General features: G+C 45.2%; 3 protein-coding genes across 3 annotated transcripts; 1 reads left to right on the top strand and 2 right to left on the bottom strand.

Moving 5' to 3' along the window:
* Positions 1-26,046: 26,046 nt before the first annotated feature.
* TSEN15 (tRNA splicing endonuclease subunit 15) lies at positions 26,047-38,935 on the bottom strand. The gene is made up of 4 exons (XM_054165636.1): positions 38,747-38,935; positions 37,747-37,828; positions 36,038-36,173; positions 26,047-26,460 (listed from the first exon to the last, which is right to left on the bottom strand). The coding sequence occupies exons 1-4, from the start codon at positions 38,882-38,884 to the stop codon at positions 26,256-26,258; spliced, it is 561 nt and encodes a 186-aa protein (XP_054021611.1). The 5' UTR covers positions 38,885-38,935; the 3' UTR covers positions 26,047-26,255.
* Positions 38,936-43,423: 4,488 nt separating this feature from the next.
* Positions 43,424-98,415, top strand: COLGALT2 (collagen beta(1-O)galactosyltransferase 2). The gene is made up of 12 exons (XM_009909138.2): positions 43,424-43,859; positions 78,942-79,052; positions 81,156-81,273; positions 81,994-82,128; positions 86,788-86,992; positions 92,043-92,162; positions 92,589-92,665; positions 94,732-94,838; positions 95,779-95,911; positions 96,649-96,776; positions 97,293-97,499; positions 97,965-98,415. The coding sequence occupies exons 1-12, from the start codon at positions 43,582-43,584 to the stop codon at positions 98,239-98,241; spliced, it is 1,896 nt and encodes a 631-aa protein (XP_009907440.2). The 5' UTR covers positions 43,424-43,581; the 3' UTR covers positions 98,242-98,415.
* A 4,861-nt stretch (positions 98,416-103,276) lies between these two features.
* Positions 103,277-179,910, bottom strand: RGL1 (ral guanine nucleotide dissociation stimulator like 1). The gene is made up of 18 exons (XM_009909139.2): positions 179,750-179,910; positions 178,696-178,806; positions 151,954-152,162; positions 141,303-141,380; positions 128,769-128,953; positions 125,496-125,629; positions 124,343-124,558; positions 120,042-120,145; positions 118,399-118,483; positions 115,492-115,581; positions 113,165-113,251; positions 111,828-111,860; positions 110,287-110,408; positions 109,144-109,233; positions 106,713-106,854; positions 104,600-104,935; positions 103,583-103,697; positions 103,277-103,460 (listed from the first exon to the last, which is right to left on the bottom strand). Exons 1-18 carry the CDS (start codon positions 179,774-179,776, stop codon positions 103,291-103,293), a joined length of 2,334 nt encoding a protein of 777 aa, XP_009907441.2. The 5' UTR covers positions 179,777-179,910; the 3' UTR covers positions 103,277-103,290.
* Positions 179,911-208,473: the final 28,563 nt, after the last annotated feature.

The following is a 208,473-nucleotide window of genomic DNA, read 5'->3' as shown; positions in this document are numbered from 1 at the left end:
GACATCTGGATACGTCAGTGGTTCCCTCCAGTCACACTGTACTTGGGCCTTGTCCCTTCTCCAGCACTCCTGGGGACTTTGCTCACAGCCTTGGAGAAATGATGATCCAGGCTCTTGCTTAAAAGTTTAGCAGAATTGTGTGTATATATATATATATCCTGTTGTCTCTAGGTCCCTAGAGGGTTGTGTTTAACTGGCCATGTGGTGGGATAGAAAGCTTGGGAGGTTTTTCCTCCTGTAGGTCAAAAGGCATTTGAGAAGAACTGAATGTTTATGTAAAGCAGTGACCTGCCTTCTGCGTGGCATCAGACCAGCAAGTATGAAAAAACAGCACTGTCTGAGGCACAAGAGATGTCCAGAAATAGAGGAGCAACCCTTGATGCTACCACCTGTCTGCTTTTAGCTCAAGCCTCCTGCCTCCCCACTTTGCAGCTTCTGAAGTGCAGAGCTGCCCCAAACACTGCTCTTAGCCACACTTGCACACTCCCTGACACTGAAGAATGCTTACAATGTTGTCCCTCACTCCCTGCAATTCCCATGCTCTGTTTGCTTTTCCTCCAGGCCTTTAGCTGAAAGCACAGCAGCATCTCCTGGAACTGGGTGGTTATTGCATGTTCATTGACAAAGTGCAGTCCTTAAATCCTGATCAGTTCACACAGTTGGAAAGATTCCAATTGAATGTGTTCCCCTTGTGCAGGTACTGGGGATTGGGAAAGGGCAGCACGTGTCCAGCACACCTCCTCACACTTGTGAGGAGGAGGAAGGGACTAGCTAGTGGAAACTGCCTGGCCATTTTTCAGATGTCCTCCAGGAAAGTTAATGAGGCATTGGTCCCCATGTTATAGGGTGATGCAATTAGAGGGAAATCATGGAGAGAGAACTGGACTGGTGTTACCACACCAAAGGAGATAGGAGAGATTGACCCCTGAGGTGCCAAATATCTGGATTTAATTACCAAGAACCTGCTTTCTTGTGAAGCAGGGGACACAGACCATCAGTATCCTGTAAATTGGAACAAGAAGCCACCAAGGTCCTCTACTCAGAAGAAAAAAAGCAAAATGCTGACCTAAAGGAGGACCTTTATAATAGCAGACAGGGCTAGAGACAGAACCAAACAGTTGTCACCTCTGAGGAACTGTAAGAGATGTCAGCAGCAAGATTGGGTAGGATTTGTTTCTCAACTGCATCTTCACTGTTTCCAGTGGCTGTGCGTCATGGTACACCACCTCAGTACACACAAGCAGAGGGCAAGAGCAGAGCTCAATGGCAGCCCAAACCACCTGTAGGGTCCCTCCCTTCTCTTTACAGAAAAGATGGAAAATACCAGAAGATAAATGTTTTTCACATGGCTTAATGGAAACTGGAAGTCCTGGTTGTTATATGAGATCCATACATTAAAGTGGAGGACAGTGGGTGAGGTGGACTCTGGCTTAGGAAGAAGCACTCACCCACTTACATCAGTGCATCTGTTATCCTGCAATGTCTCCTCTTTTTTCCATGGCATGGCTGGTCAGTTCCTGACACAAACTTTCTTTGTTTGCCTCATAGAACAGACTGGTTTGGTTTGGATCTTTAAAGGTCATCTAGTCAAAACCTATGCAGTCAGCAGAGACATCTGTAACTAGAGCAGGTTGCTCAGAGCCCCAAACAACCTCATCTGGAATGTTTCCAGAGATGAGGCTTCTACCATGGTATGGCTTCACCCATCATACATTGGTCAGCATTGAATCTGTGTGTGGCAAATGGTCCAGCTAACTGACAGGCCTGGCTTTTTCTCCACCTTATCAGACAAGCTGTGTTGGCCATGACAACTCTTGTTGGAGATGCATATATTAAAAATAAATCATCAGAAACTGGAGATTTTCTCCCACTGGATTAGATCAGAACTTCTTCTGCTCTAACATCCATTTAGCCACAGTGATTATTTTGAAGATACCTTGTCCTAAAGGTGTCCAGAAACAGCCTCTGTGGGCACCATGTACAGAAGCTCCCCTGCAGTTACTTGGGGGATAAGGAAATTGCTGAGAGCAAGAGGTGTCAAATCCTTTCACCATTTTTGCCATTTAGGGTTTGGTTGGACAATTTGGCCAAATGGACATGACTGGGCCGCAGGTGGCCTTGTGAGACCACAGCCTGAGGTGGTTCAGGTAGCCAATCCAACAGGGTTTTTTTGTGAACTTGGTGTCAAAGTAGGTGTTGCTGTGGTGGTCTGATGATGGGAATCATCATGCTGTGAATCAGCAAATCTTCCTTCCTATACTGCATCTGAAGGATGGAGAATATCATCATTGCTTTCTGAAACCTTCTCCTTTTCCTCTCCTTCAGACAGAATGAAAGGCAACAAAACTGTTATTAGTGGAAACTTTTATTTTGCTTTTCTGTGCTGAAATACCAAGAAATCATAAAAGGCATCATCTCAGCCCAGGTCAGGCAGCTAAAAGATCCTTGACCAAGATTGGGTTTCTTGCTACTTTTGTGCCCTGGGCAGAGGAAAAGAGGGCTACATCTTATTTAAACATGATCCAAAAGGATCACATTGCAGAAAAACCTAAGAACTGGGAAAGGGAGGACAGGCACAAAGGTAGATTTCTTGCCTGGTGCAATACAAAGGCTCTGCTTGTACTGCAGCAAGGCCGGCAGCATCAGCAGCCAAACTGTGTGTTTAATTTAACTGCTATCCTCATTGCACCTAGAGTTGCTAATTAGTATTTTAAATGCCTGCAAAATAGTTTGGCTGTATCCCTTCAGATGCACATCTCTATGGATGTTGGTATTCATTCCTCCTGCCCTGTGCCATCACCTAAGTAACATAATTTTTGCTCCCAGATGGGCTGAATTCTCTGCAGTTAGAAGAGACCACCATCATCTTTGCTTATTCATGCACAGAGGGCTCTGATTTGCATGAGAAGAGATGAGGCTGTGGTGCGGCACTCCCTAAAGTCTGGGGATAGGGGAGCTGAGGCTGGCAAGGAGGAAATAATGAGGCACAAATGTAGATAAGCTGAATAGTTTTTGTGCTGCAGCTACCCTGGGGTTTTATACCCCATTCGCAGCATTCAGGATGCTCTGTGGAAATGGTGATCTGGGAACACCTCTGGTGGTTTTAGCTGGGTTTCACCCAGCAATTGCTTCAGTGATGTAGGTCGCAGTTGATAGGATGCAGAGGAGGTTGTTCTCAGTGGCTGGATTCAAAATGCAGGCATGGATTTCTGAGGGAATACAGTGGCTAATAGGCTGCCAAACTGGGAACAGCAGGAATGCTGTCAGATGTGGACAGAGGTGCAATGATGGGGTGGGGTCGGACCCAACCATCAGCCAAGGAATGTGTTGAGTTGGCTCCACAAGCAGATGAACTTTGAATTACACTGACAGGGAACCTTAAAGGATGCTTTTATTTGCAAGCAGTAGCAGGCAATTTTACAAAGGACCAAAGATCCCACTTCACTGATCTCCCAGTTTTTTGAATGTAGCTTTCTTAAAGTAATTTTCAGTTGTTTTCAAAGCATGAAGTCACCTCAGTAGCTGTTTATGAAGGATGTTTAGGGAGCTTCTGCAAATGGAAAGACAAATGCATTTTTGTATGTGCACAACTCTGGATGTCAAGCACAGAAGCACTTCCCAAACGTTTTGTGAGAACAAAAAGGCTGTTTACAGATGACTTGCAAAGAATAAGTGAGAGGTTCGAGCGTGGCTGAACCGAGCAGCTGCTGAGAATTCAAATAAATGGTTTCCCACCCTCCTTTTTTTCCACAAGCTCTGCTTTGGAAGATGAAGGAAGGAGACATGTCACAGGCTGATGCTGTCCGTCCAAGCAGAGGTGAGAAGGAAACCTTGTCTCCATTCTCCCAGATGGCTCTTTGGAGTTTGATTCTTTAGCCCTTATCACTGCTGAAGGCTTTTCAGTGTTTAGGCTCCAGCCGTGATCTCATGGGCTTTGATGACCTTTTTTGAGCTGAACGGAGCTTGTGTGAACAATGAATTGAAGATGATGGCTTGCATCTGTAAGCCGTTCACACCAGGAGGTGTCGATCAGGATGACAAATCATGCACATATCAGCACCTTTGATTTTTCCCAGCACTGATTTTCAGCTCCTGTGTATCCTCTGCGGGGCAAAGTCTGACTTTCTAAATTTTCAAGGTGCTCCAAATGTATCTTCTGTAGTGATAAGGTACTGTGATGACAAGCACAGTGTTTCTTCCAAAGCCAGGCTTTCCACAAATTCCTGCCTTGTCAATGTCTGCATCTAAAGAAGCTGAAAATAAAGTCACCTGTACCATGTCCTTTCTAAGATACAGCCTCTGTCATCAAAGCTAATTAGCTAATTCCTCCATTAGACCATTCAAGGAAGGCTATACAAAGTGAAACATTAGGCTTCAATATGTGCTTCGGATGTATTAAGAAGACTGTGGCCAGCAACAGGTTGAGAGTCTTCCCTCTCTGTTCTGCCCCAGTGAGGCTACACCTGCAGTGTTATGTCCAGTTCAAGAGAGAAAGGGAACTACTGGAGACAGTCCAGTACAAAGACGCTGAGGGGCCTGGAGCATGTCTGTGAGCAGGAAAAGCTGAGAGACCTGGGGTGGTTTTGCCTGGAGAAGAGCAGCCTGAGAGGGGATCTGATCAATGCTGATCGATACCTAAAGGATGGGGGGCAAGGGGCCCAGACCCTTTTCAGTGGTGCCCAGTGACAGGATGGTGATGCCTCATCACCCTGGCTTCACCTATGGATTTCATAGGATACAGAAACTGACTAACTTGATCCAATTGGATGTTGCTTGGGTGGGAATGGGTGCCACAACAGTCTGTGTCCCACACAGAACATCTTGGGCACAGATCCAAAGAAGGCAATGGATGACTTTGGAAGTCATCCAGACTTTGGGGATGTGTCTTTCTTTTTTGGGAGCCCGAGTAAATATCAAAGTAATAAGTTGTTATGGACCTCCTCAGAAGCTTGAGAAAGGTAAGCACTTTTCTGGACCAAAAGATCAAGTGGTGGTGAAATAACTGTCTGGGACAGGCTTGTCAGGCCATCTTCAGCTTGCTTGTCGGTAGAATTAACTGGGTTGTGGGTAGACAAAACCCTTGCTGTTGGTTGCATTTAGTTTGTGGACTTTTCTGCAGTTTGGTACCATCAAAAGGAGGATTACTGACCTGAAAACTTGCTAGGGTTCCTGCCTGTTTTCTTGTATCAAAACCAGTTTGTCCTACTGCCTCTAGGGAGTCTGTGCTCCCACACCCAACAGTTTGTGCCTACGTGTGTTCATGACTGTCATCAGACTTCTTCAGGAAGCTATCCAGTCTGTGATTTTTTGTGCTGATAAAGGATATCTGGGGCTAGATGGAACTGCAGTCTGCTCACATGATGTACACATGTCAGTCAATCTTTGGATCGGAAGACTGATTGCAAAAGTGGTACTAATGAATTACTGGAGACCTGGGGGGGGGACTCAGAAGTCAACTGTGTGACAGCAGTGGTCTGCTTGCCCATTTTTCTGACAGCTTTTCTGTCAGGCCTGATTACACAGTTACTTCCAAGTCTGAGGGATGACAAAATGGATTAGCATATCCAATGTAGAAAACATTGAAAGCAAACATCTTTCATCTGCTAAGTATCCCCCTTTGGATCCATTCCCATCCTGATGGCTGCAAGGTCTTGTGGTGAGAGTCCACGTGCTTTCTGCTGCTTCCTTCTGCAAAAGGACCAGCATCCCATAACAGCATCCCAGAGCTGAGACAGGTACAGGCCAGTTTAAGATCTTATCCTGAGGTTATCATCTCCCCTGAGTTTCTGCTCATGACCCTGCAGCCCACAAGCTGTACATCTGGAGATAAGCAGCTTGGAAGTGCTCTTGGGCATTCCCAACCATGAAGACATGAATAACTCATAATGTACTATAGTGCATTAATCAGCAAAGGATGCAGAGGCTCTTGGGAATGTGCTCTGTGGGCTTGAAATGCTGTCAGATCACAGCCACGCTCTCTCTGAAGTCCATAAGACCTGGTTCATTCTACTGTTAGATTGTTCTTAGACTTGTTTCAGATGAACCCTAAAACCAGTTTTGAGTAACATGTTGTCCAGAGAGACGGTAGACGCCCTATTACAGAATCACAGAATGTTAGGGGTTGGAAGGGACCTTGAAAGATCATCCAGTCCAACCCCCCTGCCAGAGCAGGATCACCTACAGCAGGTCACACAGGAACATGTCCAGGTGGGTTTTGAAAGTCTTCAGAGAAGGAGACTCCACAACCTGGGCAGCCTGCCCCAGTGTTTTGTCACCCTTGCAGTGAAAAAAATTTTCCTTGTGTTCACATGGAACCTCCTCTGCTCCAGCCTGCACCCATTGCCCCTTGTCCTATCATTGGATGTCACTGAGCACAGCCTGGCTCTATCCTGACACTCACCCTTCACATCTTTATAAACATTAATGAGGGCACCTCTCAGCCTCCTCTTCTCCAAGGTAAAGAGACCCAGCTCCCTCAGTCTCTCCTCAGAATGGAGATGATCCACTCCTTTAATCATCTTTGTGGCTGTGCAGCGGATTCTTTCCAGCAGTTCCCTGAGGTCCTTCTTGAACTGTGGGGCCTGGAACTGGACACAATATTCCAGATGTGGCCTCACCAGGGAGACACTGTCAAAAGCCTTGCTGAAGTTGAGGTAGATATCATCTATGGCCTCCCCTCATCTACCCAGCCAGTCACACCATCAGCTTGATGTGTATTTGCATTTTCATGAGCTACAACACAAGCAATTTGCTGCTCAGAATGTTTCTGAAACCCAGCTCTGTATGTGTGATGCCATTGGGGTAGAAATGCCATGCTTGTTGAAAGGGCAGGATTTGACTTGCATGTCAAGGTCTCACATCCTCTCCCACCACTGGTGCAGATATGCCAGTTCCATGTTGTAAGTCATCCAGATGGTGTTTAATGCTTTCCCATAATAATGCTTCTCAATACTGCTATCCACAGCAGCTCAGCTTGATCAAACATCATGGAAGATGCATTTCAGTGCACTTGAACAATCAGGCTTGTTCCAGCATGGAGGATAACAGTCATTTTCTAGGCAGAACTGACATTACAAATGAGCTGCTGGTTAATTTGCTGCATTCTTAACATCATTGATCCTATAGTGATGTCCTTAGGCAGCAGTGTCTGAATACAAACTACCCAGCAGTAAAATTATAACTCCATTTGGATGCAGAGCACAGACATTCCATCCCATCAAGAGTTTCAGGGTTACTCATGCTAAAACAGTTTGTCTGCTTAAGCAAGTGTGTGAGGGCTGCTGAGCAGCATTGTATGCAGAAGCTAGAGAGCAGGCTGGGAAAATCAGCCTTTTCAGAGCTTTACAAACCCACCTCACAAGTAACTCCTCACAGGGCTCAGAGTGATGAGAATCATAGAATGGTGAAGGTTGGAGAGAACCTCTAGAGATTGTTGAGTCCAACCCCCCTGCCAGGGCAGGATCACCTAGGGCAGGCCACACAGGAACACATCCAGATGGGTCTTGACAACCTCCAGAGAAGGAGATTCCACAACCTCTCTGGGCAGCATGTTCCACTGGTCTGTTCCCCTTGCAGTAAAGTATAGTATAGTATCAGTCAGGGTTGGAAGGGACCACAAGGATCATCTAGTTCCAACCCCCCTGCCATGGGCAGGGACACCCCACACTAGATCAGGCTGGCCAGAGCCTCATCCAGCCTGGTCTTAAACACCTCCAGGGATAGGGCCTCAACCACCTCCCTGGACAACCAAGTAAATAGTTTTTCCTCATACTGAGATGGACCTTCCTGTGTTCTTGTTGGTATCCATTGCCCTAGTCCTATTGCAGGACACCATTGAAATGAAGCTGGCCTCTTCTTGACACCCAATGAATGAGCACAAGTGTTAGTCCCTTCTCTCATCAGCAGCTTAGTAAGACCCTTGCCCTGATCCAATGGCTCAAAGCCAGAAGACATCCAGATTTGCTGCTTTAGATAAAGGCATCCAGCAAATTTACAGCTAGTTTAGCATTTTGAGGACATTAAAATAGCACAAGTTTTAACACTTGTAGTAGCAGTTTTAGCAAGTTTTAATGCTCATAGTAGCAGGTTTAGCAAGCTTTAACACTTGTTGGACTGCACAGTTGAGCCATGAAGATGCTGGTTTTCAGCTGAATGGGGTTTGGTCTCCCTTTAAAAGGCTCTCCTCCAAAATCTGACCAACTATATTTATATATCAAATCTGTATAGTTGATATATAGTCAAAGGCTGCTTTTCCCTCCCCAGCCTTATGGCAATGTGACCTGTTCCTACACAGGTGTTGTAGGGAGCTACTCTTGACAAAGCTTCTGGACAGAAATTGAGGGAAAATGGGTAAAAAGTGCAGGAATATTCCTCCTAGGGGGAGAAACCATGCCAAAACCAGTAAAACTGAGTGGTGAGAAAAAGCCAAGAGCTCACATTATGGAGGTGTTGAAGCAGACAGCAGAGCTATCACATAGTGATGGGATTTTGCATTGAAGAGTTTGACTTGCCATGGGAGAGCAGAAAGACCTTTTCTCCCCTTACTGGGACAAGTTACAGATGGAGGTTAAGAAGATTATACTTGGCCACTCACATCCACTTGAGGAATAATACCTTTAAAACCAAATTGTTTTGTGGAAATAGGACAGTCCAACCTTTCTTCTTTCCCAGGGGCTTGGTTAAATAAATGCTTTTCTCTGGGTGAGAAAATGAGCTTTTACAGCAAATTCTCTGAGCCAGAAATCACTTTCAGTGAGCAAGAGACTGAGTGGCCACAGTGAATCATCCCCAGATGTTCAGTTATATTTCTTTTTCACTTGTTACAAGATTGCTTTTGACATCAGTAACCCCCCCTCATCTCCACCTGTGTGTTTTTATGCACACCCACACACAGAGATATATATGAATATAAGACTATTTATTCCTAAAACCTAAAGCAGCTTTTCACTCATGGGATGAGATGAAAATACTCATTTTATTGCTCGCTACAACTCACTGAAAGGAGCTTAAAGCCAGCTGGGGGTCAGTCTCTTCTCCCAAGGAATGAGTGATAGGACAAGAGGAAATGGCCTCAAGTTGTACCAGTGGAGGTTTAGGTTGGACATTAGAAGAAAGTTCTTCACTGAAAGAGTTCTCAAATACTGGTGCAGCCTCCCCAGGGACATGATGGTTGAATCCCCATCACCAATTGCCTGGGAGAAGAGACCAACCCCCCCCGCCTGTCTACAACCTCCTTTCAGGTAGCTGTAAAGAGCAATAAGGTCTCCTCTGAGCCTCCTCTTCTCCAGGCTAAACAACCCCAGCTCCCTCAGCCTCTCCTCATAGGGCTTGTGCTCAAGGCCTCTCCCTATCCTTGTTGCCCTTCAATGGACACATTCAAGTATCACAATGTCCTTCTTAAATTGAGGAGCCCAGAGCTGGACTCAGTACTCAAGGTGTGGCCTAACCAGTGCTGAGTACACGGGTAGAATGACCTCCCTGCTCCTGCTGGTCCCACCATTTCTGATACAGGCCAGGATGCCGTTGGCCTTCTTGGCCACCTGGGCACACTGCTGGCTCATGTTAAGGAGGCTGTCAACCTTTCTGTCTGGTTGCTCGTCAGCCACTCTGTCCTCAGCCTGTAGCACTGCATGGGGTTGTTGTGGCCAAAGTGCAGTGCCTGGCACTTGGACTTGTTGAATGCCATCATGTTGGACTCTGCCCATCTGTCCAGCCTGTCAAGGTCCCTCTGCAGAGCCCTCCTATGCTCTAGCAGATTGACACCTGCCCCCAGCTTGGTGTTGTCTGCAAACTTACTAAGTTTGCTGTGATGTTACAGGTTCATCCCCATGTCTGAAATGACTTCTCACACCAGCAGGGATGTGTGTCTTGAGATTCCACTGACTAGGAGCTGGCACTGACTCTATCAATGGCAAGTGAGAGGGAAGTATAGATCTTGATCCTATAGGTTTACAAGTCACTGTAGCTAAGCCATATTTCCTTGGGAGCTGAAAAGTAGGAGAATAAGATTGCTACTCCAAACATATGTGCCCAGACCTTTAATTATGCAAAGAACTGGAGCCAGCTTCCTCCTGCCTTTTCAGATAAGTGGTTTCACTGAGAGATTACAGGGAGCAGAATCTGGCACCTGGCTCTGCTGGCACCAAGGGGCTTTCCGCCCACCCCTCCCTCCCCACCCCAGCCCTGCAGACTCCTGCCATGGAAATTTGTTCTTATCCAAGAATCCACCCCAGTGGATCCAGTTGCCATGTCAGCAGATTAGTGCCTACAAAAGACTGGCAGAAACTAAGCGGCTCCCAAAGCCTATGAGCTGAATTGTCAGGACACTGATTTGTCCTCTTCATTCCACGTGGGAAACATTGGCTCAAGCCTCATTTCACTCCAGGCCCTTCAGCTTCAGGAGCTGGAAAGGCAGCAAGTAATCCCTCCTCCTCTTGCTGGAGGCTGTTCTACTGAAGAACAAACTGGTTATGTGTGTGTGAGTGATACCTGGGCCGTGGAGAACTGCAGAAACCATCACAAATTCATTGGGCTTGTAAATACCAACTTGGCAGCCTCCAAATAACTTTCACTGTCTGATAATTAGACAAAAACAGAGCCTTGTTTTCCTCCTTTGCAGTCTTGTAGCGGCTGGTTGTACCTGGGCAGCTGGTAACAATTCAGCAAGGGCAAGTGTAGGGTCCTGCACTTGGTGAGGAATAACCCCCTGCACCAGTACAGCTGAGGGGTTGGCCTGCTGGAAAGCAGCTCTTCAGAGAAGGACGTGGCAGTACTAGTGGGCAACAAATTCACCATGAACCCGCAATGTGTTCTTTTGGCCAAGAAGGCCAATGGTCTCCTGGGGTGCATTAAAAGAGTACAGTCAGTATCAGCCAAGGGAGGTTCTCCTTCCCTTCTGCTCTTAGTGAGGACACGTCTGGGTAGCTGTGTCCAGTTCTGGGCTTCCCCAGTTCAAGAGAGACAGAGAACTACTGGAGAAAGTCCAGCAGAGGCTACAAAGATGCTGAAGGGCCTGGAGCATCTCTGTGAGAAGGATAGGCTGAGAGACCTGGGGCTGTTTAGCCTGGAGATGAGCAGCTGGAGACATGATGTGATCAATGCTCATCAATAGCTAAAGGGCAAGGGACAATAGGATGGGGCCAGATTCTTCTCAGTGGTGTCCAGTGACAGGACAAGGGACAATGGGCACAAATTGGAACCCAGGACATTTCATCTGAACAGGAGCCCTGGAGCAGGCTGCCCAGAGAGATTGTGGAGTCTCCTTCTCTGGAGAGATTCCAAGCCTACCTGGACATTACGACCCTGAGCGAGCTGCTGGCAGTGACCCTGCTTTAGCAGGGGGGTTGGACTGGATGATCTGCAGAGGTCTCTTCCAACCCCTACCATGCTGGGATTTAGTGATACTGTAATCAAGTCTAGGGGACCTCACTCAGAGAGAAGCAGGACAGGGCTGCCTCCAAAGACATGCAGCTCCTGCTCTTGAACAGTTTCATATCCAGAAGGCTGAATTTAGCTGAAATCAGATCTATTAAAAGTGTCTTTTAAGTTCCTATGGATACAGTGAGTCATGGCATTCACATGAAGTGTGCAGAACATGTCTTTTGAGACTGGGAGAAGCAAACCAGTAGTAGAAAGATGGGTGGAGGCTTTGGAAATTGCCTTGGTGTTGGGTTAATGCTGCTAATTGAGGTGAATGCTAAAGCTAATGCAGACTTCAAGGGGAGCAGTTACCCCAGGGGTAAATCTTGAAGATAACTGGGATACATTCTCTTTATTTCAATGTGTAGAAGGAGGAGAGACTTCATAGATGTGTATTTACTGTGACTGTATGGGAAAGAGAGTGACATCTGAAGAAACATATGCAGGATTTCTTCTCCAAAGAGAAAATTGGATAGAGACAAAATCGACCTAAATAAACTTTGGAAGATCATAGGAAACTATTCCTCAGAGGCAGAGAGAAGGAATATATACATGCAGATAAGGGTTGTGTGTGAAAGTTGAGTATTGTTCTTTGGGGAATTTCAGTGCATCAAAGGAGCCTGATACCACTCCTGGAATAACATCAGAAGAAATGTTGTCTGAGGAGAAGTAGTAGAGGGGGGGCAAGAAATTTATCTGGGCAGGAGAAGGTGCAATGAACTCTCCAAGTGTCAAATACTGAGATGATTTCTGGCTTTTCCATGTTTTGCTCATTGGGCTCAAGAGAACACAACTTCTCACTGTTGAGATGCTTCTTAGTGGTGGAGAGATGCATGAGCAGACTTCGTGGTGGGGTCAGGAAATTGGGCAATAGTTTATTGGGTCTGTACGGCCTCAAAGAACATCCTATAAGCTATACTAAAGGTGGTGCCCCCAAATTTCTTAGGGCTATGAAATGGTTTCCAGGGGACTGTAAGGATGGACAAGGGCATTCATTGTGGGCACTTTCCCTGGTGGAGCAGGAGCTGAACATGTTCAGTTTTGAACCTGAGCTCTTATGATGGCAAATAGAGCACGAAGTGAAGCACGGCAGGTTAGAAACTAAAGTAAAGGTGGTACCCCCAGATTTCTTGGGGCTATGAAGTGGTTGCCAATAGACTGTAAGGATGGACAACACCCAGTACTGGGGAGAAATGAAGGTATCAATGGAGCTTCTCCAACTGGCACAACCTGCCAGTTCCCAGGAATGGGACAGTGAATGACCAAGTGCAAAGCTCTGGGCTGTAAACACTCATTGCAGATCAGGATGCTTTCCACCTTTTGCACCCAGCAGTGCTTGTGGTCTGCTTCGAGTTTTAATTAATATTAGCTTCTTTGCAGCTGGAACATTAGGCTTTGTGGACATCTTTAACCACAAAGATGCCAGGTGGTGTCTGCAGGCTCTGTGTGGTTTGCTTGAGATCCCAGATGGCAGAGCAGCCCTGAGCCTGAGCTCAGAAGTCCCAAATGGATCTACACAGGATGGGAGAGTTGGTTGTCTGCCACATGCAAGCTAGGTGTGGTGATACTTGGAAGCACAGGACCCATGGGGTGTTTTGGCCCTGCAATTGGTCTATGTGTGTACCCTGGGCCCTGCAAGGAATAGGAGACAACAGAAATGTTCATAAACCCAGAGGCTAATTTAGGAAGGATAGAGCCACTGAAGGAAATAAGTGATGGAAGAGTTTGTACCCCAGGGAGCACTGATCTCAGCAGGCAATTGAAATGGATATTGTAACGCATCGGGTTTGGTGCAGAAGTTAGGGGCTGCTGACACAAACAAAAAAAGAAAAAAAGAAAGAAAAATCCAGGGTGGAATTTGCTTGCTCCTCCACACCTCCATTTGTTATTGCAGGTAAGAAGGAGGGAGCATGCAGCTTCTGAAATTATTGCAAACCACCACTGAGCCGGTGGAAGCTGGGGATCCACTTATGAGTGAATTGCAGCGGAAAGAGAACAGTATCCCAAGCAAACTGCTGGGCCTCACAAACTCAGCCCCATGTGGAAACTGTGTAGGATCTACATACAGCTTTGAGACAGTGCTTTGTTACCTATGGAATCAATCAGAGAATTGTTTCTGTTGCAAAAGACCTCTAAGATCATCACGTCCAACCATTGACCTAACACCACTATGGCCACTAAACCGTGTCTCAAAATGCCATGTGTACACACTTTTTAAACACCTCCAGGGATGGTGATTCCACCACCTCCTGGAGCAACCTATTCCAAAGCCTGAATACCTTTTCAATTTTTTTTTCCCCCCTAGTATCCAATCCAAACCTCCTCTGGTGCCATTTGAGGCCATTACCTTATGTTACTAGGGAGAAGAGGCCAACACCCACCTTACTACAACCTCCTTCCAGGGAGTTGTAGAGAGCCAGAAGGTCTCCCCTCAACCTTGAATGTCCTTCCTGGAGTGAGGGCCCCAAAACTGGACCCATTAATCAAGGTGTGGCCTCACCAGTGGTGAGTGCTGGGGCATATCATATCCAGAGGCAGCAGTATGCCTGCTGTGTGCATGAACCTACCCTGCCAGTTACACAGAGTGAATTAGCTTTCAAAAGCAGGCTGGTGCACCCCAGTCCCACTCAGCTGCTTCTCGCCTTCGGCTTGGCTGGATGCTAATGGTGTGTCAGGCAGTGGCTTGTTTCTGTGTGCTGGCCCCATCAGTCCAAGAGGGCTTGAAAGAATTGCTGAGCTGTGTTTTTGGCTTTGGGTTCCTTCAGTTCTTGTGCCCAAGCCTGGCAGCGCTGCTCTGCTCACATACTTTGGGTGAGTCACTCACCCATACAAGCTGCATTACCCTGCTGTGGGCCTGCAGTTTGGCTTCAAAAATGAGGAGAATCCCCAGCATGGAAATTTCTTTCTTCTTGTCAATAAAATAACCCCTAAATTCTGTCCCTAATACTGTGATACCCATTTCAGCTGTGGTCTGATGTCTTTACTTGCTGGTGTACATCTTCAGAAAATTTCAAAGGTTTGGATGGCAAGGGCCTTTGGGTGGCAGACAGTGTTTGGGTGGCAAAGGGGTTTGGGTGGCCCAAAGCATCTGGATGGCTCTTTTTTTGTGCAACTGCAGCTCCTGCTTAGCCAACCTAAATCACTGAGTATCTCTCTAAAAGTCTCCATCTTATTAGACTGGATGCTAGGAAAAATGTCTTTCCTGAAAGAGTGATCAGGCATTGGAACAGGCTGGCCAGGGAGGTGGTAGAGTTACTGCCCTGGGGGTGCTCATGGCACTTGGGAACATGGTTTAGTGGCCATGGTGGTGTTAGGTCGACAGTTGTACTTGATGATCTTAGAGGTCTTTTCCAAACAAAACTCTATGATTCTATGATCTCTTTTTTTAACTCCATCACTTATGTTGGCATAGCTAATATTTAGTGATGTTTAGGAATACCTCTGATGGAGGAGGAAAGTTCTCTCAGCATGGAAAACCAGGTTCAACCCTGAGATGCTCTTTCAGTTAGCTGCTGCCTGAGAAAGGGAAAAATAGGGTTACCTTGAGCACAGAGTACTAATGAGAAGCTCTCCTGGATACTCTTCTTATCCAGCCAGAGCCTGCTGACCCCACGTTCAAAGAGATATGAGGTTATTCTTGAGCCAAGGAGAGGTTGTGCTAGAGACAAACCCTTTGAGGACCCTGCTGGACCACAGAAGTGTGTTTTGAACACCGTTGTTCTCATTTTGCTTTCTTTTCTTTGTCTCCTTCAGCTGCCTGTGGGAGTCCTGTAGGGTCCAGGTCTGCCAGGGCATTTCCAGTCAGTTCTCTTCAAAATGCTTTAAATGAAAGATATGGAAAGAGATGGAAGTCTTAGTCACCCTTCACAGCCTGAAAGACCAGCTGAGCGTGTTGCCGTGTGTGTTGCAAGGCTGGCTATAAAAGACACTAAAGAAAGCACAGTAGAAATCTGTGTCTGGAGTTACTGCCTGGGAAGAAACCTGCCAAGATGCCTTCACTGTAAGGTAGAAAGGTGTCTGGAAGGAGACAGGTGCCTCCATGCTTTCCTGGGGGAAATTGTCCCAGCCCTTCTTGATCTCATGCTGATGAGATCCCAGGGCTGTGGTAACCAGTCTTTCCAGTGAACACTGCTGCCCAGGGAAGTGGGTTTAAAAGCCCTGTAGCTGTGATGCTGAGGGGCATGGTCTAGTGGTGACCTGGCAGTGCTGGATTAACAGCTGCATGCAACGATTTTAAAAGTCTTTACCAACCAAAATCATTTAAATCAGTTCCTCCAGGGATGGTGACTCCACCACTGCTCTGGGCAGTCTGTTCCAGAGCTTGACTACCCCTTCAGGGAAGACATTTTCCTAATGTCCAACCTACATTTCCCTAGTGCAACTTGAGGTCATTTCCTCTTGTATTATTGCTTGTCATTAGGGAGAAGAGACTGACCCCCCCCACCTGGCTGCAGCCTCCTTTCAGGGAATGGTAGAGAGCCAGAAGGTCTCTCCTCAGCCTCCTTTTCTCCAGGTTAAGCATCCCTGGTTCTGTCAGCTGTTCCTCACCACACCTCTTCTCCAGACCCTTCACCAGCTTTGTTGCCCTTCTCTGGACTTGCTCCAGCACCTCAATGTCCTTCTTGGAGTGAGGGCCCCAAAACTGAACCTTAGTATTTGAGGTGTGGCCTCACCAGTGGTAAGCACAGGAGGACACCCACCGCCCTCGTCCTGCTGACCAAACTATTGTTGATGCAGGCCAGGATGCTGGTGGCCTTCTTGACCACCTGGGCACACTCTGGCTCATCTTCAGCTAGATGTTGGTCAGCACCCCTAGATCCTTTTCTGCCAGGCAGCTTTACAGCCATTCTGCCCCAGCCTGCAGAATTGCAGGGGGATGGAGGGGCTGTTGAAAGCTATGGGAAGCACTGCAGAGGGGGGAGGGGAATTGCCCATGCATTCACACCCCACTGGCAGAGCTCTGCAGCCGCCTGGACTGGTACTGGCACAGGACACACTGAGCTGTGCCCAGGGCAGGAGGAATCTCTGCAGTGTCTCCATCCCCTCACTCAGCAAAGACACAGCCCCTGCCCCCTGGTGCTGGCAGGGCTCAGAGGTGGCTCAGCCCCTTTCCTGGGAAACAGCATTTACAAGAATAGAAAGCTGGAAATGCCAGCACATGGCAGCTAAATATAGAACTGCCAGCAGATGAGCCACAGTGCTCCAAAAACCCAGACAGTGACAGGAAGGATGCCCAGCTCCACATCGGGAGATGTGGGGAGGCTGTGCTGGGAGGGCACTGGCTGTGAGCATGAGATCCACGAGCTGGGCAGCTGCTCAGAGAGGAATCTTGGCTCACTCTCGTGAAATGAACCACAAAATGCCCCAGATGGCCATTAAAATCCCCTGTTCTCCCTAGCACTTAGATGATGGACTGCATCAATAGCAGTGTGACCAGCAGGATGAGGGAGGTAGTTTTGCCCCTATGCTGCACTCTGCTCTGACCCCACCTAGAGCACTGTGTCCAGTTCTGATGCCCACCACACAAGAAGGACATTGAACTTCTGGAGCAGGCCACAAATATGATCAGAGGATTGGAGAACATTCCCTTTGAGGACAGGCTGAGAGAGTTGGAGAAGGGAAAGCTCCAGGGAGACCTTAGAGCAGCTTTCCAGTACCTGGAGGGAGCTACAACAAAGCTGAGGAGGGACTTTTTACAATGGCTTGGACTGATAGGAGTGGAGGGGATGGATTAAAGCTGGAAGAGAGGATATTTAGACTGGAGATCAGAAAGAAATTCTTTACAGGAACAGGTTGCCCAGGGAGTTTGTGGACACCCCCTCCCTGGAAGTTTTCAAGGCAGGGAACTACTGGGGAGAGTCCAGCGGAGGCTACAAAGATGCTGAGGGCACTGGAGCATCTCTGTGAGGAGGAAAGGCTGAGAGACCTGGGACTGTTTATCCTGGAGAAGAGCAGCCTGAGAGGGGATCTGATCCATGCTCAGCAAGAACTAAAGGGTAGGAGGCAAGAGGATGGGGCCAGACTTTTCAGTGGTACCCAGCAACAGGACAAGGGACAACAGGCACAAACTGGAACCCAGGAGGTTCTGTCTGGAACCCATGAGAAAAATCTTTGCTGTGGGGGTGCTGGAGCCCTGGAGCTGGCTGCCCAGGGAGGTTGTGAAGTCTCCTTATCTGGGCAGATTCCAAACCCACCTGGACATTGTGATCCTGGGCAGCCTGCAGAGGGTGACCCTGCTTTATCAGTGGGGTTGGACTAGATGATCTCCAGAGGTTCCTTCCAACCTCACCATGCTGGGACTGTGTGTGGTGTTCATTGTTAAGAGTATCTGGACACAGCACTGAAAGCAGCAGTCCTGCCTTTGGGGTGTTTCACTGGAATATTGAAATGATGCACAAACTTTAGTGAGCTGTAAGCACTGTAATCCTCTGTAATTAGATGAGGAAATTAGACAGAGGTGATGCCTTTTGCAGCTCGAGATCTGAGAAACAGAGATTAAGGCCATAAGTGTCTAGTAATTTCCAGTGCTTAGTTTCAGATAATGAGAGAGCTTAACTTTTTAATTCAGTTTACTTTAATTGCTCATGCCCAGCAATTCAACTGCTCTTCACTGGTTCAACCTGCTGTGGAAGCAGTAGCTAACCCAAAACTCTCCACACCTTGAAGTAAACCTTGCTTTAGGGGGCTGAACTGCGATCTAAGCGGTGAAAGGACCTGTTCTAAATTCATACACGTTCCCACCAACTTGGTTCTTCGTCTGAAGATTCAACAGTTGTTGCTACATTCACCTTGAGACAAATCAGTGACACCAGTAAAGCCCTTCTTCACCCTGTTTTGTTTCTTTCCATCTCAGGGACAAACCATGTTCATTAAGCAATGCAAAGTCAGCTGCAGGTCAGGGTCTCCTGGCTGAGACTCAGCACAGCTCCCGGACACTTGGCGAGGCTGGGATGGGCTGCTGGGCTCTGGCTGAGAATTGGTTCTCTCAGCACTTGGCACTTCAGCCTCCATCTTATTAAACTGTGACTGCAGATATCTCTGGTTGGATTCAAATTCTGAGCCTTGGACTCCCCTCTGCTGGTGATGTGCATTGCTTTGATGCACATCTTTGTACATCTACAGGAGGATATAGAAGCCCTGTGCTTTAATCCCTCCTACCGTGGCAAGCTGCTTCTCTCTTCCCAGAGGCTCCAGATGGTGCTGACATCTTCAGAGCTTTGGGGGTTTGTTTGTTTGTCTATTTTTAGATAACTTCTCCCACTTGGGCCCTCATCAAGATGCCTCAGCTTTCCGAGTTAACAAACAATATCACTTTCAGCTCTGCTTTAGTTCTCATTGACGGCCTCCTTCCCAAGTGGGTCTGCGATGAATCATTACTGTCATCCACCAGATGAATGGCAGACTGTCTCCATGAACCCCTCTGCCTTCCCAAAGGGAAAAGAAAGGGGGAAAGAGAGCTAGACTGATGGGGTAGGAAAGAAACTGAACCATCTGGAATGGAAAGAACAATCCAATGGAACAGAGAGAAAGACATCCAAACCAAGAGCCAACCCACCCCCTGATGGCAATGATGTCTCCATTGGCACCACTGATGCTAGGGACAGGAACCGGGCAAGTCCCAGACAGGACTCAGCAGCAAATGGAAACACATTCAAGAGCTGGATTCTGGAACTGGATTCAGGAACACACAGATCAGGATTGAAGGGAGAACAGGAAGAGTCCTCCTGGGACACTGGCAATTGAAGAAGAAGCTGGACCCTGGTGATCTTTCTCCTGAAGATGCCATCCATGGGCTGCAATCCCTTTTTGGGCAGTTGAGGGTCCCCCATCCTGTCTGCTCCTCCCTGCAGGTGCCACCTCTGACTTCGTGCCCCTAAAGGTGAGGCACAAGCTGTGGCAGTGCTCCTGGTCTGCCCAGAAGCGAGACTAAGGCAGAACCTCCCTGCAGCCCAGCCCTTGGCAGGAACTCTCCCCATCAGCTTCTCCCTGCTAGAAACAACCCCTGGCTGTGCAAACCTGCCCTGAACTTCAGAAAGCAGAGCAGAGCCTGAACTGAAAAGTGACTGCACTGAAATGATTCAGAGGGTTTGTTTTTGACAGCTCAGGGGATAGCTCCTACAAAAGATTTGCAAACTTCCTCACAACCTCCAGCGATGCTCTCTTGTGCCAGCTGCAGCCCCCAGCTGTCCTTAGTGCTGCCTTTCTCCTGACTGAGAGGAGAGGTTGTGGAGCCTCCATCTCTGGTGACATTCAAAACCCTCCTGGATGTGTTCCTGTGTGACCTACTCTAGGTGATCCTGTTCTGGCAGGGGGGGGAGGAGAGGGCTGGATCAGATGATCTTCCAAACCCTAACACTCTATCATTCTGTGTGTGTGTGTGTGAGCCACAACTGTTGAGTTAATGGGGGATTTTTCCCCAGTTTTTATTCTTTGATGAGCCTTGAGGGAGAGAATTTAATGGGTGCTGCAGATGAGGAGGAGGAGCAGGAACAGGGAAGGACTCCATCCATTGCTCCACTCTGCTTTTCTGTTGGATTTGTTCAAAGTTTCATGTTTTCTCTTCAGTGTGCCTCCTAGGTTGCCCAAGCTACCCTACGCTAGCATCCCAATTTTCCTCTTACATTCCTAAAAGCAGCACTTCTGTAAAATGGGAGAGAAACCTTTGACACATGCCAACAATATTCATCTCCCCAAAGCCAACAATAGAAGCTGCAAGGCCTGCACAGCACAATGCCAGCAGCCTTCCCCCACCCCAGCTCTCCTTCCTACCAAGCCACTGGAACAAAATGATTTAACCAAATAACAGATGGAGAAAAGGCCCAGTCCCTGCAGACTCACAACAAAGGCGAGAGAGATGTGAGGCTAATTATTATCATCCTCTCCTCACACAGCCTTTTCTGCCAGGCTCCAGCAATTAAAGATGATGTTTGGGAACAAGCTGGATGGGAATTAGGCTGACTTGGGGAAATCACCACCCAGAGGTTGTGGGGGCTTTTTGTGCTGCTGTGTAAATTCCCTTTGCTCAGCTTAAACTCTTTTAACTAAATGCATTACTTTGACAACACATTCTAATAGCTGGGTTAAAAAAAAACACAGTGTGAAAATGTCTCCAGCTAGCTCTGATCCTGGCCTGTATCCTCCTGATGGTCTTGAAACCAAACCCCTGAATGAAGATATTCTCCTGACCCTCAGCTCCCCCAGCAAAACCTACTGGTGGTACCTATTGGGTTGCATATCCCTGCTGAAAATCTTTTGCCTGAGAGGTTCTAGAAATTGCATTTGTCTTTTTGCAGCCATGTTATTTGGTGGCATTTCACTGCTTTCCACTTCAGTGTCTGGTTTCCATCAGTCCTAACCAGAAAACCAGTGTTCACAGCATGGAATCTGGACCTGGCTGTGCAATGCTGCAGGCTGGACAGGGGTATGGCTCTCAGAAATGGCTCCCAAAGCCATTTTCTCCTCCTCATGTGACTTTCTCACTCTTTTTCACATTTTTTCCTGCCTTGCCACATAATTAACTTAGTGCTTGTGATTAATCTAACACCATCAATTAAAACAGCCAGCAATAGCAGGCCAAAGATCAACCCTTGAACAAATCCATGAGTAATCTCCTTCCACCCTGATACTTCCCTTGAGATATGCAACTTATGATATCTTTTCATCACACTATCTCACCACCAAACCCAATTTACCAGTCCTTACAATCACTGTTTAGATAATTTTGCTTTGGCAATAGCTTGGTGAGGGCACCACCTGAACTCATCTCTCCTTAGGACCATCATGATTATGTTGAACTAGCAGCAACCTGGTTCTCAGTAAAACAACGATAGGTTGACAATGCCAGAGCTCAAGTTGGGGCTGTTCAGCCTGAAGAAGAAAAGGCTTCAGGAAGACCTTAGAGCAGCCTTCCAGTACCTGAAGGGGACTACAAGAAAGCTGGGGGGAAACTTTTTACATTGCCTTGTAAATGTAGGTTAGGATAGGATAGGATAGGATAGGATAGGATAGGATAGGATAGGATAGGATAGGATAGGATAGGATAGGATAGGATAGGATAGGATGAAAGGGAATGGATTGAAGCTGGAAGAGGGGAGATTTTGACTGGAAATGAGGAAGAACTTCCTTACAGTGAGGGTGGTGAGACACTGGAACAGGTTGCCCAGAGAGTTGGGACATCCCTGGACCCATTCCAGGTGAGGTTGTTTGGGGGTCTGAGCAACCTGCTCTAGTTGCAGATGTCTTTGAAGATGACAGTGGGGTTGGACTAGATGAGCTTTGATGGTCCAGACAGTTTGTGACTCCTTGTAAATGGCCATACAGGACAAGCCTGTAGAATAGATGCCTAACTGACACAAAGAAGAGGACACCAGGGTAAACATCTCCTGAGCTAGCTGTCCTGAGGACAGGCTGGGCTGGCTGGGAACACATTAGCAGGAGAAGATGGGAAGGGGGTGGGGCCACTGTCTCAGGTCCACGGAAGGATTTGATACCCCCTCAGCTGAATACTCACCATACCTGTTCTCCAGACCCTTTACCAGCTTCGTTGTCCTTCTCTGGCCATGCTCCAGCACCTTGATGTCTGTCTCATAGTGAACCCAGCATTTGGGGTGCAGCCTCACCAATGCAAAGTGCCAGGGGGCAATCACTGCCCTGGTCCTGCTGTCCACACCAATGCTTATCCATGCCAGGATGCAGATTGTCAGCACCGCTGCAGCATTCGAGAAAGGATAACAGCCATCCAGGGGTTGCTGCTGGGCGGGGGGGGTCCATCTGTTTCATGTTTGAGAAAGCAGGCAGAGGAGTGCAAGGAGCGTTTGCCAGACTGGCTTTACCAGAAGGTGGCTCTTGCTCGGCAGTCTCTAAGCGCCCTCTGGTGCAAGCACAGCCAGCTGCCGTCAGGAAGCTGTCTCCTGCAGGTTTAACCCACAGATATCAGATATCCATGGTGGGTGTTAGTGGAGGGGTTTTGAATGGTGGACAAGGCAGTGACGACCTCCCTGCACCATGAAGGCAGCAATCTCCAAGAGAAAGAGCCTACTCTGCAGGGTGGGTGCTGGCACAGCACTGACACATGTCCAGGCAAAAGGCCCTGTAGAAGACAATGCCCAGCTTGAGAATGGGTTACAAGAGGAGACTATGTCTTTCTTCTAGTGATTCCTGAAAACCAGGACTGATTTGTAGAGATGCTGAGGGCCATTTTGTAGGCAACAAGATCTCATTTAGGGTGTGCTTGGGGAGCAACACACCTTAACCTGGTCATTGCTTTTAATCTGGTCATTGTTTGTTGGGCAGTGCTGCCAGGGACTGGGTTGCTGTCACACTGGCATGCCCTGGCATGCAGGGACAGGTTGTAAGCTGAAGCTCCAGCATCCTTCTCTCTCCCAACTGCACCATGTTGAATTCACACACAGCCACAACGGCTGAGAGACCTGGTGCCTTTTAGCCTGGGGGTGGATCAATAGCTAAAGGGGGAAGAGGATAGGGCCAGACACTGGGGCCAGAGGTAGGTGACCCCAAAGAAGGGAGCCCACTGCCCAGAAGCACTTGCTGCTGTGTCTTCACCACCAAGAAAGGTAATATTATCGTAGCAGCTGCTCACTTTGTGCAGCTGGCTGCTACCATGCACGTTTCTTGGCCAATTTTTGCAACCACAGCTCTTCTTCATGCATCTGACAAGGCTTCCAGCTTCTTGCTGGGTACTTTTAGCAGAAACCGTGGTGCATGCACTGCAGACAGTCAGGCTGGATACAGGACAGCCTGGGTGAGGTTGCCAGTAATGCCTCAAGGAAAGAGTTTGTATAAACCCAAGCGGACACTCACTTACATAACTGGGCACCGAGTCTCGCCGACAGAGCCCTGCCAAAACATCCCTTTGCTTTGCTATCATTCTGTGCTCGGTGGGGAAGCTTCAATGCAAAGAGCTCTCCAAAGAGAGAAAAGCCTTGAAACAATAATCTCCCAGAAAAATGATACTCTTTAAGGTTTTAAAACATACCTTCTGTTGGTTGAGGGTAATCAGTAAAGCAAATCAAGCTGTGCTTGGCACATAAAACTTGAGAAAACCTTTGAAAGACAGCAAGACATAGCCTGTGAAAGCTTTTGGACTGAAGTAAGAGATGAAGTAGCAAAGCTGTCATGGTTTCTGCTTCCACAAGTGTCTCACAAATGCTTTAATCATAGATTAATAGAATGGGAAGGGTTGGAAGGGAACTCTGGACATCATCAAGTCCAAGTCCACCCCCCCTGCCAAAGCAGGATCACCTAGGGCAGGTCACACAGGAACACACTGATATGGGTTTTGAGAATCTCCACAGAAGAAGACTCCACAACCTCTCTGGGCAGCCTGCCCCAGGACCTCAGCAGCCTCACAGCAAAGAAGTTTTTCCTCATGTTGAGGTAGAACTTCCTAAGTTCTGGTGTGTGCCTGTTGCCCCTTGTCATATCACAGGACACCATTGGAAAGAAACTGACCATTTCATCTGGATACTCACCCTTCAGAAATTGAAAAGCACAGTAATGTCTGGCCACTTCAGGAACAGCACCAAGACACTGTAGATATAGGTATGCTCTACTACTGCTCTGAACTAAGATACTTCCAAGGGAGGTCTCTTCCTAGCTTTATTCAGTGCCTGGAAGACCATAGGCTCTGCCATGTGTGCTGTTGACTTTAGGTTGGACATGAGGAACAATTTCTTCCCCAAAAGGGTTGTCAAGCCCTGGAAGAAGCTTCCCAGGGCAGTGGTGGAGTCCCCATACCTGGAGGAGCTTCAAACCCATGTAGATGTGTTGCTGAGGGACATGGTTTAGTGGTGACCTGGCAGCGCTGGGTTAACTGATGGACTTTTTGATCATTAAGATCTTTTCCATCCAAAATTATTCTGAGTGTATGACAAAGAGAAATACTTCAGTGGAATGTAAAGGAGGAACAGCCCAGCTGGCTCTAAACTTCTCTAACATCCCCAAGTTTACATTGTAATTCACATGGGACAAACAGCACAGTGGCATTTATTATTATTATTATTCTTTTTCCCCCTCAGAAATAAAGAACCACCACAACCTAAGGAAGCTGGAAAAGGGCCTATATCATCATTTCTCAGTGGGACACACGGCAGGAATCAGAGGCTCCAGACACAATCTGCCCAGCTTAGCTTCTGAAGACCGGGTAAGCAGTTTTTGGTGTATAGAGAAGGAGGCTCAAGTTCTGTTTCTCTTTTCATGCACAGAAATGAATCATAGAATGTTTTGGGGGGTAGGGGACACACCTTAAAGATCATCTAGTTCTGACACCCCTGCCATGGGCAGAGACACCTCCCACTAGACCAGGCTGCTCAAGGCCTCATCTAATCTGTCCTTGAACACCTCCAGGGAGGGGGCATCCACAACTTCCCTGTTCAAGTGTCTCACCATCTTCACTGTAAAGAATCTCTTCCTAATATTCAATCTAAATCTGCCCCTTATCCTACCTTTACAAGCCCTTGTAAAAAGTCCCTCCCCAGCTTTCTTGTAGCCCCATCCAGGTACTGGAAGGTTGCTAGAAGGTCTCCTCAGAGCCTTTTCTCCAGGCTGAACGGCCCAAGCTCTCTCAGCCTGTCTCCATAGGGGAGGTTCTCCAGCCCTCTGATCATCTTTGTGGCCTCCTCTGGACCCACTCCAGCACTTCCATCTCCTTCTTGTGCTGGAGGCACCAGAACTGGACACAGTGCTCCAGGTAGGGTCTCATGAGAGGAGAGAAGGAGGAGGAGAATCACCTTCCTCACCCTGCTGGTAAAATGAAGGAGACAGCTGAGCATCACTCATGCAGCAAACTGAAAAAAATGCAAATATTTCCCAGAAATGGGAGCAAAAGCAGAAGAATTTGCTTTGGGGGTTAATTGTGTGCCACTGAAATCCAAATTCTGCTCCATGCAGCATTTGTTAGAGCAGCTCTCTCGCAGCACACACTCATGCTGGGCCTAAAGTGCTTCCCAGCTTCTGGCAAGGACGATTTCCCTGGTGGTATGTGCCTAGCAAAGCCCAAGGTTTACTTTAAGGAACCAGCAGCAGAGTACACGAAATATCAACAGTAAGGTCACAGGCAGCCCATCAGGAGCCAGCACACAGGTACCCTTTTAAGGCAGCATGGCATCAGACCAAAGTGAAATTACGTTCTTCTTTCATGAAGGGAGAACAACTGAGAAAAAGAATTTTTCTTTGCCTTTCTCCATGACCAAAGCTCACAGACCCCTGTTCCCCCCTTGCTGTACAGGAAAAAAGCACCCATTTTGCTTCTGACCACAGCAGAATATACACACAGCCTCACATATGCCTTGCCCTGTTCCTTTAACATCTCAGGGGACATACCCATAGCTGAACCCCATCCAAGCTCAGTCCATGCAGGATCAGAGCAACAGGTGAGAACAAAAACTGCCAGCAGCAAATCTTCCCGAGTTGGTGCCAGCTACCGAAGGTCCCATGTCAGCTCATGCCTGAGGAGCTAGTTGGATAAAAGATCTGTGGTGATAGACAGCAGTGAGAAATGTTACTAGTAACAGATGAAAAAAACAGCACTACTGTAAGGGACAATATCAGAGAGTTGCTCATGCTAATTGTGTACCTGAGCAGACAGAAAGGAGACACAAGCTTTGGAAGTATCTCACAAGTGTATTTATTAGTCAGGAGCAATCTGTCCCAAAGTGTGACCCATGGCAGGCTTTAAGTGGCATTTCATTACAGCGCAGCTGCACTCACTGAACAGAAGCTCGAGGTACAGAGGGCAGCCTTCAGCACAGCCCTCATCTCCTCTCCTGGGTTTGCCTAGGTTTGAGGACAGCAGTTCAAGAGAAGTCCGTTTGCCTTGATCATTTGAAAAGCTTCTTTCTTTTCTTCCTCCACTGTTTATTGTTGGCCTCTTCGGCGGCGTCAGGAGGATCTGGTAGCACAAAGCCATCAGTCACTTTGTAGTAGACTGTTGTGGAATCTGACTCAACTATGGCCAAAGTAACTGACAGCGGGGTGTCAGGGTCGTCCTGTGGGAGGGATGCCTTCCTCAGGATTTCTCTGATCCTGCAAGAGCAAACAGCTGGTTAGAAAGGAGTCCACCACAACCACCTAAGGATGGCACAGAGGCAGAAGTGCACCACTGCTATTTGTGTTCAGGCTGGCTTTATTTTGCACGTTTGTCTTCACTGAAGAAAAAAGCAAAGAGGTGATGCTGAGGGACATGGTTTAACACCAGACTTGGTGTGAGTGAGATAATGGTTGGACTCAACAATCTTAGAGGTCTTTTCCAGTGAAAATTATTCTGTGATTTCTGTTCCAATAAAGATGCAAATTCATATAATCAAAGCAACAAATCCAAATAACAAAGAATCTTACACAAATAGACTCTCTTCTGTACATCTCTGCCGGGAACAGCTCAGCGCATCTTGGGGTTGGTCAGCCTGGAGAAGAGAAGGCTCCAGGGAAACTTTAGAGCAGCCTTCCAGTATTTGAAGGAGGCCACCAGGATAGCTGGAGAAGGACTTTTTACAAAGGCATGGAGTGACAGGATGACGAGTAATGGCTTCAAATTGGAAGCAGCTCGATTTAGAGATTAGGAAGAAATTCTTCCCCATGAGGGTGGTGAGGTACTGGAACAGGTTGCCCAGAGAAGGTGTGGAGGCTCCAAGCCTGAAAGTGTTCAAAGCCAGGCTGGAAGTGACCTTGAGCAACCTGGTCTAGTTGGAAGTGTCCCTGCCCATGTCATGGGGGTTGGAACTCAATGAACTTTAATGTCCCTTCCAACCCAAATTAGACTATGATTCTATGACTGTAAGCTCTCCTTAGGTGTTCTACTGTGCATGAGCCCTGTCCATCCTTCACCCACCACGACCATAGCACGGCAATCTATAATCTCTAATTTCCATTACCTTAAAATAATAATCCATTTAAGTAACACGTGGTAGTCAATTAGAGAACAAGATAATTCAGACATGCTCCATTTCTAGAGACAAATATTCCAGTCTCTGTGCTACAGTACAGACGGTGGAAGACCCAGGAACCAAAGCCAGGTTTCTCTACCTCCCTGTCTAGACTAGAAGCCACAAGAGTAATCTTCTTCAAGGCAGTCAGCATAAATAACATCCTCCTTAAAAATTCAAGGCAAAGTTATGCAATTTTTCCTATTCAGCTTATTTGAAGAATAACATGCCAGTTGCTTTTCAGTTCAGAGCTGAGGACAACACTGCTTCCTTCACCTAAAGGTTGGGTGTGAGAGAGCTCACCTGGGACTGCCAGGACAAGTTATTCTCCAAGAAGAAGTCAGCCATGCAGAGGGAAAAATCACCCTTCAGATCTCATCCACCAGAAAATATGCATTTCTGAAGCTGGGCCCTGTAGCTGAAAATCAGCCTCTTTCTAAGCACATCAGCTTTCAAACCTTAATCATGATCTTCCTTCCAAACCTCTTTGATCCCTTAATAAAACCCAAATGGAAAGCAGCAGAGAAGAAGCAGCAGCCTGGAAAGCCTTTGCTGTTAAGTCTGTGACCCTCTGAAGTGTCCATCTGTGTTCTGAACTGCTCATAATTCAACTTGCCTAACAACTGCAGTAGTGCCTTCCCTTCTCCTTTCACTGCTGGCCCATTATACAGTGCAAGGAAAGGCAATACAATACACAATCATTCCAGGCAAGACAGATACTAAGGCTGGGAAAAGACATGTTCTGGTCTTCCTACCATCAGCACATTTCATAATGAGAACAAATGAGCAAAGACAGACTGCAGAAGAAGAAAGACACCTGCAAAAGACTCATATTTCAAGCAACGTGACATTAACTTCTCTGCTCCCTGCCACCTTGGCACTGCTTTGTCTGCACATTTTCTGGGCAGGTGCCTTGCTGTAGGAACACTAGGTGCACTTGTGTACTGCATTGAGGAGACTGTAAACCAAAGCCTTCTCTCCAAAGCTGTAGGTAATTCATGGATGGAGATGCTCTGCAATAAGAAAGGAACACTATGAGTGATGCCTCAAAAATGGCAAGGCCTTCCAGTGAATGCACTAATCCAACCTTCCTGCTCCAGCAGGGTCACTCACAGCAGCTTGCCCAGGATCACAATGTCCATGTGGGTTTAGAACCTCTCCAGACAAATAGACTCCATGGCCTCTCTGGGCAGCCTGCTCCAGGGCTCCAGCACCCTCACACCAAAGTTCTTCCTCCTGTTCAGATGGAATGTCCTAGGTTCCAGTTTGTGCTTATTGCTGCTGGGCACCACTGACACAAGTCTGACCCCATCTGTTTGTCCACCACCCTTTATTGATCAGCATCGATCAGGTACCCTCTCAGGCTGCTCTTCTCCAGGGTAAACATCCTCAGGTCTCTCAGCCTTTCCTCCTCACAGAGATGCTCCAGTTCCTTCAAAATCTGTGTAGCCCTACACTGGACTCCCTCCAGTATTTCCCTGTATCCTCTGAACTGGGGAGCCCAAAACTGGAACCATGACTCCAGATATGGCCTCATTAGGCCAGAGTAGAGGGGGAAGGAGAACTTCCCTCAACCTTCTAGTCACACTCTGCTGAATGCACCACAATGTTTTACCATAGTTCTGGCAGGTGACAAGGGCCTGGGGAAAAGGATTCTAGATGTCTTTTCAGACATGCTACACATGCACAGAATAAGGATCCACTTGTCACAACCTGGTATGTCTGGAGGAAGCTCTGAGTAAGTTGCCAGTGGTCAGGCCAGACTGCTGTCAGAGACTCAGGGAGGAAAGAATTATCCATACCTTTTTTGAAGCAGTGGGTATTAATTTATCTCTTTCTCCTAGGAATTTAAAATAGAAATGACAACTAACAGTCAAATAAAAAGGCACAGCTATCCTTGAGAGACACTTTGGGCCCTAAAGAAACCCAGCTTGTGTTGAAGGTGGATAATTCCCTATCTGGAAGCAGACTCTGGCAGTGGTCTGCACTCAGTCAGGGCAGAATCTCCTTCATATTTTCATTACAAGTGTCACCATCTCTCTTCCTGCCCTATTAGGGAGGTGGATGTAACGGAGAGGCCTTAAATCCAGATTTCCCATCACCCAATTTCCTCTTATACTGTCAAGCACAGATATTTGAACCTTTATTTCCCCACATTTAGCACTTAGACTCAGAAGATGCACCGTGATCCCCAAAGTGGTCAGGTCCTGCCAACAGATTAATGAGGTTTTGGGACATCACTGACTTATTTTTAGGGAGGCTAAGTATCAGGCTTTATGTAAAGAACACAAAGACCCACTCAGGATGATCTGCTGTCCACAAAGCCCAACATTTTCCACCATAAAGAATTACAACTGTAAATGCAAGATTCTCCTCTTCCCCCTTTGCTCAACTCAGGCAGCCCCAGAAGAGTTCTCATTCATGCATACCACAACTGGCCAAGGCACAAGGCAGCACATCTGTAGAGTAGTGAGAAACAAAATAAATAAATATTCTTTCAAAAGAATAAGCTTTGGAATTCAGGAAGTCTGATACAGATGCCTGTGCTTCCTCTCCTCCCCTGAAGGCATCACTGTCAGCCTCTGCATCCAGCCTGTCCACGAGAGTTTCTCCACAGCATTTCAGAGAAGGAGTCAGAGAACATCTGGCTTGGGGCTGATTTCACTGGACTTGCTACCTGCCCTGAGCAAAAAGATGAAGTGTTGCAGGGAAGGTTGAGTATTTTTAATCCTTTAATGTATCTGACACTATTTTAAAAAAAAATATAAAAAAATATTTTTAAAATATTAAAAAAAGATTTTTAAACTATAAAAAAGATTTTTAAAAAGAAAGATTTTTTTTAAAAGATAAAGGAAGTGTTCTTGGCCTTCTGAAATTCAAAGGAATCCATGTTTGACCTCCTAACCACAGTAAGAAGCCTTTATTCCAGGTGACACAGCCTTCCCAGCAGCCAATCTCACCCACCAGCTGCATTCCGTGATTAAAATGAAGTCCTAAGCAAGAAGTCCATATCTTGCCACCTCCCCCCAGAGCTAGCTGACTTCAGTCCCTGTGGTAATGGTCCTTACTGAGCAGAACATCTGCTACACCATGCAAGTGATGCCAGTTATAAACAATGGCTTTTGCTGAAGTAAAAATGGGTTTGATGTTTGTGGAAGTGTCAAACATGAGAAGAGAGGGAATCTGTACCATCAGATTTGTTAAAAACAAACAATCCATATAAAAGAGGAAAAATTTCCATCTTCCCCCCATCTTAATTTTTTATTAACAAAAGACTTTTGTACTAGAAGGGCCTTCAACACATCACAAATTTGTACTGTGCTTCCTAATGACCTAAAATAACAATGTCCTTTTTGCTCCAGAGAAAGGAACAGGCATCTGAGCAGTGAACTTCAGGCAACTGTGGCTTGTCCAAAAACTAAAAGAGAACAGAATCAGAAAGGAAAGACAACATGGACAGTAAGCTTTGTGTTGAACAAAAGAGTATTTCAGTGACAAATCCCAGGCAGGCACCTCTGAGAAGCAGCAGAAGCACTGAAAGCTCCGGGTGGTTTTATGGAGGTTGCATAGTGCTCCATTGAGCCGAAATGGAACTCCTGCCTTCCCCACCAGAAAAGCCAAAGGCTTTCAATCTGCCCTTTATACTTGGATGAATAATTCATTGCAGGCTTGGCCAGCCCCAACAGCTCCCTCCCCTCCATCAAGGCAGGGCTGGAGAGGCAACACAAGTTGGTCTCTGTACCGCTACACACAGATCATTACTCTGTGCATCGGAGCACGTCATTGTACCAGACAGGCCCCGTGACAGGAGAACCAAGGCAGAGGAAACCTCCTGCAAAGCACAATACCTTGAATTTAGTCAGCATTACAGAAACAGCACAGCATGGCTCACCATCAGTAACACTGCTCCAGACACTGCTGCCTGCCCTGCAGCTAGATGAACTCAGTGCCTTGAAATACACAGGAAGAAGCATGTGGTGGTGGGAAGGTGTACTTGGACACCATTAGATCATGGGATTTATTTCCAAACTACAGGAACATGGGATGCTGGAAGAAACTCATGTTGTTCAGAGCAACAAACTCGGTGAGGAGTTAGGAGAGCATGTTTTATGAGGCCAGGCTGAGGGAGCTGGCATTGCTTAGCCTGAAGAGGAGAACGCTGAGAGGAGACCTTATTGCTCTCTACAGTGACTTGAAAGGAGGTTGGAGTGAGGCTGGTGTTGGCCTCTTCTCCCAAGTAATTAACAGTAAGACAAGAGGAAATAGCCTCAAGCTGCACCAGGGAGGTTTAGGAAGAATTTCTGCACTGAAAGAGTGGTTGGGCATTGGATCAGGCTGCCCAGTGAGGTGGTGGAGTCCCCATCCCTGGAGGTGTTTAAAAAAGCAAAAGAGTAGATGTGGCACTTTAGGACATGGTACACTGGTCATAAAGATGTTGGGTAGAAGGTTGGACCTGATGATTTCAGAGGACTTTTCCAATCTTAATGATTCTATGATTCTATAATTTTTGTAATGGGGAAAAACAAACAAACAAACAAAAACCTCATCAAACAAACAAAAAAAGGGAAGAAAAAGAGAAGGAAAAAACCCAACAAAAGAACAACAAAAAAACCTCCACATGGCTCACTAATCAGGAAAAGGAATTGAGAGCCCAAGGTATATGAAGGCCTTTTCTCCATGGAAGTTGAAAAAGAAAAGACAAATTGTGGAAAAAAACCAAGAGGAATTAGAATTTAGCTACATTCTACAAGATACACCAGAGTAAACTCAAATGATGCTTAGAGCAGAAGAGCTGAGGAGCAAGAAAAGGAGCATCAAGTTGCACCAGGGGAGGTTTAATTGGATATTGGGAGAAAGTAAGGTCAAAAGGATGGGGCCAGACTCTTTTCAGTGGTGCCCCATGATAGATCAAGGGACAATGGGCACAAACTGGAACACAGTCTTTCTCTACTGGGCAGCTTTCCAGACATTCTTCCCAGGCCTGTAGTGTTGCATGGGGTTGTTGTGCATCTTATCCTCCAGGTCTTTCCTCACAGAAGATTCAGCACTCTTCATTTGAAGAGCATACACTCACAGAGAGCACAAAGCCACTTCTCAAACTGGGTCAGACTACTGTTTGCATCGGTGGTCAACTTGCTCCAGCCCTTGTGATTTTGTGAGCCAGTGAGTTCCTGCACAGCCTTGCACTGTCAGAGCAGGAAGATCAGCTTCCAGAAGTTGTTTGTAGAAGTGGACAGCGAGCTGAGTAAGCAGAACAGCTTTTGCCTTAAGCAGTTAACTGTCATGCAGAAACTGGTCATGATGGAACCCTTATAATAGGCTAAAAAACACTGAGCAGATTATTTTATTGTGTTTTTTTTTCTGTAGGGCACGCATATTTATCATGTGCTTAGGTGTCCTGCTGGTAATTTCCACTGCAACTTGCCTATGTCCGTTTAAGGACACATTCCTCTGTGCATCAGCCGAGCAGGAACCTTCATGAGACACCTGTGAAGGCAGAGCTTGACTGAAGTGGCTTGGAAAGCCACCCCTGCAGCCCCTACCCAGACCTTGCTGCTTAAGGAAGAACATGCTGCCCATAAATGCTGCTTTTGCCATTAGCTCATTTCCAGGCCCAGCAACGAGGACAGAACATTTTAACCTTCCCAACCCCTTTCAATGAATTACTTTCAACATGGAGATGTACTTACACTTCTTCCCCTACCTTTAGCATCGCTTTGAACAAAAAAGAAAAGCAGTCAGGTATGAAAGCTGTCCTGTCTACCTTCAGCTTGGGAAGCCAAGTGAGAAAATGGCATTGAAGATGTCAGAAACATAACAAGCCTCTTGCCATCAACAATCACAACAACACATTCATCACTGTCAAAACAGAGAGGCAGCAGCACTCTGATATTGTTTCCAGCTCCTTCTGTATGATGCCTTTTAATGGCCTCCCTCTACAGTGTTTAACTTTCAGAGGATCATAGAATAGTTTGGGCGGGAACAGACCTTAAAGATCATCTAGTTCCAACCACCCTGCCATGTACAGAAACACCTTCTTCTAGACCAGTCTGCCTTTGAAACCTTCTAGGCTTGGAGCCTCCCTAATACCTCTAGGCAACCTGTTCCAATGCCTCATGGGGAAGCATTTCTTCCTAACATCTAATCTAAATCCAGTTTCTTCCAGTTTGAAGCCCTCAGACCTTGACAGGACCCTTTGGCCTGTCACTTTGAGATTCAGTTACTGTCCACACTCCCTGTTTTTTGCCTGCTGTTCCAGTAAAGCAGCTGTTGATGCTGTCCTTTCTCTCCAAAGACAGACCAAGCCTCTCTGAGCAGTGGTGACCTGCTAATGAAATTCCAAGCACGCACATGCACATCCAGTAACACAAATTCAAGTGTACACGATCTTCCTGACTGACAACATCCACGGCTATCGAGCACATACAGGCTTTTATGGACTCACCTGGCATCAAAGCCCAGTATTCAGCTCCTTTTGGTGACAACATGCTCTATGTAGCTGCTCTGTAGCAAAACCCAGTCACAGACTGTACTTTCAATCAACGTGACACATTCACTCCCTGCTTCACATCCTTCCAGTAATGGATTCCATCCGTGCTGCTGCCAGAAGCAGAGCAAACAGTATCACCACAGTACAAACAAGGTCAGGGGCTCCAAATGAAAAGCTCCAATGAAACAGTGAAAGATAGGACACACACGCAGTGCAATATTGTACTGTCATTTAAAACCAATTAGAACATACTTGCTGGCATTGATTCAATGCTGCGAATCAAACTTTCCAGCCTAGGTGGAAAGCTACTACTTTAAGCAAGCGCAACTCAGCACATGGCTATAACTTCCTAAAGATCCCATATCCTAATTTGCTGCCTTCTTTTCCCACCTAAAATCTAGTTTGAACCATGAATGCACTGTCTCCCTTGCACACACATGCAGAGAAGCTCAAGGACACTCAGCATTTCATCCTGCAAGACCTCTCAGATTTCCTCTGCTGTGGAGACAGAATCATAGAACCATTTTGGGTAGGAAAAGACCTTTAAAATCACTGAGTTCAACCATTCTATAATTCTGCCAAGTCTGGTGCAAAACCGTGTCACTCAGCACTACATCTCTACACCTTTTGAACACCTCCAGGGATGGGGATTCAGCCACATCCCTGGGGAATCTGTTCCAGTGTTTAAGAACCCTTTCAGTGAAGAAATTTTTTCTAACGTCCGACCTAAACCTCCCCTGGTACAACCTGAAGCCATTTCCTCTCATCCTATCACTTGTACTAGGGAGAAGAGAACAACCCCCACTTGGCTCCAACCTCCTTTCAGGTAGTTGTAGAGAGCAAGAAGGTCTCTACAACTCTAGAATCACACAGTCCTTCTGCGCAAGACCAAGCCTCCAAGAGCGACTGACCGCTATCTGCAACTGGGAGGTTTTCTCAGCACAAAGATAGTACTCAAATCCATCAACATCTAGTAATTTTCTTCCCCCTCACAAATATACTCTTATAGAAAAATTAAGATGGAAGACTGTTTGCAACAGACAGCTCTCTCACTTCTAAGACCTGAATTTAAAAAGCCAAAGCCATAGCACAGTTTAAACCATCATTTAACACGTCTCAAACACACGTCTGCTAAACAAAAGTCATTAGTTACCTACTACTGTGGCAGGCTGCTGCCTGCAGAGCAAGAGGAAACAGCAAACACAAGCAAGATCTATAAAGCCAGCTCTGAGCACACGCTCCCAGCAAGAGCAGGAACAAAATAAAGTGAAAAATGTACTTCCAAATGAAATAGTTCAGGTCTTCAGAGGGATCATAGGACAGAATGGCAAATACCAGCAAGAGAAGGTGGCCACTATCAGAGAGTGATTCACACTATGTGTTTGAGGCTGCTCTCTGAAGGGCCAGTTAAAATAGACTCTAAGATGACTGAAGTGGAATTTTTCTAGGCTGCAACTATCTGTCATGCCACAAAGTCAGAGCTGTGCTGCCCTGTACTGAAGAATAACTCAGTTGTGCTTGTGAAAGCAAATCAAAATCACAGCTCAAAAGACAGTTAACACTGAAGTCTGGATAAGAGGAATTTCCAGCTGAAAGTAGCCAAATTATACTTTCAAAACAAAAAATAAACCAAACATACCAGGCTTAGCCATAGAATCAACAATAAAAATGTTTATTCTTAGACAGATCCCAGAGGATTTCTTTCCTTTTAGGTACTTTAAAGCCCAGTGACACCAAAAAAAATATTGCTAGACTTCCCAGACTATAAAAAAGCAGCACAAGAACATTCAAAATGCAAGCAGTGAAGCTCTTGTATTCTAACCTTGCCTTTCAAGCACATACTTTGATACCCTTTGTTATCTCCCAGAGCATATGCAACTTCAGAACAATAGGAAGTGTTTATCAGTAGGAGCCAGCTGCTGTGGGAAGCTGACATCAAAGGCCTGCCACTTTCAGAGAGAGAGAGGCAGAGACTGATGCAGCTCAGAAAATGAAACAAATCTACACTTCGCATGCATGTGTGCAGCACCCGAAGTAACTCCGCTCACAGGCCAAAACATTGCTTTGTTCTGATGCGCCTTTGTTTCCTCCCCATTCCCCTCTTCCCCAAGTCACCACCAGCCTGCTAAATACATCTTTTCTTTATTTTATATTATTGGCAACACGAGGCAAAGACTGACCATATGCTCACCTCTCATGGCTCAAGGATATGTGCACAGGTACCGGCACCATCACTTGGAAACTGTCCTGTTCTTTCTCACGTGCGTGTAAGCACACCAGCTGCAGTTCTGCTAATCCAACGTGCTTCACTTCATGCCAGTTTCTCCCTAGGAAGATGCATTGTTCGTGAGAAGAACATAAACCACAAATTTTAACCATTCAGATATCAGTTTTGGTATTTTAACACTGCAGGTTCTATATTCCCCTCCTTCTTCTCACTGGGCATCTCCCACGAGAGCCAGCTGTCAAGTTCCCCTTCTGAGAAACAGCCCTATTAAAAAAACACATGAGAGTAGTTCTGCTGACTCCAGAACTACACACTGATGATGAGAAGGGATCTGGTTGACAAATCTTCCTTTCAAAAAGGCAAAAATAAGACAAAACCCATCTTTGTCATCTGCAGCATAAAGCTGTCATCCAAATTTGAATTTTATCAGTAGCCTGAACTGTGAAGGAACAGGTGCTAAAAGCATGATTAATGATGAATCACAGTTTTCCCCTTTAGCTACAAGAGATAAGGTTAAAAGTTTTTATTGCAGAACTACAGAAACCTTCTCTTAAAACCTATTAAGCCATTTTCTTCAGAGGTGTTAACAGTAACAGACGTGCTTTCTGGCCTGTAAAATCCCTCCCTTCCCTGTAGTCAAGAACCATCAGCCTTCGAAGAAACTGCAGGATTTGTATTAGGCTGGGGGACAGTCCCTTTTCAATACAGCCAGCTTGGGAGAATCACAGGCAGATGTTTAAATATAACTCTGCTCCACTCCTACAAAACACCAGAAGACTACATTGCATTTGATGTAATTATTGCCACCAGATTTCCAAATCATCTTCTTTCCTCAAGTAATCCTGCCCCTTCCAGAAAACAGCATCCTAATCAGGCTGGCACATATCAGCCATTTGCTATGGCCATCAGCCACAGTGAAACACTATGATTTAGTAATTTGGACATTAGGCTACAAATGAGCACTTTGTCACCAGCATAACTTGTAGCTTCAGCTTTCTAGTACAAGGAAAGGCTGAGAGACCTGAGGCTGTTTAGCCAAGAGAAGAGCAGACTGAGAGGGGATCTGATCAATGCTCAGCAAGAGCTAAAGGGTAGGAGGCAAGAGGATGGGGCCAGACTCTTTTCAGTGGTGCCCAGTCATAGAACAAGGGGCGATGGGCACAATCTAGAACACAGAAGGTTTCACTTAAACGTGAGGGAAAACTTCTTTGGTGTGAGGGTGCTGGAGCCCTGAGGCAGGCTGCCCAGAGAGGTTGTGGAGTCTCTTTGCCTGGAGGGATTCCAAGCCCACCTGGACAGCGTGATCCTGGGCAAGCTGCTGTGGGTGACCCTGCTTTAGCAGTGGGGGTGAACTGGATCATCTCCAGATGTTCCTTCGAACCCTTAGTATCCAGCAATTCTGTGACTCTAAGTACCCTTTTCTTCCCCTGCTTCTTTTGCTTTTTCCCATGCCAATTGTCTTTGCCCTAGAACCACTGAACAAAAGAGGTCCAGGCAGGCACAGGAAAGGAATCTTCAGTGCCAAAACGTCATCTGTTTCTGAGAACCATCACTGCATTAAGTTTCAAGAAACACACCAAGGACTTTTGTAGGAAGGGTCCTTTCAGTGCACAAATTTTAACAAGGGCAAACACGCTTGTTGGGATGTCTACTCCACCACTTCACTGAATTACCTTCTAAGAGGTCCAGATACACCACAAATGCAGCATAGATTTGAGCACTGTCAGATATATCAAGGGACATCATTTCTGTGAACTGAAACCCAAAAATAATGTTAGTGAAGGAAAGTAGAAGTGTACTAAGAATGCAGACTAAAGCCACAATCTGAACAGCTATCTCTGCCACTGAAATCTGAAACCAGGTTTCAAGGACCAACAGGCAACTAAAAAGCAAGATTTGCTTTCTAATGGTATGAGATCTATTTTCCTCCTTCCTGCTATTTCAGCCCTTAAAAAAGCAAGCCAAATAAACAAGTAAGTGAGGAATCTCATCTATTCCTGGAACAGATCTAGCTTTGTGAGAAAGGGCTGTGAATTTTACCTACTTTTGCTGCAGTACATCAACATAAGATGACAGCCAAATCAAATACCTCTATGTCTTCAGTATGCTAAACATTGAGATGGAGTCAAAGTTTAAGACGCTCGCATTTCCCAGCTGTCACATCAGCATTAACAGCTGGACTCGACGATCCTGAAGGTCTTTTCTAACCTAAATGATTCTTAATGGTCTTTTCCAAGATAAAGGATTCCATGATTTCAAGATTTAGAGCCTCATCCCCTACTAAAACTAGCATTCTCCAACATCCCCACCGGCACTACTCGGGAGATGAGCCCCTTCAACACCCTAAATATAACTAAACCTATTAAAATCTCCCCTTCCAGCACCCCTTCTGAGGAGCACAGGGGATGGCGGGGAATGACAGGGCACGACGAGGAGGGCACGGTACCCACTTCCTCGGCCCTCGGACTCGGGGTGCCTGCGATCACCTACGTGTCCCCACGCCCCGGGATGCTCCTCACAGCAATGGCAGGGGAAAACCCCGTTCAGGGGCCAGGGGCAACGGGCACGGGCGGGAAAGCGAGACCGCATCACCCCGAGTGCCTGAGAGCCTCCCGCCGCAGCGGGGCTGGGCCCTCTCCGCAATGACGTGCCGGGGAGCTTGTTCAGACCTACCGTGGGGTGCTTCGCCATCCAATTGCCGCCAGCCCACCACGCCCAGCCCTGCTGTTCCCCTGGCTCCTGCCCGCCCGCGGAGGTACCCCCCTCCATCGGGCCACAACCCCCCTCTGCCGGGCCGGCCGCCGGCTCCATGCGCTCCCCGGTGCAATGCGGCTTCGCTCCGGGCGGCGCCACGCAGCCGACCACTCCCCGGCAACTGCGGCGCTGCCGCTCCAGTTCCGCGGCCACAACGTTCCCCCTCGCCCAACCAAAGCTCCGCGACCAGGAGCGCTGCGTTAACCCTATTCACGGCCAGGATGATGTCTGTATCTGCCCACAGCGGAGCCTTCTGCACTTCCTCTTCCTAATCCCAAAATCTTGTTATGCAAGGGGGTTTGGGGAGTTCAAGTAACTATTTCAGGCAGGTAGTCCAAAAGGAAGGCCAGAAGCAGCTCGCTCTGGCAGAATCATTTTGCTTGGAAGAGGTCTTTAAGTTCATCAAGTCCAACCGTTAACCCAGCACTGCCAGATCACCACTAAAACATGGCCCTCAGCTCCACATTTACATAGCTTTTAAATTCCACCAGACATGCAGCAACTACCACCTCTCTGAGCAACCTGAGCCAATGTCTTACCACCCTCAGTGTCAAAAAAATTTCTCCCTCTAGTCTAAAGCTCCCTCTTTTAGTTTAAAAACATCAGATCTTGTCCTGTCACAACAAGCCCTGCTAAAAACACAGACAGGAGACATTAAAGGCCAGGCTTGATGGGGCTCTAAGGAACCTGCTGTAGTTGCAGATGTCCCCTATGATTGCAACATGCTGTTGAACCAGATGGCTGTTAAAGGTCCCTTCCCACCCAAACCATAGCTCCATTATCTGTAGGCTTAATTATTATATAATAAAGTGTTAATTAAAATTAATCTCTATGTATGGAGTACAAAAATTGGTAGCCACAGGAAGTCATATTGTGGCCAATCTTATTCAAGCAACTTTGATAAGGTTGGCCTGCTTGAAAAAACATTGTGTTAGACAGCACTTCAATTCCTTGGGCACAAAGTAAATGCAAAGAAAGGACAAAAAGAACCCAAGCTCTGAGACTCTTAGAAGAGTTGGCAATAATGGTGTACTTGGCAGCCAGTACACCAATAATGGTGCACTTGGATGGATTTGAGTCCTCAGTGGTGTACTTTGATGGATTTGAGTCCTCAGAGGTGAAGCAGCAAAAGAAAGGAAACAGACCTGTCTGTTATTGTAGGTCTACATATATGATATGCTTCATCACCAAGGATGGATCCTCAGTTTTCTGCTTTGTTGGAAACAAGTCAAAATTAGAAGAAAGCTGCCTCTGAGAGAACTTGTTACCTGCCAAACCAAAGGATTATGCCACTGCCAGAGACAGTGCTCACAGCTGGACTGTTCCTGTTGATATGGTTATTTAGAGGAGGCTGAAACAAGTCGTCTAATTTTATTTCTGTAGGACTTAAGTCTACAAAAAGCTGTTTCTTCCTCAAAGCTAGAATATTTCACCACAGGGTGGTTAATTGTTCTGTCACAGCAGGATTGGTTCTTGGCTTTTAAAAAAAAACCAAAACCAAACACAACCAAACCCCAACAAAACCAGGGTATAATTTTTGCCACTAATTAAGAAGTCAAAAATGTATACAGATTTCTTGGTCTATGTACATAAATGTATATGAATTTGAAGGTGTGAGAATTACATGAATTGTAAGGGTAACTGTTGACCTGACCCTTCCAACCATTCACCCATGCTGTGTGGCTGGGAGTAAGAAGTGATGCTGAGTTACCTGTTTTCTCTTACGCATGAAGAAGCATCTCATGTTTCAGGCGTTTACCCCTCTCCAGGGTAAGGAGAGCCTTTTTCTTTTGTGTACTGACAGGAAGCAGCCAGCAAAGTGAGTTGTGAGAGAAAAGTAATTTTGAGGAGAATGTTACTTGTGGGACACTACTGAAAGCAGTGCATTTGTGATTAAGATGCTGTTTAGAAAACAAACATTTCAGATTTCACTGAAGGCATCAAGGCTGAAGACAGCAACCTTCTGTGAATACACTAACTGCAATAACTAGATGGCACCTTTACAATTCACTTTGCATGTAGGACAAAGCCAGGGCTTTGCAGTCTCTGCCTCCCAGGTCTCCTGTTGTTTCTGTTGTGGAAAAATATCTTTTTGACCCTGACCCTGTGCTAATTTGACCATGTTGGCCCTGAACTACAGGGAAAGGCTGACCCTGCAGAAGGGACACAGCTTGTGTTGTTATACCTGCATCCACAGAGGAGACATGGCAAAGAAGAGTTACCAGAGGTGCATGTTTCTTCTGAAGCTTCCTCATAGCCTCCTAAAACCAGGATTGTGATGTAGTTTGAACATCCAGTGGATGCAAAAAGCCAGCTGCCAGCACAGGTCAGTAGCATTAGTCCCCATCCTCCAAACGCTAGTGGTCCCACGAGTAACAGCAGCATTATGTGCATGCGGGATCAGCTGGCTCCAGCAAAACCCTAATCACTTCGTCCAGGCTACAAAGAGCTGCTCCTTCTATTTGGTTAATGAATCCAAGCATAAAAGCTACATGTGGCAAACTAACCATGAAAGAAAAGCCTCATTAATGTATCATTCTAGAACAACAATTATAAAGGTGTCGTAAAGGGCAATCAGGAGGAATATATTTTCATTAACTGCTCGGGAAGATACTTACAGACTGCAGAAGCTTCTCAAATTTTAATACAGATGATTTAGCCTCTGGAGAGTATTTACTGAAGCTTGCTGTTTTCCTCAGATATTCATATTTTTGTGTTAGTTTTTTAGGGAGTCATCTGATCAGGAAACAGAGACAATAAAATATGAAGTGGGTGACAAATCACATTCTGTAAACAAAGAACACAGCAGACATGAACTATATATATATATACTGCTTGGGCTGCAAACAATTCTCAGTGAGAGTATGGATAATCAAGAAACAGTTGTTCATTGGGCTAAATGTTTCCTCCTGTTTGCAAGCACACAGTCACCAGTGCTGGCTAGTTAAATTGGATCTGTTCACACTGGAGAGACTACCTACCCACAGTACAAACCACATACGCTGTGGTGGGGCCCTTAGAGTTAGAGATTTTGTCTTGAAAAAGGTTTTAACATGCCCAAATCCTATTTACTTCTAAGACAGCTCTGATTACTATGTCCCTTTTAAGATCATAACCCAGTAATTTTAATTGCTGTAACATGTTTTAGTTATTTTGCTGTTAAATTGTCACCAGTCCATTCATGGGAATGTTTCTGTGGCAGCTGAGTCAATGAAAGAGAGGAAATATCTTCATCTTCCAGCCAAATTCCAGCTGGGACATCTGTGCCTCCTCCTGTAGCGTGGGATGTGTGCTGTGTGCGAGGCTGCTTCATGCTGCCATCCCAGGGGTGTCTCCAAAACACTTTTTTATGTAAAAGCACAAAGTAACCTTATTAAACAGCACTGGGCCCAGTATGGACCTCTGAAGGACATCACTTGCCACCAATCTCCATCTGGACGTTAAGCCATTGACCACTACCCTCTGGATGCAACCAGAGAACCAGTTTGACATGTCTGAGGGCCAGGATGCTACCCAGAGGGACTTGGAAAAACTTGAGAAGTGCACCAATGTGACCATCATAAGGTTCAACAAGACCAAATGCAATGTCCTGCATCTGGATCAGGGCAATCCTCAGTATCAGTCCAGGCTGGGAGACGATGGTATTGAGAGCAGCCCTGTGAGAAGGACCTGGAAGGTGCTGGTGGATGAGAAATCGAACATAAGATGGCAATGTACACTCCCAGCCCAGAGCCAACCATGTCCTGAGCTGATCCCCAGCAGCATGGGCAGCAGGTGGAGGGAGGAGATTCTACCCCTCTCCTCCACTCTGCTGAGACCCCACCTGCAGAGACCCCTCAGCCCTGGAGTCCTCAGCACAGCAGAGACATAGACCTAGTGGAGCAGGGACAGAGGAGGCCACAGCAATGTCGGGAGGGCTGGAAGCCCTCTGCTGTGAGGTCAAGCTGAGAGAGTTCGGGTTGTCCAGCCTGTTGAAGAGAAGGCTCCAGGGAACTGGTGTGTAAAGGAGCCAATCAGAAAGCTGGGAAGAGACTTTTTATCGTGGGTTCTTGTAAAGGGACAAGGGGCAATGGCTTTAAACAAAAATAAGGAAGTTCAGATTAGATCGAAAGAAGAAGTTTTTTACACTAAGAGTGGTGTGACCCTGGCCCAGGTTGCCCAGAGATGGTAGAAGCCCTATCCTTGGAACCATTCCAGGTCAGGTTTGGTGCTCTGAGAAACAGGCTCCGGCTGCAGATGTCCCTGTTGACTGCAGGGGGGTTGTACTAGATGACCTTTAAAAGTCCCTTCCAGCCCAAACCAGTCTGTGACTCCATGATAAGGGTGCAGCCACAGCCGCAGACTGGGAATCTATGCGGTAGCACTGTGGCGGATGTGCTGTGACGGAACTGCCAAAGGGCTTCTTTAAACCTAAACTTCAGCTGGTAAATGCAGGGTTTATAACTCTTACGAGAGCAGGCTCGTGTCGGCGCGCACGGGCTGCGCTAATCAGACCTTTCCAGGTGTTCTGAGGCTCCCAGCTGGGGGCACCTCCCGGGGGACCACGTCCGTGTCTTTGCCTTCGCCCGGCGGCCTGCTGAGGCGGGGGGGGAAGGTTGTGCTGCCCACAAAGGCTGTTTTCGGGGGCGCTGGGCTGGGCTGGCGGCCGCAGTGCTCCTGCTCCTCCTCCTTCTCCCTCCTCCTTGTTCTCCCCGCGGCGCCGGGCGCGCTGCAGCGGCCGCCCCGCACAGCCTTTGCGGCTCCCCGCACCCATCATGGCTGCGTGTGCCGGGGCCCGAGCCCCCCGGCCCCCTGCCCTCTTCTTTCTCCTCCTTTTCCTGCTGCTGCTGGGCGGCTGCGGGGCCAGCCTGCCCCCGGAGCCCCCGCCACCACCGCCACCGCCGAGCCCCGAACCTCAGCCCCTGCCCGAGTCGGCTCTACAGAAACCCACTGTGCTCCTGGCCATCATCGCCCGCAACGCAGCGCACACGCTGCCTCACGTCCTGGGCTGCATCGAAAGGCTGGACTACCCCAAGAGCAGGATCGCCCTCTGGTAAGAGGAGGCGGGGAGCGGGGTGGCGTTGTGAGGCGCCGGGCACCCCGGCTCCGGGGCTGTGGCCTGGCTCCGGGGGGACGAGCAGAGCGCTAGCTCCCCCCGTCCCGGGTTGTGTGTGACTGGAGGTCTATCTGCCGCCGTGGAGAGAGTTTTGGGGGAACCGGCAGCATGGCTTGCCCGGGAAAGTGGAAAGGGGCTTTCCCCTTACCTCCGCTCGGCCCTTCCCGCCCTGCGGCGGGAGCGGGGGCTGCCGAGCCTGCCCCGGCAGCGCAGGTAGCCGGGTTTCGGGCACCTCTGCCCGGCCAGGCACAGGGGGAAAGCGGCAGCGAGCCGAGGGAGTCGTTCCCACCGAAGAGCCGCCGTTTGGCTTTGGCACGCCGGGGAAGAGTCTCCAGCCCGGCCGGACGAAGGGCGAGGGGTCCCCCCGAGGGCCTCCCCGCAGCAGCCGGAGCAGCGAAAGGGCTCTGCGGTAGCGGCAGGAGAGGAGGTTTTCCAGCGAAGCTGGCCTGAAGCCTGGGAATATTCATCGCCTGAGCATTCGTCCAAATCCGCAGAGACGGGGAACTAGTGGAGAGCCGGGATGGGAGCGTGGGTTTGGCTCCGTGGCTGGTAAATACCGAGCTTTGTGGAGAGATGGCCGGGGTCTTGCCAGGGCTGGAGAGCAGGCGTGCTGGGTAGGTGCTGATGGGCATTGAAAAGGAGCATTGTTGCTGGGCTGCAGTCTCGGGGATGGATTCAAAGATGTATTCAGAAATCGCAGCATGGGGGCAGCTGTGGCAATGAAATGTGTGTCGGGACGGAGGCATTAGACCAATTTAGGAACGGGTCGATCTGCCTGTATTTCTAAGGGTAAAAAGAAATTAAGATAAGGGTCTTTCAACCTGACATAAATGTTGAGAGAAACCAGAATTGCTTGGAAAGACACGGACCAGATTTAAGTATGGTAAGCATATAAAGTAAGAAATGGTGCTGTAGGGCCTGATCCAAAGTTCACTGAAATCAGTGATAAGACTTAGTTGACTTAAAGTCAATAAAGTTTTACTTTGTACAATAAGCTGTGGGACAGACCTCTCCCTCATGAGTGGTCAGTGTCCTGAAGCAGACACCATCAGATGTTTCTGTGTGTGCTTCAGGAATGCAAGTGTTACTTGTCTTTACAGAAAACCCATGGCTGTTAAAATCAGTTCATGGCTCTTATTTTTTTACTTCTTTTTTTTTCCTTCCTTCCCCTTTGGAAATGAGGCTGCACAAAGCAGATCGTGGTATCGGCCCAAATGTGTTGTGCCACATGAATGTGGCTGTGGAATTACAAGGTGGCATGGGGGAGTGGGTCTTGCTTGTTTGTGGGCCCATGACTCTACTTTTATTTGTGTCAATAGGAATTTTGCTGGTTTAGATTTCACCTTAGCAGATGTGTGTGTGAGTAGCTACCATCAGACCCTACATGTGGACTGTGATTCAGCTAAGCTAAAACCTGGTGGGAGTTTGATCACCAGAGTGGGGTGTATCTTGAAATGCCTCTTGCTGTAGAAGTGCAGAATAAGTTTGGGTTGTTTGTGAAGTCCTGCAGAATATTGGTTGGCTCTACAGTGGTTTTAGCCAGTTGGTTGCATTATCCTTACTTCACTTAATGTCTCTGCAGTGTTGTGTGGGGACTGTTCATGAAATAACAGTGTAAGATAACTTAAAACATGCTAAGATTCTTGGGAGAATATCACTCAGTTTTGAAGAAGATTGTGTGTGGACACAAGGCATGGTTAAATGGAAAATCTGCTGTTGAAAATGTCAAGCATTAAAAAAGGAGAATGACTAAAATGTCTTGGCCACGGAGAAGGAAGTTCTATAGATGTTTTGAGTTGCTACAGTTGCTTCATTTCATCTCCCCAGTAAGATGAGCTTCAGGACACAAAGTACCCACCCAGGGGAAGCTCATGTGTGGTATCTATCAAGTCTCCTGAGGAAAGTGAAACAATACAGTCCACTTGTAGAAGCATCTGGCATTTCAGACTTCACGCCTGATAGAGTCCTTTCAATAAATAATTTACCTGTGTCCCTGTGCTGTGGCATTACTGGGATAGCTTGGTGTGAGGGGCAGTGAAGTGGTGGTTGTCAAAAGAATTGCATTCCTTCACTGCCACTTATGTTCTACTTCAAAGTTTCCTTGAGTAAGTCAGCATTTAAAAATGCCCAAATGTAGGTCTTGAGAGTGAAAATTAAAACCATACATCACGTCCTGAAGCCCCATGTGCTCTGCCTGTTGCTTGAGGGCTTAAATTCAACAGTGGGTTCCTCAGAGACGCTTCTAAGGGTGGAAGATTTATGAATGACAACAAAGATGGGTTAAGAGACAATGAATTAGTTTGAAGCACACAATTCTTATTTCATAGCCTTTATCAGTTAAATCTCCATTATCCTGATACTGCCCAAAAGATGTACAGTGGACAGTCATGTATTAGTCTTAATTCTGACTCCTCCGTTGCTGTGTTTGTGAGCGACCTCAGGACTTGCTGGCTACTAATGAATTGAACAGGCAATTTGGTCTGGAGCCAGCTGGCATGTGGCAACCCATGTCCTTTCAGTTAAACACTTCCTTCCTTTCTTTCTTCCTTCCTCTTATGAGAATCAGGAACTGTGCCCAAACTACCTCCTGGGGGATGATCCATGGTAGGTATTAACCCTTGTCTTGGAGAGTGGCACAGGTCAGATCACCTCAGGATTGTACTCATGACATAGTGGTGGGAAGTTCTGTGGATCAGTGCTCAGGTCTTTGTCCTGGCCCTGCTTAAGATAGACTTGGCCGAAAGAAGTTTGTCTCAGGGCCTTTGATGCTGGCCGCCAGGATAGGAATGGCAAAGACTCCCTACATTAGCCGCACAACCCAGCTTCCCTCTGCTCTTCAAGCCGGTGCTTTTGTAGCTCTGGAAGAGTAATGCTGGACATGACCATTGTCTTTTCTTGTGAAGGAGGAATGGGTCACAGCTCTTGGGTCCTTATGGAAAGCCTAGCCTAGCCAGCATTTGGCTCAAAAATGTGTATAATGGTGAAGGGACTGGAGCATCTCTTTGAGGAGGAAAAGGCTGAGAGACCTGGGGATGTTTGGCCTGGTGAAGAGCAGCCTGAGAGGGATCTTATCAATGCTGATCGGTATCTAAAGCACAGGGAGTAAGAGGATGGGGTCAGATTCTTTTCAATGGTGCCCAACCACAGGGCAAGGAGCAACAGGCACAAACTGGAACCCAGAAAGCTCCACCTGAACAGGAGGAAAAACTTCGGTGTGAGGGTGCTGGAGCCCTGGAGCAGGCTGCCCAGAGAGGCTGAGGAGTCTCCTTTGCAGACATTCCAAACTTGCCTGGACGTTGTGATCCTGAGAAACCTGCCGTGGGTGACCTGGCTTCAGCAGGTGGTATTAACTAGCTGTTCTTCAGAGGTCCCTTCCAACCCCCACCATGGTGGGATTTACTGAATGCTGTGAGAAACAGACTAGTGCCCAGCAACAGTTTCCCTTTAGGAAACACGGCTGTTGGACCTAAGTCAATCTATTTTTTAGCTAGGGAGTGTTCTTCTAATACTCTCATTGTGTGGCTGCACTTGGCTGTTTACTGGGGTGGGCTGAGCTGTTCTCAGGCCAGTGTCAGTGAGTCTCTGCTGTGAACCCAGCCTAGCTGAGCTGGGAAGTTTGGGCACATTAGAAGGACTTACTGTATTGTTTGTGTTGGTGTTGGAAAATTGCAAAGGGAGGGGATAATGTTCTTCTTTGTCTTGAATAAAAACATAGTCAGCAGGCCCCAAGCCTCTTTTGGTGCTTTGGGGTTGTTGTTTGGGTTGGGTTTTTTGTTTGTTTCATTTTTAATGTTAGCCATGCCGACTGTTTATTTGAGATCCATTAAATCATAGGTATGTAGACACATATATATGTGTCTGACAGACAGCTTCATCTAGGCTGTAATGGGCAAACTGAAAGTGTGTGTATTCAGCAGTTTATCACGCTGGCTTACACTTTCTTTAGCCTCAGATTAAGTGAGGGTGTAGCAGGGAAAGTTGTCTGTAATTTCATCTTTAAATACCATAGTTGTGGGCTGTCTGCTCTCTCATCTTTCACTAACTTGGGGATTAAGTGGCTGCATGAATGAGTCGGTGCTTGGAAGCAATAATTAGATTCTTTTGTGCTTGAGGACCTGTGCCTGCTTTGCAGCTTAGAGTGTGCTTGTATTTCAGAAATGATAATGTGAACCGTAGGTGAAGTTGGAAAGCTGGAATAATTCCCAGATGAGAGATCAGTGGATATACTGTAACAGAAGCTCCAATGAGTAAGAAGTTTCAGCTTAAAAGAACTACTTGTAGCTGGAAACAGAAGCTGATGACATCAGTATAATAATTAACTTGTATATTATTAGTCTGGGACTAGCTGGTGATACTCTGAGGATTTTCTTCTTCATCAACAGTTTATTTTTCAAATGTGAAAAAGAATTCTACAGAGAGAACAATTTCCAGTAAGATTCAAGGTTGAAACTTTAATGGGTGCTACTACTCACAGGGAACAGTTTGCTTTCAAACACTCTGTGCTTTCTGTCCTCCTTTCCATTTGTGCAGCAAGGTCACTTTAATCTTCATGGTCAGTATTAATCACATAGGAATGCTGAAGTTCCAGTCTGCTGGCTCTGTCCCTGTTGCTTCTGCTCACTGGGGTTTTGCATCTGTTTGAAATTTGCTTACCTGTGCTGTGATTAAAACTTATGGTTTAGAAACTGCCTTTTCACTTGGCTGGTTGTTTAAACTTCTGGACTTTAGTTTCCAATTCGTGTTTGCAGGTATTTGATTCTGTTACTAAAGCTATATAATTAATAATACAGAGTACAAAATTAACCAGGTTGAAAAAGACCTTCAAGATCATTGAGTCCAACCTGTCACCCAACACCATCTAATCAACTAAACCATGGCACCTCATCCAGTCTCTTTTTAAACACTTCCAGTGATGGTGACTCCACCACCTCCCTGGGCAGCCCATTCCAATGGACCAAGTGAGATGGCACTTGCACACCCTTGGGAGTTATGATTCAAGTGATAGTCCTGTTGTGCAAGATCTTGCAAAAAGTCCTTCTTCCATAGGACTTGTGTTTAGTTGACTACATCAGAGAAGGAACAGGAGTAAAATACTTCAGTTTTCCAGCTGGGGAAATTCAGGAGGAAATACTAAATAACCTACACAAGATTCTTGAAAGTATTAAGCCTGGACATTAATTATTGACTTCCTAATTTATTTAGTTTATACATTTCTTTCCTACTGAGGTCAATTTTGCACTAGAGTGTGGTACATTTTACTTACTAATAGAGAACCAGAGAAGGCTAAAGAAATGATCCCATCCTGATAGCTACAATAACGGTTTTCCCTTTTGGTCCTTTGGGTTCATCTCTTTCATCTGAATCTTGGCAAACTTAAGTGAATGACATCAGCCAGTGTTCAGTAGAAATATTTGAAAGGAAGCTGAAAATTACTGTTGTGCTTCACTGAGGTCTGCGTGGCAAGACTCAAACTGCTCTTCAGCTAAAAACTTTGCAGTTATGAAGAAAAGCATTAAATGAAGCATCTGCTGTGTGATGGGAATGTGCTGGGTAGCATGAAACCATAGAATGTTAGAAGTTGGAAGGGACCTCTAGAGATCCTCCAGTCCAACCTCCCCAGCCAACCCAGGATCACCAAGGGCAGGCAGATGCTTTATTTTTGTGTTCTGTGCTGACAAATTGCCAGATTCTGATGCTTTTTTGATGTCACTAAAGAGTATCTTGAGTCATGCTTTATATTAGGGTCTGCTAGATATGCATGGGAATAATTGGGGCTGTTCAGCCTGAAGAAGAGAAGGCTTTGGGGAAACCTTGTAGTGGCATTCCAGTACCTGAAGGGGCCTAGAAGAAAGCTGGGGCAGGAGGGACTTTTTTCAAGGGCTTGTAGTGATAGGATGAGAGGGAACGGGTTGAAGCTTGAGGATGGCAGATTTAGACTGGGGATTAGAAATAAATTTTTCACAGTGAGGGTGGTGAGACACTGGAACAGGTTGCCGAGGGAGGTGGTTGATGCCTTCTGCCTGGAGGTGTTCAGTGTCACGTTGGATGAGGTCTTAAGCAGCCTGGTCTAGTGGAAGGTGTCCCTGCCCATGGTGGGAGGGTTGGAACTAGATGATCTAGGTCTCTCCCAACCCAAACCATCGTAGGGTTCTCTTAATCAGTGTTGGGATCTTGCACAAAATGAGTAAAGAGCCCTCCAGACGTGAGGGGATTATAGTGTAAAAATGAGGTAGGAATTCTGTAAAACTAGTGAATATAATACATGGTACATGTTTGATTTGTGGTCTGAATCCTGCATGCTACATATCTTTGAAAACAAAGCCATTTCTTTTGGCTGCTGTCTTTTGGCAGCTACATTTTGAGACAGGTCTCCCTCAACAGCCTTTTGTCTGTCACTAGTGGAGTTTATCTGGTGCCTTGGTGTTGTGTTTAGAGGCTAGATGCCAATAAAATATGTTTTCTCAAAGAAACAGCTGGGCAGAGTTTGCTATCAGAGGTGATTGTTTATTTTAAGCCTTTGGATGATATCAGAGGTCAGGGAGAGCTAGTTTTCAAGTTACAAAGTAGAGGTGAAAAGATCTTGAAATGTCATCTAGTTCATTCCTGCCTAGGGCAGGATCCTGTTTCATCCCTGCATTGTCTGTTGCCCAGGTTTGGGATTCCTTGTCCAGGCTGTGTGTTGTCATGTCTTCAGAAGCCTGTTCAAGTGTGGGAGAAGTGGGAAGCAGCTGTGGGAGTGTCAGTTAGAGGACCAGCTGCAACCAGTCTTGGCTGTAAAGTGCTGGTGTTAATTGGTCCCTTATAAAAAGCAATTTCACTTGTATATGTCTGGTATGCAACCTGTTTCAACTCCTTAACTACTGCTGAATCTGGAGCAGGGATCAGTGTGGTCTGATCCAGTGGAAATTGTCCCAATTCCCTCTGTTATTCTCTTATTACAGGGGAAAAAAGCCTTTTCCCTTCTGCAGTGCTCTTCCAGCTGGAGTGCCCTAGGGCTTATGCATGGACATCCTAGAATGGTTCCAGTTGGGAAGTGCCTCTGCTCACCAGAACAGTTGAGGCTGGCAGAGCACCTCTAAAGATGTTTTAGTCCCAATCCCTGCTCAAGGCAGGCTCAAATGAAGGCTGCCCATTATCATATTAGGCCAAGTTTTTAGTATCTCCAGGAATGGGGACTTCACAATCTCTACACAGTCTGTTCCAGTGAGATAACCACTGGCAAGGGGTGTCTCCAGAATTCGTATCAACTGAGGGTGAGTCTAGAAGAGTGGCACATCTTTGGGATGAAGACAAAACTTTCAAAGGTTGTTGTCCCAATAGCTTTTTCCTTTCTCTTTTCCATGTTCTTTTTGCTAAATTGAGCATATCTTCTTGTCAGAAAGCTGCTTTATCACTGCCAGTCAGCCTCCTGAAGAGGAGACTCCAGCTGGGACATGATTGGCTCCTGAAAGGTGTGGCATGGACCTGCCTTAGGAGCTTTTGCTTGGGGGACCAGAGCCAAGCTATCAGAGTGGCTAGCCCTGTTGCCTGTCAGGATGTAGGCTGAGCCATAGATTGAAGGGCATTTTTGATCTCTTATGTAAAGTACCACAGCACCTGCAAGTATTTATCCAAGTCCCTTGTGACTGAAAGTCTTCATGTACTGGGTCAGGATTCTCTAAAAATAGATCCATGACACATGGTGTGCAGAGCATTGGGAGCTGCCTGTCACCAGCACTCTCTCTCATTCTTTGGTCTTGGGGGACTCCATGAAAGACCATATGGGCTGGATGACCGAGGTGATGCAGGGTCCTGTCTGTCAAACCCTGGAATTTCCTTCCTGTGGGGTGGTGTCTCAGACTTAACATTATTTCAGTATATTTATGTGCATCTCATTTCCTTTATTTTAGTGAAGCATAGTGTATGTTGATGCTGCTTATCGCCAGGGATGGATTACAGCTAAATGGGGCCCACATGCATCACAAATTCAGACTAAGGAAAGATAGGAATGAAAGAAATCCACCTCTGTAAGGCCATCTACTGCCAGTATGCCCAGGGCCTTCATACAGGCACATGGCACTGCTGCTAGGCTTGTCAGTAAAGAAAAAAAGGCTTTTATTCTTTCAATGGAACTGCCCAAATGACTGCATTCAGTGCCCAATCCCAATCTTTAGATGTAGAAATAATTCAGTTTGGTTATGTGTGTGCATGTGCACATGCCTAGAATCATAAATCTCTTTTGTTTGGAAGAGGCTTTTAAGTCCATCAAGTCCAACTGTTAACCCAGCACTGCTGGGCCACCACTAAACCGTGCCCCTCACACCACATCTACATGGCTTTTAAATCTTTCCAGGGGTGGGTACTCCACTACTGCCCTGGGCAGCCTGGTCCAGGCCTTGACAGCCCTTTTGGGGAAGGAAGGAGTTTTCCTAATCATAGAATCATTGAGGCTGGAAAAGACCTTTAAGATCATTGAGTCCAATTGTCCAGCCTAAACCTCCCCTGGTGCAGCTGGACCATGCTTGTCTATGTGTGGTGTCCTTGGACCAGAGCACAATTCCAATTTTCTTCATGGAAAGTTAGCAGGGAACCTGATAATTACGTGATGATTTAAACCTTTGGCCAGCTGACTGTGGAACTGGTATGTGCTTTTGTTCAGGTTTTGCTGGGACATAATCACACAGTCTGCAGGCCATTAGCAGTTTAGAGTCAGCCAGGGCAACTGACTTGAGCTGGCTGCAAATGTATCCCAGACCATAAACATCATTTGGGTCTTGTTGAGAATGGAGAGCCTTCTGCTTGGGCTTCCAGAGATCAAGTCCAGCCTCCTTGCCACAGCAGGGAGGGCATGTCGTATAGGAACACATCCAAGTGGGTCTTGAAAGTCTCCAGAGCAGGAGACTCCACAACCTCTCTGGGCAGCCTGCTCCAGGGCTCCAGCACCCTTAAAGTATTTTATCCTTATGTGGAGGCAGAGCTTCCTATGTTCATTTGTGCCTATTGTCCCTTGTCCTAACACAGGACACCAGACTGGCCCTTTCTTGACACCCACCCTTCAGATATTTATAAACAATGATAAGATAAAAGATAGTGGGAGTCCTTATAAACTACAGGGGCATGGTAGGACCCGTGATAGCTCTTTTGCATTAGTTTTGGAAAATCAGCCCCCAGAGGGATTTTTTTGTTTATTTATTTGTATATATATTATTTTTTTCCCTGTAAGGAGAAAAATCTGGCTTTTATTTATACTTCCCCCTTCAGACAGGACATAGGCTTTCCTTAATTCTAAAAGGATTCTTTTCTTAGTTTTGCTCTTTGATCCCTCTGCAGAGGCAAGGTTATGCGTGGCTGCAGTCTGGTTTGAACTCTGCCCAGGGGCAAAAGCTAGGCTGCCTTAACTGTCAAGTGTTTAGTTTCTATCCCGGAGCTGATAGCAGGTGGTTAGCTCTTCAGTTAGCAGGTTTTGCTACTTGCTCAGCAGCTGCTCTTAAAACAGGTGCTGTTTTGTACCTTTTTGGGGTAGAATAGGAATTTAAGGCTGTAATTCTGGTTTATTTCCTCAGTATTTTCAAGTACTCTTGTGCTCCACCACCTCCCCAGGCAGCCCATTCCAATGGGCAGTCACTCTCTCTATGAAGGATTTCTTCCTAACATCCAGCCTAAACCTCCCCTAGTGCAGCTTGAGACTGTGTCCTCTTGTTCTGGTGCCTGTTGCTTGGGAGAAGAGACCAACCCCCACCTGGCTGCAACCTCCCTTCAGGTAGTTGTAGACAGCAATAAGGTCTCCCTTGAGCCTCTTCTTCTCCAGGCTAAGCAACCCCAGCTCCCTCAGCCTCTCCTCATAGGGCTTGTGCTCCAAACTTTGTGCTCCCCAGCTTTGTTGCCCTTCTCCGGACATGTTCCAGCAAGTCAACATCTTTCCTAAACTGAGTGGCCCAGAACTGGACGCAGTACTCAAGGTGTGGCTTAACCAGTGTGATGTACAGGGGGAGAATGACCTCCCAGTACATGCAGTACTTTGTCTCTCTAGAACTGGACACAATACTCCAGATGCATCCTGACTAGGGCATAGCAGAGGAGGAGTTTCTTCTCTCCTGGCCACGCTCTTCTTAATGCAGCTCAGGACATCATTGGCCTCCTTGGCCATGAGGACTCTTTGGTGGCTTATGGTGAACTTCCTGTCCACCAGCTCTCCCAGGTCCTTGTCTGGGCAGCTGTGTTCTAGCAGGTCAAACCCTCGCCTATACTGGTTTAGGGGGTTATTCCTTCCCAGGTGCAAGACTCTACACTTGCCCTTGTTGAATTTCTGATGTGAAGGTTAAATGTTAAACTCTGACAAATGCAAATGCTTTGATTATTTTTCCCCTCCCCGCCCCAGTTTTTCTTCTGTTTGATTCAAATCCATGAATTACTCAACCACAAACTTCAGTCAAGTCAACTTCAGCAAGTTTCCCTAGTCAGACTAATATGGATGCTGTGTCATTAGACAGGCAAAAGCCATCTTGTGACAAGTCCTAGGAAGAGGTTAATTAGGAAGTGTGATCTTTGGCTAACCAGGAAAAGCCATGAGAAACTTTCTGTTCCTGTAGTCTAGGAGGTAACTAGGAACATGAATTTTAAAGCTTTGCAGCAAGACTTTTTCCCTCAGTCATCAGCAATTACCAGTTCATGTGAGGATGCAGAGGTATTACATCATCTTTACATCAGAAAAATAAGCCAACATTTTTAAGTGAGATTAAAATCTCATTGGAGAGGAGCCTCTGAGGTTTGGTGTTTGCTGCAGAGTGAACAGGTGCTTAGCATTGACCTTGGCTGCACTGCCTCAGCTGTTCTCCCTCGTGCCTGCTGGAGTGTGGTCCTTGGCTGCTTCATCTTGCTGCCTGCCAGCAGGGAAGTGACTTTTTGAGACAGTTCTGTCTCCCAGCTGCAGCTCGGTGTGAGAAGATAAATAGGGGCTGCAGGAGTGACACAGCCCGTGGAGAGGGGTGATGGGGGCAGGTGGGAGTACTCCTTTTGTTTTCCCGGGGAAACAGCTTTCAGGGCTGTCTTGGGTGGGAAACCCCAGGATCCAGAGATTTAGCTGCTGATTGGCTGCTCTCTGGAATTTCAGTGCTGGGGTGCATATTAATGCTGTTAACTCCCCTTAAGGTTTATTGTGGGTATGGTTTTGCTCTTGAAAACTCTTCTTAAATGAATAGTGCCCCAGACCTTGAATTTGACACCATAGAATCTTAGAATGCTTTAGATTGGAAGGGGCCATGAAAAGCCATCTAGTCCAGCCCCCACTGCAGTCAGCAGAGATATTTTCAGCTAGAGCAGGTTGCTCAGAGCCCCATCCAACCTGACCTGGAATGTTTTCAGGGACGGGGCATCTACCACCACTCTGGGCAACCAGGTCCAAAGTGTTCTACCACCCTCAGTGGCAGTGACAAAACCATTTAAGGCTAAATGAGGAGCTAATTGTGCAAATCACTATGTGAACAGCAAGAATCCTTACAATAAAAGACACATCAAAAGATGAAAAGTCATTGTGGGAACTGTATGAACAGGGCAAAGGCTCATGTTTTTGTTTTGGAAAATGGCAAAAGTGATGCTAGGAAAGGTTCTGATGTTCTCAGGAGCAGATGGCCTGCATTTTATTTTTCCTTAGATTCATAGAATACTTTGGTTGGAAAAGAGCTTTAAGATCAGTTAGTCTAACCATTCTCTAATTCTACCAAGGCTGGTGCTAAACCATGTCCCTCAGCATCACCTCTCTGCCTCTTAAAAGCCTCCAGGGATAGGATTCAGCCACCTCCTGGGCAGCCTCCAGTGTTTGAGTGAAGATGTTTCTCTTAATATCCAACCTAAACCTCTCCTGGTGCAAGTTGAAGCCATTTCCTCTCATCCTATCACTTGTACTAGGGAGAAGACACCAACCCCCACCTGGCTCCAACCTCCTTTCAGGGAGTTGTAGAGAGCACGATCTTCTATCAGCCTCCTTTTCTCCAGACCAAACAACCCCAGTTACCCACTTGTCACAAGACTTGTGCTCTAGACCCTTCACCAGCTTTGTTGCCCTTCTCTGGACCTGCTCCAGGGCCTCAGTGTCCTTCTTGGAGTGAGGCATCCCAAAACTGAACCCAGTACTTGGTGTGGCATTACCGTTCTGAGTACAGGGGAACAATCACTGCCCTAGTTCTACCTATTGCTGATACAGGTCAGGATGCTGTTGACCTTCTTGGAGATATGAGCACACTTCTGCCTCCTATTCAGCAGGCTGTCAAATTCTTGTGTGTCCAGTTATGATCTGTTTAAAGTGGAGGTGACACAAAGGCTGCTGTTGACTTGAGTGTATTGCTTTTTATTGTCTGTTAGTATATTTACAGAGTTTCTAGTAATAATTCTACTAGAGTCAATGGTTGGAACTTCATAGCTTCTGTAGTTTGGCTTGGTTCTGTCGTCTTCACTGCCCTCAAGGTGGAGATGGGGTTTTGGTAGAGGTGAATTCATTCTCTTCTCTTTTGCTGTATGGACTAGCTTGTGGCAGGGTTAGGCCTGGGGAGTTTCAAGCTGCTACATACTGATAGGAGCAGCTTATTGGAGTTTTGGAGGTTTAGAAAGAGACCTGTTGCATGTTCTTGTGTGTTCTTGTATCTGGTTTAGGGATAAAGATGGAGAATGTAAAGTTTCCAGACTCCAAAATGTTCTGTAGAGCTCACAAAACTGGAGCCCCAAGACTCAGAGCTGATGTTCTCTTCACTAAGTAGAAGACTTGATATTCCTGAAATTAAATGGCCAGTCCTGGTAATCATTGGGAAGAGGCACCGGCATAAGCAGTCCGTGGAACACATCAAGGAACAACAGAGCTGTAGAACAGCACCATGCTCATTTTTCCATCTCATGCCATTGGATGTACTTGACTCACTCACATAAATCAGTTTCTGGATGCTGCCAGTATTTGTTCCGGATGATGCATCCTACTTCAGTAGGACGTTTTGGATGGAGTTTCCATTTAGCTGTCCCTGAGATGACTGGCTACAGGCTTCTGGAGGAGCCTACCCAGGATACTTCTGAGCAGGCTAGCAGAAAATAATAAATGCTTTTGGGTCTTTTTGCCTCTTCAAGTATTTTCTTCCTCTGACTCTGGCTGTTGGAGACTTTGGTTGCAGTCATTTTTCAAAACACTAATCTGAAATAAGTTCAGTGTGTGTGCTTGGAATATGAAAATGTCACTGCTGGTAAATACCTTCTCTTAATTTATGATTTTTAAATGTGGTGTGGTGGTTTGGTTTACTTAAAGCAGTATGAAAAATGCCAATGCATTGTTAGCTCATGGAGTGGGCTTGTGGTGCACGTTTTATCGCTTCTAGCACACACTCACTTTCCCTTTCCCAGCTTTGTTTCTCACATAAACAAGTTGCTTCTTCCACAAATAGTCTTGTCAATGAGTTGTTATTTCAGACCAGTGAGCTCATAGCTGTCTGCTGGCAGAACTCTGCTCTGACTTCACACAAGCGAAGGCTGTTGCCAGGATTTTTTTTGCCTAATACCTGAGCCTTGAAGGAAGTTCTGTTTTGCAGAGCAAGAATCAAGCTGCTATCAGTGGCATTTCTGGTGCCCTTGACTACAAACATCGCTTCTTTTTGGATCGGCCTCTCTTTGTATATGTGATAGCGATTTAAGCGGGTAGGAATGTGTGTTCAGACCTAGAGTGGGGCTAAGGACAGCAGTAATTTCTGTTCTACACTTGGCAAGTTGCAAAGGCAGTGCAGTGGTGTTAGTTAATCCTACTACCTGTGGAGAACATTGATCACTATCAAGTTTTATAGAATCTCAGATTTGTTTTGGTTGGAAAAGATCTTCAAGATCAAGTCTAACTATTGTCTCTCTCTACAAAGACTGGTGCAAAACCATGTCCCTCAGCACCACATCTCTGGCTTTTAAACACCTCCAGGGATGGGGGGATGCTCATCCAGGCTGAGACACTGTTGACCTTCTTGGCTGCTTGGGCACACAATGGCTCATTCAGCTGGCTGTCAACCACTCACGCCCCGATCTTTCTCCGCTGGGCAGTTTGCTCTATTTTCTGCTGCAGAGCACATCAGTTGTTGCTGCACTCGGAGTGCAGACTGTCTACCCACTGCAGAGAGCACACGGATCTAATTCACAAGCCATAGCAAGCATAAAATCAGAGAGATTTGCTGAGGAGAAACGTGGTTGAAGTATCCCACATTTATTTTTAGCTCCTCATCAGAGTGAGATGTCTAGAGTAAAGTAATTGTGTATTACATCTAACAGCACTAATCACCCGCCTGACCAATCTGACCAGCTTCTGTTGGTGCTGCAAAATCTGTGGCCAAGCTGGTTACTGCACATAGACTTTTGGGACAGCCCACAAACAAAGGAAAACATCTGGTTATAACAGTTTGGAGTTCTGTTCCTGCTATGTGCCCAGCCTTTTCTGCTCTGGAGGATGTATTTCTTCCAGATCTACTGAACCAGTAAATGCACATTTCTTCCAGGTCTCTTGAGCCAGCAGTGCAATGGAGCTATAAAGCTGTGCTGGCTCTGGCCTAGAAGTTAAGTATATATTTGGAAAAACAAAAACAAATAAGGAACCAAAGAAACTGAGACTTCAGCTTGATAGATCTTGAATCAGGTTATACCTGGACTTGATCATGTATTTGGACTCAGCCTTACTTGGACTTGATGATCTTGGAGGTCTTTTTCAACCTTGATGATTCTGTGATTCTATGAATAGGTTAATGGAACACTTTAGACCAAAAGTCCTTCCCAGCTGTTAGAGGGCAGAAGTAGTTGATACTGAAATGATGTGTAAGGTGTCTGCTGCCTGTTTTGGGTGGTGAGGTCTGGAGCCCAAGAACTGAGCTGCTACCTGTAAACATCCTTGGTGGCTGTGCTGATGCGGAAACCCTGTCTGCTCTGCCAGTTCTCCCAGGCAGTGACTGAGAAACTGGCAGATGTTTAAGCGAGAACAGAATGGTGACTCAGATGGGACAGATTAGGTCTCTTGGTTTTCCTTGAGGAAATCAACTGATTCTTAGTTAGAGGAGATAATGATAAATCCCTCTAGTGGCAAGTGATTTACATGACATGTTGGCTGGTTGCAGCTGTTGTATGGATTTTGAATGAAGCTCTTGATGGATTATTTGAAAGACTTCAGAAAAAAGGCCTGAGAAAGTTTCATCGGAGGGGAAAAAGGTTTTTTGATTGGTATTTTTTCAGAGACAAGCAAGGCATGCTAAAATCTTTGAACTGCTTGTGGAGACATTAAGTGGTGCTGTGGCAAGTAGTTGGTCAGATTAAATGATCTGAGCCAAAAACATGCGTTTGAAGCCCGGAAAGCCAAAAGTATCCTGGGGTGCATCACAAGCAGTGTGACCAGCAGGATGAGGGAGGTGATTCTGCCCCTCTGCTCTGCTGAGACCCTGCCTGGAACATTGTGCCCAGTTTTGGTGCCCCCAGTACAAGAAGGACCGTTAGAGTGAGTCCAGAGGAGGCCACAAAGATGATCAGAGGGCTGGAAAACCTTTTGGCCTGGAGAAGAGAAGGCTCTGGGAAGACCTTAGAGTCTTCCAGAAGGGGGCTACAAGAAAGATGAGGAGGGACTTTTTACAAGGGCTTGTAGTGATAGGACAGGAGGGAATTGGTTGAAGCTAGAAGAGGGCAGATTTAAACTGGCTATTAAGGAGAGATTCTTTACAGTGAGAGTGGTGAGACTGGGAGAGGTTGCTCAGGGAGGTTGTGGATGCCCCCTCCTCCTGGAGGTGTTCAAGGCCAGGCTGGATGAGGCTGTAAGCCATCTGGTCTAGTGGGAGGTGTCCCTGCCCATGGCAGGGGGCTTGAAACCAGATGATCTTTAAGATCTCTTCCAACCCAAACCATTCTATGAATCTGTTGGACACCTTTGAGCAAGAAATTATCCAAGTTTCATTTTTGTCTCCTTATACATCCCATTCCTGTGTAAAATCCAAAGTCTCCAAAGACAGCCCATGGCTAAAATCCTACAATTTTTATATGAAGCTGATAGATATTTTGTAACATGGAAAGCAGCTGTTGCATGATACCTGCTGTTCCCTGTTGTAATACTGGGATTGTGGTTAGGAAGGTGTTAATCACTGGCAGAGCCTACTGGTTTCTTGCAACCTCAGCTGACAGACTGTGGCCTCACTGAAGCTGGAATGTCAATTTCTTCTCAGTTCTTTCATCCCTATGCAATGCCTTGTGATGGGTTTATCAGGTATTCTGAGAATTCAGTATTACAGCCTTTGAAATTCCCTGAAAGCCCCCAGGGAGTTCAAATGTCCAGGCATGGGAATGCTGATGGACATGTGTTGGGCTGCATGCAAGGACTGTGCGGGTCAGAGCATGTTCCCGGTGGGACAGGCAAGAATAATGCCTGCAGATGTGTGTGGGAGTCTCTCCACTGAGATTACAAAGCTCTTTATCTTGTGCACTTCATCCACAGGCAGTGGATATATCCAAGCTGTGAAGCTTTCCCATTGGAAATTATTGGATGAAAAGCTGTACATGAGCCAGCAGCATAAGCTCACAGCCCAGGGAGGGGATTCTGCTGCTCTGCTGAGACCCCACCTGCAGTGCTGAGGTCAGCTGTGGAGTCCTCAGCAGAGGCATGGACCTGCTGGAGCAGGGCCAGAGGTGGCCACAGTGATGATGGGAGGGCTGGAAGCCTTCTGCTGTGAGGCCAGGCTGAGAGACTTGGGATTGTTCAGCCTGGAGAAGAGAAGGCTCCAAGGGGACGTTCTTGTGGCCTTTCAGTTCTTAAAGGGGATGTTCAGAAAACTGGGGACTGACTTTTTATCAGGGCCTGTTGTTGCAGAACAAGTGGCCATGGTTTGAAACTACAAGATAAAAACTTATATGGGATATATGGAAGATGTTTTTGACAGTGAGGGTGGTGAGACACTTGCCCAGGTTGTCCAGAGAGGTGGTAGATGCCCCATTCCTGGTGAGGTTATTTGGGGCTCTGAGCAAGCTGTTCTAGTTGCAGATGTCCCTGCTCACTGCAGGAGGGCTAGACTAGTTGACCTTTGAAGGTTGTATCCAACCCAAATCATTCTATGATCCTATGTAATAGCATGGTTAGCAATCACACTTTGCAAAACAAAGACATGCATGTGTTTCATGGGCTTTCCAATTTCCCAGTCAATTTACTTGGAAGTGCCCATTTCCTTTATTTAATTACATCCAAGCAATGAAGGGTAAAAAAATTAGCTACCCACAAATTGTGCCTTTGTGGTCAGGATTAAACCTTAAGCAGTTAAAATAAATTGTGCACTTGCTGAAATTTGCAGCTCTCCAGTGGTCAGCTCTCTAGTGATGCTTCCTGAAACCTGCACAAAGAGGACAAGAGTGGCAGAAGTGAGACCTACCGTGCTGTGCAGCATAGTGAAAGCAATGTTTAGATGCCCCTTCATTTCCATGATCCATTTTCCTCAGCTGAAGATGAGAAATACTCAGCATTACCTAGGGGAGGCTGCAGAGCTATGTGTTCACAAGATCAGTGTTGAGGACTGCATTGTTTTTCTCTCTTTTTCTTTTTTAGTTAAGTCAGCCATCAGCATGTTTTCCATCAGTTTGAGTCCACAGTTGATCTTTTCCAAGAGAAAATGAGCTCTGACTCTGGCATCCGTGGTATGTCACGTGTGTTCACCAAGCAGTAGCCATGTGTCCTGCACATGTGTGCCTGTGCCTCCCTTCATAGAAGTTGTGTGGATTCCTGTATCCATGAGTGAAACATGAGATCACCGATGGGAGAGGTTCAGACAGAAATTTTAGCTTAGCCTGAAGTACTTGAAATTTAAAAGTAGCAATGTTTTGCTTATAGGTCTCTTAAGCCATGATGTTGGTGTTAGTGTAGTGTTGGCTCAGAGGACCGCGTTGTTCTGTACTGTTAGCTCTAGGAGATGACAGAAAAACTTCTTTTGCCACCCAAGTGCTGATTTAGGAAGGAAACCCAAAAGTTTAGCTGTCTAATTTGACAGCTTGCTTAGAAGCTCACCCTTCAAAGTACAAAAAGATGAAAGACAGTTAATAAACTAACTCAGAGTCACAGCCCTCTGTTATCTGCCACCCTTCTCCCTGTGAGGCTGGACCTGGGCAAGGGTCACCAAAGGAAGCAGCCTGTGGAGCAAGGAACTTGGAATATTTGGGCCTAGGTTTGAGACACTACAACAGTGTTAAGACATATTTAGCACCATAAAGTCATGGAACTGTTAGGGTTGAAAGTGACCTCAAGGATCATCTAGTTCTAGCCCCCCTCCAACCTGAAAAGGGTCACAAACACTGGAACAGGCTTCTCTGGGATGTGGTTGAATCCCCATCCCTGGGGGTAAAAGAGGCAGAGATGTGATGCTAAGCAACATGGTTTAGCACCAGCCTTGGTAGAGTTAGAGGATGGTTGGACTAATAACCCTAAGGTGTTTTCCCACCTGGAATGTTTCTATGATTCTGTTCAAGACCCTCTCAGCCTTTTAGGTGTCATCACCTTTTCAGTTGTTTCTTCGTCTGGAATGTGGTGGCCAAAATCGCAGCGAACATCCAGGAGAGCTCTCTACTTCATGTGTAAAGGTTGAATTTTTTCAATGTCTTTTTTGTGCTTGGCTGCAGGGGTTATATTTTTTTAATTTCCCACTTAATTATGTATAAAACTTTCTCAGCCATTTGCCAGCAAATATGACATAATCCATTTATTTTGAAACCCTGTGCCACTCCATGCAATTCAAAGAGCCTCCCTTTTCCAGGGTAACTGGTTACTTGAGGAAGTTAGGCCAAAATTATGAAGTCTCAATTTCCATGCTGGCTTCAGCAAAGTCTTAATTCCAAAATAACTTGCTGATGACTGTTAGCTTTAGCTTGATGTCAGTGAGAGCAGGATTTGGCATAAACACCTTCATGCTAAGTGAAACCTGTGCTGGTGAGAGGATGATTGAGCTGCTCTGTTTATTTGCTGCACTCTTGCAGTAGATCAAGAGAAACAAACAATCTGATGTCATTAGATTCTGCTGCATATGATTTAGTTCCTCTTGTAGGTTCACAGGATTGTTCATTGGTTGGGCTATTAAACTGTTAGAGGTGTTACTTATTCTGGGGCTGGTCATATCTCCAGTATTAACACTTAGGTGTTGCTCTTTTATTGGTGATTCCTTGATCCCAGCATACAGGAAGGTAAATGATGAGGGCTAATGGCTTCAAACTGGAAAACAATCAATTTACATTAGACATTAGGAAGAAATTCTTCTCTGTGAGGGTGGTGAGGCACTGAAACAGGTTGCCCAGAGAAGTTGTGGAGGCTCCAAGCCTGAAAGTCTTCCAAGCCAGGTTGGATGGGGCCTTGAGCAACCTGGTCTAGTAGGAAATGCTCCTGCCTGTGGCAGGGAAGTTGGAACCAGATGATCTTCAAGGTCCCTTCCAACCCAAACCATTCTATAGTTATGACTTACCTGTGTCTGGCTGTGTTTTTTCAAGGGCACTGTCTGAAGCTCTGATAATCCCTGAAAAGGCAAAAATGCTGTATTTCTGGTCCTGCAAATAAGCAGGGTGCTTCAGCCTTTGGCTGTGCCACTTCATGGACAATCACTGGAAAAAACTGCACCCCAGCCATAGCCCTGGCTGGCCTCATGGCTCCACCTGTGCACAGCTGGGTGATGGTAAACACCAAGTTTAGTGCAGATGGTGAAGAGTGTCTGCTAACTGTTTGGAAGGTGAATTAATGTTTGATTTAATTTTTAATTTCCCTGCATTACCTTTTCTGTATGGCTTTTATAATGTCAATGCAAATTGCACATGCCTTGCCTTGAAGATAGATTGTCCTGGTCTGCACCCACCATATCCTTTCATTTCCTTACCATATGGCAAGCAGCAGCATCTTGGGATATACAGTTTGTGATCGTTATTAGCTGTGTGTTCAGCTTCCTTCATGTGGCTTCTATCAGCAGCAGCTGTTGTTAACACCTTGGAAGCCTTTGGAAGAATCTGGGCATGGGTTTAGGTGGAATTTGTGTTTCAGTCTTTCCAGGAGAATCTGGTACACAGCTAATTTTTGCTGTTGTGGTTTGAAGTTTCTTTGGTTCTGATACTGCAGGTCAGGTTCAGAAGTGTTTTGAAAAGCAATCTCTTCTCCTTTGGTGGAGAGGTGTGGGCCCTGTAACTTATTGAAGGGCTGTGATGTTTCCCACCAGCACCAGAGTGACTAAGAATGTGCCTCAGCATGTGACAATGTTAGATGGGATAAATAATGCAAAATCCAACTGTGATATGGCCTGCCTGTGAGATGGCCTCCAAAGTTCTTGTCCTATCTGTGGAGCTGTGCTGTTTCCAGGATTCACCTGGAGCTATGACTTCTTAGACCAGGTCTTCTCCTGGTTTCTACCATCATGTTCTTGTTTATGCTATTGGTATACAGGCTGGTTTAGGGGTTCTCTGCAGTGCTGGGACATAGTGTGAGGGGGCAGCCTAGCTAGGCACAGCCTGGTGATGAGCAGATTGGTCCTTTCCTTCCCTCATCTCTGCTCTAAACAGTCTTTAATGGACACATCTTACAGCTATAGAAGTGAGGGTAACATTTCCCTTGCTTGAAGACTTGAGACTGATCCTTCTTAAAGGTCATATTTCCAGAAACACACAAGTTTGCCCATTAGGGCATCTCTTGTGGTCAGCCTTGTGATCTGTGGAAGAGGAGGGGCTCGGGCAGCAGGAGGAAGGCCAGCTTTGCTTGCGATCTAAGCCAGTGCCTGCGTCTCTTGTGAAGTCCAAGACAAAAGCCATGGCAACTCTCCTTTTTGTGAGGAATCTGTTACAGGTCCCTGGTTGACTTTTATTTGCTGTACCTCCTGGGTGTGTTTTAAAAGCAGATTCTGTGTTAACACTTCCCATCCCAAAGCATGCTGACTCACTAGTGCAGAAGCAGTCAAGAAATCTACTTCTGCTTCTACTCCTCTGTGTCTCTACCAAATATTATGAGCACTTGAGGTTTCACCATCCTCAGGCTTGCCCAGTTTACCTATAGGCACTCAGTGCTTCACAGCCCTCCCATTAAAGCAGGGGTGTTTATTATGTGCCCATGCCAGCCTTGGTTACCTTCCAGTGTATGGATAAACTTAAGTTGCTGTTAGTGCCAAAAGTTCTGTGGGTCTCTAGGTATAGAGATGGCTTTTTCTGCTGCCTGCTGAGACTGCACTGGGGATCATGCACTTGGCACAAGTGAGACCAAGTGCAACTGTACCCTGGGCTGCATCAAAAGAAGCATGGCCTGCAGGTGATTCTCTCGTGAGACCGCATCTGGAGTACTGCATCCAGCTCTGGAGTCCCCAGCACAAGAAGGACATGGATCTGCTGGAGAGGGCCCAGAGGAGGGCCCCAAAGATGATCAGAGGAACACCACCTCCCATATGGGGACAGACTGAGAGAGTTGGGGCTGTTCAGCCTGGAGAAGAGAAGGCTCCAGGGACACCTTAGAGAGCAGCCTTCCAGTATCTGGAAGGAGCTACAGGAAAGGTGGAGAGGAACTTTTTATAAGGGCCTGCAGTGATAGGACAAGGGGCAATGGTATCAAACTAGAGCAGGTTAGATTTAGTTTGGACATTAGGAAGAAGCTCTTTACTATGAGGGTGATGAGACAGTGGAATGGGTTGCCCAGAGAAGTTGTGGGTGCCTCATCCCTGGAAGTGGTTAAGACCACATTGCATGAGGCCTTGAGCAACCTGGTCTAGTGAAAGGTGTCCCTGCCCATGGCAGGGGGGTTGCGACTAGGTGATCTTTAAGGTCCCTTCCAACTGAAGCCATTCTATGAAAGGGGAATGGTATTCTGTCAGCTGAGCAGAATCCCAACACATTTTTCCTGTGGGTTTGCCTGCATAGCAAACTTTGACTCGTGCATGATGGGGGTTAAGTTTCCTTTCTCAAACAAACTGGGAATAACTCACAGATGTCTGCTGATCACTGTTTGAAAACTGCTCTTCTGGAGCCTTCCTGAAGTTGAATTCTCATGAAAAAGAACCACTAACTTTGGCTGCTTCTGGTTTTGTAAGTCTGATGCCTGGTACAACATGACCACATACCTAAGATTGATCCACTCTAGGAATTGGGAAGGAAGTGTCCTTCTTGACTGGGCGTTGATTTGTCCTGGTGTTCTGTATCATCCACTCCTGGAGGTACACTGCAGATCATCAGGGCAGAAAGAGGTTGGCACACACAAACAATGAGGAAAAGCTTAATGAAATTGTTGTAACTGCTTTTGCCTGTGCAAGGCAATCCTGGAGCTCCATCTCGGGGCCCAAACCTTTAAACTTGGCAAAGTTCTCTGGGTGAGAGCATGGCAAAGAGAGAGCTGTGCGCTTGACAACAATACTCTGTGCTTTGACGGCAGCGCTGGGCTTTCTCCGCGTGTCTCTAATGATCTATTCATCTGGTACATGCTCCCACCACAGCCCTCTCCGTGCCCAGACAGTGAGTCCTTTCATGAAGGAGAAGTGCAGAGTCATATTTCTGAGTGCAAATTGGCCTGGGGATTTATTTGTAGTGTGAGCCCAGCCAAGCTAATTTCTCTGAGTAGCTATGCCGTGAGTGAGCCTCACCGAGCTGGGAAGTGTAAGTCAGTACCAGTGTGTACACTGCCAGCAGACACAGGAGCTGAGGGTTGGCCCTCCTCTCTTGGAGGGCAGGTTATGCAGTGGGGCAAGAGTTCTTCAGCCAAACGCCATGTCCTCCATTTTGTCTTGGTGTCTTTCATGATTGGACACCATCCATAGAACAGTGCAACAGAAATAAAATACTTTGCACCAGGCTCATCTTCTTGCATGCCCAAGGAGTGCCAAGAAGAAACCCCAGCCTTCTGTAAGTTGATAGAATACTTCTCACTGAAATAGGCTTCCCAGGGAGGTGGTTGAATGACCATCCCTAGAGGTGGTCAAAAGATGCAGAGATGTGATGCTGAGGGACATGGTTCAGCACCAGACTTGGTAGAGTTAGACCATGGTTGGACTGGATGATCTTAAAGGTCTTTTCCAACTAAAACAATTACAAGATTTCACAGTTGCTGGTAGTGCCACTGGGACAATCTTTGGTGAGACTGCTGCACTTGAGCAGTCCTGGACTTGGGATGGTGGCTGAGCCCGGATTTTCTTCCTGCCTGTAGTTCCCCTTTTCCACATCTCTGTGGGCAGAGTGTTGCTTCTGTGTCTACCTGCAAGCCTGGGCTGCTTCAAACTTGATGCAGGTGTTGATCAAAGGATCCTTCTCAGGAGGTGGACACTAGGATTGCAGAAAAGCATGAGATTCTCCAATAAGCCCTGCAGGTTATACAACCACTGTCCAAAAGCCTGCAGATAGGGAATTTTCCAAGCTGTTGCTCAGCAAGTATGTACCAGAATCCCTGAAGTCTTCCAGACCTGCTGAACTGGAAGATATCTCCTCACATTTGTGCCATGTTTTCAGAAATCACAGCACACAGACAAAATGGTTTACTGTTGAGATTTTCTGTGTGATGGCTCTGTGCACCTGAGTATGCAGGCATGTAGCAGCTTGTTGGAGACTAGATCTGGAGGGCTTGGTGCTGTTGTCCTGTTGATAGCCCTGCAGCAGCAGCAAAGGAATTCCTGGTCCATTGGAGAGGCACAGGGCCTGGATGGAAACTAGCCTAAATAAAGAGCTGGAACACAGGAGGTTCCACCTCAACATGCAGTGAAATTTCTTTACAGTGAGGGTGAGGGAGCAGTAGAACAGGCTGCCCAGAGGCTGTGGAGTCTCCTTCTCTGGAGACTTTCAAAACCCACCTGGATGTGTTCCTGTGCAGCTTGCCCTAGGTGATCCTGCTTTGGCAGGGGGATTGTATTATATCTCTGGAGCTCTCTTCCAACCCCTACCATTCTGTGATTTGCTGTAGGGTAGCCCTGGTTTGTTTAAAAAACAAAAAAATCCCCACCCCAACAACAACACAACAGAAAACAAAAGCCAAACTACAACAAACAAACAAAATCCCCCACAAACAAACAAAAAATAACACACAAAACCCCCCAGCAGGCTGGAGAGAGTGACCATGTGATGGGAGATAGGTCCTTGCAGTGCCGGGGCATCATGGACTCTCATCATCATGTTGGCCTGATGGCTCTTTCATTCATTCCTGCTGGGCTGTGTTCCTGGCCCCTCACCTATCAATATGAAGACTGCACATCACTCATGGGAAGCCTGTGGGATGCTGAGAGCACTTGGCATGGCACAGCTTGACTTTGTCCAACCTGCCAGCCCTGTTTCATGTGCTAGTGGGAGTCCCAGGGGTTTAGAATCATGGAACCATTTCAGTTGGAAAAGACCTTTAAAACCATCCAGTCCAACCAGAAGCACATCTCTGCATCTTTTACACATCTCCAGGGATGGGGTTTCAACCACCTCCCTGGGCAGCCTGTTCCAGTCTTTGAGAAGTTTCTGTTAAGAACTTCTAATATCCAACCTAAACCTCCCCTGGTGCAACTTGAGGCTGTTTCCTCTTGGCCTGTCATATATTACTAGGGGAAAGAGACTGTGTCCTGCCTGGCTCCAACCTCCTTTCAGGGAGGTGTAGAGAGCCAGAAAATCTCCCCTCAGCCTCCTTTTCTCCAGACCAAACAACCCCAGTTCCCTCAGCTGCTCCTCAGAAGACTTTGTGATCTGAACCCTTCATTAACTTTGCTGCCCTTCTCCAGACCCACTGCAGCACCTCAGTGCCTTTCTTCCAGTAAGAGGCCCAAAAATTAACCCAGTGTTCAAGGTGCAGCCTCACCAGTGCTAAGCACCAAGGGACAATGACTGCCCTAGTCCTGCTGGTCACATTATTGCTGACCCAGGCCAGGATGCTGGTGGCTTTCTTGGCCACCTGGGCACACATTGGTTCATATTCACCTGGCTGTCAGCCCGCACCTTTTCCACCAGGCATTTTTCCAGCCACTATTCCCCAGGCCTGGAGCATTCATGGGGTTGTTGGGACCCAAGTGCAGGACCTGGCATTTAGCGTTGTTGGGCCAAGGCTCATGGGATGAAGTGTGTTCATCTAGCCTTGCCCTATCCCTCTGCAGAATCTTCCTGCCTTCAAGCAGCTAGGCACAATACCCAGCTTGGTGTTATCTGCAAACTTGCTAAGTCATCTTTCTGGAGGTGAGGCAGACTGTAGGAGCCTTGCACTCATTCTTCTGCAAGCTTGGTGTAGCAACTGAGAGCTTTTTCAGATGTTTCTATTTTGGAGGACCCTTGGATATGTGTTATGGACCCATATTCAACATGCTTAGTGGTCCTGAGCTCCTAATTTGAGCAGATTCTGCCCTTTAAAAACTATTCAGTTGTTCATTTGTGGGTTTTTGTTTTGGTTTGGGTTTTTTTGTTTGGTTGGGTTTTTTGTTTTGTTACCAGAGCCATAACTGTTCCTGAAGACCAGTGTTCCTTCCTGGTGCCTTACATGCTTCCACTAATGAAAACAGCTGCTTTAGCTGATGTTCCAGTTAGCATTGGGGGGAGCAAGCCCATCCCTTCAGAAATTACACAACTCCTGCAATTAATTCTGTGTGTGAGGAAACTGATTTCAGAGGCCACATACAGCCCTGATCCTGCATGTGTGACATTTCCTGGGCTTCCCTTACGGGAGTTGCTTTCCTGCAGCCAAGTCTGCTTGGAAATATTCTCAAGGCCAGATGCAGATGGGTTTTTTTGTTTTATTTAAAGCTTTGTCTGCAGTGAAGTAGCCACAGGGAGAATGAAAGCAAGCCTAATGGAGGAGTTGAAGCAGCAGGAACCTCCTTTGTGCTGCAAGAGAATTCCCATTGCATGGATGCCAGAGAAGCAAATGAACATGCATTTTTGTTGCAACACTAGCCTGATGCCTTTTCTGGAGAGGTGTTGATTCCCCCATTGTGCCTGTGCCCACTGGGCTTAAGTACGTGCTTGTCATGGCATTGTACTATCAGGGACAACCTGAGGATCTTGGAGAGTGAGACAAGAAAGAGATTTCTGAAAGCACTGTGGAAAGAACAGAGATGGTGGTGTGTAAGAATGTATCTACACACTTCTATACATCTGTGAATCATTCTCTCACTGGGGCTTGGAAGATCATTGAAGGCTGTAAAATCAGTGCTGCTGCCAGCAAAATCCATTATCCACAAGCTGATGAAGGACACTGGGAAAGAGTTAGAGAAGGAGCATATTTGTTGCATTCCTGTAGTGTGAGGTCCTGTTCTTGTACAGCTGCCCAGGCTGGAGTGTTGCTGCTCTTGTTACTCACTCCACACTCCCACACAACTCCTGGCCACTGCTCTGGGCTCAGACCACCTCTATCTGGGACCAGTTTAAAATAATGTTTTTAAAAAAACAAACAAACCCAGGAGAAGGTACTTCCAAAAGTCTGTCCTTAATTAAGGAAAACCCCAGAACAAATACCAAGCCCCTGGGAAGCCAGAAGGCCTTACGCATACGTTAAGATTTTAGCAACATGTTTAAACATTTAAACAGTTCTTTGAACTTGGGCCTGAATGTTCAGCCTTTATTAATGAAGTGTGTGAGCCTAATTGTGCTAAAGCAAATGGGTAAATGGTGGCAAGGAAGGTTTGAGTCTGTTCACAGCCTCTGCACTGCATTGTGTGCTAGCTTGGTGGTGTCTCATAATGTGGTATTATCCCATTGATACCTCTGAGGTGTCACATCTTGGTAAGGTGAGGCTGAAAGTTCAGGAAGCAGCAGAAATACCTAATTAAAAGGAGGAGGGCAGATTTAGACTGGGTATTAGACATTCTTTACAGTAAGGGTGGTGAGACACTGGAACAGGTTGCCCAGGGAGGTTGTAGATGCCACCTCCCTGGAGGTGTTCAAGGCCAGGTTGGATGAGGCCTTGAGCAACCTGGTCTAGTGCAAAGTGTCCCTGCCCATGGCAGGGAGTTGGAACTGGATGATCTTTAAAGTCCCTTCCAACCCAAACCATTCTGTGAATCCATGAAGTTGTTTATTAACAGAGTCCCAGTGCTGGCTGAACAAGAGCCACACCTTGCCTGTTCATATGGGAGGGCTTGAAAAGATACAGTGAGCCCTGCTTGCTTGGCTGCCTTTTGGGGAAGATCCTGAGCAGGAGAATGGGAAGATTGAAAGGGCATCTTCTCAGTGCCTGTAAATACTGTGGGTGTCAGGAGGGTGAGGCCAATCTTTTTCAAGTGGTGCCCAGTGACAGGACGAGAGGTAACAGGCACAAACTTGAACATATGAAGTTACTTTTAAACACAAGAAGGAACTTCTTTTCTTTGATGGGTGGCAGAGCACTGGAATAGGCTGCCTAGAGAGATGGTGGAATCTCCTTCTCTGGAGTCATTCAGAACCTACCTGAATGCTGTCCTGTGCAACCTGCTCTAGGCGATCCTGTTCTGCAGGGGCTTGGACTAGATGATCTGAAGAGGTTCCTCCAATCCCTAGTATTCTGTGTAATAGTAACAGCTCCACTTGTTCCTCTGTGGTAAAAGAGGATGTTTTCATTGCTGAGAAAACCCCAGAGTTTGGGGAATCAGGGTTGTGGTGGGTTGAAGTTCGCCCCCGGCATTAACTTTGCAAGCAAGAACTACACTCAACTGAGTGCTGAGCAGCCCTTGGGCATCAAGACAGGCTGCCCAGAGAGGCTGTGAAGTCTCCTTCTCTGGAGACTTTCAAAACCCACATGAATGCATTCCTGCATGGCCTGCCCTACATGATCCTGCTCTGACAGTGGGGTTGGATGTGGTGATCTCTGGAGGTCCTTTCCTACCCCTACCATTCTGTTTGATCGTGATCAAGCCATGCTTGAGGCAGTAAAAACCAGCTGCTTTGGGGTGGGTTGTGTTCTGTGGCCCTCAGAGGGAAGGTGGTGGAGCCATAGCTACAAAAGCTTTGTCTCAGGCTGCTGTAACAGTGCAGCTGCTTTCTCGTGGTTTTCTGCTGCCTTGGCAGGTTCCTCTCACTGAGTTTCAGAAGTGTTCTGCCTCTGTCTTGTTTTGGATGTTTTTCCTGCCCTTTAGGATCCATACATTCTCTTCCAGTCTCTCCCAGCTGCACTGTTTCCTTGACAAGGTAATTCATCACAGTGGAAACTGGCAGTTTGGGGTTTATGTTTTGAACTGGCTTTCCAAGTCTGGCAGCATTCAAACAAAAAGGCAGGGAGGAATGACTTGCCTGTTACTTTATTTACCACTTGTTTTGGGAAGTCTAAGTCTATGTCCATGTTTGTATTGGACTCCTTCAAAATTAGGGCTGTTTTTGTTGTTGTTTTTGAGAGGGCTGAGTTCACACCTAGAGTAAGCAGAGTCATCAGTCAAAGCAGCCTATGTGACACTGAGCTCAGCTCTCCACTCACACCAGAGAGCTCTTTGAGCTGCCCAAATTCACTGGAAGGAGAAAACTTTCCTTTTTTTTGCTGCAGAGTCCCAGCAATTCAGAGGCCTCTAGTGAGCCTTATGCTTACTGTTGCTTTCTCTTGTGTTGCCCCTATACTTGGCACTGGTGAAGCCACACCTTGAGTAGTACAGTTTTGGGGCCCTCACTACAAGGAGGACATTGATGTGCTGGAGCAGTTCCAGAGAAGGGCAGTAAAGCTGGTGAAGGGTCTAGAGAACAGGTCTCATGAGGAACAGCTGAGGAAACTGGGGTGGTTCTAGAGAAAAGGAGACTCAGGGGAGACCTCGCTCTCCACAACTCCCTAAAAGAAGGTTGGAGTGAGATGGGTTTTTGGTCTCTTCTCCCTAGTAAGAAGGGGAACTCCCTGTGCAGCTGCTAGCTTGGGGTAGTAAGTTGTCACAAACATGCTGAGTACTGCTTTGAGAGGGTTGAGCTATCCCCTCTTGAAGCATCTGGTGGGACCAGCTTTTATCTGTAACCCACATAGCAAGTGAAGGGTGCAGCCCTGCTGACTCAATGACCAGCCATTTGGTCACAGTGCTTTTGGTCTCCAAGGCTTCTCCAGAGAGCCCAGACTGGCCAGATTCCTGATGAAGATTTATACTTGTGGCAGGTAGCTTCCTTGGGAGTAAGCTGGAAGGTGGCAGGTTCAGTGGCCTTACTGAGCTTAGCAAACAGTAAAAGAGCTGGACCCAAAATGCTGTGTTCCCTGTGAGCCTGTATCATCTGTAATAAAACAGGAAAGAAACAGCTCCTTCCCAGACTGTCTCACTGACTCAGTGTGACAGCATGGAGGGATTCAAGGTTCAACCTCAAGATGGCCAAAGTGAGCTACTGTTGCTTTTGTCACCAGTTTCTATGCTGGAGTTGAGTGATCTACCAACAGCTTTTCCAATGACTCTTTGGGCTTTGCTTTGGATGAGACCCTGCAGCTTTAGGGCATCTGGCCAACCTACGTCTCTTGTTTCAGTGGAACTCAATATTGGACTCTATCCCATCGTAAGCCTCGTGGGTAAATTGAATCCCTGTCTGCTGGCAGAGAGAAACTGAATCAGACAGCTAAAATGGATAGCGTTGGGTTTTCCTGGGACTTGGTTGCATGCCCAACTCAGTCCTGGAGTGTGCAGAAGCAACAGGAGCCCTGGAGAAGCCATGAACATCCTCTTGGCGTGAGCCATTCTCAGTCCAAACCCAGCCATCCAGCACCACCCTGATCACTGTCCTCTGTGGTATGTGTTTGGCAGGGTGATGGGAATCATAGAATCATTTTTGTTGAAAGGGATTGTTAAGATCGTCATGACCAGTTGTTAATGCCAGGTCACCACAAAACCACGTGCCTCAGCACTACAAGGCTTTTCAGTCCCTTCAGGGATGGGGTCTCCACCGCTGCACTGGGTAGCCTGTTCCAGGGCTTGACAACGCTTTTGGGGAAGAAAATTTTCCTGATGTCCAACCTAAACCTTCCCTGGTGCAATTTGAGGCTCTTTGCTTTTGTCCTGTTGCTTGTTCCCTGGGAGAAGAGACTGACTCCTCCCACCTCCTTTCAGGGAGTTGTAGAGTGAGGACATCTCCCCTCAGCCTCAGCTGTCTGAGTTTGCCTCTCATAGCAGTAGAAGAGAGCAGGTTGGTCTCTTCTCCCAGACAGCCAGCACCAGAACAAGAGGGCACAGTCTCAAGCTGTACCAGGGGAAGTTTAGGCTCGAGGTGAGGAGAAAGTTCTTCACAGAGAGAGTTGTTAGCCATTGGAATGTGCTGCCCAGGGAGGTGGTGGAGTCACCATCTCTGGAGGTGTTCAAGAGGGGACTGGATGTGGCACTTGGTGCCATGGTTTCGTAGTCATGAGGTCTGTGGTGACAGGTTGGACTTGATGATCTTTGAGGTCTTTTCCAACCTCATTGATTCCATGATTCTAAGAAGAACTCAACACTCTCCTCAAGACCTACAGTCTTCAAAACATTGACAGATCCTCCTCGTGGCTTTTGTTATTGAAAAGGGTCTCCAGTTCTGACCCTGCTTTGCAGTATAAATTTTTGAGCATGAAGTGCTTACTCTTGTTGGAAGCCTTCCCTCTGTCCCTCCCTCTTTGCCAGTGAGAAGAGCTGGTAAATGCTAAATTCAGTAGGAAAATTCCTGCAGGGCCCTGGCCATAGAGTTTCCCACAACTTGTGTTGCAGCCTGACCCATGCTCTGACAAGCCAGAGGCACACACTGTTGGTTTTGTCCTGTAGTACTTTTCCTATACAGATGGTGGAGGTGAATGTTTTCTTCTCTGACTCAGTGACTGAGGTAAATAAACCATAAATAGCTTGGGAGAACAGGCTGGGATGTGAAGAAATGAAAAAGGGTGATTGATTTATTTATTTCCCCCCCCCCCTATTTTGGGGGGAGGAAAAGAGGAGGCTAACCATTAAAGGCTAAATTAACTCCCTCTTGCAAATGTAGTTTGGGGACACATTATCAAGCTAAAAATACGAGCAGTTTGCCTCCTGTGCTGCTACTCACACATTACTTAATTAAGGCAGTAGGTGCTCAATGTTGCTCTTACTTTTCCACTATTCATGGTTCTTGGGTATTTTTGGGAGGGGGTACTTTGAGCATGGACAATGAGGGCTTGTGTCCATGTTAAGACTACTGGTTAAAGCCAAAGTAAATATTGAAGTGGTTGTAGCTGGGCCACTATAGGCCCCAGAGTGAACATTCTCACTCAAACTTCTCTAGAATTTGAGCTGGAGATCTTTTACAGTTTAATTTATTAAACTTCCTTTTCTGAAAAGAGTGGCAAGAATTTAAATGTTTTTCCTTGTCACTCTGCCCTCTGGTTGTGTCTTCAGGTTGTCAGTCTTGCATGAAACATTTTTCCTCTAATTAAATCCTAGACTTTGTTAATCAGCTCTTGAGCATGAAGTTGGCTCCTTTATAGTGCAGACATCATTGATGTAACCTGTCCCTTCTGAGGCGAGGGTGGCCTGCTGTTGTGAGTCTTCTCCCGCAATTACTGGATGTAGGAGGAGCATGTTTTGCTTTGACTTGAGATTTGCCTGCAGGGAATCCCTTGAGCTTCCATCAGTTCTGTCATTTGGGAAGGAAGAACATTTTGCAGTGGTGCAGGCTGGGGAGCGTCTCTGCTGAAAAGGCCTCAGGTGTGCTGTGGACCTGTGGTGGACAGCAACCCAAACACGAGCCAGGGGTGTGCCCTGGTAGCAAAGGTCAGCTGCATCTTTGGTAACATGAACATAGGTAAGCCAAGAGATCAAGGACAGGGGTTGTGATCAAACAAATGGCTAACAAAAAGAGACCATCTGGAAGATTACATCTGGTTTTGAGCCCTGTTGGTAAATAAAGATATTAACAAGTGTGAGCAAGTCCATCAGAGAGCCACAAAGATGGTGAGGCCAGAAGATGTTGGAGAATGATGGGAATTGTAGTCCTTGCTAGCCAGCTCACCTCTCCTCATCCTCTGGTTTTTGCACTCAGCACATCTTGTAGCTCCTGCTTTGTCTTGACTGTTCAAATGCTTCAAACTGATCCACTCAAAAACAGTGATTTGATTCTGACACCAGGTCAAGAATGATGCTGACAGACTCCAACTCGAAAACCAATACTGTGATCACCAAGCTGCTTTCAAAAATACCCTCAATCTTGTGTCTCTTGGGGTCTAAGGGCCATGTGGACTGCTAAGCTCTGTTCTGGTGAGTACCCTATCAGGTACATACCATAGAATCACAGAATCAACCAGGTTGGAAGAGACCTCCAAGGTCATCCAACTGATCACCCAACCCTAACTAATCAACTAGCTATGGCACTAAAGTGCCTCACCAGTCTTTTCTTACAATGCCTCCAGGGACACTGACCCCACCACCTCCCTGGGCAGCCCATTCCAATGGCAAATCACTCTTTCTATGAAGAACTTTTTTCTAAGATCAAGCCTAAACTCCCCCCTACAAGGCTTGAGGCTGTGTCCTCTTGTTCTGTTGCCGGTTGCCTGGGAGAGAAGACCAATCCCTTCAGGTAGTTGTAGACAGCAACAATGTCTCCCCTCGGCCTCCTCTTCAAACTAAACATCCCCAGCTCCTCATAAGATTTATTCTCCAGGCCCTTCATTAGCCATTTCATGGCCTTGTCTCACTGTACCATACAAAATACAAGTGTTGTCTGCTCAGTCTGTGTCTCAACCCTTCCTGGCTGTCAGCACTCAGAGAAAGGACTGTCGGTTTTCCAGAACTGGGGAGATGTGCACCATGGGCAACAGACCACTAGTAGTGGTGGTGAGATCATAGAATCATTAAGTTTGGAAAAGACCTCTAAAATCATCAAGTCCAACCTTCTACCCCACATCTCCATGACCGCTAGACCATGTCCCAAAGTGCCACATCTACTCTTTTGTTTTTTTAACATCTCCAGGGATGGGGACTCCACCACCTTGCTGGGCAGCCTGTTCCAATGCCCAACCATTCTCTCAGTAAAGCAATTCTTCCTAATCTCCAAAATAAATCTCCCTTGGTGCAGACTGAGGTGATTTTCTCTTGTCTTGTGGTTAGTTACTTTGGAGAAGAGCCTAAGGGTGGTTAGTTACTTGGGAGAAGGGGCCAACACCAGCCTTACTCCAAACTCCTTTCAGATACCTGTAGAGAGCAATAAGGTCTCCTCTCATCCTCCTCTTCAGGCTAAACAATTCCAGCTTCCCCAGCCTCTCCTCAGAACATGTGTTCCCCAAACCCCTCACCAGCTTCGCTGCCCTTTTCTGCACCCGTTCCAGCACCTCAATGTCTTTCTTACACTGTGGTGCCCAAAACTGGACAGAGTGTTTGAGGTGTGGCTTCACTAATGCTGAGCACAGCAGCACAATTTTCCCTAGTCCTGCTGGCCATGCCATGTCTGATACAGGCCATGATGTCTGTGGCCTTCCAGCAGATCAGCAGCAGAGATGGCCTTAACATCTTGAAAATGGTTTATGAATGAGCAGAGTCCAGTTAGTCCATCCATCTGAGTTAGAACTTTGAAGTTTTAACTGTGTACTCAGTTTGTAGGACTTCAAGAAGCTATTGCCCAAGGAGTATTTATAATGGGGAATATCCTGATGTGCCTCTTATGGCTTGAGGAGCTCGGAGCTCTTGCTGCTAGTGGGAAGTCCTGCTCAGTTTTGTTGGCCTGTTTTCCTTGTGCAGGGGCTGTCCTTAGAAGAGGGTAGGAAAAAGAAGTATGAGCCTGTTTTTCCATGCAGTGCTATTGCAAACACCATGGTTTCTCTTTGCTTTGGGTTTTTTTTTGGGGGGGGTTGTGGGTTTTGTTGTTGTATGTTTGTTTTTCTCTGAATTGGACTGGTTCAGATATTACACCAGGAGTGAGTGCTGATTTTGTTTGCTCTTAAACATGAATTGTTCGGAAGCCTTGCTTTTTGGGAATGGCTTGAGTTGTTTGGGGTGGTGTTGGGTTGGGGTTTTTTGTTTGGGTCTTTTTTTGAGGCTCATAACTGGAAAAACAAAAGTTTGCCAAACTGCTAGTCATAGGGCATGTTTCATCCAGGGTGTGACAAACTTTATTGCCTTTCAGCAGGGTGAATAGTCCTGGAGACAGCAGTGCTTTTTTGTATGCCAGAGGTTTGCCTCACCGACGGTCAGGAAGGTCTTCTGGGATGTGAATTTACCTTCTAATTAATGCCATCATAGCCTGGGCAGTAAAATGTGATTTTTCTTCTAGCACTTTCCTTGTGGCTAGACCTAGAGATTCCTCCATTTTCTTCTGTCTGTACAATGTTAGCTGTTGGAGTCTTCCAGGGTAAATTGTCAAGGGCATGCTGCCCTGCCAGGAACAGGACGGAGAACCACAGGTGCAGGAGGTTTGATTAACTTTTGGACAAAAACTCTTTCTCTAGGCAGCTCTTAGCAGAGAGCAAGATTAGATAGTAGCAGTCTTCAGCATAACCTCCTCTCAGGAGGGTGGTAATGTCCATGCAGGAAAACTTGCGTGGTCTGCCCTAACAGGAACTGGAGACAAATGATGGGAAGAACTTCTTACAGCCCTCTTGTCTTCCTTGAAGAAGCAAAGAAGTGATGGATATTGAATCACAGAATGGTCCAGGCCAGAAGGGACCTCCAAAGGTCATCTAGTCTGACCTCCCTGTAGTCAGCAGAGACATCCCTAATTAGACCAGGCTGCCCAGGGCCTCGTCGAGCCTCACCTTCATCTCCAGGGAAGAGGCTTCAACCACCTGCCTGGGCAACCTGTTCCAGTGTTCCACTACCCTCATAGTACCCTCCCATTGCCCTGTGTCCTGTCATTAGACACCACTAAGAAGAGTCTGGCTTCATTCTCCTGACATTCACTCTTTAGATATGTCTGAGCTTTATTGAGAACCCCTTCAGTCTCCTTGAGGCTAAACAGCCTCAAGTCTCCCAGCCTTTCTTCATAAGATTGATGTTCCAGTCCCCTAATCACAGTGACCCTCTGCTATTGTACAAAGTGTGTGTGTGACTGTGGTCAAGCCATTGTTCCTTTAGTAGTTGTTCAAAGGCTTCTTAATTTTGGTGTAGCTCCTCAGGTCAGCAGTATTGCAGATGATAAGTGGAAGAACAGAATGGACCTAGACCTTGTGTTAACAAGCTTCCTTTGTGTTCTCTCTCTCTTTTTTTTTTTCTTTCCCCACCCCAGGGCAGCCACTGACCACAATGTTGATAACACCACAGCAGTCCTTAGAGAGTGGCTGAAAAATGTGCAGAACCTCTACCATGATGTGGAGTGGAGACCCATGGAAGACCCCCAGTGAGTATGCAGCAAGGGGCTGACTGAAGCCATTTGATGTATTTATCAAATCTTCTACATTTTCTGTTTCCAGGCCAGGAGATGTAGTCAATATCCAAGCAGTAAAATGTGGATAGATTTTGTAGGCTCTGCCCCATTAAAATGATGCTCTTCTGGAGCCTATTAAAAAAAGGTATCTGAGTTCTGTGAAGCAATTCATCCACAGCTTTGGAGAAGAAAACATTTTAGTTCAGTTATTTTGTATCTGCAGCTGCTTTCTTTGCATGATAAACAAATGCCATCAAAAGCCACAGGGAATAAAAGCTATCATTCTTTATTTGCAAGGGAGCAGAGAAACCATAGTCTGTTCCTTTAGTGACTATGGGAGTTCTGTCTGAGACATCAAATATCTGGTTAGTCCTGAGCCAGAGAGCTAGTTTTAGTTCAGTATAGTCATAGAATTGGTTTGCTTTGAAAAGACTTCTAAGGTCATCAAGTCCAACCATCAGCCTAACACCACCATGGCCATTAAACCATGTCCTAGAGTGTCATGTCCACGTATTTCTTGACCACCACCAGGGATGGTGCTTCCACCACCTCCTCCCTGGGCAGCCTATTCCAGTACCTGTCTGCTTCTTCTTAATATCCAACCTAAACCTTCGTTGGAACAGCTTTAGGCCATCTCCTCTTGTCCTGTCACTTGTTACTTAGCAGACTATCTCCACCTCATTCCCAACTTCCTTTCAGGAAGCTCTAGAGAGCCAGAAGGTCTCCCTCAGCTGTCTCTTCTCCAGGATGAACAACCCCAGTTCCTTCATCTGCTCCTCACCACACTCATTCTCCAGACCCTTCACCAGCTTTGTTGCCCTTCTCTGGACACACTTCAGCCCCTCAATGTCCTTCTTGGGGTGATGGGGCCAAAACTAAACCCAGTATTTGCAGTGTGGTCTCACCAGTGCTGAGTATAGGGGAACAATCTATTCCCTACTACTACTGGTCACACTATTGCTTTTCCAGGCCAGGATGCTGTTGGCCTTCTTGGCCACCTGAGCACACTGCTGGCTCAGCCAATATTGCACCTTAACATGACTTGCAAGACCATTGCTTTGACATATATTGTTAGGTGCTTTGGAGTTTTATGCTTTATTTTAATTCATTTGGATTTTTAACATGAACAGTTCATTGGTTTGTTCTGGTTTCTGTTTCTTTTATCAGGAAAAAGTTCATCAGGTTCCCCCTTTCCTAGGCTTCTGTTTCCAAGGTGCTCAGTGCAGTGGTGGGGTGTTTGTGGTACAAACCCACAGGGAATACCTCTTCTACTGACTTTTTAATCCTTTATTTGGAATTGAGTTTTCTTAATCCTGCCACACTTAGCTTTTCTTTAAGTCCTGTAGAAAGCTTTTCAAGTTCTTAGCTCCTTCACTGGCTTATGCTAGCACAGTTTCAAAGGCCTGACATTTTATTCGAGGTAGAATCTGTTCCTAGGTTTCCTTTCACTGTTGTTACAAGTGGTTTGCTTTTGGACCTGACCCTGAAAACAGAGACAGGAGCGTAACTTTGCTCACATGATTGAGCTCATGGAGTTTGGTGTTTGCAGATTTAAGAGCTGTTACTGGGATGTGTTAACAGAAACTAATAATGTCCAGACCCCAAGGGACTCCACATTGCCTTCATCTTCACATCCTCAACTTTGTTGATTCCACTGGGCTTAAAGAAATTGTGTTTACAGTCTTAAAGCCCAGCAGAGGACAGATGACTTCCTACCAGAGGGTCAGATGAGGTAAATCAGCTTTGGTTCATTTTGGTGGGGTAACCTCTGCTTATATCAGGTGAGGGCCTGCTGCTGCAGAAGAAACTTCTGGGTTCAGTAGTGTTGTTTTGCTTGTGTCCACTTAGCCAGCAGAAAATGATGCAGCACTGCTTGTTCTTCAGTGCCCTGTGTAACCGTGCCAGCACCATACTTGGAAGCGTTCTCCCTCCAAGCCTCTCCTGGGTTGCCTGAGGTGACTCTTAACTCTGTTTTTCTTCCTGAAAGAAAGCAGCAAGAGAACTCTCTTGTTTTTAGACAAATATACAAGGGCCCAGACATGGGTTACAGTCACTTTTTTTCTTTTCCTTTCCAAGGTCTTACCCAGAAGAAATTGGGCCAAAACATTGGCCAAGCTCCCGATTCACTCATGTGATGAAGCTCCGTCAGGCTGCCCTGCGTGCTGCACGGGAGAAGTGGTCGGACTACATCCTGGTAAATATGAGGTTTGATTTATGAGCTGTCCTCAGGCTAAAGCTTTTCCAGTGTGATACTTAAGGCTGCCAAAAAAGTTTCTTCTCTATCTAAAGGCAAAGCTCTCTGCAGTGAGATGCTCTGTGTCATTTCTGTGTGGTCTGAGGGACTTTGCGGCTAGAGAGAGAAGTCCTTGGGCAAGCCCAAGGCTTTCTCCACAGGGGTCAGGACTGAATGTAGTCCTGGTAGTAGGTATGTACTTGCAAAGCTCCTCCAGATTGAAACCCTACTGGTTATTGATGAGATGTAAGGGAACTAGTTCTGCAGAACACTTGTGGGAAGATGGGTGCCTATGGTCATTCCAGCAGCAGCTGGTGGTGGTGTTCCCCCAGCCTCTGAACAAGGTGAGGGTGTCAGGCTGTTTTTTAAGGGCTCTTGCTGAAATTCTTCACAAAATAAAGCTGCCCTTTATTTGCAGCAATGTTATTTTCACTCACAGCTCTCTTGCCCCTGTGCTGGTGTAACATTGTGCAGAGTCAGAAGGAAACTCCTCATCCTTTTCTATCCCACAGCTGTGGTGCAGAGGCATAACAACCATATGTCCTGTGGTATCAAAGCCACCAGCTGTCTGATGTTGGCCAATATCTCAAGTCTCTGACAACCTTGTTCCCAAGAAGGTGGCAGGGAAGCAAATAACTTCACCTAATAATACTTTTTTCTTTTCCCCTCTTCCTTCTCTAGTTTATTGATGCAGATAACTTACTGACCAACCCACAAACCCTGAACCTGATGATAGCAGAAAACAAGACATTAGTGGCACCAATGCTTGAGTCTCGCTCTCTCTACTCCAACTTCTGGTGTGGCATCACCCCTCAGGCAAGTGACCACATGAATGATGCTGAGTGACTGTGTACACCAACTATGATTTCTAAGGCCTGCCTTGTGTCTGTGAAGCAGTGGGTATCATTTCTGTACCTATCTGCTTTTGTAGTGTCTTTCTGAAGAGAAGCTGCTGTAGCTCTGAGGTGTGCAAAGGTGATCTTGGCATGTAGCTGATGATAGTGATGTCATGCAGTCATCTCAGCTTGTGCCTCTCTCAGTGGCTGCATCCTGAATCTTAGGTGGGTGTCTTTGGGAAAGGGAATCTGGGAATCAGGATAGAATGGACCTTGCAGCCTGCAAATGTTTTTCAGGCTTTTTCTAACCAAGCTGTAGGTATGAGCAAAGCAATGCATGTTCTCCATGGGGTGTGCAGGCACAGAGCTGAAATTTCCTTCCTTGTCTGAGATTCCTCACTTGAAAAAAGCTGACTCTGGAGGAAGCTCAGCTCACTTAGCCAAAAATCCTGGGAAGTGATACAATCCCACTAATGACATAACTACCCCCCACCTCCCATACACACCAGGATGTACGTGAAGTGATTCCATATGTTTGTGTAATGGCCTTAAAACTCTTGGTCCGTCATTTTAGACCAACTTTCCTATACAGTGACGCTAATCTGACAGGAATTTGCTTTTCTTTCTTCAGCTTTCCATTGTGTGTAGGTTCTTTTTTTTCTCACATACAAACAAGATCTATGTAGTGGGACAACACTCTTTGCCTTGTAGGGAGGGTGTGTGCTGAAGTGTGTATGTTAAGGGTACTGATGTAAACGACAGAAGTGCTGAGCTCGGAAGTTTGCGTTTCATGTTACATTTTCAAACCACACACAGAAAGTAGAAGATACTTGTGTTGTAGAAATAGCACTGACTCTAGAGCCAGAACAAGGTTGAGCTATCACTTTACAAGTAAATCCACATCTCTGTGGTATGTTGTCTCTAGCAGGATGGGGGAGCAAATTGGAAGGGCAAAAGCATTAGAAAACCCACAACCTTGGACCCTGCAGCCTTCATGGGTTGAGATAAAGGCAATTTAATAAGTGAAGGGGAAAAAAACCTACCCCAAACAAACCAGGAGACAAATGGTCAGCCATTCCCTGAGCACCCTGGACCAGAAAATCTTGCCCTCAGTGTTACTGCTGAACTTGATGTTAAATGGTATGGAATATCCCTTTGGTCAGTTAGGGTCAGCCAGCAGTCTCAGCTGTGTTCCCCTCCCAAACTTTTGCCCACCTCCAGTCTACTTGCTGTGAGAAACAGCCTTGATGCTCAGCAGCAGCCAAAACCCCTATGTGTTATCAACACTGTTTTGGTTACTAGTCTAAAACACAGCACCAGACAGGCTGCTGTGAAGAAAGTTAACTGCATCCCAGACAAACCTAGTACAATCACCTCAATCTTAGGAAGATTTCAGCATGAGAATCAAATACACAGAAGGGCAAATCTGTCACAGTCTGGTTTGGCCTTTTTTTCACTCTTTCCTTTGAAATGATCTTGACTGAGTTGTAGATGGGCTCTCCAAGACATTAAGCTGCAGTGTTTTTGGTTTTTTCCTTCCAGGTAAGCCTCAATAATGAGATCACCTTTTTTGACCTGTTCTCCTATCTGCTGCTGGCATGTGCTTTGTCACCCTTTGAGGAGGCAGAATCCTAAACTGGATGTCTCCTAGCATGATAACAGGAGATCATTAATGTATTTATTCAGCTTCTCTTGAAAATGTCCCCTTTTTGCACATACCGGCTCTGGAAGGCTTCAGGATTTCCTTTATACTTCCATGCCTTAGTCTTCTGTTTCCTTCTTCATAAAGACTAGCTTGCTTCACTGCATAGACAAATGTGTTTAAGCCAAAGCTGCACGTGTCAGCCTGGGACATGTGAATAGAGGCATTTTAGAGAGGGTCCACACTCTGCCCTTCTCTACCCTCTTTCTTTATTCCATATACAAATCAACATTGTTGCTGGTCTGAAACAAAGAGCAAACTCTATTCCCCATTCTTTTGGTATTCCCAAGGAAACAAGTAGGGACATCAGGCAGAGTGACAACAGCAGTGCTGGATCAGGCCAAAGGTCTATCTGATAGCAGCAGTTCCTAGCAGATGCTTAGGGGTACTCCAAGTGTAAGAGCATGGCAAACAAGTAAGGGAATGATACTATCCCAAAGTATTTTTTCTGTCTCCTTCTCTAGGATTTCTTGAGAAAGGTCTTTGACTTCAAAGCTCCCAGTGATTGTTTTTTCTTTTGCAGAACTCACTATCTGAATCTTTTTTTGGCACCCACACCATCTTAGGGCAAGGAATTGCACAGCTCAGAGTAACTGAGTAAAAATAGCAGGAAGAAGTCCTGAACTTTCCAGATTCTTGGGAAGTAAATAGATAAGAAGACAGGGCTGGTCTGGGTGTGTTTATTTGTTCCAGGTTTTGTTTTAGAATGGAGATATAGACTTTATAATGAAGTCATTGTCCATCAAGTTTTGAGGTTATGTCCTTGGACAGCTAGGTTTTCCACTGATGTCAGTCAGCGTTGCTCCACAAGCTGAAGTGGATCTCTGCCTGCGTGCACCAGCCTCAGCCCTGGCCCCCAGTGTTAGTTCTCCAGTAGTAAATTTCCATCATTACCAGCATTAACTGAGAAAGGAGAGGTAAAAAAAACTAGCAGCAAATAAATCTTGCAGAATCTGGTGAAAGAAGCTGCTCTAACAAATAGGAAAGTTCCCACTTGATATTTGAAATTTTCTCTTAGTTGCTGCTCCTTGTTTCTGTGCTTGCTGTCCTACAGCCTCATGGTCTCCCTGGGGACTTGGGAAGGGAGGAGCAGCTGGAGCATGCTCTGAAACAGCCTCTGGCACTGCAAGCCAAACCCAGCTCCAGACAGCCTGACATTTAGTTGTCACGAAGCTAACCTTAGGAAGAGCATGGCGACGGTGCTGACGAGTCAGAGTCTTTCTTGGCTACACGTGATTTATGAGCAGTGCAAAGCCCCAAAACCCTGCAGTGAGTGACTGGAGGAGGAAAGATTAGTTTCCAGCATCTGTCACCTGTAGGCATTCTCAGATGACTGTTAAAAAGGTTGAATGTCTTAACCCTTCTTTCAGTGGGAATGCAAGTAAGATCTGCTTGCTCCTTTTCATGAGAATCAGGCAGATACACCATGCTTCCACACAGACCTGGGGTAAAGTGGTTTGCCCAGCGGTTGCTAGGATGCTCATGGAAAATATAACCCAAAAGTAACTTTTAACTTCTCTTAGTGACTCATCATTTCTGTAAAGACCAGGATTTGCTCTGGATTCAACCATCAGCCGTGTCCAGAAGTCTAATTGGTGCATTAAGTTTCTTTCTGGAGGCATTCAGTGTGTTTGTTTCCAGATCCTATAGCTTTAGACATACAGCATGTGCAAAACCAGCTGTGAGCTGCAGAGCGTGGGTGTTGCTCACAGGTCTGGAAGGCTGGCAGAGCTCATGGGCATGGACAAATGAGCTGATTGAAGCCTGTATCAGAACACATTGTTTTCTATCAGCAATAGTGTGGCCAGCAGGACTGGGACAGACTGTCCCCTGTGCTGGTGAGGCCACACCTTGAGTTGGGTTCAGATTTGGGGCCCTTACTAGAAGAAAGACATTAAGGGGCTGGAGCAGGTCCAGGGGAGGGCAGTGAAGCTTGTGAAGAGTCTAGAGAACAGGTCTGGTGGTGAGCAGCTGAGGGAACTAGGATTGTTCACCCTGGAGAAAAGGAGGCTGAAGGGGAGACCTTCTGGCTCTCTACAGCTCCCTGAAAGGAGGTTGGAATCAGGTTGGGGTTGATCTCTTCTCCCATGTAACAAGTGACTGGACAAGAAGGAATCATCCTCAAGTTGTGCGAGAGGAGGTGGAACGTGAAGAGAAACATCTTCCCCAAAAGGGTTGTCAAACCTTGAAACAGGCTGCTCAGGGCAGTGGTGGAGTCCCCATCCCTCTAGGGATTTAAAAGCCATGTGGGTGTGGTGCTGAGGGACATGTTGTAGTGGTGGCCTGGCAGTGCTGGGTTAATGGTTGAACTCAATGATCTTCTAGGTCTTTCCCAACCTAAACAGTTTCATGATTCTAAGTGCTTCCCCTGAGCAGTCTCTGTAGGGAGAAGTCAGGGATGAGTATTAAACCTGCTTGCCTCGGAATGGAGGCAGCAGGGGTTCTTACACAGCTGGTGGAGACCGAGATGTTGCCTTCACTGCAGTGAAACAATTTTTTTCTTTTTTAAGCCACTTTGAAAATGAATTCCTAGGTTCTATTCTGTGTAGCACTGATTGCCCTTTGTGCCTGCTGAAGGCACAGGACGTCACACGTGCTCAGCAGCTTCTGGGGTCAGGTCTGAGAGTCTATGTGCAAAACCAGTTTTTGAAAAGCCAGGAGAAAGCATTTCAGTGTCTGAAGCTCTATTGCAGGGGAATTGTGCAGTGGAAAGGCTTGGATTTCCTTGAGCAGCTAAGGAGGAGAGAGAAAATGAAGCTTTAACTTTTGGGGTGGCGATTGTTTGTAAATACTTGGCTGAGCCCTCTCCTCATGGGAAATGCTTACGTCTGAACACTGATCTTTTATGCTGGGGAGGGCTTGGGTGAGAGATTCTGCTGAGGGGCACCTGTGAAATAGAAATCTCTTGTAACAAGCATCTCCTTCTTGTGATTGCAGGGCTACTACAGAAGGACCTTGGATTATCCCCTGATCCGGGAGTGGAAGAGGACAGGCTGTTTTGCTGTCCCCATGATTCATTCCACATTCATCATTGACTTACGGAAGGAGGCCTCCACCAAGCTGACATTCTACCCGCCTCACCCAGACTACACCTGGAGCTTTGATGATATCATGGTCTTTGCCTTCTCCAGTCGTCAAGCAGGTATGTCTGGAGCCTTTGCTGGGGAGGATTCACTAGTGGAGTGGAATGGAATAAACCAGGTTGGAAAAGACCTTGGAGATCATTGAGTCCAACCTATCATCCATCACTATCTAATCAACTAAACCATGGCACCAAGCACCCCATCCAGTCTCTTCTTAAACATCTCCAGTGATGGTGACTCCACCACCTCCCTGGGCAGCCCATTCCAATGGGCACTCACTCTTTCTGTGAAGAACTTCTTCCTAACCTCCAGCCTAAACCTCCCCTGGTGCAGCTTGAGACTGTGTCCTCTTGTTCTGCTGCTGGTTGCCTGGGAGAAGAGACCAACCCCCACCTGGCTACAACCTCCCTTCAGGTAGTTGTAGACAGCAATAAGGCTGCCTCTTCTCCAGGCTAAGCAACCCCAGCTCCCTCAGCCTCTCTTCATAGGGCTTGTGCTCCAAACCCCTCCCCAGCTTTGTTGCCCTTCTCTGGGCACGTTCCAGCAAGTCAACATCTTTCCTAAACTGAGGGGCCCAGAACTGGACACAGTACTCAAGGTGTGGCCTAACCAGTGCTGGGACATCCAGATCTCTATTTTGAGTTTACAGGCCAGAAGTCCTGTGTTGACATTAGTGGTGAGGCAAGACCCTGTTCCTTTTCCCTTTTTGGATCTGATCAGGGATAACCAGCAGCAAGTGACCAGCAACCCGGTTTTGAGTCACAGCTAGCTTTGAAGGATGCAGGAGCCATTCCTGAGATGGGGTCAGTGTTTCAGAAACAAAATGCATGGCATACACCCTTGGTTTGTGTCACAGAAAGACTGTAGTGAGCCCAGGTGAAAGCTGTGAGAGTGGGAGATGCTTTGAATTCTGCAGGTGAGATTTATATGGCACCACTTCCAGGAGATCCTTGTGGAAAACAAAACCCAGTTTGGTCTCACACAGTGCCCGTGAGGCTTTCCTTCATGGCAGCTCAGCAGGAGTTACCTGAGAGGTAGCAGGGGTGGTTTTGTCATTTTGAAGGCTAAATCAGTGCAGTTTTCAGAGGAATGCTGTAGAGTCTGTGGGCTGTGCTGAGAGAGAACCTCAAGCAGGCCAAGAGCAGGTTAGAGCTGGTGTGAGAGCAGTAAAATTTGTATACTGAACATTGTGTCATCAGTACTTTGGGAGTAACAGCTGCCTTGAGTTCCTTGGGGCACAGTGGAGAGAAAGTGTACCAGCTGTTACTGGGACCAGTTCCTACCAAACAGTGAGAGGATTTCAGTTAGACCTGAAATACTGGGGTTCTTTCAGGCCAAGTCACCACTTCAGTGTCCTCTTCCATTGTCTGGAATCGCTGTTGGTGTTTGCAGAGAGCTCTGGGCGTCTTGGAGAAAGTGTATGATCTCCTAAGTGTATGATGCTGCCACTGGTGCTTGGACTTGTGAGGTTGTTTAGTGCCAGCTACTTCCCATCCCTGGAGCTATTCCAGGTCGGGTTGTTTGGGGCTCATCTAGTGGCAGATGTCCATGCTTACTGCAGGGGGGTTGGACCTTTAAAGATTCCTTCCAACCCAAACCAGTCTATGATTCTGTGATTTATTGTTTTTGGAGGGTGTATCTTGTGGGTATTCTCTCTCCAGCAAAGTCCTAGCTGGTAGACCAGTGCCAGAACTGAAGGGAGCTCCTGGGAAGGTTGCTGTTGTAACAGTCATCTGTGTCATTCTTTGCCCTGTGTGTTGAAAAGGGCAAAGTTTGGGACCTTGGATGAAACCTCAGCAGCACCAATGAAATGCTATTCTGTTCAGAGGTTCAGGAGTGGTTTGGTGGCTTACTGGGGGAAGATCCCCCTCCCCATTTGAATAGAATAGAATAGAATAAACCAGGTTGGAAGAGACCTTCAAGATCATCGTGTCCAACTAGGTAGATTTACCGTTCTAAAGTAGCTTTTATCCCAGAAGGAGCAGATACATAGAATACATAGAATACATAGAATAAACCAGGTTGGAAGAGACCTTCAAGATCACCGCGTCCAACCCATCAATCAATCCAACACCACCCAAACATCTAACCCACAGCACCAAGCACCCCATCAAGTCTCCTCCTGAAAACCTCCAGTGATGGCGACTCCACCACCTCCCCAGGCAGCCCATTCCAATGTGCAATCACTCTTTCTGTATAGAACTTTTTCCTAACATCTAGCCTGAACCTCCCCTGGCGCAGCCTGAGACTGTGTCCTCTTGTTCTGATACTGGCTGCCTGGGAGAAGAGACCAACATCCGTCTGTCTACAACCTCCCTTCAGGTAGTTGTAGAGAGTAATAAGGTCACCCCTGAGTCTCCTCTTCTCCAGGCTAAGCAACCCCAGCTCCCTCAGCCTCTCCTCGTAGGGCTTATGTTCCAAACCCCTCACCAACTTTGTTGCTCTTCTCTGGACTCGTTCCAGCAAGTCAACCTCCTTCCTAAACTGAGGGGCCCAGAACTGGACACAGTACTCGAGGTGCGGCCTAACCAGTGCAGTGTACAGGGGCAGAATGACCTCCCTGCTCCTGCTGGCCACACTGTTCCTGATGGATTGGCTGACTCTGTGCAGCTTAACAGTGTTTAAGCTTGTGGAAGGGAAGACTGGAGATCAGTGAGCCAGATAAGAGTAGTTGATGAGATCAGTGCCAAATCCATTAATGTCAGCAGGTAGCATTTGTTTTTTCATTCTGCCATTTACCTAAATTGCAGCTGACAGCTGAATGTGTTTTGGCAAGTGGAGCAGCCAGCAATTTACTTGTAGAACTTCAAATGGTAGGAACAGCAAGGTCATTAATGCAGACAATTCTGCTCTGCTAAAAATACCGGGGATTAGGGGCACTCATACATGGGAGCACCAACACAGCAGGTAGTGTCTGCTTTTCATTTACTTCCTAGAGGGAGGGGAGTGGTTGTGATTGTTTGATTAAAAAAGAAAATGAAAAGAAAGGCAGGTTTGTGTTTTTCTTTGCTTGGCTGCCTATCTGGGCACTTGCAGCTGTATGTAGCAGCTGTCAGATTGTACTTAATTAATGAAAAAAGCCTAGCAGAGCTCAATGAAAACCAGCAGAAATACTTCCCTTGGCTTCTCTGGAGGTAGCTCTTGAGCTGGGTGCCTGATGTGACATCAGGCCCAGTGCTGCTGCTGCTGTAGCTGATAGTGAGCAAGCCAGATCTTACCCTTTGAGTAAGTCAACCTCAAGTGCTGCAGTGGCTGGCACAGGAGCTGTTAGGGAGCAGTGCTGCTTAGTATCTTCGTCAATGACATGGATCGATTGCACCCTCGGCCAGTTTGCAGATGACACTAAGCTCAGAGATGCAGGTCAAACACCTGAGGGATGGGATATAATCCTGGACCTGGACAAGCTGGAGAAGTGGGCCTAGGTGAACTTCATGAGTTTCCCCAAGGCCAAGTGCACTTGCAGATGGGTCAGGGCAATCCCCAGTATCAGTCCAGGCTGGGGAATGAAGGGATGGAGAGCAGCCCTGTGGAGAAGGACTTGAGAGTGCTGGTGGGTGAAACGATGGACATGAGCTGGCACTGTGCACTCCCAGCCCAGAGCCAGCTGTGTCCTGGACTGAGCCTGGGCAGCAAGGGGAGGGAGGGGACTCTGTACCTATGCTCCACTCTGAGAGCCCACCTGCAGTGCTGGGGCCAGCTCTGGAGTCCTCAGCACAGCAGAGACATGGACCTGTTGGAGTGAGGCCAGAGGAGGCCACACCAGTGGTGGGAGGGCTGGAAGCTCTCTTCTGTGAGGCCAGGCTGAGAGAGCTGGGACTGTTCAGCCTGGAGAAGAGAAGGCTCCAGGGAGACCTTCTGGTAGGCTTTCAGTGCTTAAAGGGGCAGAGAAGAAAGTTGGGGACAGACATTTTATCAGACCCTGCTGTGACAGGAGAAGGGATGATGGATTTGAACTAAAAGAGGGAGACTCAGACGAGACAGAAAAGAAGGAGGTATTTTTAACCCTGAGCATGATGAGACCCTGGCTCAGTTTGCCCAGAGAGGTGGTAGATACCTCATCCCTGGGATCACTCCAGATGAGGTTGGTTGGGGCTCTGAACAACCTGCTCTATTTGCAGCTGTCCCCGCTCGCTGCAGGGGAGTTGGAGCAGGGGCTGTTGCTCAGCCCTGGGCCTCTATAGGGAGAGGCCCAACACCCTGGGACCGCTGCTGCTTCGCCTTCAGCACAGTGGCAGGTGGAAGGCTGCTGGCTCCTGTGCCAGCTGTTGCACCACTTGAGGCTGGCTTCCTTGAAGGGTGAAAGCCTGTTCCTGCTTTTGGCTCTGGGGTTATGAAGGGATTTGTGAAGTGAGGGCCAGGATTGAGCAGTACAGGTGGGGTTTTGGGGATGGGTGTTTCTGCAGTACTCCCCAGTTACCCCCAGAAGTCCTGCTACAAGGTTGTGGTGAGGCTGGGGTTGGTCGCTTCTCCCGAGTAACATGGGATAGGACAAGAGGAAATAGCCTGAAGTTGCACCGGGAGAGGTTTAGGTTGGACATTAGGAACAATTCCTTCCCCAAAGGGTTGTCAAGCCCTGAAACAGGCTTCCCAGGGAAGCGGAGTCCCCATCCCTGGAGGGATTTCAAAGCCCTGTACATGGGACATGGTTCAGTGGTGACCTGGCAGTGCCTGGTGAAGGGTTGGATTTGATGGGTTTGAAGGTCTTTTCTAACCTAGATGATTCAGTTGGTCAGGTACAGCTTTTGCTGAAGGCCAGTTCTGCCCTCTGCTGTAGGATTGTTTTCATAGCATGAAGGCAAAAGCCAAAGACAACACTTTCTGTGGGCTTAGAAGGGGTTTCCTAGTCTCTCCTAGGAGAAAACTGATTTTGGATAAGAACACCTGTTGTTAGGGAGCAGGAAAAAATTGATTTGATGGGAGAGGCAACTTGCTGCTGGCCAAATAAAGCAGAAGATGGCTCGATGATGTTTTTGAGTCTCTTGCTTATTAAGCAGAACATCTTGGGACTGAGGTCTGGGCACAAGTTTGATTGTGGCTACAGGGCAACAGAGTGGAAAAATCCACTGGCAAAAGGCCTGGCTCTAATTCCTGGCTTTGTGTGATTCCCAGGAATACAGATGTTCATCTGCAACCGTGAGCACTATGGTTTCCTTCCCATGCCCCTGAAATCACACCAGTCGCTGCAAGAAGAAACCGAGAACTTTGTGCACACGCTGATTGAGGCTATGAGTAAGTTCCTGTGCCTTGCTGTGGTGGACCCCTTCAAGTTAATGTTTGTAGAATTCTCCTCCCCTGGGGAGCCTGCAGCCTGTCCTGACTGCTGCCACACTGGTTGGATATGCAGTTTTCCATTTTCCACTCCTTTCCTGCCTAAGGATATAATCACATTCAGGTCAGCTCCATTCACAAAACACTTCCCCATGTTAGATGCAAAGGTGCATCTTTATTGCAGAAAGGATGCTGCAGAAGCTTGATTTTGTCTTGAGGTCTGTTGGGCATGGCTTCTGCTGTGCAACATGGATGCTTTCTGCTACATCCACTCTTGCTCAGATTCCATCTCCCTGGGGAGACCCAGTGATGAAAACACAGGTGGATATGTTCTACTGCTGCGGCTCATACGTGAGGGTGATGCTTGGGATCTCTCCTCTCTTTCAGTTGATCGTCCTCCCATTGAACCCTCTCAGTATGTCTCTGTTCCTCCGAAGAACCCTGACAAGATGGGATTTGATGAAGTAAGGAACCTATTTTGCTGCCATTGTTTTGTCTTCCTGTTTATCAGTTAGAGGAGCTGGATTCTCCCTGTAGCTTAGCTTCCAGCCATTTCCCTTGGAGTATATTATCTTTGTAAATAGTTAGCTCTTTCCCAGTCACTCTTCTTTTGGACTTTAACTTTTTCCAAGGAGAAACTAGCCATTCCTCTTCGGGGAGGACTTCCAAACAAGGGCAATGAAGCTGGTGATGGGTCTGGAGAACAGGTCTGGTGAGGAGCAGTTAAGGGAACAGGGGTTATTTTAGCCTGGAGAAAAAGGAGGCTTAAGGGAAGACTCTCATGCTCTCTACAACTCCCTGAAAGGAGGGTGGAGGAAGGTGAGTGTCGGTCTCTTGTTCTTTGTAACAAGTGTTAGGATGAAACTGCTTTAAGTTGTGCTGGAGGAGGTTTAGTTTGGAGATTAGGAATGATTTTTTTCTTCCAAAGGATTGTCAAGACCTGGAACAGGCTGCCCAGGGAAATGGGGGAGTCACCAACCCTGCAGGATTTTACACCCATATAGCTGTGTTGCTGGGGGACATGGTTTAGTGGTGACCTTGCAGCACTGGGTTAACAGTTGGACTCAGTGATCTTGAAGGTCTTCTGCAACCAAACTGATTCTATGTTTTAACCCAGACAGGAGGAGATGGCAGAAGTGAGGCTCCCCAGTTCTTGTACTCATTCTTCTTGTCAGTCGTCCCAGTCTGTGACAAAACCTGGTCTTTTGGGAAACCTCTTCTGCTTTCCAGTGCCAGAAGGGAACAATTTATCTCAGCTGAGAGACACTGGAGAGCCCAGAGCAGCTGGGTCTCCAGGCTCTCAGCTGGGTTTTCTCCCAACCTGGGTAATTCCAGGAGTGATAAACACCATGCACTCCGTCTCCTTACTGAGGCATCTCTCCCTCTGTTGTGCTTGGTCCCCACATCTTCCTGCTACAGCTTTAAGTAAAAGTGAACTAGAAGGATGGTCACTGATGCTCCCAGAGCCCCAGGAATGCAGAAATTCCTATCCCAACTCTGCCTCATGCTGTGGAGAGAGGGAGAGGGCTGGAGGATGATCTGCTGTGCTTTAATTAACCAGTGTTGTTCACAGAGCCAGCAAGGCCTGGGCGTGCAGCTGCTAGGGTGGCGGTGGCACCGTGACCGAGGCAGCTGTGGTGATCAGGGCAGCCTTTGTTCTCGTGGCCTATTCTGCTACATCTGTTTTCATGGCTTGGAAAGCCTGAACCTGATTTGGCTACGGGTGTTTGAGCCTCTGTGCTTAGGACACAGCTGGTGCAGGGTTTTTCCATGTTGTGCTCTGTGGCTGTGCTTTATTTATCCAATTTATTATTTTTTCATTTGTACTGAGCTGGAATTTGACCTGCTTCTTACTGGGATGAGGTTTTGCTCCACAGGCTACAAGGCTGCACTTGTACTTGGCTGCCTGGGACTGCACAATATCCCTGACATTCTGCAGCCCTTCAATCCTCTGCCCTCCTCTGTCTCCTCAAGGCTTGGATGGAGCCCTGCCTGGGCAGCTCTGTACCTGGTCTTGGTGCTCTGCTCTGGCAGGGGCATCAGTGGATTTTCAGTGCCTGAATTACAGAAATCCTTTCTTTGCTGTGTCCTTGTGCTTGGATGGTGACCCCACCGATAATCCTAAACACAGGCAGTGGTGGCATTGTGGGGAAGCATGTGGGTCAGTGTTCCTCTGGGATTGAGGCTGGAGGTAGCCATGTTACTCTGTGTTTAATAGAGATGAAAGCATCCTTTATCTTTGGAAAGTATAGGCTTGGCTGTGACTGGTCTGCTCTCACCTTTGTTCATCCTTGAACAGGAAGTTTTCCCTCAGAACATTCACAAAAAGTAGCTGTGTAGAGAACAGGCCTCTAAGTGTTCAACTCACAACCAGCCCCAGGTTTTGGACAAGTTCTAAGCAACCTGAAATGAAATCACACCCAAGTATTCTCATCAGATCTGCTTTTCCAGGGAGGCTGCTGGAGAAGAGTGGAGCAGAACTCCCTCCTCTTCTCCACTTCCAAGCCTGGTGTCTTTGTCTTTTACCCAGATCTTCATGATCAACCTGAAGCGCCGGAAAGACAGGCGGGATCGGATGCTGCGGACGCTCTATGAGCAGGAGATTGCAGTCAAGATAGTGGAGGCTGTGGATGGAAAGTGAGTTTCAGCTGGGGTCCCTGGGGCTTGCAGAGTGGTTTGTGTGTAACTGCTTAACACCATCTCCTTGGACTTCCCTTCTGGTGGGCAAGGGTGGGCTGAGGGGAGAGGTGAACACACTTCTCTTTACCTAACAGTGTGTTTGGGACAAGAACCAGAGCAGTGCGGTTTAGACAAGAGGAAAACCAGGCTAAAATCAAACTGACTCTATGGAGGAGTCAGCAGTGAAAGTCTTTGAGAGCAAACATCTCTTGGGAGATCCATCCTGGTGCTACAGAGCTGTGGTGCCACAGTGGTAACCCTGACACAGCCCTTTCCAAGTTAAGACCTGTTCACAGTGAGGAATCAATGCAGAAATTTAGGGTCTGGGTTTGCAGAAAGGTGTCAAGGAGACAGGACACCACATGCCATGTGATGGTCTTCTGACACTTGGCTCCCTATTGAGACCTCTTAGGAAAACCATCTCAGCCAAGCACCCGACAGGTTGACAGCTCTACAAGAAGGGAAGGGACCTTAAAGATCATCCAGTTCCAACCCCCCTGCCATAGGCAGGGATGCCTTCCACTAGACCACATTGCTCAAGGGCTCATCCAGCCTGGCCTTGAACACCTCCAGGGAGGGTGCATTCACAACCTCCCTGAACAACCTTTTCCAGTGTCTCACCACCCTCACTGTAAAGAATTTCTTCCTAATCTCCAGTCTAAATGTGCCCTCTTCTAGCTTCAATCCATTTCCTCTCATTCTGGCACTGCAAGTCCTTATAAAAAGTCTCTTCCCAGCTCTTTTGTTTTGGCCTCTTCAGGTACTGGAGCTAAACAAATGGAGGAATTGCTCAAGATATGGCTTTTCTCTGGGCATCAGCATAATTTCCCTGTTGTGTCTGTGTCTGACTTGAATTTACTTTGGAACAAAATGGTGACAGATACTCTTTGTTTCTCAGAACACTAAACACAAGCCAGCTCAAGGCTCTCAGCATCGATATGCTCCCAGGCTACCAGGACCCCTACTCCTCTAGGCCACTAACCAGGGGAGAGATTGGCTGCTTCCTTAGTCACTATTACATCTGGAAGGAGGTAAGGAATGAGTTGGGTGATCTGGGGTTCCTGCAGTGCCATGGGCAGAAGGTTTGCAGCCAGTGCTGGGGCAGAGCATCCCATACAATGCAGGAGTCTAGGATGGATGGATGCCTTACTTTGTAGGGGATCACACACGGGAGTTTTCTTGAGCTTTCTTATCTCTGCTTTCCATTCACTAACAGTTGTGAGTGATTTTCACAATCACAGAATGCATTGGGTTGGAAGGGACCCTCAGAGGTCATCTTGTCCAACCCACCTGCCGTGAGCAGAGACTTCTCCCAACTAGATCAGGTTGCCCAGGGGCTCAAGTCCTTTGTACATACCTTTGTATGTATGTTCTCCAGGTCATCAGGGCCAGACTTTGGATTGTCTTCCTCCCCAGACTCCAGGAACACTCTCTTCCAGCAAAGAGGCTTTTCTGAACAGCAGCTTTGGTGTCAAAAGCTGCTGAACCTTCCTCTGAGGACATGGTTGCCGTGGTTGTGCTAGATGGTGGCTCATGGGTTCGAGGTGGTGCCACATCAGATGGGAGGCTTTTGTAGGTTGCAGATGCCCAGCCACAGGACATTTTTGGGCCTATTCTCATTGGCTTTTGTAGTCTCTCCCAGCTGCACTGTAAATCTGAGAGCTGTTCTCTGCCCTCCCTTCATGGTCTAGGAGGCAGTGCCAGGTCAGGATATGACCCCCAACCATTCCAGGGCTACTGTGATCAGTTCTGACCCCTCTTGTTTCAGGTGGTGAACAGAGAACTGGAGAAGACACTTGTTATTGAGGACGACGTGCGCTTCGAGCACCAGTTTAAAAGGAAGCTCATGAAGCTGATGGATGATATTGAACAAGCCCAGCTAGACTGGGAGCTTATGTAAGTAACTGGCCCTCAGCCATCAGGGAACTCCTGTGCACGTAGGGGAGGTCAGCAGCACCTGCTGTGTCATGATAGAGGTGCAGGTTAATGTTGGAGTGCAGGGGATAGTGGCAGAGACTTCTTGGTGGCTCTTCCCATTGAGAGGGATCTGCCTGCTGGGGCAGGCTGATGCTGGAATGTCCATTGTGTACCATTCCTGCCCTTTGTGTGTGCTGTTGGCTGATGTCAGCAGTAGCTGTTCAAATGCTGCTGTGACAGACCACCTGACACACTCAGTCCTGAGGCTTGGACCATGTTATCTTAGCTCCCTTATGAAGTCTTTCAGAGCTGTATCACTCATGGGGTTAAGACCTGAATGTCTGGGAGTGGCAAAGGATAGAAATCTGTGAGCCTGGTCAAGAATTACTTCTTGAATTAACCCTTTGCAAGGGCATTGGCAGGAACAGTTTGTGTGGTTCTAACTGCTGCAGATTCACTTTGGTTCCAACCTCCTTGCTCTTTTCACCCTTTAAGCTACATTGGCCGGAAAAGGATGCAGGTGCAGGAGCCTGAGAAAGCTGTTCCCAATGTCATGAACCTGGTGGAAGCTGATTACTCCTACTGGACCCTGGGCTATGCCATCTCTTTCCAAGGGGCTCAGAAACTCATCAGAGCTGAGCCTTTCAGCAAGATGTTGCCTGTAGATGAATTTCTGCCAGTCATGTACAACAAGCACCCTGTGTAAGTAGGTTGCCTTTGTTGCTCAAGTTGGCCTGAGCTGGGTCTTGCTGAGTGATCTTAAGGCAGATCATGTTGGTGTGTCTCACTTCTGTAGGCTGGCTGGTGGAGGACAGGGCTTGTGCTGCTCCTCAGTGCTTTTTTTGTTGTCTGCAGCAGAGCTCCTGACACAGATCAGAGAAGGTGGCAGATCTGCTGCAGAGGAATTATGGTCCCTGCCTGGCGCAGGGCTTGTTTGCTTTGGTTGGTTTGTTTAGTTCCAGAGCTGATTCTGAGACACTTGGCTCTCTGGTAAGAGGCTTTGGTTGTATAGGTTGTGTGTGGTTGTAAGGCTGTATAGAGTCAGACTCCACCCCAGCAACAACCTGAGACCTGTTTGCTCAGTGGATTGGCTTCTGTCTTACAGCTATAAGCAGTGGCACTGGTGAACCCTCACTCTGTTACTGGTGACTCTTTTCTCCTCTTTAGAACGAAGTACATGGAGTACTACGAGTCCAGAGACTTGAAAGCCTTTTCAGCAGAACCCCTGCTTGTTTACCCCACCCACTACACAGGGCAGCCAGGCTACCTCAGTGACACAGAGACCTCTACCATCTGGGACAACGAGACCGTGTCAACAGACTGGGACAGAACACACTCCTGGAAGTCCCGGCAGCAGGGCAAGATCCACAGCGACGCCCAGAACAAGGATGCTCTGCCTTCCCAGTCATCCCTCAACACACCATCCTCCAGGGATGAGCTATGACTGCCTGCTTCCCCAGGACTCTGCTGACAGATGAACCTGCCTCACACTTTAGCTTTTCACCCTTGAAAGTTGTAGAGCAGCTCTTCATGTGGTCTCCTTCCCACTGCTTCAAACGGCAAAGTGCTGCGGTTGGACCTGGCAATGAACTGAGCCCTGTAGGACGGGGTGGGAGATGGAGGAAAAAGGACAAGTGCTGCAGACTGGCAGAAAAAAGGCAGAGATCTGAACAGAGAGAGATCTAAACAAAAGCCCTCACAAGCTTTTGTGACAAGCCAGCCTTGAATGACGTCTTTCTACAGTTGCTGCTGTAGAATACTGTATTTATAAAGATTAATATATAGAGGTGTACAAGTGTTAATACCTTCCTGGGTAGCTGTAACTGGGCTGCTAGCTGTTGCTCCTTGTAGGTTTGTAGGCTTCTGTAACCCTATTCACAGGGTACAACTGAGATTGGGTCACTTGGCTTTATTTTTCAATGGGATCCCTGTCAGAATCAGGATGTTTCCAAAGCTCTTCCATGCACTGGAGCAGTGCTCCTCTACTGTGTCTTCTCCCTCATCATGCTTCTATAGTTTCCCTCCACAGATTTCAAAGCTTTCTAGATCCCACCTAAACAGGGCTCCCAGTCCAGAACTGATGTCTTGGTATGGCTAAAGTCTTGGAAGCTGGCAGAGAAAGTGGAGTCTGCTGGGTTTGTTCATCTCTGCGCTGCCTGAAGGGAACGCAGGCAGAGTTAGTCTGTGTCACGTCCCTGCTTCACCCCCTGCCTCAACCTACTCCTTGAAGAAAACAAAGCCTGACAGCCTGTTTGCAGGCCTGTTCAATTAGGCCATAAACCCAAGTGCAGGACTTCTAGGAACTTCAACTCTAAAAGATTTGGTTATGAACTGCTTGACACTCTCCTTGTCAGAACAAAACAACCCACAGCAGTGTTAACTGCAGTTAACCTTGTCAGCTGTGCTGTTCTTGACAGCCTTGATAGAAAAGTGCATTACAGGACAGAAAGGCAACTTGCCTGGATATTTTTTTCATGTGAGGAACAAATTTCTCTCTCTTTTTTATTTTTTTTTAAATTTTTATTATTATTTTGGGATGAGTTCTGGTGTACTTGCATCTGGATAATAGGCCAGCACTGTATGGGGTTTATTTTGCTCTTGAAAAACTTTTCTAAGAGGCCAGGTGATCATGGACCACACTGCTTAGGGTGGCTAGCACAGACCTCAAGCTACAGTCTGCTGGTGGTAGAGGAGGCTGTCCTCCTGGACCTGCAGTCTGGAGCCTCACCTGCTGGCAGGTCTGTGTGACTCAGTAAGTGTGGCTGGGTTTGTTTTTGTCAGAATTTTGTTGTCTGTCTTTCATAATTACTGACCAAAGTTGTGCTTTCTGCTGAAGAAGCCCTGTTACTACCTGTCAGCTGGTCTGATAATACATAGAACCTGGTGCAAGCTCTGCAGCTGTGTGTGTTCTTCATTGGGTGGCAGTAGCCCTGCCTGGGGAAGGGCAACTGTAAGAGTCTCAGCTCTGTCAGTCTTCCATGGAGTCACTGGCTTTATGTGCCTGTTATACTGCTACTGCCTGGAAGCATCTCTTTCTGCTGTCCAGGCTCAGCAGGTGGCCTGTGCAACATGGTATGGGGAACAGGCCACCAGGCACAACCTGGGTCATTCCTCTCTGACAAGCCCTCTCTTTCCTCCTCAGGTTTCACTGTACAAGGGGCAAGTCTGAGCTGGTTGAAGTATTGCTGAGCATGATCGTCTGAGAGATGTTGGTAAGAAGCTTGGTGTGGCCTTCAGGAGCACATCTGTGAACTGGTGAGCACCCAGCATATTGCCAGGTGTCACTGGGTTGTGAGAACTTGTGTTACCAAGTCATTCTGTCATGTAAATGTTTCCCTTGGGCTTGAGTCTGATTTTGCAGCACAGCTGTTTCTGTGGGCCTTTGGTAATGCTGTCTGAGGGCTGGGTAGCTGCTGGAGCTGTGGTGGAAAGGGGGAACCAGAGGAGCAGTGTCTCAGCTTGGCGTGGCACCCAGACAGGTTTCCAGTCCCACAACTGTGCATCTGAACAGCAGGGATGAGGCAGCACTGGGTGGGTGAGTTCCTCTGGCCTGGTGTGGTTTCTCAGATCTAACATTGTGGCTGCTTCTCCACCTTAAAATCTTGTTGATGTTCACATACCTCACCACTGCCTGAGTGAAAGGCCCATCGCTGCAGCTGCAAGAGGGACCTCTTTCCCCCAGCCAAGGGAGTAACTCACCTGTGTCAGGAAAGCTCTGGCTGAGCCAAATGATATTGTCAGAGGAATTGGGTTGGATGCTGGGGGAGGCTTTTTTGATTATATTTATTAAGCTTTTCAGTACTTATAGATCAGGAAGACTCTTTATCACAGACATTTTAGCAGGGCCTGTTGTGACAGGACAAGGGCTGGCTTTAAACAAAAATAAGGAAGTTCAGATTAGATAGAAGTTTTTGACACAGAGTGGTGAGATACTGGTCCAGGTTACCCAGAGAGGTGGTAGATGTCCCATCCCTGGAACCATGCCACGTGAGGTTGTCTGGGGCTCTGTGCAACCTGCTCTAGTTGCAGAGGTCCCTGCTGACTCAATCTAGCAGTGGCAGCAGCTCATTGTAAGCTGTGCATGGTCCAGCTGCATGCTGCAGGAGTGCAGTGGGCTTCTGAGAGCTAAAGAGAAACATCAGCAAAGCAAAAGTCACCCCACTATATACTCAGGCATCAACCTGACCTGGGATGCTGCATCTACCACCTCTCTGGGCCCCCTGGGCCAGTGCCTCACCACCCTCACTGGGTAGTGCTGGTGAGAGGCTGCTTTTCTTTTCCAGCCCCACTTCTGAAGAAAGAAGCATCTGTCCTCATAAACACTTTTAGCCTGCCAAGAAAAGCAGCATGACAGTAACACTGACAGCATCACTGCACATGATGTCGGAGAGTAAAAATGCTGAAGTGTTGCATCTGAACAGGAATACAGGCAAAACATGGTGTCAGGTTCTGTGGGTGGCAGGAAATAGGAGTTGTGGGAGCTGGAACAAGCTGAGCACAGTTTTAAACCAATAAAACTGGGGAGGCTGAAGAAAGGGACTGAGGGAAGTGAAGAAGTGTAAAAAAACCCAACCCAAGGGCCATGCAGTAATCTTCTAAGAACAGCTTCACACCAGACAAACACTGATGGAAAAAGGTTTATAGAACAAGTATATAAAGATTACAAGTAAGCAATTAAGAACATTCCCCTTAACACAGACATATACCCTCCGAGTGAGCAATGTTCCACTTAACAACAGGCACTGGACAGGTATCAATGCGTGCTTACACTGAAAGAAAGAGAAGGCTGTCACCTCTCGGGAATCTTGCCTTAAGGCTAAGGCTCAGTTACAAATTCACCATCTTCACCCTCTCACAGACACCAAGATGGGAGTTCTTGAAGTGTTCAGATTAGGACCTGCATGGTACTGCTGTAAAGATGATCTTCAGGTAGTGTAAAAGGCAGTGCAGCCCAGCACTGGCTCCAGTGTCAGGCTGTCACTGATGGGCAGTGTAAGCTGTGTCCAGTTCTGAGAATTAGTGCTACACAACTCAGGGGAGAGAAAGTTTTGGGGCTTATTTTAGCTAACCCTCTAGTGTCTATTCTTTCAAATAACCCAATGCATCTTATTTTAGCTAATACCAAGGTCTCTTCTTTTAATTAAATCCTAACATTTCTTAGTTTAATTAATCCTACTATCTTCCAAAGGCAGCCAGTTCAGTAAGGGCTGCTTACAATCCAATGTCTCATTTATGGCTTTTAAAAACACGTCCTGTAACTGTCCTGTCCAGTGACGTCTGTGTTGAGGGAAAAGAGACTCCATCCATCTGTTCTTGATAGTTTCTCAGAGAAGAGAGTATTGAATTGTTTCTTCCAGCTGGATTCTTCATTCCAGCTGAAAGATGTACCATGTCAGGAACTGATTTAGGTAAAGAGCAAGAGAAGTGCCTGTAGATTGTGTATATAAAACCTCTCTGGTGGGGGTGGGGTGGGGGTAGTGACAGGTCAAACCTGACACTCTCTCTCTGCTCAATACACACTTCTAAAACAAAAGGTGATCAAGTTGCCCTTCAGGAATGAAGATGTGATTTAAAAGTTCTGCTCTCCAAGTTATTGCACGTTACAAAGAGGAACATCAGTCATTTCAGAGGAACATCAGTCATTGTGGAGCACATACAAAAGGCACTGGTTTCTGTTCAGGGGTTAGCAAAGGAAAAGGCAAACCACCTTGCAGTGGCAGTTAGGCAAGACCTAAATCCACAGGCGTGGTGTTTGCCTCGTCCTTGAGCAAACCATGACATTCATCCAAAAGCAAGCGCAGTCCATTCTGTGAAAGTTCTTTGGAGAAAGAATAAATCCAAAACAGGGTCAGTGTTCTGGTGTGGAACAAGTGCAAAAAGAAGTTTGCCAGCTGTGTTGAACACAGTGCACAGACTCACAGGTCCTTCAGCGACGAGGCCGTACCCATCCTGCCTCTTTTGTGACTGCAAACGCCTCCTGGAGGCAAAAGCTGCTGGTGGCCCTCGGCTCACCCACACCTCCTGCAAACCCGTGCTCCTTGGGTCAAGCGGAATGGGATTGAGACTTTTCTTCTCCAGTTATATAAAAATAAATTTAGACATTCTTCTTCTGTGTAATACTGGCACAAAGGCAAAGGTTTTCTCACAAAAATAGTTGGCTTGTGTGGCGTTTAAGACAAAAGTCTCAGTCCTGATGTGCAAAAAAAACCCGACAAACAAACAGCTACACCAAAAACACAGTCCCAGCCTGTACTCTCCTGTAGAGCCAGGACTTGTTCATTCAGAGCTGGCTACAAGGCAGGAGAGGCTCTTGCTGTAGTTCTACCCAATGTTCACGTGGCATTTCAGCCTCAACTATTTACAGAGTGGAATGCATTCATCTGCTGTAATACTGCATGGTAGTGAAGGTGGAGTTCTTGCAGCCAAGAGTTAATTTAAATTAGTTTCCATTTAATTTTCTTTCTTCTTCCTTTTTTTTTTCCACTGGTGAGTCCTACAGATTCCATGATGCCCTTGTGGCTTTCATGTGGAGTCGCAGGTTGGAGAGCCCCTTCCTTTTCTCCTGGCCAGAGACTGGTGGCTTTTTACGAAGAACAAAGTTGTAACTTAGAGCCTGGCTGTTCATGGCATAGAACACGTTCCCCTTCGCTGGCATCGCGAGCTCTGCAACAAGAGAGGCCACAGCAGGCTTTAGAAGGAAAGCCAGGAGAGCATTCCCATTTTTCCTACAGGACCCTTGAAGTACTTGAAAGGCAGCCACCAGATCTCTCGAGCTGCTTCCCTACCTTTGTCCTCAGAGATGATCTGGACGAGCTCATAATTCTCAGGTGCCTCAGCCTCCAGGTTATGTTTGCACATTGCTTTCTGCACGACCGCCTGAGTTTTCTCTTGGTTTGTTATCTGCAAAGAGAGAGTTGCACTCAAAAGGAGGCTTTGCCTTGCCAGAAGTCACAGGTGTCAGGCCCTGGGGAACAGCTCTTTGCAATTTCAGCCTCATCATTTCAAGAAGGGCAAAGGTAGAGTCCTGCATCTGGGGAGGAACAATGCTCTGCACCTGTGCAAGTGAGGTCTGTGGAGAAGGACCAGGGAGTGCTAGTGGACAAGGTCAGTGTGAGTTGGCAACAAAGGCCAGTGATCTCCTGGGGTGCATTAAGAAGAGTGTGGCCAGCAGCAGAGTGGGGGAGGTTCTCCTCCTCCTCACTTAGCCCTGGTGAAGCCACAGCTGCAATACTGTGTCTAGTTGAGGCACCAGTTCAAAAGAAAAAGGAAACTACTGGAGAGTGCAACAGAGAGCTACAAAGGTGCTAAGGGGCCAGGAGCATCTCTGTGAAGACCAATGGCTGAAAGCCCTGGGGCTGTTTAGCCTGGAGAAGAGCAGCCTGAGAGGGGATCTGATCAATAGCTAAGGGCAGGGAGCAAGAGGATGGAGCCAGACTCTTTTCAGTGGTGCCCAGGGACAGGACAAGAAGCAAAAGGTACAAATGGGGACCCAGGTGGTTCCATCTGAACCAGAGGGAAACTTTGCTGTGAGGATGCTGGAGCCCTGGAGCAGGCTGCCCAGAGAGGGTGTAGACTCTCCTTCTCTGCAGAGATTCCAAACCCATCTGGACATTGTGATCCCGGGCAACCTGATCAACCTCTCCTTCATCCCATGCTGCGCCTGCTTTGCATTGTGGCATTTGTCACTTTGCCAGGCTTGGTGGGCTGGCCCAGTGTTCTCACAACTGAAAGCACCATTTTAAGGCAGCCAAGCTGACATCAGCACCAGCACAAAAACAATTGTGCTGTTGCACACCACTCACCAGGATGCTCTTGTACATATTTCCATTGCCCTCTTCTACGCTGACCCTGATAATGCAGCTGTCTTCTCCTTGATGGTTGTAAAGAGGGGCTTTCGGCGTACTTCTTTTCACAGGGACAGGGCTCTTTTCTTCGGGATGTGGAGAGGAACTGAAGGGGTCGCCGGAGGGGCAAGGGTCGCCGGAGGGGGAGGGGTCGCCGGAAGGGGAGGGGTCGCAGGAGGCAGAGGGATGGTAGGAGGGGGAGAGATCGCAGGAGAGGGAGGGGTCGCAGGAGTGGGAGGGGTCGCAGGAGTGGGAGGGGTCGCAGGAGTCCGTGGGGCCAGAAGATTCAACAAGCTACACAACAGAAAGAAAAGCACTGTGAGCCACTGTGCAAGTCTGTCCTGGGGAAGAAGCTGGGAAAGCAAAAGGCACATACAAAACCTCAGGCACCTGCACTCTCTCCAGCAGCCTGGCCTTGGTATTCCCTGTCTCCAAAAAAAGTGTCCTTCCCTTGATTAATTTCACCATTGTAATGGAAACCTATTTCCAGTTGGGTGTGCTGGACTTGCTCGCTCTTTCCTCTTTAGTAAGAGAAGACCAGGAGGTGGCAGCAGATAGTACAGAATCAGCTTGTGGGCAACCAGCCCAGGAATCGCTGCTCCTGGTCCGGGCCAGAGCCTTTACACGAGTGAAAAACACATGGCTCCTTGTCTGCCACTTCTCTTTGAATGTTCTTTAGAATCACAGAAGCCTTTTGGTTGAAAGAGACCTTTAAGATCACCGAGTCCAACCGTTAACCCAGCACTGCCAGATCAGCACTAAACCATGTCCCTCAGCACCACATCTACACAGCTCTCCATCTACACACCCCTCCAAGGATGGGGACTCTACCACTGCCCTGGGCAGCCTGTTCCAGGGCTTGACAACCCTTTTGGGGAAGAAATTGTTCCTCTTGTCCAACCTAAACCTCTCCAAGTTCGAAAGAGAAGAGTCTGCAGGCAAGACATCACTGTGGAACCCCTGCCAAATGCCTTCTGCTGGTGTCCTGCCCATGCAGTTCATCTCTCTGTAAGGTAACAGCAGATGCCTGGCCCACCAAGTGAACACTTGCTGTGGGATGTCCCAGCTGCTAGTGTATAAGGCTTTGCCTTCTTGGCAAGACCACAGATTTCCTGGCACGCTGGTTCAGTGGCCTTGTCTAGGCCACTGGCTGCATGTGCTGGTGCTCAGGAGGGGGTACAACAGCACCATGCCTCGACTTCCCCAGAGGAATTCAACCAAACAAGGGAGCTCATAGGAGGTCAAATCTGCAGGGCTGGTGAGCTCTGACCACCACTTGGTCAAGTGCAGCTGTGCTGCCTTCTCCAGGTGCATTAGAAACAGCTCCACATGTGCTTTCCCACCCAGGAAACACCTTTGCCAGAGAGCAGGCACAGCTTTGCTGCAGCTGGGCTCTCCGTGGTGAGCACACATCTGCTCAAGTGAGACTTCCTTCTCCAGCTACAGCCGACTGAGCATGAGGGACACAGCAGCAGGCTGCCAACAGCAGAGTAACTCATTGAACCTGAGGTATTCAAGGAGGAAATGACCAGATGTTGATTTTACTCCTCTTCAGCTGACTCAGTCCTCCTGTTTCATTTACTTTTGCTTGCAGGGACTCAGAAATCCTCTCGTCCCTGTGCTGCCGTGTGCCGTGAGTGAGCACAATGCTTGGGTTCCTCACCCCACTTTCCAAAGGCTCAAAGGCCACTAGCCTGCCTCTTTCCTCTCAACAAGCACTATGAGGGGCTGAAAGAAAAACTAACCTCGTGCTTCTCCAGAGCCTCACGTAAACCAAAACCACCGCCACGCACCACAAAACCCGGTGTCAGGGAAGGAGCACTTCCGTCTGCCTTGTGCCTCACCAACAGAGAAAGGGTTATGCAAAAATCCTGACTGGATTGCTTCCATTTTCACAAACTAACTTCTAGAGCCTCTCCATTTTACTAAAAGCAACAGGCTTGAGCAAGTGTCCAAGGCCCACCTGTGGCATCGACAGTCTCCCACAGGCTTTCTATGCTGGCAACAAAGCCCAGGCCATGGCTCTTTGTGACGCTTCCCAAGAGTGCCCCTGGGAGTGCTGCAGACCTACCTCTTCAGCTTCAGAGTTATTGAGCTCAGACGAGGATATGCTGGCCGAGTCAGTGCTCTCCCCACAGCTCCCACCACGTGTGAAGTTGGGTTTGCCTTTGACAGGCGTGCTGTGGGCGAGCGCCTCGGAGCCCATTAAGAGTCTGGTGTAGAAAAGAAAGCATAAAAGCCACTCAGTGGAAGCAGAACAGATCTGGGCTCAGTAAAGCTGACACTCTGTTCAAAAGCCCTACCTACTGTTTTGCTTTCCTATCTGGAGTGGCCTATTGTTTTCATTTCCTCTGTGTTGTTTATAGGGGTGTTACACACTAATGGGGACAATGCCTTTTGCCCTAGCTACCCACCAGCTGCACGGCCACAGTCAGAGCTGCTGCCCACTAGCAATCCTCTTTGGTCTGAGAATTTTCAGACGTACTTGCTAGGAAATTATTGATCTGATGTGTTTACAAACACAAGGGGCAGCTTTGAGGGATGATGGCAGCTGGATCCTCCTTAGGGACTCCCACACACTGCAGTCACATCCTGGTCCCTGTGACCAAGAGGCAGCTCAAGACCTGCTTGATCACTGTGAGTAAACAAAACAGTGCATGAAAGGCACCAGATGGCCAAACACCACCACAGGTCTTCAGAAGGCAGATTCATTCCTTTGCTCAGTGAAGGTGCCACGGGTACCAGTTTAAGAGGCTGAATGGGGATGTGCACCAGGAGATCACAGAAAGTGTAAATTACAGGCTTGCACTCCTGAGACTCATTTCTAAATGCAGGTCAAGTCAAGGTAAAGGAGTGTCAAAGGAAACAGACTGCTCTGATATATGAAGTAGCGAACCCAGGCCCACTAGATGCTATGTCAGCACACAGGTGATGATCTAGAGCAGTTCAGAGAGGTGTCACTCATGGTTGCCAGGGCAAATTATGCCAGGCTTTTCCACATTATTGATTTCCAAAACACATTCAAGGTGCAGATGGAAAGATTGTTTAGACAAAGACTGCACAGTACAAACAAACTGACTGTGGAGCCATTCTCTAACTCTGCCAAGGCTGCTACTAAACCGTGGCCCTCAGCACCGCATCTCTGCCTCTTTGAAACAACTCCCTGGGGGCCTGTTCCAGTGTTTGAGAACCATTTCAGTCAAGAAGTGTCTTCTAATATCCAACCTAAGCCTCCCCTGGCAGAACTTGAGGCCATTTCCTCTTGTTGTCTTACTTGTTGGTTGAAATAGAAGACCAACCCCCACCTCACTCCAGCCTCCTTTCAAGGGTGTTGTAGAGAGCCAAAAGGTCTCTCCTCAGCCTCCTTTTCTCCAGGCTAAACAACCCCAGTTCCCCAAGATGCTTTTTGTTGCCCTTCTCTGGACCCACTCTAGCACCTCAATGTTCTTTTTGTACTAAGGGCCCCAAACCCGAACACAGTTCTCAAAAGTGTGGCCACAGCAGTGCTGAGTACCAGGGGACAGTCACTGCCCTGGTCTCACTCTCAACATCACTGCCAATTCAGATGGAGTCATCAAAACACTTCCCAGACAGCTGCCTGGATATTTTTTAGGGTATCAGAATTCAAACCTCTAGTTTGAGAACATCTGCTCTTCATTCTGACCCTGATCTGCAGCAGCACTGACATGACAAGAATGGCAGCTGGGTGTTTTGAGGAAATCATGTCTAAGAACTAAGCAGAAAAGGAGGGTTAGGAGCTGACAGTGCTGTTAAATTCCTAATTTCCTCCCTCATCTTCATGCCACTGGGATGTGAGGAGTCCCCTTCATATCTCCTCTTCCATCAGATTCAAATGTCACACCTTTGAGGTGTTTTTACTTCAGTCCTTGATACCTGCTTTCATTCCCTACCTCTCTCCCTGAATTCCTGCTGGTCTATTGCTTCCCATGGCTGCTTAGCTGCCTGCCCCAATCTCCACCCACCTCCTGTTTGAATCTTTGTGGTATTACACTAGACTGGACTGTATTGCCATGATTATTCTTCATCCTTCTCTCACTTGAAGGCAATTAGGTAGATTGCTTCTGTTATCAAGTGCCTTTTTGCTAACCTTAATGTTCATCTTAAAACTCTGCCAGGAATTTTTGCCTGTGTAGAGCGAACTAGACTACTAACAGGCCAGGATTTATCCTCACTTATGTTCTACTGCTGCATTCAGGGAAGTCAGGACACAACAGATACAAAATTTATCCTCCATCACTACATTTGTTCCTTTTCCTGACACCTTAGGAAGGCTCATTTGTTTCTAAGCTCACTAATGACCCTTGTGACTCCTTCTAGCAACAGAAAGGGACAGCTCCAAACAGAAGCACGTATTCCTAGCTGATGGTGTCTCTTGAAAGCCACACAGCAGCCTGGAACCCTGGCCAGGTTTTACAGATGTTTGTCTGCTTTATTCAGGTTGACATTAACACACCACGAGCCCTGTGCCCCATCACACTCACAGGCTGAGCCTCTTCACCACGCTCTTCCGAGGCTTGGGTGGTGTGGTGCTGATGTCAGCAGCTGCTTCAATCTCCCGGGAAAGGCTGAAACTGCGAAAGAGAGGCCACCAGGTTAGGTTTTCTACAGGCAATACTTTCAGTCTTGTCTCTCAAAGTAGCAATATTCATGAAATTCAAGAAACCATCAGTGATTCCCACTTCACAGAAGGTTGCAGCCCCACAAAGAAGAACATAGAATCAGTTGGAAAAGACACTTAAAATCACTGAGTCAAACTGTTCTCTAACTCTACCAAGTCTGGTGGTAACCATGGCCCTCAGCACCACCTCTCTGAATCCTTTGAACACCTCCAGGGATGGGGATTCAACCACCTCCCTGGGGAGCCTGTTCCAGTGTTTGAGAACCCTTTCAGTGAAGCAGTTTCTTCTAATATGCAACCTAAACCTCATCTGCTGCAACCCGAGACCATTTCCTCTCATCCCACCACTATAGCTCTTTTACATTTTACCATGCTGAAGGAGATGTTTCACTTTCTCATAATGGTTTTAAAAAACAGTGCTTTCTTGGATCAAGAAAATCAAGCAAATACTTCATGTGAATCTTGGACAAGCTAACTGCTTTTTCACTACTAGTCAATACAATGCAATACAGATCTGGTTACATCAGTGCAGCAGAGTAGTAGTCAAAACCTAGTACAACACTGTCAGTAAATGGTCTTGGGAGGATCTAGTAGCACAGAGCTCAGCCAGGATGTAAAAACCACCCCAAACACCCTGGAGACATTGATCTGGTGAGCACTCTGTGTTGCCTTGGCTACCTGCTGCCCACATCCACCAGCCAAACATTCAGTGACTGCATCTTCATCTCCCTTAGGAGTGACTTCTGAGGCTGTGTCTGCACATACGGACAGCCCAGACACAACAGACTATCTCATTTCAAAGTCAAAAGCCTGATATCCAGTCGCAAAACTAAGCGCTCAACAGGTTTTCTCCAGCTGTTTAGCAGGAGGCAGATGTATTTCCACTCCCCCTGAGCAGCAATACACACAAGTCCCTGTAAGAGGATAGCCAAGGGCTGACCTAACGTGCCTGTGGGTGGGAGCAGGGTAGGAAGAGCCTGCTTTGCCAGCTGGACTAAGAACGCACCTCTCCTCCTCAGTTAAACGCTCCTGTCTCCGGAACCACTGGATGAACTTTTGGTTTGGTGTCAAGCAATAGCTGTTGCATGCGGATTGCAGCAGCTTAATTTGGGCAATGACTTCAAATTCCTAAAAGAAAACAAATAAGCAAACAGGAATTCTAGTTAGAAAACAAGATAAAGGCAAACTCACTCATTTGTATACTAAACATATGCCCCAAGAGACCCAGGACAAACTCGGTCTGACCTGCAGTTCAGTTTCAGTCGAGTGTCTACTTCAAGAACCAGTTTGTCAGACAATGACACGTGGCTTTTTTGCCCAGCACTCGTTGTGTGCACTGAGATGTGAGCATTTTACCAGGCACACACAAATTAGAAGACAAACACAAGGAAACCTGCTTCATCACAGAGCTTGTCCCAAGGACTGCCTAAAGTGTAATGTCAGTGCAAACCCACTGAAAGCAGCACTGCTGGTTGTTCCTCCAGGAATAAGGATAGCAAAGGGTTATAAGTAAGTTCTTAAGCTCCTCAGTTGACCCTACCCATTCTCCACTGTGCTGGACAGGCCAGTTCTGAGAGAAAAATCCTGCTCTGTTCTTAAGTGGTTCTCAGGCAGCAAGCAAAAGTAAAAATCTGGGGGGGTGCCAGCCACAAAAGCAGTCTGGTCCTCCCTGGCTTTGCACATTGTGCACTCATGCTTGTACCAGAGGAAAATAAACTGCTGCCCCAGCTATGGGTGACTAGAACACTAAAATAATTACAAGTCCCTTAAAAGCAGGTTATTGACTCAGGAATGGAACCAATCCTTGGCTTGACAGCTTTGGTGCTGGTTTGTACAAAGCTGGGCTGATGGCCATGGAGAAGCTCCTGTATGGCATTAATGATATCCTGAGTCATGCAGTCAGACATGCAAGGCTAGAGCAAGCAGTGGTTGGTTTGTAGAGCTGGGGACAGCTAAGGGAAGGAAATAGCTCTGTCACAGCCAAATCCAAGTCTGCTTTCAGACCCCAGAAGGGAGATTTGGCATGACTTCACTTGGACAGATGTCACCCTAGTACCTTTACTCCTACACAGCATTACTTATCTCTGACCAACAAGGCTCAGGCTGAAAGGGAAGACTGAGAGCATTGATTTCTCAAGTCCTGTGTACCTAGTTTGTTCTCTGCAGCCTTTTACCTACAAATTGTTTACTGCAGCAGAGGAACAAACGAACTGTATCTCCTGGGAAGTAAAGGTCTCATGCTGCCAGGTCTGATTCAACACACAGGACACACATGTCATGTGTTCCCATGGACACCAAAAGGAAGGAATGAGCATGCCTCAGAGGTAAAGCCACTCAGTGGCCCACAGCTCCTCTTCCCCTGCTGCACACATCTGAAGTAGGCTTTCTTGCTGTGCCACCTCTCGATGTTTGGCAGAGCCTCACAGCATTTCAGAGATCTAGTTTTCCCTCACAAACTTGCACTAAAATGAATGGGTTTGTAGATGCAGAGACACTTGTCCTTGGCAAGAGAACGCTCTAGAAGACATCACAGAACATTCAACTTACCCTTCGCCTCTTCTCAAAGTTTATCAGGCCACCCTGTTGGAAGGAAGGGGAAGGGATCAGAGTAGAAGAGCATATGCTCAGTTGAATGTAATCACAAACAGGATGAAGCGGCAAGACTAATGTAAAGCACAGACCTGCCCTGAGCAAGGGCCTTCTAAAAATACCTGCTTCCAGACCTGGTATAAGCCCCAGCACTCGTAAAGCTGAGTCCCCAAAGGATATCTGTCCTCATGGCCTACATGGCAATCTGCCCAAGAAGCAAAGCCTGGTACAAGAATGCTCATAAAAGCTGTGTTGAGATCAGGCCTGGAGAATGCTAGTGGGATTTTGCATGCAAGAAACAAGCTTGGCTTTTGCCTGTGCTGTGGGGCTTGAGTTCAGCAGCGTTCCCACTGACCCTCAGGAACACCAGCTGAACACAGCCCATCAGGAACACCAGCTGAACACAACCCATGGACAGAAGGGAAACAGCCAAAAAGAGAATGGACGTCTAGCAACCTTACTGCTTTAGTGCAGTTTGGCAAAACAAATGACAGCCAAAGAGACCAGCAGCTATTGCCAGCCCAGAGAGAAGGGTGCAATCCTAAACACCAGCACAAAGGCAGCTGAGTGCCTGTAGCACAGCTCCTCAAGTGTCTCCATGAATGGGGCCACATTTCAAAGGCGTTTGAAAACCTTTGAACCAAACACCTTGGGAAATCGGCCCCATTCTCAGTCTCTGTTAAACACCAGACTGTTGCAATCCTTTTTCCCTTCCTGTGCTAGATTGGTTCCCTCTGCTTGTTCAGTTTAAAGAGAAAGGGAAAAACCCAAGTCTTGAATCACTTGAGTCAATACTGAGGCACTTCAGTGATCAGTATTTTACCAGTTATTCACAGAAATCCTCACAACTAAAATTCTGGTTTCAGAAAAATAAAACAGAACCATGGAAAGCCTACTGTCCTCATGTTTTTAACCTAAGGATCCAATCACCAAATCACAGAACCACTTTGGTTGGAAGAGTCTTTTAAGATCATCAAGTCCAACCATTAACCCAGCGCCACCAGGTCACCACTAAACCACGTCCCTCGGCACCGCATCTACACAGCTTTGAAACCCCTCCAGGGATGGGGGTTCCAACACCACCCTGGGCAGTGAGATAACTGCACTCAAATTCACACAAGATTCTCGTTGCAAATAAAATTCCTTCATTTCCTTTTGTTGTGTTTTTTTTCTTTTCTATTTTTTTTGACAAGAGATTTTTATGAGCTGCATGAGAATCCAGTAGAAGATACAAGAATGGGCACACTGAGAGCTGGAAGGCTATTTAGGATTCAAAAATAATCATACCACTTTACCTCAACATAGTCCTGAAGGGCTGTGTCAAGCATGATGAGATCAGTGAGGAAGGTCCCAAGGTAAGGAACTGTGCCTTGCATTGCCCCCTGCAAAAGATCAGAGCAACAGTAAGAAAACTAAATAACCAAACAGGGGTCTTATAAATCATGTTTTCTTTCATTCCACCATCCTCAGTATCTAATCTAGAATTGAAATCAAATTCTCATGAGAACAGGATGCTCTCACCAATATTGCCTAGTGGTTTTATACTGCAGTGTTGCCACCCTACCCTGATCTTTAACAGTGGGTCACCAGGAACCCTGCTTGTGGAAGAAGCACTGAGGAAGGACAGGGTCCCTGGTTACCTGCTGCCAGAGAAGGAGCTGAGGACTGGTCCTGCCTAACCTATGAAAGGAGTTTCTGCTTCACTCCACTTGATTTTCACCTGATGATGGTATACCATGAGACAGGCAACTCAAATGCCAAGACTCCAAGAAGTGCCCATCTTCCCCAGCTATTCACCTCATTTTAACAGTAATGATTCATGTTGTAAACCTTCTCAGCTGCTAGAAGCTGTGGAGTTCATGTTTCCACACACTTGTGAAGGAAATGCTTTTTCCTACCATCCAAAAGGATATGGATTTTTCCCAGTTGAATTAAAAGTGATATGCAACACTTTGGCCTCCCTGTCATAGTATCAGTCAGGGTTGGAAGGGACCACAAGGATCATCTAGTTCCAAACCCCCTGCCATGGGCAGGGACACCCCACACTAGATCAGGCTGGCCAGAGCCTCATCCAGCCTGGGCTTAAAAACCTCCAGGGCTGGGGCCTCAACCACCTCCCTGGACAACCCATTCCAGGGCTTCACCACTCTCACGGTGAAGAACTTCCTCCTCACGTCCAGCCTGAATCTCCCCACCTCCAGCTTCATTCCATTCCCCCTAGTCCTATCACTACCTGATATCCTGAGAAGTCCCTCCCCAGCCTTCTTGTAGGCCCCCTTCAGATACTGGAAGGCCACAATAAGGTCACCTCAGAGCTTTCTCTCCTCCAGACTGAACAGCCCCAAACTGTCCCAGATTTCTCTTCCCCTGTGCTTTTAAATCTTTGCCAACTTGGACACAGAAGCCATTTTTATCAGCAGACTGGAAAGTGGACGCATTTTACAAAGCCATGTCTGTAGAATTCTCTGTATGTCAGAAGCATCATGACCTTGCTTAAAAAAGATTCTTGCTCTGGTTAGAGTCAATTTTCTTGATCACAAGAATTCCAGTATTTACATTACCTATCTTACTACATGGAATTGTGTGGTTTTCCATCTGTTTCTCTCTAAAGGGTAACAAGAGTGGTTAATGGGAGGGCAGAAACTAGACAGTTGAAAAAGATGAACACATGTTTGTATTCATCAATCATTTCATAAAAAAAATCACAGACTGGCTTGGGTTGGGAGGGACCTTCAGGTATCATCTAGTCCAACCCTCAGCAATGAGCAGGGACACCTGCAGCTAGAGCAGGATGCACACAGCTCCATCCAACCTCACCTGGAATGGTTCCACCACCTCTCTGGGAAACCTGGGTAGTGTCTCACCACCTTCAGTGGAACAGGTATCCTTGTGGCTAGCCTAAATGTCTCTTTTTTAGTTTAACACCATCACCTGTCATCCTGTCACAACAGGCCCTGCTAAAAAGTCTGTCCCCAGCTTTCTGGGTGGCCCCTTTAAGCACTGAAAGACCACAAGAAGGTCTCCCTGGAGCCTTCTATTCTCCAGGCTGAACAACCCCAAGTGTCTGAAGCCTGGCCTCACAGTAGAAGGCTTCTAGCTCTCACATCAGTGCTGTGGCCTCCTCTGGCCTCACTCCACTAGGTCCATGTCTCTGCTGTGCCAAGGACTCCACAGCTGGCCCCAGCACTGCAGGTGGGGGTCTCAGCAGAGCAGTGGGGCAGAATCCCCTCCCTCCACCTGCTGCCCACACTGCTGGGGATCAGCCCAGCACATGGTGAGTTCTGGGGCTGTGAGTGGGTGGTGCTGGCTCACATTGAGATGCTATGTGCACATTTTATACACACAGAGAGCACTACCTGCTCACTGTGATCCACAGCAGAAGGGGATATATTTACAGAGCCAGGCTGCACAGTCATTCTCAACCTTTCAGTTCACTTGCTTTTTGTCAGCTAATTGACAGCAGTGCTGTGGTTGTTGCTCTTGACAGAGTGCACATTATGAGCATCACCCACTGCGTGCTGGCTTTGTAAAACACCTTTTCAGATTTGGCTTCTGCCATTCAGCAGTTAGGGTTAATCATGTTACCAGCACAAAAAGGGGAGGAAAAGGACCCCAAACATACCATATCTTTTTGACTTTGCAGCCGTCTCTGGGTCCTCTTCTGGGTTTCTTTCACGCTGCTGTCCAAATTTGCAAATTTGGATGTTCCTTCCTGTGAGGTAAGGGAGAATTAAACACAATTAATGCAGGAGCGAAGTGGTGAGCTGGCAGCTGCACTGCTGTCAAATAATTGCAGATACAGTTAACCAGGCAAGCTAGGCCAGAACAAACACTCGCTGTGCAGGTTCATGTGTGGAGGTACACGTGCTAATTTTCTGGGAGTGGTACACTGGGGATTCTGAACAAAATCCCACAAGGTGACTGACTGTGAGGGAAGTTTCCTCCAAGATGCCTCTGCTCTGGCCAAAGCTAAGTGCTACTCAGAGTCTCTTGGGAGTTTAAATCGGAGAAGTTTGATGTACTTCAGGTGGCCAGATGCTTCTCTGAACTCCAGACAACTCTCAATCTCAGGATCTCTGTTTAATTTCCTTGCCAGGACTGCTACAAGTAAACATCTCTCTATGTTATGTAATGCTTTGTGGTTCTTTCTATGCCACAACACAGAGATCCAGCAACTACCCTCTCTGGCTTATTGACTGACCAAAACCACGCAGGAAAAGTAAGTAATAGGTTTTCATCTCCACAATTCAAGCTTTCCTGTGAATGGATAAACTATTTCACAACAGATCCTTTAGCCTTTGTTCCTCTAAATCCATACAGGACACTGGGAGTTACTGTTCTTTCTTCCAGTGGTTGGATAAGTAGGGGATGAATCACTATCCATGGCTTTTTAAGACAAAACAACAGCCTGTGCTTGTAAAAATCCTCTCATTACAACATCTACTTCTCTCAGTCACAGCTAATGATCAGGTCACTCAAACTGTATTTCCTTCCTCAGCTGCAGAACAGGAGTGAATGAAGGAGCGTTGTCTCTATGTCTTCAAGACACTGAAAAGTTACAGTGGAGATTCTCAAACAGCAGCTGGGATGGGTTAGCACAGAAGCTACAACTGCAGCTCGCAGCAGGGCTGTTGTCTGGGGAGGAGAGCACACAGTGCTCCCTCTCTCGTGCTGGCCAACCTGTTCCATAGGGCATTTTGCCGGCCCTGTACTGAAATGTGCAGGATGGGTAGCAAGGCCAAACACAGCTTCCCTGGAGGGACTATTTATAGTAAAAGAAAACAAAGCTATTCAGGATTCAGTGGTCATCAATCCTCCCATTGCTGCAGAATGGTCCAAGAGGAGAAGTAGGAGAGAGGTTCTAGCTACTCTGTGGAACCTTTCTCCTCTCACTGCTTTCAAAATGGTCTGCCAAGCCACTTAGGGAGAGCGATTTGTTGGGAGCCAGAAGGTCTGGGCTCAGACTGAGCTGTTGTTCTGTCTTTCTAATATTTAGTTTAAAAAGCTGTTCTGAACACACATTTTCCCTCTGTGCTTGCCTCACCTGCTTTAAAACAGCTACAGCTGTTGATAAATATATGAGAAACAAAACAGGGAGAGGTTTGAATGTGTTCACCCATCAGTCTCTTGAGCAAAACAGTGTTTCAGATACCCAGGCAAGGAGTAAGGTACAAATGCCAGGCTGACTGGAGAGAACTGCCAAGAACTGGTTTACTGAAACTTTTTTATGTAAACAGAAAAATCTGCCACAAATCTTCCTTAGTTTCTACAGAACATAACCTTTCCCTGCTATTCTTCCTCACTCCTTTCAAGCTCCTGAGCTTGTTGGGGTTCACCCAGGAGAGTGCAGAAGTCAAATTGTTTCAGACAGAGCCTGCTTTGTTGTCCATCTGGCCACACACAGAGCAGGAAGCCTGTTCCTTGAAATCCCCAGCCCTGTTTTCTAGTTCCAAGAAAGGTACAGGATAGTTGGATAAACATCTTGGTTTAATTCCTCAGCTGAAGCTGAGTGGCATTGTTCCAGTGAAATCTAAAGCACTACTGTGGTGACACCCAGTTGAGAATCTTGTTTGGAGCTGCTCTGCACTCACCAGTGCAAGCCTGAGCCTTCTCAGGGTTGCTCAGGGGGTGCACAAGTTTTTCTCCTTGTACAGAGCAGCTATTCTTGACATAGGCATCACCATGCCCAAGGGAGTGTTAGCTGTGACCTAACTGCAGCAACATGACATTCAACTTGAAGGGCCTTGCTGCCTTGTGAACAAGTCCACAGAGAATCTGAGCTGTGCAGCCTGTTCTCTGTGGGTATCCAAGCTCAACATGCTGATGCTAGTGTAGCTTCATAGAATGGCTTGGGTTGGAAGGGACTTTTGAAGGTAATATATCCCAAGTTCCCTTTCAGTTAGCAGGGACATCTACAGGATGCTCACAGCCCCAGATAACTTCACATGGAATGTTTCCAGTGATGGGGCATCTACCACCTCTCTGGGCAACCTGGGACAATGTCAAGAATTTCTGGTCTAATTTGTTCTAGTCTCAGTCTCCCTCTTTTTTTAAACCATCATGCCTTGTCCTGTCACAACAGACCCTGCTGAAAGGTCCCCAGCTTTCCGAAAGGCCACAAGAAGGTCTCCGTGGAGCCTTCTGTTCTCCAGGTTGAACAACTCCAGCTCTCTCAGCCTGGCCTCACAGCAGAGGCTTCCAGCCCTCCCATCATTGCTATGGCCTCCCCTAGCCCTACTCCAACAGGTCCATGTCTCTGCTGTGCTGAGGACTCCAGAGCTGGCCCCAACACTGCAGGTGGGGTCTCAGCAGAGTGGAGCAGAGGGGCAGAATCCCCTCCCTCCACCTGCTGGAACTACAAAATCACCTCTCAGCCCAGCAGAAAAGCTCCAAGTTTTACAGACCTCTCCTGCTTAAAGCACCACATCCAGTATCACAGGGAGAGCTGAGCTTTGGCAGTTGGTTAGAGAAAGGGCTAACCTCAGCTTTGACTGTGATCACAAACATTGCAATTCAAGCTAAGTCTCACCTTCATCAGCAGCTCCCTAGTTGTCATATAGTTGTCATGGTCTGAGAAGGTATCGGACAGCTCCTCCAACAGCAGCACTGCATCTCTGCAACAGGGAAAGATGGAGTCATTTGTGCTAGCAGTAAGCACTCTAAGTCAGACCAGGCCAGTATTTTTTCTTATGTGTCATTAACAGTTGGGCATATAAAAGACACCACCACCAAAATGTATCCAGTGAGATGTGGCACCTCTACTAGGAACCTTCCTGGGATCATCTGGTGCACCCAATAAATTTAGGCTTTATTTGACAGCATCACAAATGCCACAGGTGTGCAGACCCAGAGCAGGGCTTTCAATCACACTGCAGGGCATGAGACTGTGGTTCTAAGAAGGTAGTTACATGGATTCAAAGGAACAGAAAAATAGCAGAGAGAGGTATCTCAAGCACTTCATTTTTGACCTTGCTCCATGCACTCTGAAAAGCTAGAAGCATTTAAGTGTATTCTATTGCCCAGTGATAAAAAAAACAAGGTCACAGAATGGTTTGGGTTGGCAGGGACCCTTAAAGGTCATCCAGTCCAACTCCCCTGCAGTCAGCAGGGACATCTTTACCTTAATCAGGTTGTCAGAGCCGTGTCCAACCCAACCTTGAAAGATGGCAATGTTCTGATCAGGAACACAGGGCAGCAGAAGGAAAGGCCCACCTCTGTGCAGGAGAAATGCAGCAGTGTACTATGTGACAGAGGGGCAGTTTCCTTTGTTTATCAGATGCAAAGGAATGAAATCTTTCCTTCTCAAAAGGAACAAGCAGGACACCATCTTTCCTACACAGAGATTTCTGGTGTCTTTGGCATGCAGTAAATACAGCAGCTGCATATAAAGGTATTCCCCTAGAAGAAATCCTGTCTTCAGTACAGACTGAGGTTTTGTAGTCTGGGGATATGTTTAAGAAAAGATCAGGACTAGTGGGGCATTAGCAAGGGTTTGTCACAACCTGAACCTCCTCCAACTTCACACACATATCTGCCATGGCTGTTGTACTCTGTATGTTATTCCCTATAAGCTTTTCACTTTGCAAGAGCAGAGCCTAACATACAACTCAGGATAAACCTGGGATGAGAAGGAGGGACCAAGAACAGTAAGTTGACCCACTCTAACAATGGTGATAACTGTGTTTAAGACCTGGCTGGATGAGACACTGAATAACATGGTCTAGTAGGAGGTGTCCTTGCCCATGGCAAAGGGGTTGGAACTAGAGGATCTTTGAAGTCCTTTCAACTCAAGCCATTCTATGAAGACTCTATGATTCAAAGGAGAAAAGACAACAGGCAAGTACCACAGTGCCCTTGTGCTGAACTTCTGAGAGTGGTAGGCATGAGCTGGGTGGGTAGCTAGTCCCACAGCTTTTCAAAATAGGTTGTGGAAGATCCAATATGCTATAAAAGCCAGAAGAGACCCGGTATCCCTGAGGGCAGGTTGCCCCTTCAGTATGAAAGAGGAGTTCATGTCTGAGCCTCACAGGAATGAGGAGCTCTTCTGAGAGAACAGATGTCCATGAAGGAGCAGAACAGGAAGACTGAGAAGACAAGATGAAAAGACAGAATACTGAGTTTTTTGCCTTTGTTTGGGACTAGCCACAGAAGCAGGAGGAGGAGACAACTTACTTTGCAACACATGCCCAGGACCTCTTTAGCCGAAAGATGGAGTTGGACTGCAGTGCTGAAATGATGGCCCTCAAGGAGGAAAAATTCTTCAGCATCCTACATTCCTGTGAAAGGAGTGGTTAGAAATACAGGAGCATTAAATGTCAGCATTACCATCATGCAAGTGCTCTTCTGTTTGACCGTTGTCATGCTTGCTACACATTCCCACTGCTAAGCAGGCAGCTGTACAAATATTGAGCATCAAAAATATCACTCCCCCATCTCCAGTCACCTAGCACTTTATGGGCTTTGGCACTTAAATCTTGTTTTCCTCACTTTCATATATTTGTGGTGATGTTGCAGTGCTACAGGTTCCAGTCCTAGTAAAAATAAAAGTGGAACAGAGTCTACAAATCTGGGCTAAAGAGCACAAATGTTACACTTCTTAAAAAGCCCTTTATAGTTACTGACCCCTTTTAGCCTTCAGGTGAAAAACCCAGGCTTTGCCTCCATGTATGTGGTATTTAAACTGTAACCCCTCCATCACCTAAGTGTCAATTAAAAACAAAGACCTGCAAAGGAATAACCTGTTATTCAAGTATGTGCACACTCTTAGAGAGAAAAACCTTCACCACTCATCCAGAGCTGGGGTCAAATCCTAACAGGTTCAAGAACGTTTCTTATGCAGCATCTCTGTGGCAGAAGCTCTGATGGAAAAGCACACTGAAAAACTTGATTCTCAAAAAAAATAGCACAGATTCCTGGCAATGCAGGTAGAAGCAAGGAGGAGGTGGGGAAAGTCTGGCCTGTGACTCTTCAAGGAACTGCTGTTTATCTGTCGGTGGCTCATGAAGTAGGGCAAGGGCACCACAGACTTAAGGAACTCTCACACAAATAGAAGCCCTCACACAGAGGCATCTGTACGTGGAAATTTAGCAGACAACACACAGGAGAGTTTGACTGCATGGAGAGGAGTGTTTACTAAACTGCAGTGCCACTTTTGCACATTTTGATGCAGCTGATTGCTAAAGTAATAATACTGACTATGCAAAGAAGCCTTACAGTGAAACAGACATCATTCATCTTCTTTGTAAGATGAACAAATATGATTTCAGCACAAACAGCTCTGCTCATGAGTTGCATTACAACTGAACAACTAAGGCAAGAACTTTTACTCCCATTTATTCACCTAAAAATCATCTCTGTGAAGCTTAGGAGGCTACATTTAACATCTTGTGGCTTAAGGAGACTGACTGGGCGGACTTGAAGCAGTTAGCCTAGACAAAGACAGAGTCCGAGATTGTGAGGTAGGACATGCAAGACCTGAAAGTTATTTGTGCAAGGTTTGGGGCCAAAGGAGCTAGACAACAGCTCTTCTTCAGGGACTGACACATGTAAGAATCAGATCTTTGTGTTAAACTTGAAATTCAGGTGGGGACAACACAAATTCAGAGGCACAAACATTCAGATTTCCTTCCCCCCCACCCCTGCAAATACAAGAGGAGTTTGGACTGGAAGATGCAGTCTGGAAGCAGCCTGACTTAATTGCACATTGCCTCATTTAGAGCACATTAGGAATTCAATATTGGATTTTGTGTTCTTAATGATTTAACTGACTGCAGACTGAACTTCAGCAAGCTTTCATTTGTATAGAAGAAGGATTTTTAAGAGTGGTTTGAATAACTTTGCTTCATGCTGTGTCCTTCACAAGGGGAAAACCAGAAAGAATCCTGTGCAGAAACAGCTTTGATTTAAACAAAAATACAATTAAGTGTAACAGGATATTCATTATTTCATTTTACTTCTTATTTTTAAAGAAAATACTGTGTCCATGAAATTGGCTGCTCCTGCTCAGGAATCTTAGATCTAGGTGGAGCAGAGAGGCCTGGCAGCTAGAAAAAGACTTCAGTTTATCTTGCAAACCAAGAAAATGGACCCAGAAAGTCACAGCCAGATAACAACCATGGAACTCCACACTGCTGTGTTACAGAGTTAGCTGTCAGTGAATAACTGCACTCTAATGAGTGGATTAGTTTCTAATTCAGGCACCTAACTATTCCAAATGCTCATTTGCATGCACAAAGCAAGCTGCTCTCTTCAGAAGTGGGCAGCTAAGTACACATGCAACAGGCTGTTCTACATGTGCAATTATTGTCCAGAGCATGCACATGCATTTTTCATGTGCTTACCTAAGACTCAGCTATTTAATTATGTGTATCAGTTAAGCAAAGGGACAGCCACTGAATCAAGGGAGGGGAAGAACAAAGCTCCCCGTCCCCAGAACACATACACTGAGTGTGCTGCCTGTCCTGGCTGCCACAGCTTGAGCAGGAAGCAGCTTTGGACTTGCTTGCCCAGCTGCAGTCCAGAAAGGTTCCTTTTACTGGTGCCTTCTTGAGCTTAGAGATCTACACTCAGAAAGTGGGAATCCAGCTTCCTAATCCAGCCACATGGGCTATAAAGCAGCCATCAGATGATAACACAAATGAGTGGATGTAAGTGTCGGAAGAGAGGTGACAGACTTCCTTCCCCATACCAGCTTCCTGAAGCATGCAGTGGCCCCAGCTGAAGTGCCAGGACTAACAATACTGTCTCGGGAAGCACAGAAAGGGCATTGTCAAGGCTGGAGAGCTTGGCTTGAGCTTTGCATGGCTGCTTATTTTGTCCAGCTCGGAAAGAATCCGTGGGATTCTTAAAATGAAAGTCCACGCATGTCCATATGGAAGTGCTTCAAGGTTCTCTTCAGAAGAGAGAGATCTAGTCGAGTGCCAGCTGCCCAGTGCTCTGAAGGGCAGTTACAAAGATTACTGTAAAATATTAAAGATAAAATCTAAGAAATGAGCAAACTGGAGTTATGTGAAGAAGGCATGCAAACCTTTTCATGCAAAGATGAAGAAACACCTAATCTGCTACGAGAGAATGGAATTGAAGGTTGAAAATGTGCTCAAGAAACACGTGAGACTGATAAAGCAGAAGAGGAGGAGACTGGCATCATGCTGTAACTCTATACTTATTTTTTCTGGTGACTGCTGCACCTCTCACCCCACCACGTCCAGCTGGTTTGTACACCTGATGTAAACTGTGAGTAACTCAGTGGCAAACTACCTTTCAGCCTCAAGAACTTTTCAAAACAAAGCATTGTATTTACTTTACTTTCAACATAAGTGATTGTCCCTCTGTACTGGTGAGGCCACACCTTGAATACTGGGTTCAGTTATGGGGCCCTCTCCACAAGAACGACATTAAGGTGCTGGAGTGTGGTCAAAGAGGGCCACAAAGCTGGTGAAGGGTCTGGAGAACAGGTCTGGTGAGGAGCAGCTGAGGGAAGCAGGGTTGTTTAGTCTGGAGAAAAGAAGGATAAGGGGAGACCTTCTGGCTCTCTACAATCCCCTGAAAGGAGGCTGGAGTCAGGTTGGAGTTGGTCTCTTCTCCCTATTAACAAGTGATAGGACAAGAGGAAAATGCCTCAAGTTGCACCAGGGGAGGGTTACATTGGGTATTAGAAAAAACTTCCTCATTGAAAGAGTTCCCAAAGACTGGAACAGGGTCCCAAGGGAGGTGGTTGAGTCCCCCCTGGAGATGTTTTAAAAAGGCAGACACGTGGTGCTGAGGGCCATGGTTTAGTACCAGCCTTGGCAGAGTTAAAGAGTGGTTGGACTCAATGATTGATATTGAAGGTCTTTCCCATGCAAAATGATTCTTTAATTGCGTGATGAATATGAAGGTATGAAGACATAAACAGCTGTGCTGTTCTCTACCACATCTGATTTCGGCTCCCACTGTTCTTCATAGACAGAGGAGAGGGAGCACTTTGCTCATTGACTGAACATTAATGGCCCAAGACAGGTGACCACAAAGCTTATTCTGCCTGCACCACTGCCAGTCCAACTCCACTCTTGTTGAATGTTCCTTTGAAAACAAGTCTAACCTTTGAATGCTATCAACCTTTGGATTCTATCAAGCATCAGTTCACTTCTTTCACTGATAGGAGCAGTATTTCCTTCCTAGGGAAGTGGTTGAATTTACCCCTGTCTTATCATAAATCTTATATTACCAAGTATATGGCACTCCCCATCTGCCTCACCCACTAATTAGAGCTCCCAGCCCTGTGAAGAGTCCAGTACCAACCCTATTTCCATGGTGGGGAAGAAGCTAAGGAGAGGAAGGGGAATACTTCATCTGTTATTACAAAGAAAAGCAGTCCAAAATAGAAAGATTTAGAGCTAAGATATTCACTGGCCTGGGACCAATGCATACAACCCCTTTATCCCCTCCCACCTCCCACACCAGAAACATTAAAGAATAGAGAATCAAAGCTTTACATGTGCAACATGAATCCACTTCTCAATAATCTTGGCTCTTTGCTGTGTTTTGAGTTCCCTGTTCTTCATGACAGTGCTGAGAACACAATTGGTAACTGCATTGAACTGAATGATGGTGGCTCTGATGGTTGGCACCAGGTGCTTGTTTTCTTCCTTGTCCCTTCGAGACCAGATGCTTCCCAAACAGTGGTGGGAAACAACTTTCTGGAAGAGTTTCTAGAGTGAAATAGAGATTTTTTTTATGTCAGCAGGATTCTCCTAGACCTCTATTGTCCACATGACAGTGAAGAATGTTTACAGGACAAATTTTATCTAAATCTAATGTGATATTAAAAAGGTAAAGATTTACTTTCTCTTAGTTTAAAATAAGACACCTTGGCATATTATTTATAGGCTTGATGCTCTAGAAAACCTGTCAGCTAAATAGTCCTGGGAAAATCAGAGGCAGCTTTAGATCAGTTACATGACCAAGGGGAAAGGGAAAAAAACCCCAAAAGATACAGTGATGTTTTGAAGGAGATTAATATAGACAAACCAAATCAGAACACTATGTATTACCTGTACATCTTTAGGCCAGATAGTAACACAGTCAAAATGTGCTATATCTCAGATGTCAAACACTGAACTTTGCCAAGAAGGCTGCACAGTTTACAGGCACACCTCAAAGAAACCCAACCAAAACTTCAGAACGACTGAAGGAAAAAAGTCCAGTGAAGGAAGCAAGTTTGGTTAACCAAGCAGAGCTGTGCTGTGTGTCCCAACAACCTGCACAATCCCATCATGGTGCGGGGTTGGGAAGGACCTCTGGAGATCATCCAGTCCAACCCCCCTGCTAAAGCAGGGTCACCTACAGCAGGTTGCCCAGGATCACAATGTCCAGGTGGGTTTGGAATGTGTCCAGAGAAGGAGACTCCACAGCCTCTCTGGGCAGCCTGCTCCAGGGCTCCAGCACCCTCACAGCAAAGTTCTTCTTGATGTTGAGGTGCAACCTCCTCCATTCCTGTTTGTGCCCACTGCTCCTTGTCTTATAACTGAAAAGATGTTTCACCTGCTTTTGAGCACTGTACTTATACAGACAGAAATTTAAAAGCAGACTACAGAAACCCAGCACTATTTCCCCTCACATCTCAAGCTCTACATTTATTCTACATACAGCATCCATGTATGTTAACTGTTCAGCCACTAGGTCCTCTTGGAAAGAAGAGAATTCTACATCATCTTCACATTGGATCTCCAGTTCCTCTTTATGATCCAGGTCACAGAAGGTAATATTAATGAAGTTGTCACCTGTCCAGGATAAAAAACACAACTTAATAAACATGTACAGCAAGCAGGGAATCAAAGCAGAAGTTTAAGAGATCACAGTATATATTGCAGCAGAACGCTCCAAGGGGGCCGCCTGATGTCATGGTCCCACTGTGCTGCATGTTTTAGCAAGAAAGATGCTGACCTGTAGATTAAATTGGCAAACAAAAGGTGGAAGAAACAGAGACAGAGTTAGAATTGAGCTGTTCAGGGATTCTTAGCAGAGAAATGGCTTAACCCATTTTCTAACCTTTCTTCTGAAAGAAGAAACATCAACCACCCCCAACAAAAATTCCTTGTCAGCACTGCTGAATTTTGCTAATCTAAATGTCAGTATTTATGCATTTTATAATCTGTAAACCACAAAAAATAAACTGCAGAGGAACAAGATTGCAGTTGTCTCCCCAAAATACTGCACTGGGAATGCTCTTACGTCCAGATTTCATCTCCCACATGTGAAAATAAAGAGAGCTATCAGGTTTCTTGGCACCATTTGTGGCTACATAGGCTGTACTGAAGAAAGTTTATTCCAGCATCCCTCACCTTCCCTCTCTGGGAATGCTTCCCAGCAAAAGGAATACCATCTGCAGCACTCAGCTGAATGCTTCAGCTAAACTTGCACTGGGCATCATTGAAGAGGTGGGAGAAGAGAGCTGTTTCAATCAAGTCCTGTGCAGAAGGGAAGGGATTGCATGGATATTCCCATGCCACCTTCTGGCTCCCACAAGTCAGGAACAAAGCCATATTAAAACACAAAGAAACATGCACTTGTTTCCCATGGTGGAGGAGGAAGTCAAACAGAAAACTCCTGAAAACAAATCCTCTTCCTAATCCCTTTTACCATAAGGCAGCAGTAACTCCCTGAGAAGGAAGGGAAAACAAAGTGGACTTGAAGACTAACACCACAAGCACTGAGCTTACTACCAAGGAGATTTCATTAACAACAGCATGCAGTGCATGTCCGAGTATGTTGTGCAACACTTCATTACCCAACTAAAGCAAACATGAAAGCAACAAAAGCAGATAAAGTGAGACTTCATCACTGGTTGTCAAAATACTCTGGTTTTCCTTTCTTCAGCCATTAGCACAAAAACAAACCAACAAACAAAAAACCCCAATCAGCAACGCTAATTGCTGCAGTTTTGATGCAAGAAATTAGGGGTACAGGCTGCACCCAGACTTCCATCTGTACAGTCACTGACAGAGCTGAACTCGATAAATGGAGACCTCTGTCCCAGCAGGGTTTTTCTGTGGCTGTTTTGTAACAATACACATAATTAAATGGACTTCTGCTGAACTGTTACAAGAGTCACACTTTTTTCCTCTCTCTTTTTGGCTGTGTAACTCCTCGCTTTCCTTTTGGCTCTTGAAATTCAACTGAAAGTTCTCATCATTGCCTACTCAAATCCTCACACTATGCCTCTTTTTCTCCCATCTTTCTCACCTTCATAACCATGTAACCAGTCTTTTCTATACCCTTCAAGAAGCTGGAATCCTCTTGTACTCAAGCATCTCATCATCTTCAAATCACCCAGATCCACTTAACCCTCTCCGAGCCCAGCTGCCCTCTTGACTTTGCTGAGGGCAACCACGTGCCCCTTCTGCATTTGCAGTCTCTGACTCACCTTGGGTTGCATTGCTCAAGCTGCAAGAAGTGAGGCCAGGAACAGCTTTTATCTATGGATCTGGTTGTGCAATCTAATCTGCTGGCATAGTTGATGGCAGCACTGAATGGAGCTCTGATTACCCAAATCAAACTGCAGAATTAGGGCCCAGATTTGTAAATTCAGACCACAGGATGAACGCTTTAGGATGATAATTATCACCCAGCCTTGATGGCAGACAAACACATTTAGAGTCTTGAAGGAAGTCTCTGAAAGAAGTGGCAATTCTAAAACTCTTCTCTGCAGACCTCACAGGTCAGTTGTGTTCTAATTCACAGTCTCTGTTCTGTCACAGTTTATCACGTTATGTGCAACAGTTTCACACAGACTGACCCATCTGTAACGTGGAAAAGAACCTTTTCAACTGTTACTGGAGGAAACTGGTGCAGAAGCAGAGCTGCTGGGAACTTCTGCTTGCTTTGAACAAGAGATGAACCCAAATATAGCTCTTGGGAGTTTTCTTTGATTGCCCCATGGGAACCTAATCCAGGAAAGGACATCAATAGGCCCACATGGACAATCCCATTCACCTGCTTGTGTTCCATAGGGAAAATGCCCGGGCTTTGTGCACTACTCCTTTTTATGTCAACATTAATGACCCAGTTAATTTGGTGTTTCACAGCATTACACACTGAGATGGTATTTGTGGAACATCCGGCAGACATGGGTTTTATGGGATGAAATGGGGGGGGGTTTCTGTCATTTCCTTTATTACATTCATTATTCCCTTCTGCCCCTTTGCCAAAGCTGGAAGCTGATCCCAGTTCTCACTCACACACTACATGAGCTCCTATGGCTTTGCAGCTTGTGGCACAGGAAGCTTTCTGAGCAGGATAAGGGTATTTGTGGGGCTGGAGGCTGCACACAGCGTATCTGTGTTACTACAGCTCACTATTGTTTCGGTCCACTGTGACCCCCAATAACGTCAGATTTTCCTCTGTCCTTGGATACCAGCAGACAGCCACTCAAATAGGAAAAAACAGCCACAGCCACTTCCTCTGACATGATGGTAACTAGGAAGAAAAGCCTCATGACAACAGGGCTTCTGACTCAGACTGTAGTTTGTTGCAGCTCTGTAGTTTGGTTTTTGCTGGTTTGGGCTTTTCTTGGGGGAAGGAGATGTTTGAAATAAGAAGCCCAGCTAAAGAGTAGCTGTGATCTTTAATTCAGTGACGTGGGAATTGCGCTGACAATTAACCATTTGGTCAAGGCTCTGGGATTGCTGCAGCACCTAAGGAAGGCATGGGCACCTACACTGGACAATTTCACCCCACACAAAACCTGCAGCCTCACACAGAGATTTTGTTTGTAAAAAGAAACAAACAAGGAAGAAGGCACCAGCAAGCCTCTCAATAGTGTCAGTTAAGCAGAAGAGTTAATTAAGTGTGCTCCACATAAATCCCTGTGGTATCACATCGTCTGGGAGAACAGAAAGGCAGAAGGGAAGGGTAACTCACAGTCATTCTCCACTTCTTGGCTCTGGAACTGCTCCAAGAGGTTCTGTGCCCTCCTCTCTGGGTCAGAGTCAGGCATGTTCCTCTTCAGGTAATGCAGCAACTTCAGCAAACATGGGTAGTCGGGTGGCTCTCTGAAATCCTCAGCACACTGATCGAGCCAGGCGCTTAAGATTGATGCTATGGCACTAAAAGCAAACACAGAGAGAAGACAAGGCTTGCACACAGCACCTACCCATGCAAGCAGATCTTCCTGTATCTTACACAGCAATAAAGATGCTGAGACAGTCACAACTCATTAGAGCCCACATGGAGGCTTTTCTGAGCAAGGAAGTTAATTTGTCCTTTTTATGCATAGAATCTTATTTAAAAGCCTCTCAGGTTTTACCAGGAGCTTCAGTGAAGCTGGCCCTGGTCTGCACTCCTGCAAGTTACAGCCCCTGCAAACACCAAGTAACAAAGAATCAAATCCATGTAAGCTACATTGCGACCTTCCTGTTGAATTCATGACATCAAATGATGATAGCTAAAGCGATTAACCCAACTGAATAGCTTAATTCAATTGGAAGGACCTGCAATGACCATCTAGTCCAACTGCCTGAACACTTCAGGGCTGACCAAAACTTAAAGCATTGTGTTAAAGGCATTGGCCAAATGCCTCTTCAACACTGAAATCTCAGGGCATTGACCACCTTTCTAGAAAGCCTGTTCCAGGGTTTGAGCTGCCCTCTTGGTAAAGAAATGCTTCTGAATGTCCAGTCTGAACTTCCCCTGGCACAACTCCAAACCATTCCCACGCATCCTGTCCCTGGATCCCAGGGAGAATTGCTCAGCAGCTCCCTGTCCACCTGCCCTCCTTGGGAAGTTGCAGAGAGCAATGAGGTCACCCCTCAGCCTCCTGTTGTCCAAACTAGACAAACCCAGAGCCCTCAGCCCTTTCTCATAGGACATGCCTGCCAACCCTGACACCAGATTGATTGCCCTCCTCTAGATACATGCAAAGACCTTCACCTCCTTCTCCTTAAACTACACACAGAATTCAAGGTGAGGTTGAAGAAACCATCCTTGGGGATATTTAGAGGAAGCCTGGAAGAAGTGCTAAGGGACATGGTCTAACAGTTGTGTACAGGGAGATCTCATGTTATAGATTTAAGAAAATTCAAGCCTGGGTTAAAAATAATGAGCAACTTATTTTGTTTCTGCTGCAGGAAAAACTGTGAGGTCTTTGGTTTGATATAGCAACACACTGGTAAACCAGCAGGTATGTTTGGGTGCATCAGTCAGCACTGGTCATGGCAGATACTGCAGCTGGGAAGACACAGATGAGATCAAAATGCTTTTTAAAGAGAATTTTGTTTATCTGAGCTGAAAAGGATTTTTGCACGGTCACATAATATAGTATGTTGGCCATGGCCACTGTCTCATGATCACCTGCTGTGGTATTCAGAGTAAGACATAACATGAAAGGGAAAAAGCCCCTTATTCCAGCAGAAAAGGCACAACAAACTTCTGAGAAAAGGAAGTCCTGAAGATTCCCTCTGTGATAACCATCCCAGCACTTCACATCTCTTCCAGCCAGTAGTCCTAAATGCCATGGCAAGCATGAGAGGTGACTCACAGGTATTGCTGTTACAGGAAGCAGGGAAGATGTTTAGGAAACAAGAAACAGTTCTGTAGGGAAGATGATCTCATGAGCCTTCAAAAACACAGCTGAGATGACCAAGTAACATCAGCCCCAGTTTGCACTGGGTCCTGCTGGGTTCTGCAAGTGCTTAGGGCTGAGCTTAGCCCTTCAAAACGACACTTATCACAAAAATCTTCCCCAATACCTTTCCCAACAACCCCAGTTCACAAGATCTTCATGCAGTAACAGTACCCCATACTCCTGATGATACTTGGTGAAGAGAAGGATATGCCCTCAGTAAAAACCTCAGCCACAAGTCTACAGCTGAAGACAGCAATGTGTCTGCTCCAATTGCATCTGGGCTCTGTACTCATGGCAATCAGGCACTTAGTTTTAAAGTTCAAATCCTCAAAAACATCAGTGTGGTGGTTCTGGGTCTATCATGTTAATAGCTGCAAGCTGAAAAGGGAAAAGCAAGCCAGTGGAACTTCTCTTTGCTCAGTTTATGAGATCATGAGAGGAGTTCAAATATGAACACGGATTTCACATGTAGACAGCAAAGAACCCGAAGGCCAGCCAAGAAAGCTCTCATATCAGAGCATGTTTGTTCTGTGAGTAAGGAAACCACAGTAATATCTGGTTAACTGAGCTGCTCAGTAGCATTCACAATAAACCAGTAGTTATGAAAGAGTAAAGATAGTTTCACTCTCCTTGTCTCATCTTAATCACCTTGTGTTTTCCTTAAAACTCAATTAACTTTTAATGCCATACAGATGGCATTTTACAAGTCCCATTCATTTCAGTCTGTCATTTCTTCTGTTTCCTCCTCTGATGTTGTGGCAACTTCAAATTTCTCACTAGAGTATTTGGCAGTCTGTCAGCAATAGTGTTTACTTAGGCTTGCTGACAGGAGAACCTCTGGAGTTACAATTTTAGAGCTACAAAGAGTATTTGCAACCAAAAGCTAACATGCAAATGCGTTCTGGATTTCAGGTTTCAGTGCAAATATGAAACAGACTGTACAGCTTGGAAGAGTCTTGTCACATCTGAAAACCATTTTGAGACCAAATTTTCACAGCTCTGCTCAGACAAACTTACACCATACATGCAACAGGGATGGCCTTTGTGGTTTAGGCCAGTGGTGGAGCTTTTATCTGGAGCTTCAGGACCATTTTTCTCAGCCAGACAGGTGTTACACAACAGCCAGTGCTCCATGACCACCATAGTGAAGCCAACAGTGCCAGCCCAGCCCGAGTTGCAAGAAAGGCCACCAACAGATGGGTGCCCACAGAGAGGCTACCAAGCTTTCACTCTGCCCTCTCTCCTTTCCTCACTCTTTTAACCATCCTCTCCAACTCAGCACATACCCAGAGCACTGTGTCACAGCAGCACTTAAAAACACCATTGTCCTATGTCCACAGTATTTCCATCTCTCTTCCACCACAGGTAGGTGAATACCATGCCTGCTCCATGCCCCAGCTGTGTATCTTCTGCTCTGTGCTTCTTCTCCCCACCCACGTCACAAACTCAGCATCATCCCTACTGGCTCCCCCACCAAAACTTAGGCTGGGTATCCTTTTCTTATGAGCATTTACCAGTTCAGCAATAATTTGGAAGGAGGAGCTTCTCCACAGGATAAGTTCTTGTGCTAATATTGTTCACACACTCCTAGTACTAAGCTCAGCTTCCAGAGGCTTGGTTGAAGGCCACTTTCATAAGCTGCAGAATAAACAGAGTTTAAGACAGAGACAGTCTCCCAGAGCAGGGTGAAGAGTTCACAGCTGTTACAGACACTGTTTTTTGCCAGCAAAATCATTTCAGTCAAGAGGGGAAATAAGAAAGAGAAGAAAGGTACACAGTGCCCTACTGACCTCCTACTGCCTGATGGTTTAATTGGTGTGTCAGAGAGGGAGCCTTGCTGAAAAGGGGCTGGAGAATTGCCCATACCTTGCAGTACCTTTACATTTGTTGCCCTTGAGAAGAGACTCCCTGTACTCGACAGACACAGCCAGATGACATTTTTCATGCATTGACTATGAGCTGTATTTTTTTCCTTTCCTGCCTATAGGAAAAAATGTTTAACTTCTGTCCTGCCAACCACAGGCTTTGGGCTCTGTTAAGCACTGCTTTCACACCTATCAGAAAGTCTTCTGATTTCTATACCAGCTTTGCCTGAAGCCCATCACTGAAGGTTTCAGTCTCCAAATTCTATCTACTCTTAGGTGAAAGAAGTGTTCTGATTCTGCTGTTCACAAATTGGGAACATAGAACTACTAAATCCCTCCCATCTACCTATGAGCCACCACAAAATGTAATGAGACTCTGGCAGCTCCAAGTGTAACTTCTCCATTAAGCTAAGCTAGCAGGGCACTGAAGAGGTGGAAAATGAGGCCTCCCTATCACATAGCCACAAGTCAGTCAAAATGTCACATGGAGATTCTGCATAGTCTTTTCTGAACTGGGATGACAACCCTAACACTGGTTCTGATGAGGTCTGCATGAGAATTAAAGAGATCATTTCTTGCCAAGAAGGCAAAGGCAGTATTTTCCTTCCCACTACAATTACTTCTGAAGAGAATCTCAACTAGTAAAGGGAACAAGGAGAACCTCAGTTGTAAAAAGGGATTTAATGACTGATTTCTTATTAAATTGGACAGGAATGTGCAGAAAACTATCTGCAATTTGCTGAGACCACCAATGGAATAACCTTTACAGAAGGCTATTCCCTCTCCTCCACTGCTCCTGCAATAGCTTTCATGTCTGCTCACACAAGCTAGACGAAGCCAGCTCTATTTTCTTGTTTCCCTTGTTAAATAACACCATGGGCAGTTGAATCTCAACTTTGAGTTGGGTGCAAAATGTATGTAAAATGCAAGCTAAGGCTGACACAAGGGTAGCCTCTCACACCCAGCTTGTTTATAAATAAGGTGCAGATGACTTCCAGCAAATTATCCACTCCTCTCATGATCTGGGAAGAACTGGTTGAAGAGCACACAGTGAGACTTTCCCTGGGACACATGTAACGTCACTAAGGGACTAGCTCTGCTAGCTGTTCTTTGTTTTAACTGAGATGCCAATCATTATTTTTCTTCTCTAATTATTCTTGTTTGGTTGGTTCTGGTTGTTTTCATAACTCTCCCACTCTTGCACTGCTTATGCTGCCCTGTGTTTGACTCTGCTTCTCAAGTAACCGCATTGGTTTCTGCTGTTGTTTTAGCTTAATTGGCTTTACTGGAATGAATGCTGATTGCTGCTCTCCCAAATGCATCTTAACAGCTTCCTACCATGGATTTCCCAGGCATCATGAACTTCCAGCCAATTTTCTTCCATCTGTCTCACATTCCTTTGGTGTCTGTTCTCCTGGAGTACAATGTTTCAGGACCAGTTTAATTTCTGCAGTGCTGTAACCCTGCACATTGTTTTCCAGCAGAACTGTTAACTTCAGGAGGAAACAAAAGACAAGTTTTCTGTTGGGAAGATCTAAATGCATAAGAAGCCACAGGACAATGTTTATCACTGTGAGAAACTCCAGATGCTGCAGTATTACATTGAAGGTTTGGGTATTTGCCATTTTAATGCAGAAGAGGAGGGGTAAACATGCAAGGCATGCCATGTGGTAACTGAATCAATCCTCAATTTTCTGTATTTGAATTGTTTTACCCAATTGCTGGGGAGTGAAACAAGCAGGCTTTGGTTGTGCTTCGAGCTGCTTTGTCTGTGGTTTTCAATCACATCACAATCCAAGTTTTAATAGCAAATAAATTCCACATTTTGATAACAAAGCAGATGCCACTAGGAGCTGACACATAAGGCGACAACAACAAAAGCCTGGAGTATTTTGCTTCATTTCTGTGGCCTGTCATTCCTCTGAGGGAGAATGCCACCAGTCTGCTCCAAATCAGCAAACCAAAGCCAGTAGCAAAAGGAAACCACAATCTTATGGTCCAAGAGGAGACCTGAAAGGACTTTTACCATTACTCAAGCTCATTTAGGATATAAAAGCCTCAGGACTCAGCCATGGCAGTGCTTGGGACTGCAGAAGAGGAGCTTAAAGCTCTGTTTACTCCTTGCACTACGTAATCTGTTTCTGCTTCTCATTCCACTGGTGCAACTCCAGCAAGAATCCTTCCTTTCACAGCACTGGGGAGCTGAACATTCCACACAGCCAGGTAAAAAAATAAATAAATACCACCACCACAGATAATTAAACTCCCCATTTGAAATCTCACACCTGGAGATCAGTTTTCTGGTTCTACCATTTTATCTTTAGTATCCTTGAGAAACATAACCTAAACTGGGATTTATAAAAGCTCTTAAAGTCTCTTTGGTTTCATCAGGAAGCAGATGATGTAGGGATCAGATGCCCTTATTGCTGGCTTTGCTCTGGCTGTGGAATCTCTTGTAAGCTACAAACACAAGAGATATTTCTAAGTACAGAAGGAGATGGCCCATTTTTTCCTCTCCACATTATTTGCACCAGAAGGGTGTCTGTAAAGAAAATGTACTGTTAGACCTCTGGAAAACAAACAAACAAAAAATGGTGGTCCAAGTCCACAGGTCAACATGGCAACACTGTCTGCCTCTTGAAAAGCCTCTCCCACGGGTCACCTCGGGTTCCTACTACTATATTTTTGAGCAAGGTCTTCAAATAACTAGGTTCAGTTAACATTAAACTTGTCTTCCCCGAACACAAACATTGCAGGCAAGCCTGGACTGCCAGGCTGGACATTCTTCTGTCTGTGCTGAACAGGAACAAATCACTTCTGGGAACTTCACTGACACAAATCTTTAAAACTCCTGGCAACAAGCTCAGCACCTTTTATCCATGAACTGTGATGTGCTGCATCAGCTCTCCAGGACGTGTAAGTGTAGCAAGTCATCTCAGTGACTTGGCCTCAGCACTGTTTTGGACCCTCACATCACTCAGAGGCATCTCAGTATGCAGTGCAGCTAATGGCTTCCAAAAGGTACAAGAAGCTAAAACATTTTATACTTCAAAGGCTTTATCGTTCATTCTCTGCCCTCAACCAGCTCCAGACAGGTCTTTAATGCCCATCCTTCGGGAAGGAAGTGTCCAGCTCCCTTGATACATCACCTCTTTAAATTCATGGAGCCTGTGCTTTGGGTATAGATAGCAGTGGATTGCCCAGAGATGTAAACACCACCTTTCAGAAGTAGGAGGGAAACAGGACACAAGTTATTTCACAGATCATTCTGTGTAGAAAACGAAACCTTTTAACAAGGAGTTAAAAGTTAACAGTGGAGCTCTCCTGCTCTGAATAGAGAGCACAGTGATCAGGTTGTATCACCAAAAGCATTGTCTCTACCTATCTCGGAGATTTCAGGAGCACTGCAGTCTCCAAACAGCATTAGGTGCTGCTGATCCTCTTCCCAGAATAGGTAAAAGACTTGAGATCTCCCGAAGGAGACTCTCTCATTTAAGCTGCCCATGACTCCCAGCTGGTAAGATGTGGAGTCTTCACTTCAGACACAAGCAACAGAAAGTAGTTTATTTCTTTTTGCTCTTCCTTCTTTCCTCACTTGCTTTTTGTTGGGTGCTGTGTACCAAACCATACACATAGACTAGACAATCTCACTTAAAAACACAACTAAACCACAATTAAAACCCCCACAGTTCATGCTATGTGTATCATATGGGCCTCTCTTTAATTGCTCATGCTGCCCATCATGCTGGTAATCCTTATTTGTGTTTAATGTATGTATCATTTTGAACTCTCATGTCTTTCTGTGTTATAGCTATTCTTTTGGAAGTCAGGAGAAGTCCTAAGCTAAAACATGCAGCAAACACAGAACTCCATTCACAGCAGTGACCTAAGATGAGGAAGCAACTCTGTCATACCTCAACACAAAAACATGCAGAACTGAGACCCAGCAGCAGGCAATCCTGTTTATGTGATGCAAGGATTAGCAAAATGAATTGCTCATAGGAAAAGGCAGAGGGTCAAGGAAGCTACTCCTCACAACTCTCTTATCAGTCAATTAAGAGAGGCATAGCATCCTGTTTCTGACAAGCCAGGCTCAAATCCACCTAACTCAGACATTTGACTGGAATACCTGACCTTACTGGACTTTACTCTTCTGTTGTTTGCAATCAGGAACTTTGAGTGACAAAGTAGTGAGAACTGTGGAAAGCAAGCTACCAAACATGAAAAGCTAAGGTGGGTCCTGATACTAAAAAACAGCTTAGAGTTGTGAATGGCAGGGGTTTGAAGCTCACAAAGCTTTTGATGGTGTTCAGAGCTTACCCGTGACTCTAAGGTCCAAGCTGTGTATTTTTAAAGTTATAAACTTGCAGTACCTGTGTTTAAACTGTGTATTACTGAATGAAGCCTTAAAGAAAAGGGGAGGGTTTTTACAGGGGAGGTTTAAGCTGGATGTCAGGAAGAAGTTCTATACAGAGAGAGTGATTGCCCGTTGGAATGGGCTGCCCGGGGAGGTGGTGGAGTCATCATCATTGGAGGTGTTCAGGAGGAGACTTGATGGGGTGCTTGGTGCCATGGTTTAGTTGATTAGGTGGGTTGGATTGGTTGATGGGTTGGATGTGATGATCTTGAAGGCCTCTTCCAACCTGGTTTATTCTATTCTGTTCCAATAAAAAGCCCAAAAGACATTTTGTATTTGGTGTGATTAAGTCAGATTCCTGTTACAAAATGTCTTTTATTTTGACCACTCCAGTGGCCCAAAAATTATAGGAATGATGCTTAAGTGAACAGGAGAAAATCCCCTTGGCAGAAGGGATCCTTAGAAGGCATGTTTCTGAACATAGCTGAAGTGATCTTGGGTCAGTAACAACTATATGTCACTGCAACAAGTGTGAGAAGGAACTGCTGGCTGAGACAGAGAATTTGGAAACACAAGGGCAGGTTTATAGCTCCCACAAGTCTCTCGAACGAGGCTGTGCCATGAGTGTGCTCCTGCCCAAGGGGGTTGTGAGCTACTTGAAGACTGAGTGTGATGCTAAAATAATAATAATTTTTAAATTATGTACTGCAAGCATTTTCCTTCTCAAAATACATCACACTCCTAGACTACAAGTACAGAAAGCACAGAGAATTTCAGCATAGGAAGTTGTAAGCTGTGGGCTTACACATGACACTATTCCTCCCGCAGGTACCTGAGATTTTGCAAACCCCCCTCTCCTTTAAAGCTCCATGAGGTATGTAGTCATAAACTCTTATCCTGCAGCTGTTTTGAACTTCTGTAGCATTTTTGTGTGTGTGTGTCAAAGCAGTGGAAATGCTTGAAATTACATCCCCATTTCTAAAGCCCCAAATGGATTTTTAAAGCATCTGAGCTGTCACAACAGGAGTCTGAGAAATGCAGAAATCTCTGGCCACAGACCATGGGCTTCCTCATGACATGTTTTACCTCTGAGAAATGCAGAGTTATTACTAAGAAATATCATGGGTCTGCTGCTTCTTCCTCTTCTCTAAGTCATATAAAACTGAGAGCACAATTCTATCATGTTTCTGTTCTATGAGAAGAGGGCAAATGCAATCATATTGGAATTATCCCAAAGAAGAGAAAACCTGAACTACTAGAAGTACGTGTTTCACAATGGGACTACAAAGCCAACCTCTTTTCCAGATACCATTAATCATAACTAAGAGACAAACAGACAGAGCAACTGCAATCAGTGGAAATTTTTAAGGCTGGAAAGTGACTTCATATCTCTACAGGAATCTGTTAAAACACATACCTGACAAATTATTTTGTTGACTATTGTTGAGCTTTCTTTAAGTAATTGGGGAACAGGTATTGAATCCAGACTTAAAAAGTATCTGATGAGGGACAAAGGCTCAAAATCAGCTGCACCAACTATATTAATGAAAACTGTCAGACAAACTCATCAGAAGCTGGGATACCACAGGAAGAGGACCACAAACTCCACCCATTTGTCAGTTCCTGGACATGCAGAGGCATTATGTGATGATTACATGCCAAAAGGGAAGATAGCATTGATGTAGCAGGAAGCAGCCAGGCAGGGGATATGAGATAAACTATGTGTTACATCAGCAGGAAGACAATTTCATTTAAAAATAAATAAATAAGGCAAACATGCTCCTACTGAATATTATTTCACTTGCAAGCTCACCCCTACACACACACCTGAGTGACACTAACATCAGTATTACCTTCCCCCCTTTTCTCTCCATCTCATCATCAAACTCCTTTGGGTCCATGAGAAGGCAGTGGGAGGTGAAATGACCTTTTTCGTCCCCAATATACATCCATATTCTGTTTTGCAGGAAGGGTACTGCATTAACTCACACTTTATGACTGAACTGACTGAGGGGGAAGTCAAATAGTTTGCCCAGAGCTGCAGGTGACCCTAGAGCTCATTTTGGATAGGAGTGTGAGAAACCACTGGCTGCCTGTTATTGCTTCTACCCACTATATTTATACTGTCTTCTTGGTGCTTGTAACCGTGTTAACTACCAGCCCTTCTTTGATGAGTTCTCATGGTGAAACAGGAGGAAAAGGCTCCAGGGAGATCCAAGGAAACCTAAGGAAGAAACCTTTTACAGGTGGTAAGACCCTGGCCTAGGTTGCCCAGAGAGGTGGTAGATGCCCCATCCCTGGGAACCATTCCAGGTCAGGCTGTTTAGAGCTCTGAGCAACCTGCTGTAGTTGCAGATGTCCCTGCTGATTGCAAGGGGGTTGGACTAGTTGACCTTTCAAGGTGCCTTCCAACACAAACCATTCTGTGAAAATAGTGAAAGCCAGGGAAGAATTGGGGCGAACTGAGCTCCCTTGTTGATTCTCATGGGGCAAGAGGAAGAGCTCACATCAGCAGAGCTTGTAGCTTTCTGTCCTAGTTAGGTGCTAAAAAATCCCAGGACTTACCAAGCGCTAACTTTTTGTTTCTAACTAAAGCCTCTGAGAACCCTGTATCATTTCAGACATTAACTAAGCTCTACTACAGAGACAGCTACTGAAATACAGCCAAGGAGCTTCTGTTCATTTATCTCTGGGGGCTAAACACAGTGGTTTCTGCATGGATGACAAGACAAAGCAACCCCACTCCATTCTGACAATGGAGACAGGAAGGCATTTGGTATGTTCATGGAGACCATTTAAACCTAGCCTTGAAACCTTCCTATCCCAACACACAAGCCATCAGAAACATATGGAGGTAAGCAGAAGACTAAGCACAATATCATGGAACACAATGTGATTCAAATGGAGCCTGCCTGAACCTCGGGAATGGCAGTGTGGGCAGTGTATTTCTCAGTCTTGCCTGGACTGTGGACCTCATGATAAGGAAGTTCAACTTCTTTTTCCTTCATGTCAAAACAAAAAGACACTTCTTCAATGACAGAGAAATCAGTGCACTGGTTGAGGAAAAAACAACCCAAAACTTAAGGGTTTCTTAACTGGAAGCTGAGAGAAATTCTTAGAAAAACAGCCTTTGGAAATGTTGAAGATTCTGTAGCCAAATGTAACGATGCAGCTGCTTTTCAGGGCCACAGTCCTGCAAACCACAGCTCCTGCAGGTGTCAAAGTACAAACACTGATGACCTAAGGCACATTTTACACCCAGCATCTGAAGATAAAAACACAAATTCATATGATGCCGGGAGGATAACCAAACCACCTTCCCCCTTGCATTTCAAAACAGCTTTGCTGTTTATCTTGCAAATTAGGATGACTTCAGAATTTAAATTTCACTCTAGGAGCAGCTGTAAATTACAGGGGCACTAATGGAAAAGACACACGCATGCACACGTTGCCAGAGACAGCCCCACCTTTGGTTTGCAGACACTGCTGTAATGCACAATAAAATCAGTCATAAGCAATAAACATTTACTGCCATAGATAAGGCAGGGGAAACAAACACTCCTTCTCTGTTTAAACAACAAAACGTTGGCCTAGATGTGTTCATCTCGTGTTTAATTTTGAGATGATTTCGCTGATGGGAAGACCTCTGGGTTTATATTATTGTCAACCTGCTCCAGGTGAACCTGCTCTGGCAGGTTGGACTACATGATCTTTGGAGGCCCCTTCCAACTCCTATCATCCTGTAACTCCGTGTGAGTCTGTGGTACGTTATGAGCAGAGCTACAGACTGGGGGCAGAGTGGCTGGAGAGCGGCCAGGCAGAAAGAGACCTGGGGGTACTGATTGACAGCTGCCTAAACATGAGCCAGCAGTGTGCCCAGGTGCCCAAGAAGGCCAATGGCATCCTGGCCTGCATCAAGAATAGTGTGGCCAGCAGGAGCACAGAAGTCATTGTGCCCCTGTACGCAGCACTGGTTAGGCCACACCTTGAGTACTGTGACCAGTTCTGGGCCCCTCAGTTTAAGAAGGACATCGAGATGCTTGAGCGTGTCCAGAGAAGGGCAATGAGGCTGGGGAGAGGCCTTGAGCACAAGCCCTATGAGGAAAGGCTGAGGGATCTGGGGTTGTTTAGCCTGGAGAAGAGGAGGCTCAGGGGAGACCTCATTGCTCTCTACAACTACCTGAAGGGTGGTTGTAGCCAGGAGGGGGTTGGTCTCTTCTCCCAGGCAACCAGCACCAGAACAAGAGGACACAGTCTCAAGCTGCACCAGGGGAAGTTTAGGCTTGAGGTGAGGAGAAAGTTCTTCACAGAGAGAGTTGTTCGCCATTGGAATGTGCTGCCCAGGGAGGTGGTGGAGTCACCGTCCCTGGAGGTGTTCAAGAGGGGATTGGACATGGCACTCGGTGCCATGGTCTAGTCATGAGGTCTTGGGTGACAGGTTGGGCTAGATGATCTTTGAGGTCTCTTCCAACCTTAGTGATACTGTGATATTTGGCCTTCCTACAAGCTTGTTCAGGCAAGCAAACAACACTGTGGAATTTGAAAAGGAACATCATCTCTGCTGCCCGTGTGCTCCCCCAACAGCAAGGCCTGGCCAAAGCCACACTTACGTCCTGAGCACTGTTTTGTATTCCGAGGAGTTCTCGCTTTCAATCTCTTCACAGCTTGTGGTCTCCAGGTTTTCATTTCTGAAAAATGAGATGGGTGTTTAGAGAAACCTCTGCTGAATAAAAGCAAAGCCTCCAATAGCACAATTCATATACAATTATCATAAACCTAAGGAGTGTTTCTACCTCAAACTACAAATCTAACAGTTGAGCAAAAGTAAGGAGATTATTTCATTTAGGAAGGGAAAAAAGTCCTAGAGAGGCAACTGGTTTCTTTCAACCTAATTCATGCAAAGCAACCTATACACAGGAAGAAACAATCAAAGTCATTTCTTTGCTCACTGCTCCAAGGCAGGTAGGCTTTGGGCACCATCACCTGCACAACACTTTGCTGGTGTACTCTGGGCATCCAAAAACCTCCCAAAGCTTCCTCTGGCCGTTGTGGCCAGTGAGCAGTGCCACCAGGCTGGTGCAGGGATTGAAGTCAGGCTGGATTCTCCATTTTGGGCATCCCTTCCACCCACATTTTCACCCCATCCACCCACATTTTCACCCCATCCATTGCCAGAGTAGCATTCCAGTGTCACTGACTGTAGCACAACCACTTTCTCCAACACAGCTTCTGCTTCTTTAGTGCTTGTCATTCCTCCCACCTCCAATTGTGATTTCACATGGTTTTCTAGGTGGCAAGTGTCCACTTGTGCCAAAGCTACTGAGGCAGTTGTCACACATGGGAATGGCCTGTGGCTCTGGGAAAATGTCACCAGAAAAGAGGAAACCACAGGCAGAACTCTAAAAGAACAAAGCAACATCTCTTACCTACATGGGCAGAGCATGTGCTTTGAAGGCAGGATTATGCACTTCATTTTCCACAGGACAAAGGAAATTGATTTTAAACTAGAGCAGGGCAGATTTAAATTAGACATGGGAAAGAATTCTTTACTATGAGGGTTGTGGAACACCAAAACAGGTTGCCCAAGGAGGTGGTGGAGGCCCCATCCCTGGAGACATTCAAGGTCAAGCTTAATGATGCTCTGAGCTACCTGACCTCATTAAAGATGCCCCAGCTGACCGCAGGGGGGTTGGACTGGATGACCTTTAAAGTTCTCTTTCAACCCAAACCATTCTATGATTCCATGATTTTCAGTTGGAGCACTCCTTATTTCAGATCTACCGCTCCATAAAGAATTTCGTGGTTCCTTACAGGCAGATTTAATGAAGGTGGACAATTACAGCTCAGAAAAAGGCAAGCTAATTTTACACATTCTGTGCTCAACTAATTGTGTCAGGCACCTCTAATTAAACCGTTAGGAGAACAAATGCATCTTCAAGTGTTTATGCTACAGCATCACACAGAGAAAATAGAGTGGGCTGTTGGTTTGTGCCCAGAAGGTTCATGTCAGAACTGTAACAAATTCATCCATAACTTTTCAAAGGATAAAACCAAGGGATGGTAGCTTTATGCTCCTCTAAAGTATCATCTAAGGCTTTGTGTGGAAGAATCCCAGATCTGCACTGTCAGTCACCCAGTGTACCTAACTCAAACTCACTGCTGGATTGTAAAGACCATGTCCTAGCCACCACCATCCACCAACCTCACACTGACTCTGCCCTACCATGGGTCCCCATTTCAGAGCTCCACAAGACTTTACAGTAAGAAATTATGTTGCAACAGTCTCATGACAAGGGCAATTCTGGACAATTCCATTGTGGATGGGGAAGCCGAGGCAAAGGGAGATCAAGGGTTTGCAAACATTCCAGTGCACTGCAGAGTAAACCCAAACTAATAAGAGCAAACAAGAAACCTCTCTGATAGGAGCAGTCTAACCACATAAGAAGGTCAGCTTGGGCTTCCTCAACCTTGAGAGTGCTGATCTAAGACCACTTGCATAATCTGAAACTGCTCATTTCAAACCAGCTCTTGCATCTCCAACGACACTGCAGGTAGAGGTAACAACCATTTATTTGCTCCAGTTGTTAACATGTATCTATGACACAGCTGAGAACAAACCCATGACTGCTTAAGCCCACTAGTTTAGTCCGACCAATACATGTCTCTCATTCAACTGAAAACTTCAGGAATCTCAGTGTTTCTTTAGCTGTCCTTAAAGAAAAGGCTAACAACATGCATCAAGTCTCACAATCATATGTTCTAGAGGTCTCAAATTCTTCCCAGTTACCCTGAAATGGTCCTGCTGACCCTATAAGATAGCAGAAGCGCGAGTGTAGGGTTTAAGTACTTCTTAAACCAGAAAGGGTCCTTTGAGGTACGCACACTTTGCCATTGGGATTTCACAGAGCTAATCCACACATCTAAAGGAAAAATATGCTTAGCTAAGATGACAACAGGGTAAGAAAGTCCTTCCAGACATGCTGAATAACACCTCAATCCCTCAGTCATCAGGGTGAATCACAACAGGAGCATTCACAGCAGAACTACTGCTCGCTACAACAATGGCTGTCAATCCCCTTCTGAATTTTTTTGGTGCATGGCTTCTGTGCTCTCTCTTATATTCTCCCAAGCAATTTCACACCCTGCCCGTGCTCCTTTTACTGGGATCAGCACTACTGAAGCTGTAAAACTGAATAGATAGCTCCTTTCTGACTCTTGGATACGCCTGAATTCACCACTTAATCCTACCTGGCTTCTCTCAGCTCTTAGTCATACCCTAAATGCTCATTACTGCTGTTTGCAATTCAAAGTGAATGCAATTAACTGTTTGAGACATGTCTCACTGCTTTCCTGCAAGAATGAAATAAATCAGAGGAGCCTTAATAGCAATACTTTCAACTCTTGGGTCAAAGTGCAAAATTTAACTTGGTTTTATTAGATTTAATTTTAATGGTTTCAAATGAGTGCTCTTGCGACCTGTAGGTTGTCCTGCATTTCCATATATTCCAGCACTGTTTAACCCTGTTACCAAGAAGCTGCAAAAAAGAGGGTTAAGGGGACTGTTTGAAGAACTATGCTGATGTCTTCCAGCGGAAATCACCCAGGACAGAATGGAGACAGGCTATGATGGCCACTCCTGTCCTGTTGCTAACGGGAGAGGATTTCACTCACCACTGCCATCTGCTATGTAAGATGACTCAAATACATCTTAGCCAAGAGACAAAAGAGATTATTTTTTTTTCCCTTCCTGCTGGGAGAAATATGCAAAGAAAGCTTTGGCTTTTTGAGTAAGAGTTACATGTTTATATTCATTTTTCATGATTCATTGTGCTGACTCGGTGTCATTGTCCTAGTATTGTATGAATATCAAATGCCGATTTGCAGAACATTAGGCACTTGTATTTAAATCCCAGAGAAAGCCACATGCTGATTTTTGTAATACAAATTCATAACAGAGTCAAAGAGCAGGCAATTCTCTGTGCACAAGCGGACAAGGACAACAAGCCTCGTTCTCCTGCCAGATGCAAACCTCTGCCTATCTCTCCACACAAGAGCTCTGCGTGAACAACAGGTCATTAAATACGGGTTAGGAGGAGTTAATGATACATCTGATGTAAAGAACAGTGTTTCTGCAGACTTCCACTGCTCTGTTCTCACCAGCTCCTGGACAAAGAGCCATTCACTACCCAGTCTTGTATGAATGCTTTGCATACAAAAAAAAAAGACATGAGAAACAAAAGGATCCTGTAGCCTACAGAACTTCTCAGCCTTGCTTGGCATTTGCAAAGTTATAAACTCCACTCAAAGGGACTGACTAAGCAAATGAGACCAGAATGTAATGGGTAGTACTGAATATTTAAATACTGAAAACAACATAAGAATGAGAATAGAAATGCACCCTTGCATCTCTGTTAAGAAGGGAAGGGAAAAAGAGGGAGGAAAATACTCTTTGGATAACTCTGAAATAATAAGGAAGCCCCAAACAAAGCCTAAATAAGGCTTTTAAGTGTTGAAACAAGCAACTTGGAAGCACAGATTCTCAGAGCAAGAGTCATAAGGTGTTTTAAATTATACACACAGAGAAGCGTGGAAGTGAAATCACTTCTTTAGGTGAGCAGACAAACTACCTGCTATCCAGGAAAACAGCAGAGGGAAGAGATGCCACAACAGTGAGCCACATGCCTTATGAAGCTACCGTCCCAAAACACAGGGCTCTACTACTGAAAGACCTACTCCTTCACTGTCCTCTCTCTGCCTTCATTTTCCTCTCCATCTACCCTCTATGATAATGAACATGCACAACTAACTTGTTATTTGTTGTCATTACCCAGCTGTGGCTCTCCCATCAAACAGGAGCCATCTCCTTCTCTGTGAACTCCTCAAGACAGGGACCAGCTGCCACTTTCTCTGTGGCTGTGCCAAGTACAGCACAGCCCTACTTTGAAGCGCCACTGCAAGGAACATGATGATCAGGACAAAATAAAATACCTAAGAGGCATTTGGCACAGTTCTGCTCTCATCTAGACAGCTAAATATTTCTGGCTTACATCATTCTTGTGCGTGGTTAATCCTAGAGTGCACCCAGTGCATTTCTGTATTCCCACTGTCACTGGGGGCACTCTGGGCTTATCCACTGTGGAGGCACCATTCTGTATCCCCACACCCAGGGGTAACAGGAGCTGGGCTCCTTTTCCTCCCTCCAGGAGCTTCCATCAAGTGTTTTCACATCCAAATGCCAACAAGATTATTTTTTCTTCTTTTACATCTCCCTAACCAGTTCTACCAAACAAAGAGAAAATATCAGAAGGTACAATGTTAAAGGCTTGGCAGCTTTTCAAAGTTGCCTGATGCACTGGGATGCCAAACTTCCATGAATACTAAGGAGATGTGGATGTCCAATTACTCTCATATAGCTTTGAAAATACAAGTCACCCCCCTCCCTTTTCAACATACCAGCCTATACCCAGGATTTTGTTTAGTTTGACTTCTACTCTGTGTTAAAAGAAAACCTTCATAGGCTCAACCCAGCCAAAAGAATTAATAGGGCTCCAGGCTCAAATTTAATAAAAAGCAGAAGCTTAATTTGAAGTCCTTGAGGGGAAAAAAAAAAGAAAGAAGAACAGATTAATTCACAATCTCCAACCAGTGTTAAGAGTTACACAGAGAGCAAATGGCACACCTCTGATTTTCCTAAAGACAAAAGTTATCAAAGGGCTCAGTTTAAAGGCCATTACAAGCAGCAGCATTGCAATAAAAATCCAGTGTCTTCTGACTGAAACACAGGGAGCTACATCTGTCTTAAAATATTCTGAATTGCACATTAACAGAATCCTTTTTTCCTGCCCTAACACTTCAACTTCTTTTAAGCACACCATCTGCTTTTTTATTTGCCTCTGTCACTCAGGGAAAAGCATCTCACCTTTTATGGACAGAATAAATATTTCATGTCCCAGATTCAGTGAATGCTTGGACAGGACACTCTTGCAGACCACATTAAATGACCAGCAGGTATCCCTCCACAACCTTCAGGTATGATACATCCTGATTTCCCAGGACACTTTTCCAAGGGTGCTGGGACTCTGTCTACTCTGAATTTGTGAGTATGCCTGATGCATGTTCATCAGACAATCCTGCAGCACGCAGTGAGGGATGTGTCCACAACAACAAATCCAACACAAACCAGATGCACTGGTCTCAAGGGCAACTCAGCTTCCACATATGTATTTTGGAGGAATTTTAGAACAATAATGTTGGAAAAGATCATCAAGTCCAACCATTCTCTAACTCTACCAAGGCTGGTGCTAAACTATGGTACTCAGCATCTCATCTCTTCCTCCAAGGATGGGGATTCAATCATCTCCCAGGGCAGCCTCTTTCCCTGTTTGAGGGCCCTTTCAGTGAAGCAGCTTCTTCTAATATCCTATCAAATATTGTCAATATGTATGTTCCTATAAAGAAAACCCTGTGTGCTACAACTGGGAGGTGCAGATGCTGTTCCTTCTTACTCTAAGGCAAGAAGCAGATCCCCTGTAAAAAGTTGGAAGCGTCTTTGTTGATCTGGCCACTGTTCTCCCTCAGACCAAACAAGAGCTCAGCATTGCTATTCCCGACTGTTCCTTTACTCCACAGTCCTCCACATCAAGAGGGAGAAGTGGGGCTCAAGCTCTTCACAGGAATCTAAAATTGGTAACTAATGCCAAAATCATACTTGCCTTGTCTAAGAGATTGCCCTTTTCATTCCTATTTTACTTCACTGGAAAACAGAATAGCAGTACTTCTGACGCCCACTTTAGTTACTATTAACAAGTATCACAGACAAGAAAGCTGTCAAAGTGCCGACTCTTTGCTGCTTGTTCTCCACTAAATGCAACGCTGAAAACTAAGCTGATTAAATTCAATTACTACCCATTTCTCTTTTCACTTTCCTTAAAACATCTGCTTTTCTTCACAAGTCCATATTCCGCAGCTGCATATAAATCATTCTAACTTTTATAGCTTCATCTCTATTTTGTCCCAAGCCATTAAATTCTAGATTATCCATGATATTCTAAAAGCCAAGAGAAACATCCACGGGATTCTTAAATGCTACACTCCTAAGATTTGTGAGAGGGGAAGGAAATGGTGACCTCCTAGGATTTCCTGTGGACTCCATCATTTATTATAGAAGGCTTGGGGTAACGCTGACAGGGTCAGGCAGCCTACATGCCCTTCCTCTGAAGCAGACCTTATAACTTGCTCTGAGAGGTACGCAAGCCAGTGAGACCAGAACTTGGCTCAGAAGAGAAATTTCTGTTCTTTGAGACTTTTCCCTTGTGTTTTCTTGCCCTCTTCTGACATGTTCACCTCTTTAAAGCAGCATCAGAGGAGGAGGGCAGGGCTGACTTCCTTAGTCATGTATGCTCCTGACTTGCTGCTGCTGCTCTAGACAATTGGATTACCCAAAACTACCTCAATACTGCTATAAAAATCCTTTAGGCTTTGTACCCAGAACTACCTGAGATGTTGCTATCATTTAACAAAGCAAATGCATCTCCAAAGCAAAACTGCAGCATCCAAACTTCTCTTCCTCTCCTTTCCTACCCTCAAAACCAGCCACAAGAGGCTGTCTCTCCTTAAAGCAGGACTTCTACAAAGCCAGCATGTTACTGAAACCCATGGAGACAGGAACTCCAGCTCTTCAAGACCACAAGGACACAGCAGTGCCCAAGTCTGGCCCAAGATCTTAAAGATCTTTTCCAACCAAAACAATTCTATGATTCTCAGATTCCTCCCCTCAGTCAGCAGCCAGCAATCCAGTGAGTAACTAGCACATCATATTTAGAAGAGGACACCTATTTGTCTGGTTACTCCTGCTTGAGTGCTCAATTGAAATCCCTTACAAACTAGCTGTGCACACATTTTAACCTGAATTAGTCCTGTCTGCCCCATTGCTTTTCCACTGCAGGCTGCCTTTCTCTTTTCTGATACTCTCCCGAGAAAACATAAAGACAAATTCAGAAGCCAGACTTGCCACTTCTTTTGTGCTGCAATCCAGCTGTAATATTACAGATTTAATTCCTAGATAGGAAAATATTAAGAACTTAATTGCAGATTAACTGAGCTAAATTGCACCAGCTATACAATTTATAGAAATCTTTACTGCGTGGAGCTGGCATCTTCACAGAAGCCCAAAGAGTTTAGGTGTCTTATGAGCAATGATTCTCAGAGAGCAAGTAATTACTTTCTTTAGGCTGTTTTTAAAATCCTATCATTAATAATTACAGTAGAGAAAACAAAACAGAAAGTAAAGCCCATGATGATGAACTTCATGAAGATCTTGAGTTCCTCCCCTCTCAAATTCCTCATCTTTGAGTATCTGAATTTGTAACTCAAATATTTCACTAAGTCTGTACATTTCTATTTTTAGGTTTCTGTGATCTTTATTCCTAGGGGGAAATATGAGGATAAAATAGAATCTAGAGGTTTCTACAAACTTCAGTGGAAAGGCAAGATTGCCAGAAGACTTTTTAATGACCCTTACAACAGTGCAGCCTAACAGTCTGAGCATTTTAATGGCTAGTGATGAAAACACCACAAAACACTGCAAACCACAACAAGGCTAATGGACTGTTTCAATGCATTACCCCTTTGCCCTCAACCCCAATTTTAAAATGCCTCAATCACAGAGAGATTTGATTATTTCAGTAGCCACTGAAGGGCTGAATTGACAATTCTGGAGACCAATATACCCTGCTAAAGGCAAAGATGGAACAGCATGGACAAGGATGCTGTGGCAGAACATGCCCTCCCATGCCTCAGTTTATTCAGACCTCCAGCAGCACCCACAACTTGGCTTCTTGGGCACTCTGGAGCACCCAGTGAATCCATCCAACTGAGGTGACCAAGAAGAACAGATTCAGACACTGGCCCATGAAATAATCACCTGTCCCACACAAAGGCTCTATGCACAAAGTTGTCTCTGCAAATGCATGCAGGAGAACAAAGTAGACACCAGGTCTGCTCCACATCTCCTTTCCTAGTCCTGCCCAGAGGCTTTGCACTGACCAAACAGCCAGCCCACCACCAAGGAGCCAAGGCAGCCTCTCAGAACCAAGAACTTTGTCCAAAACCATCACTTTGGTGAGCCCCCAGCTTAACAGATTTGATAGTATATCCAAAACTTGCTTGTCAGATACATGAGACCCTTTATAATTGCACATATTAAGTAAGTGCAGTATATAAACTGCTCTTTGCATTAACAGTCTTCTTTCTCCTGAGGACAGCAACAAAACCAACCAGATATGGATGTGTTAAAACACAGATGCATGAAAACCCAGGCTCAATTCCAACTGTCACTGTGAGTTAAGCTCTTTCTCAGTACACTCCTCCTAAGAATCTCCATCGTAGTCTGTTCCTCTCACTGTTTTTCTTCATCATCTCTTGACAGCACAGGGTCTTCAGGGTGGGGGCTGTTGCAAGCAATTCTAGGCATGTTTGCATAGTGATTTGTAAAATGAGGTCATGGTCTCAGGTGGGAGGTTTATTTGCATTACTGAAGTACTTCAGTAAGACAGAATTAAGAATGGAAACTACTAAGAATCATAACTGCGTTGAACTGGGTGGGGAATGTGCATGAAGATGATTGCTGGGCATTTAAACAGGATGTAGGAACGTACTTTAAGACAAAATGCTTTGTCTTAAGGCAACTTGAGAGCCTTTAATTGAAAAGTGAGGTGTGTATCAACAAGCTTAGAGTCATCTATGACTGGCAGATTCGTATTATTTGAAGTACTCACAAGTTCTCATAGACTGCAGAAAGAAAATTTCCCCAGATGCACATCAATTAATGCCTAAAAACCCCAAAAGAGCTGTCTGGCAACTGACCAACACAAAGCAACATAAACTGCACTGTTAGGGGGAAAGATACTTAAAACAGCCATTCTGGGCAATGCATCTTTGCAAAGGCTGCTATTCTAGCTGTTCCAACTTCTCCTGTTAAAAATGCATCTTTATAAAAAAAAAGGTAAGTAACAGAAACCACACATGGAGTATTACTGGCTGAAAGGTACAAGCTATATGCATAGAACTATTGGTTTCTCCCATATATTTGTGCTTCTCTGGCAATTTACACTCTTAGGAAGCAAGAGATAGCAAGTGACAGTGTGTCATGACAAAATCAGCTCCTCTTTTTTTATCAGAATCCCCACGAATTTGGTATCCCTTCATATTTCATTCTTCAAGGACATGTATGTCCACAGCTGAATCAAAAACAGAGTATAAGAATTCAAAAGAAGGAACTCCTCAGTATTTTTGTATTCTGGTATACAAGCACAGTCAATTTTTATTGCTTCCTATGTTCTGCGTCAGCATTGGTATGGACTGAGAGGTAAAGCTCACAGTAGTAAATCTAACTGCTCCCCAGCATGGTTGCTTCTTCCTCATCTGACTTCTTATCTGACTGTGAAGTTACTGTACTTGAGCAACCACAGGTGTTGCTACAATCAACACCATTATTAATTGAGCCACATAACATTCCTACAAGGCAAGTAGTAGGATACCCCTTTTCAGGTGCAAAAGAAAAGCAGAAGCAATGCATTCATGCCTTGTTCTTTATCTGCCAAAATCAAAACCTAGGAGCTTGTATGTTACTCTTCTAAGTACTATATGCTAAAAGAACTGTTTCTGTATGTCACTTCAATCTGAAAATGCAGCAAATGTGATACTCCCAAAATAAGCTCACCTCTGACCCAGTATCTCAAGATTTTAGGATGAAAAAGCTAATGTAGGAGGTTCTAAGCATTCTACAGATGTGATTTAACAGTCTTACCATAAAAGCTACTCTTACAGCAAGCAGTTTCCATGCTGCCTGCAAAAATGTATGACTGCATGCTCATGTGAAGCACTAGAAGGGGATACTAAGTTTTTTATGTTTGTACAAACCTGGTTTCAAATCAGGTCTCAAAATGTCAGTATCCAGCAAAATGTAGAAATTTGTTCTAGGAATGGCTTTGCAGACCACACATTCTGGGGAAGAAAATTAACTTATGTGGTTCCCAGTTTGGTTCCTTAGCAGTCAGACATGGTGCACCTGCCCTACCTATGCTTTGATGGGGGCTGGCATGCAGGCAGCAGACGTTTAGACATTTTATGGTTAAGTTGAAAATTCTGAATTTTGCAGCATTCTTGACACTTGTCCAAGGGATATACACTGAAGGTGGATTTAAGAAATTCCTGAGGACATTCCCCTAGCATGTTCAGTTCTCATTATTAACAGGCTCTTACCTGTCAAGGAGAAGTTCCAGTACTTCCTTAGTAGAAGCAAATGCTTTGTATGTTGAGAGGAAGATACTGATGTAGGTAAAATCATTATCCCCAAAAGCTGTCACAAGGTTCTCCACAAGCTTCTCCAAAGTTCCAGCTTTAATTGTCCTGATCTTGTATGTTTCAATCTGGCTGACAGTATGTTCTGAAGGTAACTGGTCCTCTTCCACCTACAATGTTGAAGCAAAAGCAAATTGCAAAAATCAGACAGAAGCAAGATCCCTGACACAGCTTTTACACTGAAACAAATTAAATTCCATCTTTTCAAAGCAACAGTCCACCTTTAGTTACTAAACAAATCTGTCATTTTTGTCTCTCCAAATGCTGTATCAAATTAAGCAAGGTTTTTTTAGTAAGTTTATCTTCAAGATGTTCCTCTGACACACCCCACAAAACATTTTATAGTCTGGCTGCTATCAAGCTATCTTATGATCCCATTATATATTGTTATCTAAAAGGAAATCTATTATCTCACAAACAGTATTACTGGAGGGAACAAGAGTGGTAATTGAGCGCCTCACTTCACTTCTGAATAAACATGAAAGTCAACCACAACTTCAGCATCAGCATTTGCGATTCCCTTCCTGAAAATATCAACTTTGGGTTGCCACACAGAACCTAGAGTCATGAACACATTTGGATTTGATACTTTTGCAAGGAGGGTGTCAAAGTCCTCATACAAACAATGCCACTATAACATTTCAATTTCTCTTACAGTTTCTGTTTGGCACCATAATCCAACTACCATGACCACTAAATTATACCCTGAAGTGCCACATCTACACGCTTCTTGAACACCTCCACGGACAGCAAGTCCACCACCTCCCTGGGCAGCCTGTTCTGATGCCTCACCACTCTTTCAGTAAAAACATTTTTCCTAGCATCCACTTTAATCTCTCTGCCCATCTGCTACAGCAAGCTGGGCTGGGAAATTGGTCCAGCCAAAACAGAGCTCTTCACGTGGCAGGCTCAGGTTGAACCCAGATGAGCTGTCTAACTGTTCACCCCACAGCTGCAGAAACACACAGGCTGACACAGGGAAAACAAGTTTGGGTGCAAGCTGCAAGACAATTTCTGGAGGCACTGCAAGTTTCTATATGTTCAACCAGACTATGAAATTATAAACTGGATAACTCAGTCTTGTGTCACGAACCCATTACTGCCTTTTACAAGCAGAGAAGGCAACACACAGTCCCACCACACCAAATCCCACCGCTACACAAATGGAACCCACAGGGAAGGGATGAGGTTCCACCACAGTGACACACAAGATTTTGCTGCACAGATCTTATGGCTGTTTTAAAGGTGTGTCATTTGTAATATATAACACACCTTTAAGCCAGGTATACGACACCACCATTACAAAAATACCCAAGCTGTTGCTACCGGTATTTATCTCTTCCATTTTAATTTTCCCTATGGAAAACCTGCTTGGGAAAAAAAAAAAAAGTAATATTGCTGCCTTTTCAGCTTATGATTAAAATACACTTTTGAAAATAACTGGTTGCACAATGCAGTGGCTTTCAAACAGGGAAATAAGCCTTCACTGCTGTCTTTAACTCTTAGCTTTCTATCCAGCAGATTTCCCCGCTCCCACTGTACTGACTTAGGTCCATATTCTGCTCTGTGTGTGTAAAATCCTCTTGTACACTGATGTGACTCTGTACCAAACAAGGTCAGAATCTGCTTCTGAGATTGGTACATGCACAACACTTTCCATTAATTGCAACACCGCAACTTCCACAAGACATCATGTCAGGAGAAGGTTTAAAAAAAGGTATCAAACCCAAACCCCAAAGCCAAGCCTAAAACAAACCTGAAAATCGAAACCTGAGTTTGCCAGCAAAGTATTAAACTGCTGAAAATCATTTAAAGAGACTTTAAAGGGTTGTGTTTGTATTATGTTAGCAATTCTGCCTCTAAGTTTAAGAGGGAGAAAGGACTTGGCAGAGGAGCTCAGTAAGAGACTTACAGAGTAAGATGTTGTGGGCTGAGTTAGCATGCTAACAGGAAACTGCTCAGTCTGGATTTAATCAAGAGGCCATCTCTTCACTGACATAACCAGGCTACCCAAAGGCAAAGGAGGTTTCATGTTTGCTTTTGTATTTCCTGCTTAGAGGAATACTCTCTCCACCACTATTCAAAGATGCTCCTAAAGCTCTTTGTAAATTTTGACAGGGCATGCGGTCCCAGCATCTCAAAGCTTCACTGAGATTTTCACAGTCTTCTACAAGGCTACAAATAAACAAACACAGCATTTTACTGTCTGATTTACTTACGTTTTTTAAGCAGTCTCACTTTGATTTTTCAGGCAATGGATTATGGCCTTTATAATCTGCAAGTGTAGCTGATGAGTAAATAGATCCCAGGCAACCAGCACCAGAACAAGAGGACACAGTCTCAAGCTGTGCCAGGGAAGGTTTAGGCTGGAGGTTAGGAAGAAGTTCTTCACAGAACGAGTGACTGGCCATTGGGATGGGCTGCCCGGGGAGGGGGTGGAGTCACCATCACCGGAGGCGTTTAGGAAGAGACTGGATGGGTTGTTTGGTGCCATGGTTTAGTTGATTAGATGGTGCTGGGTGATAGGTTGGACCTGATCTTTTCCAACCTGGTTAATTCTATTCTATTCTATTCTAGCAGACAGCAGCTTTCAAAAGCAAACACAAAGACTGGACTGAGGTATCTTCTTGCAAGGTCTTATTTTCTGAGGTTGTGTGGGTACTGATCTAGTCCCATTCTAAAACCTTCACTAAGCCTCTGCAATGCTGTACCTTCAGAAGGGCCTGCTCTCCTTTAAGGCAGTGATTTTACAGCTCACCAGCACCAAATGTGACCCACATATACAGTCCTTGTTGAAACAGGAGAACTTCAGGCTGAATGAAAAACATGCAGGCTAAAAGGTTCCTTCAAACACAAACCCACTCCAAAAGCAGCTGCAGATACCCAGTACTGAAGGAGCTCTAACTGGGCTCCAAGCTGGTTACAATTAAGGCATTGACCTTCCTTCTGCACAGCCTGACTCCAGAACCAACACACAATCTTTGTGACTCACCCAGGCCTTGTCAAAGTGCCAGAACACCATATGGACAATTGCAGGATAAGAAAAAGTTACAAGCACTAGAACAATATCCAACAGGCCTCTTCTTTCTGCCACAGTTGCCAATACAAGGGCTTGAACGGGCAGGTCCTAAGTTGCAAGCAGCTTGTTACTGGGTGCTTGTGACTGAGGGTGCAAAAGTAAGGGAATCCCAGAATCCCAACATGCTTGGGGTTGGAAAGGACCTCTAGAGATCATCTAGTCCGGTGTCACCCACAGCAAGTTGCCCAGGATCACAGTGTCCAGGCAAATTTGGAATCTCTCCAGAGAAGGAGACCCCTGGGAAGAATGGTTACCCCAGAAGACCATTGGCCCTCTTGGCCACAAAAAGCACATTGCTAGCTCATGGTGAACTTGTTGTCTGTTCACAAGGCCTCCTCCACAGAGCTGCTTTCCAGCAGGTCAACCCATAACCTGTACTATTGGATTATTTCTCCCCAGGTGCAGGACCTTACACTTGCCCTTGCTGAAATTCATGAAGTTCCCCCCCCTACGACTCTCCATCCTGTTGAGGTCTCACTGAATAGCAGCACAGCCTGATGGTCTGTCAGCCACTCCTCCTAGTTTGGTATCATCAAACTTGCTGATGGCACACTCCATTCCTTCATTGAGTCATTGATGAAGACGGTGAACAAGATTGAACCTGGTACTGAACCCTGGGGAACTTCATGAGCCACAGGTCTCCAACTAGACTCCAACAACACTCCTTGTGAACCTTGTGAGATACCATATGCAGCCTTTGATACTACAATCCCTATTTCCCATTAGATCTCTGCAAGAGCAGGCTGAAACATGCTGATCTCTTGCCATTTTGCCTACCAGTGACAGGAAAACAAAGCAAAACTTCCACATGCCTCAAAGCTGCCAGGCACTTCACTCAGCTTGAGAGACAAAACGCAGACCTCACAGGCCAAAGGTACAAGTACTACCCATTAACTTTCAATAGGGTTATAAATTAATCATAAACACCATCATCTCCATCATTAATGATTTATCTTAGCAACAGGGAATAAAGACTCAAGGCAAACAAAACAGTTCCAATTCTGCAACAGTACAAAACCAGGCTGCTCCCCAGACAATGACATACAGGGTTGTAGCCATTGTTTCAGAAGTATCACTGGAAACAACCACCTTTACCCCAAAGCACAGAGATCTGCAGATTTTTTTTCCAATACAAATATTATCTGTTGAGATTCTGAAAGTGAGACCTGTGGAACGAAATCAATGTAATTATTTTTCATCAGACAGACTGGAAAAAAAATACCAAAAGAAAACAATTGGAATGAACAAGAAAATTAAACAAGATACCAACTATTCTTCAGGCTTAGCCATTTCTAACATTTCCACTTTATTAACTCAATTTTTACTGATTTTGACAGATTTTCAAAAGCTTTTTACTCTCCTTGAAACTTACAGCTTTTCCAGATGGGGAGTTTTCCACTTTACCTACTTTTATTAGCTTACTGGACAGACACCCTGTGCTGGAACAAAACTGCCTGAAGTGCAGTAACTTGTAAGTTACCTAAAACTAAGGCACTGTAACCCAAGAATGACTGTTTCTTTTCACTGTTTGCCTAAATATGAATCAATTTTAGCCTTCTGAAAGTAGGAATAAGAGGCTTTTTCTGATTTTGCCCTTATTTCTGTTTTGGTTTTTTTACACACAAGCTCTCCAGCATAAAACTTGAATATTTACACTCATCTTTGGGGGGGGGAGGAATAATGGAATGATTAAGCTTCAAAAGCTCCAGAAATACAAGCATCTATAACACCAGTATGCATTAAAACCCTAAAGTATCTTCATTTAACATGCAGTCACACATCACTGAAAGTAGCAAGACAGATGAAACAGCAAAGCTGTTTGAAGAACTGCTGGATTCCATGGCAAAAACCACACAGACCTTAACAATGTGTCTTCAAGATGCTATTGTAAAACTGATATTCACTTGATTTTTGTAAAGAACAACTGCAGAGATATTAAAAAGTTTTTTGACACAGTGTTTCCCTCCAGTAAAGATCTTAATGAACTCTACAGTAGAGTCTGCTCCCCTTAAAAGGAAGAAAGTGAGCCTGTCCCATACATATTGACAGATGAAATCCACAGCAGCTGACAATCATGCTGAACTGACTCAAACTTGCACTCATTGTGCTGACTCCCCCCCCTCCACACCACGTGATCATTAAAAAAAAGCACTAAACCAACCTCTAAAAATGGTACTTTTGCACTAACAATGCCACACAACAATGCACATGAGAAAGAGTGGTGACTTTGCTAAGCTTATCAGATGTAACCAAAAGCATTTCAAGCGTCACTAAGGTAGACACATCCATGTGCCCTCCTCCAAACGGTTCTTCAATGCTGGCAGTACTTAGGAGCCTTGCATCCCATGCCCTTATCCTCCTCTCCACAGAGCTGTCAGCCTGGAATGTCAGCTCATATGAGATAAAACTCTGAATGTGCAGCAGAATTTCCACTCTAGGAAACCACTGCTTGAAAGCCAGGAGCATTTGGGTGGCCAGATCTCCTGCAGACTCAAGCCAGCGTGGATGCCTTTGCAGGAGCAGCTGCTTTTATCATACAGCGCACTTGGAAATAAAAACAACTATGGAGCCCTCCACTTTTCTAACTCCTGTCTCCTCATTTTAGATACTGCTGAAAAAAAAAAAAAAAATCAGAATTCTGTATCAAACTCAGAAGCCTAAGTAACTTTATGAGTGCTTTCCTAAGATCTGACACCTAGGGGTATTCCTGAATTTCCAAAGCTCCACTCCTCTCCTTTCCCTTCTTACCACATAAATAACCTTTCTTGGCAGCAACCCAGAGTTTCCAGGACCAATTAATTCCATGATCATTACACAAAAGGCATTCTCATTTTCTCCTCTTTAGAGCTCACAGCCTGGCTGGTATCTGTCTGAAGAGCTGGCAAACAGTAACAACAAAAGCTGTGGGTAAAACTTAGAGGTAGGGGTGAAAAAAGATTAAAAATTAAATAAGGAAAAAGAAGGGGGGGGTGGAAGAAAAAAAAAATCCTTTTACACAAATGCTGTTGCTCAGTTAGAACCCTTTCAACTCAGGCACCTTGCAGCTACTTTAACCACTCTGGGGAAACAAGAAACAACAGGCATACCAGGGTGCTGAGCTGTGTATTCTCACACCTTCTGAAGTTATGCAAATATCCACTCATTTGGGTATCAGTGAATTATATGTGGGACTAGCTCCAAATGAATCAAAGCAAGAGTAAAGCAGCCTAATTTACACATCACCTCTCATTGCATGCAACTAAAGGAGCAAGTGCATTAAGGAACTAAATCTTCAAAGAGGTCTGCATTAAAATGGCATTGTCCAGCTCTTGCAAACAGTAGAACTTATTCAGCCATAGGAACATACAAATTCCTTCTCTGAATGTGGCCCACTTCTTAGAAGCATCTGTGCAGCAAGGGAATGCAGCCATATTGTTCAATGAGAAGCAAGTCCCCTAAGAGGTTCCCTATATGGCATACACGATTTTTCAAGAGGCCAAAATTCCCATCTCTAGCTATCTTGTATGTTTTAGGCACCAACCTTCACATCGCTTCTTACCTACATGAAGTCCCATCTGACTCTCACCTCTCTTGTCTTGTCTCAAGACAAACCCTCCCACCCTCTTCATCTGACTTAATTTCCATTGTGTTAACTGAACCTGAACAATGAGATCACTTAAAATCCTTTTCATTTTTGCTTGATGTGTTTCACAGTTCTGCTGTTCACCACAGTCTTGTTCTCCTGTAAACATGCCAGGGACTTATCATTTTCATAATACGTCAGGATGTGTAAATGTTCCTTGCGGTGGTTTTGATTGGACATTGAAGCTTAGGCAAGTTCCAAATTTAAAACAGAAAAGCAAGAAAAAGAAACCAGCAAGTCAGGTAAGACTCTGGGTCATGTGCATCTTACACTGTTTGAGGAATTGTTGTCATCAAATGACATTTACTAGAAACACTCTCCTAACCCAGCAAACAATCGTGTCCTATATTAAATGTCTTTCCAGAGCCCTTCTATATTAGAGAACCACTTTGGTAAAACTCTTCATCCTCCTCTCTTCAGTGCACAGGAATACCAAAATGTCTAGCCACCAAACTAAGCAGTAAGTAAGTGCTCAAACTAATAAACAACTAAGCAAGCAGGGCACCAGCCCAAAGGCATGGAAAAAGGGTCTACTGCCCATTTTTGAAGTAAAATCTGCTCATTTGGCATAATATTTTGACTTCTGGAGATGAAAGCAGCATTACAGTATCTCCATGAGGGAAGTGCTCTACACAGAGTACTTAGACTTGCATAAAGCAGTCAGTGATTAACTGTCAAAACTAATAAAGACTTTTACAGGTGTGGATTGATTATAGAGGGTCCCTTAGAGAGGGAAACAGGCAGCTGGGGCAGTTCCCCTGTGCCCCAGAAACAGCAAATAGTAATTACTGTTTCTGCTAACAACCCTTGTCTTAACTTCTCTTCCTCCCTCCCCACACTCGTTGCTTCCAGTTTGTCCTAGAAATTCATAGGTGCCAAAGCCTGCTTGCAGTTCCCAGGCTAAATTACTTATTAGGAAGCACAAAGGAGAAGGAAGGGAATGTTGCGTGGGGAAAAACAGCACAAAAAAAGTGACAGACAGCTCAAATATTTCACTTGACTCTGAGCCAGCTTTCAGTAATCCTCACTATAGATGGCAACGATGGCTGTACTATGCCTTCCACCTGAAGAGAATGAAGAGGTTAGGCTCACAGCACAGCAAATACTGCATTTACATACAGAATGCAAGCCTTGGTTGTGATTGTCTTGTAAACACAACTTAAACCTTAATCAAGTAATAAATTTTGACTGTTCACCACCCCAGAAGTTGTTATCCATAGGGAGTTTGGCCTTTCAGACGACAGTCTTGCAGGAAGAAGTAATTCTCTTGGGAGGTCCTTAAAAGGTAGCTCAAGAGAATCTTAACACTGGAAATTCAAGCCATGGGTATATTATTCCTGGATAGAGTCAAATTCAAGATCTCTGCGTGCCTCAGATTTGCAGCCATGGAAGGGCAGGTTAACACCAACCTCCGTAAACTACTTCAGAGCCCATAGGTGACCAGCACTCTACAGAACCAGGCCATGTCATTTCCACAATGAGCCCACACAGCAGAAGTAGACGACCACCAAACCAACCTAGCTTGGTTGCTGCAAGCACATGATGAAAGCTAAAAGCAGCAATGAAAATATGACAAATCCATGCATTAAGCTCAGAAGGCCAGATGAGCCAGTGAGCTCATCTGTAAGGTCTACTGGGAGCTTGAAAATGAACTCTTACCCAAATGAAAACCTCTTCCCGGTTCTTCCTCACCCATTTCACTATCTTCGAAGGAATCATTTGCTGAAGTCAGGCAGTATCAGTCAGTCTAGATCTTAATACAGGGTTGAAACACCAAGGGTGTTCCACAGAAAAGACCTTCTGCACTGCTACCAAGCAACTGTAGAATACTGTCACAAGCCAACAACTAAGGCAGAGAAAGCAAGGAGCAGCAGAAACCCAGGTGCAAACAAATACTCTGAAAACAGGATACTGTCAAGTCATTGCAGTATTTTTGCTAAACACGACAAGCTGATATGCTCTGTAAGCAGCCAGGCTGAACACATGCAATGGGATTAATTTATTGGTGTGTAAATCTCCTTCAGGAGAGCTAACTAAATTCTGAATGAGTGATGTGTCAACTTCCCAACTTGAAGAGCATTTCTAGCAAACAAGAACATGCACAGGTAATCATCTACCTTCCTCATTTCAACTGATCAGGCATCTTAGGTTAAATTATTGACCCAAACCCACACAGAAGTCCCTTTTCATCCTTCCCAGACTACTTTTGAATGCAAATATTAAAGAACTTTATACAGGGCAGACTGTGTAAGGTGGCAGAAGTCAGCTCACCTGTCTCAACGACACGTGACAACACTGCAGCCTCTAGACAGAATATGTTCTCCTGTCTTAAGCTATCTGGATTTCAAATGCCTACAACATTGAACCTTTCTCCCCATGTTAACCACACCAATATCCTCCCAGATACATAAAAAAAAAATATATCTGCTAGAGTCATCATCTAGCCCATAAATAACTCAGTCTGCCTTGAAATCAAAAGCCTTGTTCTTCAAGCCTTTGTAACCCTGTCCCAAGCCTCATCTCCTGGTCTCATCCACCTCAATGCAATTATTGCATAACCACAACTTTAATATTGCTTCCCCTCCCATCTCCCTAATTCCCTTTTATTGCTAAATGAGCCTTGATTATTTTAACACAAGGCTGCATATCACAGCATTATTTCCAGTACAGCTGAATTTTGATGCCATCCTTCATACTGCCCTGGTTATCAGTGCAATGACACTGCCACTGCACAGAGATCTTCTCAATTATCATCAAATTTCTAAGCTGCCTGAATGTTAAAGATGACCACAACTCTGTGCCTATCCTAAGAAATATCAGAGGAAATGCTTCTTTCATGAAAAATGCTAACATAAAACATGCTGTCATTTAATAACCATCAAGCACAACAAACAGAAGGGATGATCAATATTACCACTAGCAGTCAGACTTAACACAGCGAGAGGAACAAAAGTTATAGGTCAACATGAAAAAATGTTGACCATTCAGAAACACAGAGATCATTTTCCATCAGTACCTATGGCTGCTAGGAGTAAAAAACTTCCTCTGAAAAGTCACACTATAGAATAGAATAAACCAAGTTGGAAGAGACCTTCAAGATCATTGCATCCAACCTATTATCCAACACCACCCAATCAACTAAACCATGCAACCAAGCACCCTATCAAGTCACCTCCTGAACACCTCCAGTGATGGTGACTCCACCACCTCCTCAGGCAGCCCATTCCAATGGGCAATCACTCTCTGTGTGAAGAACTTCTTCCTAACATTCAGCCTAAACCTCCCCTAGCACAGCTTGAGACTGTGTCCTCTTGTTCTGGTGCTGATTGCCTGGGAGAAGAGACCAATCTCCGCCTGTCTACAACATCCCTTAAGGTAGTCTCCTCTTCTCCAGGCTAAGCAGCTCCCTCAGTCTCTCCTCGTAGGGGTTGTGTTCCAAACCCCTCACCAACTTCGTTGCTCTTCTCTGGACTCGTTCCAGCAAGTCAACATCCTTCCTAAACTGAGGGGCCCAGAACTGGACACAGTACTCGAGGTGTGGCCTAACCAGTGCAGTGTACAGGGGCACAATGACCTCCCTGCTCCTGCTGGCCACACTGTTCTTGATGCAGGCCAGGATGCCATTGGCCCTCCTGGCTAGCTGGGCACACTGCAGGCTCATGTTCAGCCTACCATCAACCAGCAACCCCAGGTCCCTCTCTGCCTGGCTGCTCTCCAGCCACTCTGACTCCAGCCTGTAGCACTGCATGGGGTTGTTGTGGCCAATGTGCAGAACCCGGCACTTGGATGTGTTAAATCTCATGCCGATGGATTCTGCCCACCTGTCCAGCCTGTCAAGGTCCCTCCAAGAAGGGACCCCTTCCAAGAATGTGATTTAATTATGAAACTCATCATCACTTTCTGTACAGTCAGTAGAGACAAGAAACGTGCTTTATGAGACAGAAGACAACAATGTAGAGCTCAAAACGGACTTAAGGATGCCCCAAGTAAGAATTCTGTTGCATAATAGTAGCATGAATGCACATTACATAACCCCAAACACTTTTATTCATCCTTATTTGTTGGCTTTCCTTTCACACTGTAAAGCTAGCTCAAACAGTACACAGAAATTAATATTACACTGACTCAGGAAATCAGTGTAAAGTGCTACTGCACTCAGCAAGATGACAGGTTTTAATAGTATGAATAGCTGGAAAATAAAGCCGTAGGTGGAAGGAGATGAAATGCATTCTGACAGAGGAGAAAACAGTTAGCAGAGGACTGAGATTTTAAAATAAACTGAAGTTAAAACACAAGGTATTTTGGGGGAAGAAAAAAATATCCAGGGAATGTTATTACATGGTTCTTAACAATTACTGTGAGCAATCTCCAGAGCCAAGCTTTATTAGTCTTTGCTAGAAGAAACAGGTTAGCAGTAAGTAACCGTTTTTTATGACCACAGCATGAATATATATCTAAACTGCATTATAATCTTCATTTTGATGGCTGTGCTTTTTACTACCCTTTGTTTTGAAACTAAGAAACCTCTCCGGGGTGGGGTCTGAGTAGGAAAAGCAGCAACAGTAAGCCAGTGTTACCTAATACTAAGGATTACCAGCTTGAACCTTTCTTAAAGTGCTAAAAGAGTCCAAAATCAATTGCTAGTTCAGGCCAAACTGCATTTTTACTGTATTATCTAGTGGTCACAGGGGATTCAATTATGGAATCTCTTAGATTCTTCTCTTGTACCCATATAAAGAAAGGGAATGTCTATCACAGAATGTTTTGGGTTGGAAAGGACCTCTTAAAGATGCAGTCCAACCTCCCTGCAGTCAGCAGGGACATCTGCAGATACAGCAGGTTGCTGTCCAACCTCTCTTGGAATGGTTCCAGGGACAGTGGTTCTATCACTTTGCTGGACAACCTGGGCAAGTGCCTCACCACCCTCAAGGCCTGAATTTGCTTCCTTCTATCTAGTCTGAATCTCCCTTTCTTAGTTAAAACCCATCATCCTTGTGGCCCATCATCCCACATGAGGCCCTGTTAAAAAGATTGTCCCCCATCTAAGTATGACCACGTGTGTGTCGCTGTGTCCCATCCCTGTGACAGTAACATCCTTGTGCCAATTCTTCTGTCTTCTCTCTGACAAATTCTGTATTTTGTATGACAAGCTGTATACACACATGGCAACTAAACACACCATGACCACACAACTGTCTGCATTCTTCTAATGACAGCACCCAGCCATGAATCCACCTCTTCTGACACAGCAGAAAGCAGCATGGGTCGTGTGAGCTGGCGCTGAATCCATTGCAGACATTTGTGTTTTGGTTTAAGAATGTTGTAGTTGAATTTAAATCCTTAGGCAATGGACACAAATCAAAACACACACATCATTACGGGGAAGTATTGAGGCAGAATGCAAAACAAGTACAGCTCACAAGTAAGGGGAGGAAGAAAGAGCAAAACGCATCAAGCTGCAAGATAGAAGAGAAATTGTCTATGTTTGTGTCTGGTTTTGGGGGGACCATTGTTTAATTACCCGTCAGGAGTTAACAGCATACTTACATTCTTCTCTGTCCTGTCCTAACTTTGTGACCACTTGATATTTTCTGAACAAAGCAACTGGTTTTGTACGAAGAACGTGAGCCTCGTGGTTTAAGGAAGCGTGTAAGAGTTCATTCACATTTTGTGTGCTGCTACAGGGAGCCAGCAGACTAAAAGCACAGCCAGAATCAATCTGAAGCACTCAATGGGAGGAATGCAAAAGCCTAAGATCTGACTTCCAAATGAAATACGTTATTGTTACTTGTGAAACATTTCCAACAGCAGCACAATGAGTGCCGTGTCTAAACACCAGGCACCAAACCCTGCCCTAAAGGGTTTCCTCTCTAAAAATACAATGTGCAGTGCAGGTAGGGCCAGAGATAGCAACAAAACAAGCAGACAGACAAAAGGATGCGTAGGTTTATCTCCAGAACCATTTTCCTGTTTTATTTGCATCTAATATTTCAACTGGCACCTCAGAAGCATTTAATTAACTAACCTTGGAAGACAACAGTTAAACCTGATTTGTCATGTGCACCCCAACACCAACAAAGCTTTCAAACCTTACCAATCTCATCTAATGAGTTCTCTCCACATGAATACTATAAACAACCAAAGGTCATTCTGCACTTGAGTCAAAAGAGAAACTTGGTATGATTCAATGCATGCAAGCTTTTATGCAAGTTTATGTGGGGCATAAATTATATATAGGAGGAAATAAACCCTTAAATTGTTCTTCAGCATAGAATTATAGAATATTTTGAGTTGCAAGAACTTTTAAGGTCATGTAGTCCAATCCCCCTACAGGCAGCAGGGGCATCTGAAACTAGAGCAGGTGGCTCAGAGCCCCATCCAACCTGACCTGGAAAGTTTCCAGGGATGGGGCTTCTACCACCACTCTGGGTATCCTGGGCCAGTGTCTCACCACCCTCACTGTCTAACATTTTGGTCTATTTCTGTTTTAGGACACACAGATACTCTGGAGTTTAGATCATTGATTTTTAAGAGTCAGAAGGTGCCACTGAGATCAGGAAGTCTAAGCTACTACATGAGGTGTATCACAAGTGACCAGTTTCAAGTCCAAGAGCTATGAACATTTGAAGACATCTCAAAACATTGAGTTGTTCCATATTGTCCAATCATTCTGGAACCTTCTCAATAGGAAGTGCCACTTTGTAATAAAAACCTGTAGTTTGACTTGCACAAAGAGTCCTAGAAAGGAAGAAACAGCTCATGACCAGGAGAGAAGTTTGTAAGGAGAAAGGCAACTGTACAAAACAGCTGAGGGGGTGGCAGGGGAAAACAAAACATCTTTTCAAATTGCTTTCAGAACAAAAAGGTGGGAAGAAAATAGATGAACAAAATGGAATATAAAACCAGGATCAGTTTGCAAAACTATTTTAAATACCTACACCTTATTAGGGCCATTATGGCCTGGTAGCAGTGTTGCTGGCTATAGTCCATAAGCCATCTGGGGTTGACCCACCACAACCCAGCCACCCACCCCACAAGAGAGCCACTCCTCCAAGTGTTGCACACCTAGGTTCTAGGGTGAAGGTGGTAAACTCTGGTATCTCATCTGAAACCTTTCTTTTCACAGACAAGATTTGCAGAGCCATGTCTCTGCATCTGTAAACAGTAGAGTTTATTACTCTCCAAAATTCCAAGGGTAAAGCTTGGACAACAGTCACAGGGTGTATCAGGAGGATCTTGCTCTGCTACACAACTTTTCTTAGATGTCCAGCACAGTAGAAGACTTTTCTCTTCTAAATTTGAATCTGTAGAGTTCTGTTAAAGTATTAAAGCATAAGAGTTTGCCTCATCACCATCACTAAATCTCAGCACGAGTAGCAAGTTACTACAGGTAAGAAAATGAAACCCTCAGAAAAAAAGTTGGGCAGCTCAAGCCACAGGATGAGTCATTAACAAATTAATACAGGACTCCTGCTTTCCTCTACCTTTCTAAATCCAGTCTGACAATTGTCCCCATATTGGTATGACAGGGCCATTATACATAATAACTCATGTGTTCAATATCACATGCAGCAACCAGTTTATTCTCAGTGAGGATTTTACATTAAGTCACAGGAGACAAGTGGAGCAGCGGCAGCTATGGGACAACCACCACAAATTTTGGTATGCAATAGCTTCTGCACCGATGCAGGGCTGAGCTACACAGAGATTACCACAAAATTTGGACATAAATTGGTATTTGATCACCAACTGGTGGCAAAGAAGAAGAAACAAAACCTCCCTCAGACTGCAACCCAGCAGCCTGACAGAGCAGGAGTGCTACTGTGCAAAATGGCAGAAAGATTCACACCTAAGGTGAAGGCTGCCAGAGCTTCGTTTTGATTGCCAAAGCTATTAAAGGGGAGCTACACTGATGGGCAACAGATGGCTTATACAACTACATGTAGAGAAATGTAAGAGGCCAGCAAAAAAGTCTGTTGAAAGTACTAGCCTCAAAGGTCACCCAGTGGCACACAAATCAGAGGAAAGATCTGAAGGGTTAGAGTAGGCACAACATTAAATCTTTCAGCACAACACTTGGAAGCAGCAACAAAAAGCAAACAATTCTGCAACATATAAATAAAGGGTACCAAAGCAAGTCAAAGGACATTATTCTTCCACTGCATAAAGGGTCTAATGAGACCACATGTAGAGCACCATACTCTCTTCTAGCTGCCTTATTTTTAAAGCAGCTATTGTGAAGCTGAATAGGGGTAAGCAAAGGGCAACCCACACAATTCCTACTGTTGCAGATTTGAAACCAGCAAGGACACAAACTTTTGTTTCACACATAGACAAAAAAAGCAGGATCTGAGCACTCACTGACCAAGGAGGAGGTGGCAGAACTACTGGAGAACAGGCCTACAACAAGCTCCCATACTATGTTGCAATATGGTCCTGACATCTTCTGGACATTAAAGTTCTCATGATTCTTTTCATGACAGCCTGTGTTCAGTTTTATTCTGCCTCATTAAATATGTGCCATAAACAAATTGAAACCAGAACTCTGTAAACAGCAACACATAATAATTGTCATTTTAAACTAAACTTGAGGTTTTCCCCTCTGACAATGGCCATATGCTATAGAGGAAGGTGAAGAAATAACACCCATAACATACAGAATAAGCATGGGGTCTGTGGTGACAGGTTGGACTTGATGATCTTTGAGTTCTCTTCCAAACTTGGTGATTCTGTGAACTGCAGGAGGTGCTTGTTTTATGCCTACATCACAAAGTGTCACATGTCTTGTGCTTCCCATCTCACATTTCTCATTTCTTTTCATTATTTAGAGAAATGCCCAATCCATTCTGAATTCTTCCAGACTCACTTGGATTCACTTACTTCTTCCAGCAGCAACTCTTTCAGGTTATTTACATATAATGTAAAATTAACACATTTCTTCACCCCCTTCCCTTGCTCTCAAAACCACCCAACATTCCTGGAGTGTCCCTTCTCCACCCACTGTTTTAAGTGTCTCTGTATATCCTCCTGTTCATTGCCAACATTGAGCCTCAGTCCTGTGAAAATTTAACAAATGCACTTTTCTAAACCTGCACATCAATCTTGGTTGCAAATTTAAATCCTCACCCTTTCAGTGTCTCCAAATCCCAGCAATCCTTTCCCACCTGTGGATGCCTTTTCTACTTCCCTTACCTTTGAGGTGAGGAGAAAAGCATCAAGAATGAGAGAGGTGCTACTGTCATCTTTTTAGTGCTATTTTCTAAGTTTCACTGCACTCTCCAGCTTTGTATTTGAGCTTGCTTACACAACAGCTCTGCTGCCTGGTGGGCAAATGCTTCCACTGAACTCTAGACTCTCAGAAGTCCTGGTCTTCTCAAGTAGTTTTGAATTAATTCACTTCTGGTCCTAAATTGTTTCAGTATGCTGCTGTGCATTGTTAAGCAGCTGCCCCTTGTGGCATACATCACATGGGGAAAAGATATCCATGTGATAACACTATGAAGCCACTAAATAAAGTTCACCATGACATTTTGACAGCTAATCCATCTCCCCCTGAACTTTATCTAATGCTTCAAACTCAGCAATCTCCAAAAAAAGAATCTTTTTAAAGTCACATTGTCCCAGAAACACTTTTTTCCCCATCTCCCCAAAGAAAGGGGGACTCACCAGCAGAAAACTCAGCAATAAAGCCCCACCTCAATCATACTTTTGTACTAGGTCACATTACAACATATTTCTCATAGTCTGCCTGGTGAAAATTTGTGGCCAGACTTTGACAGTTATTTGGATGAGAGATGCTGTAAGAATGCAAGATCATTATCATTTTACTTGGAGAGGGTTTTACTTTCCTTCCGGTCCCTAAATTATTGGTGGCATGGTGCTGAACTGAGAGCTACAGTGCAGCTGTATTCAGGCACTAGCATGAGTCCATTCTGGGCCTAGGCAGAGTGATTTCCATAAACAGTAAAGAGATTTCAGAGTCCAAAATACAAAATTCCTCACTACAGCTTTAAAACTTAATAAAATAATCCCCCAAATCAAAACACATCCTCACACATCTCAATAAAATCCTTATTCCAGGAGGTGTGAACACATAAAAAAACTTTATAGCTCAGCCTTTAATGTAAAGCTACATGCTACTATACCACCCAGGAAGAACTACAACTTGCTTTAAGAGCTTGTATGACCACTCAGCATGGTAGAAAAGAGCATTTTGTAGGTGAATCAGGGTCAGAAGAAGTTCTGGGAAACTGCAGAAGCAAAGTATGCTCCCTGGAGACAACTAGTCAGCTGCTCAGCCCTTTAGGAACAACATCTAAACGTGTCTGCATCAACTATGAGGAAATAAAGAGAAGTAGGTAAATAAAACATGCCCAAGTATCATCTTAGGGTTCAAAGATGGGTGTATCAAAGTGGTCCACCTCCATTGGAAATGAGCAGCTTTCCTGCTGTCTGAGCAATCACACATCCATTGCAAGTGGGACTTTCTGTCCTAGTGGTGTTTTTTTACTAAAAGACAAGTCTCATCATAACAATGTACAATCTCTGACATGATCTTACTGTGGGGATGACACTAAGTCATCCCTGGAAACATTCCAGGACAAGCTGTCTGGGGCTCTGAGCAACCTGTTCTAACTGAAGATGCCACTGCTCACCGCAGGAGGGTTGGACTCAATGACTGTTGAAGTTCCCTTCTAACCCAAAATATTCTATGGTTCTGTGGTCTTGCCTCTGGTTTACAAGACACCACACAAACACAAGCAAGAACAGGACTTGCACTGAGTTAGGGTTCATCTACCCCTTCCAGAACTAGTCACCCCATTTTCTTCAAGGGGCTAGGCCATGATCTGATCACTCTGTGCTCAATCCTTCACACAGCTGCAACTCCTCACATTGCTGGCTACAGGAGGCTGTATGTTTAGAAAAGAGATTCCTACACCAGTAGTAAAAGATGCAAGTCCAAAGCATGCATTTACACACTGTCACTAAACATATTTTTAATTAGCTTTGCCAAGGCTAAATTTAAATGCAAGCGTGACTAACAGGCTCGCAATGCTTCAGCCTGGTTCTTAAATGAAAACATCAAAACCCAAACTGTAAAGCTAATGGTTTCTCCAGGGCTATTCTCTTCAGAGCATCTCAGCCCAATTCATATGCTGCTTCACCCAGGCTTTCCTATGACACATAACCACACTCCTCACCAACACTTCTTTGACCCAACAAGTGACCTACATCTTCTAGCATTCAGAAAGAAAATGCTGGTTTCTTTGCAGAGCAAAGTGGGGTTTTTTTTGTGTCCTCCCTTTCAATTCTTGAAAAAGCAAGCAAGATAACATTCAGGTGCAAGACAATGAGATGCTATAATTCAGGAGAACCTCCAGCATCCAAGAAGAGCAGTTTAAAAAGACAGGCATGCTGGATAGCAGAGGAATTCCCAGTGGAGATTAATTATAGCACAGGATGTCATTATATTCCTGCATGTCAGAGGTAAACTGAAAGTGTGCCAAAGGCAAGTTTTTGTCCATAAAAAACCCACCAAAACCAACTCATAGGCTGGCTGTGAGGTTTCCAAACATCCAGCCACATACAACCAGTCCAAAAACACAACAGTGTAGTCCCCAGCAACTGTGTCGGCTCGTTATTCCACTGAATGGAGGGATCATTAGTGAAAGATGCCTCTGCACAGCCCCACAGGAAGGGAGGCTGCCCATGTCTCCCTCCCTAGCTCCATACAGCCTCACAGGAGCATTGTCCAGCCTCGACTCAGTGTTAACACCACCACAAGATTAAAGCCCTGTCACAGCCTGGAATGGGATGTCTGAAACTCAGCCGAGAGTGTGACACTGCTACAAAGCCAGTTACCCTTCTAATTACTCATGTTGACCCTGGAACTGGGAAAGTAGGAGACAGTAATCTTTCAGGCTTCCATCTTAAAACTCATAATAAGCTCAGTTTCCATTCAGAGTGCTGTTTCACATACAGCCTCTATTACCCAGCTGATGACTGCATCAAAGAGTGCTCCTTGGCATATCCCGGGAGCAGAGACCTCTGCCTGAACCAGGAAGGAAGGAGAAAAATATTCCATAAGAAGTCATTAATAAAGGCTATGAGGTTGTGGTACTAATATACCCACAACTGAAGGGAAGGGCAGGAGGAAAGAGCCTACTCAAAACCAAAAGGCAAGCTGAGTGAAATGCCAAAGCTTTTTCCTAACTATGCACCTGCCTATAGGTAAAATCATCCCGTTTCCTCTGAAATCTCCTATATATTCACTTTTTCGGGTCTCTGGCGCTTGGCAGGCATCTTCTACCACACAAAATTGATGGGAACACACCCCATCTTTCTTCCTGCTCCAAGAGAGTTTTTCAGAAGACAGCATTGGGAGTGGACAATAGCACAACATGGTTTCTATAAGAAGCCTGTCAGCATCTTGGGAACTGCTTTTCTGCTTCTGCCAAACATACGGTCAGAACTACACCCTGGCCTTGGTCTGGGTGGTCAGGATGGGCTGCAGGAACCTGATCCAAAGAGTCTAGTTTACTCAAAAAGGACCAACACATGCTATAAATCAAGAGACAAAACAGCAAACTGCAGGAAGGACAATCATCAGCCAAGTCCTTGCTTGCTGATTCCACAGGAAACTACTTTTGACCAGAACATCTGGGACCTAAAAGTAAGATCAAAAAGAAATCACAGAGCTGGCTCAGAAGGGCATATGAGAGGGTAAGGAGCAGGCCCAGAGAAAATTTGAGGTTGTGCATGTTCCTAAAATGGTGATGGTTCCAGGAGCTGTTTAAATATCAACCCATACTTATAGGCCAACATTGGAGAGAAAAAATAAACAAACTAAACCTTTTCCGATGGACTGTTCAAGCTAAAGGGAAGGTAGTGTCCTAGGTCCTAACTGAGGTACAGACTACTTAGAAGTAGTCTGTAGTTTTTGTAATGTTTTTCTGACTGAACTCTCCAGTACAAGCTTCCTGCCAGTACAACTGTAGATGTGTTTAGAAGCCAAACTCACTGTCACATGCAGTGTGAAGCACAGGACAGTCATTCAAAACTCATTTTTAACACACCACAAAACTCTTCAAAAATGTAATTATCAAATAATGTTGATGTTAAAAAAAGGACAAAAATATTTAACAAGAGTTTTGGTCCTTTGCAGCTCTTCCCCCTTTCAAAACTTTGGAGGCATTTAAAACCACCCTTCTACAGCAGCGAGTTTGTAGCATTGGAAGAGCATATTCTGCTACACGTTCAAAGTTACAGCATCAAAGACACTTTGAAACAAGTAATGTTTTGCATCAATCTCTGCCTGCACAAACCCCAGAGCCCGAAGTTCAGCTGTGGCCAAAAAAAGAAAGCAGAAAGAAAAAAAAAAAACATGGATCTAAAATCCACCCTAGAGAAGGAATCAATGGCTAACTAAAGCAGGCAGCAGTGGCCATGAGGGAGCATAGCATTTCCCTGCTATCTGGGTATCTAAGGCTCAGAGGAAGAGCAGTCCATGTCATCCATCAGCAGAGCAAGAAACGTGATGCTTAAGGACTGCCCATTTAAGATGTAGAGATATGGTCTCTGCAGGCCTCCCCTGGTGCACAGAGGCTCTGGGGAAGTCCCATTCCCGGCTGCTTTTCCTGTGACCTGCCCCACTAAAAACTCTGGAGGCAGAGAGCAGGTCTCTTTCTCACTCCTTCCCAGATAAAGGACTCCAATAGGAAAAACACTGACAAGCCTTAGGGAGCCTCTCCTGTCTCAAAGACTCATTCCTCATTACCAGGGCAGGACACCAGCCACTCACCCCTCCTGAAGCCCTGGAAAGGTGAGATAAAGCACTCTGGACTGGTTAATGGGGAGGTCTACAAAAGTCACTCCACAGCATCTGAAACACTTTGCTTTTCCTTTTTGCAGTCGTCTCATTCATCTGCCCATGCCACACCCAAGCCTTTCACACCTCATTTTCTGTGGCACTGATTCTGCCCCTTTCTTCTTACACCATTCTCCAACTTCACACCAACATTTTCCAACACCTCTTTGCTACTTTTCTGCATCCACTTCCCCATATTCCACTTCCCAGTGAATATTCAGAGATCCACATAAACAAGGCACACTCTTTGTCCACCTCCCCCCTCCTCATTGTCTCCTCACTCCCACTCATCCTTCTCTCACTGCTCCTAGAACAACTTCAAACCTACATTTGGCAGCAGCCTCCCCTTCATATACTGGTCTCTGCCTGCTTTGAATTAACCAAAGCTTTTCAGCCACCCTTTTCTTCATCAGCTTGGATAAGACACGCAGGGAACTTCTACCACAAAATAGCTGCTTTCAAATGCTCCCTCCCTTTTGTAGTGTGTCTTCTCCAGACTCTCCTTCATCCTTTACACACAACCAGCTTCGCGCTGCCAACTTCCCTCCCTCTGATTGTACATCTGGATTTCTTTTTGTCACAAACTCCCACATTTTTCCTCACAAAAATGCAACTTCCACCCTAGTCCTCCCCTCTGTTGCACACTTTCTTGCTCTTACATTTCCTCTTGGCTTAGAAACGCACAATTGGAGGATACTGTGTTCTGCTACCAAAGGAAATCAGTTTATAATCCTTCCCTTCAAATCATCCACCTCCAGTACTGGTGCCTGTTTGGTTCTTTGCTCCCTTCACTCTTTCTGGAGTGCGATTCCACTGTATCTTTGCTCTGATGATTTGACACTTTCTTTTACTTTCTAACAACTTATACATCAGTCTATAGCTGGGGTGAACAGTGCTTTTCCCTCCGTCGTGCTTACTTCATGATGTTTAAAAGGTATTAATCGTGTACTCCCTAAATCTTCATTTTGTCAACCCAAACTGAAGTCCTCAGATTATAACAAACTCCTCATTTCCTCGATGATCCCAAAAGTCCTCTCCTGTCTCCCTTCCAGTTTGCATCAAGTTTCTCAAAAATGACTGGAATTACTACTGTGAGCCCTTTCTGGTTTGCATCACATTTGCATCAATCCTGTGATTGGAAGTTGGAAAGCACAAGGACAAAAACAAAAATAGTAGAACTTATTTCAATTCATTCACAAACATGCTTTTGCATGCATTGCTATTCAATTTCAACCCACTTCTGTCACACCAATCCTGAATGTCAGACTGTAGGATATTTCCTTCCTCCAGGTAGAGCTCCCGTAGGCGCCTGTCTCCAGACCAAAAGTCCTTCTTTCAGCTTCTGCTGCTGCAGCAGCTCTTCAACAGGTCCTTCAAAATACTTTGTAAATCCTCAGCCTCTCCACAGACTAATTTTTTTTTTTAGTGTTTTCAAGGGCAGATTTCCAAACAGATTAAACCAACAGCTTTTTTAAACCCAGAAGATCATTTATCTTTGTGAGATTAGTATCTCCTCTTGCCTTAGTTAAATTCTTGCCAGTTACCAAGAACATTCATCCACCCAGGTAGCTTTCAGCCACCCCCTCACTTGCCTCTTTGCTATTTATATGGCCATTCATTTTCTTCCTGCCTACTGTCTTACACCATTTGTTCTCTTTTCTCTTTCTACCACTGTAAGGCCTATTCTGCAGGCCCCTAGCTATGGTGCATCTTCAATGTGTGCATCAACTGGTGTATGGCACAAACACAACAACCAGATCAACTACCTTCACTAGAAAGTCTTTTCCTTCCCCTTTTCAATTTTGTGAGTTCCACAGTGAAGCAACTTCAGCATTTAAATTTAATCCCACTCCTTATCTGCAGTCCCAGCTCCTCAATTTCTATTTGTAAAGGTTCAAGGAGTCCTTCTCATTTCTGCCTGCTGCAAGTGCAGAAGTCTCTTTCCTAAGGTGCTCCTCAAATCCTTTAACTGCTCTAGAGGATCTCACCTCACCTTATAACTCTTGGACCTTTTGCCTCCCAGTCTCATCACTCTCCTACTCAAAAATCTCTGTCAGTATCTCATCTCAAACATTCTCCCCACCTGTCCCCTTTTCTACCTGCCCCATTTTTCTTTCTCCTCCAACTAACTGTTAGCTTTTCAGTCTACTGTTCACAATAAATCACTGACTGGAGTTTACCTCTTCCAATGCCATTCATACTCCATCAGCATACTGCTCCTGGCAACAGAAATTCAAGTGTTCAGCAGCTGATCTACTTTTACAGCCACTGCTTTACTCTTCTTCTCTGCTTCTAACTGTGGTATGACTCAGCTGGTCTCCGTTTCTTTTCATGAGTACCTGGGTGTCAGTTCAAGATCAAAAAAGCCCCACAGAACTCTAAACATCTCACCTGTCTTTTCTGCTTTGTTGTCTTTTCCTCCTGGACAATGGTATCATCCTGTTTAAAACACAGGGTGCCAGACTCCCTACTGGCTGTCTTTATGTCCTCAGTGACAAGCCACATCTCATTTTTCACGTTTGTTCTGTGTTGTAGTTTTAAAGCATCACCTTCTCGTTCCAGCTACTCATTCAAATCCCCTGCTGCACTCTAAAATCTTCTGTTCCAGTTACTGATGTTCCTTTTTCCTCCTAGCCCAGCATAATGCCACTCAAAATTATGATAAATGTCCACTCAAAAGCCTGCTGCAGAAATCATTCTCCTCATCTCCTCTTTTAAGCGTGCCATCCATCTATACAAATCTTCACTTTTCCATCTTTCTCTCTCACAAAGAAGTTAGGCTGTGTATCTCAGTTTCCATGTCCTTTGTGGCTTGTTTCCAAGCTCCACATCACCTCTCTCAAGATTTTGGAGACCCCCTCAAAGTCCATCCTGGAGACACCAAAGCCCACTTTCATTTTGTCTTGTTGAACCAGTTGTGGGGGGGGATGCATTCTCCCTCAATACCTCCAGAAGTTACATTTAACTTTTCAAGTTTCATTAAGATTCTCCATTACCTTGAGGGCTGCAAATAACCTGAGGACAATCAAACTGTTGTGAGGTTAATACCAGTGCCTCAGATACCAATCAGCAACTGAGACAACGTATGTGTACAGCCAGGCCTCATATGATACTTAGTCTGCAAGCTCTTTTCACTCAGGATAGTGCTTTTGTGCAGCATAAAATCACCAAATGGTACGGGTTGGAAGCAACCTTTAAAGGCCATTTAGTCCAACCTGCCTGCAGGCAGCAGGGATATCTACAGCTACCTCAAGGTGCTCACAACCCCAAACAACCTGACTTGAAATGTTCCCAGGGATGAAGCATCTACCACCTTTTATTTTCAACCATCACCCCCTGTCCTGTCACAACACACCCTGCCAAAAAGTCTGTCCCCAGCTTTCTTACTGGTCCTTTTAAGTACTGAAAGGCCACCAGAAGGTCTCTCTGGAAACTTTCTTTCCCAGGCTGAACAACCCACTCTCTCAGCCTGGCCTCACAGTAGAGGGCTTCCAGCCTCAATCACAAAAAATTACATCTCAACATGAGAAAACTGACCATTCTCTCAGGACCAGCCATTCAAGAACTCTGCAGGAGTTCTTAGGATAGAGACTTTTTAAAAAGATTTATTAGACCTCTTGAAACTTAAAGACCTAGGTTCCTTTGCTTACTAGTACCTGCACAAGAACATATTTAACCAAGATTTCAAGTTTCTCAGCAATTGAAGGAATTGGTAATAAACCCCAACACACTCACAATAAGCATGATTTTTTTATATGCCTTCACCAGAGGTTCTAGGAAATTTCAGATCTGCATTTTTCTGACACATCCAAGAATTTACCACCTCATACTTTTCACCTGACTTTTCACACAGCATTACTGAGAACTAACCATTCTGGAGCCACTGGATCAAGCTCCTGCTCTAGTATTTAACATCCCCATGCAATACCAAGGTTTTAAATTACTTGGGCTTTTCAAGTCACCAGGAACTTGACCTGTGCTACTAAACCAGGAGGAGCTCAGTGCTGCAGAGAAGGTCAAAACTCTAATGAGGCCTCTACAGGGCACAAACTACACTGAAAAAGTAACTTTTTAAAAAGTAAACCCACACATGCATATAATCAGTAACAGAGCTGCTGTATTTGTGTCAATGAAGGCTCAATACTTGCTGATGTACAAACAACTTGTTCCCATACTCTTCATCTGACCTTGAATCTTCAATCTAAGCATGACTTAGCGCACCACCGACAAGAAAGGACACCAAGCCTGCTAAATCTAACATCTTATTTAGTGCCATGAATTTAAAAGCATAGGAAAAATAAAATCATAACATCCAAGATTAAGAAAAAAGTCACCTGATGACAATTCTAAATGAGACAATGACGCTTTTGAAGGCAAAACTGCTGGGGGCGGGGATGGCTATTCATAAATAATGTTCTGGGTTAGAGGCTATTTATTGACTTTAGGACCACAGTAAAGCTATTAATGAAACAAGATCACAAAAAGAGCTTAAAATATTTCATGTTCTGAAGACCTTAAGGGACAGAAATAGCCCATGTATTTCAAAATATTTTCCAATAATATGCATGAATTTTTTTTTTCCTGATTGGAGACATCAGCCTGCAAGCTGAAGTCATCAATTTATGTCCAGAACAGGTGCAGACTTCTGACCCACTGCCTCTTTCTCCATAAAAAGGGCTCCATTTTGACCTACAAAAAAAGTCTAACACTAACCACAGAAAGCTAAAAGCCACCTCCGTGACCTTGCAGTCCTTTGTCTGCCTGTTAAGATCGGCACCATCAGCTGTGGTTGATGATCTCAGGAACACAAATGCACTCTGCCTTTGAGAATGTGACCAAGACCTGGCAAACTCCTCCTACCCAAAGGGAACAACAGAGCCCAAATAGGGAAAAAAATAAAATCTACTTTTCTAAAATATGTTTATGGGACACAGACATGTCCAAAATGACCTCCAACTCTTACCACAAAACCACCAGCTGGTGGAATTTACCGGAGCTCAAAAATACTTTCTAATATTTTTCCTGGTAGGAAACAGGAGGCAGAGATGGGAAATCTGCCACTCAAAGGAAGCAGATTTGAAATTATCTGTTCTGATTAGAACTCTGTGTACTTCTTGGAAACATGGGATGGGGAGATTCTAAGCACTATCTGTATGCAGGAGAGAATTTGCTTATCTTTTTTGACTGTGGTTTCAGCTCTGTCGTACAGCTTTTATGTCACAGCACATCTCCAGAAATCTTTTTTCTGTAAGCCTCAAGGAAGTTTTAAAAGTCTTTAAAATACCAACCTGGATACTACATGAAACCAAGTTCTCGTACTATTGCCTTGAATCTTGAAGAAAATACATAAACATAAAATAATATGAAAGCTGTAACGACCTCCTGAAGATCTGGCTCCAGCTGCCACAGCTGCAATAATTCCACCAAAGTGAGGACATGTTGTATCAGCTGGGGACTTGGTCTGACAAAGGTGAAGGCACTAAGCAGCGTTTCAAATTGAGTGTGTGTGCACTGAAGCTCATTTTACTTACCACTAAAGCCTTCCTGCTTTGAAATATACCTTTGAAAAACAGCAGAGCGCTGAAATTCTTGCAGAAATGCAGACAATTAATTTCTCAGCTGGCTGAGAAAGCAGTACAAAAATAAGACCCAAGCGTCTTGAGGAAGTTTCTACTAACTTTTCAGAGTCTTTCATTAATCAAAATGCCATGGCTATTTGTTTGGGAGCTGTGAGATAGATTTCTAGCAGCAGAAATGAGCTATAGCCCAGTCTGAAATAACTGTTAAATGTTCCAGCTTCGCAGGCCAGAAGCTAAGCTCATTATTTCTGCACTAAGTAACAACTGAGCCACGGCCACAACTGGGGAAATCTTTTTTACACGTCAAGAGGAAGAGTCAACACAAGGAGATGTTATTTCAGATGATCCTGACAGACAACTTCAGTGTTCTGGTTTGCTTTTTTAAATAGTGAGAGCAGTCAGAGCTAAAAGTTAATATTGTAATGATTGGTGTGGAATTCGGCTTCCTCCAAAGTCCACGATCAGCCTTCCAAAATACCACACCAACCTCACTTACCCCAAGCCATCTTGCTCCTTTGCTGGCAGCCTGCTGAATCTGCACTCTTTTCAGGGTGACATGGTAAACAGCTCCCTCTTCTACTTCTTCACCCTCATCTTGAATTGTGGTCTACCAAGGAAAGGGGAAAGAAAACACGTAAGAGAGAAAAGAACACTCTCCCTCTTCTGCTAGCCACAATCTATACCAGGTGCTCTACTGCTTGGGGCAGAAGATAGGCTGCACAAAGTAAATGCAACAATCACAGCAGCACAAGATTCTTTTAGATGGAGGGAACACGGGAGATATTCTTGGCAAGCTGTCCTTTCCTGTGGTATCAAGATACCCTGACTTTCCATTTAACCATTTTTCCTAGGCTAGCACATATTTTAAATAGTTGTATAAAGACTTTTCGAAGGAAACAGTTTGGTTTTGATTAGCAGTTCTCTCTTCCCTTTCCTTCCCTCCTTTTCCAAAGCAATTAACCTCTTCAGTCTTTCAATTATGGAAGAACTGCACTTTTTAAAACTGCTAAATTACTTAGGCAAGGCAGCCTTTAAACTTTGACGTTCACAAGCATTTAAAATACAGGGACCCTTTATTTCTGTTGACAGGAGAAATCTAAAGTCCTTGTGGTTAGCTTTTCCAAAACCCATTCTTTCAAGCTAAAAAAAAAAATCCAAACCAAAAAAAACCAAAACCGAACCCAAAACACAACTTGCCGGAGTCAAGGCTTTAAAACTCACAGCTAATAGAAAGCGGATGAAAGAGACAAGAAAGAAGCTGAACGCCTCCCCAACTTTAACCGAAGATGTGCTGCAGCAGTGACTCCTCACCGCCGAGATGATGAACCGTACAAAGAGCGCAAAGCCGCTGCCGCACGCACACAAAACAGGCGTCTGGATTTCTCCGAAAAGGCAACTAACTTCCCTCTCTCCATCCTCCCCTGGAAGACAAGCATCTCCGGGGAAGCGAGGGAGAGCGGCGAGGCTCCGGGAAGCGGCGCGCCCGGCCACCAGCACCCCGCGGCACGGGCAGGGGATGGGGGAGACTGGGACACGGGACGCCCGGTTACCATTTTAGCTCTCCACAGCAATTTCATTCTCGATGCCTTCCCAGGCGCCTCGGCGGGGCACGCCGCTGTCCGCCGTCGCCTCACCGGTCCGCCCTGCCCTGCCAGCGGCTGCCGCCGCCGCGGGCCGGGCCGGGCCGAGCCGTGCGGCCCCTCGGCTCCGCGGCGCGGGAGGGCGGGCGGCAGCACCAGGCCCCGCCTCGGCCCGGCCCCGCCGAGGGGCTTCCTGTTTACCACAGGCAGAAAAGTTGCGCCGGCTTCGGTCGCTCAGTGCGCGGGCGGCAGCCGTGGGGGTGTAGTTTCCCGCGGCTTACAGCCCGGAGCGGGGCGGTCACCCGCCCTCACCCGGTTGTCCCTGTGAGGGGGACAAGGTACGAGCGTTCTGCCCGGCTCCCCGTGGGGCCGGGCACGGAGGAAACGCCTCCGCCAGCCTCCTCCGGCCGGGTGCAGCGGCGCTGCGGGGCCCGGACACGGCAGCGGAGAGCGGCAGGGGGTGCGGGTCGCCGGGGACCGGCTGCCTTCGGGGCACGCTGCGTGCCGGTCTCGTTCTGTCCTAGCCTAAAAGCCGAGGTCCGCAAAAGACGGGAACTCCAAGCCAAGCTCAATTCTAAAAACTTACTTCTACAGGTGTGAAAGTCGACGTTAAGAGTAAAGCTCGACACTCCGCCGTGTCCTGGTCTTGCCTCTGCAGGACCTTGTGCCTGCCCAGCACTTGGAGAGCAGAGGGAGAACCTTCCTCATCCTCCTCCTGCTCCTCCTCCACCGCCTCTGCCCCCACCAGCCAGGCTGCCCTCTATGCTGGCTGGGGGTCCCTTGCAGCCCTCTGCAAGCCCCTGACCACCATCACCTCACGGCGAGATGCAAACAGCGGGGACAGGGGATGTGCAGCTGTATAGCAGCAGATAAGAAACAGGTGATAAACCGAGGAGCCATGAGGAGCAGAGACGTGGGCTGTGAAGTCAGATTGAGAAGAGAATAGGGCTGAGGTCCTGGTTTGAGGAGATAGAAAATGGGAGGCAAGGGGAAAACGTTCCTACGTCTTGCCATTAGACACCAGGAAACTAACGCTGAGTGTTTTCACCTGTGTCTCGTTATGAGCATGACCTCCTATTCGAGAAGAAAAGGTTCTCATACTGATTTTGTAATCAAGAAGTTAGGGTCCACTATATTTCCCACCTACTGTCTTGGACACAGTCTAAACCCACAACACTGTTTTCCTTCTGGGGAGTCCCTTGCTCGCAGACAAGCCTGTATCAGCTCTCAAAACAAGTTGTAGACATCAGCATGTAAACAGAATCTCAAGCTAAATGGTTTTAAACCCACTAACTTAAGTTGTCCATAGCTTAGGGTTTGGTGAGAGAAGTTGCATCCAGAAGCTACTATACAAGCCAGTGACAGCAGTTAAGACTCGGACCAGAGAGTTCAGACCTGAACCTCAGTGCTAACAGCCATTATATTTTTATACACAAAGCATTACTACCAGTTATCTCAGGAGAGGGGCTGCTTCAGACAAGCTGTTATCACTTGCAGCTGTTAAGATGAGGAAGCATGTGAAAGCAAGGAACATTATTTTAAGCTATGAAACCAAGACTGAGCTGTGCTGTCACAGGTGAACTGATCTGATTGTTTGCCAGGCTGTGCATTTAGTTTGTCTAATATTGAATGTGATCCAGAACATGCTGAGGCAGAGAAAGGCTTTAAAAGTCTAAAATGTATTATAGCATACAAATCAAACTCTAGATTTTCCAGAGCCCCTTGATTTCTCCTGTAAAACTGAACAGAGCAGTTTGAATGCTTCAGATTTTGCAAAACACCTTTCCACATCATAATTTTTAGGTGCAAACCCAGAGAGCCTGCACTGAATTCTTGTAGTTAGCCCAGCAGGCATGTGAAGCAGTTTCAGAACAAATTGCTGCTGAACAGGAGAAACATGAAAATGGATATCTAGCTACAAGGAATGTAACACCAAAGGCAAATAATTATTCTGTGTTGAAATAAAAGCTTTGTCATGGTGTGGTGTTCTGGTGCACCAGTATATCAAACTGCATCCTGGTTTTGTGACAGTATACTTTGAATTTACATGCTGGCTTTCATCCTAAGAAACTGCACAAACAAGGTACTGTACAAACTGCACCCCTGGAGCGTGGCTACACCTGGGCCACTGAACAAGGACCTACAACACATGCAGTAAGGGGGGACAAAAATTCTGGCCAAGGTGATGAGGTCTGTATGACAACAGAGACGTCTATTTTACAAGAACAAAGAGCTACCCTACACTCTTCCAGATGTGAAGTCAAAGTTTCACAGTCTAAATCACACACAAATGCTCATCTTGGCCTCAGTGATCTTAAAGGTCTTTGGCAACCTAAACAATTCTATGATCTTTTCATCCCTTGATCTCAGCTCTGCCAAACATGCACCTGAGATGGCAACCAGTGTTCTCTGGGGTTTTCCAGCACCACCCACCCTCTTCTGTCATGTGTGCTAAAAGAACCTGTGAAGGTTATGCTTCAGAGGAAGTTATTTCCCAGCTCAACAGATTTCTGAGTGAGCCTGGAAGATGATACTTTACAATGAGATGTCCTCAGTCAGCTGATGTGGGAGGAAAGTATCAGAATTAGCCTGAAAGAAAAATTAATTGACTATCCTAAGCATTAGTGCTCCTTAAGGATGAGGCAAAAATATCCACCAACCCAATACTAAAATGATCTGCCATTTGTAGAAACCTTCAATATTTACTTGACTGAAATCTTCATCTAGTTATTATTTACCCCTTAAAGTAATTTGCACAATTAAGCTTTTAGAAATTGCTTTCAGCAACTAGTTTGGCTGCAAGGGGGAAACTGCAAAACAGCCCAAACAACACACAGTACACCTTAGTCTGACCAATTTAATCTTTCTTTAGCCCCAGCCTGGGATGCTAGTTTAAAAAGGACATAAGCAGTAGCTTACTTTAGCATGAGCTTAAAACATTCATGTCAAAGGAACTAAATTCTTCAGATTCTTTGATGAACTGGAGCCTAGGCCCTGAAATCAGTGAATCACAGGTTCAAGCCTCCCTGTGACCAAGTCTTCTCCCCACAAGAAGTACATCAAATGCAGCATTGTAAAAAGCCCAGGAATAACATTTGCAACAGCTTTTTGATGAAGAACTGTTAATCCAAATCCTCTGATAAGTCTAATACTTGCAGTTTTCTAGTTTCTTGGAAGTCTGGATTCTGTTGGTAACTGTCTTACTTGGGAAAAGACCCTTTGTAGGTTGGGGTGGTGTCTTCATTAAAGCACCTGACAGGGGATGGAGTAGTGTTTTCCAATGTAGCGTGACTTCCTTTTGCTGCAGTATTTGCTTGCTCTCCAGCTAAACAAAGAGGTTAGTTTAACTACACTACTTCTTTTGACAGACCTTGTCTGTATTTATATCTTCAGATCCCCTAGCTACAACAGTGTTGCTACATGGAATACAAGAGATTTCTCCCGAACTGGTGGAATTTTTCAAAGTGAATGAAACATATTGTACTGACTGCACATTTCACAGAAGGACCTGTCTGAAGTCCAGTTGCTGTCATTAACTTGTACAGAAACATGCACATCTGGGTATGTATACTACCTAACATACATGTGTTTGATGTTTTAGGGAGAAAGGATTATGCTCAGTCTAGGCTCCTAAAAATCTGCCTTGTATCCAACCACTGATTATTTCATACTGGAATGGAGGAAATGCATATGTAACATTTAACTTCCATTTAGCTGCATTCTGAGACCATTGTGTAGTATTCAACTACTTATTCGAGAGCAAGAGACAGGATCAGAATGCACAGGAAAAGATGAAGACAAAGCAGGCTCTGATTAATCTGGAAGATGTTCTGTAATGACTTCAAGGACCAATGGAAAAGCATAAGAACAGTCTGCAAGAAGGTTTAGTGGAACTCATGTTTTGCTCTTTTAACAGACATTAATCACAACACTGATCCATCCCAACAAACCACACTCCTGGGCAATGCTGCATTAAGTGTCTGGTTCATTCCAAATCATGTTCACATGCAATGACTACATTCCTGCATAACCGAACTCTGTGCCTGCCCTTTCTACTGAGTCAGATTTGCTCCTCTAACACATCTGAGTGTCCATTCCCTCCCCCTCACAACAAGAAAGAAACATAAATCCACTTGTGAATGCAACCTTACACTCCTTACAGTGAAATGTTATATAAGAGAATACTTTGAGGTCTGGAAAGCTCTCAAACTGCAGATCGTTGACCACTTAGAGCCCAAAAAGAACTTGCCAACTCTCCACAGAGAAATAAGCTAGTTACAGAGTGATGATTTTTCCTTGTTTTCAGCTATTGCTACAGCTGGCCTGCAGACGCTTTCATGAGAAGACAAAGCAGAAGACCTATAAACCAGCTGGAAAGAAAGAGCAGCCAGTCTTACTGCTTCTGCTAGGGGCCTAACAGGAGGAGAAAAGGAAACAGAAGTCAGAGATACCCAAATAAGGGAAATACTTGGGAGAGCAAAGTAACAGAGACAAAGTAACCAGGTGACATAGGAGTCATCCTAGATAGGTTCTCCGTGAGGGAAAAGCATCATGCAGCCTAAAAGGACAGAAGCCAGGTACCAGAGACCTGCCTACAAATTTGCTTCACTGATGCTCAATAAACACACAGCTGGCCCATTTATTTCTTTCAAATAAAGGGGAAACACTCCTTGCATTACAAAGTATGTAGGTTTGGTCATGGTTTCAAGATGTTCCTTTCAATGGCAGTGCCAGGTCAAGCAAGTTCCACTGCCTGGTGCTAGACTGTGCTAGCGATTAGAGTTGTTTGCAGGTTGGATATGCTGGACATTTCTAGTGGCCATGCTTTGCATTAAATGTTTTTCCAATATTACCTTTTCCTTTTTTCTTTTTTTTTTCCCCAAGAAGCAATGGCTATCACCTCAAGAGTACTATCTATTTGTGTTCAACTGTTCGTTGGAAGAGAGGATTCCACAAGAGAGACAGTTCATCCTGTAAAAAATATGAGCCTGTCCAAAGAGACACCCTTGCAGTGGATGATGGATTAGAAGTGCATGCCTCCAAAAGGAAATAAATGCTATTTCTGTTAAGACTATCTCATTAATTATTTGCCTGCTTTCTTTATAACCACATTTCATCCTTCCTTTCCATTCAGAGCACACGCCCTCCACTTGATAACTAACAGGTGCTGCAGAATGTAGTTCTCGAGACTGAAACTATTGTAAAAACCCAAACCACACACAGATGGGCCACAAAAGCTGCAGAATGCAGAGCCCATAGAAATACAAACACAAAACACTTATCAGTTTTATATTGGGTTTTAATGGCTCTGGACTCTGACCTGCAGCTTGGCTCTTCACCACAGCTCCTGTATGAAACTCACCTGGTAGTATTCCTTTACCTTGTGCACACCTGAGCTCCTGCTTTCCACTCAATTACAGTTTGGCAGGGAGTGCTTTAGATCTGCTTAGCATTCAGCATGATGTAAGCTCACCTACACTGAAGGTCCTTTGCAGCACAAAGCATCTCACAAACACATACCTCAGACAGTCATTTCCATCAGTAGAGCGGCCATACTCTGCACATGCTGCTTGCTGATGTAGGGAGTAACAGGGGTGAGCCAGGTCCTTCACCTTCCTCATTTGGAAATAAACTAACTTGAATCTTTGTATTATTTAAATGTCTGAGATACACTGTCACTGCATGTCAACCAGGAAGAAAAAATTGGGAGGGTCAAAAGTTAAACTAGAATTTTAAACCACTAGCTATTCATAGAATCACTAAGGGTGGGAAAGACCTCTAAAATCATCAAGTCCAACTGTCAACACTACCATGCCCACTAAACCATGTCCCAAAGTGCCATATCTACACTTTTTTTTTTTAACACCTCCAGGAATGGTGACTTCACCACTTCCCTGGGTAGCCCTTTCCAATGCTTTCAGTAAATAAATGTTTCCTAGTATCTAATCAAACCTCCTGTGGCACAACTTGAGGCTATTTCAATCAAAGCAAAGGAAATGTTACACTATACACAGTATGTCTGATCTTCCATTCTCTTCTAACTTTTGCAATCCTTACTCCTTTGCAAAAAGGGAAAACCAATGTTTTCTGCTCACTCTGACCAGCATTGGAAGGTATGACAATGCAGTAGGAGCTCAGGAAAGGACCAAATACACAAGTTCATCACAATCTGACTTCATTGACACTAGAACTAAAAGGAAAGGCCTTCAAGGAATTGGCAATATTAACCAGCATCATGGTAAAATGTGAGAGGAAACGCAGCAAAGCTCCCATACATAACACTCAATTAATGATTCATACGGCTGCATAATTAATGATGCCAAGTCAGAAAATTCTGTAGTTAAGGAAGCACATCCAGCCTTGCTGTGACCTCTCATTTCACATGTGATTGTGATTAGATAGGCATGCACTGTTTCACAAACTACGCTGTTCAGTAGAACATGGCATGCTTTTGTATAATCTCAGATCTAGGTGGAATATCTCCTTCAGGAACAGCAAGTCCTTAGACTTCCATTTGTTAAGACTTCAAAGCAACGCTGCTTGCAAAACCACAGTCACATTGCTGGTAAACTGCACCACCTGCAACATCATATGAAGAAACAACAGCGTGTTTTAGTCCCTGTCTGCAGAGCCTTTTGATTCAAGAGGAGTGTACACAGTGCTAGTGTACCGCAGAATCTAGACTTGTATCTGCCTCTACTCAGTCTGTGAAACTTCCCTTGGTTCTCTGGAAAGAACCTGTAGAAGCAGAGACAGTAAGTCCTAGAAACTTGAATCTTAGTCGCTCATATTGCAAAACACCCAGAAACTTTTCTTAGGCCAGAAGTGCTTTATGAGGTCTTCTGTTCCTTTTCCAGCCCCACGTGTCCCTGCTGCTTCCTTCTCTAGTTTCGTGCTACTCGGCTGTCTGCAGCAAATCCTCTTGACTGCACCCTTCACACGCTTTGAAGGAAGAAACAAACCCCTCAACTGCAGGCTGAGTACATGGCTTTCTAAGGCTTGTAATTCAGTCAAATCAAAGCCAAAACTAAGACACTTCACAGTCCTGACTATTTCAGTGCCAAACCTTAGCACACTCACGCTGCAAAGCTGTTCAAATGAAGGCAGCAAAAAGTCTTTATGGAGAGGAAAAATAGTTTTCCACTCTCCTCATACTCACACATGGATGAAATGTTTGCACTCAAACTTTCCAAAAAATTCACCTTTGAGCAGAGTCCAAGGGCCTCATTTGAACAATTTAAAAACTTTCTGCAAAGAATAAATACTTTAGAGAGGCATTGCTCAATTACAAATTTGACTGTGGGTAATTCTCCTGGCGTCAATTCCATTTCTCCCAATTTACATTGTCATGAGACTAGCATCAACCCCAGTGCCTACACAGAACTAATAAAAATTATTACTCTATTCTCCAACAAAAAGTTAAGGAAGACTGAAAAGAGAAGGCTAGTATATCCAGCCAGCTTTATATACCTGAAAGAGCAGAGATTTGGATCCTGCAGCAGACCCTACCACCAGTACAACCCATGTCTTACTCAGCTGACGGTTTGATCACAGAGTTCTGCCTGAGCTGCCTCTGATTTCACTACCCTTCCATGATAATTTAATCATATCTCAAAAAATACCAAACTAAACCACCAAAAACAACCAAAGGAAAGTAAATACCATGTTGCATGGTAATGCCACTGAGCAATTTCTTTGTAAAGATGGTACGAAACAGCTATGACAGATCAAGGGTTTGGGGAAGAGACTGAAGCATTCAGATACTGCACAGTGCTTGAAACGAGGATATCTTGGGGGATAAAAGGGTGTCAATGACATGAAAGTTGCTTATGCTGTTGAGATCACTCTGTAAACAATGAGACTGTGTTTCCTTATTTTATTATTGCTTATTAAGGGAGAACACAGGGAGATGGAGCTCTCAAATGTCATCCTCTCTCAAGGAAAGGACTAACTTTCCCATACTTCCGTTTGGTATTGGCAGTGTTGTAACCACCAAGTTGTCCTAGAGACATTGTGATGTAAGCAGGTTCTTTTCTCTGCAGCAATTGAATTAAGGAAAAGAAAATCCTTAATCCTTTCCCTGCTTTGTGAATCAAATGGCTCTCCTATACAGGTGTCACTCAAAAGGTTGCCTTCTCTGTGTTCCAGATTTTTTTTTTTGCAACTAAGCAAGGTTTAATAATTAAATTGGTGCCAGCACAAATATGTATTGGATTGATATAGCAAAGTTCTCATTTTCCCTGACTGCTTTCTCATCTCCATAAACCGTGTGACTCTCCATAAGCAGCTTCTGACTTTCAGTACATTCCCAAATTTGTTATTTATGTTATTGGCTAGTTAGTACTCAATTATTCTCCTCATTCCCAAATTACCTGCCACAGTTCATGTTCTTTTCTAGCAAGTTTCAGTTTCCAGAACAAGAAATCTGTTGGATTAAATGAGCTCTCAAAACTTCCCGTTTACAAACATAACTTTCTTTTTCCCTTCTGCTCTGTTTTGTTTTGCTTTGGTTACAGACATACTGCACATGCACCTTCTATGGCCCTGTTACAGTATGCTTGAACAGTATCACAGTATATCAGAGGTTGGAAGGGACCTCAAGAGATCATTGGGTCCAACCCCCCTGCCAAAGCAGGATCACTTAAGGTAGTCTGCACAGGAATGCATCCAGGTGGGTTTTGAAAGTCTCCAGAGAAGGGGACTCCACAACCTCCCTGGGCAGCGTGTTCCAGTGCTCTGAAACCCTCACCCTAAAAAAGTTTCTCCTCATGTTGAGGTGAAATCTTCTATGTTCACGTTTTAATCCATTGATTCTTGTCTTATTACTGTGCACCACCAAAAAGAGCTTGGCCCCCTCCACTTGACACCTACCCCTCAGATATTTATAGACATTGATGAGATCAGCTCTCAGTCTTCTCTTCTCAAGACTAAATAGCCCCAGGGATCCTAGTCTCTCTTCACAGATGAGATGCTCAGGTCCCCTAATCATCCTCATGGCTCTCCATTGGATTTTCTCCAGCAGTTCTCTGTCTTCTCTTAACTGGGGAGCCCAAAACTGGACACACAGGTATGGTCTCACCGGGGCAGAGTAGAGAGGTAGAACAAGTTCCCTAGACCTACTGGCTACACCCTTCTTGGTGCATCCTGTGGCACCACACATCCCAGGATACCAATGGCTCTTTTGGCTACAAGGTCACATTGCTGTGGAGAATTTGCTGTCCACCAACACTCCAAGGTTTTTCTCTGTGGAGATGTTTTCCAGCAGGGCAGCCCCTAGCCTGTACTGATGAATGTTGTTATTCCTCCCCTGATGTAGGATCCCGCACTTGTCCTTATTAAACTTCATGAGGTTTGCCTGCACCCAGCTCTCTACCCTGACCAGATCTTGTTGGATGGCTACACAGCCTGACGGTGTCAGCAACACCCCCAGTTTTGTATCATCAGCAAACTTGCTGAGGGTACTCTCAATCCCCCTATCCAGGTTGTTGAACAAAACTGGACGCAATACCAATCCCTGAGGAATACCACTGGCCACAGGCCTCCAAGCTGACTCTGTCCCACTGATGATGACCCTCTGAACTCTGTTGTTGAGCCAGTTTTCAATCCACCTCACTGACCAGCTGTCTATGCTTTTCTATGAGGATGTTATGGGAGACAGTATCAAAAGCCTTACTGAAGTCAAGATATAGGACATCCATTGCTCTTCCCTCATCTACCCATTTGGTCACAATTTCATACAAGTCTATCAGCTTAGTCAGACAGGATCTCCCCTTAGTAAATCCATGTTGGCTACTCCTGATAGCCTTCTTGTCTTCCATGTGGTTAGAGATGACCTCCAGGATGAGCTGTTGGAGATTTTAGATACATAAATAAAATAAGGATTTCATTCTCCCTAATTTTGACTCTAGAGACTTTCTCATTTTACCTCTTAGAAAAGAAGTATTTCCTCCCCTAGAAGTCTGTATCCCTCTGGTATCCTTTAATCCAAGCACTCCCCAAAGGACTCTGGACTTAATAATTACATTGAAGTGTCTATTATTTAGGATACTAGGAGGATTTCCCGCTCTGTCCAGGGCCTCCTGCTCCTCTGAGCAGATCTTTGCCAGCTAGGTCCATATTTGTATGGAATTAGTTCAAAGACCAGTAACTTTGTCCCTGCCACCCACGGAATTACAATCAGATGTCTTCATTTTGACTCACTTCACATATACATGCTTACCAGAACAAGTTAATGAAGACTTTGAATTGAAATGCTGTTCCTATAATAAATCCTGGTAATAACATGTTTTCAATGGCATTATATATGTTAAAGATCACAAATAAAATATCAGGAAGTCTATATCTTAGACTTAAAACATGAGGGAAATCTGCATAAAGTGATCTTGTGAATTGTGAACCCCAACCCAAAGCCTGGCAGTTCTAAATGTTGTGCACAAACACAACACTCTGAACTTCTGAGAGGTCATTAAAGTAGCAGTGATAAATTAATCATAAATCCTTTTCTTCCTATTATAATGTATATTATTTGCTTACTTATTCTAAGTGACCTATATTGAGCTTATAAAATCTATCCCCCTTTATTGGGGAACAATATATTTCAAAATACTTAGAAATCCTCCAAAAGACTCCAAAAATACTGAGAAATGCTCAGAAAAAGACCCCATTTTAAGAAGCCTGCAGAGTGGCAGTCATACACAAGAGCTGTTCTGGATGCTGAAGACTGCTGAACACCATGGACAGATTTCTCAGGCAGATCTAAACCAAATCCTTGCAAGCTTTCATGTAAGAAGGGCACTCTGTGAGATTCTGTGGTCTCAGATGGCAGTGCTGTTAATCTGAGCCAGCAAAGCATTCCCACCGGCGTAACAGAAAACAGAACACAGGCTTCAGTTCAGCTCAGAGTGAAGACATGAGAATAAGCTCATTTTCCAGTTGGCTTGGGCTACTGATCCCACCTTTTTCCCAGTGCTCAAGCAACCAGCAAGTTTGAGTTGTCTTTTTTTTTTTTTTTACATTGGGTTAAAAGGGAAATGATTGAAGTGAAGCAAGAATTCAGCTTATTTATGGGTCTCTTGTTTTCTTTAATGCTACATTCATTCTAACTGATTTCACCAAATCCTACAAGGGTTGTGTTACCCTCTTCTAGCCCTGCTACAGAGCAAAGTAGGCACCACTAAATCAGGCTCCTCCTGCAGCTTTCCTTTGAGCGCTATTTAGATTTGCAGCGAGGAGAAGAGAATGGTAAATAAATATGTAACAATTAACCTAAGAAATATATCATCTGGTCCCCACATTGTGTTTTTTTAATCATACATTTCACTGTAACAGTTAAAATTTCAGGGCTTTACACTAACTACCACAGCAACCTGCAAATCAGGTTTCTGTCTTTTGAGTTCAATGAAATCCAGGTTTGGGGAGGCTGGGATTTGGGGTTGAATTGTTTTTGTGATGGTTTAGTTGTTTTTACTGCTTCTACCTCTGAAATATCCCATGCTCAAATACAACAGTCTGTACAATGGCAACTTGCCTTCTCCAGCCTGGCTGGACTCTCTCCATCTTGCTCAGGTCCTGGTGTGATCTCGTTCTTTTGTCCTCTACAAGGTCTGCAATGGACTATCTTCCATGGCTGTTTGAAAGCAATGATGAAATGTAACTAGCAATACATTGACTTTTAATGTTCATTATGTTTCTCTATTGTGATAAGGTCATTATGCAAATAAAGAAGATGCTCAGTCAGGTTCATTGGACTTCAGTGGATTCCCTTGCAAGGGAAAGGTGATAGGATTAGACCACAGGCTGTAAACACTTCAGTCCCCTCTGGTATTATGTTGTTTTATTATTATTGGCACTTTGTATTCAGACAGCAAAGACATTCATTTAAGGATTCTAGTTTCTATTTGCAGCTCTATTACATCTATTTTTGTTTGGACTTATTTAAAGACAACAGTATCAACCCAGAAACAAAAGACAGGAAGGAGATGGAAGTCCACAATGCTTGAGGCTCTACACAATGACAGGAAACAGCTCGTGTTTTGACAGTTCCCCCAATTCTCTTCCAGCCAAACTTTACTGAAGAATTAGACAAAGTCCAAAAAGCAAAATGAAAACATAAACAGAGCTCCACAAAGGGGAAATCCTCTTATGCTCAGGGACCAGCAGAGTGGAAAATTTTAGAGGGAATCCAGGTCTAGAGAACTATGTTAGAAAAAGCATATAAATATAAAAGAGGGACTGGAACAGTACAGGACAGCGACAGGATATAACAAGAACAAATGATTCCATGGTCCACTCCAAGCAATCCCATTCCTCCAAGCAAAATTACAAACAAACCAAACATTTAGTATGTTTTGTAATGGGTACAGTCACAGGATACCTGGCTTAGGTATTTTCAAAGTACCTACCAGAGTCACAGGTGAACACAGGGCATGAATGTTTTAGGCATATAAAGCTCCTGAACTAATTTGCCTCAGAGATTACCACAAGGTCAGGCAAGAAATGTCCTTCAGCTTTATATTGATTATAAATATATGAGCATAAAACCTCAGCTGGGTTAAAGAAAAGGTAAGAAAACCTGCATAGAATCATAGAATTATCTAGGCTGGAAAAGACCTCTAAAATCAAGTCCAACCTAACACTACCAAGTCCACACTAAACCTTGTCCCTCAGCACCATATCTGCATGGCTTTTAAACCCCTCCAGGGGTGAGGACTTCACCATTTCTCTGGGCAGACTGTTCTGTGGCTTGACAACCCTTTCAGGGAAGATATTTTTCCTGTTGTCCAACCTAAACCTCCCCTGGCACAACTTGAGGCCATTTCCTCTCATCCCATTACTTGGTACTTGGCTGAACAGACTAACAGCCACCTCACTACAACTGCCTTTCATTTCTAAATATGTGCTGTAGATAGAAAAAGATCTAGCTGAAGGCAAACATAGTTTCTCTGCAGTAAAAAACAAGTAATGACTCTGAAACTGGCCAGGGCTGACCATTGTACACAAAAGTTCCAGCAGAAGCCAACTGTTTTGCTCTCCAGAGATGGGCTGGAAACACACCAATAAACAGGAAGGAAGACAGCCTTTTCAAGGGAGCATTACAAACAGCAAATTAATTGTGCAATATGTTACTGTGTTCAAGGAGATGAACTGGATTGGAAATCAAAAAGTAGAGCAGGTAATTAATAATTATACAGTTATAGTAAAACCCCAAACACTAAAACACACACACAAAAGAAGTCAAAGTCCACCCCACTGTAGGTGAACCTGCTGTAGCAGGGGCTGTGGATTAGATGATGTCCAGAAGTCCCTTCCAATCCCCACTGTGCTGGGTTTGTGTGATTCTGTGAAATTCTCTCAGTCTGAACAGTGACAGGAACCATGAGGATTTTGAGGCATCCTCAAAGACATAGAGTCTTTAATCCACAAGTAGTTTCTTACTTGAAGCTGCCTTGATCGAGAGGACTATTCAAACTGCAAGGCAATTCTTTAGTAATACTGCCTGTAAGCATACCAGAAAGTGTCCAATGCAGTAAAGGTTTTTAAGGTGATCACCAGTGCACTGAGGACTGGAATAAACCACCCAAGCCAGCAGCAGACAGCATTAGGTGGCGGTATGTTTCAGTCATTACAGATATATCCTGGATTAAACCTCCAAGCAAGAAGCAAAATGACACTGTACCGTCCACTTCCCCCAGATACGTATCAATTATTCTTTCTGGCAAGAAGAAAGCAAAGAAGCCATAGCCCAAGAAGAGGAAAAAGCCAGAATTGCAGCTTAGTGCAGAGCACGGCCAGACGTGCGTTTGTCACCGTAACGTGGCACAATGTGTCAGTTGATAATTTGGCACCCACCGAAGAGAAGGAATTCTGCTTATTTTTTGTTCCACTACCTAGTCCAAAACCAAGTGCAACGTTGCACAATCCCTCCAACTTTGTTGGATGAGCAACAGACAGAAACAAGATTTGCAGAAAGCAGGGGGGGGGAATAAAAAATCCTAGTTCTTTTTTCTGGCTAAATGCTTATATGTTAAAAAAGCAAAGAGTTCCTCAGAGGAAAATACCGCTCTTTGGCCTTCCCAGGCAGGTTTCTTGCTCTTCCAACTGGGTTCCAGACTTCATGGATTTCTTTCCCCCTCTTCCTTCCCCCAACCCTTGATGATAGTATTTGGCAGGAACTTTTAATTAAAAATAAATAAATATATAAATAAATAAATCCAGGCTGCCTTTGTGCTACCCCAGCAAACCTCTCTGGGGAAATGATGTTCTTTGCTCAGCAATTCCTGTTCAGCACAGAGTGCCAACACGAGGAAAACAGCTGGAGTGACTTCCTATTCCCCATTCAGGCCTGGCAGCTTAGGAACAGACACTTACAGAAAGAAACAGAGGCTGAGACCAACAAAGAATCATTGACAAAGCAATGCACCATGACTTTTGTAAGATGTTATTTCCAGCTCATTTTTTTTAATGAATACATTCAGTCTTTCAAGATAACACTGAACGCATTAACAACCTGACCTGTCTGCCCACCAAAGCTGTGGAAAGGCCTCACATCAAGTGGCAACCAGCACCACAATGAAGAAAGTGGATCCCTTGTAAAGACCATGCAGGAATGGTCAATGCTGCTCAAGCCCAGGTCACAACAGCCTGATCCTGGGCACAGCCTCCAGCACTAACAACTAGCAATAGCAATGCAAAGCAACTGATACATGCCTGATGTCATCATCCCGTGAAGGTGCTGGGGCTTCAGTATGTATTTTCTGGGACAGGCATGTCCCACAAACTACTGCAGATTCCAACAGAGGTTACAAAAATGCTGAGGGGCCTGGAGCATCTCTGTGAGGAGGAAAGTCTGAGAGACATGGTGCTGTTTAGCCTGGAGAAAAGCAGACTGAGAGAAGCTTTCTCAATAGCTAAAGGGCAGGGGGCAAGAGGATGGGGCCAGGCTCTTTTCAGTGGTGCCCAGCAACAAGACAAGGGGCAATGGGCACAAATTCGAACCCAGGAGGTTCTGTCTGAGCAGGAGGAGTAAATTCCTTCCTGTGAGGATGCTGGAGCCCTGGAGCAGGCTGACCAGAGAGGTTGCAGAGATTCCAGACCCACCTGGACATTGTGATCCTGGGCAAACTGCTGTGGGTGACGCTGCTTTAGCAGTGGGGTTGAACTGGATGATCCTCAGCAGTCCCTTCCATTCCCTACCATGCTGTGATTCTGTAATTTTCAGTATTACAGCACATTCTTGATAACTCCTTTAGCATCTAAAATATGACAATAATGCAAAGATTGTAACTTTTAAAGTCTTGTAGTTACATCATCTTCACACTGAGGAGAGAGGAGCTTGCCAAGATGAGATTGATAATTATGTGGCTGAAATCCTAACAGCTGTCAGACACATAAGGATATTGTCCAGTCTAATCTGAACACCAAGAGATTTACTTTAAATCCCTTTCCACTCTCTAGAAAACCAACACTGACTAATGCAGCTATCACCACATCTCCCCAAGCTTCAAGATTATTTTGATGGACATTATTTTTATCCAGAGAAACACGATGTCTAGTTACAAAAACATAGAAAGCCAACATTTCAGCCAAGGAGCCAGGAAGTCCTGCTATTCTAAATCAAACTGCTCCATGGGCTTTAATTTGAAAATCCATATATTACTTGCTAACTTCCTTACATTTAAATTTCAAAATGCAAAGCATCTGAGATCTGGAAGAGACCCAACAGTTAAATCTCCAGGGAAGTCAGGCAAGGCTGATAATTGGGTTCAGATGAGGGTATATCTATTTATGTTTTTACTACACTGATACTGGATAACACTCCTTGCATTTCCCCCTTTTTTCATCTTTGTTCCTTTATTCCTTTTAAGGAAAAGTGACCTTTTTAGCTGTGTCTCATCACTAATCACATCAAGATAATACTAACTAACCCTTTACAATAGTCTGGCTTCTAATGGATTAGTGAGGAGGGAAGGGAGGGGAGAGCAGTGCTACACCCCTAAGGCAACAGACTTCACAATCTGAAGGTCTGTCCTTTTCCTGGGGCTGTGTCATCACAACACTCTGAATGCCAGGTCGCCTTCCTTCTTTCCTCACCTCCTTTTCTTATTTTACTATGGATTTCCTTCACTGTAACTTTGTGACCAGCTCTCAGCCTACTCAGTGAACAAACAACAAATTCCTCTGGTTCAATCTGCAATTGAGAAACAAGGAAAGAAGTTCCTCCAACGGTATTTAGATGAGAAGAATGGAAATAAATATTCCAAAGTCATATTCAAGTGATTATACAAATGTTGATTAACATAAGACTACATTAAAAGCAAGTGCCCTGTGTGTAAGGTACAGGGCATGTAACTCGTCTTTTCCTACTTGTTTAATCAGAAGACTTAAGGAGAAAAGTCATGATGTGTATCACAGTCAAGTCAGGACTAGCTTCAGGATCAGAATATAGCACTAGCCATGTCCCAGAACAGTCAGATGGCAGCAAATCTTCTACCTGTTCTAACATGCCCTCCATCATCTTTGTTGGTCTCCTGTGCTAGTACATGAACAGAGTACAAGCATATGCAGATCAAATGCAGGTATTACACAGGTATGCTAAAAAAGAGGATCCATGGCCAAACTTAATTAGTCTCCATGGGAGACAGACACCAAAGGGATTATGAAGTCCCTCTTCAGAACTTTATCATGCTTATTTGTTGTGCTTGTGAAGATGTTTCTTATCTAGGTCACTGTTTTACCTTTTCCTGCTCAATTATTTGAGGAATTGTTTTACAGCCTCCTTTGATCTTGGTATCCAGGCCAGCAACAATACAAGTAGAGTGGGGTAAATGGTATCTTAAACAATATTTAGCAAAAGCCATAGAGAAATTCTTCCAGTTTATCATGTTTCCACTGCAAAGAAAGGTGCCATTAAAACCAAGAGATCACCTACACAACAGTAGCTTGAGAAGGCTCCCAAGATAAGCAACTGATCTCTTTGAGCCTTCTCCCTGAGGTACAGCAGTGTGTTTGCCATCTATCATCTACCTAAATACCTGAAATCTATTGAACAAGGGATTGAGAGGATGTGACAACTGCAAATTCATTCTTCATCAGACCTGAAGTTAAAAAGGCATTATGTACATGTTGAAGAAGAAACCTTAAGTCTAGAGATTTATAAGTTAGTAGCAAGTCATAAAACTCCTAACCACAGCCATCAAAACCTGATGAGATATTGGGAAGGATCAACCTTACTCCGAGGGCTCAGCTGGCTAAGTCTTTAAAATAACACTGAAGGAATTAGCTCAGTATACTCTTTCTTTTTTTTTCAGCCTGATTTCCCAGGCAATTGCATTGCCTGCCACCCTCCCCCTTAAACCAGTGGATTCAAGCCAGGTTGGACAGAAATTTAAACTGCTGTGCGGTTGATGGAAATCTTCTACAACTGGAGAGGAAAGGCTCTTCTAGCTTCTCATTGATAAAAATATGACCCCATCCTGGGAAATACTTCATTCTGAGCATGCTGATTCCAGATTCTAAGAAGCTATCTCCAAACACAAACTATAGGAAAACTAGACTTTGGTCTCCATGGACTCCATGGTTGAGACTGCCTGCAAAAAATCCAGGGCATATTCAACAGGTCTCAGAAAACCTCCTGTGTGGGGTCTTGGAACAAATACTGAGAAACTCAGACTTGGATTAATATGAAACCCCATAATACAGACCTGAAACAAATCAATCATTCTTATTCTCACAAAACTGAAGCCTAGCTTCTAATCAGTCTCTGAGCTAAGTCATTTCATCCCTTCCTCCACATATCCCAGTTAGCCTACCCTCCTTCCCATGCAGCCCAAGCGAAAAACCAGTTAGCGTTGTAGCTGATCCTCACCACCACTTGACTGCCCAACCAACATGTCTGTGCCAACTGGCCTGCTAGAAAAAAGCAGAGAAGAAAACAACTGGAGCCCCAGTTGGAAGCCTTCTCACAGAAGTGGACACATTTGGGCATTTTTGTTTATAGGGGCATTAGCTTCAACAGAAGGTCATGCAAGACAGCTAAAGACAGTAGCTGCATCTGGCTTCCCAATAAAATGTACTTGCCATCATCAACAGCAATTTTTTTTAACTTGAGTTTTAGCACAAAGTCAGAGCATTCCTTGATTGACTTGGATGAAGAAATAATGCTGGTAAGAAAGATGGTGGCAGGGGGATACCCTGCAAGCTGAGCAATGACAAGAGTGTGGGAAAGGTATCCCCTGGAAGCTGAAGGGAAAAAACAACTCGTGGCAGTTTGATTCCTCCACTATGCAAAGTTGTTGCTTTGAGTAAGATTTTTCATAAACAGGTGAATGGAGTTTTTAAAAACCCACAAACTGTCTGGCTCCAATGATTTTTTTTCTTCCTAACAAGAAAACTCTCTAAGAACCCAAACTACTGGCAAGCTGCTTGGGTGAGAAGGGGGACCAGTACAGCAGGAACGTAACACAATTGATTACTGAGGATTGGAAGTCAGGGCTTGGGCACTGCCTCACATAATTTTCAGGAACCAACATGATTTTAGGAAGCTTTCTGTGGTGACTTGTGTTTAAAACACAGATAATACATAGAACTGCCCCAAAATATTTCACATGTTAAGTTTTGTGAATCAGAAAATGGGGAATCAATGTGGTTCATTAGAAATACCTTGGGTTTGAAACATCTTTACCCCAAACTGAGACTTCCCAGCAGAATTGTCCCTAGACTTCTACCACCTTTAACCCCAGCCAGAGACTGGCAAGTGCTCACAACTCTGTCAGCTGTGAGTTGCTGAAATAAGTGTGTTAGTGGTGTTAACGGAAATGAGAATGGCATTTGAAACAAAACAAAGCAAAAAATCTCACAGGATCTAGGGGCAAAAAAATCCTGCAGGATCTAGGGGATGTCTCATTTATGTGGAATGCATCAACTAGTTTGGAGCAAAGTGAAGCTCTGAAATAAAACTAAGACTTTCTGATATTTTTAGTCACCTCTTACTTTCCTCACACAGGACATTATGAAACTTCAGTTACTTTACAGCAGGTTCTGGTCCACCTTCCACCATTCCTTCCCTCTTCCAAACCAGACAAAATAAGCATGCCACGCTCAAGAACCTTCTGTCTACAAAAGGGTAAACATTCAGCTGAGGCAGCGTCCACAGAAAGGAATAGATGTCTTCAAGGGTTTCCCATTTCTGCTCACCAAGAAAATAGAGTTGTTTCTTACACATATTATGACAGAATCCATACAGCAAACCCCAGATCTAATCCTGTGTCGGACACTTGATGAATAAATACAACTGGACTCTTCCTGCCCCGAAGAGTTTAGCTCCACATCTGTGGAGCACTTTGAAGCCATCAGACTGAAGGTGCTACTGAAATACTAAATTATTTTTAAAATATTAAAAGCAAGCAAACCAGCAGGTTTGCTTTCATGTAAAGGAAGTCTGCTTTGTTATCACAACACAAGGCGTATGTTGGGTGGAAATCCAGGTGTTCCATGGCTCAGGATGACACCTGGCCCCAACCAGAAAACAGCTACGTGCTTCCTGTGCAGAGCTCTATTTGTTTTCTGTTTGCATTTTGAAAGCATGCTTTCTCAACATCTATTTTTATTTGAATTTAACAAGATCATTTTAGTTGTATTTTTTCTTATTGGTAAAATATACAGATTTTTGGAGTACCCCTTCTCCTAATAAATTTCAAGGTGACCTAATTGTGGCCTTCCAGTATCTGAAGGGGGCCTACAAGAAGGCTGGGGAGGGACTTCTCAGGATATCAGGTAGTGATAGGACTAGGGGGAATGGAATGAAGCTGGAGGTGGGGAGATTCAGACTGGACATGAGGAGGAAGTTCTTCACCATGAGAGTGGTGAAGCCCTGGAATGGATTGTCCAGGGAGGTGGTTGAGGCCCCAGCCCTGGAGGTGTTTAAGACCAGGCTGGATGAGGCTCTGGCCAGCCTGATCTAGTGTGGGGTGTCCCTGCCCATGGCAGGGGGGTAGAACTAGATGATCCTTGTGGTCCCTTCCAACCCTGGCTGATACTATGATACTATGATTCAAAGGGAGAAGGGGGGAAAAAACCCTATTACTCTAGAAGACTAGAACACAGGGAAGAAAAAAAGTGTGGGGGGAAAAAGAGTTACAAAGAGTATAGGTTAAAAATGCCCTTCTCAAACAACTTGGATTAGAGAATATAAGAGGTAAACACAACTGTAAAAAAAAAAATTACGTAATAGACATACAGGGCAATAGTAGAAACTGTGATGGTGGAAAGTGAAACAAGGAGTTATGGTACCACAGAGCACAAAATGTGATACAGCACACTGTGCGGGCTGAGAAACTCAAGAGGCAGCAAAATATTTCATCTGCTGCATTCCAGACTGGTATCAAACTGGAGACCTGGCATTTTATAACCTTACTTATCAAGTACTTGTACATAAAGTAGAGATAGAAGAGGTCTGATAGGTAGCAGTCCCAGCTGTCAAACTTTAACCCTTAACCTACAGATGTATAAAGACACATTAAAATGTATAAACATCAAGGATCAAAGCACCAACACCCAGCAAACACACACAAACCATTCAGCATTGTCTTCACAAGTGCTGTTAAGAATTGTCCAAGGCATTCTTAAGATGTGATGAGAAATCCAGGCACAGCCCTGCTAAAGCATTTGAAAACCTACAGAAAATTGCAGTTCCTTAAGCATTTCCTATAACACAGTAAGATTTTTTTTTCTGCCACCCTGGGATACAAAAGTCCAAGCTCTTTGCAAGAGACATAGCTATACCAGATGTTTGTTTTTCTCAATCGAATCTGTTTCAGTTTCTCTTTTAGGAGGATATGGGTTTACACCACAGCCTGCATCCTGAAGTGCATCAAAAAGTTGTACAGAACAAGGAATTACCTTCGGTTATGATTTGGCTTTGTAGGCAAATCCCATGAGTACAAAGGACCCAGTGTGAACTCCAGCACAGTCTGGGACATTACAATTTGTTTTTATTTTCCAGCTTTTAGCACTTCTGTTACATACTTATCAGGTCTCCCCACATTTCACAGATTGCTGAATCAAACATCCCAAAGTACTCCAAGAAGTGAGGGTGAAATGTGACAGGGATGAGTATCAGTTAGCAGGAACTAAACCACTAGCAGTTAAAACAGCGGGAGGGACTGTCTCTGTGCAAGAGCCAAGGTGGTATTTATCATAGAGTTATAGAATGTTAGGAGCTGGAAGGGACCTCCAGAGATCAAATAAATTCATTGGTATTTATAAAGCCCTTGTCTCAGGACTTCAGGTTTAGAAGTCCTGAGATAAGGTCCTATAGCAGATCAGGGCATCAACACTTTGAAAATAATCTTTACTCAGAATAAAGACAAAAAATAAAGACAAAATAACAAGACATTCCTTGACCACAAGTTTATCCATCTAAAAGACTGGCAATCGTTAAACCTGAGTGTCTGAAATATCTGGCAAGGGCTTTGAGGTATTCTCAACACAACCAGAAGCAGGAAGGAGCAGATTGCACCTCCATGAGATTTAATTCCAAAAGATAACTTCACTGCTTATCTGATCTACATCTGCAATCTGAGCCCTTGGAGGCTTGCCCACCACCACTAAACATGACATGAAGCTGAGAATGCAGGAAACCTCAACTGATTGAGTCAAGAAATCATGTATGCAACAAAATGAGGTCATACAGTCCTTGCAGTTTCACAACGGGAGAAGGGGCAGGGAAGGAAAAGGAAGTCCTCTATCCTGGGATTGCAAGACACTCCACAGCTAGTGGTATTCTCACATTGTTTTTTGTTTTCATCCACTTTCCTGTCCTGCTTTATCCCTTCCTCACACAACTGCTTACCAACAGTGCAACTAACACAAAACAACACAAGCTTCAAACTTCCCACTGTCTTAATACTACCAATTATACTGGAAAATGCCTCATTTTCTCCTAAATGATTCTAGTAAAAACCAGCTCAGACTGCACAATGCACACCTCTGGAAACAGAATATTATTTCTTACTGCAATTTTTACTGGATCTTGAGATGACTGACAGAATTTAGGCAGTTTATATGAGTTTTAACTGCACCAAATAAGAGGCTTCAGTGCTGTACACAGAAATGCCTCGTCTTATTTGTGAGCTGCCCTACACGTATCAAAGGAGTCTGAGTGAATTCTCATCATCCAGACTGAATGCATCACTTTATGCAGCCATGACATAAAAACGCTGGCTCTTCTCTCATACAAAAGAAAATAGCAATACCCTGAAATCACGTGTCTTTTAGGCAGCTTCCCAAGCACACTTTGTTTTCATTGACTAAAATAATGCCTAACAATAGCAATTGAAAGCAGATTTTCCTTTACTATAAAAAGTCTTATTCTATTAGGGGCCAGCAGATCTGAAATTATGTTACTTAGCTAGCACTCATGTCTGCATAGTGAGAGAACATAGGTCATCTAAACAGAGAAATATTATTGCCTTTTCTACTGTTTTAATGACAAGATTAGAGATGGAACTGGCCCAAACCAACATTTTGAGCCCCACCAAACCATTTGGCAATGTCTGCCACATCATCCTATTTATTGGTTCCCTGATGACCATTCCTGTAAATAGCCCCAGAAGTCACAAGGGTTGTAGAGGCTGTTTAGGATGCCCAGGGTCAATACCCACAGCTAAAACATCCCCAGGCATCTCTGGGTGTTCCCAAAGAACACCAAATTATGGCCTCCTCTTCTTGTCTTGTACAGCCATCATTTGTCAGTCTGTTTGAGCTGAGTCACCAGGCAGATAGTTTGGAAGGAGGAGTTTATATAGGTGTAAGCATTCTTTATTGCACTGGCTAATTTTGATTGGCCTGGTTATATTGTTAACAGAGTGGGGTCACAACTCCAATGGGGTTTATGTCAGTGCCACTCCATCTATTTCAGAAGAAGGGCTCTGAAGTAGACAAGTAGAGGTGAGGTCAGAATTGGCCTGGATATTGATTCAATATTCTACATGTACACAGCTCATAGCTCAGATGAAAATTAAAAGGAGCATTCCTGCCTGTTTCATGACACTTATGCAAACTGGTAAAACTTTCCCTGGCTTTATGCTTCTGGAGACCATCCTAGCTCTACTGACCTTCACTGAAGCTCATTTTTCCACATATTAATAATTTGAGCCTAAATCTCACATTTTCTGAGCTGATATTTTCTAAGAATGAATATGGCTCTTTGAGTCCCAAGAATTATCCTCACTTTAAATGGAAAGGAGATGAAGCAGCACAGTATTAACAGGCATGCAGTAGCTGGTTTCAATATTTTTTTGGTTATTTCTACATGCTTCATGTGTTTCATATGAATTACAGCCAGCCCTTCTTGTTCCATCTCTAAAGCTTACATTCTGGGTTTCTATTTTCTATCACTAAGCACAGGCTCTTGACAAGTTTGCTGCCTTTTGCATAGGTCAGGAGGAAAGCTGTCCAACTGCCAACAAACAAAGCTCACTGGTAACACTTCATAAAGTGATATGGAAGAATTTCTCAACCTAGAGTCTGTGGTGTGACCACACTCAACAGAATGGGATTTTAAATGAAATAATAAAAAAACCCCTCTGAGTTACTTCATCTATAATTTGTCCTTACTGCTTTTTGCTCTCCTAAAATTTAAACTGGTCACTTTGCCTATGATGTTTAAGTATTCGTTATACCTCATTCACCTTACTGCTATGGGATCCATCTCCATTTCAGCCTAAGAGATTGCTGTCTCTCTGCCTGACTAACGAGGAAGCTGCCCAGTTTCAATGTCAAACAGGAGCAATCCCCAGTCTAAGAGCCATCAGGGAGAAAATTTCCATTTCAGGAAGAGAAGAGTAGGAAAAGCATAGGGAAAGCGCTGACATGAAGAGATAGGTGTCAGGAGGAGGAAGAGGAGTATGATTAACTAATTCACCCCAATGGATGTGATGTTATCTCAGAGTTATGCAAAGACCATGAATTAGGATGGAAGACTGCTGGCTTTCCTCACTCCACAGCATTTACAGCTTCTTCTTGACTCAACAGTTTTCTGCTTTATTCAAGATGGATGATATTCCAAAGCCAGCAAGCATTTGTCTTTCATTTTCTCTGGTTTTACCTCTGTCCAATCCAGACAACAGCAATCCTTTTTTATTTTCAAATAACTTTCTTGCCTTCTCTTCAATATTGATTGGAAACAACCTGACAGATGGAGGTTTTGATCAGTGCACTAGGAAATCTATCTGTTTCATTTTTATGACCTGGTTAATCACACTTTTTAAGCCTGTGAAAATAATCAAAACAGGGCCAGATTTTCCCCATGTGCAGGCACAGGGGTAACCTATTATAACATACAGACTATACACAAAAGCTGAGAGACCACTAACCAATTCATCTTTACAGAACAACTAGGGGAAAAAAAACAAGCCAACAAAAAACATCCCAAAACCAAACAAACTAACATCACTACCAACCTCTCTCCAGTCAAATTCTCCCTCTTTTCAGAATATCTGCTCATAACTCTCATGTGAAGTTTCCACTGTGCCTTTAATGCCAATAGCACATCTTATTCTGCAGTCTCCAGTTAAAGAGCTGTGCACAACGTTATGAAACCACTAATATTAGATTAATTGCTGCTATTTCACTTTATATTTCCTAGGACAATGCATACACAAGGACAGCATTTTTCTAGCACAGAAGATAGATATTTATAAGAAAGATATTTATATATATATATATATGTATGTTGTGAGCTTCACAAACTGACACAACCACCTTTATGTAGATTATTACAGAGAAGAATAAAGCAAACCTCTTATTCACTGTGTCCACATGGTTCCCTGAAACCTGAGCACATGAATGTCTGGTTCTGATCATTCACCTGTGTCAGGAGCATGTAAATCATACCTTACCCAGGAAAGGATGAACAAAGCACAAACAAATTATCAATATGCTGGGGTTCTGTGGCTTTCAGACATGATGTGTACATTATGTGCTTACAAATAAAGCAAATAGAGTAAAAGTCAGACAGGAAAGAGAGACAGGAACTTCCCCTTCCTTGCAGTGGGCTAGAAGGAATCACGAGAAAAAAGCTTGACTAAGTCCTGAAAAAAAGAGAAAGGTCATCCTGTATATCTGGAAAAAGGACTTCACAGCAGTGCTGCTAGATTCCTGGAAGAAACTGGAAGAATCATCTCTTGGAAAGAGGTAAGTCAGAGGATGATGATAGCAGGATAGTGCAGATCAGCATTGCTTAGAAAATACCCTTTTTACTTTTGAGAGCCAAAGGGTTGAAAAGCCTTGAAAGCCTTGAAGAGGATAGCGATGCTCAAACTTAGCCTTTGAGATGGGAACCCAGCTAACAAAACCAGGTTACTGCTGAACAACTTTAGAGCTTTTCACTTTCTCAGGGTATGAAAGATTTGGGGTTGAAGGCAGAGGAGCCCTTCCTTTCACTGAAAATGGCTTAACTTCCACGCCAGCCTCATGAAGGGCTGCAGGCTGGCCACGATACCAGCAGGAAGTTTGGATTCTAATTAATTTGAGGGTGCATTTGTAGCTGCCGTGTGACCTATCTCTTTCCTAACCTCTGTTTACATTTTTCTCATCCAACCACATATCAATCCAAATTCATATCTGTAACAGTAACAGCAGGTACCATTGTGACCAGTTTCATGCTATGTTAACCACCACCCTCAGCTGCCAGTACCCTAGCTGTACAATAACTAAATCAGCTTTGGCAGCTGTTTCTGTTTTAGTTCCATACCCTGCAAAGATTTATACATCTGCTTAACTTTACCCATGTCAACAGTCCCAGTGCCATCAGTAGGAGCCTTCCTATTTGTAAATTTCAGCTCTGTAGAATCAGGACACTCCCCAGAATTCTCACAAGCAAGGAAAATCTGAATTTGAAATAAGCATGATTAGAATTTCTTTGGTTTGTGTTTCCAGGATCCCATTTTTCATGACGCCTTCTCAAGTAGCCTTAGATACAAATATGTGTCTCCAAGCCCAGAAAATCTCTCAAGGGCCCTTTTAGATGTTTGCTTGACTATGAGTGAAAGCCAGCAAAAGGAACAGCTGAAAAGAAAGCACTTGAACATCAGTTATGGCCATTTATCTCAACAGGTTTATAATCACACTGAAGAGTAATCTACAGAGACTGTTTAAACTGAATGAACCAGAGGGTAACTGGCTCACAGGCCAGTCTAGCATATGGCAGAGCTACTTATGCCCATCTCAACCTAATTCAAAAGCTAAATTCTATTTAATGCCCACATCCAGGTTCACCAGCACCTACCTAATGTAACAGAAACAGAAGACACATTGCTGTTCTTTATGCTGGTCATTATCAAAGGCATGGTAAATTTATCAGTGAATAAAAGATTTAAAACCAACCAAACTTTAAATTCCACTCTGAATAGATAGACAAGGGGAAAATCCTTATTCTCAGATGTAAAGATAGAGAAAAGGAAACAAAAAAGGAGCAGTGGAACACTAGAAAACATTCTGGAAGTGAGGTGATAATTTAAGTCACTTTGAGGCTGGACAAGACAAGTGAGGAAAGTTTGGTGGAACTGTTTTTGAAAGTCTGACGTTCACAGGAGCTCAAGCAGGAAATGTTCCAAACTCAGCATCTAACTCCTCACTAATCTTTACGGCCCAGTGGCAGAATGCACAATGCCAGGGTTCTGCTCCTGCAGTGCTTGATAACCCAAACTCACGTGTTAAATGAACTTGAGATTGTTGGGTGTTGGAGGCAGGCTATGCCACTGCACCTCTGGTTTAAATTGTCCCCGTGGATGGGTTTATTAGCAGTTGTGGACAGCATCCTGCTTCTCCCTTCTTTTGCTCCTTATGTTTCAAATCTTAGGACTGCAGAAGAATGTCAAGTCTCTGGCTGTTTAAAGGGCCATGTGACTGCTCTGGACTATGAACTCAGATAAACTTCTTACTGAATGAAGTCATGTGTAAAATGCTTTCCAACAGAGATTATTTTGAACCAAGCTGTACTAAGAAATGCAACAGAATTTCAACACTCCTATTTCACCAGGAAAAAAAAAAAAAAGGAACCATTCTAGTACTCAAGGCAAGGCTTTGCAGGGAAGCACCACATCCCCTCCCAGAAAGGGAACGGCACTTGTACTGGACTAGGGAGGCAGATGATGGTTTAGTCTAGGGAATAAAAACATCATAGTTCCATATAATTACATGTCAGAAAAACACAGCTTTTGCCTAATTGGTTCATGCAACTTTGCTTCCAAAAGACACCTTCATAAATCAGGGTATCCCAAGTTTAAATCAGAAAAACCAGTGTCAAGTCCAAACTGGCCATGGATGGATCAGAATTTCTGTGTTGCTTCTTAGCTTGAAGAGTATCAAGTTTTAGCTAACATTGGGATTAAAATAATTCACAGCCCTGCTCATTAAGCTTTTGGGGCTTTTTTCCCTAGGAGCAGAACATATGGCTTGTATCTTGGCTGACTTCCAGCCTCAGTAATTATGTACTGACCACAGAAGTTTCCCCTGTGGTTTGAACTGGATAAAGCATTCTTCTCCAGTTCCTCCTGTGAACATTTGTACCTTGTTGAGGAACACTGTCAAACAGCTCCTGCCCCAAAGACTGCTGCATTTTAGTCACAAGCAAAACTATCCCTTAAAGTTATATTTATATCTATATCCCTGTCCTCTCCAAATACAGTTGGGAGAAATAAGGATATAATTATAATTTTAAATATAATTGGATCTGTTAACTCATGTTTTGAATTTTGAATGATATCCAGTAAACATGATCTGCTGGATCAGGATGATGTTTTCAAGCAGTGAAAGTGATAGATGAAGATGGGATTTTTTCCTAACAACATCAAGTGTTAAAATCCTCAGGTTCATACAACTTATTTAATATCAAGTTTCTCCTGAGGATGAGCTCACAAAGGGCTTGAGATCAACATTAGAGAAGATGTGGCCAAGCTTTCTGCTGGGCCATGGGACAATCAGTCAAGGCCCAAGGAACAGTTTGAATACCTTGCCTTTATCCCAAGGCATTGACTGTTTTGATTGGTGTGTTGCATTTCAAGAATAAAGAGAATTAAAATGAAAGAGCTTTATACAACACTGCAGTCCACCATGTATTTTGAAGATCTCAAGGCATTTTCCACCTGCTTAGTGCCAAGAGAAAGCACTAGAATTGTCTTATAAAGAACTACAGAATCAAGCTAGGTACTTGATCAGGTAGAATTCTTCCTCCTTCCCACTCAAGATGAAAATTACCAAAAGGGAGAAGTCATTGTGAGTACCTCAATTTTTCATTTCCCATCTTGAAACTATCTGAATTCCAAATTCCCAGTGTGTGTAAACTATTAATCTTAGCTGAAGTCTGCAGCATTTACTGCCTCTGTAGATGCATCAGGATTGCTATGACAAATTGGGTGCCCTCTAAGTAAGAAGCCCCTTTACCTATTTCTGCTGCACGATGTGTAAGTGACACTAAGCGGGAACAGCTGCAAGAGAGCCGTTTAGTCCAGTCTAGATTTCAACCACTTGGTCGGATATACAAATTATTTTCAAGATGACAAGAGAGCTGAATGCTGAGGGCTTTTAGCTGCCTGATCCACAGGGGAGTATACACAGAGAGTAGATTGGGAGAAGATTGAACGTGCTGGATTTTGATCAGGCCAACAAACAAACAAAAAAGACAAGTTGTAGAGGGA

The sequence above is a fragment of the Dryobates pubescens genome, chromosome 11, assembly GCF_014839835.1.
Source record: "Dryobates pubescens isolate bDryPub1 chromosome 11, bDryPub1.pri, whole genome shotgun sequence".
In the NCBI taxonomy this organism is placed as follows: Eukaryota; Metazoa; Chordata; class Aves; order Piciformes; family Picidae; genus Dryobates; species Dryobates pubescens.
This window is presented reverse-complemented; position numbering and strand designations above follow the sequence as displayed.

What these genes read in the sequence shown, in the direction of transcription:
- COLGALT2 (XM_009909138.2), top strand. Translation starts at nt 43,582, where the DNA reads ATGGCTGCGTGTGCCGGGGCCCGAGCCCCCCGGCCCCCTGCCCTCTTC. An exon ending in AGTGGTCGGACTACATCCTG is followed by an intron (nt 81,274 to 81,993) that starts GTAAATATGAGG and finishes TTCCTTCTCTAG; the next exon opens with TTTATTGATGCAGATAACTT. An exon ending in ATGTACAACAAGCACCCTGT is followed by an intron (nt 97,500 to 97,964) that starts GTAAGTAGGTTG and finishes TCTCCTCTTTAG; the next exon opens with AACGAAGTACATGGAGTACT.
- RGL1 (XM_009909139.2), bottom strand. Translation starts at nt 179,776, where the DNA reads ATGAAATTGCTGTGGAGAGCTAAAATG. An exon ending in CTGGAACTTCTCCTTGACAG is followed by an intron (nt 141,381 to 151,953) that starts GTAAGAGCCTGT and finishes CTCATTTTTCAG; the next exon opens with AAATGAAAACCTGGAGACCA. An exon ending in GTGGTGAAGAGGCTCAGCCT is followed by an intron (nt 106,855 to 109,143) that starts GTGAGTGTGATG and finishes TTTCTACACCAG; the next exon opens with ACTCTTAATGGGCTCCGAGG.
- TSEN15 (XM_054165636.1), bottom strand. Translation starts at nt 38,884, where the DNA reads ATGGAGCCGGCGGCCGGCCCGGCAGAGGGGGGTTGTGGCCCGATGGAG. An exon ending in GTATCTGGACCTCTTAGAAG is followed by an intron (nt 36,174 to 37,746) that starts GTAATTCAGTGA and finishes GCATCTTCCTAG; the next exon opens with GGAGAAACTGGCATGAAGTG. An exon ending in ATATCCTTGAGCCATGAGAG is followed by an intron (nt 26,461 to 36,037) that starts GTGAGCATATGG and finishes TTGCTCTTGCAG; the next exon opens with GATCAGAGAAATCCTGAGGA.